General features: G+C 40.0%; 1 protein-coding gene across 1 annotated transcript; it reads left to right on the top strand.

Moving 5' to 3' along the window:
* Positions 1–58562: 58562 nt before the first annotated feature.
* On the top strand, positions 58563–248079 carry LOC126482180 (PC-esterase domain-containing protein 1A-like). The gene is made up of 8 exons (XM_050106158.1): positions 58563–58694; positions 58817–58903; positions 89187–89329; positions 110462–110612; positions 137982–138109; positions 138192–138265; positions 191525–191665; positions 247976–248079. The coding sequence occupies exons 1-8, from the start codon at positions 58563–58565 to the stop codon at positions 248077–248079; spliced, it is 960 nt and encodes a 319-aa protein (XP_049962115.1).
* The last annotated feature ends 40279 nt before the right edge of the window (positions 248080–288358 follow it).

The raw sequence follows: 288358 nt of genomic DNA, 5'->3' as shown, positions 1-288358 counted from the left end.
CGCGAGTTGGGGTGCCAGTCACTGAAACAAAGGCGGTTTTCTTTGCGGCGAGATCTATTTACGAAATTTCATTCACCAACTTTCTCTTCCGAATGCTAAAGTATTTTGTTGACACCCACCTATGTAGGTAGAAATGATCACCATAATAAAATAAGGGAAACCAGAGCTCGATCGGAAAGATTTATGTGTTCCTTTTTCCCACGCGCCGTTCGAGAGTGGAATGGTAGAGAGGTAGTATGAAAATGATTTGATGAACACTCTGCCACGAACTTAAGTGTGAATTGCTGCGTAGCCATGTAGATGTAGATGTAGTTATCGTGTTGTTATCCTGGAAGGATGTCCGGTCAGCGCGCGATTGACTGACGTCTTCTCACAGCCACCTCGTCTCTATCGTTCCCGACTGGCTTGCCGGCGCTTGACTTTACGCCGTAACACTATAAAATGTGTTCATATCTTTCTTCACTTCGCATTTTCACAAAAGCGATAAGGGGACCTCATTTTAACCACGGAAAACACCCCCATACCATAACACCACCTCATCCATACTTGACTATTCGGACTACACGTGGTAACAAGTAACGTTCTCCTGGCATTTGGCAAACCCAAACCCTTGCATCGGATTTCCTCAGCGTGCAGCATGATTCACCACTGGAAATCACTCGTTATCAGTCGTCCACGGCCCAGCGGCGTCGCTTAGACTGCCTCCACCGTCGCTCAGCACTGAGTACAGAAATGTGTGACTTATCAGGAGCTACTCGACCATTCTATCCCACCGATTTTAATTCCTTGCACGCAGTCCTTGTGATGGTTGAACTTTAGAACTCACAACTGATTCCTTGCACTGATTTCATGCAATATCTCACTATCACCCTTCACAATGATCAACGGTGCCTATCTGCCAGTACATGAGGTACCAATTGTCTTGCTTTAGCTGTGGTTCTTCCTTCGAGTTTCCACTTCGTAATCACTTCACCAACAGTCCTTTCTGTCACCTTAAGAATGGTTGAAAAGTCCCGGATTGATTTCTTACTCAGGTGACATCCAGTGACGAGTGTGCGTTCGAACTTCCTGTACTCTCCTTACTGATTCATTCTGGTATAACTGCTTTGTGGTATCGATAGCTACGATGCCACAACGTAGGTGCGCTCTGCTAGGTTGGCACTACGACAGACACCGACGACAGCGCACTCTAGCCAGTGCGGGAGAGCTCTACGAGCTCCGCTCCAGATTCTCCCCATTTCATCAAGAGCAGACGGCCGGGACACTTCGCTTGCTATTGAGACTATGTACTACTTCTGACGGGTCTAATGTTTCGCAGCTCAGTGCAAAGTTATGTATTCAGTTGCTATTGTGATATAGTAAAACCATTTCTAAGAGCAGTACCTAGAGATTTTCACCTTTTCCTGCTCCTACTCACTTCCTACATTCGGCCTACCCTTCAGTTTACAGGAGCAGACCCACACGCCGCCTTCCAGGCGGGATACAAAATGCTTCTCTACTAACGGCACAGTACTCCCCGCCTCCTTTCATACTAGCGTGTCCACCTTTCGTGAAATCTAGTCGTCAGTTCTACGGTACATCGTTGCGTCCGAATACTACGGATCAGATAGTACGCATACAAAACTTAGAAATCACAACGCCAGTCTGCTAGCCGGCCTGCTGGTAGAACTGTTTCCGTACGTACTGCAAAACTGCGCGTCGAACTATGCCACCAAGCAGAAGGAATTGGAGTCAAGGGGGCAGAGCGTCAAACGGGCCGCCTTGGAGCACGAGAGGCACCACAGGAGATTTTAATTTCCACTGTCTGTGCTTTTAAAAATTAATTCTTAAAACTTTGTCAGCATGAGCAGGAAGAATGCAGGATTCACACTCACAGCAGTGGAAGGTCAAAAACATAACAACTCAATTTTTTTTACATGCGAAACTTCATCATTTTTTCACTTTTGACTGCATTTGTTGCTGTAGGTACACTTCTCTTCATAAATAAAAGAGATTCTTCGATGAATTTCGCACAGCATGCAAACCATACCTACAGCTGTATGAAACTCCAGAATTTATTTAATTTGTGAAAAACGAATGAGCTGTTACATTTTAAACTTCGTATATAAAAAAAACTCAAATTTTATAATTAATTATCTCAGTTTTTACCTCAGTTTTTAATATATTTGGAAAATTCTAGAGTTTTGCATTAAGGAAATTGTGTTTAATAAGCTTACCAAGTTTGAAAGTAATAGGATATTTATTTTGGATGTTACATGTACCTAAGTACAGAAATTTGTCTTTTGCGAAAAATGTCCGTTAAAGTTTCTGCTTGTATTTGGCTTTCTCTTAGAACTGTTCAGCACCATAAGCATTTTCTTTTTCATTATTTAAATCAGTTTTCTTCCTTTTCACATTCCTATGATGCACTCTTCTTGATTTTATCACCTCCAAAAATGATTTATCTCCTTTCACTATACGCTCTCTGTCTATCGCATACAAAGCTTAGGTGCAGTTCACTCCGAAATTAATTCGCATTTTCCCTAAAACGTATTTCCTGCTTTGCACACCATCTCAAAATATGAAACTGCATCATAAACACCAACACCAAGTGCATTTCTTCCCACAAAAATGGTTTTTGGCAGTCTTTCCCATACACGTTGATTACAACTATCATTTGGGTTTTGGGTACCGCCATGAAGACGTTTCTTATAAGTTTTCCATTTGCAAAGTTCCTGAATATAGGATTGATGGCATCTTCCATTACAGCAGTTGGTAGAGAATTCCTGTGAAAAACGTGACATGAAGAAGACGTGCGACGTAAACGACAGATGGCAGGCATGTTTCTACATCTGAAACATAATGTCTATTAAAACTTTGCGCTAGTCGTATAAGAGGGGCCCTAGTAGCACCACTGTAAGTATGCAAATCAGTTTTGATTTGAATATACGCTATAGCATGAGCATTACTTACCTTTGAGATTGGACGTGGCGAGTTGATGTTAGTCGAGAATGCGTTTGAGGCGACAAAGACGCCTTTATCAACACCTCATTGAGTTTGAATGGGTTCGTGTAATAGGGATACGAAAAGCTGAATGTTCCTTCCGTGATACTGCAGAAAGACTTGGCAGGAATGTAGTCACTTTCCATGACTATCGGCAGCAGTGGGATCGAGAAGATACGCTCTCAAGAAGACCAGGCTCCGGATGACCTCATGGCACTACCGAGAGGGAAACCATCATGTTCGGCGTACGGCTCTGTCGCATCGTACTGCATCTGCAGCAGCAATTTGAGCAACAGTGGTGTCAAGAGAAAGCACATTGGAGGGCAGGGTGGAGGTCTGTTGTGTTTTCTGATGACAGCTGGTTCTGCCTCGGCACCAGCGATCGTCGTCTGTTAGTTGGGAGGAGGCCGGTTGACAGCCTGCGAACAACCTGTCTGTGTGCTGGACACACTGGACCTACACACGGTGTTATGGTCTGGCGTCCAGGTTTTTTTTTCTTATTCTTCTTTGCTATACCGTCTCTTTACTACACTACTGGCCATTAAAATTGCTACACCAAGAAGAAATACAGATGATAAACGTGTATTCATTGGACAAATATATTATACGAGAACTGACATGTGATTACAAAAAAATGGTTCAAATGGCTCCGAGCACTATGGGACTTAACATCTATGGTCATCGGTCCCCTAGAACTTAGAACTACTTAAACCTAACTAACCTAAGGACATCACACAACACCCAGTCATCACGCATGTGATTACATTTTCACGCAATTTGGGTGCATAGATCCTGAGAACTCAGTACCCAGAACAACCACCTCTGGCCGTAATAACGGCCTTGATACGTCTGGGCATTGTGTCAAACAGAGCATGGATGGCTTGTACAGGTACAGCTGCCCATGCAGCTTCAACACGATACCACAGTTCATCAAGAGTAATGACTGGCGTATTGTGACGAGCCAGTTGCTCGGCCACCATTCACCAGACGTTTTCAGTTGGTGATAGATCTGGAGAATGTGCTGGCCAGGACAGCAGTCGAACATTTTCTGTATCCAGAAAGGCCCGTACAGCACCTGCAACATGCGGTCGTGCATTATCCTGCTGAAATGAACGGTTTCGCAGGGATAGAATGAAGGGTAGAGCCACGGGTCGTAACACATCTGAAGTGTAACGTCCACTGTTCAAAGTGCCGTCAATGCGAAGAAAAATGTGACCGAGACGTGTAACCAATGGCACCCCATACCATCATGCCGGGTGATACGCCAATATGGCGATGACTAATACACGCTTCCAATGTGCGTTGACCGCGATGTCGCCAAACATGGATGCGACCATCGTGATGCTGTAAACAGAACCTGGATTCATCCGAAAAAATGACGTTTTGCCATTCGTGCACCCAGGTTCGTCGTTGAGTACACCATCGCAGGCGCTCCTGTCTGTAATGCAGCGTCAAGCGTAACCGCAGGCATGGTCTCCGAGCTGATAGTCCATGCTGCTGCAAACATCGTCGAACTGTTCGTGTAGATGGTTGTTGTCTTGCAAACGTCCCCATCTGTTGACTCAGGGATCGAGATGTGGCCGCACGATACGTTACAGCCATGCGGATAAGATGCCTGTCATCTCGACTGCCAGTGATACAAGGCCGTTGGAATCCAGCACGGCGTTCCGTACTACCCTCCTGAACCCAACGATTCGATATTCTGTAACAGTCATTAGATTGCGAGCAGCAATGTCGCGATACCATAAACCGCAATCGCGATAGGCTACAATCCGACCTTTATCAGAGTCGGAAACGTGATGGTACGCATTTCTCCTCCTTACACGAGGAATCACAACAGCGTTTCACCAGGCAACGACACCTACAATGTGCTGACATAAGGAAAGTTTCCAACCGATTTCTCATACACAGAGCAGTTGACCGGCGTTGCCTGGTAAAATGTTGTTGTGATGCCTCGTGTAAGGAGGAGAAATGCGTACCATCTCGTTTCCGACTTTGATAAAGGTCGGATTCTGGTCTATCGCGATTGCGGTTTATCGTATCGCGACATTGCTGCGCACGTTGGTCGAGATCCAATGACCGTTAGCAGAATATGGAATCGGTGGGTTCAAGAGGGTAATAAGAAACGCCGTGCTGGATCCCAACGGCCTCGTATCACTAGCAGTCGAGATGACAGGCATCTTATCTGCATGGCTGTAACGGATAGTACAACCACGTCTCGATCCCTGAATCAACAAATAGGGATATTTGCAAGACAACAACCATCTACACAAACAGTTCGACGACGTTTGCAGCAGCATGGATTATCAGCTCGGAGACCATGGCTGCGGTTACCCTTGACGCTGCATCACAGACAGGAGCGCCTGTGATGGTGTACTCAACGACGAACCTGGGTGCACGAATGGCAAAACGTCATTTTTTCGGATGAATCCAGGTTCTGTTTACAGAGTCATGATGGTCGCATCCGTGTTTGGCGACATCGCGGTCAACGCACATTGGAAGCGTGTGTTCGTCATCGCCATACTGGCGTATCACCCAGCGTGATGGTATGGGGTGCCATTGGTTACACGTCTCGGTCACCTCTTGTTCGCATTGACGGCACTTTGAACAGTGGACGTTGTATTTCAGATGTGTTACGACCCGTGGCTCTACCCTTCATTCGATCCCTGCGAAACCCTTCATTTCAGCAGGATAATGCACGACCGCATGTTGCAGGTGCTGTACGGGCCTTTCTGGATACAGAAAATGTTCGACTGCTGCCCTGGCCAGCACATTCTCCAGATCTCTCACCAATTGAAAACGTCTGGTGAATGGTGGCCGAGCAACTGGCTCGTCACAATACGCCAGTCACTACCCTTGATGAACTGTGGTATCGTGTTGAAGCTGCATGGGCAGCTCTACCTGTACACGCCATCCAAGCTCTGACTCAATGGCCTGGCTTATCAAGGGCGTTATTACGGCCAGAGGTGGTTGTTCTGGGTACTAATTTCTCAGGATCTATGCACCCAAATTGGGTGAAAATGTAATCACATGTCAGTTCTATTATAATATATTTGTCCAATGAATACCCGTTTATCACCTGCATTTCTTCTTGGTGTAGCAATTTTAATGGCCAGTAGTGTATTTGTTGACTAATGAAAAAATTAGTTTTCAAATGAAAACATGTTTGTAGTGTGTTTCACCGCTTGTCTCGTTGTAACTAAAGACTTCCCTGGGACATTTTAGTGTGTGTGTGTGTGGGGGGGGGGGGGGGGGGGCGGGGGCGGGAGGGGGGGGGAGGGGGAATTCTTGGGACAAAATCATCGGTGCAGGGCAAATCCTGCCTATCCTCCCCAGGATTTGCTGGATGGCAGCAATATCTACAGAGTAAGGATTCCCAACTCTTTGAGAAGTCTCGCAGTTTGATGGAACATTTTCTTTTATTTTCAAGTTTAAAAAAGTTAATAAAACTTTAAAACTGAGAAAAACTTGTTTTATTCAGTGATTAGTTCAATTTCAATTCATAACTAATCACACAAAAATCGTAAGAAATTTTTTTTAAAAAAATGAGACAAAACTACGAAGGAAACCGCCATGTTAGTAATAGTCTCGTGGAGCACTTACTCATTTCCAGCCGAACGCCAGTGTTCCGCGGAACACAGGTTGGGAAACCCTGCTTTAGAGGATCGACTCACTGGCCCTGCCTGCAAGATGAAGCATACTTTGTGCGGGAACTGATTTAAAAGTGCGCCCTGTAGCTAGTTTATATTGATGCACCAAAAGAAATGAACTATTTATGGCATTTCAGCACTGTATTATTTAAAAACAGAATCTAAGAACTACAAAAAAAGCACAAATAAAGACAAACACATGACAAAAAAGTTGCTAGATACCCAAAACAAAGTATAATTACAGCCTGCGGAGCGGCAAAAAGCTCGTATATGAAACGTCAGCTTGAGCCAACTACAACGATAAAGATATTGTCTTTTAACGAAGTGACATTGACAAGTAACAGGCGTGCTTTTGGATATAAGTGTACACACGTCTACAACGAACAAGAATCAAAACTAGAATAAATAGGCTTGTTCAGATGTGCGTCTCAGAGCTACATTCGTCGACAATTTGGTTGAGAGTCATCACTTTGTATACGGGCACGCTTCAACAACACCCGGTGGAACTTTGCCTGCATCTCTCATTCACTACCGTACTCACAAGTCCAATAACTCGTCTGGATGTGTGCTAGCTTTAATTCGGCAGACTACTTCTTAGTCCTCGTCAGTACAAGTTGGAGGGAGCTGGCTGACAGTCATTCGTTTTTGGCCGCGCCAACGTTTTAGCTTGCTGACAGTTCTGTTTGGTTGGCACTGTTGTCTACTATGTTACTTTGTTGTACTCTACTATACAGGGCGTTTCAAAAAGAAAGAGCAGATTTCAAACATTTATTTCTCAAAAACTACAAATGATAGAAACACAATTCAAACGTTTCTTGTCAGAGAAAGGTTCAAAGTTTTTCAATGGTCCGCGCAGAAGTTCCATGCAAATCCGCAGTGGCGCTGGCGTTTGTTTGTAGGAAAATGGCGACGACACCACAGGAACGATCATTTTGTGTGCTGCAATTTGCAAAGTTAGAGTCCATTGTTGGTGTGCAACGTGCATTCCGCCGTCAATTCAACAAACAGCCGCCTCGTCATAAGCAAATTTATGAGTGGCATCACAGATTCGTAGAAGATGGTTGCATCTGCAAGCGAAAAAGCACGGGTCGTCCACGCACATCGGATGAAAATGTCGAGCGTGTCCGTGCAGCTTACGAAAGGAGCCCTAGAAAATCCACGGCACGGGCAAGTCACGAACTAAACATGTCTAAAACAACGGTATGGCGCGTTCTGAGTAACCGTCTGCACATGAAGCCGTACAAACTGCAGTTATTGCAAGCATTGCGTCCTGACGACCACAACAAAAGGTTCGAATTTTCAACTGCAATTCTACAGGACATGGAAGAGGACAATTTTGCCGAACGATTAATTTTTTCAGATGAATCAACGTTTCACATTTCTGGTAAAGTTAATCGGCATAACGTACGAATTTGGGCGAGTGAAACTCCGAGGGACGTTATTCAACATGAAAGAGACTCACCAAAGGTTAACGTCTTTTGTGCAATTTCGGTAAACAAAGTTTATGGACCTTTCTTTTTCATGGAGAAAACTATCACAGGAACCATTTACCTGGACATGTTAGAAAACTGGCTATTTCCTCAACTTCAGGAAGATTCAAATCACTTCATCTTCATGAAAGATGGCGCCCCACCACACATCTCTGAACCTGTACGACGGTACCTAAATAACACCATTCCAGGACGGTGGATTGGAAGAGCAGGAGCACAAGATCAATGTCATCGTCTGTGGCCTCCCAGGTCACCAGACCTTACTCCCTGCGATTTTTATTTGTGGGGGTACATAAAGGACTGTGTTTATGTCCCACCTATGCCCGCTACTCTTCAAGAGGTACGACATCGAATTGTTGCGGCCGTGAATTCGGTAACTAAAGACCAGTTGCGTCGTGTGTGGCAAGAAATGAGATACCGGTTTGATATTTGTCGTGTAACAAATGGTGCTCATATTGAGGTACAGTTTTGATATTTGTTGTGTAACATTTGGTACTCATATTGAGTGAAGGACCGTTGGAATTGTGTTTCTATCATTTGTAGTTTTTGAGAAATAAATGTTTGAAATCTGCTCTTTCTTTTTGAAACGCCCTGTATATAGTAGAGATGGACAGACTGAAACACGTAACTGTTTCGAAACAAATGAAACAGTACAATGTAATGTTTCGAAACAGTGAAACAGTTTGTGTTTTGTAATCTGATGAACCTACACTTTTTATCATCTTGAATGTCTTCTGTATAAGTAGGTCCATATAAACACAAATGAGGTGCGAAAGCGCTAATCATGTCGCAGGAAGTATGAAACTATCACTTAGGCGTCTTGGCAGTTTCGTATTTCCTGCAGCAAATGCGCTGCTTTCGTGTCGTGTGACTTTCATACTTTTCAATTGGCTGAGGACAGCCATAGCTGAAGACAGAAGAACCACCACAAATGAAACTGGAAGTGGGAGCAAACTGCAGAAACAACGGATATGCTACTGGGATTCCCACATTCCGTTAGTATGGGTAATATACCCATCTTGCTAATTTCCATGCACACAAAGGGAATCATTGTGGATAATAGGCACAGTGACTATAGACTCACAAATAACGCCAAATAATTCGAATAAACAACAAAATATAACAGAAAAAAATTTTGTCTTGCAAGGTGTTTCGAACCGTTAGTATAAACTCACCATGCTTCCCAGCCCTTCCCGTTCACCAATACACTATCAGTGATATGTCACACAGATTGCTTGCAATTATACCTACATCAAATTTATGTATATGTCTAATAACTGTCACTCTACGCCATTTGTTATTCAAAATGTTGTAGCCTTACTTGCGTTTCTTAATATGATTACTGTACATGAACAGAGAAGCATATGTTATAAAAAAGTGTAATTTAACTGAATGAGATCACATATTTATTATTTTGAATGTGAACAGTATGCGTTGTTTTATTGTTTGGTTAGTGTTTATAAAGCAGATGTTACGCCATTTCGGAATAGGACAGTCAGCTAGAAACGAAGCTTTATTTTCGGATATCTTAAGCTTCATGCTATTGCTTGTCAAAAAGATATCGACACTCTTGAAAGTGTTTCATGAAGTGGTATGTTGTGTTTCAGTACCTGTGCCGAGCCCGAATCTCGTCCGACACAGAGCGGAATGAAACATCACTGTTTCGATACAATTAGTCCGTTCCAAGCGCAGGTGGACTGAAACAGTCTTATTTTGAAACAACGATACAGTTTCTGTGTCTGGCTCGAGATCGAATCTGGTCCGGTTATCCGAGACAGGGGCGGAATGAAACACCACTGTTTCGGAACAGTGAACCGCAGCCGTTCCGAAACACTGAAACAGTTCCACGTATCGATACACTCTATCGAAACAAGGAAACAGTGGCCAAGTCTAATATTTAGTATTGTTTCCTTTCCTTGCGATAAACGGACGTAATTGCTGCAGTTAGAACGCGTACGACAATGTCAGTTTCGTTTACGAATAGCATTTAAGCGCTTATTTATTTCGGTGCGTGACCTGCTTTCGCGGAAACATGGAGCTAGTGCACACCCCCTCTACCTATGGACCGTGCTTGCTTGCTCCGCTCCTCGCTGAGATCAGCCATCTTAACGGGTAATACCCTTGTACGCCATATTTTTCATCTCAATGCCATGTACTATATCGTATATTCCATGGCAAAAGCAAATGCCTTACATTTAAATTTTGGAAATTATTGACTAATTAAGTTCATTGTCAATGACAGTTGGACGACACAGCCCAAGATGTTTTTTTTGAACCCAGGGAATAACACGTAACTTTATGGAGATGGCTTTCGACAGTGAGTAGCAAGTAGTAGTGACGAGCAAGGAGCAATAATTTCACTTAGGTTCTGGGTAACGATATCTTATCGCTCAGAATCATTGTAGAGAAAACTTGCCCGAAAAATGGAGTAACTATTGTCTGAACGCGAACGGAACATTGTTGGGCGTAAACCCTTTAACGGAGGTGTTGTTATATAGGCACGCATTTTTGCCTGACAAATGTGCAAGAAAATGTACTCGTCAGGAACCGTTTGAGAATCATGTTATCTACAGATATCAGTACAAATTTGAATCGGAAGCTGACACATGTTAACATATATCGTCATAAGGAAATGTTCATATTCCCCCTTTTGGCAACGCTTGCTGAATGCTAAGCGAATGTAATTCAACAATACTTTTCCATAATCGCCGATATTGTTTGGATTGTTGTATTACTACTTCTGCTTAGTGGTGTTGCTTACCGGAGTTATGGATTATGAATTTACAAACAATATTTCATGTTGCCGACATCTGATTTATGACTTCTCTTAGACCTCCGTTGTGTGAGGCACTGTTGCAGCAATTTCAGGGGTTCCGAATATATTATGTGTTGTAAGAGTAATAATAACTATTTTTCTCCTTCCCACAAGGACTTTATATGTTTACATCTTACTACTAAGTGATTATCGATCACGTGGCTGCATTTCCCGATGTTGCTGGCTGCTCAAGACAGAAGGTGTACAGGCAGTTAAAAAAAAAAAAAAAAAAAAAAAAAAAAAAAAACAATGAATCATATTACAGCTCCATGTTGTTTAGTTGTCACACCTCAGGTGGCAGCGAGCGCAGAAGCTGAGATGTCATAATTCTCAACGGTGTAACACCTAATTAATCGACCATAACGTTCAGGTATCTATAACATGCTAAATAAATTTAGTTCAAGCATAGAAAATTACAGAATTGTGAACGTGAAATGTCATTAGCCAATAATTGCTATTACTTGGTGAACTATGTACCGGGAGGGGACACTTGACACGAGAAAATTTCTGACTCGGATGTAGTATTAGGACCAGCCATCGCTAATGTGTATGAAGTTACCCGAGTATTGCGACACGGGCAGTTAACACTACGGTCATATTAAACAGATTTCTTTAGTGGTCCGTGTTAGTGGTGACGTTGAAGCATTGGCAGTTTTCAGAGTGGCCGGTTTTCTCGTAATATACGTATAGAAACTAAACTGGAAGTAATTTCTATTAATTATCATAGTGTGTTGCAGTGTGCGATTTGCAGGGGGGGATGGGAGGGATTTCCCCCCCTCTGCATCAGACCATCCCCTCCTCTGATTTTATTTTATGCGTCCCAACCTGGAATGTTTATTTCCCACGCACTGGAGTAAAACTTTACATATAATTTAAATTTGTGGAGCCGAACACTGAAAGTTTTTAATAAGTCTTAGTATTAATACTATTAATATGCTTCAGTTTTCTATCATCAGAATAAGTACAACTTTTCACAAATGTGCCTCTACTTTTTGAATTCCTCTCGTATATCTGTACCCGTATGTAGATGATTTTGTAAATAAGCTTTACCTATAATGTACTTTTAAAGATATAACAAGGGGTGGCTTATCTGATACTGCATACGCGTCAATAGTGAATTTCGGCATTAACATCTATTTATAAATAGCTGTTTAACCATGCGTAACGCCACGGTCCAAGTTAGTAACATATATAATTCTACTAACCCCCTAAGACATTTCCCCCCCCCCCCCCCCCCCCATACTGGTAAAAGCACAAATCGCACCCTGGTTTGTTGGTAGTATACTTCACAGAAGTTGCCTGCACTAGCTGCTTATGCCTGTTCACCCTGAACCGTGGCTTTTATTAGACATAGTTGACAAACGGAGTGAAGATTGCAATAATGTTACCGCATGAAAAGGTTGATTTGATTTAAAATCACAAAAAATAAAGAAATCTTGTTGCTCTCGTGTGACAGGAGTTCGTGAATTATTACTGTAACAAAGTACGCAATAAAAGAGGGTTAAAATATTTATTCCTGGACGAAGCTGTGGTTATGGCGTAATTTTAAAATTAGGTTCATTTTCACAAATTCGCTTCGGTAGCAAAGGTAGTTTAAAAGATTGTAACAGCTATAACTTTTTATTTAATAGTCAGTGTCGTTGGAACGATAAAAGGAACTAGCGTAATACAAAATTATTAAAATGCGGGAAATACACGAACAAATATTTACAAATCTGTAATGAAGGTAGTTTCTCAAAATTTTTTTCCAATTTTTGATAATTCTTCAACAAAACGTCGAAGTTTCACTGTTAATAGTTTCGCATGCACCGTAAACTGGGCCAACTTTGATCCACATTTCCCGGTCTGTCAGGATTACAGTTTATTACGTCCATCATTTTTGCCTTTTCCCCTAAGTGAACTAATGTTGCCCTGTTGTAGGACAACGTTAACCCATTTGCAGTTTTATATTTTGCAAAATATTTTTTGATCAATGGGTCAGTATTGTACATGAATTATGAAGAAATAATGTTTGAAGTGGGCGCATGTATTCTCATTTTTATACTTGAAAAATCATAGGTCATTATATCGTCTTTCCCTTCTGCTGACCGCTATCAGAACTTCGTAGTTTTTTCCATGCACTTCATTCGTTGTTGGCTCCGTATTCTGTGACAAAACCAACAATTTTGCCTGGGCAGAGTTGTCTGTTACAACTGACTGCAATATAGTTATTTTCTTTCACGTCTTCATTTTATGATTATTTATGCCTAGGGCTCCCATTAGTGTCACAGTCCTCCTGCCCACACTCCAAGTCATCACTTGTAGAATTATCAACATGAAGTCAGACTCCTCACTAGAGGAGCTGATACACAAGTGATTTTTTCCTTGGTGTTCCCACCTTCCTCTTCTCATTCACAGGTGAGTCAAGGATTTGCACTTCCAAGTCTGCAGAGATGATTCCTTTTCCAGGCTGCATATTAACCAGTTTCCTTTTTCTTCTCACAATGGATTTAGCCTTTGCTCTCTTACTAATTACTCTTTCAAGGGATGCTTCACTGACATGTTCAACTTTCACAGACTTTTCAACACCAGGAAGCCTTGTCAGAACAGCGTTTGCCTCAAAATGTCAGATGCCACAACCTCAAAAACCTGAAACCATGTTTTCTTCTTAGCCATGAAGAGATTGTGTCTCTAGCTTCACTGCATTCTTGGAAACACATACTTAAAGAGAGTCTTGAAGTTTTCTCCATTTGTAGTATTGCAGCATGCGTGAGTGTACTTAACTGAAACTAGGGCAGGCCAGCCGGAGTGGCCGAGCGGTTAAAGGCGCTACAGTCTGGAACCGCACGACCGCTACGGTCGCAGGTTCGAATCCTGCCTCGGCCATGGATGTGTGTGATGTCCTTAGGTAAGTTAGGTTTAAGTAGTTCTGAGTTCTAGGGGACTTATGACCACAGCAGTTGAGTCCCATAGTGCTCAGAGCCATTTGAACCATTTTTTGAAACTAGGGCAACTTTGCCCTGGGACAAAGTTGGCCTAGATAACCTATAATGCAACACCAAGTGTGATTTCAAAATGTTGTAAGAAAGTGCACAGAAATTAGGCTTTATGAAAGACGTAATGTTATTTTATACTAAATAACATAAAGAAACTGGTACTTACTTTAATTTCAAGGGTGAAATTAAGATCCACAGACAAAAAAGATGTTATCCCATTCTACCACTTGAGCAAAGAGGGGAACCCCTTGTAACAATACCTCCAGTATTAAAATTAAGTTGGAAACTACTGTGACCAACTCAGACTGAGAGTTTATTTGCTAACATAGAGTATAGACTACCTGGATGTGCCCAGTTTATGGTACATCTATTATCATACTGTTCAACATAAATTGAAATAAACCTGTTTCCTGTTGTGACTCTTAACTGGTGTTTGTCAAATGATCAGTTCACACAAAATACATCTATAAAAGTCTAAAAAGTATTCATTCCGTTACGCTAGCTATCATTGGAGAATATTGTATCTGATACAAAAATGTATAAGTGACGGATCCTTATTCTTGCTCTAAGAGCAGGTAAAGTCATTAAAATATTTTCATAAGGGATCCAGCAAACAGCAGCATGAAGTGGCCATTGAGGAAGGTCCATGTGGTCTCTTGAATGTGAACTTTGCATCAGTGTTCTAAACTGATCTCCAGAATTTTTAGATGCGACCATTGGTCATCAAAAATAGCTGCGATGAAATTTTTTCTTTAGTAGTGATAAGAGGCCTTGTTTTGAAGCCTAAGATGAACTGTTATGAAAGATGCTTTCTCAGCAACCTGCTTTCATTCAGTGGTTTGACAAATGATGAACTCTGGTCCCAAGAATGGTTGCACCAGTTTCATACCATGTCTGTTACATACACTCCTGGAAATTGAAATAAGAACACCGTGAATTCATTGTCCCAGGAAGAAGAAACTTTATTGACACATTCCTGGGGTCAGATACATCACATGATCACACTGACAGACCCACAGGCACATAGACACAGGCAACAGACCATGCACAATGTCGGCACTAGTACAGTGTATATCCACCTTTCGCAGCAATGCAGGCTGCTATTCTCCCATGGAGACGATCGTAGAGATGCTGGATGTAGTCCTGTGGAACGACTTGCCATGCCATTTCCACCTGGCACCTCAGTTGGACCAGCGTTCGTGCTGGACATGCAGACCGCGTGAGACGACGCTTCATCCAGTCCCAAACATGCTCAATGGGGGACAGATCCGGAGATCTTGCTGGCCAGGGTAGTTGACTTACACCTTCTAGAGCACGTTGGGTGGCACGGGATACATGCGGACGTGCATTGTCCTGTTGGAACAGCAAGTTCCCTTGCTGGTCTAGGAATGGTAGAACGATGGGTTCGATGACGGTTTGGATGTATCGTGCACTATTCAGTGTCCCCTTGACGATCACCAGTGGTGTACGGCCAGTGTAGGAGATCGCTCCCCACACCATGATGCCGGGTGTTGGCCCTGTGTGCCTCGGTCGTATGCAGTCGTGATTGTGGCGCTCACCTGCACGGCGCCAAACACGCATACGACCATCATTGGCACCAAGGCAGAAGCGACTCTCATCGCTGAAGACGACACATCTCTATTCGTCCCTCCATTCACGCCTGTCGCGACACCACTGGAGGCGGGCTGCACGATGTTGGGGCGTGAGCGGAAGACGGCCTAACGGTGTGCGAGACCGTAGCCCAGCTTCATGGAGACGGTTGCGAATGGTCCTCGCCGATACCCCAGGAGCAACAGTGTCCCTAATTTGCTGGGAAGTGGCGGTGCGGTCCCCTACGGCACTGCGTAGGATCCTACGGTCTTGGCGTGCATCCGTGCGTCGCTGCGGTCTGGTCCCAGGTCGACGGGCACATGCACCTTCCGCCGACCACTGGCGACAACATCGATGTACTGTGGAGACCTCACGCCCCACGTGTTGAGCAATTCGGCGGTACGTCCACCCGGCCTCCCGCATGCCCACTATACGCCCTCGCTCAAAGTCCGTCAACTGCACATACGGTTCACGTCCACGCTGTCACGGCATGCTACCAGTGTTAAAGACTGCGATGGAGCTCCGTATGCCACGGCAAACTGGCTGACACTGACGGCGGCGGTGCACAAATGCTGCGCAGCTAGCGCCATTCGACGGCCAACACCGCGGTTCCTGGTGTGTCCGCTGTGCCGTGCGTGTGATCATTGCTTGTACAGCCCTCTCGCAGTGTCCGGAGCAAGTATGGTGGGTCTGACACACCGGTGTCAATGTGTTCTTTTTTCCATTTCCAGGAGTGTATTTTTGAATTTTATTACCTCCTGTGTCAAGACATGAAATGTGTGTATTCCTGGAACATTAGTTTTGGAAGATGTATATAGATGTTTTGGACTTAAAATGTGATTGCCATCTGGGTGTTGTAAACTTCCTCTTTTGCCTACATTTTGTAATAGTACCAACAATTCCATTAGGCCTACATAAATTTTTGCCATGATTAGTGGCAAAAAAGTTCCAGTCTGCTGTTACTCTTGATCTTGCCTGTGATGGCACAAATTTACAAATTTGTACAGAACTGCTATCACTGAAGTACATGACATGTTGAATGTGTGGCATATATTTCAGGACACAGGTAAGAACAGTTTTCTGGAAAATGTAGAATGTGTTTGTATCATGCTGGAAACCATCACTTGTACAACTTAACAATATTGGCTTAATGCAGCACTCTGTTTTATAGTACACAACAAAAGGATGAACTGTGACTCTGGTGCTCTACCAGTAAAGTCCTTCTGCAGTATCCTCAAGCAAATGTGTATAGTTTTCTATCAGGGAGTGCTCCCTTGTGCGATTGAACTCTTGAGTTTTTTATATATAATAGTGTGGTGCTAAGTTTTGAAGTTTTTGGACAAGATACCCAGCTAATTCAGCGACTGTATTCATTAATGTGTTGGTTGTTGGTCAATCAGTTTGGAGCCATTCCCTGAAAGTAACATTTTCAGAATCCTGTAAGGATTCCACTTTCATTAAAAATTTACAGGTCATTTCCATTAGTACATTGAGAACAGCGATGCAGCATTCACTCTTAATTTCCCAGATTGCAAACCATTTTCTGTAAAAGTTCAGCATTTGGTTCTTTTACATATGTAGTGTGCGTAATCAGTTTCACATTTTGGTGATAAATGTATATACATACAGTACTCATTTTACAACTTATTCTTGTGGGTGAAGTTCACAGAACTTCGTAAAATTGGTAGGATATAATACTTTGAAAGGTGTCCTTACCTATTTTATTTCACAGTTAATAGCTTCCTTTTGAAAAATACTATTTTCTTTTTTTAATACCCTTGATTGCTTTACCATGTATTCAGTAGTGTTACAAAAATTTTCGATTTTTTCTGTACTCCATGACGTTCATACTAAGATCGGAATGTTCAGTTTTTATTTAACACTACGTGTGTTAAATTTCTCTTGAATCTCCTAAATTTATCTTGAAATTTTTGCATTAAACTATTACAGTTTGTGCATTCTGCACTGCCATGTTCTTCTGACACATTTTCCACTGAAACATAATGGCACTGCTCATGCAGTTTGCTGGAATTTTAATGCCAAGCATCAAGACTTGGATGGATGACAGTCTTGTGTGAACAGAGAATTGGCTTATGACATGTTATATACAAAACTTAACACTAATATAAATCCAGTACTTTCTTATTTTTTGCTATGCTTAAAGATATAACCATGAAATATTGCTTAATCAACTTTTTACCATGTTTCTTAAAAGGGTCACAGCTAATACTTTGTCTGTCGTCAGTTGTTCCCAAATAGAGCCTTTAATGAGATGAACAAATACTGTCAATGTTCTCACAGTATTAGCTTCAGTAATTCAATATCAACTTGATTCAGACTTGCCACCTCTATTAAATCTATCTCTTTGCTCCCATTATTTTTCTTCTGGCATACCTCTGATACAAAGTCTATATCACATTTATTTTCCATGATGGTTTCTAAATTGAATTTGTATGTTACTGAAAAGGACTGGATGATTTAAGACTTTTCTGACACAAAGGTGTATTACAAAGATTCTGTGAGGGGAAACAAGAAAGTGTTAATGACTGAATTTTTCACTGTTGTTTCATGTAGTGTTGTTAAGGCATTTAAAAAGGAAAAACACCTTCTGATTTTCCATTTTGAAAAGTATTATAATAATAGGCTTTGTGTAAAACAAAAATTATAATAGTCAAACTTGTGATTTTGGTGAAAAAAATTCCTGAAATTTGAAAAAAAAAACTTTAGAAACAACTTTCATTACAGATTTGTAAGCATAATTCCAGAATTCTAATAATTTGCTATTGTGGTTGATTCTTTTGTCTTTCCAGTGACAGCAAATTTAATAAAATTAATTTATAAATTAAAAAGTTATAGCAGTCACAAACTTATAGGCTACCTCATCTCTCAAAGCCAGTTTGTGAAAGTTGCCCATATTTCACATTGGCCTCGTAACTGTAGTTTTTTTCAAAATATTTTGAAAAAATTATTTTAATATTCCTTAATTATATACTTCCTTATGCCAAATTTTCATAAACATCTGTGTTATTAGGGCAACGGCCACTGGGGGATATCATGAGAAACACGCCAAAATGAATACAGTATTGCAGTTTCAACAGTGATAGTAAAATGGATACTATAGAACATATTACAATTCAGAACTAAATTTCAGTGTAGGTGCTTTACAGTTATAACACACTTACAAAATCAGTACTAAAATATAGTATAGATAAATAGCAAGATATGCCCTTATTGTCGTAGCATCGAGTTGCAACTCAGATAAGCATTGTTGTCATATCAGAAAAGAATTGATAATTGTTATACAAATGTTGCTCTTTTACTGTACTTAAAATTTTGCTTCCAAATTACTCTGGTGGTAATGACTGATTATCCTTAGGTACTGTATTACGTGTAATTAATTTTGTTACCACCATTGGGAAGGTATCACTTTTCAGCACATCCTCGTATTAAGCTACCCATACAACTGCATCTTATATTTGAGCTGTACTTCCACTGCAGCAACAAACTGGCAAAAAATGCATTCACCCCACTTGATGCTGTGTTAGCCCCACAAGCTTTTATTCCTTCTTCAGGATCAGGCCTTGGTTTATCTGTAAAAAGATGGAGGGGAAAACAAAACAGTAGCAGGAAACATCCTGATGCAAAGACCTATGCAGCTGTACTCTGCTGTTATGTTTTCGAATTAGTGATACACTGTCTGTGTGGTAATAGTTCCTGTTCCTCAGGTTATCTTCAAGTTTGCGAGATATTCTGGGAGATATTTTTGTAATGAATGGAATAGCTTTCTTTTGAAGCTTGGACAACCTAAGTCCACACACATTTGTTTCATCTATTTTTACACGTGATTAGAAGCCAGTTATTTTCATACTTGGAAACATAACACTTACATGGATGTCAAAAGTGGGAAGTTAATTTAAAACACTATTTCAATCACCCATACGTAAATTAAACTCCTGCTACCATGAATTGTGAGAGGATTGTGCATTGTTGTTCCAGTCTGCCATGTCAAAATCATAACAAGACTTTAGCTACTTGATCTTATAGCACACGTACATAATAAATAAAATAAATAAATCTCTGAAATGAAAAGTGTCTGTGCTTGGCCACTAAATAACATTGACTGTATGACTTATGTTAACAATTGAAATGAAGAAGGCAGTCTCCAACTCCTTAAGTACATGACAGGCAATGCTTGTGAGTGGAATAAAATGTAAGGGAAAGAAAAAGACAGGCTGCGTCAACATAATAATGATGTGAATACCATCTTAGTATACAGAAAACGTACCGTACAGTAAGCGAGACTGAAGGGCTGACTTTAGAAATACTGTAAAAAATGCAAATAGTTAACAATTAAAAAATTAAACTTCCTGGCAGATTAAAACTATGTGCCGGACCGAGACTCAAACTCGGGACCTTTGCCTTTTGCGGGCAAGTGCTCTACCAACTGAGCTACCCAAGCACGGCTCACACCCAGCCCTCACAGCTTTACTTCTGCCAGTATCTCGTCTCCTACCTTCCAAACTTTACAGAAGCTTTCCTGTGAACCCTGCAGAACTAGCACTCCTGAAAGAAAGGATATTGCAGAGACATGGCTTAGCCACAGCCTGGGGGATGTTTCCAGAATGAGATTTTCACTCTCAGTGGAGTGTGCACTGATATGGAACTTCCTGGCAGATTAAAACTGTGTGCCGGACCGAGACTCGAACTCGGGACCTTTGCCTTTTGCGGGCGAGTGCTCTATCCTTTCTTTCAGGAGTGCTAGTTCTGCAGGGTCGCAGGAGAGCTTCTGTAAAGTTTGGAAGGTAGGAAATGAGATACTGGCAGAACTAAAGCTGTGAGGACTGGGCGTGAGTCGTGCTTGGGTAGTTATCTATCTAATTATCTCCTCAGTCGTTTCAAATATTTTGATATCCAGTGAAATACCTCCTTGGCTCAGCTATCATCTGGTCATCTAGCTGTATGTCCTGCCTTCCTCCATGTCATTTTTGTTAGTAATTTTGAAATCTTCAGTTCCAAATTGTTTACAGATCAGTTTATTTATTTCCCTCTCTATTTCTATTAAAACAGATTCCTTCCTTTGTTTTCCTAGTTTAAGGACCTATAAACTTTCATTGGTGTTGCTGAGCACAGTTTTGCTGATAAGGAAGCCTGACTTCTCTTTCAATTCTGAATTTCCAAGTTCCTTCTGAAACGTAATAGAATCTGTGTACAGCCTTCACTATACTCAAATCAGTGCTTGGTTTCTCAAGTGTTATTGGTATGAATTTTACTCAAATGAAGTCATAAGCTTTCACAAAATCTATAAATTCTAAACTAAGTCCTAAATTAAAGTCATTGCTTCGTACTATAATGTCATTTACAACTTGCAAATGGACCATTAACATTTTAGTTTACAATCTTAAGTAATATGTTATAATTTCATGTATATGACAGGCATAATGCTGCCATACACAAAAGTTGTATGTGTGTGTTCTCATTTACGAAGTGTGTCAATTGAAATTTACATTTCGTTTTACATTTACAGGTTCTCGCTGTCTTCTGCTGGCAAGATGTGTGACATATTCACAAGACAAGATGCGATGTCATTGTTGCAGGGAAAGTACATACTCATGCTAGGGGACTCCAGTAAGTTTTGAAAACAGTTCTTTCCAGGAATCAGTACAGTGGAGCTGCAGTTTACTTAGATCTGTATGGCTACAGGAATATTATCATGTGCATGGCTATCACAGTCGTCTTCACTGCTGCCATGTGTCTTTATTGAATTACCTATAATTACTTCATTATTTTAGGTTCTCAGAACAGAAATTATTTTCATACTCCACTAGATCAGGCTTTACTGTTCTTCAGAAACTGTTAGTTGAACCATAGTCTTTTCTTGTCTAACTGTGAGTAGTGAGCAACACATCTCACCTCCAATTTTTTGAAATTGGAGAATTCATTGTTCAAAACTCTGTGTACTTGGTAGTTCTATTCAGACAGGAGAAGAGTTGTCTGTCAGATATATGTCATTTCTCCTTAGCAACTCCTGTAGCATAGAGAAATGCTTGAACAGAAGTAAGTTGTCAGCTAAAAAACTATCAGTGGTTAACGTGCAATATTCTTTCTCATTTGGCATGTCCACATCATGACATCTATCGTCAGTGTGATCTACAGAACATGGAACTAACTTAAGCCTAACAACTTATTTAAGTGTCATAGCAAACATAATTTACAGTGACATTGTTACAGTTCTCCACTCACCTGCATTAAGCAGAAATAAGTGTAGACCATTCAGCTGACATCCAGTCCTCAATAATTTGTGGGTTGTTTTAGCTAGTTACAGCTGGATGCTGCCATGGTTGCAAGATGTCGTATACCTCCAGGTTCATTAAATTTATACATTAAATTTATATCCAATAACAATTTATTTCTATTAGCAAACTAATATGTAGGTCACACATGTAGTCTGTTGATGTCTCTGTCATCATCACGAACTCTCTTGGATCGCCAGGGAAAGCACTGAAGGCATTTTTTAATTACATGGCAAACAACTTGATTTTCAGTGCTGCAGTCACATCTTTGAGAAGTTATTTTCTTTCACTCAATACAGAGAATGGGCACACCTGCCAGGGTTCGTTCTTATTCAGTTAAGAACCAACCAGATCTTATGTGGCTATTCAAAACCAGGTAGCTTAGCCGATATTCACGGCATCTTAAGTTGCTCCATCACAGCATTAATCTGCCATGTGTTTCTCCAGCAGCCATTAGTATCAAAGCCGTTCAGCAACTAGCTTCCTTGCGGTTTCCAGGGGTGCATGATGAGAGCAAAGTCTTCCTTTACTGATAGCTGAAATATCTGTGTGGACAGGGAGATGAGGATTTTTCTGTAATTTTTTCCTTCTGTACAAGTGCACTTTCCTACCACAGAGATGGATGTGGTATGTGGCACAGTATGGTTTGCTAAAAATTATGTGTAGGTCTCATTGTACCACTTACAATATGCATAGTGTGACTGAGCTGTGTGTCAACAAGCCATGCGTGAGTGTTATTATCCAGTCAGGTGCAGTATTCCTCAATTCTAGAGCTTAAGTATAGAGTGTTAATGCAGAGGTTCCTCATAGTGCGCCACAAAGTTTATGAAGACTGTTATTTCAAGCTTTGATTTTGGCAGATATTCTTAATAGATGTTGTCGGTAACTGAGGGTTCTGTAAAGTGTGACTTCTAGATACTTCAGGTTTCTGGTATGTCAGAGTAGTCTTTCTTGGAAGTGGACCATGAACTCTGTTGGGGCCAACTTCTGGCTTGGGCAAAACATCAAGATTTCTGTCTTAGTAACACTTTATTGCAACCAGGCAATCCTCAAGACATCCTCATAATTATTACATCGCACATCAGAATGTGAATGAGTTACTGCGAAGTGAAGGAGAATAATTAATGATGTGAAGTATACCAAATTTGTACCTTCATAATCTTACAAATAATATATTGTAGAGGCAAATTACACAACTAAAGAACAACCAGTAATAAAATGAAACATTTTTCTGAGGCTAGTGTTCGTGCCTAAAGCGGGTGAGAGAAGTAGGATTCAAACCCTTGTGCATAGGATTCAAACCCTTGTGCATCTTTCCGGTTTAAGTTTTGTGTCAGAAGGGAGATTACTCTCAGAAAGCTTTAAAATTATGAGATTCAGTCGCTGGCACGTACTTTCTTTCAGGAGAAATAATATTAAGTACTGGTGACAGAAAAATATAAAAGCACTAGTTTTTGGAACTATTTGTTCTGCGTTGGGAAGAAGAAAGAGACAGGTTGTGAGAACTTCAAAAGGAAGGGCAGCTCACTCAGACCCTAGGATAAAGGGACCCACCTGCTGTGAGGACAAGGGGAGACCAAATTAGGTTTTATGCAAATTCTGTGAACCATACAGGTGAGTACTCCTCTAATAAAGAACATGACAGATTTCCTTCCTTATCCTTGCCACAGTCTGAGCTTATGATCTGTATCTTAATACCCTTTGATGTTAACAGGATATAAAAAAAACCTAATTTGTTTTCCTGTTCTAGGTTAGTTTCCTTCTCTTTGAACTTTATGATTGCTGCAAACCTCTTCATTCCTAAAACATTGGTTTTTCATAATGTACCAGTCTGCAAGAATTCACTAGGAAGGAAAAAAGCAATGCTTATACATCGATAAAATTTCTTTGTGACTGACATTTCAAGAAGTTGAGTGGTAAGGGCCATCTTGTTCATACATGCAGTAACTCAGGAATTGTGGCTGAGTACGCACTGGCATCAGCGCCCCCACCACTGCAGTCTGTCAGTCACAAAGTAATTTTAATTCAAATATGAATATGAATGTAAAAGTACTCATTACTTCATTAATTACTTTCCCTTGAAAACAGTTTCTAAAATGTTTGTTCATAGACATTAATAAAACAGCACTCCAACATAAAATTGTTTCAGGAAATTGTTGCAAACAAATATAATTTATGTTCTGTAATAAGCCATCCAAATACCTTAGGAAAAACATAGTTTTTAGGGTGCGGTTAGACATAATCTGGAGATGGTTTGAGTGACAATGGGACTGTTACTAAGCTGTATACCAACTGAGTTATAAGATACAGTAGTCATTTCTCAGATATTGTATAGTGTGAACTCATCTGAAATGTAATTTATATTTGACTTCTGATCACTATGCCTCCCCTCTCATCAAGTCATCTGTCTTTAAACTCATTTAATGCCATTTCCCATTTCTCTCCCTCTTGCAAATCTTTTCATGTCATCATATCTCTTATAATGTACATCTTCCGTAATCTCTTTTGCATATTTCAGTTTTTGTCTGCTCCTAAGTTTTTCCCTTTTACTGCTACTTCCAACGCAGGGCCAAGTCTTCCTATATGCCACAACAGGGGTGTTCCATTAATTATTTTGTTATTGCAGTAGGAGTTTCTATGAACATTTTCCCTTGATTATTTTTCTAGTATTTCTTCATTTTGTACATGATTTGTGCCCTGAATATTCTCCTGTAATACCACATTTCAAGTGATTTCATTTCTTCCCTAGATTTCCTATTGCCTTTGTTTCAGTCCAGTACAATTCAGTGTTCACAGTACCCACTTTCAGCAACTTCTTCCTCAATTTCATATCGTGGTGTGATATCTCTAGATCTCATTTTGCCGAAGAAAGCTTTCTTTCTCGGCACCAATCTACTTGTAGTAGTTTCCCCATTTTAGCTATTTTGACTAGTCAGGTTTTTGTAGATGATCATTTGCTCACTTTTACTACTGCCTCTTCCAGTTTTTTTGTGTTTAGTCACCTCAGGGGGCTCACAACTCTTTCGTGAGTATGTATGTGGTGAACATGAGGCCCTAAGCCATTGCAGCTCTTACTTCCTTTCCTGTGCTGCACTTTCTCATCTCTGACTATACTTCCTTCTCTGCTCTTTTTTTTCATGGCAGCAGCCTTTGATGCTAACTTGGTTATTCCCTAGGTTCCGCCTTCATTGCTTGGAATATTCTTTCATTTACCACCTTTTGGCTAAAGTAATTTGTGGCCCTCGTCTGGGTTTAACATCCATTTTCCAAATTTTGCTGTTGTATGGACCAACTGGGTAGGAACACCTTAAATAGTGCGTACTGTAATTTACATCTACATCTATACACATACTCCGCAAGCCACCATATGGTGCATGGCAGAGGGTACTCTGTACCACTACTCTTCGTTGCCTTTCCTGTTCCAACCACAGATACTGCAAAGGAAAAACAACTTTCTATTTGCTTCCATATGAGCCCTAAATCTCATACCTCATCTTCATAGTCCTTATGCAAAATATATGCTGGAAACAGTAGGATCCTTCTGCAGTCACTTTCAAATGCTGGTTGTGTGAATTTTCTCAATAGTGTTCCTTGAAAAGAATGTTGCCATCTCTCCAGGGATTCCAATTTGAGTTCCTGAAGCATCCTCATAACACTTACATGTTGTTCAAATCTACTGGTAACAAATCTAGCAGCCTGCCTCTGATCTGCTTTGATGTCTTCCTTTAATCCAACCTAGAGCAGCATGCAATGTTAAAGATCATCTGCAGAGGCTCCTATTTGCACTTCAAAGCCAACACAGTATCCAGTCTGACATGGTGGGATTGTTATGTACCCTTTCCGTTGAGCCCCCTCACAACACAGGGATCACACTGCTGATACCTGAGCTGCCAACTCCCCACCCAGGCCAAGGAATAGATGCCAGGGGCATCAGGACTCCTTGCATTGGCTCTCCAATGGCATTTGCTATGGCTGGTTTACACCTCTGTGGAGAACCCTTGATTGGTATAGGCAGCATCAGGGCAGATGTTTCAACACATGAAATGTATTAAGCCAGTCTGACTTAGCCATCTCTTCAGACAGGAATTGAAAGTTCCCTGCAGACAGTACTGCTTTCCCTGCCCTGGCTATCCAAAGGGAAGAGGGACAAGACAGATGTCTAGGAGCAAGGCAATGTATCCAACACTTAGTATGTACTCGAACTGATGGGGTTGCTTTTACTGCAACAAAGCCTTTTTTGTGGAGCATATTAAGTGTAATAAATTTGGAGAAATTGAATCCTTGGGTAAAATGCACAATGGATCGCCATTGATTAAAGTGTCCTCTGTTGTCCAATCTACGGCTCTTGAGGCATGTTAATTTATGAGTGAGAAACCAGTGACTATTTCCCCACATAAAATTTTAAATTTGATCTAAGGGATCATCTTTCAAGACGACCTCAAACACCAAATATGTTAGGAAGTACAGGCTATCTTGAGCAATGAGGCATCCAAGAAGGTCCAAAGGATAATAGGATAGACACAGGTACTTTTATGTTAGCCTTTGAAGAGAATATCCTCCTGGAAAAATTTAGTCATGGTTTACAGGTGTGATATGGAACCGTATGCCCCACCACCCATCAGGTGCTTCCATTTCTTGTGCTTTTGTCACTTTTGAGGCCACTGATTGGTGGACTGAAAATATGGTAGCTGTGGACGATCACTCCATGAAGACAGTCCTTGTGAACAACCACTTTTTTTGTTTCAGTTCCACAGTACACCATTCTCCATTTTCACTATTCTGCCCAATCATCAAGAAAGAAAAGAAAATACAGAAATACAAATCTATTGGCCATCTGTCACATACTGAAACAAAAAATACGGATGCCCACATCCTGTTCATATGATATCCAATTATGCCAAAATCACAGCCATTCCTTCGACTACCACAATTTTTTTGAAATCAGTTCTCCCAGTGCTGTCGTCTCTTGTGTTTCGCATGGTATTATCTTTGAGAACCACTTGCCACACCTAGCCAGAGGTGCAGCTTCCTCCTCCGGCAACTACCAGTGACAGGACTCTTTTTGGGGATCCCTTTCCTGGTAACCCACGGCCAGCAGCTGAAGAAACTGTGACCTGTCGGTCACATGGCTACCCACTCTTCGCCTGTCCCCACATTTGTCCTGAATAGGCCCTTGCATGAGTCCTGGCCATCAGAGACCATGGAGGAGGAGGAGAAGAAGAAGAACTAAAATCAGGACAGGCTACTCTACTAATCCCAGACATGGCAGATTCCCCCCCCCCCCCCCCCCCCCAATTCCATTGGATTCGGAAACAGTGCTCATTGATATAGTGACAGCAGTGTTACTGGGGCATGACCAGTCCTCGTGGCCCCTTCACACCTAACCTGGACATCTGTAACATGATAATTCAGTGGAACTGTAATGGAATGGATATTACCATGACCTGCCAGAACTTCAACACCTTATTTACTCTTCTTCTGCAATTTGTGTTACTCTACAGAAACGAAGGTCAGTAATGACCATTCCCCAACACTGGTTATAGTGCTTCCCATCAGAACCATGCTGACCCTAGTGCCATATGTCACTTGCTGTAGGCCTATCTCACCTTTCAGCTGGGTCAACTAGAGGTTTAGTCTGAAAGATTCACTTGTTTGAGCAGTCATGTGCAAGGTAAGCAGACAATGACCTCTGGTGTAAGGCAGGGGATATATGGAAGTGGTGGCATGGAGATGGAAGGTTGTTGGGAGTATGCTTTGGTGGGTTGTGCTGTAGGCCACCTTAATTTTGCTGTCCTGGGTTTTCTGTTCCTTGAAGGGACTTCTTTGATGGTCATCTTGAGTGGCTTTGGACTTGTGTTCAAATGTTAATGCTGTTTTAATTGTGGCAAGGATCAGCTGGGCAGTTACAGAATTCGCTTGGGTTGTTGCAGTTGTGATTAAATTTTCACATAGTTTTAAGTGCTGCACAGTGCAGCTGGGCAGCCATTGTGTTCTTCAGCTTTGTAGCTTTCTGTTGCTTAAATTTATTATAAGTTTTAGATGCTGCTCTGATCAGCTGGGTGCCTGTTGAGCTTTGAGTTGTAGTAGTTGTTGACTAAATTTTCATGAGTTTTTAAGTGCTGCACAGGTTAACCAGGCAGCTGTTGGCATGGGTGATGCAGCTGCAGGTTTTGCTTGTTATATATTAATTTAATTGCTGCACAGCTCAGTCTAGCAGCTATTGAGTTGATTAAAGAGGCTGCAGGTTGACATTGGTACTCCTCATGGCAGTCAGGAATTGAGAGAAGCTACTGCCGGTATTTATCATTTCTGTTAAGGCCACAGCCGGTCGGTGTGGCCGAGTGGTTCTAGGTGCTTCAGTCTGTAACCGCGCGACCGCTACGGTCACAGGTTCGAATCCTGCCTCGGGCATGGATGTGTGTGATTTCCTTAGGTTAGTTAGGTTTAAGTAGTTCTAAGTTGTAGGGGACTGATGACCTCAGATGTTAAGTCCCATAGTGCTCAGAGCCATTTGAACCATTTGTGAAGGCCACAGTAGTAGGCATTGGACTCCAAGGAGATTATACTTCAGCAATTATGAAATTGTCCATTGTTATTGGATTGAAGTCAATTTTATGTCAGAAGATGTGGATTTAGAATGCTGTGAAAGAAGTATATCCTTCAGCCTTACATATCTGCAATTAGTGTGTACCCTGGTGGCCACAATGGGTTGTCAGTACTGGCCGCTCATTATATTGTTGAAAGGAGTGGTTGTTCAGGTATTGTAATTGAGATAATTCACCAGCCCTCCTCTCAAGAATCGCTCGTAGAATCAAGCTCCAGTTACAAGTGTAGTGCAGCAGAGCATGGTTACTGGGTTACAGGTTATGCCTATTTGCTACAGTAGAGGTCAGCAGGGTTACTGGTGTAGCCAATTTGGGCGAAGTGTTGTGAAGCTATTTAAACTCACAAGGTGGAAACAAGGTTCATTTGAAACCCTACTTACACCCGTATGGAGGAAATGATGTATGAAATTACCATTAGTGGGGCTGAACCTCAGCCTACTGTCTCAGAGATGTTGGAGCAGGTGTAAAAGGTCAAGTTGAAACCACTGACAGCATTGCCCAAGGAGGATCAAGAGAGAAAATCTGCATTTTTGGTCATTGAGAAGGCACTGGAAGAAGTTGGTATTTGTCATGATCTGCTGGTGAATAGTGTTGCATCTGTAGGTCAGGTTCCGAAGCTGGGTGCGAAGCTGGAACATTACAGAAACAGAATTAAAAATTTGTTGTTGGTGACCAAAATCACTTGTAAAAGATGACAGTTAATGGAACTGCAAGACAAGTGTTGCATGTTGTATCTGTGGTAGGCTAGTTTAAGACTGGAGCCAAAATAAGAGGAGGGTTCAGCAGATAAAACAGTAGGGAATACTGGATTTAGTCACTTCAGTAAGTCGTAGGATCCGCTTCAAGGCTTTTCCCAGAAGTTTTGAGTAAGTTCTGTTCTACATCTACACTGTGAGATGCATAGCAGAGGGTTCGTACTATTTTACCTGTTATTAGGCTTTCTTCCTGTTCCATTCACTTATGGAGTGCTGGAAGAATGAGTGTTTGAAATTTAAAGCTGATTCTTGAAATTTTGATTAGTCTTTCTCGGGATAATTTATGTCTGTCTTCAAGAGTATGCAAGTTCAGTTCCTTCAGTGTCTCTGTGACACTCTCCCGTGAATTAAAGAAACCTGTGACTATTGGTGCTGCCCTTCTCTGTATATGTTCAGTATTCCCCATTAGTCCTATCTGGTACGGGTCCCACATGCTTGACGAATGTTCTAGAACCAGTCGCACAGTTGATTTGTAAGCAATCTCTTTTGTAGATTGATTGCATTCCCCCAGCATCTACCAATAAACTGAAGTTTACCACCTGCTTTACCCACGACTGAACCTATGTGATCATTCCATTTCATATCCCTACAAATTGTTACACCCAGGTATTTGTATGAGTTGTCCAATTCCACCATTGACTCATTGACATTATAGCCATAGGCTACTATTTTTTTTCGTTTTGTGAAGTGCAAAATTTTACATTTCTGAACATTTAGAGCAAGTTGCCAATCTCTGCAACATGTTGAAATCTTATCAGATCTCGCTGAATATTTACGCAGCTTCTCTCAGATATTACTTCATTAGTAGGTAACTGCATTGTCCGCAAGAAGTCTTATATTACTATTAATAACATGTACAAGGTCATTAATATACAACATAAACAGCAAGAATCCCAACACACTTCTTTGGGGCACACACGAAGTTACTTGTACATCTGATGATGACTCTCCATCCAAGGTAATATGCTGTGTTCTCCCTACCAAAAAGTTCTCAATCTAATCACAAATTTCACTTGATACCCCAAGTGATCATACTTTTGACAATAACCACAGGAAGTTAAATTTTTTGTATTTTTTGAAGAGAATTGAAAGAGAAGGGTGGAACCTAAAATGTTAAACTGGAGGAATTGTTGTGAACAGTAGCCACGAAGGTTGAGGGGGACTTGTTGGAGATGGTGCAGAATGCCATAATCCAGGGTGAAACCTTGCATGAATTTTATGAGGGGACATGCAGGGGCAATGCAAGAGATCATCCATTTTGCATTGTGGATGCAAGCAAGTTCTTCGGGAGCAGTTTACCTGCAATATAGGTGGAGTTAAGCAGTGTGCTAGACTTTTGCACCTAGGATTTAGCCAGTCAGAAGTTGTATGACATATTCTTGAGGGTATGTAGCAGGAAGATCAACAGAGAGTGATGTTTTTGAAAAGCCCTACAATTATGTTACCTTGAATGATGTGGTTAGCCATATGCAAAGGTTGCTTATGTCAATGAGCGAAGGAAAGAGAAAGTAACTACAGAAACCAAACCACATGATAATACCAGATCTGCAGCCCAAGGCAACTTAAGGTATTTTGCTTTTGGTGGTCCCAGCCACATCACTGTCTTCTAGGTCGAAGCAGGGGAACAGAACAATGACAGTTTGACCTCTCATCCTGTGTGACAACTATGGGAGAATGGTAGGTTGGAGCATTTACAGCCATGAAGCTGAGACGATGTAAACAGCTGCCATAAATATGTTATTACGTTAATAATGAGCCAGTCTATGGCTTAGTGGATTAAGGCAGTGTTGGGATGATGTTGGGCCTGGTGTGAGTCAGTATAAACAGCAGTTGTTACAAATTGGGAGAAACTGAACAGGAATGCATGCAAGTAGTGGCAGCTAACAATATAGAGAGGGACGTCTGAGGAGTGTTGGTTATCAGATTGAGACTACAAAGTTATACTTAGAAGGTTAAGGCTAGGATAATTGACAATTTCTCAACTTCATTGATTGTTGGCTCAGATGTGATAAGGAAGATCGAGGTAGTTGTCAACTGAGCAGGCAGTAGTTATTATAATAGGTTTGCTCAAAATCTCAAGTTTCAGTTGTGTAAGCATGGTGGTAGGCAAACCGAGCTGATACAAGGATTGCTTGTGGGATTGAGCTCGGATTACATCCTGAGAGGGCATCTGGAGGGGTCTGTACAATGGTTGTCACAGGTGTGGTCAGTGAGTGGATCACCCTTCCAGCACTTTGGAAATGATAGTGATGCGAGTGCAAAATGACCTTAGCGGTACTATTTGCAATGTCATATACCTCCAGACAGGCCACTTACCTTGGAGTGACCACCTCAGTGTGTGTCCTCAACAGTGGTACTCCTACCCACTTAAGTGCCACCCGTGGGCACCTTTCAAGTTCCTCTTTGAATGATCTTTTCCCCCCATCTTGTGGTTTCATAGCGTTGGTCACTACACGATGAGCTTCACAAAAGTGACTAGTGATTCAGTTGCTTCCTTGCCATTGCCAGATGGACCACATTGGATGCATTGAAGACCAAACTGGCAGTTGTATGCCTGTGCCTATGCCTCTCTCTCTTGTCAGACTGCATCAGCAAGGTTGTGCGAGACATCTCCAGCACAATCACCCGTACCAACAGGATACCTATTCCCCATTCTACAAGTATCCTCCAGCACCACAGACATTGTAATAGATGTTTGGGATCACCGTAGAGCTCTGCACCATTCCAAGTGACAACCTTCTCAGACCAATTTTATCGCTTTTAAGTGACTTGGTGCTAAGGTTTGCGATCTAATTAAGCACAGCAAGAAGGAATGCTGGGAGTGCTACATTTCCTCCCTAGGCATGTATGCCTCTTCATTCTAGGTGTGGGCCAATGTCTATTGTCTTCAACAATCACCAGCTGTTCTGGACTTGTCCTTCAGTGTGGTTTTTGTACTGATGCATCGGTTCACGCTGAACACCTTGTGTTGTGACTTGGCAAGACAGCCAAGCCACTATGAGAGGAAGCCGAAAGGCACGCGTTTAAGCTCACGCAGGCTGGCGTGAGGTCTGGAACAGTTAAAGGAATAGAGACTAGCAAAAAAGGTACGTAGCTTCTGGAATACTTAACTTTAATCCATAATTACCATTGGCCATGCAGAATGACTGAAATTCTGTGGACATGAATTGTGGACCATTGTCGGGAACAATAGTCTGTGGAAGACCTTCAATGCAAAAGATAGCGGATAATGCTTGGATGGTGGCAGATGACATCGTGGAAGACATCCGGACAACAAAAGGAAAACTACTGAATGAATCGACCAGAACCAACCATCGAGCATTCCAGAATGGACCAGCAAAATCAATGTGTAAGCGTTGCCAAGGGGAAGTGGCTTTTTGCCATGCAAAGAAATTCCGCGGTGGTGTGGATTGTTTGGCACATGCCATGCAAGAAGAGCACATATTCGTAATTGCGGCATCGATTCCGAACCAAGTACAGTGCTGACGAGCAAGTTGTTTCGTTCTCACTGTACGCCAATGTCCTTGGTGGAGAAGCCGTAAGACAGAGGCCTGTAACGAACGTGGGACCACGACCCTGGACTGATCATTATCAGAACGCAACAGCAAAACACCACGTCGAACAAAAAGTCTCTCCTTGTGAGCAAAAATTCTGCGAACCAACGGATCCGCGATCCACGACTTCGACAAACGCCATTGCGTAGCAACAAAACGCAGAACGGTAGCAAGGACAGGGTCAGCCGCTGTGGCTGTAGCTACACGACGAAAATCAATCCGAAACGATTCGACCACATCATCGGTTTCCGCATCAATGAACATGCAAGCAAGTTCGGAAGAATCGAATGCTCTATCCTCAGCAAGAGGCAAACGGGATAACGCATCAGCGTTTCCATGCTTAGCAGTGGACCGATACAAGATATCGTAGCAGTACTGCGAGAGGAAAATAGACCAGTGAATGAATTTCTGCGCTGTACGTGGAGGTACAGGCTTGGTCGGATGAAAAAGCGATGTCAAAGGTTTGTGGTCTGTGATGATGGTAAAGTGACGACCATACAAGAAATCATGAAGCTTAGTAACACCAAATACGAGAGCCAACGCTTCTTTCTCGATCTGTGAATAATGTCTTTGCGCAGACGAGAGCAATTTGGACGCAAAGGCAATAGGGCGATTGTGCGATCCATCTTTGTGCGCAAGCACAGCACCGATCCTGAAATCCGATGCATTCACCATCAACAAAAGGGGTTTCTGGGGATCGAATGGCGTAAGGCAAGTATTGGAAATCAATGCCAATTTCAACTGGCGAAAAGCGCGTTCGCATTCCGTTGTCCAGACGAACGGAACACCTGTACGGCGTAAGCGATGAAGCGGAGCTGAAATGGAAGAGGTGTGGCGCACATATTTATGGTAATAATTGATTTTTCCCAGCACACTCCGTAGCTGCTTCAAATTCTGCAGCGAAGGCAAGTCTTGTATGGCACGGAGGTGCTCTGGACTGGGATGTATGCCTTGGGCATTGATTACATGTCCCAGATAGAGTAAGTCGCGAGCAAAAAACACACATTTGTCCTTCCGCAAGCGAAGACCATTTTGTCGCAAGACCTGAAATAATGTTCTGAGATTGGCTAAATGTTCTTCTTCTGTCTTTCCGGAGATCACAATATCGTCCAGATAGTTTGTTGCAGTAGGAACCGACGCACAAACAGTTTGCAGATATTGCTGAAACAATGCAGGGGTGGATGCACACCCGAATGGCAGTCGTTTGAATCGATACAAACCAAGATGCGTGTTAACCACCAAAACGCACTGGTATTCTTCATCCACCGGTATTTGCAAGTACGCATCTGCTAGGTCCAACTTCGAAAAATATTTACCCGGCACAGTTTGTCAAAAAGATCTTCCGGGCGGGGTAAAGGAAAAGTTGCAATCACTAGTTGTGGATTCACTGTTGCCTTGAAGTCCACACAAAGTCTCAATTTTCTTAAAGGTTTTTGCAAAATTACTAAGGGCGATGCCCAGAGAGAAGCCTGCACACGTTCAATTACACCTTGTGATTCCAAATCGTTTAATGGTCTTGCGACCTCATCACGCAATGCGTGGGGAACATTGCGTGCTCTGAAAAATTTCGGTTGCGCATTTACTTTCAGTTCCAAATGTGCTTTATAGTTCGTAGCGCAACCAAGGCCCGGTGCAAAAATGTCTGCAAACTCTTCACATAGACGAGAAACACTGTCTGAAGGCACTGTCTGGTTCACTGATAGGACCTGATTGACTATAGACAAGTTAAACAACTGAAATAAATTTAAACCAAACAAGTTCACTGCAGAAGAAGAACGAAGGACGTACAATGACACAAGTTTTGTTTGTCCTTTGTATGTTGCAAGAAGGCTGCACTGTCCAAACACAGGGATTGCTTGTCCTGAATAACTACTGAGCTTAACATTTGCGGCACGCAACGGAGGGGTGCCCAGCTGTTTGTATGTGTCTTGATTCATCAAGGAAACTGCAGCTCCGGTATCGAGCTGGAATGGTATCACGTTGCCATTAAAGTCCAAGTCTACAAAAAGTTTATTGTCCTGCTGACGACAAGAGCGACTGTCTCGTGCAACGTGAACTGACTCTGGTACAGAATCACTTGCGACTTGACGGGATTTCCGGCGACGTCGACGCACACTGTTGGTGGGACGAACACAGTCACCATTAGAGATTGTGGCACTGGGCGGAGTGGAATGAACTACATGAATTTCCATGTGCGAAGGTTCACGAGCCAGAGTATCCTCGGTTCGATTCTGATTCCGGCGCGAAGCAAAGGCCTGGAATGGTTGTGAGTGTCCGTTCTGAGCTTTTTCTGGCAACCACTTGAACATGTCCTTTTTTATTACAGAAAAAGCAGATAGCTTGGCGTGACGGGCAATTTTCATGCGAATGTGTAGTAGCACACCGCAGGCATGATTTTAGCACTGCATTTGCTTGCTTGCGTGGCACACGTGGCGGAGAGCTTGGCAGCAGCTGTGCGGACGGGCGCGAGGGCTGTTTACTGTTCCGTGCAGTTCGCCCGGCGGGCCGGTTAACCTGACACACGGGTGGTGAAGTTTCAAATGATTCCTGAGCAAAGTCAAGTGTGTCTTGCCGATCCAATATGTCTATCACTTGTGGAAGGGAGGGATTGACTAGTTTCAAAATCTGTTCCCTTACACAAACATCAGAAACGTTCTGTGCAATTGCATCATGTACCATAGTATCTGAATAAGGGAGTCCACATTGACACTCAAAAGCACAATCCCTAGTAAAGCCTTGCAAAGTTGCAACCCACTCCTGATTAGTTTGACCGGCCGTATGTTTTGTACGAAAGAAGGTATACCTTTTCCCAACTACATTGACTGATTCTTGGAAATACGCATCTAATGCAGACAAAATTTCGTCGTATGACAGAGTTGCTATGTCGTGTCGGGGAAATAATATCACTATCACAAGGTACGTCTGGACGCCTATGGCGGAAAGGAGAAAAGGCTGCCGCTCATTACCTTGAATTCTGTAGGCGGCGAGATGGAATCCAAATTGGCGTGACCACTCCGTCCAGCTTTCCAGTGCAGCATCAAAAGGACGAAAAGGTGGTGCAACTGTGTGTTGTGGCTGCGGTAGCGGTGGAGCGGCGGCTGCCGCATCGTTTTGCATTGCACGTTGACCCTGGTCGAGCTGTCCAAGGGCATCCAGTAAGGCCTGCGTCTGCTGATTCTGTAAGCGATAAAATTCGGACAGTACATCTGGAGATGGTGGCGAAGCCATTACACAAGTAAATCAGTCTGTAGAGATACGAATGCAAAATCTTTGTCGTCAAACTGTTGTGACTTGGCAAGACAGCCAAGCTACTATGAGAGGAAGCTGAAAGGCACGCATTTAAGCTCACGCAGGCTGGCGTGAGGTCTGGAACAGTTAAAGGAATAGAGACTAGCAAAAAAGGTACGTAGCTTCTGGAATACTTAACTTTAATCCATAATTGGTGAACATCGGTCTGACGGTACATGCATCACAAGATAAATAGCAGTTGATAATGGCACCTTGCTAGGTCGTAGCAAATGACTTAGCTGAAGGCTATGCTAACTATCGTCTCGGCAAATGAGAGCATAATTTGTCAGTGAACCATCACTAGCAAAGTCGGCTGTACAACTGGGGCGAGTGCTAGGACGTCTCTCTAGACCTGCCGTGTGGCAGCGCTCTGTCTGCAATCACTGACAGTGGTGACACGCTGGTCCGACGTATACTAATGGACCGCGGCCGATTTAAAGGCTACCACTTAGCAAGTGTGGTGTCTGGCGGTGACACCACACCTTGCATCCCACTTTGTGACTGCATTGGCACCCTCTTCTTATCCAGCTACTTTTCTACTGCATAAACGGCAAGATGAAGACATCCCCTGTGCTTCGCCTTCTGCCCCTCCCCCCCTGTTTCAGGCTCTTGCCTCATCTCACAATGTAGCCCTAATCAGATGATCCAACGTCTGAATGCTACTCAGAGGCTACATCTACTCAGGGTCTTAAACCATATTTCACACAGGGATTCTTTCCTTCACAATGGCAATGTGGTTTCATCATCCCAACCCTTAAGCCAAGCAAACCTACGTCTCTGAACAGCTGACCAACTAGCCTCATCAACTTGCTCTGCTTGAAAGGATGATTGCACACAGATTATACAGGGCTGTCAAGGCCTTTAGGCCTTTTGTCCCCGTATCAGTGTGGTTTGCAGATGGGGCAATCAACAACTGATCATGTGGTTTGGTTGGAAACAGCAATCCATCACATTTTTCTGTTTGCTAACTCCCCACTGCAGTCATTTTTGATCTGTATGAGGCATGTGACATTTCTTGGAAATGTGCTTCCCACATATTCTCGCATCCCTTCCTTTGTTGGTGCCCCTTCTTTGTTGTTGCCTAAGGCACACATTAGCACCAACCTATTTCAAGGTTCTGAAGTCTCAGTTACCGCACATGACCTTTCAGTGTCTGTTACATTCAGTTATTCGAGAGTTTCGGGGTGCTACTATCTTTTACACTGATGTCTCTAAATCCTTGAATCAGATGAGATATGATTTTACATCTCCTGCCAGTGAAGTTAATAGCCATTAACAGAGCTCTCCACTTTATTAAATGGGTCTTCCTTGACCATGTAGAGACTCAATGAGCAGCCTTCAGGCCATTGACTGATGTTACTCTTGGCACCCTGTGGTGTGAACAGATTAAATAGCGGGGGCTCTTTAATGCCTTGAGTACACTGGAGCAGGTTTGAGATGGCTGTGGGTGGCGATTCCTGTTGCATGTAGAGCCTTGAGGTCACCAAACTGCTGCCGTATCTATTTCTCACTTCTTGTTTATTAATATGATTATATTATTATTATTGTTCTTGTTGTTGATGGTGCAATTGATGTCCATTACAGTTTTAACCTTCTCAGTTTTACTGTTCTGCATCTGGTGATTTGAAGACATTCTTTGCCCTGTAATTGTCTTGTCCCTTGATCAGTCTAGTAGGGGTTGGATGCAGGCTGGAGCTTTTCTCGCCATTGGATGGACCGGGGAGAACTCCCATCTGCTCTGACCTCCATACTAGCCCAATTCATACTTTTCTCAGTCAATTCTTTTACACCTTTGGCCACAATATTGCCCTCAGTGCCTCGATCTGACTGGTCCTGTGTTCTTTCATCATCTCATGGATGTCACTCATTACAGATGAACAACACATGGATTGAGGGACTGATGATCATACTGTTTAGTCCCTTAACCGTCAGTCAAGCCACCAACCTTTTGTGTTTAGAGAGCTGATGTCCTCCTCAACTGATATTCAATTGCTATTTATTTTTATACAATTTTTAAGTGTTACCTATTTATGCTCATCAGTGCAGTATTTACACAACTCATAATTTCCGTAGCTGTTTTTCTTGCATTTTTATTCTTTTCCTCAAATTTCCCTTCATAAATTGTTCAAGACAGAAGTTGCAAAAACAGTTTTGTTAAGCTCTAACCATGCGTATATCAGTCTTAAGACAAACACGTCTTTTTGTGCTTTCACTTGTATGACATTCTTATGTAGATTACTAATCGATCGTTATGCTTAATCCCTAGTTATCTCATAACTTTGTGTGTTTTAATTTAATTTAGTATTTTACTTATTTCATGGATCATGTTAGCAAGACTTCTTATGGTGACGTGGAATGTTTCAGCTGGTTTTTTTGTGAATTGTGGCTGCATGCCAGTCAGTGACATAATTGCATTTTTTTGAAATCTTAATGAAGGAATTTATCAAACTCCTTATTTATCCTACATTGTCAACTGCTTCCCCGGTGCCAACAAGAATTGTTAAGCTTCCTTCATTTTACATCAGTCTTACTGGCAAAATGGGAATGGTTAGCTAAGGAATACAAGGCTACAGAAGCATTCATGATTAGGGGGAAGATAGATGTCACCTATAAGAAAATTAAAGATACCATTGGTGAAAACAGAAGTAATTGTATGAATATCAAGAACGCATTAAAAAGTGGGTGGTTGCTGTATTTTTATAGTGAAATCCAGTATAGGGTTGTCACAGGTTCTGGAAATCAGGGAATTTCGAAGACGTCAGGGAACTCAGGGAAATATCAGGGAAATTTGAAAAACAAAAAAAAAAAAACAAAAAAACAAAAAAAAAAAAACTGGAAAAATCTCATTTTTGTCTCAGTAGATGATATGGTTTGTTTACTGAAGTGTCATGCATCGCCGCTGGCTGGGTGCAGCTGAGCACATGCGCCACTTCCCTACTCCCTCATTCCTACTGCTTCTCCCCTTTCTGCCATCCCCTCAGCTTAAAGCCATTGCTGTCACCACTTCTTGACACTAGCCTAGCAGCTGCCGACGAGAGGCAGAGAGACATGAGGAGTGGTTTGTTTGGATGAGATTCTGAGAGACTGTAGATGCAGCGGCAGGGGATGACAGTCATGCGTGCATGAGTTGTATCAGAGTGAGTGTGTGAATGAGAGTGTGTTCTCATTATCTGACAAAAGCTATGGGTGAAAATTTAGTTGTGAGACTGTGATTGTGTTTTCTCTGTGCCTGTCTGCGGCTCTGCAATCATCCTTATGGTAAGTTGCTAGCTGTCATTATTATTGATTCTCAGAGTATTTGAACAAGCTATATGTTGCATTATTGATCACCATGGTCTCATTTCATCAAGATACTGTCTGGGGCTCATGAATAGTTAGCCATACCTGTGGATTTCTATGATGGGCCAAAACCAGAGACCGTCTTTGTGGGTATCTATAATGGATCGGGCCTGCCGATCTGAAGCCATTCGGTTCCCACTAATGTGCAGGCCCTGCCTGTCAGATCTAGTCTCAGGTCAGGTCTGTTTGTGTGTGGCCTAATGCAATGGATTTTCATGGTTTATCCATGAACCCAGGACTGCGGTGCTCCTCAGCAGGCCAGAGGCCACCGACGATTGATTTCAGGAATTGCAACTGTCTCACCGCAAATGTGTCGTACAGTGTGGTGTTTTATAGACATTTTATTTGTTCTAGTACGTTTTGGCATTTCAAAAGAAGTTTATATATTAGAAAGTATGGACGATAAGGACAAGGAAACCGTATCAGTCACTGGGCTGTTTGTACACTGTTGTTGTTGTTGTTGTTGTTGTTGTGGTCTTCAGTCCTGAGACTGGTTTGATGCAGCTCTCCATGCTACTCTATCCTGTGCAAGCTTCTTCATCTCCCAGTACCTACTGCAACCTACATCCTTCTGAATCTGTTTAGTGTATTCATCTCTTGGTCTCCCTCTACGATTTTTACCCTCCATGCTGCCCTCCAATACTAAACTGGTGATCCCTTGATGCCTCAGAACATGTCCTCCCAACCGATCCCTTCTTCTAGTCAAGTTTTGCCACAAACTTCTCTTCTCCCCAATCCTATTCAATACCTCCTCATTAGTTATATGATCTACCCATCTAATCTTCAGCATTCTTCTGTAGCACCACATTTCGAAAGCTTCTATTCCCGTCTTGTCCACAAGTTATCGTCCATGTTTCACTTCCATACATGGCTACACTCCATACAAATACTTTCAGAAATGACTTCCTGACACTTAAATCTATACTCGATGTTAACAAATTTCTCTTCTTCAGAAGAGCTTTCCTTGCCATTGCCAGTCTACATTTTATATCCTCTCTACTTTGACCATCATCAGTTATTTTGCCCCTAAATAGCAAAACTCCTTTACTACTTTAAGTGTCCCATTTCCTAATCTAATTCCCCCAGCATCACCCGACTTAATTCGACTACATTCCATTATCCTCGCTTTGCTTTTGTTGATGTTCATCTTATATCCTCCTTTTAAGACACTGTCCATTCCGTTCAACTGCTCTTCCAAGTCCTTTGCTGTCTCTAACAGAATTAATATGTCATTGGCGAACCTCAAAGATTTTATTTCTTCTACATGGATTTCAATACCTACTCCAAATTTTTCTTTTGTTTCCTTCACTGCTTGCTCAATACACACGTTGAATAACATCAAGGAGAGGCTACAACCCTGTCTCACTCCCTTCCCAACCACTGCTTCCCTTTCATGTCCCTCGACTCTGGTTTCTGTACAAATTGTAAGTAGCCTTTTGCTCCCTGTATTTAACCCCTGCCACCTTCAGAATTTGAAAGAGAGTATTACAGTCAACATTGCCAAAAGCTTTCTCTAAGTCTACAAGTGCTAGAAATGTAGGTTTGCCTTTGCTTAATCTAGCTTCTAAGATAACTCATAGGGTCAGTATTACCTCACATGTTCCAATGTTTCTACGGAATCCAAACTGATCTTCCCCGAGGTCGGCTTCTACCAGTTTTTCCATTCGTCTGTAAAGAATTCGCGTTAGTATTTTGCAGCTATGACTTATTAAACTGATAGTTCGGTAATTTTCACATCTGTCAACACCTGCTTTCTTTGGGATTGGAATTATTATATTCTTCTTGAAGTCTGAGGGTATTTCACCTGTCTCATACATCTTGCTTACCAGATGGTAGAGTTTTGTCAGGAATGGCTCTCCCAAGGCCGTCAGTAGTTCTAATGGAATGTTGTCTACTCCCGGGGCCTTGTTTCGACTCAGGTCTTTCAGTGCTCTGTCAAACTCTTCCCGAGGTATCGTATCTCACATTTCATCTTCATCTACATCCTCTTCCATTTCCATAATATTACCCTCAAGTACATCGCCCTTGTATAGGCCCTCTAAATACTCCTTCCACCTTTCTGCTTTCCCTTATTTGCTTAGAAATGGGTTTCCATCAGAGCTCTTGATATTCATACAAGTGGCTCTCTTTTCTCCAAAGGTCTCTTTAATTTTCCTGTAGGCAGTATCTATCTTACCCCTCATGAGATAAGCCTCTACATCCTTACATTTGTCCTCTAGCCATCCCTGCTTAAGCCATTTTGCACTTCGTGTCGATCTCATTTTTGAGACGGTTCTATTCCTTTTTGCCTGCTTCATTTACTGCATTTTTATATTTTCTCCTTTCATCAATTAAATTTAATATTTCTTCTGCTACCCAAAGATTTCTACTAGCCCTCGTCTTTTTACCTACTTGATCCTCTGCTGCCTTCACTACTTCATCTCTCAAAGCTACCCATTCTTCTTCTACTGTATTTCTTTCCCCCATTCCTGCCAATTGTTCCCTTATGCTCTCCCTGAAACTCTGTACAACCTCTGGTTTACTCAGTTTATCCAGGTCCCATCTCCTTAAATTCCCACCTTTTTGCAGTTTCTTCAGTTTTAATCTACAGTTCATAACCAATAGATTGTGGTCAGAGTCCACACCTGCCCCTGGAAATGTCTTACAATTTAAAACCTGGTTCCTAAATCTCTGTCTTACCATTATATAATCTATCTGAAACCTGTCAGTATCTCCAGGCTTCTTCCATGTACACAACCTTCTTTTATGATTCTTGAACCAAGTGTTAGCTATGATTAAGTTATGCTCTGTGCAAAATTCTACTAGATGGCTTCCTCTTTCATTTCTTAGCCCCAATCAAATATTCACCTACTACATTTCCTTCTCTCTGTTTTCCTACTACCGAATTCCAGTCACCCATGACTATTAAATTTTCGTCTCCCTTCACTATCTGAATAATTTCTTTTATTTCATCATACATTTTTTCAATTTCTTCATCATCTGCAGAGCTAATTGGCATATAAACTTCTACTACTGGGGCAGGTGTGGGCTTCGTGTCTATCTTGGGCACAATAATGCGTTCACTATGCTGTTTGTAGTAGCTTACCTGTACTCCTATTTTTTTATTCATTATTAAACCAACTCCTGCATTACCCCTATTTGCTTTTGTATATATAACCCTGTATTCACCTGACCGAAAGTCTTGTTCCTCCTGCAACCGAACTTCACTAATTCCTACTATATCTAACTTTAACCTATCCATTTCCTTTTTTAAATTTTCGAACCTACCTGCTCGATTAAGGGATCTGGCATTCCATGCTCCGATCCGTAGAACGCCAGTTGTCTTTCTCCTGATTACGACGTCCTCCTGAGTAGTCCCCGCCCGGAGATCCGAATGGGGGACTATTTTACCTACAGAATATTTTACCCAACAGGACGCCATCATCATTTAACCATACAGTAAAGCTGCATGCCATCGGGAAAAAGTACGGCTGTAGTTTCCCCTTGCTTTCAGCCGTTCGCAGTACCAGCACATCAAGGCCATTTTGGTTAGTGTTATAAGGCCAGACCAGTCAATCATCCAGACTGTTGCCCCTGCAACTACTGAAAAGGCTGCTGCCCCTCCTCAGGAACCACATGTTTGTCTGGCTTCTCAACAGATACCACTCCGTTGTGGTTGCGCGTACGGTATGGATATCTGTATTGCTGAGGCACGCAAGCCTCCCCACCAACGAACGGCAAGGTCCATAGTTCTTGGAACATAGTAGAACCAACATTTTATTGGCGGTGGCCTAATGTATTGATTTACTCAATTCTTCTCCACCTTACACACTTCTTTCAAGAGGCCTACTTTTTTCTGAGGTTATTTGTGAAATCAATGAAGGTATTTTAAATCCATCCTGCAACTTCCAAGGAAATGAATATTTTTGTTACCACATGTGTTTTGTTTTATTGAAATAACATCAGTGGTCTTAATGAAACATATACAGGATGTACATAAAGTCCGGGAACACTTTCAATTATTTATTGCATAAGAACCAACCACTGTACAGGTATCATAAATATGTCACTTTGAAGAGAAACCCTGAAAGTTTTTTTCTTCTTCGTCTTCTTCTTCTTCTTCTTCCATGTGTATCACCACAGCGTAGTTTGGAATTTTGCTGATAGTCGCAAAAATGCCGAGTTCAGATGTGGAGTGAGCTTTCTGTGTGTTGGAATTTGACAAAAACAGGGGTTCTTCAGCTGTTCAATGGGAGCCTCAAATGCAGTCGGACTCTCCGTTCATCTTTCAGCAGGATGGGGCTCCACCCCATTTTCATCATGAAGTTTGTGGGTACCCTTGGTATCAAAATTTGTCAGGGAAAAATGCTAAAACTTGTCTGTAAATCAGGGAATTTCACTTGGGGAAACTTATGGCAACCATCCAGTATTAATCAAAGAGAGGAAAGCTGAAAGGTGGAAGGAATTTATAGAAGGACTATACAAGGGAAATCAATGGATCAGCCTTGCTACAGAAGGGGCAGCGGTTTCATGAAATGGCCTCCCTGATTACCAGATCTCACTCCGTGTGACTTTTTTCTGTGGGGGACACATTAAAGATCTGGTGTATGTACTGCCTCTACCACGTGATGTAGCAGAGTTTTGGAGAGAATACAGGAAGTGACTGCCACAGTCAACGATGCCATGCTGGGACGGGTATGGCAAGAATTCAATTACCGTATTGACGTCTGCCAGGTCATTCGTGGTTCGCATATCGAATGTTTGTAAAAGAACTTTCAGAGTTTCTCTTCAAAATGACATATGTACAATGTTTAATTGTTATGCAATAAAAAATTGAAAGTGTTCCTTAGCTTTATGTACACCCAGTATATCATTTAGCTTGGTTTCTCCATCTAAAAACAGCTGATTAGAAAAGATGTTGATGTTAGTACTTAAGATTTTTACCCACATTAGGGGATGCCATCTGCTTGCAAGATTTTTTTAGATTAACTGCAAAGACAAATTTCTAACTTATGTCGTAACTTACCCTTGGGACCTCAAAATTTGTCAGGGAAAAATGCTAAAACTTGTCTGGAAATCAGGGAATTTCACTTGGGGAAACTTGTGGCAACTGTCCAGTATTAATCAAAGAGAGGAAAGCTGAAAGCTTGAAGGAATGTATAGTAGGACTATACAAGGGAAATTAACTTCAGGGAAATATAATAGAGAGTGAAGAGGAGGTGGCTGAAAATAGGATGAGAAAGAAGAAGTTGATAGTTCTGCGAAAGACCGAAGTGGAAATGAGTCTCTTGGCACAGACAACATTCCCTCTGAATTTTTGAGATTCTTGGGGAACAAAGCCATGATAAAATTATTCTACCTTGTGTGCAAAATGTATGAGATAGCAAATTGTTCTCATACTTGTACTTCAAGAAGAAAGTCACAATTCCAATTCCAAAGAAGGCAGGTGCTGACAGGTGTCACAAATTATTTACAGAATGCAAAATCTGTTAGAAGCTGACCTTGGGGAAAATCTGTTTGGGTTCAAGAGAAATGTAGAAACACTCGAGGCAATACCAACCCTTCGACTTATCTTGAACGATAGGTTAAAGAAAGGCAAGCCAATGTTTTTAGCATTGTAGATTTAGAGAAAACTTTACTTATATTGACTGAAATACGCTCTTTGAATTTCTGAAAGTAGCAGGGATAAAACAAAAGCAGCAAAAAGTTATTTACAACTTGTACAGAACCCAGATGACAGTTATAAGAGTCAAAGGACATGAAATTGAAGCAATAGTTGAGGACAGAATGAGACAAGGTTGCACTCTATCCCTGATGAAGTTCAATCTCTACATTGAGAAAGCACTAAAGGAAACGAGGAGACATTTGGAAAGGGCATCAGAGTTCAAGCAGCAGAAATAAAAATTTAGAATTTGCCAATTACATTGTAATTCTGTCAGAGATGGCAAATGGTTCAGAACATCAGTTGATTGGAATGGATGGTGTCTTGTCTTGAAAAGAGATTATAATGTGAACACCTGTGAAGTAAAACATGGGTGACGGTGGGTAATCGAATTAAATCAAACAATGCTGAGGGAACCGGATGAGGAAACGAGACACTGGAAATAGTGAGTTTTTCTATTTGGGCAGCAAAATAAGTGGTGAGATGAGAAAAGAGAATAAAAATTGCTGACTGTCTCTAGCATTTCTGAAAAACAGGAATTTGTTAACATCTAATATAAATTTTAATGTTGGGCATTCTTTCCTGAAGGAGTTTGTCTGGAGTTCAGCTTTGTGTGGATGTGAAATGTGGACAATACATAATTCAGATAAGAAGAGAATAGAAGCTTTTGAAATGTGGTGCTACAGAAGTGTTTAAAATTTGATAAGTAGATCAAGTAACTATTGAGGAGGTACTTAATCAAGTTGGAGGGGGGAGAAAAAAAGAAATTTATGGCACAACTGTACTAAAAGAAGAGACACCTACTGAGACATCAAGGAATCATCAATTTGGTAATGGAGGGGAGAGCGTGGGTGGTGGGTGCAAAAACTGTAGGTCAAGGCTTTAATACAGTAAGAAGGTTCAAATGGATGTAGAGATCTGCACAGGATAGGCTGCTATGGAAGGCTGCATCAAATCAGCCTTTGAACTGAAGACTTCAACAACATCAGCAACAACTTGCTTTTGCAAGCAAATGTAATGTCAGAATTGTGTCTTGTACTGCTTCAGAAGCCAGAATAAACATTTTGCAGTTCAGTTTTTCTTATTATTGTTTTGAATGTTGTTCTAGTTAGCAGTTTACAAACATGAGAAGCAAGGCTAATTAGTTTTCACATTTCTATGATCTTGTCTTCTTCAGCATTGGTGGTGCAGTTCTTTTGTAATTAAATTGTGTGTCCTCTGTTTCATACGCTTCTGTTACCAGATCAAATAACCTGTTTTCCATGACTCCAAAGGTATATCACAGATTTGTGTTGATTCACTTGAGCCCTCTCAAACTCGATTACTAAAGCACCTATTTGTTCCACATCAACTTCCTTTACTTAAATGAAAGATTTGCCTGCTGGTCCTTCTTCATTTTCAGAGATTTCCTATTTTCATTTTATAAATTAAGGCATCTGTTTTCTATTTCTCTGTAATTAATTTAACTTTCACAAATGCTCTGTCAGTATGCTCTACGAACATCTGTTTCCCAGTTGTTTCACACATCTCTGCTCTGCTTGCCGCTCTGCTCTGCTTGATTTTACCTCTTTACAGTATTCTTAATTTATTTTATAATTAACCTGTACTTCTGGTGTTTTGTGTCGCCTTGAGTATACTTTGATATGAAACTTGTATTTTCAGAGCTAACGTTGGACTTTTCATTTCCACTTCAATTGTAGCCTTATCTATGTCACGCTTGTCTACCTTACTTATTTCCTTTATGACATTACCCTCCTCTTCTACTGGAACACACACAACACTTGCATTTAGAACGTAGGGAGATTTTTCTGATTTGTTTTTAATATTTCTTAAATTTTTGTAATTCCATTCAGCTGTAAATACCTTTTTCTGAATTATTATTAATTTAAGCCTGCTGTTCAAAACTATTGTCTTCTTGTGTCCCTGGATGTGCTTTTCAGTCTAATATTTTACTTTTAACATTTGTTTAAGAGAAATGTAGTCCAGCTGAAATCTTCATATGTCTTGTGGTTGTGTTGTGGGGTCTATACTGCATTAGACTGATCAACTTTCATCTGATTTGCTAGTAATGGAGAGTGGGAACCATGTGATGAGGAATGACAGTGTGTGTTATATCTATTTTGGACATTAATCAATTGTTTTTCAATTACAAACTATATGTATTATCTGCTTGTAACACTTATTTTTACATACATGGTGTTGTTAACAATATATTGCAAACATTTTACAGTATGCTACAATTACAGTGCAGAATTGTTTATTACATTGTTTTTCATGTTAAATCCAAGTTAAAGGAGTGATTTTGGGTAAGCCACTGCCTGAGTAGCTTTTCAAAAGTATCCCCATCAATATCTTAATTTCATTTGGTGCAAATTATGATAAACAGCTCCTTCGATATAGGGACTTTTCGCTGTCAGTGTTACTCTTGTGTTAACCGTGTGAAAGTCTTTTTTGTTCTTTATGTCATGGTTGTGGATTTCCATGCACTTTTTAGTATCGTATTTGAAAAGCATAATCAATGTTTTCCAGCATATTCATGGTATAAACTGTGAGAATACTGAATCTAATAAATAGGCTTTTTCAAGCTGTTCCTTGCTTCACTTTTGCTGTGATCCTCATGGTAAACATCTGCATTATGAAAACCCTTCTCTTATGAGTGTAGCAAGTCCCACCCCACAGTACTATTACGTAAGACAAGAAAGCGCATACTAATCCAAAAGATACAATCTTTACCGTTTCAGAATAAGGTGTGGTGATAATCTCCTTAATACATATGGACTGATTCTTTTTTTTTCAGACATGGTCAACATGCTACTGCGGTGAAAGTTAGTCATCCATGTATGAACCCAAAAACTACATTTGAAAGAGGTTTTTGATAGAATTTCATCAGTCAAAATATTTTGCTTATTTGGACCACTTGGTTTAAAATGAATTATGTTTCCAGAATGAAATTTTCACTCTGCAGTGGAGTGTGCACTGGTATGAAACTTCCTGGAGATTAAAACTGTGTGCTGGACCAAGACTCGAATTCAGGACCTTTGCCTTTCGCAGGCAATTTCTCTACCAACTGAGCTACCCAAGTACGACTCACAACCCATACTAACAGCTTTACTTCCACCAGTACCTCACCTCCTACCTTCCAAACTAATCTGCCAGGAAGTTTCATACCAGCGCACACTCTGCTGCAGAGTGAAAATTTCATTCTGGAAACATCCCATAGGTTGTGGCCAAGGCCTTTCTCCACAGTATCCTTTCTTCCAGGATTGCTAGTTCTGCAGGTTTCGCAGAAGAGTTTCTGTGAAGTTAGGAAGGTAGGAGACGAGTCGCTGGCGGAAGTATAGCTGTGAGGACAGTTTGTGAGACGTGCTTGAGTAGCTCATTTGGCAAAGCACTTGCCCACAGAAGGCAAAGATCGTGAGCTCAAGTCTCGGTCTGGCACACAGCTTTAATCTGCCAGGAAGTTTCATGAATAATATTTGTTTTTTTCTATGTTTAGTTTTAAGTTGTCTTTTACAAAGTGAATTCTAGCCTTTTTAATAAAGTTTTGACTCTCTTCAGTTAGGCTAGGTTCACTGTCTGCACAACAGACACTAGTTGTGTCATTGGAATACATAGTGATAAAGTGCTTGTTATTTAGAGAACTTGAGTAATCGTCTCACAATGTATTAATAGGAATGGACCTAAAATGGAGCCTTAGGAATACGAAAATGTATATTTCTTATTCTTGACTGTCTCCTCTCCAGTATTTCTCTATTATCTTGTATAATTTCTGTATACTGTTGTCTACCTTTTAAATATGTTTCCAGCAGTTGCAAGAATTTCTCCTCTCCAGTATTTCTCTATTATCATGTATAATTTCTGTATACTGTTTCTACCTTTTAAATATGTTTCCAGCAACAACATGCAGGGCAATTTTTGGTAAGAGTGTGTCATGATGTATTCTGTTAAGAGCTTTTGAGAGGTGCAGGAATATTCCTGCTGCTCGGAACTTTTCATTTATTTTTTCAAGTTTATAATGGACAAATTGTACTGTTGCTGACATGGTATTTTGCCCTCTTCTGAAACCATGTCAACATTGTTATTATGTTTCAATATTCCTTTTAACATTATTTTCTTAATCAGTCTGCTAAATGTTGAGATTAGGGAAATTGGTCTGTAGTTCTGAAGATGCTTTCTTGCCCCATTTTTGTTTGTTTGACTAAAGCCAGTTTCAACTTGCCAGGGAATACACCATCTTTGAGAAGACAGCTTATTAGATGAACTTATGGTTTCACTAGTTAAAATTTGCATTCCTTCAATAGATATGGAAAAAAATTCATTGAATCCAGCAGATTTTTTTTTTTTTTTTTTTTTTCTGGGCCTGTCAACAAGCTGCAGAATGCCATCTGTGCTTACTGTAGTTAATGTACTGCAGTTCCATTAGGTAGTGGACTCAAATGTGTGCTGTAAATCTGTTGTCCTGTAGACATCATTTTCAACAGTATCTATAAAGTAATTATTAAAAATATTGGTCACCGGAAATGGTCAGAAATGATATATTTATTGACAGTTAATTCTATATTATTAATTTTGGTTTCTGTTGTGTTGTTTTTGATTTTATTTAAAAATGACCAGCAGGACTTTGAGACATTATCTGAGCTTCATATCTGTTGGTTATTCTTTCTGCTTTGAAACTCCTGACTTATTTGTGGTGCTGATATTTGTACTGCTTGTAGAGTTCTTTATGTAACTTGGAGTTAGTCATTCTGTGTGAGTTATACAGTTTGCAGTGATTGACTAATCCATCAGTTCTTGGTAGAATATTTTATACACTATAAATGAAAACATACGCAACATGGATGTAATAGTCTACAATATTTATTATTGAAACACTTTGTGAAATAAATAATAAGTATTGTAGATTACAGTAGTATTGTGTGTGTTTTCATTCATAATCTGCACATGTTTGCATTTTTTCTTTCAGATCTTTTAGATCTTTTGTTTTAATATCTAAGCGCACATGTTTTGATTTTAAATGTGGATGTTTTTGAATGCTCATTTTTTTAAATTGGTTGGAACTATTTATGTACCAGTCAGAAGCTCTAAGAACATGTCCCATTTATTGTTTTTATTGTTGTCATCAGCAATAGTAATAACTGATTCCCAATATTCCTGCCTTAAACTACGTTCTAGTCGAGCAGTGTTGTTAGCAGATAGGATTTCCTTGTGCTCATACAGTTGTCTTTGTATGAGATTGATATTACATTTTAGCGTCAGTGTCTGGCCTAAATGATCGATGATATGATTGTTTACAATGCCTGCTGAGGTGATGTGTTCAAAATATATTACATCTGCAGAAGAAAGCAATCAGAGTCATTAAATGTTCCCAGCATAAAGTACATTGTAAGCCCTTGTTTGCTGAACTCAAAATAATGACTTTTACAAAACTGTACATATACCAAGTTTTAATCTATACAAAAAATAATCTACATTAAGTAAAACGTAGAAATAATATCCATGGTCACAACACATGGAAAAACAAGTCCATATATACATCATACTGTAGACTAGCGAAGACAATCAATAGCTATGAGCTAGTGGGCCATAAACTATTTGTTAAGCTTCCACAGACAGTACAAGATCTTCCAGAGTGTGAATTTAGGAAAACATTAAATAAGTGGCTTGTTGCCAACCCCTTTTATAAATTAAAAGAATTCTTTGACTGGGACATTGAATTGTAAGTCAATAATGCTTTATTATTCTGTTTATTAATGTAACGATTGTGCTGTACAAAAATTTGTCCATTGTGCAAAAATTTGTCTATTGCTGTAATGGTCTAACAATAATAAAATTATCTTATCTTATCTTATAATTTTTTACAGTATGATCTTTTGAACGGCTGTGTGTATGATCTATTTTAGTTGTCACTATCCCAAGTTTATCTTTAGCCCCATAACATGGAATACAATTTTTAAAATGTTTGCTTTCTTGGCAGTCATTTAAAGTGTTGATGTTCAGATCTCAAAGCACCAATATGATGAAATTTAAACTTCTGTGACCTAATGTTACTTTATTCAAAACTTCCATCAACTGGTTTCAGGAAAGCATCAAAATATCAGCAGATCTACATATACCTTTCAAAAAGAAAGTTACAGCGTGAAACGCAAATTTGGGAATTATGATTTCAAAATCTTTGTCAACACAGAACTTATTCACCCAAAGCACTTTTTCGATGGAGTTTATAACTTACATTTTCTCAAGTAAATGGCAATACCACCACCTTTATTATGTGTTCTATAGTGTAATGTTGATAGTTTACAGTTTTCTAATTTGATATAATGAATGTTACATACTAATCTCTGGTGTTCTGTAAGAACAACAACATGTGGAACCAACCCTGTGATAAGTGATTCAGAAACATCTCTTTTGTTTCCTAAACCCTATGCATTCTAATGCAAAAATGATAGCTTACTCACATGTGAATTTAAGTATGTGTGAGGCAAATACCAACGTGAATCACATACGCTGATGTTAATTTCCACCTGCGTACTCAATATTTGTTTTGGATTGTTAATGTTGTTGCTATTGGCCACTTTCAGTAGATTCCCTACTTTTTGGGCCCATGGGCATAACATTATCTAAACACGGGGCTGCTTATAGTCATCACTTTTTGCAGTATAAACTGTAATTGCTATTATAGCGCATATAATCCAACTTAGACATTATTGATTTAACTGAGCAATAATTTCACTGACCTCACAGTTACTCTACATGTGAGAGTGAGGAAGAGATCACACATTCCTCACACTTTCCAAGTTTGTAATCACCTGCACGAAATTCATTTGCGTCAATAATTTATTTCTTATTAACCACTCATAGATCACAGTGTCATTATTCTGGGAGTATGTTATTTATTTAATTAGGTTGGAATGTACAATACTGTTTGTTCTCTGAGTTAATTTTTTTTTTTTTTGTTTTGTTTTGTTTTATTCATTCATCAAGCGATTGCCTGATTATCAAACAATGGAAAATCCAGGATGGAATAATGACAATATTATTAAAAGAATAGATTGTTACTCACCATATAGTGGTAAGGTTGAGTCGTAGACAGGACCAACAGAAAGACTGCTAAACAAGTAAGCTTTCTGCCAAACGCCTTCTTCTGAATTAGACAAAACAAATGCACACGCGCGCGCGCGCGCACACACACACACACACACACACACACACACACACACACACACACAGACAATTCATACACACATTATCACTGTCTCTGGCTGCCGAGGCCAGACTTCAAGCAACAGAGATTGATTGGAGAAGCAACTTGGGTGATGGTGGTAAGGAGGAGGCTGATGTGGGGAAGTGGATTGATAGCAGTACAAAGTTGTGGAACAGTGAAGTGCTGCTTCTGGGAGTATACAGGGATGCGGTGGGAAGAGGATAGGGCAGCTAGATGCAATTGGGAGGTTGATGGAGGGTGGGGGGGATGGGGAAAGGAGAGAAGTAAATAGACTATTGGTGTGTTGGTGGAATAGAAGGATGTGTGCCACTGGAGATGAAACAGGGATGGGGACAGGTGAATAAAGGACAATAACTAACGAAGGTTGGGGCCAGGAGGTCACACAAACATGGGATATATCGTAGGGAGAATTCCCACCTGTGCAGTTCAGAAAGGCTGGTGTTGGTAGGAAGGATCCAAATGCACAGACTGTGAAATAGTCACTGCAATGAAGAATATTGTGTTGGGGAGCGTGCTCAGTAACTGAGTGGTCTAGCTGTGTCTTGGCCATAGTTTGTTGGGGCCATTCATGCAGACAGACAGCTTGTTGATTGCCATGCCCACGTAGAATGCAGCACAGTGTTTGCAGCTTAGCTTGTAGATCATGTGACTGGTTTCACAGGTAGCCCTGCCTTTGATGGGATAGATTATGCTTGTTACTGGAATGGAGTAGGTGGTGGTGGGAAAATGTATGAGACAGGGATATGAGACATGAGGTGAGAGTTGGGAGCAGCGGTAGGGTAGGGATAGACAAGGATATGGTATAGGTTCGGTGAGTGGCAGAATACCACTGCGGGCGGGGTGGGAAAGATGGTGGGTAGGACATTCCTCATTTGAGGGCATGATGAGAGGTAGTTGAAACCCTGGCAGAGAATGTGATTCAGTTTCTCCAGTCCTGGGTGGTAATGAGTCATGAGGAGAATGCTCCTCTGTGGCTGGACAGTGGGACTTTGGAAGATGGGGGACTGGAAAGATGAGGCACAGATCTGTTTCTTTATGAGATTGGGAGGATAATTATGGTCTATGAAAGTCTGGGGAGAGGGACCGCTTGTCACTACAAATGCAACAGCCATGGGTGGCTAGGCTGTATGAAAGGGACTTCTCGGCATGGACTGGATGGCAGCTGTTAAAGTGGAGGTATTGCTGGTGGTTGGTAGGTCTGATACGGACAGAGGTAGCTGTCTTTGAGGTGGAGGTCAATATCAAGGAAGGTGGCTTTTTGGGTTGAGGAGGGCCAGGCGAAGGAAATGGGGAGAAGGTGCTGAGGTTCAAGAGGAATGTGGATAGGGTGTCCTCACCCTCAATCCGTATCACAAAGCTGTCATCAGTGAATCTGAACCAGGTGAGGGTCTCAACTGGATGGGGGATTTGGGATTCTGAGTGGTTAGGAAAGATTCCTCTATATGGCCCATGAATAGCTTGGCATAGGATGATACCATGCTGGTGCTCATTGTTGTACCCCAGATTTGTTTGTAGGTGATGCCTTCAAAGGAGAAGTAATTGTGGGTGAGAATAAATAGTTGGGCATGGTGACCAGGAAGGAGATTGTAGGTTTTGAGTCTGTTGGGCATTGGGAAAGGTAGTGTTCAGTGGTGACAAGGCGATAGACATTAGGGATGTTAATGTAAAGGGAGGTGGCATCAGTAGTGACAAGCAGGGCACTGTGTGGTAAAGGAACAGGAATGGTGGATAGGCAGTGGAGGAAATGGTTCATGTCTTTTATATAGGAGGGTAGGTTGTGGGTAGTGGCCGAAGATGTTGGCTATGAGAGCAGAGATTCTTTTGGGGAGGGGGGGGGGGGACACTGTAACCAGCCACAATGGGGCATCCTAGATGGTTGTGTTAATGGACTTTAGGAAGTATTTAGAAGGTAGTAGTGTGGGGAGTGATAGGGATGAGCAGAGAGATAGACTCCGAGAAAAGGTTCTGGGGTAGGCTTAGGGATTTGAGGAAAGACTGGAGACCCTGCTGGATTTCTGGAATGGGCTCACAGTGCCAGGGTTCGTAAGTGGACAAATCTGACAGCTGGCAGAGTCCTTCCATTAGGTAATCCTTGCATTTCAATACAACAGTGGTAGAGCCTTTGTCAGCAGGTAGGATTACTAGTTCAGGATCAGTTTCTAATGGTGGATTGTGATTCTTTCTGCGGATATTACGTTAGATTGCAAGTTGAGTGATTTGGGAAATGATGGTGAGTCGAGGTTCGAGTCTTTTGATTGCTCCTGCTTCCAACTCAACATTCCCACGATACGGTGAGTAGCAATCTCTGCTTTTCACAATATTGTGATTACCTGATTATGATATACAAGGGCTATTCAGTAAAGAATATTATAGTCATAATTTCTCATGCTTGAATTTGATCTTTTGATATTCTATTAGCTTAATGTGTAACAAGCATGCCAGACTAATTTCATTGTTGGCACTCCTAATTCCTACCTACAAGAGTAAGGCAAACTCAAACATTTTCAGTAGCTGCTACCGTCACTATGGAGATGACACCCAAGGAACAATATGCTGCTTTGAAATTCTGCTTTCATCCCAACATCTGCTTCAGATGTGAATTATGCAGTATTACAGAAAACCTACGGAGAGTGTATTCTTCCCGAGAGCATGGCTCAAAGATGGTTTAAATTACTTAAAGAAGGGAGACAATCAATTTCAAAGAAAAATAGAATTGGCACTCCAGTTAATGTTCTTCTGAAAGAAAATGTCAACATCACTGCTGTCATTGTGAGAGATGATCAATGATTAATCTTACAAACACTTTTTGAAAAATTGATAATTTCATTGGGAGCTATCCACGAGATGATGACAGAGAAGTTACACATTATACATGTTTGTGTGCATTAGGCTCCAAGACTGGTGGCTCTTGAACAAAAGAACATGTGCATGCAGTTCTGCATGTTATTGAAACTGCTGTTAGGAGAAGGTCGGGAGTTTCTTGCAAAGGTAATCACTGCTGATGAACCTTGGCTACATTACTTTGATCCTGAAAGAAACAGCAAAGTTCAATATTGAAGGAGTACTCAAGTGTTTTACCGATTCCCCTAACCAGTGAGTTCGAAGTGCTGTCTTTCACTGAAGCTGAAACTGAGCCAGTGGGACTCACTTCACCTGTTTTGTCTGATGTCAAGAGGACACAAACACAAAATGGTAGGTGCCTAGTAGTCGATGGCAGTTCAGACATACGGCAAATGATGGTACTTTTTATGGAAATGGCAGCAATGGTCAGGAAAAAACACCAGGTGCTCTCACTGTGTATGCCTGGGGCCTTATTGAACATGTTGAAGAGGAAGCTATCCTGGCAGCAACTGGGGGAACAGGGTGCAGCCAACTGAAGATTGTGGCACACATTGGAACAAATGATGCCTGTCGTCTGGGCTCCGAGGTCACACTTGGGTCATTTCAGTGAGTGGCAGAGAAGGTTGAGAAGGCAAGCCTTCTATGTATGAGTTTCGGTGAAGCTCACAGTTTGCGGTGTTGTCCCCAGAACTGATGAGGGTTCCTTGGTTCTGAGCCAGGTGAAAGGACTGAGCCAGAGACTTGGAAGGTTCTGTGACAAGCTAGTTTGTGACTTCCTGGAGTTGTGCCTTAGGGTTAAGAGCTATAGAGGCCCCCTAAATGGGTCAGGTATGAACTACACGTCAGAGGCTGCTACCCAGATAATGATAGATATAGGAAATCCAGAAGTATCAGTGTGAGATCGAAAGAAATTCTTCCCACAGGTGAGAGTATTAAAGTCTATTGGTTAACTGCTGAAGCATTCGAAACAAATTGCCAGAATTAGAAATGCTCATGCAAAGCAGCGAAACACACATGATAGGTACAAAAAGCTGGTTGAAATGTGAAATTGATAGCAGCGGGATTCTTTGGGGAAAATTTAAGTGTGTATCAAAAGGATAAACTAATGGGAAATGGAGGTGATGTATTTGTTGCAGTAGATAAGAGACTCTCATCCACTGAGATAGACACTGAAGTTGCATGTGAGATTGTTTGGGAAAGACTCAGTATCAGTCATGGGCATAAAATGGTAAATGGGTCCTATTATCACCCACCCGACTCATCTCCCAATGTAACCAAAAACTTTAGAAGAAACTTCAGTTTGCTTGTACAAAAGTTCCCTAGTCACACCTTAATCATCAGTGGAGACTTTTATCATCCAACAGTCAATGGGGAAAATTACAGTTTTGTCAGTGGTGGTCACGATAAAACATCCTATAAAACATTAACAAATACCTTCTCTAAAAATTACCTTGAATGGATAGTTCAGAACCTCTCTCGTAATGTATATATATTCGCTCCAATGGCAAGAAAAACACAGTTGTGGCAACAATGATTACCAAAGTACTATGGATAACTAAAACAAGCGGAAAAATATGTATGTTCAGTGAACTAGATAAAAAAATCAGTAGTGTCATATCTCGATGAGGAAATGGAAATTTTCAGCACAGGAGAGGAACATTTAGAGTAACTATGGCTTAAGTTTAAAAGAATTGTTGACCATGCACTGGATAGATATGAACACAGTAGAACAGTTCGTAATTTGGGAGGGGGGGGGGGGGGGGGGGTGTCTATCATAGTATATTGCCACTGTAAAGGAACTCCTAAAGAAACAGAGACTTCTGCATAATAGGTGTAAAACAAACCATGGGATAGTAGGTAGAAAGATGCTGGATAAACACATTTGGCTACCAAGAGAGCAATGCATGAAACCTTCAGTGATTACTGTAGCAGAATATTGTCGTAATGATCTTTCACAAAATCCAAATAAATTCAGATCGTATGTAAAGGCTTTTAGTGGCACCAAAGCTAGTGTCCAGTCTATAATGAATGATACAGGAACTGAAATTGAGGGTAGTGAGCAAAAGATGAAATGCTTAACTCTGTTTCCAAATGTTCCTTTAGAAAGGAAAATTTAGGAGAAAGGCCCCAATTTAATCATTGTACCACTGAAAATATGGTTGAAATAAGTTTTTGTGTCAGTGATGTTGAGAAACAGCTGAAGTCATTAAAATTAAACAAATCTACAGGGCCTGATGGAATCACTGTAAGATTCTATACTGAAAATGTGGTTGATTTAACCCCTCTTATCTCTCTCTTCCATCTTCATATTTATCTATTCTACTTCAGAGGTAGCAAACTTTGAAGAATGGAAATCTCATTGCAGAGCACAACAAAATATGTGTGTGTGTGTGTGTGTGTGTGTGTGGAGGGGGGGGGTGGGGGGGGGGGCAAGTCCTGAAAACTAATGCCTCTGAATTTTTTTCTGTGAAAACTCTTAGAGCTTTTTTAATAAAACAAACCTTATCAACCTTTGGCATCTTTAGTCTTCATACCTGCATATTTATTTCTCAACATAGGTCCCTTTCACTAGGAAGACATTTATCTCATTGAGAGACTAATTTGTTGATACTGTCACTCTAGAATGTTCGACTTTGTTGACGGAGCCATAACCTCACTTCTACTTGTGCCGTTTCATCACTATCAAAGTGAAGTCCTCAAAGGTGTTCTTTAAGTTTTGTAAACAGAAGGAAATTAGATGGGGCCAAGTCGGGACTGTATGGAGGACGATTGATGACAGTGAAAACATGGGGTTGGATTGTCGCAGATGTTGCAGCGCTCGTGTGGTCTGGCATTGTCCTGCTGAAGGATAGGATGCTCCATGTATGGACAAACTCTTTGAATTTCAAACTCGACTACAGCCTGGTGTTTCTCATGGCCTGACGTAGTTATGTTACACACTGCCATGTTACATGCTACAATTCAGAGCCCTCTTGTGGCAGAAGGCTGCTACTTGTGTCAGTGAAGTGGGGAAGTTGACCAAGTAAAATGCATGAGGTGTGATACCTTAATCAATAGTGAGAAAAGAGTGAAAAATTTGGAGGCCTTCCCCTTTCAATATGCCCTCATATGTTGCATTTTCCTCGTTGGCAGTATTGTTTTACAGACACTGCTCTCTGCTGGTCTATGATGTTTATTGGAGCTTCCTTCCTCTTATCTGCTACAACAGGAAGCCATACATTATGTGAATCAGTTTGAGCAGAAGCAACAGTAACTACCACAGCTTGCTCATCATTGACACAAATGAATGAAAGCTGTGGTTTTAGCAAGTTACATAACAACTCAGCTTATTGTAACATTTGTAATTTGAAATGAATTTTCATGCCTTCAGAAGCTATAATCCTAGATCTGATAACTACAATGAATAATATGTAAGTATAAGAATGGTAAAGCATGTAGAAGCTAGATGTGAAGTATGTTCTGGGTTGACAACAAGATGTGGGTGATAGTATGATTGATTCTTTTGTTGCTATGAAATGATTAAAAATGTTTTTGGAGATTAATCTTTTGAAGTGCTACAATAAAAGTTTCATTTCAGATATGAGATCTTTGTACAAAGACTTAATTTGGCTGTTGGAAACCAACACACTGATTGAATCTCATCAACTTAGAACAAAGGTAATGCACAAAACTTCTCTATAAAGCAGATGGAAAAATGAGTATTATGGCAATTGGTATGAAGTTTAACTAGTAAATAAATTAGTGAATTCATGTCCATTTTAATTGAATTGAATTTTCAGATGGAAAAAAGCTTTCTTGGTGACAAACGGACAGCTGGTGATAAGTTACATAAAGCAAGAAATTTCACAGAAACAAGAGTGTATGAGGCAAGTATGAGAGTAAGTGATTCTTGTGTCATATAGTTTTAATGTATGAAATGTAAATTGTTTCAATTTAACTAAAAAAAAAAGCTTGTTGCAAAAATAATCCTAAATATTTTCTGCCAAGACATCTCATCTCCCTACTATCCTCATTCTTGATTTGTAAAAAATTTGTTCATCATCATCATCAGCTATTTGAAGTCCATTGTGGTGTAAAGGGTTCCTTCATACTTCAGCTATTCATTTTGCACCTGCTGGTTTCTAATGTCATGTAACAATATTTCACTATGAAGTACTCAGTCTTTTCGTATCACTTTGTAACCAGTAAAGAACTTCTTGATCTGTATATCATCCATTCATTTAGCTACGGGTACCACCCAACTCCACTTTATTTTCATTACATTCATAGTTACATATTTCATTCCAAGTTTCACTGATCTATTTGTTGATTCTCCGGTCTCTCGTCGTTATTCCCAACATGCATCTCTCCATTTGCTGATGAGTAGCCCTCAGTTTTTTAATGGTTTTCACATTAAAAATCCATGTAATTTTCTGGGAAATGGAAGGGGTCAGTCACATAAGGGCAAGGTGGAGGTAGCATGAGGTTCATTACAAAATTTTCAGTAGAGGAGGGGGTAAAAAGGTTACATGGAGTGCAGTGAAGGATAACAGGAGAGGAGATGTGAGGATAAAGGTATTGGTATGGGACACTGACTAATAAAGGTTTAGGCTAGAGGGTTGCAATAATGAAAGATATGCTGAAGGGACCATTCCCATCTAATACAGGGTGGACAAAATAAAACTTGCCCAGAGAATATTTGCAATAAGACTGATAAGGGACTAACCCTCGTTCAGCACATAAGAGTTGTGAACTCACAGGACATCATTATGTATCAGAAAATCCCATGAGAACTTTGTAGACGCAGTGTGTAATTTTATGAAACTGCTCACTTGCAGATCTCTGGCTCGTGATAAAACATAAAACAAGGTATTTGACAAGTTATTCTAACTAAGGGCAAGATAAAATACACACATCAAAAAAAGTTTTGCATCACCTCAGTTCCGAGAGTTGTGGAACATGTACAGAAAATTGGAATAGAGATCAACATAAATATCATTTCCGCCCTTTTTATTGCTCATCAAAACCACACATTGCATGTTGTACCACCATACAGCGAGACCTTCAGAGGTGGTGGTCCAGATTGCTGTACACATCGGTACCTCTACTGTCCAGTAGCATGTCCTCTTACATTGATGCATGCCTGATTCGTCATGGCATACTATACACAAGTTCATCAAGGCGCTGTTGGTCCAGATTGTCCCACTCCTCAACGGCAATTTGGTGTAGATCCCTCAGAGTGGTTGGTGGGTGACATCATACATAAACAGCCCTTTTCAATCTATACCAGGCATGTTTGATAGGGTTCATGTCTGGAGAACATGCTGCCCACTCATGGAAGTCATTCACAAGATGTGCACAATGGGGGCACGAATTGTCATTAATTGAAGACGAATGCCTTGCCAGTATGCTGCCGATATGGTTGCACTATCAGTCGGTGGATGGCATTCACGTATCGTACAGCCATTACGGCGCCTTCCATGACCACGAGCGGCGTACGAAGGCCCCACATAATGGCACCCCAAAATGTCAGGGAACCTCCACCTTGCTGCAATTGCAGAACAGTGTGTCTAAGGCACTCAGCCTTATTGGGTTGCGTCCAAACACATCTTTGACAATTGTCTGGTTGAAGGCATATGCGACATTCATCAGTGAAGAGAATGTGATGCCAATCCTGATGAATTCATTTGGCATGTTGTTGGGCCCATCTGTACCATGCTGCATGGTGCCATGGTTGCAAAGATGGGCCTCACCATGGATGTCAGGAGAGAATTTGCGCATCATGCAGCCTATTTATTACACACAGTTTGAGTCATAACATGACGTCCTGTGGCTGCACACAAAGCATTATTCAACATGGTGGCGTTGCTGTCAGGGTTCCTCCGTGCCATAATCCGTAGGTAATGGTCATCCACTGCAGTAGTAGCCCTTGGGTGGCCTGAGCAAGGCATGTCATCAACAGTTCTTGTCTCTCTGTATCTCCTCCATGTCCATACAACATCGCTTTGGTTTACTCCGAGACACCTGGACACTATCCGTGTTGAGAGCCTTCCTGGCACAAAGTAACAAAGCGTATGCGACTGAACCACGGTATTGACCGTCTAGGCATGATTGAACTACAGACAACACGAGCCATGTACCTCCTTCCTGGTGGAATGACTGGAACTGATCAGCTGTAGGACCCCCTCTGTTTAATAGGCACTGCTCATGTGTGGTTGTTAACATCTTTGGGCGGGTTTAGTGACATCTCTGAACAAAGGAACTGTGTCTGTGATAAAATATCCACAGTCAACATCTATCTTCAGGAGTTCTGGTAACAAGGGTGATCCAAAACTTTTTTTTTGATGTGTGTACTTTCTGCTCACTGTGGCATTGTTTAACTGAGACATACGTCTACTCACTGTGATGTCTCAGCAACTACCTGTCTGCCCTGAACAAAGGGTCAGATGACACGTACACACAGAAGCAGTTAAAAAGCTCCCAACCAGGAGCAGGCTATAGTGCACATGTTGACCTGACCAGTTGCTGAAATGTAGCACTAGATGCCACTAGCAGTGCCAAAAGTGAGAGGCAGAACTCTGTATACTCCCACTCTGTAATAAGGCTTGTCATTTTACTAATTTATCATAAATTTAACGAAACAGCAAAAATGAGAATGTGAATTCCAAATCATGGAAAAAAATAAAGATAAATATTATTACACTATACCAAGGTATATGAAATGAAAGTATTTGACATACAAACTAATTAATAAATGGATACTGACAGTAATCAGTATACGAGAAAATATGTACAGATTCTTCAGCTAAAATCAGGACATGGAATTGTTTTCCTGTAAATGATAATTTTGGCTGTGGGCTTTCATCGAGAATCAACACAAAAAATGGGAAGGAACATACCATTGCTTCACTGCTTAGGGAGAGCATGCGGCTTCACTGTAGGCCTCTTAACCTGATCATTGGCAGCTTGCACCATCACTACATGAACTTTATCATCACGCCCTGTTCGATGACACCCAGCCTCCACACCAAGGGAATAAAGGTATCCTCCTTGACCAGCACATCATCCGTGACCTGAGACAGTCGATGTCCATTTACTATGTTGCTGCAGCTGACGCTGGTACTCAGTGAGACCAAGGACTGATTCAGCTATTGTAGAAGTTGCCACCTGTGCATGCAATATGTTAGTGGGAATCTCAAGTTTGGAAGATTTAGGATAGGCGTAAAGAGGGTTCCCCATTAAGTCTCCAATGTCCTAGTCGCCGAGGGTCTTGTATTTCACCAAACCAGCCAACAAATCTCCAATTTCTATTATAAGCTCTGTGTTGCTGAAGGTGTGCCTCACATGATTTAACTTGCTTGCATGTAGTCTTAGATGAAGTTGGAGAAATTCTACCCAACAAACTTCCAAACAAATTTTGTGTCAGTCATTGTGGGTTGATGTGGTTTCTCCAGTATTTACTTGCCTAAGATATCAAAGAAAACATCCACCCCAGGACCATATCTATTCTGGTAGGCTTATGAAAGTCAGGATCAGCAATTGTCCAACCAAACATTATGTTCCAATCTCATACGTCAGTAAACATACAAGGTAGCTCATTAATCAGAAAATCCACCATAGCACAAGTGGTCTTAATGTGAGGATCTTCAAACCTGGAGACACATCAATGTTACAAATGTCTGATACAGAAATAGCAAAGCTTTTGTTTAGGCTGTTCACTGGAAATGGATGTTTGCTGGGCTTCAGTTTCTTGACCATGACATTAGTTATAAAAGGTAGTTGCTTGCACTGTCTAGTAATACTCTACAAGACCTACCTTTGCTGTCTTTAATGTTGACAACAGCTGTTGCAGATAAATGTAATTATCATCCAAACTCCCTATAGCGGTTTGATGGGGCAAGGAGCAGGTTCTAGAGTCATCAGTCTGATTAGACCTTGTGTCACCTGATTTGCGGAGCAAAGTAGTATGCATTGCATTGAATGTCTTGCAAGTAGGAGCCTTGCACTTGCTAGTAAAATGACAAGAGCACTTGCACAAAGACACAGATTATTTATTGTAACAAATGCCCATTGACTGTCAACAGCTAGTGCTTGAAACTTCTTGCATGTAGTAGTAGCATGAGATTCATTACAAAATTTTTAGTTTCCTTTTCGATCAGCATATTCCATATGAACACTCTTCATATTCCCTGTTTGATTTAAGTTACTGGAATTTATTTGTGGATTTTTAGGTTCTGTTCCTGAATCTGATCTACTCAAGGTCCGGATATTTTGTCTCCAAAATATCTGTCTGTTGGTCTAATGTAGTGACTGTAGACTCAATCACTTTTATCTCCCACTCATGATGACCTGTGGGTTACAAAATAGCCAGAATTGCTTCCAAAAGAACCACTTCTTGAAGTTTGATGTCAGGTTTAAGAGCTGCTAAGGCCTTAATGTGACTACATACATGATTAACTAATTGTCTCTAATTGCTCACTGTGCCTGGCTGATTGTAGATAAGACCAGCAAAGCCTTTGCCTACCTGTCTGCATAATTTCGCGTTAATGTGTGTTTGATAGAAACGCGGTTGGTGCCTCTGTGCATGCCTGTGTGTAATGTGTAGCTGTTGAAAGTTTCATTGTTGTATGTCTGTTAGCTGTTGTTCAGTGCTGTATTGAGTAGAATGTTGTGTCGCACAGTCTAAGAATTTCGAGAGGGCAGAGTTAAAGGGGCAAGGCATCTGCATTAAATTTTGCCTGAAACTCAAGAAAACCTTTGCAGAGACACACCAAATGGTGGGGGAAGCCTACAGTTATGAGCGATTGAGCCATACTCAGTGTTACAAATGGTTCACATTGTTTAAAAATGGCCAGACAGAAGTTAAAGATGATCCTCATTTAGGAAGCCCTTCGACGTCCTAACAACACGTTCATGTCAGCATCTTCAACAAAATTACACGTATCAATCAAAGACTGCCTGCAGGAGAATGTAACATTTCAGTTGGATCATGTCATATCCTGACACAGCACCTTGGAATGCATCTTGTTGCCACCAAGTTCATCCAACGGCTCATGGGTCAAGATGAGAAAGACTTTCGCCTCACAGTCTGTGAAGAGATTGTGTATCATGCACAGAAGAACAACATGGAACTATGTTTATGATCTTGAGACCAGGGTTCAGTCTTCACAATGTGTTGGTGTTGTGTACATAGTTCCACGTAGTCAGTGCATACACAACTTTCCCAATAGAGCATGCCCCACTAAGCACAACAACGCAGGCGCAGTGCTCGTCCGTCTCCGCACTACGAGATGGCGCTGTCTTAGAGACAGACCAAATTCTGCTTCCGCCGATCCGTGTATTAGTATGTAACGCAGCCAATGAGATTGCTGCTAACGTAGAACCTTTTCTCCTCGCGGATCACACTCGTGCAGTGATACCTGAACGCTTGAGGTATTATAATGAGGGTACAGACCTCCGATTAGTCAGTCTGCATTAGTCTGCATTAGTCTGTACCAGTCTATAGTCAAGTTTCAGTCTGCACCTAATAAGATTATCATATTCCTGTACATAGCCATGAAGAGAAATGTTTAGACACTTTGTCAAGTATCAGAGATATGTGAGAATAAGATTAACGTACCAAGACCAAAGGAACTTCAGATTGTCAATTGTAAACAGCATCCAGAATCAAGTTAAGTAATTTCTATGCTTTTTATTATTTTAATAAATGCGTGTGAAAATTAATCAAGTTCTGTTTAAAGTTGGTCACCGTCAATCTGCTACTCTAAGCGTGCAAGTGGCATTTCTATCGTCTGACCTAACGGCAGAAGATAAACACGCCACGATAAGACCACGAGACATATTGCTGACAGTCGCCTACTTCGTTAGAGCGACAAGTCAAATAATCTGATGGTGTGTGCACTGGAGGTCTTACAGTACGCACACCACAGTTGGGAAAAGTTCGACAAAAAAAAAGAAGAAGAAGGAAACAGCCTGAAATGTGACGAGAAATTCATGGGTCTTGCATCACTACAATGTACCCACACCTTCATCCCTGGTGGTGGATGACTATTGCGGAAAAAACGAAATCAGTGTGTTGCCTCATCCTCCGTACTCTCCGGATGCTACCTTATCCTTCATACTCTCCAGACCTGGCCCTGAGGACTTGTTTTTTATTTCCAAAGCTGAAAAAAAACCAGTAGATAGGACAGAGATTTGCAATGATATACGTGATAAAATAAAATTTGCAAATGACACTTCACGTAGTGCAGCAAGAGGGATATCAAGACTGCTTCCAGAAGTAGAAAAGTGTTGGGAGTGGTGTATCAATTGTGGAGGAGAATATTTCAAAGCAGACCACGCACAATAAGTAAAAGGTGAGCATAGAAAAATTTTGTGGGCAAAGCTCCGGAATTTTTTGAACAGACCTCATTTGTCTCAAAGGGTCCTTTGCTTCACCTCACAAAGTAGAACTCAGGTTGTGAAATTTCTGCACATCAATTTAATTGTGTATTGTTGTTCCTGACTAGACTCAAAAAGGCATCTCCATATGGTGACCACTTAAGATAGTTCTGTGCAAAGTTAGATAAGTTAATAGAGATTAACTTTAATGAACTGACATTATCTGATGGATTCGATGAGTCCATAGGCAGTAGAGGTGAGCATTCATCTTCAATTGCTAGCCATGTGTGAGACAGTCAAAATCAATCTGAATCACATCAGTATATGTAATTTTGTCTCCAGCATTTTAATGGCAGGACTGTCTGCAGCCTGCACAAAAATATGTATGTACACGAGAGAAGCCTTTGCAATACTTCTCCCTTTAGCCAATCTTAGCAGCTACACCCATTAAAAAAAGTTTTGCATCACCTTGGTTCTGAGAGTTACAGAACCTGTGCAGAAAATTGGAATAGAAATCAACATAAACATCATTTCCACCATTTTTATTGCACATGAAAATCACACATTGCATGTTGTACCACCATATAGCAAGACCTTCAGAGGCGGTAGTCCAGATTGCTGTACGCACTGGTACCTCCAATACCCAGTAGCACGTCCTCTTGCATTGATGAATGCCTGTATTCATCAATGCATACTATCCACAAGTTCATCAAGGCACTGTTGGTCCAGATTGTCCCACTCCTCAACTGCGGTTCGGTGTAGGTCCCTCAGAGTGGTTGGTGGGTAACATCGCATTATCGATCGGACAATGGCATTCACGTATCATACAGCCGTTATGGCACCTTCCATGACCACCAACGGCGTACATCGGCCCCACATAATGGCACCCCAAAACATCAGGTAACCTCCACCTTGCTGCACTCGCTAGACAGTGTGTCTAAGGCGTTCAGCCTGACCGGGTTGCCTCCAAACATGTCTGATGATTGTCTGGTTGAAGGCATATGCAACACTCATCAGTGAAGAGAACATGATGCCAATCCTGAGCCAGCTACTGTGGCCGAGTGGTTCTAGGCACTTGAGTACAGAACTGTGCTGCTTCTAAGGTTGCAGGTTCAAATCCTGTCTTGGGCATGAATGTGTATGATGTCCTTAGGTTAGTTAGGTTTACGTAGTACTAAGTCTAGGGGCTGATGACCTCAGATGTTAAGCCCCATAATGCTCAGAGCCTTTTGAACCATTTTGAGCCGCATGGTGTTGTGGTTTTAAAGATGGATCTCACCACTTACATCGGGAGTGAAGTTGTGCATCATGCAGCGTATTGTGCACAGTCTTAGTCGTAATATGATGTTCTGTGACCGCATGAAAAGCATTATTCAACAGGGTGGCATTGCATTCAGGGTTCCTCTGAGCTACAATATGTAGGTAGCGGTCATCCATTGCAGTAGTAGCCCTTGGGCGGCTTGAGCAAGGCATGTCATCAACAGTTCCTGTCTCTCTGTATCTCCTCCATGTCCGAATAACATTGAAAATCCGAAACGCCTGGACACTTCCCTTGTTGAGAGCCCTTCCTGGCACAAAATAACAATGTGTATGTGATCAAACTGCGGTATTGACTGTCTAGGCACGGTTGAACTACAGAGAACACGAGCCGTGTACCTCCTTCCTGGTGGAATGACTGGAACTGATCGGCTGTAGGACCCCCTCTGTTTAATAGGCACTGCTCATGTGTGGTTGTTAACATCTTTGGGCAGGTTTAGTGACATCTCTGAACAAAGGAACTGTGTCTGTGATAAAATATCCAGTCAACATCTATCTTCAGGAGTTATGGGAACAGGGGTGATGCAATTTTTTTTTTTTTTAATGTGTTTTGTATGGGGTGTGCTGCATATTAACCATCAGCAAACAAATATCTCTGAACTGTTGTTTCTGAAGTCTTGAATAGGCCTTGAAATGTTCAACAGAACTTACTGATGGACCAGGAACATGTGCAATGCTTTGGTTCTCACAGTTACATGTTAACGTATACTGGAACAAACATGCATATGCACAAACATACAGTATTGTCTGCATGAAATGTCTTTTCTTTTGGGAGTTAGCGTGTTTGTTATTAGCAAAGCACAGATACTGCACAATTCAGAAATGTCAAATGTCATTTAGCGACACTGGATCGTCCTCATTCTGATCCATCTCCAGATATAGTACCAGCTGGACAGGTCTCGTGAGGTGTCTTCCATCAGCAGTTGGGTTGTGCGTTGAACTCCATCTCTGCCTTCTTCCACATGTGCTGTGGGGAAACTTCTTCTTGCAGAAGGGTAGTGTCACTGATTCAAATCCTCACTGATCTTCCATTTAGGCATTTTCTGATGTAGTCTGAACTCTCTCATCAAGTCTCATGTGATCAGTGGCTCGTGTCCTGTTAGCATGTTGTAAGTCTCTCCTCCACAGGAAATCTTCTGGAGTGAGCATTTCGTCTCCTAAACAAACCAGTCCCACAGTCCACTAAAACAGTGATGTTAGTTAACAGACTAAAATTATTTCTTTGATGTTTCTGTCTAAAGCCATAGGCATAGCAATGATTTGTTCACTTTGTGGGACATAGGTTGCAGATCAACAACATCCAAAGTTGTTTTTTGATTAAATCAATAGTAAAAAAGTTAAAAAACAAAAATTATGCTCTTCTTAATTTCCTTGATGTCACTGTAATTTCTATTGCTTGTTGTCCTGTAGTGAAACAGAGTGTGAACTCTGTGCAAGAGTCCTGGATTTGTTAAGTTTCTGAACAAAATTCACATCCTCATAATCACCGTCCCATAATAGTGCTTTCTTCAAATAACTGAGGTAATAGGGTGGATGAGAACTGCGCAAGCGCGGCAGCAGAAATCGGGCGAACGAAGTCCACGTTGCCGAACTCCGCTGCTGTGGACAATAGTAAAGATCGTTTGCCTACGGTACATTGTATTATAAGTTCAAATCTATGAGGGGAATAATAAACATTAAAACCAATTTCGATCAACAGTCATGAGACAAATGTTAGTTCACGTCTACATCAGCAAAAATGTATCTCACTGGATTTTAAATTAAACACATTTTCAATATCACCTCCCTATATTTCACATGGTCAAATTCAGAACAAATCCTCAGTACATTCACTTTTTATACATCTTCAAATTTCAGAAAATGCATTACATAGTTGCAGTGAGAACAAGTCCCTGACCTCCCTCCCCACTTCTCTCCACCAGCAATGCTTGAAATATACTTCCTTATGACTCCATTACCACATTACAACTCGTTCTGTACAAACGACCTTCTGAGACTAACAGAAAGTAAAGACAAAGATGTTACATTTCAAGGGAATACGGACTTTCATTATCATCGATATAGTTAATCTGGAATGATATTTACAGAGAAATTATTATTTAAGTCATAGACATATTTTGTAAAGTATAATTTATTAGGTAATTTTGAAATATAGTTTTTATAACAGATTTTTTAATCATTTGTTTTTTCTTAGAATAAGCTCTGCTGATGATACCCTTATAGTAAGCAAAACAGATCACATGAGACACTTCACATTGTCAGATAAAAAGCAAAAATATGTAGGAAATTACTTTCGAAATATAGAGAAAGTAATACAAATTTCAAATATAGGCTCCCAAACATCAAAACTGATCTCCGAACTCACATAGAGAAAATACGTTTCGTAAATGCTAAGAAATATCCCGAGGATATGTATTCAGTCAAGACGTTCATGAGACATAGCTGTATCATTATCTACTATTACAAAGGTGTTTCCAAAGTGTAGGTTCACTCCAGTCCTCAATCTGAGAGATGGGCCTTAAGTTCAGGGTAGCTTCAGTATTCATGAGCACATTCTGTAGCTCTTCTTTGTGCACACTGGAGTGACTATGTACTTTTCAGAGACATCTTTTGGTTGAGCCAACCATTCTCTTTCAGAATCCTCCCCACCAAGACACACATTGAACTATAAACTTCCAATTCTATTTCGGCATACAACAGCTGTACAAAATCAACACCAGTCACTTGGGTGGATCTGTGTGGTGTTGTCTGCTCAGCTGCTAGTGGAGCTTCTATTTCTTGACTGGTGACAATAAGTGCTGTTTTACACAATGTAGTATCCAGGAGGAGGAACAAAGCTCCGAAAGCACAATTCGAATGCCAAGATGATGTAAGTGGAAGTGAGTGTGTCAGATTAAAAGCATCTTGAAGTGGTGGTTTCTGTCCAGTGTAAGTGAATGTCAGTCTTCTTTGGTTAATTTGGTACAATGAAAATGACCACATATTCACAACTAATCCTCATCCAAAATGTGCTTGAGACAATTTTTGATCCATTGTATAATGGAATGTTTCCCTTTGGAGCCTTGACTTCTTGAAAAAAACATAGTTGTTGTACAGCCTTGATCCAATAATTTCAAGCTACAGTCATTTCTTCAGCCATAAATTAACTGTGCAAATTTACCTTGTCAGTAAGCTTTCTTTGTCAGTAGGTTTTCTTTTCAACTGGAGAATGTGGGCTGTGACTCACAGTAATTTCCAATAGGAACTAAATCTTGCAATATTTATCAATGGTTGGAGTATCTCCACAAGAAGGACCTGTGTATCCAAGTGCAAGCACCGAGCGAGGTGGCGCAGTGGTTAGCACACTGGACTCGCATTCGGGAGAACGATGGTTCAATCCCATCTCCGGCCATCCTGATTTAGGTTTTCCGTGATTTCCCTAAATCGTTTCAGGCGAATGCCGAGCTGGTTCCTTTGAAAGGGCACGACCGGTTTCCTTCCCAATCCTTCCCTAACCCGAGCTTGCGCTCCGTCTCTAATGACCTCGTTGTCGACGGGACGTTAACCACTAACCACCACCACCAAGTGCAAGCTTTCGGTTTCCAACAAAGAAGCAGGAGTGAGATATTCATTTGACCAGTAACAGGGCTGTTGTGAAAGCCAAGGTAGGCTATGTCACCGTATGTCCACTGTGTGTAAAATTTGAGGCAGCCTTCCTCTTGACAGATGATCCACAGGATTGTCCCTGTTTGGATAATGCCTCCACTGGAATAGCAAGTTGTACCTTTGAATTTCCATGACCCTGTTGCATATAAAAGTTTTCCAAGTGTTGGGATACCCTTTAGCTGAGCTTGTTCAACCACAGAGTCAGTCCAAAGAGTTGCTTTACTTACGCCTGAGTTGGTAGCCTTGCAGTAGTAATGTAGAACTCTCATCACCATTACTGCTGCCAGCAGCCCTAGTCATGACAGCATAAACCTCTTCGCAGGTGTTAGTATGCTTTTGCTACACATCAGTTGTACATGGGACTCACTATTTACAGTGCACCAACATTGAAGATTGCACCATATGCTCACTGTGAAACATCACAAAAACCTGGGTGCAAATACTTCCCTCTTGAAAGCTTTTGATCGATCTTAGTACATAAATATGAGATAAGCTTGAAAGAGCTGACATCCAAGTCTGCCACCAAGTGGCTAGATGCTGAGGCGGAAGTTGACCCCCACCCTAGTCCAAGTATCTTGAAACAAAAATTGTTCTGTTGTGGATACTGGAGTTATTAAGACCAGGGGGTTATAAAAACTAGCAGTTGTTTGTAATAAGCTTCTTTTCATTGCAATTACCTGTGGTATTTTATTGACAACTTCATGCTGTCCCACATGAAACATATCATTTACTGTGTTCCACTGAACACCCAACACATGTGTAGTTCTCATGAGCTCTTGTCCTCCTGATTTTCATATTCTGACTAATTGCTGAGACTTCTTTCCCCATTTTGTCATTGATTTGATTCATGAGTGAAGTCATTTGAATTGGAAAGTAGCTCCTTATGCAGTTCACAACCTGAAAGTTCCTTCCAGCATGTGTATAACATACGAAGGCATGCAGATCAAAGAGTTTGACAGTGTTAAATTCCTGGGCTTAGAACTCAATAATAAAGAGCATACCACAGAATTGCTGAAGCGCCTAAAAATCTGTATTTGGAGTCAGGGTGATGTCAGGTATAGGGGATCTAAATATTAAAAAAAAACTTGCATACTTTGCTTAAGCCTAGTTTACATGACAACATTGGATTGCGCTACTCGTTGCGCGGAATGAGTTGCACGCAAATGGTTTTATATATGACTGTAGACATGGTGAAACCAGTATACACTTCAGTTTCGTCGTTTTCTGGGTTCCTGAGTCGTGTCTGAAATGAAAGTTTTGGCAGCTGCACATCACACAGGGTGTGATGGAGTTAAAGCTTGTTGCATGGAATTGCTGCATAAGAAGAAAATAAGAAACATGTTTCGATTCATGACAGGATGAAGAAAATACGTCAGCTCGGTTGCTCAGCATCCTTTCTGAAATAATGTGTGATGGAAGTCCCAAGAAGTCTTTTAATTATCTTAGAATGTCACCAGAATTGTTCGTGTTTCTTCTAAATAGAGTTAATTATGCCATAAGGAATAAAGATACGTAATGCATGAAGCACTGTCACCAGAACTCAAATTACACATCACATTGTGTGCATTACAATCGAGAACACTCAGCATGCTATAAGATGTGGTTTTAGTTGGTGATAACGCTTTTTCATTAACAACAACAATTATTTGAAGCAGGCCACATTAAGAAGAGAATGGTTTGCAAACTACTCTCTTGAAGATAGATCTGTACAGTGGCAATATTTCAAAATCAAAACATGTGTGAATGGGGAGCACTGCTGAAATGTTTTAAATAGATGAGTGTTGAATAAAGAATGCAGCGTCTTGATTTGTGTAGCCTTCCCTCCTGTCAACAATATTCCTTAATAAAAAAAGAGTCGGCCAGCTCGAACGATGGGATTTTAGTCTTGTAGACAAGAGCATTTCCACAGCTAGAATTACATTTGCTTGTATTTTTCTTAATTCAGTTGTATATGTACTCCAAATTCAATAAATTTTGCCCTGCAGCTCAGATATTGTCAAACCATCTGTGTTCTGATCGCACGTGACAATCTCAGGAGCAGCAATATTGTGCTTATTTTTGTAATCAGCATCACTGAAATCCCACAAACACCTATGCAAAGCATAGATATCCAAAAAGTGAACATTATTCTCTGTTCCCCATGTCATATTTCAGTTTGTCTGCACTCTACAAACACACATAACCTCAAAACTCATGCACCTAGTGTTGCCAAAGTTGGAATATTCCAAAAGTGTTTAGTTTCACCAATGAGCTGCGCAAGCGCATGATGCGCATGCGCAGTGGCCGGTAGCGCAGTTGCCTGAAACCTAGTGTCGTTGTGTAAACCAGGCATTACTGTCATTGTATTATGTCATATGGGATCATATTCTGGGTAACTTGTCAAACTCAGCAAAAGCTTTTAGCTTGCAAAGGCGTGTAATAAGAGTCATTTGTGGTGTAAATTTGAGACGATCATGTGGAAATCTGTTCAAGGAACTTTGTATACTAACCATTGGTTCTCAGTATATTTATTCCTTAATTAAATTTGTTGCAAGTAGTATGCCTCTATTTCCAATCAAAACCTCAGTACATAGTATCAATACTAGGAATAAGAACAGTCTGCACAAAGACCTAAAATCACTTTTTGATCCAAAAGGGTGTCCAGTATTCAGGAACAAATATTTTCAATAAATTGCCAGCAACCAACTCAGTTTCAGATAAAGGACAGTTAAAACAGAGTTCGAAAGACTTTTTGATAGGCAACTCCTTCTAATCTATAGATGAAGATCTTTCAACAGGTACTGTTCGACCACCTTAAATAAAAATGTCTATTAGATTACAGTTTTGACAGACTTGGTTGCGACAGTCAGGATTAGGTATTTTGTATATGATAAATTTATTGAAAGTGCATAACTGTACTTCATTCTGATAGTGTATTAGTTCTGTAAATATTAGCAGTTCCACTTCACTTTTATGTATTCACATATTTTTGACAATCTCCAGACATATGACCAGGGTAGTGAGTATTATACTCAATTTTTTTAAGTTTTTTATTTTAGGTTTTATGACTTGTTCCACACCCATGAGAATCATCTCATTTTTGGGTGTGGTGTTGTCAAACGAATTTATTTGATTAAAGAAGCATAAAACAGTGGAACCATTTGTTTTGCCTTTATGTTTTAACTTGGAAAGACTGTTAGTTGTTTCAGTATTTGTACTCATGTTTAGTTGCAATTTTAGCACCTGTAAAAAATGGCAGCAATTGACACTATTAACTGGGAATCAGCTATGTGCTTGTTATATAACTAAATTATTCTGCTATGCTTTACTCAGATATTATTCCATCAGCTAGCATACAGGCAATAAGCTGATATATTTCAGTAATGAATGCAAATAAGCTGAAGTAAACGATCTGTAGATGACATAGCTAGGAGTGTGTGTTGTACATTATGCCTGAAGGAATTCTGTAGTCACTCGGAGTTGATGTGTAAGCTCTCTCAGAGTACCATAGGCTTCCCAGAGGTCTAAAAAGTTCCAATCTATGTCACTTTTTTGATATGTAAGTCCTCTCAAAGTATCTTAGGCATCCCAAAGATTCCAAAAGTTCCTGTCCACATCACTATTTCCAAGGTTTCGGCACCAGAAAATTGGTGGGAGTAATTAGAAAGCATTTCAACATCAAGTAACATACAATATTAGCAAAGGATGTTTATAGTGTGGAAGTTACATAGCACCTGTCGTCAGCAAAACAGGGGTACAGTGCAATTCAGAAACACCATTTACAATTCTCCACAGGGCAGATGGTCCAGGTAGGCACACACAGAAGCAGTTACAAAGCTCTTGATGGGGAACAGGCTTTAATGGACAGGTTTACCTGCCTAGTTGCCAAAATGTAGTTCTAAATGCGTCTCAATGATAGACCTCAATAGTAACCACAAAGTTGCTGTTTGGTGCTCGATGTCTGGTTTCTGCATCATAAGACATTTCTTTCACTAAATTGTTTATGCTAACCATTATGTACATAAACTGTTTAATCCATTTGTGGATCAACTCACAGAAAATGAACAAGTACAGGGCTATTACAAATTATTGAAGCGATTTCATAAATTCACTGTAGCTCCATTCATTGACATATGGTCACGACACACTACAGATACGTAGAAAAACTCATAAAGTTTTGTTCGGCTGAAACCGCACTTCAGGTTTCTGCCGCCAGAGTGCAGTGAGACAAAATGGCGACAGGAGCTGAGAAAGCGTATGTCGTGCTTGAAATGCACTCACATCAGTCAGTCATAACAGTGCAACGACACTTCAGGACGAAGTTCAACAAAGATCCACCAACTGCTAACTCCATTCGGCGATGGTATGCGCAGTTTAAAGCTTCTGGATGCCTCTGTAAGGGGAAATCAACGGATCGGCCTGCAGTGAGCGAAGAAATGGTTGAACGCGTGCGGGCAAGTTTCACGTGTAGCCTGCGGAAGTCGACAAATAAAGCAAGCAGGGAGCTAAACGTACCACAGCCGACGGTTTGGAAAATCTTACGGAAGAGGCTAAAGCAGAAGCCTTACCGTTTACAATTGCTACAAGCCCTGACACCCGATGACAAAGTCAAACGCTTTGAATTTTCGGCGCGGTTGCGGCAGCTCATGGAAGAGCATGCGTTCAGTGCGAAACTTGTTTTCAGTGATGAAGCAACATTTTTTCTTAATGGTGAAGTGAACAGACACAATGTGCGAATTTGGGCGGTAGAGGATCCTCACGCATTCGTGCAGCAAATTCGCAATTCACCAAAAGTTAATGTGTTTTGTGTAATCTCACGGTTTAAAGTTTACGGCCCCTTTTTCTTCTGCGAAAAAAACGTTACAGGACACGTGTATCTGGACATGCTGGAAAATTGGCTCATGCCACAACTGGAGACCGACAGCGCCGACTTCATCTTTCAACAGGATGGTGCTCCACTGCACTTCCATCATGATGTTCGGCATTTCTTAAACAGGAGATTGGAAAACCGATGGATCGGTCGTGGTGGAGATCATGATCAGCAATTCATGTCATGGCCTCCACGCTCTCCCGACTTAACCCCATGCAATTTCTTTCTGTGGGGTTATGTGAAAGATTCAGTGTTTAAACCTCCTTTACCAAGAAACGTGCCAGAACTGCGAGCTCGCATCAACGATGCTTTCGAACTCATTGATGGGGACATGCTGCGCTGAGTGTGGGAGGAACTTGATTATCGGCTTGATGTCTGCCGAATCACTAAAGGGGCACATATCGAACATTTGTGAATGCCAAAAAAAACTTTTTGAGTTTTTGTATGTGAGTGCAAAGCATTGTGAAAATATCTCAAATAATAAAGTTATTGTAGAGCTGTGAAATCGCTTCAATCATTTGTAATAACCCTGTATATGGATATTTTCAGCAGAGAGGAGCAACGCCACACACTGCCTACACAAACTTGTGATGAGTGCGTGAGGTGTTAAGTGAAGAGCATCAGCAGAAGCAATGAAATATGGTGGTCACCTTAATTGCCTGATCTCTTTCCCTGTTATTTTTACCTGTGGCGCAAATTGAAGGATCAGGAGTACTTAGATAGTCCTCGCACACAGTAATATTTTCCAGGCTAGTTTATTTTGCCCAACTTATAGTTCAGAGAAGCTGGTACTAAAGGAGAAGATCCAAATAGTACAGTTAATGTGTAGCAGCTATTGACATCATTGATATTGTGGTAAGCATAATGCTCAGTTACTGGTTGGTGAAGTTTGAGGTTAGCCAAAGTTTTATGATGGCCATTGATGTGAGCAGTCAGCTGCTTACTTGTCATATCCACATAGTGATTATAGCACAGCTGATGTATAATGTGACAGCTTTCACACAAGACTGTACTTTCTATAGAACAGGAAAAGCCTATGACCTGAGCACAGAATGAGGTGGTAGTTGCATGCACCAGCCTGAGTGACTGTACTACGAAGGACTGGGACCTGCAATGTGTCATCTTACTGACGCAGATAACATCTGAGTATCAGAGGTTGTTTAATGCATTAAGTCCTAAATTATTTGACACTTAGTTTTATGCTGTAAATTAGCCAACCATTTTAACACTATTTCATCACATTTATTTGATTTCCTTCTTAGATTCAAAATAAATAACAAAAAAATTCTGATAAATACAAGTAGAACCCACGTACCAAGGGTTCCATAAAATTTAATTATGTATGTAGAGACTTCATCCATCCTGGGAATCAAGAATCTCAATGGTTTTTATCTATTATTGATATGACACTGGCAAGATAATGGTTACGGGCTTCAAAGATCTTTGAGATTGACAAAAAATATATGACAAAAAATATATATTTTTTCATGTCATATAATTACAAATTAAAAATATACAGATTTTTTCCTTTACTTATAGTATGAATCCTTGCTTCTTACCAAATTTTGTGAGAAATTTCAAAAGATCTAACATAAAGAGGTGTATCTTTTTATTATGATGACTCAGAAGCTGAAATGGTTAACACCTTCAAGAGACCATAGGCCTTAGTGTGTGACATAAATTTGAACTTGATGTCCCTACCCGTTCCTGAGAAAAAGTAATCTCAACAGATGGACAGACAGATACTCAGATAACAGGTGACAAAAATATTTTTTGCAGGTGATATAATTACAAATTAACAATTTATGGTCTTTTCGATTTGCTTGTACTATGAAACATAGCTTTTTCCTAAATTTCATGGTTCTAGGTCAGTGCAAAGTACCTTATGGGTTTTAATGAGTGACTTTGCAAGCACCAAAATGTGTGACATAAACAGCTGTACCTTTGATTCCATTGACTTAGGAGATTAAAGTTTTTACACCATTAAGGGTCTTTAGACATTGTGTGTGACATAAATTTGAACCTGGTAGGTCTACTCGTTCCTGAGAAAATGAGTTCATAAGAGTTGGACTGACAGAGAGACAGAGATATGGACAACAAAGCAATCCTATAAGGGTTCCATTTTTATCCAATTGAGGTATGGAACCCTAAAAAAGGAGTCCTCATTTGAGGATGCAGAAATTCAGTATGAAGAATTTTAGGACACAGATAAAATTAATTTTTCATTGCTGCCAATATTTTATTCAAATTTTTTTCCAATATTGTTGGAAGTAAAGCCATTATTAATATTCCAAAACAGACATTCCAAATAAATATGCAATCAGAATAATATCACTCTCAGAAATGTTTCATTTAAAGGCATAATTAGTCTATAGTTTGGTTTTGAATAAGCCAAAACATTCAACACTTGTAGTGGCATTGCACTTAGTTCAATATGTGCGTGGTTTGGCTGTGAAATGTTTTGTTTGGCATCTTTTTTGTTTATGTCATTTACGTATAAAACGTCCCTCTCTGTCATATCTTACACTTGGCAGTACATTCATTTAAGTTGGATTGATGGATGTTGTAGGTCTCCTTCATGCAATTCCGCCAGAAAATACTTCTTCAAATATGTGGCAGCAATCTCTTTTCTATTGTATTTCATGGTTACATATGGTTTTTTGCTGATAGTTCTGTTAACACACTGACTGCCACTACGCTGCTAGCAGACAGCCATTTGTGATGGTCAATGGCTCCCATATATTTATTGTAATTACGAAGGCATAGCTGGTTGCTCAGTTTCAAGTACTTCCTTCTTTTTCTTGCAGAATATTTACTGAATGCTGAATGTCCTTCCTCTTGCCAATAGCTGCTTCATTCTTCTTGGCAAATGTATCTTCTGGATGGTCCCTTTCATTCTGTTTTACTTCTTTCTTTGGCTTCCCAGGATTCGTTACTGGTTAAGTTCACCCTTACTGTTTCACTGGCTCCGAAACCTCTCTCTTTCAATACTTCCAGTGAGTAAGGAAGTTTGCTTTACACTGTCATGTACATAATACACTACTGGCCATTAAAATTGCTACACCACGAAGATAACATGCTACAGACGCGAAATTTAACCGACAGGAAGAAGATGTTGTGATATGCAAATGATTAGCTTTTCAGAGCATTCACACAAGGTTGGTGCCGGTGGCAACATCTTCAACGTGCTGACATGAAAGTTTCCAACCAATTTGTCATACACAAACAGCAGTTGACTGGCGTTGCCTGGTGAAACATTGTTGTGAGGCCTCGTGTAAGGAGGAGAAATGTGTACCATCGCGTTTCCGACTTACGTTTCCGACTTTGATAAAGGTCAGATTGTAGCCTATCGCAATTGCGGTTTATCATATCATGACATTGTTGCTCACGTTGGTCGAGATCTAATGACTGTTAGCAGAATATGGAATCGGTGGGTTCAGGAGAGTAATACGGAACACTGTGCTGGATCCCAACAGCTTTGTATCACTAGCAGTCGAGATGACAGGCATCTTATCCACATGGCTGTAACGGATTGTGCAGCCATGTCCCGATCCCTGAGTCAATAGATGGGGACGTTTGCAAGACAACAACCATCTGCATGAACAGTTTGATGACGTTTGCAGCAGCATGGACTATCAGCTCGGAGACCATGGCTGCAGTTACTCTTGATGCTGCATCACAGACAGGAGTGCCTTCGATGGTGTACTCTACGACGAACCTGGGTGCACGAATGGCAAAACGTCATTTTTTCAGATGAATCCAGGTCTGTTTACAGCATCATGATGGTCGCATCCATGTTTGGCAACATCGCGGTGAACGCACATTGGAAACGTGTATTCGTCATCGCCATACTGGCGTATCATCCGGCGTGATGCTATGGGGTGCCATTGGTTACACATCTCGGTCACCTCTTGTTCGAATTGACGGCACTTTGAACAGTGGACGTTACATTTCAGATGTGTTACGACCCTTCATTCGATCCCTGCGAAACCCTGCATTTCACCAGGATAGTGCACGACCGCATGTTGCAGGTCCTGTATGGGCCTTTCTGGATACAGAAAATGTTCAACTGCTGCCCTGCCCAGCCAGCACATTCTCCAGATCTCTCACCAATTGAAAACGTCTGGTCAATTGGGGCCGAGCAACTGGCTTGTCACAATACGCCAGTCACTACTCTTGATGAACTGTGGTATCGTGTTGAAGCTGCATGGGCAGTTATACCTGTACACGCCATCCAAGCTCTGTTTGACTTAATGCCCAGGCGTATCAAGGTCGTTATTATGGCCAGAGGTGGTTATTCTGGGTACTGATTTCTCAGGATCTATGCACCCAAGTTGCGTAAAAAGTAATCACATTTCAGTTCTAGTATAATATATTTGCCCAGTGAATACCCGTTTATCATCTGCATTTCTTCTTGGTGTAGCAATTTTAATGGCCAGTAGTGTATTTTACTATCATTTTGACTATATATAGTCATGGACTGCGCACCTGTTCCCGGCGGAGATTTGGGTCCTCCTTTGGGGATGGGTGTGTGTGTTTGTCCTTAGGATAATTTAGGTTAAGTAGTGTGTAAGCTTAGGGACTGGTGACCTTAGCAGTTAAGTCCCATAAGATTTCACACACATTTGATTTTTTTGACTACATATAAGTTGGGTGAAATGTGTACTGTTTTTGGAAATTTTTGTTTATCTTATCAAATAAGAGCCTGCTTTCAAAAGGTTTATCATGTGTGTTGTCGTTTGCTTTTTTGGCGTCTTGAAAATGGATTACCTATCTCAATTGAAAATACCTGTCTTTACTCAGAGCAGTTTTAACCAGTGATATTGGCACGAGGTGTAGTGCATACAGTGTAGTGTAAGGTTTAGCATCACTGGCTCGCATGCTGTGGGTTGCCAGTTCCAAACCTGACCACCAGCAGTTATTTAGTATTTAGTATCTATCATTTCTGGAGAAGGTTGTTGAAATATCTTATATTCATGTATTCTGGAATGTTTGGTGCCTGTATAAATAACAACACTATCCATCCAGGAATTCAGTTCTGATTTGTGTATTTGTTAATATTTGGAATAAATGTGTTTCCTGTGCTAAGAGTTTTACTTCACTGATGATCATGCTTTTGGATCTGGACCTGATTGTGGTTATGATGTGACATTGTTTGGAAAACACAAAGCGTCTTCATAACTGTGGCTCCAATTAGACAACATAAAATCTGTCTACTACACGTACAGGAACCAGTATACAAGCAGTACATTGTTCCTAAGACCTGTATATTCAGGACAGAGATGGATTCCGAAACAGCAGTAAATCAGTTGTGCATCAGACATCCATTAGTGTTTTCTGGAGACACTGGTTAGTGCCCAGCAGAATGGGATTCAACCCAGTTGCTAAATGCAACAAATGTATTACACGATATGTTGAAACAAATATGCACCACCTCTACTTTGATGGCCTAGCTGAAGAAAATGTTTGGCGACAATCAGCAGCAAGTCCACTTAGTAGAAGAACAATTGAAGAACAGGGCCCAACGTTAAGGGGAAATGACACACTTTATCTCCACATTCGTTTGTAAGGTGCTGATTACCTTGATGTTGAGTGCCCATAAGATCCAAACACACACACACACACACACACACACACACACACACACACACACACACACCTGTTATCATTACAAACAAACTGCATTTAATCATAAACTGATAAATTTATGTGTAATATGGCTTCAAACATTCAACTAAAGTATGATAAGAAGTTAAGAGATGACCATGCAAAAAATAATTTAAGTACACTCAGTGGAAATAAGCATTGCATGGGAAGTAACTTCAAATTCATGCACAAAGTAGAAAATTTGACCAATATTAGGTTCATCCCTACAGAAATGAATAAATGAAAGGCCACAAATCAACATAGAGCATTGCTTAGGAACAACATGATTAAAAATTTAATTGCAATCACTAAAGTGGCACTCGATATGGCCCAGTTGCCGTTTCAGGAGCAAAACAATATTACTTGCAAAATTGCAAAAAAATACAAATGCAACTGAAACAAGATAGACGGACCAGTATGAGACGAAGGATAGTGATGTCATGCATCACATTAATAGCAAGCTTGAAAACGTAAATCTGTTTTTTGGTGTTCTTCGTTGTGAAGACTGGTTTAATGCAGTTCTTGATGCTACTCTATCCTGGGCAGACCTCTTCATCTCTGAATAACTACTGCAGTTTACATCCTTCGGAATCTGCTTACTTATTCATCTCTTGGTCTCTTGGTCTCCCTCTACAACGCCCCCCCCCCCCCCCCCTCCCCCACACACACACACAAACTTCCCGCCTGTACTAAATTGGTGATCCCTTGATAATTTCTGAATGTGTCCTATCAACTAATCACTTCTTCTAGTTAGCTTTTACCACAAATTTCTTTATTCTCAAATCTATTCAGTACCTGCTCATTAGTTATATGATCTACTCATCTAATCTTTTATCATTCTTCTGTAGCACCATATACCAAAAGCTTCTGTTCCCCTCTTATCATAACTGTTTGTTGTCCACATTACACTTCCATATACGGCTACACTCCATACAAATACATTCAAAAAAGACTTCCTTACATTTAAATCTATTCTGTGTTAACAGATTTCACTTCTTCAGAATTGCTTTTCTTGCCATTGCCAGTCAACATTTTATATCCTCTGTATCTGAGCTATGAGCAGTCATTTTGCTGCCTTCAATAGCAAAAGTCATGTACTACTTTAAGTGGCCCATTTTCTAATCAATTCCCTGAGCATCAACTAATTTAATTTAGCTACTTTCCATTATGCGTGTTTTGTGTTTTTTGGTTTTCATATTATATCCTTCTTTCAAGACAGTGTTCATTCTGCCCATTGCTCTTCCAAGTCCTTTGCTGTCTCTGACAGAATTACAGTTTCATTGGTAAACATAAAAAGCTTTTATTTCTTCTCTCTGAGCTTTTTCTTTATGTCTTGCTCAGTGTACAGATTGAGTAACACCAGTGATATGCTACAACCCTGTCTCACTCCCTTCTAAACCACTGCTAATGCCCCTTGACTCTCATGACTGTGGTCTGGTTTTGGTACAAGTTGTAAATAGCCTTTCACTCCTATATTTTACTCTTGCTATCTTCAGAATTTCAAAGAGAGTATTCCAGTTGGTCAAAAAGATTTCAGGTTTCCAGCCGGTTGTCGTAAACTTCATTGCACGATTTTTCGGCTGGACAACTGCCAGCCATCTTCAGGTGAGCCGAACAAGGACTGACAAAGACGTTCTCCGCTCCAGCTTATATAGTGCGCTGATAGTACTGCCGCGCATGCATTGCAATTGTGGAGACAGAAGGGCCACACCGACCAGTGGCAGCGACCTCAGTGGGGGAACTGCAGTAATCAGCTGCCGTCGGTATTGTCGCTGGCCGCAGCTATCGAAGTCTTCTGGCGTCTTCGTCTCGAGCAAATTTCAGAGATGACGGGATTCCATTCGTTATTCAATTGGTAACCACTGTCACGGTTCATTAGATTTCCCGCGATATGTATTTCAACTGATTCTTTGATAATGGAGTCCCAAAATGTTTTTGCAGTGGCCAAAATCGAAGTTTTGTCGTACTCCATTGAATGTCCATTAGAAATACAATGTTCTGCAACTGCAGACTTACTGGGTTGCAGTAGGCGAGTGCGATGTTGATGTTCTGTGCAACGCTCTTCCACTGTACGCGTTGTCTGTTCTATTTATAAAATACCGTGTCAGTGTGGTATGGCACGCAAGCCTCCCCACCAACGGCAAGGTCCATGGTTCATGGGGGGGGGGGGATAATGTGCATACTATGTGCTTAATTTAAGAACTTTAACATGGGGATTTTGAAAAGAAAGTTAATGAAAATTTTATACGAGCCTTAATACATTAAATATGAGGGCATACAAAGTTGGACAGTGTGGGTCAGCCTGCTCTGTCACAAATAGTGTTCTCATCTGTTGACATTATGCTGTGTGCTTTGTCGCATTAAAATTGAGATTAGATTAGATTAGATTAATACTAGTTCCATGGATCATGAATATGATATTTCGTAATGATGTGGAACGAGTCGAATTTTCCAATACATGACATAATTAGGTTAATTTAACAACATACTTAAGTTAATATAACAACTTTATTTATTGTGTTTTTTTGTTTTTCTTTATTTTTTATTTTTATTTTTTAAATTTTTTTTTATTATTTTTTAAATTTTTTTTCTTAATTTATATCTAAAAATTCCTCTATGGAGTAGAAGGAGTTGTCATTCAGAAATTCTTTTAATTTCTTCTTAAATACTTGTTGGTTATCTGTCAGACTTTTGATACTATTTGGTAAGTGACCAAAGACTTTAGTGCCAGTATAATTCACCCCTTTCTGTGCCAAAGTTAGATTTAATCTTGAATAGTGAAGATCATCCTTTCTCCTAGTATTGTAGTTATGCACACTGCTATTACTTTTGAATTGGGTTAGGTTGTTAATAACAAATTTCATAAGAGAGTATATATACTGAGAAGCTACTGTGAATATCCCTAGATCCTTAAATAAATGTCTGCAGGATGATCTTGGGTGGACTCCAGCTATTATTCTGATTACACGCTTTTGTGCAATAAATACCTTATTCCTCAGTGATGAATTCCCCCAAAATATGATGCCATATGAAAGCAATGAGTGAAAATAGGCGTAGTAAGCTAATTTACTAAGATGTTTATCACCAAAATTTGCAATGACCCTTATTGCATAAGTAGCTGAACTCAAACGTTTCAGCAGATCATCAATGTGTTTCTTCCAATTTAATCTCTCATCAATGGACACACCTAAAAATTTGGAATATTCTACCTTAGCTATATGCTTCTGATTAAGGTCTATATTTATTAATGGCGTCATACCATTCACTGTACGGAACTGTATGTACTGTGTCTTATCAAAATTCAGTGAGAGTCCGTTTACAAGGAACCACTTAGTAATTTTCTGAAAGACAGTATTGACAATTTCATCAGTTAATTCTTATTTGTCAGGTGTGATTACTATACTTGTATCATCAGCAAAGAGAACTAACTTTGCCTCTTCATGAATATAGAATGGCAAGTCATTAATATATGAGAATGAACATGCTCCCCATAGCAGTGAAAGAGGCCTGAAGAAGCTACAAAGTTGACCAATGTGCTACTCACCTGCAGGCTACCATCTTGTAGTTGAGTTAATAGATCAAATGGCAGTGCAAGTAAGAGTGGCCTAAAGTGAGTGTCCGCAAGATGTACGTTTAAATGTGGCCATGGCAGCCATACTTTTCATTGTCCATATGTGGTGATATCTTCAGATGGAATATTTTTTATACTCCAGCCAAAGCATCCACCTTTTTATATTGCTTCTGCCACATTTCAGTGCCCTGAATTATATTAAAATGCTTCACAGTCTGTAACAGGAGATGAGCCATCCTACATTTGCACTTTAAAAACCATTGCATATTCTTTAATGGAAGCATTTTTAAACATATTTTAACAGGTTTTAATGGTTTCCATCAATTATTATTATTATTATTTACATGTGTTTGGTGTATGAGGGGCAGTCATTTATTACACCAGGAACTTGAATTTTGCAAGTAGTTATTCAACTGGGAAATTTCATATATGATATAACATTGTACCATCAGCTTCTGCCATTCATTGCCCTATTTTTCATTTATTTTTTACTTGTTATTTTTGTGGTTATTAGTTTCATACTTTTTATATATTGATCAAATTAATCATCAGAAACTTTCTCCACCCTCCATGAAACACAGGTGCTCCTGAACACTCATCCCGTAAACCGTTTTCAACCTTTATACCAAAAGTCTGATCCCTGTAAAAGTCTCAGTATTTTCTAAAGGCCTCACCCTTAACCTAAAACCTGAATTCAGCCATGCTGCACTTGTAAAGGGCCTTCTTCATTTGTTCTTTACAATGGAAACATTCCTCACCACACAGCAGCCAAACAAAACTCCGCATACAATATTGTTTAAAACAGTTCCATCCTCCCTCCAATCATGGTCCTCCTTTGCTTCCACCCATTGTGATAGTGAAGTGGAAACGTGGAGGGACACATGCAGCACAAAAGCATACAGGCTGACCTCGTCTGTTGACTGGTAATATTTCCAGAATTCCCCATTTCTTACTTGGCATTACCTTCCTATCCTAAATCCCTCACTAGTGAGTCTAACATTACTCTTGTGTGGAGCACACAGCTATCTGTAACCTTATCAGCCTTCCTGCAGACAAAGGCACAGTGGTCGTGAATCGTAGTGACTGTGTGGCTGAGGGTCTCTGCCAACTTTCTGACACCTCTGCTTTCAAATCTTATAACCATGATGCCATCCTAGATGTCCAACAATACAGCAGCATCTCCTCAAGAGCTTAGGTCCATCCCAAAACTAGACATCTGAAACCATCTCCCTCCTCACACCAGCAAATCACCACATTCTTACTTTCTGAGTACTCCACAAACTCAACCCCATAGGTCTCCCTGCTCGTTGTCCTGTTGTGGCTGGGTACAGTTCCTTCATGGAACGAAACTCTGCCTTTATTGACCAACACCTCTCAGACTGTTGTCCTTATCCTCCCATCCTACATCCAAGGACTGCTCACTTCCTTCACTACCTTTTCACAGTTCCTGTCTCATTATCACCAGTCTCCTTGTTGGTCACCGTGGATGAAACATCCCTGTACGACATACATCCTGCATACTCATGGCCGTGCGGCTATGGAACACAGCCTTTCCCAACATCCTCCTGATACCAAACCTACACTATGTGATCAAAAGTATCCAGACACCCCCAAAAACATACGTTTTTCATATTAGGTGCATTGTGCTGCCACCTACTGCCAGGTACTCCATATGAGCGATCTCAGTAGTCATTAGATATCATGGGCAGAGTGGGGGTGCTTTGCGGAAATCACGGACGTTGAACATGGTCAGGCGATTGAGTGTCACTTGTGTCACACGTCTGTATGTGAGATTTCCACACTCCTACACATCCCTAGGTCCACCATTTCCATTGTGATAGTAAAGTGGAAATGTGAAAGGACACGTACAGCACAAAATCATACAGGCTGACCTCGTCTGTTGACTGACAGAGACCGCCGACACATTCGTAATGTGTAATAGGCAGACATCTATCCGGACCATCACACAGGAATTCCAAACTGCATCAGGCTCCACTGCAAATACTGTGACAGTTAGTTGGGAGGTGAGAAAACTTGGATTTCATGGTCGAGCGGCTGCTCATAAGCCACAAGTCATGCCAGTAAATGCCAAATGACGCCTTGCTTGGTGTAAGGAGCATAATCATTGGACGATTGAACAGTGGAAATATGTTTGTGTGGAGTGACGAATCACGATACACAATGTGGCGGTCTGATGGCAGGGTGTGGGTATGGCAAATGCCAGGTGAACGTCATCTGCCAGCGTGTGTAGTGCCAACAGTAAAATTCGGAGGCAGTGGTGTTGTGGTGTGGTCATGTTTTTCAAGGAGAGGACTTGCACCCCTTGTTGTTTTGCATGGCACTATCACAGCACAGGCCTACATTGATGTTTTAAGCACCTTCTTGCTTCACACTGTTGAAGAGCAATCCAGAGATGGCGATTGCATCTTTCAACATGATCGAGCACCTGTTCATAATGCACGGCCTATGGCAAAGGGGTTACACGACAATAACGTCCCTGTAATGGACTGGCCTGCACAGAGTCCTGACCTGAATCCAATAGAACACCTTTGGGATGTTTTGGAACGCTGTCTTAGTGCCAGGCCTCACCGACCAACATCGATACCTCTCTTCAGTGCAGCATTCCATGAAGAATGGACTGCCATTCCCCAAGAAACCTTCCAGCACCTGATTGAATGTATGCCTGTGAGAGTGGAAGCTGTCATCAAGGCTAAGGGTGGGCCAACACCATATTGGATTTCGGCATTACCGATGGAGGGTGCCATGAACTTGTAAGTCATTTTCAGCCAGATGTCCAGATACTTTTGATCACATAGTTTTTCACATCTTTCCTAATCCTGATCAACCACATACTGACCCATAGTTATTTCACTTTTGAAGGCCAAATGTATAAAAAAATCTGTGGTATCCACATGGCACGATCCTATTTATGGGCCATCTGGAAGAGTTCTTTTTCATGATATGTTGTCATGGTAAAGACAACCTTTTGCTCTTTCGTCCATAACCTCAACACTTGCTCCAAAATTCACTTCAGTTGGCCTTTCTCAAGTCAATAAGCCACCTTCCTAGATGTCTATCTCCACCTCTTAGATGGATCTGTAGATATGTGTGTTCTTATCAAGCACACTAACGACCAACAATACTTCCATTTCGGCAGCTGTCACCCATGCACTGTCAAAAATCAAAAAGTTGCTTCCTTACAGCTTCACCACCCATTGACACTGCATGTGCAATGGAAAGCAGGAGCTGTTGAAATATAGTGATAACCTTGTTGTGTGCCATCTCCTCCTCTGACACTCTTTATCACCCAGTTGGTGTTGAAAAGGTTGAACAGCTCAATCATATCATCCAACAAGGTTTTCACTACCTCTTGTAATGCTCTGATATGAGTGATATCCTACCCAATATCATATCCACATCATTCAAAATAGTGTTCGTCCACCCATCCAACTTGCAGAATATTTTTGTCCATCCCTATTCCAGGCACACTGCCATTGCTGCACCCAGAAGTCATTCATTTCCTTGTAGATGAACGAGGTGTAAGACCTGTCCCATGCCCCCACTCTCCACTTCCTACTGCAGTTCCACTCACAGGCTTTTCCTACTCTGTAAATGGCGGAGCCATGTGTCAAATCAGCCATGTTACATATCAACTGTGCTGTAATTACTATGTTGCATTCTATGTGGGCATGACAGGCAACCAACTCTCTACTCACATGAACTGCCACCACCAAACTGGCCAATTGTGAACTTAATCATCCATTGCTGAAATGCTGCACAGAACAACACAAATGACTACTTACAGCTGCTTCACTGTGTGGGCCATTTGGAAATTCCATTCCAGCACAAGTTTCGCTATGTAGACCATGTGAAAATTCTCTTCAAGAACAAGTTTCTCTAAACTACACAGGTGGGAACTGTCACTCCATCATACATAGTACTCTGCAGTCCCCCAGCCTAAACCTCTACTAACTTGTTTCCCACTGTCTTACCTTCCCTTTTCCCTTCTGTCATTGTCCACTCTACAACTTCTCTGTCCAGATCAGGCACTGTCTTCTCCAACCATTCTTCTTGCCCCCACCCTTCTCTCTCCTTCCTCCCTTTCTTTCTCCCCTACCCTTATTTCTCCCCTCCCTGTCTTCTCCTCTCCTCCTGCTCCATCTTTCTGTCTTTTTATATTTATAATTTACCCTACACTCTCAGAACCCCTTTTGTCTTGTTGTGCACTCACTGAGCCATCTGTCTTTCCCATTTCTATCTCGTACTACCCCATTAAACCCCCCTTGCCTCAATCATCCTACCCTACCCTGTCTCCACATCCATCAGCCCAGACAACTGCTCTCAACAATCAATGATTGTGTCACTGTGACCACGATTTTGTGCCTTTGGCACCTGAGTGATTGTGTGTGGGAATGACTGATCTTTCTGCTAGATAATGAGCCAGAGCTCAAAAGCTTGTGAACTCTTGTTTTCTGTTACCTGTGTCTGTGCATCACCCATCTGCCTGCTATAGATGAGTTGCTGCCTTTCCCATTTTTTATGTATTGTTCCATCCAGGTATTTTCACTAGTGCCATCAGATTAATTAAATTAGACATATGATAGAAAAGTCAGTGGCATGTACTGGCAGATTAACTGAATTTGTATGGTAAATGCTGACTAGTTATTGTATTGTGCCATTGTTTTACACTGTAAGCTGATACTACAGTAGTTGTTGACAAAAGACAGTGCATTTTTTTACAGACACATTACATTTATTTCAGAACCACAATGTACGTGTGAAATACAGTTTTTTAACAAAGTGCTACTCAGAAGAAGTCAAAAATATGCTTGGAGCCATCAAATCTGGAGCATCATATTGTCCTGATGTAGTAGTTGTGAATTCTTGCTTGTGGGACATATCACGGTATGTGTTCCTATTTGGCATGGAGTGCAAAACAGAATAAATACCAGAAATTGAGATAAATTGTTACTAGGAGACATTGTATACATTTTACTCTGATTTATTGATTTGTTAATCTTAAAATGCACCTCTGGAACTGAATGTCATTGTAATAAGAAATGGCTAGTATTTTAATATCCAGATGTACTTTTCAAGCATTTGATCATAATTTAGTTAGTTAATTATTAGTTACATGTTCAATGTATCATTTGAATAATTCTTTTATCGAAATGTTGTGAGACGAGTCAGTTCACAGGATATGAATACATGTTCAGTGTTAACATGAATTAACACATTATTTTTTTTTTTAGTTTTACTTATGCATTTACATCGAAAAACAATTTTTTTCCATGCATTTTTTTAAACAGGAATTCATTTATGGAATAGAAGGAATTGTCCAGGAGATTTAAAATCTGCTTTGGTACCTGTCAGACATTTTAAGGCATTGGGTGAATGATCAGAAATATTATATCCAAGAAATGTTTATTCATGTTACAGTAATACATTTGAAGTACTGTTTTATATACTGCAGTTTGCAGCATGGAGAAGATAGTAGTTGACCACTCAGAGCATGCTGCCCACAAGTTGGTAGAGACTTTCCTGCTCAAGCCTGTCCCATTCTTAGATGGTGACTATACTTAGGTTATGTAGTTTGTGAGATGGCCTCTGTAATGGCATACTGCCAGTTCCACGTGATCCCCAGCAGGCTCATTTTTGTTAATGCCAGCAAGTACAGTAGGCCATTCCATTTAATCAATTCTTGCTTCTTGGAGGAGTGTGTTGCTAAGATGGGTGTTATGCGCTTGTCACCTCAAAAGACAAATCCTTCGCTGAAATGTTGACTGTAGGCCTAGACAAGAACTGAGAGGCTCCTCCCTAATAATACACAGTTTAATATAATGGGTGAAATTGTGCACCTAAAGTGGAGCCATCTCCAAATACATAAAGCTATTAGCATTTGTGTGGGTAATTTGTACTGATATTTTATTTTCTATATTCATTTAATAATAATTTTATGTATTAATACTTTTAGAAGGATTTGAATAACATGATGCAAAACAGGCAAGGAAGAATTAAGTAGTTGTTTTGGCGAGCAATTGCTGTTCCAGTTCGTGCCATATACTAAAAATAAAAAATTGTAATGAGAAAATATAATAGTATGTGGTAGAATAAGTGTACAGAACTGTGTAATGTAATTGGTTTAATATTTGCATATTGTGAAAAGCATTTTTCTGTAAATGAGTGATGGTCAAGTATATGGATCTTAATTTGACTAGAGCAGTGTGTCAAGTGACAGAAAATGCAGGGCAGAGGTGCTAGGTAAAGATCATGGTCTTCGATGTGAAGGGAGCTGTGCGTGTTAGGTGGGCTAAAATGGCGTGGGGCCACACATGTTTTGATTCTGAGGCAGGATCAGGCCTGTAGGACTGTTCAGAAGCTAGTCTTCAGTTTATAAGTTTGTGAGCTGTGAACATAGTGGAATTATGGTGACTGTGATGTAATGAACTGTTTATTGCCTGCCACTGTTGTGCTAAAAGTATTTACAGATTTGATCAGACCTTTGTGTGTAGGACTATCATTCATAGCTAAGCAAATAAATAATCATTTATGTAAGGGCTTAAAGGAACAGTGTGCCTGTGCAGACAAGCCGCTTAACAGGCTGTGCTCTCGCCCTCTGCTGTATTGCAAAGAGTGGTAATGTCCTCATGGATGAAGAGAACCTGATAGTAACGATCCAGAACTTATTCCAGGTGTCCCCTTGCCCACCTTCTTTGCACTGTGTCATCCTGGGAGAATTATATTGTTGTTCGTAATTGGTGCTTAGAGGCCAAATTGATTTCATGGAGGCAGTTGTGTACTGTCTGTCTTGACCCTGTATTCCCAGTTGCTTAAAAAAAAACGGCAGGACACACATGTACAGAATTTTATTTGAGGTACCCATGAGCCATAATTGGTAAATGGCACTCCTCAGGTGGTGCTGTTGAGCATAAGCAAATGCTCCGAGGCATCTCCAATGTTGTGTACCTCACAACAGCTGTTAATGTTAAAAAGTCATCAGTGTGGTGGGCCCTAATTTTGTAGACAATTTCACTCACTGATAACCCTTCTTGTCATAAAGTGATTATGAGCACACAGTCTAAGCCTGGAATAAACCTTCAAGGCATGTTATTGAAGACCAGCATTCTCTATTTAACTGCACTGAGAATGCACTTTCAATTCCATTACACAAATAGCTGTGTGAAGTTATTTTCTGTGGTCAGTGGAGTGTTGAAAGATAGGTTTCTGATAAAAACTGAGACAAATTAAAGAAACAAAAAGCTTACATGTCATGGTGGTTTTTGAAAGCTTTTTTTAAGCATTTAACATGATATATTACTTTAAATTTTGGTAATATACTGAAGCTCATCCTGACAAAGTAAGCACGATGATTGATGGAATAAACAAAGTGCAGAGCTACTTCAGTCTGTTTATATAAGGTGATATACGACTGCTACCCCAGACACCTGTGAAATAAAACATAGCTGGAAGCCCATGGTTGTAAGAAAACCATCACATTTTGTATGTATTATCAGTTCTGGTGGAACAAGTGAAATCTGTGTTATGGCACAAATTGTTACAAGGTTTGCAAATCTGACAGATTACATAAGCAAACAATGAAACATATTAATTAAATGAAAGTGGTTTATATTTGTCGTTATTAGTGTGCTGAATCCTAGTAAGAAAGTAAAAGAAAACATATCATACACTTTCTTTTACAATTAACACTCAGTTATTTTTTTAAAAATGCATTTTTTAGCTATTTTGATCACATATATTTCTCCTACTATTTCAGTTAATCATATGGTTAATATATGAAATACTATTATCACAATTAAAACTATTCAGAATCTATGTAAAAACTGTACATCTAGAACAAAAACTGCAAAACTTCATCTCACAGGGATTTAAAGCTACAAAGGGATCCAGCTTACCACCAACACTTAATAAAATATATTCAGAGAAAGCATTGGAACATTGGAAGAAAAATGTAATAACATAGAAACCCCAATAAAAGATAGTACTATAACTCACTGACAACCAGCCAATTTCACCACAAGATGAAGAAGACATTGAATATATCACTAGAAAATTGATAAGAGGAGTGTAAAAAATGAGGTGTTCAGGCCAGCATAAATAAAACAAAATACTTGGTAACAGGAGGAACAAATCAGGATTTTACACTGGATGAAGGTTGAGAACAATTACACATACTGAAGGGTACAAAAATATCTGTAGATGCTAAACATGGAAATTAATTCAAGTATAAGTGCTGGAAAGTTTACTATTGGAATATTAAATGGTATTTAATGGGCATATTAAATGGTATTTAATGGGCTCAACCAATTAGAAGTCAAACAAAAGAAAAATCTTAAAAACAATTATTAGAAGTGTTGTAATAATAAGGATCAGAAGTGTGGATCATTTGATCCTAATTAATGAAAAGATTGCGGGCAACTGATATGGACTTTTGGAGGTGGTCTGAAAGGATATCCAGTTGGGAAAGTGTCAGAACTGAAGCCACTAGTTTGAGTACATGTGAAAAGATGTCAGAGAAGACACTGGCACAACAGATTATGGAATGGGAACCACCTGGAAGGAAGGTAAAAGGGAGACCATCAGCCACATGGACATAAGCAAATCAGGCATTAGCTAGAAGAAGAAATACTGAAGAAAATTTATGGGCAGATATGCACAAATGGAGAATACAAATTGAATTTGATGGATAACTTTGGGTTACTGGAAAATGTAAATACATTGTAAAACTGAGAATAATAAGAGACAGTAGGACAAAGGATCAACATTGGTCCAGAATAAAATGGCCTGCAAGAAAATCTTTGAGATTGGAGAGAAGAACACTTTATGCAAGAACCTTGTGGATCTAGATAGCCATTTGTCATTTGCAGTTGAAAGTTGTCAGAAGTGCTCCCAGGTCTCAAGGATTTCCTTAAGTTGACTTACCTGTAGGAGTGTCATAGTGGTAAAGAATACATGTATTAAAACTGCATGCATGATGCGACATTTTATCATGCATCTCAGTGTTTATGCCCTCATCAGATCTCTTGAAATATGTTTCACACAGTGATATATTTTGCTTAGGTGCATTCAATGGCATACATGGATACTACCAGCAAAACATGTTATGAAGAGAGTTAGTAGCAAAGAAGTAATAAATTTAAATGTCTAATTTAAATGTCTTAGCCTCACAGCAATTATTGCTTTCAGTAAGGAATGTGTGTACCAAGTGCAGCTGGAAGGAGGTTTGGAACATACACATATGCATAACATCCATAATATGTAAGGATAATGAAGACAGATAATGGGCTGGCTGGTGTGGCCGAGCGGTTCTAGGCGCTACAGTCTGGAACCGCGCGACCGCTACAGTCGCAGGTTCGAATCCTGCCTTGGGCATGGATGTGTGTGCTGTCCTTAGGTTAGTTAGGTTTAAGTAGTTTTAAGTTCTAGGGGACTGATGACCTCAGATGCTAAGTCCCATAGTGCTCAGAGCCGTTTGAACCATTTTGAACAGATAATGATTTCATTTGATGTCCCATATTGATAGTGCTTTCATTAATAATCATTGGTATAGTACTGAGCCAAAAACTTTCCAGAAGTCAAGAAATACTTCATCTGCCAGAATGTGTTATAGTGACTTCAGCCACTTGTAGTGATTTTACAAGTAGCATTGATGCTTTGTTATGATTTATAATAGTTTAAAAATTTTTCATCAGCTGTGTACAGCTGGATGTACACCAATACCTTTATGGGCCATTCCATGTCAGATGGCCTAAGGGTCTCCACTTGACCATCTCCAATTTCAATGAAATTGTTACAGGATGTACTTATACGCCTTACATGAAGCACTGCCAAATGACAGCTTTATAAGTAGTATGATGGGGCCACTAGCCACCTTTTCATAAAGGCTCGTTTTTGACATTGCGACTGAAGTGAATAAATGATCAACTTTGGTTACCATTGTTCAGGATCTAAGAGACCTGTTGTGCTGAAGCTTTGTGATCCTCTTCAACTTTTTGGGTGCAATAGCTTAGTTGTCCATGAACCATGGACCTTGCCGTTGGTGGGGAGGCTTGCGTGCCTCAGCGATACAGATAGCCGTACCGTAGGTGCAACCACAGCGGAGGGGTATCTGTTGAGAGGCCAGACAAACGTGTGGTTCCTGAAGAGGGGCAGCAGCCTTTTCAGTAGTTGCAAGGGCAACAGTCTGGATGATTGACTGATCTGGCCTTGTAACAAAAACCAAAACGGCCTTGCTGTGCTGGTACTGCGAACGGCTGAAAGCAAGGGGAAACTGCAGCCGTAATTTTTCCCGAGGGCATGCAGCTTCACTGTATGATTACATGATGATGGTGTCCTCTTGGGTAAAATATTCCGGAGGTAAAATAGTCCCCCATTCGGATCTCCGGGCGGGGACTACTCAAGAGGATGTCATTATCAGGAGAAAGAAAACTGGCGTTCTACGGATCGGAGCGTGGAATGTCAGATCCCTTAATCGGGCAGGTAGGTTAGAAAATTTAAAAAGGGAAATGGATAGGTTGAAGTTAGATACAGTGGGAATTAGTGAAGTTCGGTGGCAGGAGGAACAAGACTTCTGGTCAGGTGACTACAGGGTTATAAACACAAAATCAAATAGGGGTAATGCAGGAGTAGGTTTAATAATGAATAGGAAAATAGGAATGCGGGTAAGCTACTACAAACAGCATAGTGAACGCATTATTGTGGCCAAGATAGATACGAAGCCCACCCCTACTACAGTAGTACAAGTTTATATGCCAACTAGCTCTGCAGATGACGAAGAAATTGAAGAAATGTATGATGAAATAAAAGAAATTATTCAGATTGTGAAGGGAGACGAAAATTTAATAATCATGGGTGACTGGAATTCAAGTGTAGGAAAAGGGAGAGAAGGAGACATAGTAGGTGAATATGGATTGGGGGACAGAAATGAAAGAGGAAACCGCCTGGTAGAATTTTGCACAGAGCACAACATAATCATAACTAACACTTGGTTTAAGAATCATGAAAGAAGGTTGTATACATGGAAGAACCCTGGAGATACTAAAAGGTATCAGATAGATTATATAATGGTAAGACAGAGATTTAGGAACCAGGTTTTAAATTGTAAGACATTTCCAGGGGCAGATGTGGACTCTGACCACAATCTATTGGTTATGACCTGTAGATTAAAACTGAAGAAACTGCAAAAAGGTGGGAATTTAAGGAGATGGGACCTGGATAAACTAAAAGAACCAGAGGTTGTACAGAGATTCAGGGAGAGCATAAGAGAGCAATTGACAGGAATGGGGGAAATAAATACAGTAGAAGAAGAATGGGTAGCTCTGAGGGATGAAGTAGTGAAGGCAGCAGAGGATCAAGTAGGTAAAAAGACGAGGGCTAGTAGAAATCCTTGGGTAACAGGAGAAATACTGAATTTAAAGGATGTAGAGGCCTATCTCACTAGGGGTAAGATAGATACCGCCTACAGGAAAATTAAAGAGACCTTTGGAGATAAGAGAATGACTTGTATGAATATCAAGAGCTCAGATGGAAACCCAGTTCTAAGCAAAGAAGGGAAAGCAGAAAGGTGGAAGGAGTATATAGAGGGTCTATACAAGGGCGATGTACTTGAGGACAATATTATGGAAATGGAAGAGGATGTAGATGAAGATGAAATGGGAGATACGATACTGCGTGAAGAGTTTGACAGAGCACTGAAAGACCTGAGTCGAAACAAGGCCCCCGGAGTAGACAATATTCCATTGGAACTACTGACGGCCGTGGGAGAGCCAGTCCTGACAAAACTGTACCATCTGGTGAGCAAGGTGTATGAAACAGGCGAAATACCCTCAGACTTCAAGAAGAATATAATAATTCCAATTCCAAAGAAAGCAGGTGTTGACAGATGTGAAAATTACCGAACTATCAGCTTAATAAGTCACAGCTGCAAAATACTAACACGAATTCTTTACAGACGAATGGAAAAACTAGTAGAAGCCAACCTCGGGGAAGATCAGTTTGGATTCCGTAGAAACACTGGAACACGTGAGGCAATACTGACCTTACGACTTATCTTAGAAGAAAGATTAGGGAAAGGCAAACCTACGTTTCTAGCATTTGTAGACTTAGAGAAAGCTTTTGACAATGTTGACTGGAATACTCTCTTTCAAATTCTGAAGGTGGCAGGGGTAAAATACAGGGAGCGAAAGGCTATTTACAATTTGTACAGAAACCAGATGGCAGTTATAAGAGTCGAGGGACATGAAAGGGAAGCAGTGGTTGGGAAGGGAGTAAGACAGGGTTGTAGCCTCTCCCCGATGTTGTTCAATCTGTATATTGAGCAAGCAGTAAAGGAAACAAAAGAAAAATTCGGGGTAGGTATTAAAATTCATGGAGAAGAAATAAAAACTTTGAGGTTCGCTGATGACATTGTAATTCTGTCAGAGACAGCAAAGGACTTGGAAGAGCAGTTGAATGGAATGGACAGTGTCTTGAAAGGAGGATATAAGATGAACATCAACAAAAGCAAAACAAGGATAATGGAATGTAGTCTAATTAAGTCGGGTGATGCTGAGGGAATTAGATTAGGAAATGAGGCACTTAAAGTAGTAAAGGAGTTTTGCTATTTGGGGAGCAAAATAACTGATGATGGTCGAAGTAGAGAGGATATAAAATGTAGGCTGGCAATGGCAAGGAAAGCGTTTCTGAAGAAGAGAAATTTGTTAACATCCAGTATTGATTTAAGTGTCAGGAAGTCATTTCTGAAAGTATTCGTATGGAGTGTAGCCATGTATGGAAGTGAAACATGAACGATAAATAGTTTGGACAAGAAGAGAATAGAAGCTTTTGAAATGTGGTGCTACAGAAGAATGCTGAAGATTAGATGGGTAGATCACATAACTAATGAGGAAGTATTGAATAGGATTGGGGAGAAGAGAAGTTTGTGGCACAACTTGACCAGAAGAAGGGATCGGTTGGTAGGACATGTTCTGAGGCATCAAGGGATCACCAATTTAGTATTGGAGGGCAGCGTGGAGGGTAAAAATCGTAGAGGGAGACCAAGAGATGAATACACTAAGCAGATTCAGAAGGATGTAGGTTGCAGTAGGTACTGGGAGATGAAAAAGCTTGCACAGGATAGAGTAGCATGGAGAGCTGCATCAAACCAGTCTCAGGACTGAAGACCACAACAACAACAACAACAGCTTAGTTGTAGTACAAAAGGTCAAATTATGGTAAATTCATCATAATGTGCTATCAAAGTGGCTCATAAATCTTGTCGTACCAAATTTTAGCTATACTTTATTGCCTTGCATCTACTGAAAGAACAACTTTCTGAAGCTATTACTTTGGTTATCTGCAGCCTGCCAAAATGTCATTGAGTCCTGCAAGTGGCATCCAGATTGCTCAAATAATAACTGAGTTACCTGAGCTCACTTTGTCTGATCAGAAAAAGTTGTTTTTATTTTGGAGACAGACCAGTTTAGTGTTAACGATGGAGTTTGGTAACATGCTTCAACGATTAGTCTGAAGCACACTGTTGGGCAAGGAAGAGTGTTCAGATGTTGTGTGTGCCTTTTTAAATGATGTAAAATGTGTTGTAATTACTGGATAAACATCTTTTTTTGGTAAGTAAAAATTATTTCAAGGTACGGGGTGACTCTTTAGAAATGTTTATCAGGTTATTTAATTTTTTCTGTTGTGTTCTCAAGGAAGTTCTCATTATCTATGATTGTTTAATATTTTTTCAGTTGGAAATGTACACCACTTTTACTTTATCTAATATTGAAACAAACGGCAATTGGAAGCATAAATTTAATTGTAGTGTAATGGATATCAGTACCATGTGTCATTGGCTTTGCAGATAATTCTGCATGTCATCTGAAAACATAAACACGTCAAAAAGGCTTCATTCCAATCAAAGAATATTCGGTAGAACAACAGGAATTAATAAACCAAAGAGGTGAGATACGTCTTACTGAAAATGCACAAATATGGTTTCATCACAAAGCAATACTTGTGGACAAATATGACTTTCTACAGAGATCTTGTTGTAATCCTTTTGGTGCAAAGAACCATTCTGTTAAAAAGGGTTTATGGATTGTCAATGTGGAAACAGCAAAGCAATTGCAAGCCATGACTAAGAGCCATGTGAAACCTGGTCATAAGATCTGTCCAACTTGCAGAAAACAGTTTTTAGCAAAGAAAGCAGAAAAGTCACAGTCAACTTCAAATCAGTCAGAAGATGAAGCATATCCAGAAGTATCAATCGATTCAAGTCTAATTGCTTTTGGGGTCTCCCGTCTAAAATTTCAGAGAGTATGAAAAAGGGATGTGAAAGGTTACGCAAAACAAAAAATAAGTGGAGCTCAAGAGGCAATTGCGAATAACATTGCTGCTGGTGGAGGATTCGCCCCAAAAGATCTTCAGACACCTAGTACAAGCAAGACATGTCCTGATTGTGAAGATTATAAGCAGCTGATTAAAGAACTGAAAGAGAAGTTGCAGTTGTCAAGGCAACCTGAAAAATTGCAAATACTGACAGTAGTGCTACAAAGCTGGACTATAAAAAAGACAGTGCAAGAATTTGGTGTTTCAGAGAGGATGGTAAAAGCAGCTAGGAAGTTACAGGCAGAAAATTGTGCATAAGCTCTGCCAAAGAACAAGTGCGGCAAGAAGATTCCAGATGTCATAAAAGAAAGAGTGGTAACATTTCTTCAGAATGAAGAATTTAGCCACATTTGTCCAGGTAAAAAGGCTGTGTATCATTTAGGATAAAAGGAAAGAAAGTTTTGAAGCAAAAATACCTTCTTCTGAATAATTTGAAAGAACTGTTTGCTGCATATTGACTTCAGCATGGGCCTGAAATTGGATTTTGCGAATTGAGGCGAAAACGATGCATCACTGTGGGTGATGCAGGAACCCACTCAGTCTGTGTTTGCACTTTACACCAAAATGTGAGATTGATGCTTGCAAGCACTCCAATTAAAGGAGATTATAAAAGTCTGATTGCTAAACCAGTGTGTGATTTGGAATCCAAAGACTACATGCTTCATTGCTGTGAAATCTGTCTGGGAAAAGAACTACAGGAACAGTTTTTAGAAAGTAGTTTTGAAGATAGTGACCCAGATGATACCATTGAGTTCAAACAGTGGGTGCACACTGATGGAGATACATTAGAAAGAAACCAGTCAGATGACCACCGAGGATTTTATTGAAGATCTGATTTCAAAAATTGACAAACTTTCCACTCATCATTATGTATCAAAGCACCAGAGCAAGCACTAAAATGCATAAAAGAAAGCTGTAAGTCAACTGGACTAATCATATTAATGGACTTTGCTGAAAATTATTCCTTGATTGTCCAGGATGCAACTCAAGGTTTTCACTGGAATAACAGCCAAGCAACTTTATACCCATTTGTTGTGTATTTCAGAAATAACTTGGACATCAGCAGCATGAGCTACTGTATAATAAGTGACAACCTGAAACATGATGCAATTGCTGTACATGCTTTTATAGTGAAATTAATAGAAGATCTAAAGTGTCTCTTTGGAAAAATCACACACGTTCACTACTTCAGTGATGGGTCAGCAGTGCAGTACAAAAACTTCAAAAATTTTCTGAATTTCTGCCCCCATCAAAATTACTTTGGGATGGAACTTTTTTGCTGCAAGCCATGGAAAATCTCCAGGTGATGGAATTGGAGGAACTGTAAAGTGCCTGGCAGCAAGAGCAAGCATTCAAAGACCAAATTAGGACCAGATTTTGACACCAACTGATTTGTTTAAATACTTACAAATAATATCAGAGGAATCCAATTCATTTTCGTTTCAAAAGAAGAAATTGAAACTTTAAAAACTGAGTAGGAAACAAGGTTTAAAAATGTCTGCACAGTATCAGGAACAAGAAAGAATCACCATTTTGTGCCATTAAATGAAAAGCAAGTTTGTATTAGAAGAGTATCCAATGATACAATTTTTTCGTGGCAAATATTGACCAAAGTCAAGCAACAGTTTCATTCAGAAATATTACAGCCTTACAACCAGGCCAATACATTGCCTGTATATATGATGGAAAATGGTGGATTGGTAATGTGTCTGAAGTTTCAGAAGACAAAAATGTTGTTTCAGTCAGTTTCATGCACCCCAATGGACCTGCACATTCTCTCTATTGGCCAGCTAGGCAGGATGCTTGTTGGATTCCAAACCAACACATTATTTCTGTCATTCCAGCTTCATCAGCAACAAGAATGGGCTGACATTTATTAGAATCAACTGTAATTGCTTTTAGTAATAAGTTTCAGCAAATGAATTAATAACAACTGAAATATTTGGCTTGGGAATCATAAAGAGTACTACTGGTACATGTATTTTTTAATGTAATATAAATGTAAATTTATTTCGTTCAACAAGATTTATGGGCCACTTTGATAGCACACTGTGATGAATTTACCATAGTTTGACCTTTCGTTTTACAGCTAAGATATTGTACCCAAAAAGTTAAGAACAGGATCACAAAGTTTCACCATGACAGGTCTCTTAGATCCTGAGTAATGGTAAATCAAAGTTGATCATTTATTCATTTAAGTTGAGAAATGTAATGTAATGAAAATATAAGTTTATTTGTTCTTAAGTGCAAAGTCTCCAAAATAAAAACAACTTTTCCTGATCAAACAAGGTGAGCTATTTTCAATCATGCAGGGAAAAATCAAATTTGAGTGATCCCCTTTGAGATATGACCTTTTGAAAGTGAGCCAAAATTGACTGATTAAATTTTTTTAGCACATTTTGAACTTTGATAACTCAGTTATTATTTGAGCAATCTGGGTGTCACTTGCAGAGCTTTGTGACATGCTGGCAGGCTGCAGATAACTAAAGTATTAGCTTCAGAAAGTTACTCTTTCAGTAGACACAAGGCAATAAAGTATAGCCAAAATTTGGTATATGAGCCTTTTTGATAGCACACTATGATGAATTTACTGTAGTTTGACTTTTTGTACTACAACTAAGCTACTGTACCCAAAAAGTTGAAGAGGATCACAAAGTTTCAGCATGACAGGTCTCTTAAATCCTGAACAATGGGAAAACAAAGTTGATCATTTATCCATTTCAGTTAAAAAACAAGCCTTTACAAAAAAGTGGCCCCACCGTACTACTTATGAAGCTGTAATTTGGCAGTGCTTCATGTAAGTTCTATATGCACATCCAGTAAAAATTTCATCAAAATTGGAGATGATCAGCTGGGGAGCTTGTCTAAATTTAGTCCGCTTGACATGGAATGACCCCTATGTATGTTTATGGGTCATCTATTAGTTTTCAGGTTTGTCTTCTTCAGATACAATAGGGGCGATAACGTATAATGACTTTTTATTTGAATTTCACAATGAAGTCATCATTTTCAGCTGTTGATTACAGCAGTGTTTTGGCAACCAATTACCATGTTTTAATAGAGAACTCATCTATGTATACTGGATCTCTGGATTTTGTGTCATCAGTCCAACATAACTTTTAATGTTTTCCACTTTAATATACTCTGTAAATTTTTCAGTTAAGTACAGTAAATAGGTTTCACTCACTTTCCAATACAATTTGTACTGTTCTTTAAAAACATTTATTATTAAGTGAAAACCATGTTTCATCGGTCTACTTCAAGAACCAAAGATATTATACACTTTCAGAAATAGTCTCAACTCCAGGAATATTCTCACAAATACTTCAAGCTGTTTTATTATCACTACAGAGTGCAAGATAATGCCATGTAAGGTATTTAAAAATTTTATGTAAGAACTATATGTGAACTGTATTATGGCTAGAAACACCTGATTACAACACTAACAATAACATTACTAATTTTACAATGTGCACTTATTAATAATCATCAGAAGAGAGTTTGCATAGCCTTGGGCTGCTCCTTGCAGTAGATGGCTGTCAACTCAGTGAAGATTTAATCCAGTGACGTGAGATTCCACTGCCACACAAAGAACAGCTATCAGCTTTTGCTTGATCTCTGCATTGCTTGTGGAACACAGAAAACAGAAATAGATACCAAAAAGATAATCAACATCATATATGTATCACTATAAACTTTTGATTTACCTCCACTCACTGTGTGTGCGATTTCAGAGATCGCGTGTCCATGCAGTTCACAGGCCCACTTTTAGAGGCCACCTCGGTCACACCCCTGGTGCACCTTAGTGAACTGCCAAAGAAACAGTATTATTTAAGTGATCAGAAACAAGTGCTCAGCCTGTTGTAGAACCTGTATTACTATTGTCCAGTCAGTGTGTTCAGTGCTGTGCACAACCTGTTCTTCATTCTATCTTGTGTGTTGCTCTATAAAGTACTCTGTTCTACAAATTGTGTTTGTTCTGGCTGTGGCAGACAAGGTGACGAGGATGGGATTAAGTTTTCTGTGCATGTTAGTGTCGGTGCTAAGTTACATGATGAACATCCTTGATGAAAGAAATGCTCCAATGTATCATTACCCAGCAGCAAGCTTTCACAGAACAACAGCAGGCTCTCACCACCACTCTCAGTCAAGGGGTATCTGCGTGTTCATACAAGTTACTCTCCCATCAGTGCAGCTGTCACCTTTTCTGGCCTATGACGAATCAGCTGAAAATTGAGAATCCTATGAGACATGGTTACATCAATATTTCCAGGTTTTTCGCGAGGGCGATGCAGACCTGTGTAGGGCTTTCTTTCTTTTCTGGCTCTCGCCACACATTTATCATTTTTTGTGCCAACTTGCACCTTTGCAAAAACCAGCCAGCTTATTTGATGAATTGTACAAGCTTCTCTCAATATAGTATTGTGACGGAATGGATGTCTTTGTGGAATGTGTAGAATTTTACCATTGTCAGAAATGCCCAGATCAATCTTACAAAGCCTGGGCTGCAGAATTTTTGAAGTGCCATGAGCCACAGGCGATCAGATTGCTGCGTTGGGGGAGGTGTTAGAAGTTACTTAGTCAACCCCTGGTGGCACACTGCAAGTGTTCAGGATGACGGGGAAGCCATTACAGCAGAACAACCTTCGACTCACCGTCACATGTGGCAGCATTGGTTACGGTCACAGCAGAAACAGGATGTGTCACAGCAGTGGCCACGTGCCCCCTTCCATCTTGGTTGTACTGCTTCATCCAGCATGAGCGTGCTGATTTCCCTAAGCATTGGGGCTGTTTGCAACGAGTGTTCAAAGAAAAGCCACATTGCATCAGTTATAACTCTTCTTCAGATGTGGAAGACACATTAGTACCAGTGGACATAAATTATATCTTTACAATGACTGACTCCCCAAATATTTTGTTTATTGACTTGCGTACTTCTTATAAACTGCTAAAAATGCAATTGGACACAGGAGCTGCTTTGTCTTTAGTAAATGCGCAGATATACGTGGACTTGCGCTCCACTCTCCTCACACAGGGTTCATGAAAGAGGATTAGCTACAATGAACAGCAAATTCCGATTCTAGGTCAGTTTTTCACTCCTGTGTCTTACAAATCTGGTGTTCACCCTCTCATCATCCTTGTTGTTGATCCTTCCCATTTGGCAGACCAGTTCGGGTTAGGTGCGTTTAACACTTTCGGTCTCTACTTTGCTAATGAGTTAAATCTAGTGTTACATCAAGTTCCACATCAGCAACTGGAGTCCCTGTGCCCTGAATTTTCATCTCTATTTTCCCCCGGACTCAGTTCTGTTACTGGTTTCGAGGCTCACATTATCATGAAAAAGGCCACCCGCCCTCCTTTTCTTTGAGTGCGGCAGGTGCCTGTCACATTGCACAACACTGCCAAGGCCAAATTCAACAGTTTGATGTCATTCATTGTCATTCAGCCTATTTCTTCCAGTGAATGGGCTACACCAGAAGCCGATGGGTATGCTTTGTCTCTGCAGCATCTTCAGTGACACGATTTGTACACAGTCCATGATAGATGCATAACCTTTGCCCTGCCCTCACATCTTGCTTGCAAAATTATCAGGTGGTCACTACTTTTCCAAGACTGATTTGTCCGAAGAGTATCTCGAGCTCCCCTTGTATGAGACCACAAGGTTCCTTCTTGTTGTCAGTACACCTTTCTGCCTATTCCAATATCAATGCTTGCCTTTTGGAATCACTGGCATGCCCCTTTTCCACATTTTTTAAAACAGTTGACATTCTCTGTGCCTGGCGGCATAAATTACCTTGATGATATAATTGTTTTGTGTTCTTCCACCTAAGACCACCTTAGAAATCTCCAATCATTGTTTTCTGTTTTGCAATATGTGGGTCTCAATTGCAATCTTGCCAAATCTCAATGTTTTCAGCCATCAATTGAGTACCTAGGTTTTGGCATTTCTCACACAGGGGTCAAGCCATTGTGTCACCATGTTGATGCAATCCTGGGTTCGCCGCGGCCATCCTCCATTAAGGAACTGCAGGTGTTTCTAGGTAAAGTTGCTTACCACCATACATTTTTACCAGATGCATCCACTGTTGCTCAGCCCCTGCACGTGTATTTATCTAGTCCTCAGCTTGTGCCTGAGCATTTGCCTTGCTTAAATCTGACCTTCAGTCGGCCCTGCATCTGGCTGCTTTTCAGCTGGATCAGAATCTCGTGTTGGCCAGATACCTCTCAGCACAGGCCTGGTGTGGTGTTGGTGCACAAGTAAGCAGATTGAAAAGGAGGCCTTAGGGATGGTATTCATCCTCAGTAAATGTCACATCTTCTCAATGCATCTGGCTGCTTTTCAGTTGGATCAGAATCTCGTGTTGGCCACAGATACCTCTCAGCACAGGCCTGGTGTGGTGTTGGTGCACAAGTAAGCAGATTGAAAAGGAGGCCTTAGGGATGGTATTCATCCTCAGTAAATGTCACATCTTCTCACTTTGTTCTAAGTTCCATTTAATCACAGATCACAAGCCATTGATTGCTCTTTTTAGCACTTCACCTTCCATGTCAGACAAGGCAGCACATTGTTTGCAGAGGTGGGCTCTCTTCCTCCCCCGTTATCATTATCAGATCCATTACCGGCTGATGGTATAACACACCAACACTGATGCCATATCTCACCTTTAAATTGGGCTAGAATTGGCATTCCATCAGGACAAGTTGCTTTGTTTCTATTCAGATATTGAAAACCAGAATGCAGTCGATGAATTTCCCATCACTAGTGCCATGATAGCATCGGTTGTCGCTGTGAATCCTGTACTTAATCGGGTCCTCTCTTTAGTACAGCATGATTGGCTGGAAAAACCCTGGGCTATGCCTCAGATCCCTTGCATAACTGCTTTTCCCTCCAGCACCATCTCTCTGAATTTGACAGGGTTCTTCTGTTAGCTGTGGAAGACACTGCTCACCAGGTCGTGATTCCCACTTCCTTACGCCTTAATGTTCTGTGGCTTCTTCATGTCAGTCATCGGGGGACCTCTTGCAGCAAAGCTTTGGCCCGCCAACAAGTGTAACAGCTGGGATAGATGGAGACATTACATGGATTATCGTCACTTGCACTCACTGGGTTCAGCAGCACACAGACCTGCAGGCATCTTTTTCCCATTGGCTGACACCGCAGTGCCTGTGGGAGCATCTGAATGTCGATTTTGCTGGGCGCTTCTTAAATCAGTATTGCCTCATTGCAGTGGATGCCTATTCCAAGTTTCCCTATAAGGCATGTTGTCCGTCCACATCCACATCAGTCACTATTTTGGCCCTGTCTATGATTTTTGCAATTGAAGGCTGCTTTAGACTACTTTTTGAGTTCATACTATTTCACTCTGATCCCGGTGGAGTTGCTACTTGGACACCAACCACGGACCCTCCTTCACCTGCTGCCACGTCCAGTGGCATCACTGCCTGCCTGCGCCCATGGTTTTGGCTGCTGGCTGCACTGGGTTCCTGCCATCATCGAGTGTCCCCAGGGCCAGCGCTTGTGCGTTGTCCACACTCCTGAATGGTGGAGTCCTGTCACTTCGACCAGCTGCGGCCATGCATGGCAGGATCTGTTCCACCTCCCCAGCCCCTACCCCGCAGTAGGGGTCGCTACCTGGCAGATTGCTGCGTGGGGTTCCTTCCTCCACTCCCACTCCTCAGTTACCACTGCCACCTTCTTTGCTGGGTCCTGTGTGGGCATCTTCACTGATGCCCCTGCTGATGCTTCTGGTGCCGACAGCTGACCTCGACTAGGACATCGCTATGGAGCCACTGTCCCCGGTCCTGGCCTATGGCCTCTCATAAGAGTAGGAATGGTGCACCACCCCACCCCCTCATCACTTCTGCCCCTACTCATCAGTGGCTGCCTGCCACTTGCTGCAGCGGTCGCTGCCATCGGGCGATGGAATAGATGTCAGTGCTGTCATTGGTGTTTTCTGTGACTCATAATCCCAGTGTCTTGTAAGATCAGTGCTTGTTTTTCATGATACCAGTGCTTTTTCAGTACCAATGCCTTTTTTGTACCCATGCTTTTTCACTACAAGTGCTTTTTATTTCTATACCATGCATTTTTTCTGTACCATGTATTTTTCTGTGCCTAATGTTTTTAGGTATGTATGTGGTTTTCCCACCCCTAAAATGGAGGAGTGATTTACTTTCACTCATGAAGTGCGCGATTTCAGAGATGGCGCATTCATACAGTTCACAAGCCTGCTTATAGAGGCCACCTAGGCTGACCCCCTGGTGCACTGTGGTGAGTTGCCAAAGAAACAGTTTTATTAAAGCGATCACAGATGAGTGCTTAGCCTGTTCTATAATCTGTATTACTGTTGTCCAGTTAGTGTGTTCAGTGCTACATATAACCTGTACTTTACTGTATCTTACCTGTTGCCCTGTGAAGTACTATGTTCCACAAATCGTGTTTGTTCTTGCTATAGCAACGTTCAGTGTGAATGTCTTAAAGAGGTCAAGTCTTTGTTGCCATTAGACCTATTACTGTCATGAGTGAGCTTCCAAACAATAACTTTTTGGTATTTTTCAGAGAAGAAATGTAGCATTATTTTGCCGGATGTCTGGTCACACCCACCAGTAACAAATATCTTAATTATCCCAAATGATTGTTGGATTATTTAAATCTCTTCCAATTATGACAGTATGATTACAGCATGTGTTTGAGCTAGCTGAAGATTTTTCTGAAGTTTTCAGCTACATCTAGGGATGAGTCTGATGGTCTATAGAAAGTTTCTATTTTGTCCACAATCTTGCATGCAAGTTCAATTTCTATATCAGTGGATTTGAGTTGCTTGTCTGCTGTGACATATACACCACCTCCATTTCCCATTAGTTCATGTTTTTGATATACACTAAGACTTACCCCAAATATTTTGCTGTTGTCATAAGATTAGTCACTGCTTTAAAAGAACACACTGGTCATTTCGGTGTGCTCCAGATGATTTAGAACTAGTACCAAGCAGTCATAAGACCCTCCACCACAGACATAAGTCTTGGCAATGAAGTGGTGTGTATGTGATAGTTGTCTGGATTCAGTGGAATGAGTTGATTAAACTTGGAAGTGTGACAGAACAATAGTAAGGAGCTGTCTTGTTTGGATGTGCCCATGACCTCAATGCTTCTGCATGAGATGGTCTTGCATTATTTTCAGCATCTGCGTGTTCTTCTGTTTCATCTTCTTTCATTCCCTACTGTTCATTTGCCTGCAATATGTTTTCAACCATTTCATCATCCATGATAATTACTGCCACAACTCTTTCATACCACTGGCATCACATTCATGGCATATTTGTATATGTGTCATTAGCTCATTTATATCCTCCAAAACAGAATATTCCGCTGTTGTTGAATTTTTGTACTTGTGTCTTGGCACTCTGTTCTGAACATTGTTCATTCCTTTCAGTCAAATCCCATGCATCTACAACCATGTAATAACACTCCTTTTCATTCAGTTGCTTGAAAACAACTTCTGTGTTATCTGCATCAACAGATCACTATGTACATAAAGGCTGTTTTCTGTAAAGTCATTTTAATGTTTCAGTTCTATGATCCATTAGCTGTAGCAGGGATGTCACATTAGGCTGCAAAAATTTTACTGCAAACATTCAATTTTCTGTCTCTAATGGTTGAGCCTAATGATGGGTTGGTGTGTTATCCAGTAAACTAGGACTTTCCTATATTTACCAATTTTGTTTTAAACTTTTTTTACTCCAGTGATAAAAGTGTTGTCATACTAGTCAGTGAATATTTCAGTACTCATAAATGCACTTTTTTGGTTTTTGTAAACTAAGGGAACCCTGATATTTTTCAAGGGTCTGGAATTTTTGGTATTTCTGATGAGGTGCAAAGGCATTTTATGGATCTTGATTGCGTTTGCTCAAGCTGATTGCTACTCACCCTTTTCTAGTTTTACATCCTGGAGCTGAACTCTTTCCCCGAGATGCTAAAGATTTTGATGGTAATGACTTCCAATTTGTTCTGGCGTAACCACAAGTGCCAGAACTAAGATGAACAGAAAACCAGAGAAGGTGATGAGCAAACGTAGGCCAATGGTGCACGGAATTGGACCTTGCCGCACCAGGAGCACTACCTTCAAGAAGTGAATACAAGTGCTGCTCATTCCAGCCTTGGGGCTCAGATTGCCCCAGACTGCAACGGACATTAGTGCTACACTATCAGATTGTCGTGATTCGTATCAAGTGCTTACAAGGACTTTGTGTATAGCAAGAACTTTACTGTTTTCTTGTCGCCTCTTGCTAGTGACATTTGCTGTAATCAAAGTTAAGAAATAAAACTACTAATGTTATTCATATATAAAAACAAAGATGAGGTGACTTACCGAACAAAAGCGCTGGCAGGTCGATAGACACACAAACAAACACAAACATACACACAAAATTCAAGCTTTCGCAACAAACTGTTGCCTCATCAGGAAAGAGGGAAGGAGAGGGGAAGACGAAAGGAAGTGGGTTTTAAAGGAGAGGGTAAGGAGTCATTCCAATCCTGGGAGCGGAAAGACTTACCTTAGGGGGAAAAAAGGACAGGTATACACTCGCACACACGCACATATCCATCCACACATACAGACACAAGCAGACATATTTAAAGAATACTAATGTTATTCGTTTGAATTGTTGTATAGCATTCCGAGAACACTGCATTCCTTAGGCACTCTATGAGCAATGAGTGGGCAATACCGCACACAATTTAATCCAGTTTCATCAGTGTTGTGAACAAAGTCCAAGTCATAGACATTTCCATCCAATTCTTTTTTTGATACCATGTCCAATAGGATTTGTTGCATCTACATCAGCTGACATTTTTTCACCTTGTATGTCCAACCCATAACTTCCACAATGAGATTTAAGTCTGTATTGTCATCCGTTAGCTGTCATGAATGATTCATTACCTCCCTCTTTTTTTTTTTTTTTTTTTTTTTTTCTTTTTCTTTTTTTTTTTTTTTTTTTTTTTTTTTTTTTTTTTTTTTTTTTTTACTGTAATGCCTTTTCTCAGAGCAAAGGATCAGGTATCGGTTGCCCATTTGACAGTTTTTGTAAAAACCAACAATACAGAGCTTCATTTTTCAGTTTCTTCATCATTTTTTTTTCACTATCAAGTTTGCAGGTTGACTTCAAAATCAGATCAGAATTCTTTTAATATCACATATCGTAGAAGTACCTACACTATAGTTATTAGCTAACTGATGACCAGTTTTTCCTTTTTTATGAATCAGTAATGTTAATTTTATCTTTAAGTGATAACACCACCCTCTTGCACTTAGACATTTATAAGCACACACATGGTATGGCACAGCAGTGCAGAGGCCGCATAGGGTCAGAGCAGCTAGTGCCAGCACAATATGTCCGTGCACACACGGACTAGACTACAGAAGTGTTTGCTCATGACAGACAATCCAGGTAGTCGCGAATCCACATTAGAGACTTTCAGATAATCAAGTCTTCACTGAAATTGTTCTTAGAAATTGTTGTATGTGCCATTGCTCCATCAGTTGCATGTCATTGACCACAATATATTTAAAAGTTTCACTGTTTAGGATTTTACATAATGAACTTTCAGTTGGGTGTTATATGTTATCTTAAATGGAATTTTATCTTTTCTCAGATGGGGACCCAATGGTGTTCCTGAGTACAAAGACAACATGGTGAAGCTAATGAGACTCTTCAAGTCATGCCTTCCAAAACAAACTTGTGTTATATGGATGACAACACTGCCAATATCGGCATCGTGTAGGGGTGGATTCCTCATAAAACAGGTGGGGCCATTTCTTATACATGTATTGTAAGAGTTAACAAAAATTGATGTCTCTCAGTCTTTACCTTTTGTCTTTGTTCCTATTTATTCAGGAATGCAGGCATGTGTTTGGGGGGGGGGGGGGGTTGCACGCATGCGTGCTTGCGTTTGAGTATCTCGAGGGAGGTGAAAATTTAATTCTGATGGGGACTGCAACTCTACTGAAGAAAAAGAAAGAAAATGAAAAGTAGTAGTAGAATATGGGCAGGAGGAAATGAATGAAAGGGAAAGCCATGTGGTAGACCTTGGTACAGAGCACAATTAAATCATTACAGATACTTGGTGTAAGAATAATGAAAGATAGTTGTGTATGTGGAAGAGAACCGATAAGACTGGAATTTTTCAGATATATTACACTAAGGTCTTAGACTGTTAGACCTTTCCTAGAGCTGACTGTGGAAGTGATCATAATCAGTTGTCCATGAAAATGAGTATTAAGTTAAAATCCACCAAGGAGAGCAGAGAAGGACAACTAAGAGTCACAAACAAAGAACTCTGTGGGAGTTTGATCAGCTTATAAGACCAAAACTCCACAAAATCAGTGTTGGTAAGGAAGTACCAATATCAAAAACAGGCACCAAATGAAGGAGACCAGTTCCTCATTACTTCTGACATCAGAATGGCTGCAAAGTGCTAATCATCCTTGGATATCATAGTCTGTAGTACAGTTAATTGAAGAAAACTGGTATCCACACTATCCAGGATCAAGACAGATACTGTATGATATGATGGCCACTCAACTTGGAAATCAGGAAATATCAGGTATTGTAAAGTACTGGGAAAAGTCACAAAAAAGTCAAGATTTTTTTGCATATTTCTCTAATTTCAGTGCGTAATGTGAAAACTGTGCACTGTTGTAATGTCATACATCTTTCACGTAAAAGACACTACAATGTTTGAACTGCGCTACTGTAGCTGAGTGAGCTATTCATATCTTGGCAAATTTATCAGTATTTGTTACAAGTGGTTTTGAGAATGACAATGTACCAGGTACCAGACACAGTTTCAAAGTAGTTCGGAGCACATCCAAGATAAATTACTTGGCGCAAAATTGGCATTTTTATATCCATTGCTTCACACTTTGAAACATTTTAAGAAAGTTCAAAGTGAAGTGCTGTAAACTCCATATCTTTATGGTGTGTTGGCAAACATTGTGAAGATTTTTATGGAATGTTTCATAAAAGAAAGTGTTTCGAACAGTGTATCTCCTTTTCCCTCAGTTGACCTGACAAGGAAAGATAAGTTTGTTCCCTCAAAAAGTATTCATCTCGGTTTTGCAGCAAAAAATGAGAAAGCAAGGGTAAAGGCATCACTGATTTACATATGCTACAGTTCGAAAATGACTGGTCAACCTGTGTGAAGATACTCTTACAGAAGTTAATGGAGAAGTCGCCATTATAATTACCTTTGATGAAGGCAATTTCATCCAAATTTTGTGGCACTCAAATCAGCAGTAGCAACTGCTCATTTACACTTATTCCTTCAGTGTCTGGTTGAGAAAGAATGGTTTTCTTGAAAACAGGCTGATAATGCTAAGCATCAATTTAAGGAGTTTATTTCACTACCAATAATCAAAGAAGAAATGTCCATGTACAAACAAAAGAAAAGTAAATTGGATCACCACTGCATCAAACTTTTAAGCTCATTTGGGGAGGAGGAATTTCTTGGTCTAAGGTCTTTGGTAAGATTTATTTCCATATTTTCTCATGGGAATGCATCATTGGGACAGAGGTTTTCTGTGAATTCGGAAGGCACCATAGAACATAAAAAAGAAAGAACACTGATTGCTCAGTGGCAGGTTTTTGAAGAAATGATTGATAAATGCAGTGAACAGTGCTCATTTTTATTATGTGGAATTGCTGAATAAGGAGAAAAAAGAGAATCAAAGGAAAAGGCAGAGTGCCAGAAGAAATCTGCTGAAGAAGTTAGACATCTTGCAATGAAAAAGTTAAAATTATTAACAGATACTGAAAGGGAAGTAGCACTTAAGAAAAAATGCAAGATCTTAAAAGATAGTGCCACATAAAACTTTCTTATGTATAGTTTGGTATGTTTGAGACTTATATAGCATTTTTTGTAATTTTAAAATAGTGCCCAAGTTTTGCTTTAAATTAGCATATGCGGAAGATTATTTAATATAATAGAGTTACAGGTGTGTCAATGTGACTAGTATATTGTTCCATTGAATAATCATTTGCGTAACAGTAAAATATAAGGAACTACACTTTCTGTGTAGCAGAGATGCTACATGGCGAGTAGCAACTATCCTTTCATAATATTGTTACATTCCTCTCTGGATTTTCCATTGTTTGAACTACACTTTCCGCATCATCAAATGTGAGATCAGGTTATTAAACACCATTTCACAAAAAGTCTTCCAAAAGAGTGAATTTTGGATTTGCATTAAATTGTAAGTATTTTGCCACTATTTTTTATTTAAGTTGTAGGTCATTAGTTAAAATTTATTTGTATTTCATTCCCTGACTGTTTGCACACAACAAATAAATGTACTATTTTCAACTTTTATCACAATTTTTGATGGCCAAATCATTTAATTTAATCTTATTTCAGGGAACGATTTAAAATGTATGTGCTTCATATCTGGAATATTGTTGTGCTTTATCCAATGTATTGCAGTTTGCATTGCCATTTGGTGGTACATTGAAATGTCAGTTTGGCTGAGTATATTAGATACTTTCAGTTGTCCATTAACATATAAAACCAGCATTTTTTAAACAAAGGACAATAAAAATACTGAATATTTAAAGCATGCTCAACATTCAGTGTCCACCCCCAAAAGACTATTTGGGAACTGCGTACTAAAGTCCTGGAAAAATCAGGGAAATTGAATCAGCCAGTAAGTGGCCACCTTGTAAGAACCTGTCCAGAGAAATAAACAGTAGAAAGGGTTGGTCACACGTCATTAATTGTATCTGTGATGAGATAGAACAGTATTATAACCACTATCAAGTACATGATCTCTTCAAGTAATTGAACAGCATTAGCAGTGAATTTAATTGTTGTATGTGGCTGGTGAGAACGGCAGTCGTAGCAGAGACAATGAAGACGTTGTTTGTGATGTGGCAACAGTATTGTGAAATGTTGTATTTTGGAATTTGCTACAGTACAGACAGTAAAGCAGTTGAGTAACTTACATCAGAACCTACAATCTTACGCAGTGAAATAGCAAATGCAATTCAGCATCTGAAAAACTGTAAATCCTCAGGTCTAGACAGTACCTCAGTGGATATGCTCAAAGAAATGGGGGCAGGAAGGTGGTGACATGTTGCTTTCATTGAGTACAATAGAAAACTTTTGACTCAATGAAGAATCTTGTGTATATGTCTCCAGGAGACATGCTTACAATTTCTGAAGCCTCTGTGCTATGAGGTTCAAATCTCCACAAAAAGACAAATTTTGTAAGAGAGATAAAGAAGTGCCTATATTCGTAATAAATGAATATAACTCTGACAGTACAGTGGGCAGTGCCTTTTGCTTGTGATTATAGGCTATAAACCTGAATGGGAATTGAAAATAAAAGTATGAATATTGTCCCCTAATTTACAAAACTGCCCTGACATGTGTGATTGTGCATCCCAGTTACAAGAACTTTATCAGTGTCAGCTTTATCAACTTACTTAGCATTTCAGCACATGCAATAATTTTTATTGCCTTAATCATTGCCCAAACAAAAAAATGTGAAGAGGAAGTTCCATCCGCAAATTATATATACTTTCCACAGGCAATGTTTCTGTATTTATCAGAAAGCTACCCTGCACATTTGGGACATTAGGGCTGCCCGAAAATCAAGCCCAGTACTAATTTATAGAAGCTCTTTGTCCACTGGTAACATTTCCTTAACTCATTGTAGTTGACGTTCTCCATAATAGAAAGGTGATGACTAATGACAATCAGCTCTGTCTGATCCACCAAAGTAGCAGGGTGCAAGGGTCTCTTGGTTCATTTTATACAATAGTTTATTAATCTATAAGAAGCAATTGTGAAAGCTCACGAATATCCTGGTTTGAAGCATAGCAGATTCAGACTTGTGTGTACATAAAACACACAAATTAGCGTATCGAAAAATATTGTTTTCGTGCTTACCTTCGGCTGCTACAATGATTATTGATTATTCAAACACTCAGTACTCAACACTAAGGTTGTACAATGTCAGTACCAAAGATTACACTGCACAAAAAACTGACATTATGAAAATTGGCAATATTGAAAGCAAAAATTGAAAGTGGTGATTCAGCAATGTACCACTGCTGTGAGGATAGAGCCTTAAATATAATGCCGGTGGAAACTGAGTGACAATGCGTATATGCATCACCATGCATTGTAGGGTTAAAACATTCTAAAGCAACATAGTGTTCCATTATGATCTTCTAGATTTTATAATCTTAAGGGCATTTCTGAAGTTTTGTTCTATTTATATTGTCACAAAAGAATCTGAGTAGCACAGTCACTGTAGTGTAGTCGTTATGATACTAGACTGTTGCATGGAGGGCCGTGAGTTCAAAACTCACCTGAACTGTGAAATTTTAATTTCTGTATTTGGTTCGAATACATTCTAGAAGTATCCACAAATGTCAAGAATCATTGTACTGGAATGTTCTGTAACCATATATATACCGTATACGTTCTGGCCGGAGGCAGTTCACTCCACGCTTTTATATGTGCAAGTGCCGAATGAGCCTTCATTAAGTAAAGTTAGTGTTCGTCATTCATCTAATTACTCCTTCTTCTACGTGACATTATTCTGGTGGAGGCGCTGGGTATTGGAACTTGTGATAGGGCATATTATCGAGGACACAGTGGCTCCCATCAGGCCACGACAGAGCTGCCATTTACGTGGTGAGAAACTCGAGTTCGAGCCATATTCAACAGATCACAATCCACCAGAGACAGCAGAAGAAGAGGACATTACAATGACAGCAACTGTGTTCCACTACATGAGACATCCTTCCGGGTTCTCTGGTGACGATGGCCAAGATTCAAACAAGTGGCTGAAGGTATATGAGCGTGTAGCCAAATTTAACAAGTGGGATGACACCGTGTGTTCGGTGAACGTATTTTTCTACTTGGAGGGCACTGCCAACCGATGGTATGAGAACAATGAGAAGTTCACAAGCTGAGATGTATTCCAGCCAGAATTGCCCAAGTATTTCGGTGACACACAATGACAGAAGTACAAGGCTGAAGATAAATTAAAATGCAAGGCACAGTGTCCAGGAGAAACTACAGCGTCCTACATTCAAGATGTCTTGGAGCTGTGTAAAATAGCGGATCATAGAGTGAAGGAGGAAGATAAGGTTGCACATCTCATGAAGGGTGTTGCTGAAGACATGTATCAAGCCCTACTCCTGAAGAAGGTTTCGACAGCAGACGACTTCATAAAATGATGCCAGTATATCGAGACAATGCATCATAAAAGAATTACACGCAAGAAGTTTGAACAGCTTCCAAACGTCATATCGATGTCTGTGATGGAGGAAGAAACTAATTTCACAAGTGTTCTTTGTCAGCTAGTGAGAGAGGAAGTTCAGAAAGCACTTGGATCGCACGGCAAGAAAAAAACCGAGACGCTTCAAGAGGTCATAAAGGAGTAAGCGGAACAGACATTGAACTCAATCTCTTGTCCTTCATTTCGCTTTAAAATGGTAATAAAAGTTGAGACCCAGGCGAAGTTACATTCTTACAATGCTGCCTGAGGAACCTGTCTGTGCACCAAGGTAGACTGACGTCTGGAGGACTGAGGATAACCAACCATTATGTTTCCACTGCGGACGACCGGGACATGTGCTGTGCTATTGGCGAGAATGGCGGCGGATATTTGATGACGCCCGCACCAGAAGACAGCAGACCAATCTTAGCCGACGCCAACTCTGGGATGACGAAGATGAAGAAGATGATGTGGGTGCAGGACGACGTAGGTCACCATCGCCACAAGCTAGCCGCTGAAGAGGACGCTCCCCTACATGCCGATCAAGGTCTCCTTCGCTGCTTAGAAGCTCGAGCCAATCACCCAGCCACTGCAACCTGGGAAACTAAAGGATGTGACCTTCCTTGGAGGTGAGGCCACCAAAGAGAAAAATCCTCCACGTTGATCACTACAAAAATGATAGGAAACTACGTTGATATCCTCATGGATGGCCGACCAGCCCAAGCTCTTCTGGACTCTGGAGCATCATATTCAGTCATTTCGGAGAAGTACCATCGCCAGTTGCAGAAAACCGTATTTGTCGACAACAAAATATCTCTGTTGAAGGTGGCTGATGGGAAATATGTAAAACATACAGGAAGATGTGTCATTCGTGTGGCTATAAGTGACCATACACGGCCCGTAGAATTCATCGTCTTACAAGAGTGTACTCATGATGTCATTCTTGGATGGGACTTTTTGAAAGCTTCTCAGGCAATTATAGATTGTGGTTGCTCAAAGATTATCAGGGTGTATACAACCTGAGACAACAGGGAGATCTGAGAAAAACCCGGGAATTTTTTCATCCGGGAGAAAACCGAGAAAAACCCGGGAATTTTTAGAATTCCATGAATTTATCATTGTTTTAGTTTTCAGTTAAATATTTGTGATTTTGACTGGTAAGAACCAATACTCTAACAAAGGATATAAGGATATTACTGTATCCCGCTACTGCAGAATAATACTGCAGCAACAAAGCGTGACTGGGGGGGGGGGGGGGGGGGGATGAAAATAAAACTTAAGTTGCAAGGGAAATGTGCCATACAACAAAACAGTGCTCATACAAGCGTCTGCCAACAGAAAAGTTTGTCAAAGGCTTTAGGAAGACTGCAATGCTTCATAACAACAAATTGCCTCTGATGAGCGTGATGTGACAACTGTTTTAATTAGATTCATTTGAGCAGTTGCGGGCGGGTTCTTGCGCATATGTAGTTGAGTCGCGTATGAGTACTACCTTCTCCCGCTTCTGGTTACAGAAGTGTGGCCGGGCGCCACTACTTAATATTGCCCCTGTTGGGAAATAATAGTATATCTGGGGCTGATGCACAGAGCAGGCTGAGTTGTGGTGGGGAGGTGGGTCGTCTCCACGTGACCTGTGTTTACATTCAGTGATTTTGTTGTTTCCTCTTCGTTTATTGCTCTCACGTTAAATGATAACAAAACGGATTTTTGTGGCCGGGAGCTATCAAATGAATTAAAATACATTCACATAATTATGGAAGGCCAAATTATGTTACTAGTTTCAGATATTACTTCCACCTTTCTGACAGTCAGGCTTAATCGCCTTGCAGAACAATGAAGTTATTTTTGCCAGTTTGCTAAAGAGATTTGGCTTTCATTAATCTTTTCTTCTGAGGCAGTCAATTTATTTGAAACAAAGTATTTAATTTCACACTATTGGCTAGTTTCAACTGTTCGCTGCATTTCAAGTGCACATATGGCATTATGCCATAATAAAGAACCAAACATGAGATAATAAAGTACTGGTACTCCAAGAAAATTTACATACGAGTGTGCATTTTAAGCAGAATTATGCATTTTAGTATGGTTCACGAAATTCCGACATTCTTGAAGTATCCTCTCATGTCTTGTGTCTTTTATAACATAATCTAAGATCTTTTAATGTTTTACATGTACGAACACATATATGGGCTTTCTGCGTCATCATGGCTGCGCAAGCGCGCTGACGCCTGTTATCTGGCACTCTCTTGCAACTGCTGAAACAAACCTATTTCTAACAGGTCACGGGAAAATATTACGAATGGCGGTTTCAAAAGCGTTACATTCAAAGCAAATTTCCTTTTACGCAATATGAACTATGTGCGAGAATGAATGATGAATTTCTCAAATCACAAAGCGTTTGACTCTGATTTAAAAATCAACTCTTTGAGGACGACCATTTAGGAGAATTTTGAGCCCAGAAGATCAGACATTTACGTCGTAATCATAAATTTTACTGGCACATTTGTGTGATGTATCTTAAAGTGTATCACGCGCAAAAAAGATCAACATTATATGTGGAAGCTTAACTTCTCTTCCAGCTTATTAATCTTTGAGACCAATATTATATGTGAATGCTATGTATAGTAATTTAAACCATTAACTTTTCTTATTTGTGTGTTCGCGCTACTTAAGAGTGATCTTGCTATTGGCTGACTATATCACGTGTCCTATGCTGTCATCAGCTGGCGAGATCACATGACATGAGCTATGACTGGTCTACAAAAGCGCATCATAATCTTGATTTCAATACTTCAGAAAGTTACATGTGTTGTTAGGCGGATTCAAATTGATACCTTTGTAATATGAAAATATGTAGCGTACATGTTGCTGCACATCAAAGGTCTTAAAAAACGTATTTCCCAAGGTCGTTAATTACGGATTGAGGGAAAGTTTTTCAATCGAATCTTGTGACAGAGATAAACTGTTGGTGCAACATTACTCATCACATGACGACTGCCTGCCATCCGCAAACTAACGGGCTTACTGAACGCCTTAATAAGACCTTGCCAACATGCTGTCAGTGTTCATCAATGTTGAGCAGAGCAACTGGGATGAGGTGCTACCTTTCATGACATTTGCCTACAATACCGCCAAACAAGACACCACAGGATTTATGCCATTTTTCCTGGTGCTTGGGCGTGAGGTGACTACGATGATGGACACTGTGTTTCTGTTACATCCTGATGCTGTGGATGATGACTACATCGGCCAGATGTTAACCGGAGCTGAGGAAGCTCGGCAGTTAGCTCAGCTCCGCATGCTGCAGGCTCAAGAAAACGATCGCCTAAGGTATGACGCATGCCACCGCTCTGTTGTCTACCAGCCTGGTGACCTCGTCTGGATCTTCACTCCTGTTCGGAAGGTTAGTCTCTCTGAGAAGCTCCTCAGGCGCTACTTTGGACCTTATAAGATTGTAAGACAGTTGTCTGATGTTACTTATGAAGTTGAAGATTTCGACCCTGACACAAAGACAACAAAATATCAGAGATGCGGTCCATGTCCTTCAAATGAAGCCCTGTAAGGATCCTACAGTGTGTAGCGGCAAGGGAAGTTCTAAGAAGATCACCATGAGGATGAACGTCAGTCGTCGGGAGTCGGAGTATGCAGGACCGATGACTCGTTCCCGAACTAGGAGGATGTAACACTGAGATACTGTTCTCTTAATGAGGGAGCAATTTCAGGAGAAGCTCAGTAGCATGGAGGCATTGCCTTCATTGATTTAGCTAAAGCGTTTGACAGAGTCAACTACGGATATCTGTTCAGAATCTTGAAACACATAGGTTTCGATGTGGCAACTTAGTGGTTTTAATTGACATCGTCAGAGGCATACGAAAATCTCGATAATGGACAGTATACTAATGAAGTATTGATATCTGGTGGAGTTCCTCAGGGAAGTCCCCTGTCCATGTTGTTTTATGTGGTTTCTCTGGAACCCCTTTTACGGCTTTTGAACACAACCTTGGAAGGCATAACAATAGCTGGGCTGAAGACGGTTACAAATGCATACGCTGATGATGTGGGAGTTCTAGTAAGGAGCGATGATGACTGTGCCCAGCTAACACATAAGTTATTGCTTTATAGCATGGCAACAGGTGCGAGGATAAATGAAACAAAAAGTTCCTTTTTAAATTTACGGGGTCTTGACAATGTGCAGCTACTGTGGGCAAACAGGGTTCAGCGTCATACTTCTTTGGGCATAACTTTTTACAGTTGCCCATTAAGAACAACGGCTGCTAATTGGAAACAGGTGTTAGGAAAAATCAGAGGCAGCTTAATACTGCATGAAACGAGAGACTTAAATATCAAGTAAAGAATTAAACTAATAAACTGTGCAGTTCTTTCAAAAGCTGCATATGTCGCTCAGATTTTACCAACACCTCCAGACAAAGTGAAATCTATAATGAGCACAATCTGTCGATACGTATGGAAAGGCCATATTTTTAGAGTAGCAGTAGGAACAACTACATCGAGACCCGAAAACGGAGGCCTAGGGCTGACAGACCTTCGGAGGAAAAACACTGCCCTCTTCATTGAAAGAACGCTAAAACTTATAGAGACACAGCCAAACAGCATAACTGCTGCTCTATTTGACCTTCTCAAACCCGTAAGCATGCAGTCACCAGTAGATGTTCACGACATAAATAACAACCTGAAGCATATTAAGGATTTTTATGTAGAATTAAGCTACTTGACATGCATTTTATCAGACAAAAATAAGAGGACAAGTAAATATATAGTAGAGAAGTTACAATCACGCAAAAACCAAAATAAAATGGAGCTGAAGTATCCCAACAAAAACTGGGAAAAAATATGGACTAATACAAATAACAAAACACTGACTACGGAAGTGCAAGCGTCATGATACAGAGTTGTCAACAACATTATTAGTACCAATGAAAAACTGTATTCAATAGGACTACAAGCAACCAATGTGTGCCAAAAATGTCACAATTTGGACTCCTTAAAGCATCGCTTCATCTGTAATGGATACAAGAATATTTGGAATGACATTGTATTGCAAGTCGCTTTTCTCAAACAGACCAATGGAAGAGAAATCACATTAAACGATATACTCTTCCCAGAAGAAATTTCCTTTCCACCACAAAAAACAATGTCATCTTGTGGCTATTTGGAAATTTTGTCAATTATGTTGTTAACAACAAAGGCAATGATAATCTACAAGAATATCGAGAATATATGAAAGACGAATACTTCAAAATATACTGGAACAAAGACCATAAAAAGAAGTTCGGAAATATGATTCAAATTTTGTTTCAGAAACAAGGCATCGGTTAATACCTAAATAATATGAAATCGACCGAACAAGATAGACTGCCAAAGTAGGGGATTGCTGTTGAGGGTGAAGTACGGTGGGGACTTCGTGTGCCCCGGGACCGATACGGTAGGCGTGAAGGCCTCAACAGAACCCCGAAAAAGCATGTTTTCCCAAGAAGTAACAGGAGTCATTCCACAGCACAAGAATAGTAAGGAAAAACTATTCTCATGCAAAAGACGTGCATCACTGAAGAAGTTTAATTTCCTATCTTACTTTTTATTTTTGCTTCTCTCTCACTTTTGTTTAAATTCTAATGGAGGAATATTTTGCGTTCCGTTAATGCAGTCAATAGTATTATAGAGAGAGTTATTTTCACCGTAATCAATTCGGATTACAATTTACAATTTTCTAACATTGTCTTCAAGATGCAATTCAGTTTCATAACCCATAACCCATTAAAAACAAAACAAACAAACAAAAGTGGGGCATTGAAGCTCGGGCAAAAAAAAAAAAAAAAGAAGACCAGTGTAGTATAGTGGTTATGATACTAGACTGTTGCATGGAGGGGTTGTGAGTTCAAAACTCACCTGAACTGTAAATTTTTTATTTCTATATTCAGTTTGAATACATTCTAGAAGTGTCCACAAATATCAAGAATCATTGTACTGGAATGTTCTGTAACTGTATATATACCATACTGTAGTGCCTCAAGAATTTCGGAGTAAATTCTAGAACATCCGATATTTTAGGTACGAGTGCGAAAGAGTGAGAACGTTTCTACCGATCCATCTGTTTCTATGTACAGGTCAGAAGTTTGTTATTAGAAGTCTGTAAGGGGGGCAAGTCACTGATGACAACAAGTGTTTGCCGCCAGAGCCACAGAAGATGTGACAAGAACTCAACAAATAATTATATTGGACTCACTTAAGACTAGAGACTTTTAAATTATTTCATGTCTTGGACTCGGAGAAGTTAAGATGCATGTTCATATTTTCATATGGTTTCTAAACCAACTCTTATGTCTCCATGTACTTAATTATTTCTAAAGCTCGAGATAAGAGTGAGATGACAAAGATATTTATGTGTCTAAGAGGAGAATTTTGTTCTGCATAGCAGTTCTAGCACATGATTAATCAATGAGTTCATTGACACTAAAGTTCATATATGTGATCAATAGATTACAGAAATAAGAAGATATTATTTTCTGTCGCCGGAAAACATTAGGGCGTGGCGAACTAAGTGACAAGATCCAAAGAAAACGGGGATTTAAAAACAGAAACGGAAAGAAGTTATTAGGCATTGTTATATCAACCAGGCCTAACAAGATACGAGAACTGTTTCCAGAAATCCTACTGAGTCCAATAAACAAATGGAAGAAAGTTGCGAGTGCAGCACTGTAAAAGACGTGGGAAAGTAATAGCAAAGAAAACTGGAGAGAAGACCTCAACTTTTCAACTAAGAAGATCGGGTGTGGAGAGTAAGCAGTCTTCACACACATGCATTGTGCCGACGCAGTAACCAGTCACGAACGCCGACTGCACCAGCTGCTGCTCACCGGTGCTGACTCTGCATCCGCTTGCTGATGACAATGCTGAAACCAACGTCCAACGCTGCTGGCGCTAGTGCTGTCCTCCGGCACTGATTACACATTTGCTCACCAACGCAGCTAGAACTCATGCTGGGTGAGCAAAAAACAATAATTTTTTGATAAAAGTTGAGGGGATGAGTGAATAATAAACTTTTGATGTAGTTACTGTTCTCAGTAGTTAATTTTCTTGTAGATGATTAATAGATCTAAGATCAATAAAACTGTGGATCAAGAACAGCAACAAACTTCAGGACCAGCCAAGATCATGACAGTGAATAGGGACACACCAGACTGGACTGAAATAGCAAATTTAATCAAAGGACTAAGTCTAAAGTTAGACTCAGTAAATACTCAACTAAATACTAGATTAGATGACCAAAGTGCTAAGCTAAAATTTTGTACATGGCTGCTCATTCAGAGACCATGAATAGTTACAATTGAAATAAAAAAGCTCTCAGTCACTATTTTTAATGAATTAACTGGGTTTCAGCATTGCTAGGAGTGTCTTCCTCAGAATTTAAATCAAAGAATGGTGTATAACATGGTCACAGAATTATGACTAAAAACGTATGATACAGAGTATAAGTACAGAATCATCGTGAAAGACTTCCAGTACTTATATGTCATTTAAAAATAATAATTGCAGCCAGGTGAACATGGCACTGCAACGAGCGCGCCATCTAGAAGCCATAGATACAGTTAGGCTACTTCACTATAGCACTAGCATTTGTTAATGCGGGCCCCTCAGTCTGTTTGCAACCTGTAACCGCGTAAGTAATGAGCAATACTTAGTGGCTCGCCATCACAATTTTTATCTTAAATATCTTTGTGACTAATGGCCTTTTGGCATATTTATTATTTTATAAATGACATATAAGTACTGCCAGTCTTTCATGATGATTCTGTGCTTATACTCTGTATCATACGGTTTTAATCATAATTCTGTGACCATGTTATAGACCATTCCTTGATTTAAATTCTGAGGAAGACACTCCTAGAAATGTTGAAACCCGGTTAATTCATTAAAAATAGTGACTGAGGGTGTTTTTCTTTCAATTGTTAGTGCATTCTAGTTTAAATGCTCAGAGTGAAACCCTGAACAGTCAAGCAGCAAATATGTTTTTATTAAAGACTGAATTTGACTCTTTAAATAATAAGGTAGAAAATCTGAAACTGGATTTAAAGAGTGAACTCAATAGTTCTTTGAATACTCAGGTTAATCAACTAGTTACTGGCTGGATGAGCAACTTCAAGATTTAACTAAAAAATTAGGATTTGACATTGAAGATAAATGTAATAATGTAGAAACGGAACTGAGCGAAAAATTAGGATCTTGGGAAAATGTATGTAATGTTAAATTTAATTCCGTCTGACAGGACATGAATACTTTGAAGAAGAGCACAGATCGACCTAAGGAAGTATTATCAATTATTCAGTCGAAAATTCCAGGTGTTCGTATATGAGCTGTTACTACACGAGCTGTCAGTTCACGAATAAATAATATGGAACAAAATTTCAAAGAAAAAATAGTCACCTTTGATATTATAAATGTATATAGTTTGGAGGAACCATATGAACAAATTATAGATCGAAAAGTTACAGAGAGTATAACCTCCGGAAATGTTTCGACTATTACTTCTTCCAAACTTAATGATACTAACAAGGGTATGGACAACTTGTGCAAAGAATTCAAACTTGTTTGTGACAAAGTAGAAAATAGAATAACTTCACCTAATGTTGTGTTTCCTAGTAAAGTGGTGATTGTTTTGTCGTGGGGAGACTTTCACACAAAATTTAACGAGAAGTACTGGTTTGCACTTGCTGAAGTGAGGTTAAGGTCAGATCCATGGGATCCAGGCAAAGTCACTCCTGTTTCCCAGGGACGTTAACATTCTGTGTTAATGGGCGAGGTGACAACCATCGGATCCCCGGATGTTTTCGATGTTTCTTCTGTACAATTTTTCCTGCACCGAATGCCCTTCAAATCTTAAACTATTCTGTAATCTATTCTTGAATCCTTATACTATCCTATTATCCACCTTTAAGTTGATCAGTTTTCTCTTGCTTCTGCATCCTTGTCTTTACTTGCCTGACAAGCAATTTGATATCAAGGCCATACTGCTTCTTGTAGTAATAGCAATAAGTGATTGGAATACTATTTGTGGTCTCAAATGGGTTACGTAGGCTTCTGTTCCACGCTATGTCATCAGCTTGATAAATTTTGTTGTTATATCGAGTCAGGACTGAAGCACCTATTGCTGTTTTCATAATATGCTCCTTAGAAGCAGTTGGATTCTGACTTGATATATCTGCAATTACATCCAGAACAGTCTGTGTTCTCAGCACTCAGTTGTTAGTGCCTGATAGGTATTTAAGTTGCCTTCATGCTCCGTTCTACTCAGCGGTGGTCTCGAATCCCAGCATCAGTGTAGAGTTTGGAAGAAGTCGTCCTAAGTATTTAAGTCGCCTTCAAGCTCTGCTCTAGTCAGTGGTGGTCTCGAATCCCAGCATCAGAGTATACCTACATCTTAATTTTGCCTAAGTTATTCTTTGAGAGTAATCAATGAATGTTAGATTAATAGAAAATGGAAGTTTATATGAACCATTACATAATTGTGATAACATGATACATAATTTTTACCCTTTGCGAGATATAATGTAAATGGGAGGGTTTGTAGCACTTTTGGAAGGGCTGGGTAGTGTAAGTAAAAGCATGACTAACACTTATCACACACCCCAAATTTCAGAGAACCCTCACAGACAAGTGTAACTGATTCTTCACCATTTGCCGTTCCATAGATGTTGCTAAGATTTTTCTTCGGGGGCTTCAAAGGTGAGGGCGAGAATGTCCGTTCTGTAGGAGATGTTGAACATCGTACCTCCTCTGGCTTCTCACTCAAATACCGGCGAAGTAGGGGTCCTGGGGAGGGGAGGGGGGGGGGGGATGGGGGGAAGGGTTTTCCTGTCTTTGTGGCTATTTTCTTTCTCTTCTTCGATCTCAGCAACCAGTTCTACTTTTTCCTTTCTTACTTCTCATTTGAGTACCGGTCTATCTTTCCCTCTTTCCATATGCATATACTTCTATCGCTGAAGTCCTTCTTATTTTCCGTGGTTTCCAATAACCTTCAACATATTTCCTGTAAGTAGGCCAAAGAATCAGGATACACAAACACACATCTACATACACACAAAGATACACTTAAACACAAACAGGAGAAAGAATTACGAATTAGAAACCTGAATCGATGTCAGAACTGCCAGGGGATTTGGGGAATAAAGATATATGTACATCTGAGTCAATGCACATATTATATTGTTGATATGTGACAGCTCTGCATCGTTTTTTTTTTCCCCTACTCTCAAAAATATATTTACATGTGCCATGCCAGTCCTTTGAGAAAAGGCGTATCTACTGTGTAGTAACACTGTTCACGTTTACGTCGCACTTCACTTAGCGTAGACCGGGACTGTGTCCTAGGCATGCCCAATGTTAACTGACTGGGCACGGCCCGAGCTGCCGGAGTAGTTGTTGTTGTTGTTGTTGTCATGCCGGCAGAGGTCGCGTCCGAATTCTCGCATGCCCTCTGGTGGACGGGACTCTACTTGCGGCAACTACCGTCCGTGACGCGCCGTGCCAATGTGCGCCTCCCACGATCTTTCTGGTGGCTACTACACTCCTCCTCCTTCGGGGGGTGAAGCCACTGTGATCCACTGCGTCAGAAGATGGAGCGTCGGGCAGGAGTGATGACTCCACATCCATTGGATGGCCGGAGTCGAGGGGATCTGCCAACCCTCGAGCCGGAACCTTCGAATCCGGCTGGAAGTGACACACACAAAGAGGCCCCTGTTGTCCCACAACCGGAGCCCGGGACAGAACAGGCGACAAGCTGTCGAACTCCGGATCCTGTTCCACCCCGGGAGGGGCAAGACCCAGTGGCGGGGACGAAGGGAAAGGGACGACCACAGGTGAACCAACCTCCTGAGAAACCGAGCCTTCTAGGGGAGCCGGCTCTCGCTGGGGCATCTCGAATGATGGTGATGCCGGTGCTGGAGCTACTGGAGGCTGCCAAGGCTGAGAGCCATCGCAGTGCGGCAGAGGCACAGCGGGGAGAGGAGGCAACGTCCCCTGTGAAACCAACACAGGTGCCGGCAATGGGGAAGCCGGTGTTCTAGAGGGCGGAGGGTGGGTGCCCGAACGTGGACGTAGCTGATTTTGGTGACGACGTACCACCCGGTCCCCCGCCTGCAAGGTATAGAGCCGGCAGCCATTTCGGCGCAGGACCACCGCTGGTATCCAATGTGGATTGCGACCAAACCCACGGGCCCAGACCAACATACCCAGTGGAAAGCCAGGTACTCCGTATTTTGAAGACTGGCGAGGACCAGGCCGGAGGAGGTGCAGCAGAGTCCTAGGTTGACGCCCATGGAGGAGCTCTGCGGGGCTGCGTTCTCCCATTGGTGTGGTCCGGTATGCCGTCAAGATAAACATCAATGCTTACTCCGCAGGAAATTCGTGCACATACTTTTTCATCTGCATCTTAAATGTGCGCACCACGCACTCGGCTTCCCCATTCGATTGGGGATGGAAGGGGGGAGAGCAAATGTGCCGAATACCGAAGCGCCTACAAAAATCCTGGAAGGTCTGCGAAATAAACTGCGGTCCATTGTCCGAGACCAGGGTGATTGGCAGACCTTCCACAGAAAAGATTTTTGCTAGTGCCTGGATTGCAACTTCTGAAGTGGTTGAGGAGCAGCGAACCACATATGGGAATCGGGAATAAGCATCAATGACAATGAGCCAAAAACCGTTGAGAAACGGGCCCGCAAAATCGATGTGAACACGTTCCCATGCTTGGGTTGCCGGCGGCCATGAAGAGAACGCTGCCCTGGGAGATGCTTGTTGGCTCGCACACTGGGAACAGGCGGCCACCAGGTGCTCAATTTCTGTGTCAATACCGGGCCAGTACACATATCTGCGAGCCAAGGTTTTAGTACGGGAAACACCCCAGTGCCCCGCATGTAATAACGTGAGGACCTCCCGTCGTAAACTTGCAGGAACAACCACGCGAGGAGCTGTATCATCGGTAGCCAGAAGGAGAACGCCTTCCAAGACCGAGAGGCGGTCCCGTAGAAGAAAATAATTACGAAGAGGGTCCAGGACCGGCCCGGAGGGCGGGATGACCACCCCTGCTGAATGAGGCGAACTACTTGCCGGAGAACCGGGTCAGCTGCCATTTCCCTGGCAACTCGGGAACTAGTGATCGGGAAGCCATCAACCGCTTGGCGGGACGCCTCATCCAAATGAAAACACATAATCTCCTCTCGATCGAACGTAGGATCCGTGCCCACCGGAAGATGGGAAAGAGCGTCGGCGTTGGCATGCTGTCCTGTAGGGCGAAAATGAATGTCATAATGCTACTTACAGAGGAACAAGGCCCAGCGCTGTAGTCTGTGGGCTGCCCTATCCAGAATCTGAGAGGCGGGGCCAAATAACAATATTAACGGCTTATGGTCAGTGATTAACTGAAACTTCGTGCCATACAAGAAAGGGTGAAACTTGGTAACAGCGTAGACAATGGCCAAAGCCTCTTTTTCCACCTGGGAGTAATGGGCCTGCGCGGGGCTAAGCGTTTTAGATGCAAACGCCAGTGGTTGCTCGGAACCATCTGCGTTGCGATGGGCCAGGACTGCCCCCACCCCATACTGCGAAGCATCTGTAGCCAGGACCAACGGCTTATAGGATCAAAAGTAGCCAAACAAGGGGCTGGCGTGAGGAGGCCCTTCAACGAGGTGAACGCTCGCTCGCATGCAGGCGACCAATCAAAAGAAACACCCTTGTGCAGAAGGCAGTACAGGGGGTGGGCTATAGTGGAAGCCCTGGGAATGAACCGGTGGTAATAGGCTATCTTGCCTAAAAAAGCTTGTAACTCTTTCAGCGAAGCGGGCCGAGGAAGGTTGACGATACCTTGGACCAAACTTCTTAGTGGCTGGATACCGTGCCGAGAGATGGTGTAGCCCACATACTCAATGGATGGTTCAAAGAAGGTTGACTTATGCAGGTTGCAACACAAGCCCACAGACCTGAATTTGAGAAAGAGGGTGCGAAGGTTGTGCAAGTGTTCCTTCGTGCTGCGGCCTGTGACAATTATGTCATCCAGGTAATCAATACAATGAGGAATTGTCGACGTGACATGCTCAAGATAACGCTGGAATATCGCCGGGGCACTGGATATTCCAAAGGCCAACAGCTGGTATTGGTAAAGGCCAAACGGGGTGTTGACGACCGCCAACCGTTTGGAGTCCTCATCAAGTGGTATCTGATGATAAGCCTCCGACAGATCGATTTTTGAAAAATATTGGCCTCCCGCCATGGAGGAGAACAATTCATCAGCACGAGGCAAGGGGTGGGGGGCCACCACCAATTGGGAATTAATGGTGGCCTTGAAATCGCCACAAAGACATAATTATCCCGAGGGCTTCCTTACAATAACGAGGGGCGAAGCCCACTCACTGGAAGAAATGGGAAGAACGACCCCTAGGGCTGTCAGCCGGTCTAGCTCTTCCTTTACCTGAGGGCGGAGAGCCAAGGGGATCTGCCTCGCGCGTAGAAAACACGGGCGAGCCGACGCCTTCAACGTTAAGTGAGCTTCAAAATCTGAAACACGCCCCAGGCCCTCCTCAAAAATATCTGGAAAGTCGGCGATCAAAGATTCCAATGATTGATAGGGAACGTCTTCGGAGATCAACTGTATGGTGTCAGCGATAGAAAAACCGAAAGCTTGAAAGGCATCCAGGCCAAAAAGGTTAGCTGAGCTCGCATCACTGACAACAATAAAAGTAATAGGCCGAGTGACTGATTTGTAAGTCACGTCGGTAGTGAATTGACCCAGTAGGGGAATGAACTGTTTACCATAACCGCGTAGACACCGGTAAACTGGCGCCAACGGGGGCGATCCAAGGTCAGAATAAGTTTGTGCATTCAACAACGAAACTGCCGCGCCCGTATCGACTTGCAATTGTAACCGGCGCGACCGAACCGACACCTCGATAAAGAGTTTGCGTGCCGATGCGTCGGGAGCCTGGCGACAAAACTTCTTGAATGTCAACGTCCATGTCCTCTGTACCTGCTTCCTTCGATTCTTTTGAGGCTGAGCGGCAAACTTTAGCAATGTGACCTTTTCTATTACATTTGCGACAAACGGCCCAATGCTGGGGGCACTCTGACTGATCATGATGTATATAGCACGACGCACAGGACGGCAACAGGGGCTGGCGGCCAGAATTCTGTTTACGCGCCGTGCGGGAGCGGCCGTAACCGCCGGATTGTACCGCTCGCACGTCGTCCACCCCTGACACAGTGGACGCGGCCGCGCCGCCCTGAACCTCCGCGACGTCGCACCACGCTTCCAGCTGTTGACCTGCTGCGTGAGAGACTTCATACAATTGAGCAATGGACAGGACTTCCTCGAGGGAAGGGTGTTCTAACTGCAGGGTCCGTTGCCGGACCTCACTGTCAGGGGCCGAACGAACAATGACGTCGTGTACCATAACGTAGGCGTACGACTCTCGCGACTGCTCCGTGACAAAATGACACTTGCGACTAAGACTGTGCAGGGTAGCGGCCCACACCCGGTAAGACTGATGGGGCTGTTTCTTGCATTGATAGAACTCGACCCTAGCCGCCACAACATGCGTGCGGCGGCGATAATATGAAGACAGCAATGAACACAATGCGTCAAAAGACAAGGACGAGGGTTCCTGCAACGGCGCTAGCTGCCGCAAAACTTGATACAGCGAGAGAGATATCCAAGACAAGAAGAGAGCACGACATACCTCCGCATCGGCAACATGAAACGCCTGGAAATGCTGCCGAAGGCGATGTTCATATGCGTCCCAATCCTCCGCCGTCTCGTCATACGGGGGAAAGGGAGGAGGGAACGGCGCCGGAGCAGACGGCGTGGAGAGCAACGCCGGAAGCACTTGTTTCATGGTGGCCATGAGTTCTGTCTGCTGCGCAACCAAAACTCGCACCAAATCCTCCATACCGTGGAGAAGCTGCGAAACCGGAACAACGATGCAACACGCGAAAGAACGACCCTACTCGTCGCCAATTGTGTAGTAACACTGTTCACGTTTACGTTGCACTTCACTTAGCGTAGACCGGGACTGTGTCCTAGGCATGCCCGATGTTAACTGACTGAGCATGGCCCGTGCTGCCGGAGTTGTTGTTGTTGTTGTTGTTATTGTCATGCCGGCAGAGGTCGCGTCCGAATTCTCGCGTGCCCTCTGATGGACGGGACTCTACTTGCGTCAACTACCGTCCGTGACACGCCGTGCCAATGTGCGCCTCCCGCGATCTTTCTGGTGGCTACTACATACTGGAAGTTGGTAAATACAGGTAGACATAACATCTACTATGTGTGGACATGATATCTGTTTATATGGTAAAAGTGAGGATTGAAAGAGGACTCTAAGGTATTAGATGAAGTATTAGAAAGTGGAATAGTAATGTAAAGTAGATTTGTAATTTTACCAGAGAATATATAAGAATAGTATTCGTAAAGTTGTATGCTAGCGCAATGAACCAGGAAGCCTATTCAAGAAGGATACGGAGGGTGCACTCGACGTTTATTAGATGAGAGAAAGGGCGGATAGGCAGACCTATGAAAGGCTGACCTATACTGCGTGGACAGGGGCACCAAGAAGGGGATTGACCTGTACCATAGGAGGATAGGAATAAGAAAGGGATGTACCTACCAAAAAGGAAGGAGAAAGGGTACTCCTAGGATCAACCCATGTAACATTAAGATGTAGGTACTGTTCCTAAAGGGAAAAAAGGCAGTATCATAACAGAAGTGACACATTTAAAGGGATGAATCTGGTAATTTTGAATTCTACAAAGCACTAGCATTTTTACGTTTTAGATTTACAGGTGTCAGAAGAAGGGAACACTTTATTCCACCCAGAGCTCGTCCAGTTTAAATGAGTAATGGATAAGTACATGCTTAGGAAAAATAGTATGGGAATTAAAAACAAAGCAGTAGAGTATTCATGAATTATGTGCACCTGTAATTTACGATTGGAAGAGGAATAGAAAACAAAAGTTTGGTACTCACAAATTTTTGGAGAGTGAAAAGAGGTAACTCCAACATAGATTGAAAGGTTCACATTTTGTAATTGTGGTAAACTATGTGTGGTTATTAGTAAAAAAGAGAGATACTGTTAAAAGATAAAGAATTATCATTTTGTGCAATATTATTGTACATAATGAATATGTATAAAATATCATGGGTTCAAGCTAAGGGGAGGGATATGTAGTGCCTCAGGAATTTCGGGGAAAATTCTAGAAACACTCGGCCTTCCTCCATCTCGAATACCCGATATTTTAGGTACAAGTGCGGGAGAGTGAGAACGTTTCTATGGATCCACCTGTTTCTATGTGCCAGTAGAAAGTTTGTTATTAGAAGACTGTAAGAGGGGCGAGTCACTGACGACAACAAGTGTTTTCCGCCAGCACCACAGAAGACGTGAGGAGAACTCAACGAATAATTATGCCACATTCTTTGATGTGTTTGTGACTGCGGTGATTGTAAAAAAAGGCTATTGAATAGTTGAATATAGAGTGCTTGCACATTCATGTATTGGACTCGCTTGAGACTAGAGACTTTTAAATTATTTCGTGTCTTGGCTATGAATGAAACAAGACAAATGTATGCTATTTGAATATGTTTAAATGAGTCTAACGTGTAAGGAATAAATTAGCTTGCAGAAGTTATTATCTGTGAAAGTTGAAAATATAAAGTGATTGGACTGAAAAGTATTATATGAGTACCAAAATTATGTCGAGGATAGAGAAGTATTTTAATAAATTCCCTTAACCAGCTATAGTCTTTGGAGAAGAAGCTCGTGGGATATTGACACAGCTGATTACCCAGAGAAGAGGATCAGCTATATACAACATTTAAGTTAACTGAATTGAGAGACGTGTGTGCCTTGCAACCCAATACCGCACTGTCTCTTGTCGTCCGAAAATGTTGGAGTATGTGTTCTGGCTGAAGGCAGCTTGCTCCGTGTTCTTGTATGTGCAAGTGCTAAATAAACCTTCATTAAAATGAAGTTAGTGTTCGTCATTCATCTAATTACACCTTCTCCTATGTGACATTATTCTATACTGTAAAATAATGTAAAAAAACTTCTTATTAGCACAGTTACATTCCCTAAACCAAAGGCAAATCTTATACTATTAAAAGACACTACAGTTACACATTTTTTGACTTACAACTTCAAATTGTATTAATTTTTTGTATTTATCGATAATCCGTTTTCCATACTTTTGAGAGGTATTCTTAACCATCAATATGCAAGATCCAGAAATAAAACAATATAGCTTTTAAAGCTTAAAGCATGCTCTTTCCACCTGTGGCAAGAGAAAAATTATTGAACAAGGCACAGTTGAGATATTGCCCCCCAAAAATACCCTAAAATTTTCCCATAGAAAATTTTGACCAACTTAACAGATGCATATCTTTTCATCTAGGCATTCAATGTTAATTAAATTTGATCCACATACAGACATCATAGGTAGAAATAACCTTCTGAAGTTTTGATGTGATTGGTTCATATGAAAAGTAGCAGTGGTCAGTGAGACCTTGGCTCTCAGAATAGTGCGACAAACTTTTTAGCCATTTTAGAGGATTTAATCTATATTTAGGTGTGGCTAAATCTGTAATTTTTGCCATAGTATGACTGAAATTTGGTATATAACCATCAAAGACCACATTGAACCTTCACACCAAATTTTATTAGATTTGGAGTGGGTGGAGTTGGGACATGTTTTAATATTGGTCCCTTTGACATAGAATGACCCAATAAGTAACAGCCTGTCAGTTAAAATACAGCAACTGAAATACTACAAAGATTCATAGTTTTTGTGGATCACTGTTATCGGATTTAGTTTATGTGAGGATTTCTCGCTGACGTAAGATCTCCACTTCCATACACTACTTTCAGCTGATAAACAATTTCTTGCTTGGTAAAAAGTGTATGTCATGAAATGCTGTCCATAACCTGAAGCTGTTACACAAGAACTGCTTTTGGACATAGAGGGATACATAATAAGCAATGACAATGTTTTGTAGTTGTGTGCCTTGTTATGTTTATTTGGTATTGTTTACCATAACGACTATGTTCCAATCATGCAGTATTTCATACTTTTGAATTATTTCTCATTTTTATTGTTATGTAGAACTTAAATATTTTTCTTCTTATGGTTGACTTATGTGGTGTTGTTTCAGCTTAATTGTCTTTGTAAAACAATAAAAATTTGTCATTCCCGTGGTAATAGCATTTGAGTGGAGAGCCAAGAATGTCAACTGACTGAAAAGTTGAGAACTGACAAAAAGTCAGTTATGCAGTGTTGTTTAATCAATAACAGTATATACTCCCAGGTTGGTGTTAATGAGCAAGCAACTCAGCATGGACTGACAGGTTCAAGTTCACTGAATCTGGTTTTCCTGAGGTGGGCCAAAATGAAATGTTGACTGTTTAAAAGAATGGGCGTTTTGCTGTAGACATCTTCATGATGATGAAGATACAGAACTTTTTATTAAGAACTTCAAATGGAAAGAGAGTTGCACATATGTGAGTTGAATGTTTGATGAGGTACATTACACATGTGCATTTCATTTCTGCCCAGGTGAATAGGGCTTTTCTGGTTGACATGTCTTTCTTGCTTTGGGTGGGTTGGGGTGAAGACTTTGAACCCAACTTCTAAAACTCTTTGTGGAATGGGCGGGGTGTTAACCTTAATTATGAGATTCCATTAGGAAAGAGTTTAATGAGCAAAGGTCCTGTGGAGCCAGAGAAAGAATGAGAAAATGAAAATATTTCCCTAATATTAAATGTTCATGTTAAGTATGGTTTTGGGTAAGAGAGTGCTTGGTGTATCATTTATTTTTGTCAGTACATGTTCGGCTGCATCCTCCAATTTGCCATTTGTGATGTCATCCTATCATAATTTTTGCTTATTATATTTCATCTCTTCCAAGTCAGTTGAACACCACATAACAATTCTGCTGTCTACCAAAATTCTCTGTTGTCTGATAATATTAGTTTCCATTTGTAGATTGCAAGTTTAGGAAAATATGATATGTACAGCAACAATGATGACTGTGATTAACTTCTAATATATCTGTTGACAACAGCATTCATGAAATTGTCACTGTGCAGTACAGAACTTCTAATGGGTCAAAAATATTAATCAAATTCCTCTTTAGAATGAGAGTTTCACTCTGCAGCGGAGTGTGTGCTGATATGAAACTTCCTGGTAGATTAAAACTGTGTGCCGGACTGATACTCGAACTCGCGACCTTAGCCTTTCACAGGCAAGTGATATACCAACTGAGCTACCCAAGCACAACTCACACCCCATCCTCACAGCTTTACTTCTGCCTCGTCTCCTACCTTCCAAACTTTGCAGAAGCTCTCCTGCGAACCTTGCAGAACTAGCACTCCTGAAAGAAAGGATATTGCGGAGACATGGCTTAGCCACAGCCTTGGGGATGTTTCCAGAATGAGATTTTCACTCTGCAGCGGAGTGTGTGCTGATATGAAACTTCCTGGCACATTAAAACTGTGTGCCAGACTGAGACTCTAACTCGGGACTTTTGCCTAGTGCTAGTTCTGCAAGGTTCGCAGGAGAGCTTCTGCAAAGTTTGGAAGGTAGGAGACAAGGTACTGGCAGAAGTAAAGCTGTGAGGACGGGGTGTGAGTAGTGCTTGGATAGCTCAGTTGGTAGAGCACTTGCCCGCAAAGCGTACACTCCGCTGCAGAGTGAAAATCTCATTCTGGAAACATCCCCCAGGCTGTGGCTAAGCCATGTCTCCGCAATATCCTTTCTTTCAGGAGTGCTAGTTCTGCAAGGTTCGCAGGAGAGCTTCTGTAAAGTTTGGAAGGTAGGAGACGAGATACTGGCAGAAGTAAAGCTGTGAGTACCGGGCGTGAGTCGTGCTTCGGTAGCTCAGATGGTAGAGCACTTGCCCGCGAAAGGCAAAGGTCCCGAGTTCGAGTCTCGGTCGGGCACACAGTTTTAATCTGCCAGGAAGTTTCATATCAGCGTACACTCCGCTGCAGAGTGAAAATCTCATTCTGACATACAATTCTTATATGTCTGGATCTGTTCCGCCTGTTCTCCAGGTCCTGTGGCATAGGCACTGAAAGTTATTATAAGAAACAGAATGTGGTCTTTCCTTTGTAAAACAGGTGGATCGAAAATGTGCCACATTTGCTTTAAAATGGTCGTACACATACATATCTCTGGTGAGAACAGTAAGTCAGTGTGCTTTGTCCACAGCTCCACCATCTCACTCATCATTTATGCCAGACACACAGCTTTTACTTGTTACAAAAATACAGCTAAACAGTGTATCATAAACACTGCTCTGGCTTCTTAACAGTATATGTTATTCTATTGATCATCATCAATACCTCGTCTTCAATATTTGAAAGTTGCTGACCATCACATGAGCCTCTTAGCAGCCTGCCTCCATTTTTCTCAGTCTTCTGCATCTTGGAGTATCTGGCCCCAAGTCTGGTTTGTCTCCTTCTTCAAGTGGTCCATCCACCATCTCAGTTATCTTCTCTACAGACTTTTCCCTTCAACTTTGCCTTGGGTGATAATATTTTCCAAGTTATCCTCTTGTCATCGGTGTGACAAAAGAACTGCAGGATTCTTTGTAAACAAATGTTGGACAACCTCTTCTCCACACTGAGTCTCGAAGGATTGATTTGTTGGTTTGTTTATTCACCTACGATATTCTCAGTAACCAACCGCATCAATTTTTTTGCGATCTACTTTGGTTATTGTCCACATTTCAGCCCCAAAAGGCAACCTGGAAAAACCAGAGGTTGTAGCAATTTAATAAGTCTGGTTAGGACTTGGTCCTTCCAAATCACAGACAGCTTTGATTGAGCATCCTTTCCAAGGGCAATTCTACACAATATTTCTTGTGAAGAGCCACTCTCTTTCCGAACCACTGAAGCCAGGTAGACAAAGTGGTCAGCTTCTTCATATTCTGACAGTATATCAGTAGACGGTAGTGATTCACCTCTGCCAATTATCATGATCTTGGCCTTTTTCTTATTCACTGACAACACAAGTTTCTCAGTTTCTCTCTAAACTCTGTTCAGTAGTTCATTCATTACTACTTGTGATTCTGTTAACTGTGTGGTGTCAACAGAAAACTCTGCTGATGCCAACAAGAAAGTGATAACACACATAATTCTGGTCAAACTAATCGGCAATACTTCCCCCAACATGATACCAAAGAATCAGCGCAAGAGAATGGATAGGAGACATGCTCAGAAACACCACTGATGCAGCTTTCAGATGATGTTATTTCCACCTCACCTCCCTCCACCAGGTGGTATTATAGGCTTTCTTAAGATGAAAAAAAGACACCAGTGAGCTATTGCTTGCATAGGAAAGCCTAGTGGCTATCCAGCTCCAGCAGCATCAAATTGTCAGTTGTAGAATATTATCTCCTGAACCCAAACTGAAAAGTGACATAGTAGCTATTTGGACTCTAGAACTCAGACAAAGCAGCATTTCCCTACCAAGTGAAAATTATTCATGTAGAGGTGGTGAGGGCAAGATCACAATGTTCACTTTGGCAAGTCATGTTCTTTCTTAGCTTCAGAAGGGGAGCTAGGATGGATTCACTATGTAAGTCAGGAAGTGTCTAGTTTCACAGATTGAATGTGTAAGGATGATTTCTTTTACATCCCTATGAGGTACCACAACATGACCAGCCAGACATCACTGTTATGACAATTTTTGTGTGCATGTAATGACATTTATGAATCAGAAGCAATAATGCTTCACTTCACTTTCCAGTAAATAATTTTGCTGTCAAATAATCTCATGCAACGGCTGATGTTTTCATTTTTTATTGTCAACTTACTGAAATGAAAAATCTTTTAGGTTGAATTTCTACGTCACACCATGCGATTTGAAGTAATGGAAGCAAATATGTATGCACGTGATGTTGTTGCCTCATTTGGGTTTGATGTACTAGACGTACATTATTACATGCGAATGCAAATACACAGGTATGACATTTATTTCATCCAGTGCAGTATTATATTTATCTACATTACATTAGTGATCAACAGTCTTTTGGCAAATTTTCAGGAGATCAAGTGATGGTGTCCACTGGCTTCCCTCAGCAATGAGGCATATAACTAATCTATTATTAACACATATTGGTGAGTTTATTTATTTTATTTTATTCATATGTTTATCATGTAGACCATTTTTCCAATGATTTGTGACAAATCTGATTCTGTAATGTAGTATTTGCATATTTCATCACTTCTGGGAGGTACATCTGCCCAGAAAATTATGTGAAATATAGTTTGAGCACAGGAGAGACATCTTACATTTACATTATATTCAAAATAATTTTTACTCCAATACATAATAATATGACACTAAAATGAACAGCTTAGCCGTTGGTAGGATATGTAGCAAGTGGTATCCAGCTCAGATTACCAGTTCATCCTGTATGAATTTGTCCACTAGTTAATAGTGTTTCATGTGCACTATTTCACGTAGGTTTCTCTCCAATGCGCCCAACTAAAATGCATTAACTTGTTCCTTTTTAATTTATTGTAAGTTTTCATTCTCATATACTGAGGATAAACAAAATCAAAATGAGCTAATGTAGTCAAATTAAATCAGGTGATATTGAGGGAATTGATTAGAAAATGAGACATTTAGAGTAGGAGATGAGTTTTGCTTTTTGGACAGTAAAATAACAGATGATGGCCAAAGTAGAAAGGATATAAAATGTAGACTGGCAGTGGCAAGAAAAGTATTTCTGAAGAAGAGAAATTTGTTAACATTGAATATAGATTTAAGTGTTAGGAAATCTTTTCTGAATGTATTTGTATTGAATGTAGCCATGTATTAGAGGACAAATAGTTTAGACAACAAGAGATAGAATCTTTTGAAATGTGGTGTTAAAGAAGAATGCTGAAGATGAGATGTGTAGATCATGTAACTATTGAGGAGGTACGTAATAGAATTGTGGAGAAAGGAAAGCTGTGGACCAACCTGACTAGAAGAGGGGATCAGTTGATAGGACACATTCCAAGACATCAAGGAATCTCCAGTTTAGTATTGGAGAGAAGTGCATGGAGTAAAAATTATAGAGGGAGACCAAGAGATGAATACAGTAAGCAGATTCAGAAGGATGTACAGGGGATAGGTAAAATAATGTGAACTAACTTCTGTAGCGACAAGGGATGTGGAGATCTGCTCTGGAGTCTGCGCTCCAATACCACCCACAGGAGTTCGATAATGTTCATGTCTGGGTGCTGTGCTGGCCAGGGAAGATGCTGCAGTTCAATTTCATGCTACTGATACCACGATTGTACTGTCCTGGCTGTGTGAATGGCTGCATTATTGTCCTGAAATATGGCATCATTGTAGGGGAACAACATTTGAATCATGGGGTGCACCTGATCACCTAAAATGTTCACACAATCGTTGGCTGTAACACGGGCTTGAGAGTAATCATTGGACCAGCAGAATACCATGATACGGCTGCCCACACCATCACACATCCACCTTCATGCTTAACCATTGGAATCAAGCAATCAGGATTGTAGGCTTCTTTTGGCATTCTCCAGATGTAAACCCCGCCTGATGATGGAAATAACAAAAATATTGATTCGTCAGACCATATGACATGTTTCAACTGATCAGCCATCCAGGATTTATGCTCCTGATACCATGTTTTCTGCTTCTTTGCGTTGCTTGTGGTCACTAATGATTTTGGTATAGCAGCTTGTCCATGAATATTCGCTCTATGGAGTTCTCGGCGGACATGTCAATAGATTCGGGATCTTGAAGATGTCTGTTGAACTCTGCAGTCACTTTAGCCACTGTAGTTTTGTGTTGTTTTGACATAATTCATGTTAGTGTACGACGATCTCTCTCATTTCGTTTTGATCTGCGCTCACTATTACGTTTACAAGATGACATCTTCCCATATTTTGTGTAGGCTGCCATGATTGTTGAGACAGTTGCTCTTGAAACATTCAATAAGTTGGCTGTCTTGGTTACTGATGCTCCAGCTAATCAGGCCTCCACAATCTGCCCTTTTTGAAACACTGATAGGTCTTTCATTGCACATCAACCTTGTCCTCTGCAAATACGAAGTGTGCACTACTCATAAACAGCCTGCAGTGATACCTAGTCCATACTGAACATGCACAGTCCAGTGCGACATGTGCCTTATCTGCGTTGTTGACCGTCAGACACAACCATCTCATTGCTACCACTGTTCACATTATTTTGCCTATCCCCTGTATGTTGCAGTAGTTATTTAGAGATGAAGAGGCTCACACAGGATAGAATTGTATGGGGAGCTGATCAGACCAATCTTCAGACTGAAGACCACATCAAAAAAACAACAACATATTCAGGAGCTTGGACATGCAATCTGAGGCAGTAATTGGACAGTGTAAAGTTGTCCATGTTTCTTGTTTCATGTGCATGAACTAAATGGTTTCCCCTCAAACAATTCTTGGTTGGTATACAAAAAGATAATAATCTCATCAATATTTGAGGGTGGGATAGTTAATATTTGTTGGTCTCTACAAACTGGGTGACATGATTTTTTCTGATGTACATTGCACATATTCCGTAAGGTTTTTTCTCTACCCTTAATATGGAATATTCAGGCTCTGGAAAAAAAACTTCAAGAACAATATTTGCATGCTATAGGGGGCATGAAAATTTATTGCAGAAATGTTGGTTTTGTTAAGCTGCTTTGAGTCGTGCATTATATTAAGTCTTGTTTCAGCACTTTCTTTCATAGTGTTTTCATTTATGTACCTTTTTAAAATAGGTAAGTTGTGTTTATGTGTGTCTTTTCCCAAAATGGATAAACTGGAATAACTTGTCATGTTAAATGTCTTTGTTTTGGTTAGTTTATCACCATCAAAAATGGATCTGATGTTAGCAAGGATTTATGAGGGGTGTAGTGTGTTATTTTAAACAGTTAAGAACTAAGCACCTGAATTTAAATATACTATGGTTCACGCTGATCACAGATGGCACTCACAAAGCACTGCAATTTCAATGACTTTAGCAAAGATTGGTATTATTGATATTGGTCTGAAGCTTGCCACTATCTAGTTCATGCTTTTTCTAACTGGTACTGTTCGTGCAAGTTTCAAAAATTTCGGGAATATACCAGCAGAGAGACACTTATTAACTACCATAGTTAAAGGTTCAGTAATATCATAGATAATTTTCTTGAGGACATTAGTGGACATCCCATAATCCTGACTGTCAGAAGGCTTATGTTATTTCATTTTTTTTTTAATTTCCTCCATTTGATCATGGTGCACCTTTTGTCATTTCTTACAGCAGCTGCAGGGTCTATATTCAAGTCAGGCATGGCACTTACTCCCAATATCAATAAAATAATCATTGAAGTCATCTGGGCTACAGAAGCATAATGGAGAAGTGTTTTTTCTTTTCAGTGATCAGAGCCCAGGCTGCTTTGCACAGGTTATGAGCTCCTACAGTGAACCTATCACTGCTTTTCTTTTTGGCCTGTTCAACACCATTTCTATAAAGACTTTTTACCTGTAAATATTTCCTGGAAAACATTTCCTTTGCATCCAGAGCTGTTGATGTTTTGAAGTGATCATGTAATAGCTGTACAAATTTTTTATTAGTTTGGTAGTATGTTTTTCTTTTCCCCACATTTTGCCTGTGTTTCATTCACAGGACAGTTTTTGGTGTTCTATACATAGTCAAATTTGATTTTGATGGTCTGGAAGAACTCTGTAAATGCATCAATTACCATCATTTCCTGCAAACCAGGCTGTCACTCTATTGCGGGTAGTGCTGTCTGAAAAGCACTTTATGTTATTTTGGCTTGCTCAACATCTTTTCCATAAAGACTTTTTGCCTGTAAAACATTTCCTTTTCATCCGGACCTGTTGATGTTTTGAAGTGATCATGTAATAGCTGTACAATGCGTTTAATTTTTATTAGTTCGCTAGTCTGTTTTTCCTTTCACCACATTTTGCCTTCATTTCATTCGCAGGACAGTTTTTGGTGTTCTGTAAATATATGTACATAGTCAAATTTGATTTTGATGGTCTGGAAGAACTCATCAATTACTGCCATTTTCTGCAGACCGGGCCGCCACTCTATTGCAGGTAGTGCTGTCTGAGAAGCACTTAATGTTTCTGTATTTATGACTCTTTTTGTGAATACATAATTAGAACGCCAGTAACCAGTTGGTTGATTGTCAGCTCTTTTTGTATATATTTCCATGAATGGAGATTATTGGGTCAACTACAGTCATCATGTTGACCCAAGTATTTAGATTTGTGATCACAGTGTCAAGGCAGGCATGACCTCTGGTTGGTAAATTGTTTGTTACAAATAGTCCATAACTGGCTACTAGGTTCATAAAGTCTCTTTCCTTAGAACTCTCTCTATGAAAGTGTACATTGAAATCAAAATCACCACACAGCACAATTTTTGATTCCAAGCACATTAAGCAGCACAGGCAATATTCCGTTTCAATGAGGAAATTTTTAAAGCTACTGTTTGGAGAATACCACTGAGACAACAATTATATTAAGATCTAAAGCAGCCAACTCTAAAACTTAATCAACATAGAAGCTTTTTAAGGCAGTTACTCCAACACTAAATTTTCTGTTAGTGTGTATTAATTGATTCACTTTTTTTTGGTCCAGTTTTATCATACAGCACAAATTGAACAATTTATATTTGACAGATCAAAGAAAAGTTGTAATAATTCATAACATTAGCAATATACAGGGTGAATATTAATAAAACCGGTGAACTGCAGAGATGGATTCCTGACAGGAAATGGAGGAAAAGAGGTCCTGTGAACATGTGTCCATCAAACAGATGGAAATGGTTGAGAGGCAGAACAGCTGTTCAAAATGTCTCTGACGCTACGGTCGCAGGTTCGAATCCTGCCTCGGGTTTGGATGTGTGTGATGTCCTTAGGTTAGTTAGGTTTAAGTAGTTCTAAGTTCTAGGGGACTGATGACCACAGCTGTTAAGTCCCATAGAGCTCAGAGCCAAAATGTCTCTGAGCACTATGCGACTTAACTTCTGAAGTCATGAGTCTCCTAGAACTTAGAACTAATTAAACCTAACTAACCTAGGGTCATCACACACATCCATGCCCGAGGCAGGATTCGAACCTGCGACTGTAGCAGTCGCCAGGTTCCCGACTGTAATGCCTAGAACCGCACGGCCACTCTGGCTGGCGCAGAACAGCTGTACCAAACAAGTACCCTCAGAGGCATCAACCACATTACACAACATTTTGAGCCCTTTTTGGGCTTTTCTGTGATAAAGGGTCCTTTCAGACAGACAAACGTGCAGAGAGGTGCCGGACTGCGCATACATCAGATTTGGAGGAACGAGTTCTACGGTATAGAGAAGAACCTTAGTACAAACTCCAGGCAAGTGGCCTGCCAACGTGGTGTAATCCAAAGTAAGATTATGTGTACCCTTAATGGCAATTGCTACTATACTGCCTGTCACCTGCAAACCCAATGAGGCTATTTTGAATATCTGTTGTGACTTGGATACAATGCAGCTCTGTACTGTGTTCCATGATAGTTTGTTGTCATTGCAGGCACACTATCCATTTCCAAACACCTATTTGTAGGAGCTGCTTCCTCTATTTCCAGTTGTGAATCCATACTTGCAGTTTGTTGGTTTTATTAATTTTCACCTTGTATAGATACACACAAAAGGAAGCAGTTCTGCTTTGTCATGCACAAATTTACGTGTTCAATGCAGTCGTCATACTTGGCTTCTTTTGCTGATAACCAATGTTCATACACAATGTATATCTGTTTTCACTTCTTCTGTAAAGAATGATAATACATCAAGTTTAGTTCTAAGACATTGTGCATGGACACTGCTTCTAACTATGGGAGTGACATTCTGAGCAGTATGTGATCCCTTTAAACTTAGTTGCTCTTCGTGTTTTGTCTATCGCAGAAGAACTTATTTCACAGGAAAACTGGCCATCCTCTGGAATTAAAGCCACTTTTGTTGCTGTATTTTTGAGCCATGTTCATTACTTTATCTCTAAGCTCAAAGTCAACAATAACTTTGAAACTGTCATTAAGCCCCTTTCTTTCAAGCTTTTCAGCTGTAACTTTGATATGGTTAGGAAAAGTGCCTAATGACATTTTCAAGAGTTGTGTCTCTTTTACTCTGCTCAGATACTGCCATGCCTTTTTTCCACCATACCTATTCCTTGTCCATCTCCTGTACCACCTATTGTCTTGATCTTGTTTTAGATTTGGCGTTTCCAGGTGCAACAGAATTCAGGGGCAGTGGCCTACATTTGGCCTCGTACTTAGTAGTGCACTTTTGTATGAATGTTTGTGATCTTCAGCCACAGTCTCAACGTGCTTTCTCCCTTCAGTACTCACAAAAGTTTTTACTTCATTGCCAAAATGTAAATTTCTTCTCCTTTTCCTGTGTACTTCTTCAAAAGGTGCTTCTGCATTTTTTGCAGACGTTTCACCTGTGGTATTTGCAAGATTGTTGGGACTATTTAGATAGTTACATATAATGGCATGTTTTTGTTTACCAATACTTGAAAAGTTATTTGTATGTATTAAGTCACTGCACACATTTGTTTTAATTTTGTTGGTGTCGTGAGAGCTCCAGTGCACAACACTTCGTTTGTGTGCTGTTTACACTTTTGTCTTGCTCACGAGCTTATGTATGTCATTTCATAGAATCACTGCCCTCATACTCTATGTTGTTTTCAGGGGATTCCTCACTTTGCTTTACAAAGCACTTAGCCAAATGCAATAAATATTTTTCTAATCCTGCATTTGAATGGAAAAATGTCTTTACCTTTGTATTTACTGCTGAGTTGTCATTTGATAGTTCAATTATTAACTAAACAAAATTTTGTATGAACTAATAAGTTGATGAAATTGTTAATGCAATTTTCTAATTTTTTTTCGGTTCATGAGTTCCTTTTCCTCCAGCAACTTTGATGCCTAATCTCTTCTCCCAGGCTACACAATGAAACTTAAATCTCTCTTTTGATCACATCACAGCATGAATTTCACAGTTACTGAGGCCTACACAGTCATTGTGCAAGGATTTTTCCACCATAATCCACACACCAAAACTATTTTTTGCTTTGAACTGGTTTTTTTAACTCAAGACATGATTTACTATTTTCGCTCACCACCATCTTGTGATGTAAAGTAAATGAAAAGGAGAATTTATCAGTATTCATGCCATTTTAAAAAGAATCCACCTGATTTATAATCAGTTTGTTAATGCAAAAGGGATTCTTCTTATTGATTATCTTTGAAAGGCTAAAACAATAAATGAAAAATGCTATGCTGAAATTCTGAACCAGCTGGATAAAAGAATTTGTGAAAATACCTGGTTTGCAGTAGACAAAAAAGTTTTTAAAAAACCTTCCCCAACCCCACCCCATCCCCCAATTTATACATCCTCTCACTATGGTGTTTTAGCAGTGGGAAAACTTCAGGTTGGAGTACAACTTGTTGGAATATACCAGCCACGTTCTCCAAGATATTAATATACAGGTTCCTTATCTGAACGCCTTTATGGCTGCAAAATTGAGGCAGTCCAATGAAAAGTTTAAGTGGCTGCAATAGGGTATTTCAGGAGCCATCTATAATCGTGCTTCAGAAATGGTATCAATTCAGTGGATAAATGTACTTCTTTTTAACTTAAAAGGAGACCACAGTGGACAATAAGGGAACTGTGAACTAAAACATAATTATTCACCAGTAGACAGGGAACTGACTTCCACAAGTATGTTACAGCTACTTTACAAAATTCTGCATCTACATCTATGCTCTGCAAGTCACTTTGCAAACCACCTTGTGGGGCATGATAGAGGGTACTTTGTGTACCACTGTCACTTTCCCCATTCCCTGTCCCAGTTGTGAATAGTTTGCAGGAAGAACGATTTGCTGGTAAGCCTCCGTGTGAGTTTGAATCTCTCTTATTTTATCTTCATGATCTTTTTTGACTCTTCTAGGAGTGTATGCTCTCAGAAAATTAACAATAAACCACAATGTGAAGCAGAACGCCTCTCTAGCAGTCTCTGCCATTGGAATTGGTTGATCATCTTTGTGGCAATTTTGTGCTTACTAATGAACCTCTAATGAAATCTTTTGCTCTCCTTCAGATCTCTATTTCCTCTATCAGTCCTATCTGATACGGATCCCATACTGATGAACAATTTTCAAATAGTTATTGAATGCGTGTTCTGTAAGCTACTTCCTTTGTTGATGGACTACATATCCTGAGGATTTGTTTAATGACTCTCATTCTGGCATCTGCTGTACTTGCAATGAATTTTATGTGGTTGTTCCATTTCAGATCACTCCATATTAAAACTCTTAGGTATTTTATGGACGTAACAGCTTCCACTGATCATTCTTCAATTGTGTAATCATACAGTAAAGAGTTTTTCTGCCTATGTATTCACAATGTTACATGTTTTTTATGTTACATTTGCTTATGTTTAGAGTCAAATTGCCATTCCTGCACCAAGCATTAGTCCTCTGCAGGTATTCTTGCATTTCGCTAAAGCTTTCCTGAGTCATGACTTCTCTGTATACAAAAGCATCATCCACGAATAGCCTCATCGGTAAATAACTTTCACCGGGGGCACACCCTAAGCTACTTTTAAGTCTGTAGCCTTCTGTCCATTCAGAAGCATGTGGTATGTTCTGCTTGCTACAAACTCTCCAATCCACTCACATTGTTGGTCTGATATTGTGTATGCTTGTATTTTGTTCATCAGGGGGCAGCATGCGACTGTATCATGCCTTTCAGAATCCAATGCACATGGCATGTGCCTCGGTACCTGTATCCACTGCTTTCTAGGTCTCGTGGACAAACAGAGTGAGTTGAATTTCGTATGATCATTGTTTTTGAAACCCGTGATGGCTCCTACAGAGGAGATCTTCAGCCTCTAGAAATATCATAATATGCAAGCATAAATCATGTTCCAAAATCCTACCACTGACTGATATCAGAGAAATAGGCCTTTAGTTTAGTGAGTCCGTTTGATGACCCTTCTCAAAAATGAGAATTAACTTTTGTGTGTGTCTGTTTTTTTTTCTCCAATCATCAGGAACATTTTGTTTCTCCACTGCTGCTAGAAGAGGGGCAAGTTCTTTCGCATACCCTATGTAGAACTGTATTGGTATCCCAGAAACAAATTGGAAAAAGATGCTTTTCTCTATCGTCCTCCATTTCCTTGCCATGATGGTCACAGAGTATCCGGACAGATGCTTCAATCCATTAACTAATTTAACATTAGTAGGGCAGAATTTTACTATCAAGTTCATTGATCCCTTCACACATGGCTCTCCTTATGTTAATTTTTGTGTCATTTAACTTTTGTTCATTTGTGATGCTTTGGCTATGTTTAAATTTGCTGTAAAGCTCTCTCTGCTGTTCAACCCACTTCCACTCTGGTGTATTTGATTAAATACAGTCGACGTATAACATTGCCGTCCTTCTTATCAAGACCAGGTCCCTCAGATTGACCAAATTAGATTACCTTTACACTAGAGTTCCTATCCTTAAACCCTTCTGGCCCTGTTTCGCTACTTAAGAGCTATTCTGACAGTTGGTTTTCTTAACACCACACTTAATCTTACACTTTTCTACAGGACCCCTTGCCCTGCTCCTTAACTCAAACACCATGGAACTTATTTCATTATTAGGCTCCTTGCACAATAACTTCTAACTCTCTGTTCCAAACAAACAACTTAAAATGAATCAATATTCTTAGTTACTACCCCTTTGTGCATTCATCTTCCTTCTGCTACGTTTATGCTTAGTGTATCCAGTCCACTGGAATCTGAATGATGGCTGAATCTGAACTCAGTCTTGTGCTTTGTCTTCTATGTACCAAAACAAGGACTACACTCAGCAGGACAAGTGCCACAGCAGCGATTGATACGACAATAGTCAGTATTGTCTCTTTCCGATACTGATTTTTTGGATATAAATTTATATGCTGCAATGAAGTTTCCAGGGAGACTCGTCCATTCTGCTGCTCAGAAACTTTTTTATAGACTGCATTAATTCGAGCCCTAGAGTTTGGTTTAAGATGGTCAGATTTGTGACATGTGGCACTTCCATGGGCTTCTCTGGCCAATACAAATGAGGTTGCAAAATATTCAGGTGTGTTATCCCTGAAACTGCAGTGGGCAGACGGAAAATAGACCCCATTATCTCGTGCTCTATTCTGTTTAATAACAAACCACTCCCATTTAATTGTAGCCTCTTTGATGATATAAGCTTCCCTGCTTGAAACAACTAGCCACTACTACCATCTTGTCAAAGGTAGAGTACAACCAAAGCACCTCAACCTGCTGAAAGTACAATTCTGACTCAATCACTTCTTTATTGCATTCTCTTACCTCCTTTTCTCCCATTAGAAATTTGAGTGTACAGGAATCTGGCCCCTCTGTTATTACCATATTTTGACAGACTGCGATTACCCTTCAGTAGCATTTTTGTAAATTTGCTTCCCCCATTTCTTTCTCTTCCCTTGTCTTTTGCAATAAATCATAGTCACTGCAATTTTACTCTTTCAGATCGCTTCAGTATCCCCCACCTGACAGGATACACATGAACTATGGAGCACTCTTAACTTGCTTGTTCCCCTGCTACTATTATAGAAATGAAAATGTCAGCTTTTGCTCCATACTGTGGCTACTTTGAAATAAAAAGGTAAGTTTTTGTGCTCGGGTTCTAAAACCAACCCCAACTCCAGTGGCAGTTCCTTCTGTGCTTTTCCTTAGACCCTCTAAATACTGCTCTGGCAACAAGTTTACCCATAGCTGACCTCTTACAGCCTGCTGCATAACCTCCTGTTCCTCAATAACCTCTGTTACTTTCCCTTGTGCTTTCCAAACACTGTCTTCCATGCACTGCAACCGTTTTCTCATTACTACTTCTCTATCTAAGACTTCTACTTCAGTTTATAGTTCTCCAATATTCTGCACCTCTGGCATACTGCATTACTTCTCCAGTCAGTTGTCATAGTAGTCGTGTTATTCAATACATCCTCTAAATTTGCAGGGTGTGTAGTGTGCCAATTACTCATAACTTTTTTCTCCTTTTCTCACTGCTTAATGTCTTCTATGGTTTTATTCACCCTTCAAATGTCTTCCTCATCAGCAGTGCCAATTATTGTTTTCATAAGCTGACCCCTCTTCCTTCGCTTATGTAGAATGACCCCAGTAACTGGGTCGTCTCACTCCTCAATTTCTTGTATACTCCATATACTCCCTCACACACCCCAGCACTCCCTTTGAGTATCCTGTGCCTTTCCGTTCCCTGGCGGAATTTGTCAATTGCTTCTTCCTATCTTCTCACCTTCTTAACACATCACCCACGTGTTGAATACCGCCTGTATCACTGAGCGATGACTGGTGATCACTACATCTTCCTGCTGGGGCAAACACCACTCCCCCTTCCAGGTGGCAGTTCCATAGTGCTTCAACCCCGACAAAGATCAGTAGTCCCCCGATGAACCGCATCATCTCGCCTTCTCTGCTCCTCTCCCTAAAGTCATTGCTGCTCCACAGCTGCGTATACTAATTACACTAAATCTATACCTAACATAAAAAAATGTTAAATCATTTAACTCCTGGGCCTTAATCCATATGAGTTCCTCTTTACCGTTTCATCCACAATCTCTTGTTTATCTTCCAATATATTTCTCCTCACTCTCCCTTTCTGGTCCACATCTCCTATCCTGGAATAACTTCTGGACTCCCTTGAAAGGTTTCAGCTGCCATACATGCACAATTGTCGTTCTCGTCGGCAATTGAATGTTGACATTTACTGCCAGTGTAGTCTCTACCACATGATGTGACCCAAGGTACTTTGGAAAAAATTTCTTGTCTTTCCCATCAGAATACATGAAGTTAGATTAGATTAGTACTTGTTCCATAGATCATGAATATGACACTTCGTAATGATGTGGAACATGTCAGGTTAATAAAAGGTGTCTATACAAGATATTACATTACAAAAAATATTACATGACACTTAAATTATTATAAAAGGTGTCTATACAATATATTACATTACAAAAAATATTACATGACACTTAAATTATTATTATTATTATTATTATTACTATTTTTTTTTTTGGGGGGGGGGGGGGGGGGGGGTTGTTGGCCACATAACCCACTTACTATATCCAAAAATTCATCTAATGAGTAGAAGGAGTTGTCATTAAGAATTTCTTTTAATTTCCTTTTAAATGCTATATGGCTATCTGTCAGACTTTTGATGCTATTAGGTAAGTGACCAAAGACTTTTGTGGCAGCATAATTTACCCCCTTCTCAGCCAATGTTAGATTTAACCTTGAGTAGTGAAGATCATCCTTTCTCCTAGTATTGTAGCCATGTACACTGCTATTAGTTTTGAATTTGTTCGGATTGTTAATAACAAATTTCATAAGTGAATATATATATTGTGAGGCTACAGTGAAGATCTCTAGCTCTTTAAATAATTGTCTGCAGGATGATCCTGGATGAGCTCCAGCAATTATTCTGAGTACATGCCTTTGTGCTATGAACACTCTTTTATTCAATGATGAGTTACCCCAGAATACGATGCCATACAAAAGCAGAGAATGAAAATAGGTGTGGTAAGCTAATTTACTGAGATGTGTATTGCCAAAATTTGCAATGACCCTAATAGCATAAGTAGCTTAACTCAAACGTTTCAGCAGATCTCCAGTGTGTTTTTTTCCAGTTCAACCCCTCATCAATGCATACACCTAGAAATTTTCAATATTCTACCTTAGCTACCGATTTCTGATCAAAGTCTATATTTATTAACGGTGTCATTCCATTTACTGTGTGGAACTGTATGTACCATGTTTTGTCAAAGTTTAATGAGAGCCCATTTGCAGAGAACCACTTAATGATTTTCTGAAAAAACATCGTTTACAATTTCACCAGTTAATTCTTGTCTGTTGGGTGCGATAGCTATACTTGTATCACCGGCAAAAAGTACCAGCTTTGCATCTTCATGAATATAGAATGGCAAGTCATTAATATATATTAAGAACAGCAGAGGACCCAACACCGAATCTTGACGCACCCCATTCTTGATTGTTCCCCAGTTTGAGAAATCACCAGTTTTTTGCATATTATGTGAACTGCTTATTTCAACTTTCTGCATGCTTCCAGTTAGGTATGATTTAAACCATTTGAGTGCTGTCCCATTCATACCTCAGTACTTGAACTTATCTAGAAGTATTCCATGATTTATACAATCAAAAGCCTTTGAGAGATCACAAAAAAATCCCAACGGGTGACTTCCGGTTACTCAGAGCATTTACTATTTCATTAGTGAAAGTATATATAGCATTTTCCATTGAAAAACCTTTCTGGAAACCAAACTGACATTTTGATAAAACTTTATTTTTACAAAGGTGTGAAGCTACTCTACAATACATTACTTTTTCAGGAATTTTGGATAAGGCAGTCAGAAGAGAGATTGGGCAGTAGTTGTTGACATCAGTTGTATCCCCTTTTTTATGCAGTGATTTAACAATGGCATTCTTCAGTCTATCTGGGAAAATATCCTGCTTCAGAGAGCTATTACATATGTGGCTAAGAATCCCACTTATCTCTTGGGAACAAGCTTTTATTATCCTGCTGTAAATGCCATCAATTCCATGTGAGCTTTTATTCTTGAGAGAGTTTATTATCTTCCTAATTTTAGAAGGAGAGGTGGTTGGAATTTCAGTGTATCAAAAGGTGCGGGTAAGGCCTCTTCTATTAACTGCCTTGCTTCTTCTAATGAACATTTAGATCCTATTTTCTCTACAACATTTAAAAAATGATTATTCAAAATGTTTTCGACTTCCAGCTTGTTGTTTGTCAAGTTTCCATTAGCTTTGATGGTAATGCTGTCATCCTGTACTCTTGGTTGCCCTGTCTCCCTTGTAATAATATTCCAAATTGTTTTGATTTTGTTATCAGAGGTATTAATCTCAGACATGATGCACGTGCTTCTGGACTTTTTAATAACCTTTCTTAATGTAGCACAGTAGTTTTTATAATATTTGGCTGTTTCTGGGTCATTACTCTTTCTTGTTGTTAGACACAGTTCCCTTTTGTGGTTACAAGATATTTTTATTCCTTTAGTAAGCCAAGATTTTTTGCATAGTTTCTTGTAATTAGATTTAACTACTTTCTTGGGAAAACAGTTTTCAAATCCTCTTACAAGTGTATCATGAAATAAGTTATATTTTAAATTAGCATCGGGTTCCTTGTACACCTCATCCCAGTCTAACTACTGAAGATTTTCTCTGAAATTTGACACCATTACCCACTGACCAACCTTACATTGTGGCATTCTTGCCACATGGCCTACTGCTTCTTCCTATTTCTCCAGTGTTCAAGCATTTGTCCTCTATACTCTGTTCCAAATTTCTCTAATCACTCGGGCAAATTCTTTTAACAGACTCCCCAGTCTTCCCTTTCTTCATTTTCAAAATGTCAAATAATGATGGAATTTTTATGACCATATACCACTTAATATGGCGATAATCCTGTATTCGTATGCTGTTTTGAGTTGTAGGTAGAGACAATCTACTTCAAATAAACATCCCAGTTGGTATGATGTGAGTCAACATAGTACCCAAACATCCTCCCAATTCTGCTATGCACTGTTTCAGTTCTTCCATTGGCTTGTGGATAGAGAGGACTCATCCTCAACTTCACATTCAGTAGCTTACACAATTCCGTAGTAGATTGGACATGAAGTTCATTCCCTGGTCTGTTACTACTGTTTTAGGCACTCCAAACTTCAGTATACAATTATTCAAAAGTTCTTGTGGCACTGTTGTTGCCTGCTAGTTTGGCATCGTGGCCATTTCTACATATATTTAGAAATGATCTATGATAGTGAGTACATACTTATTTCCTGCAGGTGTTTTATTGAATGGACCTAAAACATCAATCCCCAGGCATTGTAATGGTGCTAATGCTTCAGGTAACCTCTGCAATGGTATTCTCTTTCAGAACAAATCTGCTCTGTGTGCACAGTTTATGAAATTTTGCATATACTGGTTTACATCCATCTGCCTGTTCCTCCACCAACACCTTTCTGCTACCTTTCCTGTTGGTAGGTCTGCAACCTTCTGGCGGTTTCCGGTGATTAAGGGTGGCAGTGTGATACAGGTGTGCAAGACTCACTCTCCCCCTTGGCTTTCAAACTTATTTGGAGTTGCTTTGCCGATCTTCAGCGATATTCGTCCCAGCTTCTTCACCAAAGAATAGATGCTACTCTGAAGGAATTTTCTATACTTTTAAATAACTCGATACACTTGAGAATACTTTGAACTCAGTCTCACTGTATTTTCATAACACATAACAGTTTTCATACACTGAAACATTTCCCGTAAGCTTGACACCTTTCTGTCCAACAGAAGCTATTACAATCATCTTTCTATAAATGCGGTCTATAAATCTCTCCAAGTTTAACAAGAGAACTGTCCATACTTTATGACAGTAAGTGAGAGAAATGAATGAATCAAAGTCCCTTCTTTTCTTTCAACAACCTTCAAATGTTCACACAATAATGTTTTACGTTGCACAGAGTACGATGCATTGAATCCATGAGTGGGACGTGTAACTTCTTAGGCGGGCTTGGCACTACCTGCTCGCGCCGATCATATGTCCAATACACATCTGTCCTGCACACACATTATCATGATACAGTAGACATAGTTCTACTTTACCACACTTATCTCTAAAATAACGTGTGTTCGAGACAGTGTAAATACGAGTGTCCCTAGAATTTACCCCGAAATTCTCGAGGCACTACATATTCCCCTCCTTATCTTGAACACACGATATTTTATACATGTTCGTTATGTACATCAATATTGTATTTATATAACATTACTTTATGGGTCCAACAGTTTTCCTTTTAACGATTGTGTACTTAATACATAACTCTCTTTCTTTTTCCATTTTAATGCCATTATTATGGACCTTTTGATCAATTTAAACTTTGTAAGGACAAGCGTCTTTCTCTTCCCTTTCCAATCATAAATTCCGAGTGTGCATTACCCAAGCATATACTGTTATTTGCTCTTACTTCGCGTACTACTTTCTCTAAGTATGGATTTATTCACTATTTTTTACAATCTGGAGGAACTCTGGGTTAATGAAGGTGTTCTTTTCAACACATGTAACTTCACACAAATATAACAAAGCAAGTGGGAACAAGAATTCAAACTTACCAGAATAATGTCTACAAATTTATTACTTTTGGCACGATAGAGCCCTTTTCCTTTAGGCACAGTACCTATACCTTACCCAATGGTGGACACTATGAATGCACTACATCCTTTCGTTTTGGTAGGTACACCCCTTTAAACAAATTCCTAATATACTATGGTACAGGTCAATTCCCTTCTTGGTGCCCCTGCCCGCACAGTATTGGTCAGCCTTCCTTGGGTCAGCCTTTTTCCATCCAAACAATTGTGGGTGCGCCCTTCTTATCCTTCCTAAGTAGGCATCATAGTCCATTTGCCCTAGTATACGTATTTATGTGCTCTATGATTCAAAACTACCTGAAAAAATTAATATATATTCCATCTTATACTCTGCTTGTCCCATTCTCATATAGTCGTTAGACTAGCTTCAAATCCAAACATATTTCCATTATCCTACAATTCGTCAGAATAGTTGTTAGACTGTCACCAATTCTGTCTATTTAAATATGCACTGTAACATGTTCTCCTTCTCCAACGTACACCTAGTATGATGTAATACTGTCATCATAACCATGAATACTCTCAGTTGTTACCTATTTAAATATCCCTGTACATGACCATGAATACTCTTCTATACATACCTTTATGTGATGTGGAACCATCAACTCACATAACCATGTGTGCATACCTATCACTATGTGCACAGTTTTCCGCCTCCAACACCTGACAGTTCTCACATTACCTTAAACTCTACTCTTTCTGTTTGTGTCTTTGTGCTTCACTGTGTGTATGTGTATGGGTAGTCGTGTAGCCTGATTCTTTGGCCAGCTTATGTAAAATAAGTTGAAGGTTATAGAAAACCACGGAAATTGAGAAGGACTTCAGCAATAGTGTATGCATTTGAAGAGAGGGAAAGATAGACAGATACTCAAAAGAGGAGTTAGAAAGAAAAAAGTAGAAATGGTTGCTAAGATCAAAGAAGAGAAAGAAGATAGCTCCAAAGACAGGAAACCCTTCCCACTTCCCTTCCCCAGGATCCCCACTTCACCAGTACTTGAGCGAGAAGTCGGAGGAGGTATGATGTTAAATGTCTCTTGCAGAACGGACATTCTCACCTTCACCTTTGAAGTCCCCGAAGAAAGGTCTTAGCAACTCCTATGGAATGGCAAATGGTGAAGAATCAGTCACACTTGTCTGCGAGGGTCATTTGAAAAGTGTGGTGTGTGTGTGTAGTGTTAACCTTGTGTACCTCCACTACCCACCCCTTTCAAAATTGATACAAACCCTCCCCATTCATGTGTTATCTCACCAAAAGGTATAAAATAATCTATAAAAAATAGAAAATTATACACTATAATCAAATACTATCATCCAGTCACGTCAGCTAGTCACTTCACACTATATCATTCTTAGATATACTACTCTTACTCATTTTATGTCATCTAGGTATCATTCTTCTTAAACAGTACCATCATATTATATCTTCTCCTCTAATGCTATTCTGTTAATTTTACCTCATGCTTAGAGGTCACTGTTTACCGTGACTCCTTAAATTAGTCATAACGGTGCAGTCATAATATTTAAATACTAATGTGATAGGATAGTTTAAGAGGTTATAAATAGATTACAGAATAGTCAAAGATTTGAAGGGAATTCGGTGTAGGAAAACTAATGTGGGAGTAACACTGAACCCAACTCAGGAACCGATGGTCCTCACTCTGCCTGTTAACACAGAATGTTAACATCCATGGGGTGTATACTGCTTGATGTCTTTAGCATTATATTTTCCTTTTTCTTCTCCAGTTGTAGGATCCACTAAAAATACGGTTTTTGGGTGGATTACCCACATACTTTTGAAAAAATTTATGCGTTTCTTACTTCAGGGCAGAGCTCTGAAGATGTTGTTTTACTAAGACTAGATCATCTACCTTACATTGAGGTTCTATAGCCTTCTTGTTATGTTTGCTTACTCATTGTTGTGCTCTCTTAACTAAGTTCTTAGTAACTATCGTTTGATTCAGTTGGTCATCAGTAGTAGGTTGTTTTGGCCATGTGAAACATATAATGAGTGGTTCAGCTATTACTTCCAAAGGTGTTGGTCCAGTTGATAAATGAGGCAACTCATTTATAATAAGTTTGAAATCTTTATTTTTTGTCACCCATGATGTATGGTTTTCATGGCAGTATGTGCGGCATAATTTCCCAATTTCCTTCCTAACTCTTTCCACGGGTTAGAAGAAGGATTATAGTTGGATATTAGTATTTGACGAATCCTTCCCCATGCTAAAAATTCTCTAAACTCTTTACTAGTAAACGTAGGTTCATTGTCAGAAAGAAATCGTTTTGGTTTGCCTGCTTTGAGAAAGTATTGTTGTAGACAATGCATTACTGTTGGTGTGTTTCCTTTTTTAATTGGATAGAATTTAACGTACTTCGACCACCACTCTATGAGGACAAAAATGTAGGCCACTCCTCCTCTTCCTTTTGGAATTGGTCCAAAGAAATCTGCAGTGGTTAGATTGTGTAAAGCTTTAGGAATAATTGGATACATCTCATATTTAATGTGAGAGTTATCCTCTTTTACTTTCTGATAAATCTCACAAGTCTTAATGACTAATGCCACGTTATGTCCTAGCTTTTTAAAGTAATAGATCTTATTCATATGTGCAGTGCATACCTTTATATCGAAATGTTCATAACCCTTATGAATGTACCACACTAACTCGTCTTTCACTAGACTTGGTACACTTAACACCAACATTGCGTTGTCTTACTGTCTCTCCAAAACAGATTATATCGCACAATCTTCCACCTTCCCTCTTGACTAGGCAGCAGTGATTTCCTAACGCACATAGCAAAGATATCCCTAAAATAAGGATCATGTTGGATGTTCTCTGTAATTTTCTGAGATATCTCTTGCACTTTGTTGGGTGAATATTCTAATATAAAAAAATTACTCGCAAAGATTACGCCAGGTCCTTCTGAACGCTTTAGTTCTTTTATCCCTACTGGTAGCAGAGACAAAGCATCAGGTACAATGTTCTCTGAACCCTTTACGTAATGGATCTTAATGTTATACTCTTGAAGAAACAACATCCACCACATCAATCTACTATGTAGTAATTGGCTATTCATTAGAAATGACAGAGCTTGGTGATCTGTATAGACATATATTTGGGAATTTTTTTATACTCCATACTATGGCTAATAATTCCTTTCTGTTGCCATATAATTTAATTCATGTTTGTTGAGACTCCAGCTAGCAAAAGATATTGACCTATGGTCTATACTGTTTAACCCCCATTCACCTTGGAATTGCTCTGCGGCTATACCGTAGTCTGATGCTTTGGTCGAAGTCTTAAATGGTTCACCCATTACCGGATTCAGTATTCAGTTTATTTACCATTGACCACTTACAGTGGAATAGGTCTGAACATTAAATATACAATTAATGGTGCAGTATCAGTGATTGTGATAGAGCTCGCTTTGCCTTTTCAAATGCTTTCTGTGCCTCTTGGTTCCAACACCATGGTACTCCCTTTCGTAGTAAACGCAAAAGTCGAGGGTCGTTCAACTCTTGACTTCATACATAATGTCTATAATACCCTGCCATTCCAAGAAATCCCTTCAATTGTCTTATATTTCTAGGTGGTGGACACTTCTTTATAGCCTTTATATGTTCTGGATCAGGCTTAATTCCTTGTACACCTATGATATGTCCCAAAAATTTTAGTTCTTGCCTTGCAAAATGTGACCTAGACAATGTTATTGTAATACCTTTTCCTTTAAATTTTTTCAGTGTTTTCTTCAAGGTTAGGCAGTGCTCTTTCCAGGTGGGTAACATCATCAATATATCATCCACATATATAATCAAATCCTTTAATAACTCTCTACCTATCGCTTCGTCCAGCGCGCATATAAGCACTGGTACGGAGATATTTAACCCAAATGATGACACATTAAAATGATATAATTTTCCATCAAAAAGGAATGCTGTATATTTCCTTGAATCTGGATGCAACTGGATCTGCCATAACCCAGCAGTCAGGTCCTTCGAGCTAAAGTACTTGCTTTCTTGAATTTGGCTAATAACCCATCAATGTTAACAGGTCTATCTCTTTCGGTTTCTATGTGTTTATTCAGGGTGCATATGTCCAGTACGCCTGTAGCCTGTAGCCTTTTTCACAACTACCAAGTGATTGTTTATAACACTTGTACTGCATTCTATTGTTTTATTATCTACCATTTTATATATTTCATCCTTAACTGCTTCTTTTAAACTCACCAGTATCAAGTACGATTTACAGAAAAATGTTGTATCATCTTGGATCTTAAACCTTCATATGTAGTCACTAATACTACCTGGACTATCTGAAAATACCATCTCGTATTCTAATAGAATTTCGGCTAAATCTGCTTTCTGGTCGTTGGTTAATATTGGGGATTCATTTACTTTATTTGGAATGTCAACTTGATGTGATGCATGACTTACGTTTTCCATCTCTGGTGACAGTTTAACTGTCATGGGTAATCATTAACTCTGGTGTTCAGTTGTTTGTTTATCAACATAACTGTCTGCTACAAACTTAATGTGATACTTATCTTCCCCGAGTCGAAAATAAAGGCAGCTCTCTTCAAAATTCAATACAACATTAAACTCTGACAGCCAATCTAAGCCAAATAATACCTCTATTAATATTTTCTACTACCAGCAGTGTTTGCCGGAACGTAATCCCACAGATGTTGCAGTTTACTTGGGTTTCTTATTTAACAACCTTACTTTCAGTTCCAGTTATACCGATTACATATACTCCAGTTACTGGTAATACAGGTAAGTTATTGCTAGTTCTTAATGTATTAAAGAACCCACTAGAAATAAGTGATACTTCACTACCAGAATCAATAAATATGTCCATTTCAGAATCTTCTACTTTACAAAACTGGTAAGGCTTTCGTGGCCACTTGTTGACAAACTGCCTATTGACTTCTGTCTCGGGTTCTTCGGCTGACGTTCATCTAATGATTTTTCTGACATTTTGCCAGCACGAGTGGCTGGCATTGTCAAAGCTTCACCCTCCATTGCCAGTGGTGAACTGGAGCCGAGCTCGCGGGCGCAGACTATATGTACCTGGCGCGCCAACGTCCGAGGGCTTCTACTTTTCCAACTATAATAGGTTGTGGATTAATTGTAGCTATGCTAGGTTCTTCTAGTAGCAACCATTCTTTTGTTGGTATTTTATGCATAAAGGAAACATACTCATTATGAGGTAGGCCTCTTAATGTATTTCTAGAACCTGGGCCCTGGCCCTGGGTCCAGATCACCCTACGTTTTCCTCAGTATTTGTAATTACCGGCTGGTTACCAAAGCTTGATATGACGTTTCCATTTTGAGCCCTATTATTCCCAGGTACAAATTCTTGTGTAGTTACTGGGCCTATATTCGGAGGTGGATGTCCTTTTTGATAACTTCCATTACCCCTATTCCACTTATATCAGTGTACTCTAGCCGAATTTGTCTCTCATGTCTTTTGAAATTATTAGAGCTATTATTATTACTCCTCCCATAATTTTGATTCTCATTCTGATGCACATTCTCATTTTGGTCTTTATTTATTGCATCAAGTGCATCTACATGATGATAAGGTCTCATACTCCGAGGAGCAAAGGGGACGATGCAGGAGACCTGCACTGCCATGCTAGGTAAGGTCCTAGCAGAGGTGGTTTGCCATTGCCTACCTCCGACGGTAATGGGGATGAATGATGATGATGAAGATGACACAACGACACCCAATCATCTCGAGGCAGGAAAAATCCCTGACCGTGTCAGGAATCGAACCGGGGACCCCGTGCGCGGGAAGCGAGAACGCTACTACAAGACCACGAGCTGCGGACTCTTTTTAAATGCCAGTCAAAATATTTTCTCATTGTACCCCACATGGGCACTAGATGGCCAATATTTCTCCTTAAACTTTCTCTGAAAGTCCACCTAAGACAAGAAATTTTCTATATTCACTGTGCCCCATTCAGAAGACTCTCCTAAAAGATAACCTACAGCAAACTCTATTTTTTTTTCCCCCAATTTTTTGGTAAGGCCTCATTAAATCGCTTTAAGAAATGGGTTGGGTGCACATCTCCATCTGGTTTAAATTCGGGCAATTGTCTGGCGAGTCCAGAATTTGCTCCCCATTGTAAATCTGTTACTACTTCATTAGTCAACACTACATTCTGTGAAGCTACATTCTATAAAGCTACCCCTTTCTGGATAAGTCTAAATTCCTTCTACAAATTGTCTATGCCTTTCTTAGTATCATCAAGTTCTGATGCCAAATGTGATGGAACGTTATCTGTGTTTACCCTCTCGGCCACTTTCCGGTCAATTAATTCCTCTACTTGTTCCTCCAGACTGCTTATATTTATGGTGTCTGAGGCTGCTAACTTTTCCTTAAAATTTCTCTCTACCACATCTACACGAGCGTTGACCCCTGCAATTTGCGATTGGACAATAGGGATCAGTTTGTCTTGTCTTTCAATGGGATCATTTAAAGTATGTAACCTTTGTTTCACTGCGTTGAATGTAACGTTACATACATTTTAAAATGATCCTAGTCTTTCATTAAACTGTCTCTACACTACTACACTTATCTTCAATGTCAATATCTAGTGTCTTGATCAAAATCTGTAATTGCTCCTACTGTCTTTGGTTAAAGTTCGTAAAGATTTGATTCATTTGTACTGTTAAAGAATTACTTAATTCATTCTTTAAATCTACTCATAAATTTCCCACTTTATCATTTAACACCCCAAATTTAGAATTTAAAGCTTCATCCTGTGCTTCTAGTTTTTCAAAAGCTTCACCCTGTGCTTTGAGTTTTTCATTTAACGAAGAAGTCTGAGCATCTAATTTGGTGTTCAATTGTGTATTAATGAATCTAACTTAAGACCTTGAGCACACCGTCAGGTGGCTTGCGGAGTATGGATGTAGATGTAGATGTAGATGTAGATGTAGATGTAAGGTTTCATCCAATTCCTGTCTCTGTACATCAGATCTAGTATTTATAGCATTTAATTGAATACTCTGAGGTTTGATTAAGTTTATTACTTCAGACAAATCTAGCATGTCTTTGTTCACTGGCATGGCCATGGCTGGTCCTGCAGTTTCTGTAGGTTGTTGTTCCTTCTCCAAGGTCCTAACATTTTGTGGTCTTGTGATCATTAAAAAAAAAATCTTGTTTGTAAATAATTACCACCCTAGTTCACATTCAACTAGTTATTGTCATGATCTCATCTGGCATAGGATTGTAGGCTGCATCGGTGAGGTGTAGGAATGGCACCGGTGAACCGCATGGGTGCCAGCAGTGTCAAATGTCGGTTGCACCGGCGGCGGTGGGCACGAAGTCAGCAACTCAAACAGCAACCATCAACAATGGCATGTTACTGGAACTGCATCGGTGTTGGTTGGTTACTGCATTGGCGTCGGCTGTTTACTGTGTGTGTTAAGATTGTTTCCTCCCCACAACCAGATCTTCTTGATCGAATCTTGCAGACCAATTTCTTCGTCTCGTTATTATGTGTTGCTATAGCAACTCTCAACTTTTTCTTATCTCAATCTTCTTCTAAAAAATTCCTCATTTTTGTGTCCTGTCACGGTCGCCACGTTCTGGTGGTTTCCGGTGTTTAAGGGTGGCAGTGTGGTACGGGTGTGCAAGACTCACATTCCCCGTTGGCTGTTGAACTTACTTGGAGTTGCTTCGCCCATCTTCTTTCAGGATAGCCGGCTGTGGTATTTGGCCCAGCTTCTTCTCCGAAGAGTGGATGCTACTCTGGAGGAATCTTCTATACTTTTAAATAACTCGATACACTTCAATGTCACTGTATTTTCATAACACATAACAGTTTTCATACACTGAAACATTTCCTTTAAGTTTGACAGCTTCTGGTCTGACAGAAGCTATTGCAATCATCTTTCTATAAATACAGTCTATAAATCTCTCCAAGTTTAACAAGACAACTGCCCAGACTTTATGACAGTAAGTGAGAGAAATGAATAAATCAAAGTCCCTTGTTTTCCAACCTTCAAATGTTCACACAATAATGTTTTATGTCACACAGAGTATGATGTGTTTATTCCGTGAGCAGGACGTGTAAGTTCTTAGGTGGGCTTGGCGACTACTTGCTTACGCCAATCATCTGTCCGACACATGTCCATCCTGCACACACATATTTGTGGGGCAGTGGACATAGTTCTACTTTACCACACTCATCTCTAAAATAACATGTGTTCGAGATGGTGGAAATACGAGTGTCTCTAGAAATTATCTCAAAATTCGCGAGGCACTACAACCTCCCTGACCCACTAATATGTGATCATGAGCTTCTTTTAGCACTCTATTCCTTCGCTTCGCTGGTACCACTAACCATGGTCTCAACTTGCTTTCTCTGCATAGCAACCCATTCTTCATAGAAAACTGTGACTGCTTAAAATACTGCTTATGTTTGTTATCCACTCTCTGTGCAGTTTGTCATTCCTTGTGCTCACTACCCCCAATGTGTAATACTGCTACTTTTCTACTGAAGCCATTCGCATTTGTGTGCTTCTCCCCAGGTTTACGCATGGCTTCGAAATCAAATTCACTTAGTTTTACTACTTGTCATGTCAGCCTACTACAGTCCAAGGATTCTTTAACCCCAACAATCATTTTACTGCCTCATGATCTGTTATTACTCTAAACTTCTTACCAGACTAATAACACTTGAAATATGTGATTCCATAAAAGAGGCTTAACATCTCATTCTCCATTGTGGAATAATTTCTTTCTGGAGAATTTAGTTGTCTTGATGCATGAGCTACTGGATGTTCTACGTCTTCTACCTATTGCGAAGTCACACAGCCAAGTGCATGATTGGATGCCTCACTTGATAAATCAAATTCTCTATTAAAATCCGTAAATACTCAATGTCAATGTCAATGTCAGACTCACTGTCAAAGCTTCTTGTAGATTCTCAAAAGTGTGCCGGCTCTCATCTGACCACACAAATTTAGTACCCTTTTTTAACAATTGTGTCAGTCATCTGGTGATAATGCCAAATCCTTTTATGAACTGGTGGTAATAGTTCGTGACTCCTAAGACTGATGAAAGCTCCTTTACAGATTCTGGTATAGGAAATTCATGTACCCCTCAAATTAATCTTGGGCCTACTTAATCCCATCTTTACTGATGATATGACATTGGTATGCTACCTCTTCCATCAGTTTCACGGTACCTGGGACATTGTGAGCTAGCATATGGGCATCGAACTGATGCAGCTACTTGAGCCATTCCTCGTTCTTCTCACTAGACTGTCGAAAAGGTGGTATAGTGGCTGTAGTAGGTGGTGCTTGTTCTGTTGGGCGTGCAGCATTGGCAGGAACTGCTGCATCGTGTTGAGTAGTGCTGAGATCTGCTGTGCCTGGAACTGAAACACTGTGTTGCGTCTATTGCTTGCAGTGGCAACAGCTGAGCAGGGGGCGAGACAGGAGAGTTGGGCATTTTGGAAGAGACAAATGCAAAAAAAAAAAAAGGCAAGAAATCCAAATAACGACAAAATCAAAGAAAATTTCTGCAACACCCACCCGAAAACACTGATTAGCAAAAATGACAAGGACGGATACTAACCATTGTCTAAACTTACTGCAGACACTGAGTGGGTGGGAGAGGGGAGCACTTGTTAGGGCAGCCAGAACTCAAATAATGGCAGACATCATAAAATATTTTATTTTTGCAGCTATTGTTTTCAATAAATAAAAGTAAGAAGAATGAAAGCACATCATACACAATACAAAAATAAAATCTTATGCAAAATATTAAAAATAGCATAATGTGGAAGAAAGTTGCATATTAAGATGAAAGAAATCACAAACCATGGAAAAATTAGTAAGAAGCATGTAGCTAATAGTTCCAAGCACTACATCTCAATCTTCAGATTGCAGAATTTATAGTCTACGGTTACCACTGTTACAGACTTCTCCAAATGCCAAGAAATGGCATAAGAAGGCTTACCATATGGGCAGACCACTGACATCACAAGGGTAATGTAACCCACCATCCATAGAGCACAGTCGCTTCATACGATGCTGTCCTTCATGCACAAATCTCACTAACACCTTGCTCCATTCTACTAGGCCATTAAATAATACTCTCTGGTGGTTATTTCTTTGGATTGTTTCACTTGACACATGTGACTGTATTCTCTAACTTTAGTGGCGGATCTTTAGGCTGACTACATGTCATGTTTACAGTGTCAATGCATGGACTATTTTTCTGAACTATCAAATGGTTCAAATGGCTCTGAGCACTATGGGACTTAACATCTGAGGCCATCGGTCCCCTAGAACTTAGAATTACTTAAACGTAACTAACCTAAGGACATCACACACATCCACGCCCAAGGCAGGATTCGAACCTGCAACCGTAGCAGTCGTGCAGTTCCAGACTGAAGCGCCTAGAACCACTCGTCCACTCCGGCCGGCTCTGAACTATCAATTTCTTTTGTGTTGCGTAAAGGGTAGTGAAATAAATAACTTGTGTTACACCAGTAGTGGGTGTTATGATAGGACTGTTTCATCTTATCTGTCATTTTTCCTCTTTGGATCAGATATTTTGGTTTTCAACAACCGGTTGTCATTTTATAACTCAACAATATGAAAAATTGTTATTCACCACATTGCCCCTCCTGCACGCTGTTCCATATGCTATATTTCAGCAGGACAACACCTGGCTGCATGTGGTGAGGAACATGCAAGCAATTTTCAGAGGGTGAAGGGTACCACTGCTTTCCTAGCCTGCCTGTTTGCCTAATGTGTCAGCCATTGAACATTTCTGGTATATGGTCAGTCACCAACTTGTTTGTTCAGGTCATCTCGCAGCCATAATTGAGGCTTTATGGATGCATCTATAAACCATGTGACAGAATATTCCCCAGCAGCGTATTCAAGTACTCTTTGATTCCTAGCAACAACATCTAGCGGCTCTGATTGCAGCATGTGGTAGCACTACTCCTTATTGAATTTCCACTGCAGGTACAGCTGTGAATCTTATCATTTGTGTAATGTCATTGTCCCTAATTGGTGCAGTAAAATTCACTGTGATCATATCTCTCAGTCTTGGTGTTCCACTTTCTTTAAACAGTAGTGTACAAAGCAACTATATGAAAATTTTACTAAGGGAAAGCTAAAACAAGTTATGCCACTGGTGATAAAAAGTTACACAGTTTTTCAAACCACCAAATAGTAATATTAAGCTGTCATCTGCAGTGTTTACTATGTGTGAATGGGGGGGAGGGGGGGGGGGGTTGTTAATACATATGAGGAAGGAGTAACACAAAGAACTGAGCCCTTAAGTACACCATTTATTATTGTTTCATGGCTGGATTGAAAAGTTGTAATCGATTTTATGTGTCAGTTTCATGCTTTTCTTCCTATTTGTCAAGTATATAGTTTGAAGACACACCAATTTATTCCTAAAATATGGTTCACTAAGTCAAACATTTCTGCCAGATCTGAAAATATACCTGCAGTCTTCATACCCTGGTCTAGCCACTTGATGGAAGAAATTCATGGCTGCTGAGGTAGTGTTCAGTTACTGATTTGAGACAGATTAGCAATCTCAAACATTGTAGAAAAAATGTGGCTTTATTATATTGATCATACTGATTTTAGGGCTGTTACATACATGCTTCATTAAAGAAGGTAGATGAGAAACTTTAGAGATTTATTTTAAGCTCCTTTTAGTAACCACAATGTATGTGCTAAACTGTTCAGAAGGATACCTATTCTTTGACAAGCACATTCCCTTGCTTACAACCAACTCATTCACTTCCATGAGTTCAAAATCATTTGCTTGTGTGTTGTGATCTGATATCTTGACATGTTTGCCTACAACATGAGTTGGTTGGTCAGTGAAAAGTTACTAAAATATTAAATATAGTATTTATCAATGAAAATAATCAATTTTTTAAATGTAATATAACTGCATAGATAAAAATTTACTCAACAAGCAGTGGTAGGAGAAGATGCCTATAAAAGTTAAGGAAATGGGAAAGCTGTCAGAGCCAGAGGATCCTCCTTCTGGCCAAAGGGGAAGGAAGGGGCATGAAGGAAAAATTCTGATGAGATTTAGGAATTGGGAATAGGTACGGAAAAGTTGCTCACAGCCCCAGGTCAAGGGAGATTCACCAGACGGGATGTGAAGGAAAGACTTTACTTCTCATCCCGTCCAATAAGACTCATGATCTGGGGTTGTGGGTGACTTGCCCACAACTCTCCCAATTTTGTAAACCTCACCAGTCCTTTTCTTTCATGTCTAATGCAGTTTTACAATTTTTTCTAATATATTTTACTTTTATTGTCCGTCTACTCTAATGCTTTGCAATATCTTGTACCTATATTGTATTTCTTCTTATAAATTATGTCGATAGTTGTTTTATAAATGAAGTTCAGATTATGTAATCTCTGTCCAACGTTAATTAAGCCTGAGTGGAAGTTTCAGTCTACGGTTGTTTTCAGTTTGGCAGTGCTGTCATCATAAAGTATTTTGTGTCTCTTATCATTAAAATGTTTTTATTTTAAATTGCACCAGAATTTTTGTCTTCTAATTTTTTGCAGTTCTATTGACCAGTTTAATGCTAGAAATTTATGTCTTTCATTCTGATGTAATGCAGTAATGCATCCACATTTGTCATAGGATTATAAAGTGATGTGGTAGTGTTATAAGAAAAAAAGACTGTTTTTGTAGTAAATTTTGTAGAAACTAAATGATCACATCAGTTGCTGTGGCAAGTAAAAAAACCTGCCCTTCCCCCATCTCTACTCCATTTGCATGCCTGTCGACTTTTCTCAGTTTGCACCCTTCTCACTCATTACTAATTATGCTGTGGTATCCTCTCTCTTATTGTTTCAGGCTGCACTCACTTTCAGACCTGGAAATTATATGTGCTTGTAAACAGAAATATGCATATCTTTTATGATAGTCACATAATGCATTAAAAACAAATTAAATTGGTCCTTTCATGTTCTTGATCAGTCAAAATTCCTCAGCTCTGCAAGCTTTGATTTGCGAATAATTGCATTAACTAGTGGCCATGATTCTAAAAAAGTAGCGTAGCGTACATGGGGTCCTTTCATTCACTGCTGAATTTTGTGTATCACCAGTAATCCTGTTCCACCCCAGATGGCTTCCTATCCATGTGCTAGCCAAGCCCTACAGCACTTAACTTCAGTGATCTTAATGGGAACTGCTGTTACCACTGGCTAAATTGTTACCTTTACTCCTATCATTATTTACACTACCTCAAAGGTTTACTGAAACTGTCAAGTTCACAAAATTGTTTACTGTATGCTCTTCTTCACTACATTCTCTACAAGTTCTTGTGAGCATCATAACATATCTTTTTAAATCATAGACTCCATATTCCAACAATTTGTTTACTGTTTGAGTCAATGGAAGTTGACTACAAATGAATATGATTTTGTTAAGTTTACATTCTCCAGCAAAAGCTTCATAATTAACATACAGTCTCAATGCTGTGTATATTTACAATACAAGTTGTGCTTTTCTGTTGTTGGAATTATGCATATATATAGCAAGAAGAGAAGGTTGGCATAGCATGATAAAGTCACATAAATACAGTGTTATTCTAAATGGTGAACCCATTTTCAAGACTTTGTATTTATTCAAGTACAAATCCAAAATGAACAAGCTTTATACCAATGAAAAGAGGAAGTTTCAAAGTTTTTTTCAATAATGTTTTATATCAATTTAATAATTTGTAATTAATTAGTTTTTAATAATTATTTAATAATTAGAAATGTGATAAATGTTATAAATGTTCAATGTGGCCACCCTTGGTTGCGCGACAAACATTGACACAGTAGCCAAACTCGTCCCACACAAGCAAAATAGTATCTGCTGTTACTGAGTCTATGGCAGCAGTGATCCAGTCCTGCATATTGTTCAGAGTGGTTGGTAGAGGTGGGACGCAAACAGTTTCCTTCACATAACCCCATAAGAAATAGTGGCAGGGTGTGAGATCAGGAGGATCTCGGTGGGCAGAAGTGCAGAGCCAGGTCCTCAAGTCCCGTGCAACCAATCCAGCACTGAGGAAGGGAGTCATTCAAAAAGCCTCGTGCATCACAGTGCCAATGGAGCTTAGCTCCATACTGTTGAAAAATGAAGTCCTGGGAATCTTCCATTACTTGAGGGTACAACCATTGTTCCAACATGTCCATGTACGTGATTCCCATTACAGTTATTTCGACAAAGAAAAATGGTCCATAAACCTTTGTAAGAGATACAGCACAGAACACGTTAATCTTTGGTGAGTCTCTTGCTTGTTGCAACGGAGAATGATGATTTTCCACATGCGAACATTGTGTCTGTTGACTTTTTTTCCATTAAGGTGGAACGTCGCTTCATTGCTAAAAACTACACACTGTAAAAATGCATCATCCTCCATCTTTGCTAGCACGTAACCACAAAATGCGAGACGCTTCTTTTTGTCATTGGGAATGAGAGCCTGCAGAAGTTGTAATCGATAGGCCTTGTACAGCAAATGCCATCTCAGAACAGTTTGTTGGGGTATTCCAAGTTCTCAACTGGATCTATTGGTAGACTTACTGGGACTGCGCACAAAACTTTCTTCAATCCATCAGACATCATCCTCTGACACACACAGTTGGTCTGTGCTTTTTCCTTTGCCCACACTCCCAGTTTGTTTAAACTGCTTAAACCAACGGCTAATGCTTTTGCGAGTTGGTGGTTGAAGACCAAATTTGGTATGAAATGCCTGCTGCACTGCAATTTTGCGACTCACTTTTTGCAAACTCAAGAACACAGAAAACCTTGTGCTCCATAGTCGCCATCTCACTCACAACTGACAGTGAAACTGAATGATGGCCCTATTGCTGTGCAAACTCTACCCGCCACTTCTGAAGCCATCACCACCTGCCTGCTGCCGCCCACCAAAAGCTTTGAAACTTCCTCTTTTCATTGGTATAAAGCTTGTTCATTTTGCATTTGTACCTGAATACATACAATTTTTTTTGAAAATGGCTCATAATTTAGAATAAGCCTGTATATAATTCCAGTTTTTCCTTCCCATATAGTAACAGAAGAAGGTGGAACCATTACATTTGTTCTTGTACCACTCTTGACATGAATATACTTTTTCTTTATTTAATCTAGTTAAATGAATAGCACATATATGATAGTTACACAAATTATCTACTTTGTTATTTGAATATGAATCCATAAAGTTTTATTTCAATGTAATTTCCTGATTACTAATGATGACAGCATAATGAACTTGTCAGGAAAAAATTTTGATAAACAGATATGCATAATTTAAGATTCAGAAGGAGCTTTTGGAGCTGAAATTCATGGTGTTCTCTGTAAACATCTTAATTTGTCCAGAAATGTTTTATTTCAAAAATTATTTGTAATAAAAGTTATTATATTCTAGAATACTCAAATCTTCAGTAATGGTGACTTCTGGCATTCAGTACTATAGTCCTCGTTTTATTGATTTCAAAAATGCCCATTTTCCTTAGGATAATTTATTAGTTTTCCAAGCATCAAATCAAGAAAACTTCATTTTTTGTCAGGCTAGGGAAGTTCCCACAGAAGTAATAAGTGCTTCCGCAACATAAATCCTATAATTTTGTAAATTTTTCCGTTACCCAGTCCGTAGTTACACAAACTTGCTCCTTTGCTCATTATAGTTTCATGTACACTAATTTTGTTCTCTTTTAGGTTAATATTAAAAATCAACTAATTTTGAGTTTTATCCCTGCATTCATTTAGAAGTAGTTGCGCAGGACAATGCTTCGAGGCTGTCTACAGTAGCCATTCACAGTGTTTATATTTACATGTCACTATCAATCAGTTGCTAGTTTGCATTCACCAACTCAACACCATGCATGTTCCCCGTTAAGCTAGCATTCATTAAACAAACAATGTGTAATTGAGATCTGTTGCTCAATCTGATAGTTCCTTTCAATTTAAAACAAGCAATAACAACCCAGTCAAGAATTACAAAGACTTCTGCCACTGCTCTGGACTAAATATTTGTTAACACAACCTATACTGTAAATTGTGTAAATACAAATTTTAGTGACTATGAAACCCAAGGGGTAACCCTCACAGGCTATTTACTACCCAGCCAAAACCATAAAAGAACTCTGACGGCAAGAAGGTTCAGCATACAGAGTGCAGAAACATTCAGTTGCTTATTATCGAGAGAAAGGTGGGAAAAAGTTTCTCAAATGCATGGCACGAACAAAAAAATTTGAAAAGTTCTCTGTCATCTTCAACTACTGTTTTGTAATGACATTTCCTCTCAAAACATGGGAAGTGAGGAACACAAGTCTAAAAGCAAAGATGCGTATAGCAAGAGGCCTAAAAGTCTCAAGCAACACACAAAGAGTTGCTTAGTTACAGAAAAAGTCACAACATATCCCCTCTCCTTTGCAGTTCTATTACAGAAATATTCAGATATATAGAAAAATCCTACATCAGGCAAAAATAATGGCTAGTGTGGGGGTTTAGAGTCATAATGACGTACCTATAAAATGTGTGTTTCGAGATCATGTAAAAAGAAGTTTTGCAACTGTGGAAACACTATCATCATGACCACCAAAAGTTCATGACGCTGGTAATCATGATACCTCATGGTTGTTAGTGTGTGTTTACACTCATTCAACAATTTTTCAACTTCAGCATTAAGTCCTACATAACAAAACGACTGGCACTGTTATAGATAAGTTGTTTTGACATGAAACATCTTGGTGCTCTGGGCAGTTATATCTGATTTAGTACAGATACCTGTAACAATAACATGAAATGCATTCATAAACAAAATATGTTTTGCTTAATTCTGTTAAAAATTCTTAACAATTTTTAGAGGTTTATAAGTGTTTTACAGTGCTCCCAAAATGCCATGGCTCATAACAGTATTGTGATTTGTTGATAAACAAGGAATAATCACCATGAGGACATGACAAAATGTATGGGGAACACAACATAATTACTGTATTTATCTGTAAAGAAATCAATTAAACAGCTGGAAAATACTTTAAACATCATTATCATCAACATTAATTTCTATTTCACAAGCTATGACTCGGTCACAAATCAATCAGTGATCTAGAAAATGTAGAATAAATTTCTTTATTTCCATCTATGATCACAGACAGAATTAGAGAAATTTTATAATTTCTGTTTCTTCACCAGCTATTAGATCTGCCATTAATGCCTTGTAGAAGTGATGACACTGCTATAGTATGATCCCCATGTTGCAAAGGTCTAGAATACCCTTAATGTTTTCTTTCTGTGTGGAACTGGAGAATAATACAGAGGCTGAAGTGTGAAAGATTCATGCAGTCTCATTTTAGCCCTGTGGGAGACTTCCTTTCTTTAAAATTCTTCAGAAGTATTGTTGCTATATCTAAAATAATTGTAATCTGAGTTTTCTTTTCGATGTTGAAACTGGAATATTTTGAGCCAGTTGGCATTATTTCCATCAATCAAATTTTCTGCTCTTTGTTTTGTAGCATCTCAGTTCTGCAAAATCCAGTACATCCTTCTGCTGAACTGCAGTAATGTGGTATTTCTTTTATTTTTCATTCTGACAGCAGAGAACCATTCCGATGGATCAAATGTATCAAACAGTTTTGTCTCTTTCTCTATTGAGGCATGAACTGAGTCACATTCCATTTGTGAGTGAGTTGGCTGAAAGAACGTAGGGTTTATTACAATTATATCAAGACACTCAACAGCATACACAAACATAGCAGACATGTTTGCATTTCTGTTTAGTCCTCAGTGTGTATCAGAAAAAAAAAAAAAACAGTCTTTACCATCTGCATTTTTTTCCAGAAATCAGACAGTGGAAAATCTAGGATGGAATGTAACAATATTGTGAAAAGAAAAGCTGCTACTCACCGTATAGCGGAGACGCTGAGTCACAGATAGGCACAACAAAAAGATTGTCACAAATTAGCTTTGGCCAGTAAGGCCTTCGTCAGAGACATATACACTCACGCAAACACAACTCACAGACACACGACTGCTGTCTCAGGCAACTGAGGCCAAACTGTGAGCAGCAGCACCAGTGCATGGTGGGAGTGGCCACTGGGTGGGGTTAAGGAGGTGGTTGGGGTGGGGAGGGGGGGGTTAGTAGGGTAGGCTTGGCGGACAGTGATGTGCTGTTGGGGAGCATCTAGGGACGAGGTGGGAAGAGGGTAGAGCAGCTGTGCGCAGTTGGGAGGTTAGTTGGAGGGAGTGGAGGGGGGGATAACGGAAAAGGAGAGTAGTAAAAAAGACTGGATGCGATAGAGGAATGAGGGCTGTGTAGTGCTGGAATGGGAACAGAGAAGAGGCTGGATGGGAGAGGACAATGACTAATGAAGGCTGAGGCCAGTAGGGTTAGGGGAATGTAGGATGTTGTTGTTGTTGTGGTCTTCAGTCCTGAGACTGGTTTGATGCAGCTCTCCATGCTACTCTATCCTGTGCAAGCTTCTTCATCTCCCAGTACCTACTGCAACCTACATCCTTCTGAATCTGCTTAGTGTATTCATCTCTTGGTCTCCCCCTATGATTTTTACCCTCCACGCTGCCCTCAAATACTAAATTGGTGATCCCTTGATGCCTCAGAACATGTCCTACCAACCGATCCCTTCTTCTGGTCAAGTTGTGCCACAAACTTCTCTTCTCCCCAATCCTATTCAATACTTCCTCATTAGTTATGTGATCTACCCATCTAATCTTCAGCATTCTTCTGTAGCACCACATTTCAAAAGCTTCTATTCTCTTCTTGTCCAAACTATTTACCGTCCATGTTTCACTTCCATACATGGCTACACTCCATACAAATACTTTCAGAAATAACTTCCTGACACTTAAATCTATACTCGATGTTAACAAATTTCTCTTCTTCAGAAATGTAGGATATATTGCAGGGAAAGTTCCCACCTGCGCAATTCAGGAAAGCTGGTGTTGGTGGGAAGGCTCCATATGGCACATGCTATGAAGCAGACATTGAAATGAAGGATGTGATGTTTGGCAGCGTGCTCAGCAACAGGATGGTGCACTTGTTTCTTGGCCACAGTTTGTCGGTGACCATTCATGCAGACTGACAGTTTGTTGGTTGTTATGCCCACATTTCTAGAAAATTAAACAAGCATGAGCCAATTTTTGCAGATCCACATTTGGCTGTCCTTTCACTTCACATGCAGCACATAGCTTCTCTTGAAGCTGTATTGTATACAGTTAGGTTGTACATAGCATGTTTTTATTGATAAAACGATGCTTTAGCATTTGCCTCTGGACAACAGCAGACAGCCTCCAGATCAAATTCGGCTTAATTGATTTTTCCCTGGTGTACTTTCCAGCTTTACTACTATCTTTCCTAACCCTAGTTCAACACTGCCAATCAATACTAGCATCCTGCTCTGAACAGTGAATTTCTTTCTCTGTGGCATTAATATGAGAGAACCTGTAGCTTGTTTCACACACTTCAGGAGTAATGTGATCATTTTCACAAGTTTTGACATACTTTTGGTACATTTTTTGAAGATTTAATTCATGACACAAGTACTCTTTTTCCAAATCCTTCCTAGCATAATGTGAAGGGAGTTTTGGAAAGCTGTTGACGTGGGATCTAATTCTTACTTTCACAGTATCTGATTCAGATACATCTGGTTTGTGCCATCCTGCTAGATGTCTAGGAACTATATTATACTCATTCCTTTTTAACACAACATGGTGTATGAATAATTCAGTCAAATCCAACTACGCAAGAAAGGGGCACTGAACAAACCTGTACCTTTTTACCATTTTTGTTTAAAACGTATTTATTTGTGACAATCTGCCTGGATGAATCTGTAATTTCTCAGGTTGGGCAGTTCATCTGCATTTTACCTTTGTGTCATTATGTTTGTCACATTTTTCATTTACTAACAGTTTTGTAGTATTATTGAAAGTTTAGAAACATCTCAATCTAGAATTTCATTCAGATTGTTCCAATCTTCCAAGATCACATTTGGATTGCCAGAAGCAATGGTTTGTCCCTCAGTATTTGACAGAGGTGGAATGTTGATGATTTATGAAGAGAAGTCGTAAGGTGCTCTTTTAAAAAAAATTTAAAACCACTATTTACTGAGGGAACGTAATATAGGGCACAAAATTTAGAAAATAAATATTCTTAAATTTGTAAGATAAATAAAAGTTACTCATGTATTGCTAGTTTTTTAAAAAAAGAAGGAAAATTCCTAATTACAAATTCCTTGCAGTCCACATTTGTCCTATGTATACTGTTGTACACAATCGCAAAATACAACATTAATAACTCAACAGAAATTGTTTGGGTTATTATTCTTGCATAAATTATTTTATGTCATCCTTTTTGCTCTAATCGATTCTGTTGCATTAACAATGCTGAGCTGTACACACCATCACTGTCAGCTGCCTGATGATTAGGATTCATTAAGGAGTCATCAGATGATAAATCATAAGCAAATGGCTTTAACTTGCAGTTGTGTACACCATACTTAAATAGCTACTTTTAATTAATACAATAATGGGTTGTTTACTGTGAGTAATGAAAAATAACTTCCACAACCTGCAAAAACATTGCTGCCTGATGGTGAAAGCACATAGTGGAAGGTAAATCTACATCTATATCTAGATATGTATTTCGCAAGCCACCATAAGATGTGTGCCAAATGGTACCCTGTACCACGACTAGTCGTTTCCTTTTCTGTTCCACTTGCAAATAGAGTGAGGGGAAAATGACTGTCTGTATGCCTCTGTATGAGCCGTAATCCCTCTAATCTTATCTTCATGGTTGTTTTGTGAAACGCACTTGAATTTTTTTTTTTTTTTTTTCCGTAGTACACTTTTGATTCGTTGAAATATTATGGGTTTTTCTTCCTCTGGAAAGCATGCTGAATACACAACAGGGAAGGCTCAAATATGTAATTAAAACGGTTTGATCTGTTTCACACAGCACAATAATGGATAAGTACTGCTGTTAACAATATTGCAAGTGTTACTTCAACAATGTGTGTCTAAGGCTACAGGCTGCTCCACACTTTGAACACATATCTAAAAATACACAGCCTTTGTTTGGTGACAAAAGGACATATTTTCACATATACTGTTTCTTTTAACACCATAATACAGCAAAGGGACCTAAACTGATGTGAAAGGCAATATGCTACTGTCACAATAAGTGTTAAAATGAATTGTGAATATGCTATGCACTACCTCTGTTACAGTTACAGAAAGGAATTCTGTCAGTTTTGCATTCATTAAATTGGTGAAGTAAATATATCGGAATGACCAATTTTGCAGATATGTCATTATGACTCTAAACCTCCGAACGGTAACTTCATCAGGGGCAGAAAATAAAATCAAAACAATCTGGAAAGTAAAAAAGCAGGAAGGAAATAGTAAATAGGAAAGTATCTCCCTGAACTGTGACAACAAGACAGTTATTGACCCACGACAGATTGCAAATCTCTTCAGGCAGTACTACAAAACAAAATAAATTTGTGCCTCCAAACAGTCTGTGTCTATGAAACAACTACAAAAGAAATAGTTCACATAGCGAAAACTTTAAAAATGTCCTTGGAAATTAATGGTATTCCAAATTTCAAAGAAATGTATTATGTACATTGCAACACTCCTTACAGAGATAATCAGCTATTCCTTCTCAACAGGAACCTTTCCTGACTGTCTTAAAATTACCAAAGTGATCTCTATTAATAAAGCAGATGACAAAGCAAATTTAGGAAACTGTAGACCAGTCTCCTTATTTTCAGCTTTGCGAAAATCAATGAAAGAATAATACATAACAGATTATGGATGGACAAAAAATAAAATGCTGCTGGTATTTTCTTATATCGAAGCAAAGCTTTTGACATCAAAATCCTAATGCAGAAGCTCCAAAAGTATGACATTAGAGGCATTGCATTAAAATGGTCATCATCATACTTAACAAATCGGAGATCTAAGCATTGACTCTCAACTACAAGCAAACATAAATAATGCCAGCGACCCGGTAAATGTCCAATTGAAGGAAATAAACTAATAATAAATTCATGCAAAACAACTTTTCTGAACTTCTGTTTAAAAAGGGAAGCCTCCAACAACTAAGTGACAATAAACCCCAGTAAAATTACATGCTCACTGGAAACAAACTTTTAGGCATATGGCTTTAACATGTTTTTAAATGGCAGACACGCATAACGGAAACAAATGCAACACTGAATGGGGTATGCTACAGCCAACATTTACTTGCAAACAAGGCTAGCTTCCACACTGTTTGAATTGCATACTTTGCTCAGTTTCACAGGATTCTACAGAATGGTATTATATTCTGGGGTAGCACAACTGCTAGCCCAGTCATCTCCTTGACCCAAAAAAGAGCTATAAAAGCAATGCACCATGTACAACAAACTGATTTCTGCAGGTCCCTAGATAGACAAAAACTATCCTGAGAAAGTCTATTAACAAAGTTTCAAGAACTAGCTTTAAAAGATGACTTTAGGAATATACTACTGTCTCCTGCGTATCGCTCACATAGGGATAGTGAAGATAAGATTAGAATAATTACTGCAAGCACAGAGGCATTTAAAACAGACATTCTTCCAGCGCTCCATACTGTCTGATAGTTTATTGTAGACAGTCCATTAGATTATCTCAGCGAATTTTTACTTTGATCAAAGAATTTGCATTAAATTTTGCTTAAAAATGGAATAAAGTGCAGCACCACATTTAAAATGTTGATTGTGGCTTTTGGAGAATCTACTATGAGTAAGACAAGATACGATAGGTAAACATTTCAAAGAGGATCAAGAAGATGTTGAAGATAATGACCACCCTGGACACCCTTGCTCACCAGTTTCTGATAACAGTGTGGAAGAAGTAAAGAAAATGGTTCTGAGGAATCACCGAATAACCATCTGAGAGGTTACTGATTATGTTGGCAAATCCTTTGGCTCATACTAACCTATTATTTATTTTCTACGTCTTGGACATGAAATGTGTAGCAGCAAAGTTTGTTCAGAAATTGTTGAGTTTTGACCAAAAACAGCATTGTTTAGGAATTGCTGAGTGAAGTCGACAATGATCCAGAACTTCTAAAGAAGGTTATAACAGGTGATATGGGGATGTTCGAAGCCAAGGCCCAGCTGTCCCAGTGGAAACTGTCTGAACAGTGAAGACAGAAAAAACTTTGACAAGTTCAGTCACAAGTAAAGGTTCTTCTCACTGTTTTCTTCGATTACAATGGGATAGTGCGTTATGAATTCCTGCCTTATCATTGTACAGTCAATATACTACCTGGAAGTTTTGCACCATTTGCATGAATGAATCCAAAGAAGACGACCAGAATTGTGGCAAAACTAGTTGTGGAAATTGCACCTCAAAGCTTGTTCATGATATTTTAGCAAGAAACGAAACCATTATCACAACCACCATATTTGCCGGACATGGCCTCCTGTGTCTTCTTTCTATTCCTAAGGCTGAAGAGAACCATGAAAGGACGTCGTTTTGCCACCATTGGTGGGATAAAGGCAGAATCAATGAAAGAGCTGAACACAATAACAAAAATTTGTTCCAGAAGTGCTTCCAAGATAGCAAAAAGTTCTGGCATCAGTGTATCATATCTAAGGGGGATTACTTTGAATAGGACAAAGTTCATGTTCAAGAAAACTTAAAGTTTCTTTAAGAAAACCAAAAATTCCCATTATTTTTTAATCACATCTCAAATAATTATCATGCAAGTATCGACTGTCACATGAAAGTATCTATATGCATCACTCCATGTAATCTGTCACCAATGAAGTGTGAGGTGGTTTGTTGATGAGTGTAGATTTCTGATCTGATTTCAATATTGAAACTTCTGACTGGTAAAAAGCTGATCATCAGTTTTTCAGGCTGTCCTATTGCACAATATTTTGTGAAAGCAGTAAACAATCTATTTCCTCAGAATGTTTGTGGTGTTGCTGTTAAATCACTGTGGATCCTTATCTTGTATGGTTAAGCATGCTAAATGTAATAGCATGTCTTTGTTTTCAGTGTGATTCTTGTATGTGCAGCATTTAGTAGTAAATGCCTTTCATATTTATGTATGTACAGGATACTAATGATAGTTTGACTCATTTTTTTCTTTGTGAAGACTTACTTTACATTCTCAGTTCTTTTTAGAAATTTATCCTGCTAGTGTATTGTTTTATTGGTGTGAATGTGTGTTACTGTTATAATATTACCTTTACAGAAATTGGACTGTAAATTATTTTCTTCAGTTTACAGACTTGGATAAATTTTTGTTTAATGTAATTTTCTATGAATGGTTTGGAATTGGAAATTTGTGGTAAGGTCTTATGGGACCAAACAGCTGAGGTCATCGCTCTCTAAGCCTACACACTATCTAATCTAACTTAAACTACCTTACACTATGGACAGCACACACACCCATGCCTAGGATTCGAACCTCCAACGGGTGGGAGCCGCACTGACTGTGACAAGGTGCCTCAAACCGCACAGCTACTTCGCACGGCCTGAATGGTTAGAGTGACTACAGTTTCCTTTCCATCTTTCTAAGTTGTACATTGGTTTTCAGTTAAACCAATTAAAGATATTCGAGATGGAGTAAGAAGAAGCACTCAAGTGCTAAATGCAGATATTCTGGACATTTATTTGAACTTGGACCCCATTTGAAGTAACAAAATTCCCTCATCTCAGCTCCGTGGGTAATAGTGATTGAATACTATGCAGAGCATTGTGGAAATTCTCCTGAGACTGCTCAATAAGATTGGGGTTGGAATGGATGATAAAGATGCAGCTGCTGTGATAGTTGGTCTACTTTATTGCAAGCAGAAGAAAAAGGTGGATAAAAAATTGGTTCAAGGAGTGTGAAAGATCACTCAGGGAAACTTGTTGAGAGAATTGAGGTTGAAGGGAAAAAATTACCATAACTTTTTACATGTCAATGATCCAACATTTGATATATTACTGGAAATTGTTGTCCTCATACGTAGGCACTTGTCATCCTCACAATCTGAAATACTTTACTCATTACAGAATTCTCATTCACTTCTAGAAGTGAATTCCACTAAATATTCTGTTAAATCCACTAAACCTCTCATTTAGTCAAATATGGCTGGCAACGGTGAGACAGTACTATGGCTTCAACAATTGCTATTATGAAAATGCAAGCTTTAGCCCTCGTCCACAATAAATATTGCTCAGTTGTTCAGTAATAACTTTATTTTGCTCTCATAGGATAAAACTAATGATAAACACTGTAAATAACAACAGTCACTATGTTGACTGCAGCAAAAATGCTTTTTATAGTCTGCAATGGTTTTGATCATTTATTGCTGTGAAGTGCATTGCTGGTGTCGCCACACTGTACAGCTTTTGTTTGTTAATTGGTTTTGAGTATCAAAATAATTTACCTATAACAGATACTGAGTGGATAACCATTATTTTTCTGGGATATAATCAGATTTTTGTGTCACCTATAAAATTAGTGGTTTTGGCATGACATGTCTTGAAACTGACCCACTCATTTTAGAGTCTTATTGTCCCTTCTCGTGAATAAATTTCTGCAGATGCGAATATTCCCATAACAAAACAAAAAAAAAAAAAAAAAAAAACTGCACTGAGATACCCAGTTCCACTATGTCAGCTCTTATCTATTACGCTAAAAACTTAGCTACTGACAATTCTTTCAAAGTCTTGAAAGTTGCAAGTGCAGTTCCATTTGAAAGTATTCGAGTCAGAGTTATGGAAGTGTGTTCCCCTCAGGAGACACAGCTTTAATGAAACCTGTATGTGTGGGTGAGAGGGTTTGTGCGTTCCAATGAAGTGAAGAGCTGTAGCAGAGGTAGTTTAACTGTCAGCATGATCTCCCAAGCTTGGCAGGTCTCCACAAAGGATGCAGACAAAGTGTGTCTTGTATCCTATCATTTCCTGTTCCTCACTGTGATTGTGTAGCAGCAGGTAGAGTCTCCAAATGTGGGCTGTGGAAGATCCTTGGCAACCAGGACAATGGTAATGCACATAGCCTTACTGCAGAGGGATGAATAGCATTCTGAAGTCTAGGTGAAGACAAACTATCTAAGGGGTAAGGCCTTGAAATAAAACCTTGGCAGGTGTGACCAGCCCCACCTGGACACATTTAGATTGTAGGCTGATAACCCACTCCACTGAAAAGCATTTCAAATCACAAAAACTTGAAGGGGAAATAACTGGATTGATTTTAAGGAGATGACGTTTGTTTTGATAAGGAAAATCCATATTGGATTTTGGAGTGTAGGAGAACATTGAGAAAGGCAGGAAAGTTAAGGCAAGTCAAAAAAAGAGCTTGAGAATTGTCAATTGGATACATTGGGACTAAGTGAAATGAGGTAGCAAGAATCTGGAGAAGTTCAAACAAATTGGTGCAGTGTTGCTTTATGTAGGGCAGACAGATGAAGATGCAATGCACAGGAAAGTTGTAGGGCTCTTTCTATCTAAAGACTGTAAAAGGAGCTTACCGAAGAGGAAGTCAATTTCAGAAATACTAATAACTGTATGTCTTGAAACAAATGTGCAAAATATCATTGTATTTCAATATAAAAAAATGCACCTACTGTGGTGGTTGAAAGAGAGTTAAAAGATGCATTTTGTATAGAGCTGAATGCTGTCCTTTGACAAACAAATCACAGAAACAAAAGGATTTTAATCGGAGACATGGATGCAAAAGTTGGTTCAGAAAATGAAGGGCTTGAACACATCATGGGTGTTCACAGCATTGGGAATACAAATGTAAGTGGTGAATTACTAGACATGAGCGCTGAATATGACCTAGTTATTGGAGGCAGGCCAGGATCGTGAAAAAGGGGGGGGGGGGGGGGGGGGGACCAGCAATTTCAGGTGGTGCCAAATTCTTATTCTTGAAGAAAAAAAACTTTGTTTCACAAAGTGCCTGGCATCTGGTACACGTTAGTCTATCAATTATTCATATGATCTCCAAATGCATCCCTACTGCTTTTTGAACATATTCTAAGTTGATTTCTCAACTACTGTGCAGCTGTTGTGACAGGTGGTTTCATTGGGGAAATTGAAGCAGCATGGGAATTGGGGAAGCGAACGAGACTCTTCCATTCTTTCGCAGGGTTTGCTCTAGAGATAGGATTATAGCAGAACAGGAGGAGAAAATTAGAGTCCTTCAGGCTGATTTGGACAGAGCGAGGGAGGAACTGAAGAGGTTAAGGGGGGAGTAGGGCAAACAGTAGTGAGAAGTGGTAGCTGGGAACAGGGGCCACAGAAAGAGGACAACCAATAGATTTGCCTTGCTGCCACAGTTAAGTAAGGAAGAGGCCCCAGTAGAAGTAGATGCAGTTAAGATGCAACAGAATCTCACTAGGAAACCAACTGCTTCAAAAAAAGTAGAAAGTAAGAAGAAAGTTCTGTTGCTCGGTAGCAGCCATGGAAGAGGTGTGGGCCAGATTTTGCAAAAAAAATTAGGTGACAGGTACCAGGTCACAAACTTTTTCAAGCCAAGTGCAAGTCTTAGCCAGGTGGTAGAGGATATAGGTTCCTTGTGCAAGGGATTCACAAAGCAGGATCATGTGATGATAGTGGGTGGAGTGTGAAACAGTATTGATAGGGATCAGGGCAACAGTATTGAGTGTGACCTGGTGAAAATAGCCACGGCAATGACCCATACCAATGTTGGGCTGGTGCCTGCTTTCATGCAACATGATCAGCCCCAGTTAAACTGCTCTGTCAGGAGGGTTAATATGGAGTTGAATCAGTTGCGTAGGGCGGCCACTCTGTCAGACATTGGATTGGTTCCTGTCAAGGCTATTGATAGGGTGGATTTCACAAGGCATGGCCTACATCTCAATAGGAAAGGGAAGGGTAAAAACTGGCAGGGTTGTTAGCGAAATCCATAAGGGGGGACACGAGTAATCATGGATGTACCTCTTTTTTAGACAAATATCAGTGTCCAATGAGAAGTTCAGGCAGGCAGGTGCTAAAGAGGTCCAAAACTGACAAAATTCTCACAACAGGAAAGTAAATAATAATGTTACCATATTTAACCAAAATATTGGTGGATTAAAGAAAAAAGTAGATTCTCACAAAAGTAACGTAAAAAATAATGTTACCATTTTTCACCAAAATATTCCGAGATTGAAGAATAAAGTAGATGAGCTCCTGGTTTGTTTAGATGACATTGAATCTGATAATGTAATAGATATACTATGCCTGTCTGAGCATCACATTGTGCGTGATATGGGAAAGGTAAATATCAGTGGTTATAAACTAGCTGCACATATGATTAGAGAGAATAAGGTGGGAGGAGGAGTTGCCATATATGTCAAAAGTTATCACTGTGTAGAAAGCTTAAATACAAAAAAGTTTTGTCTAGAGCAGCATATAGAAGCATGTGCCTGTCAACTTAAACTGAAGGAGGACTCTTTTATAATTGTAACAGTATATAGGTCCCCTTCAGGAAACTTTCATTTATTCCTGGAAAACTTTGATGCCTTGTTGTGCTATCTGTCAGATAGGGGAAAGCAAATTATTATTTGTGGGGACTGCAATGTTGATTCACTGAAAGAATGTAATAGGAAGAATGACCTGGAAGTCTTGCTCGGTTCTTTCAATTTGTCATCTGTCATTAATTTTCCTAGTAGTAGTAAAGGACAGCAACACATGGATAGATAACACTTTTATAGACTAAGATAGGTTTAAAAACATAAATTCTTGTCCTGTTGAGAATGGGCTTTCTGATCGTGATGATCAGCTAGTTGCAGTATATGACATAGCTCCATTCAGTAATTCAAAACTACCCTCCAAAGTTGTGCGTTCAGTTAATGACTCAACAAAATCTTCAGCAGTTAGACTGGGATGAGGTGTACAAGGAACCCGATGCTAATTTAAAATATAACTTATTTCATGATACACTTGTAAGAGAATTTGAAAACTGTTTCCCCAAGAAAGTAGTTACATCTAATTATAAGAAACCATGCAAAAAACCTTGGCTTACTAAAGGAATAAAAATATCTTGTAACCACAAAAGGGAACTGTATCCAACAACAAGAAAGAGTAATGACCCAGAAACAGCCAAATATTATAAAAACTACTGTGCTACATTAAGAAAGGTTATTAAAAAGTCCAGAAGCATGTGCATCATGTCTGAGATTAATTCCTCTGACAACAAAATCAAAATAATTTGGAATATTATTACAGGGGAGACAGGGCAACCAAGAGTACAGGATGACATCATCACCATCAAAGCGAATGGAAACTTGATAAACAATAAGCCGGAAGTCGAAAACATTTTGAATAATCATTTTTTAAATGTTGTAGAGAAAATGGGATCTAAATGTTCATTAGAAGAAGCAAGGCATTTAATGGAAGAGGCCTTACCCACTGTTGTGGATTGGCAGGAGACCAACCCACTAATTTTAGAGGAAGCCGAAAGGCACGCGTTTAAGCTCACGCAGGCTGGCGTGAGGTCTGGAACAGGACAAGGAAATTAGAACTTAGAAAAACGGACGCAGATGGTGGAATACTTAACTTTAATCCATAATGTTGAACGCAGCTCTTGTCTGTACATTATTTACAATATCAATAGCAACTGATAATGGCACCTTGCTAGGTCGTAGCAAATGACGTAGCTGAAGGCTATGCTAACTATCGTGAGAGCGTATTTTCTCAGTGAACCATCGCTAGCAAAGTCGGTTGTACAACTGGGGCGACTGCTAGGAAGTCTCTCTAGACCTGCCGTGTGGCGGCGCTCGGTCTGCAGTCACTGATAGTGGCGACACGCGTGTCCGACGTATACTAACAGACCGCGGCCGATTTAAAGGCTACCATCTAACAAGTGTGGTATCTGGCGGTGACACCACACCCACACCATTTGATACAATTGAAATTCCACCCACCTCTCCTTCTGAAATTAGGAAGATAATAAACTCTCTCAAGAATAAAGGCTCACATGGAATTGATGGCATTTCCAGCAGGATAATAAAAGCTTGTTCCCAAGAATTAAGTGGGATTCTTAGCCACATATGTAATAGCTCTCTGAAGCAGGGTATTTTCCCAGATAGACTGAAGAATGCCATTGTTAAATCACTGCGTAAAAAAGGGGATACGACTGACGTCAACAACTACCGCCCAATCTCTCTTTTGACTGCCTTATCCAAAATTCTTGAAAAAGTAATGTATTGTAGAGTAGCTTCACACCTTAGTAAAAATAAAGTTTTAACAAAATGTCAGTTTGGTTTCCAGAAGGGTTTTTCAACAGATAATGCTATATTTACTTTCACTAATGAAATATTAAATGTTCTGAGTAACTGTAAGTCACCCATTGGGATTTTTATGTGATCTATCAAAGGTTTTTGATTGTGTAAATCATGGAATACTTCTAGATAAGCTCAAGTACCGTGGTATGAATGGGACAGTGCTCAAATGGTTTAAATCATACCTAACTGGAAGAGTGCAGAAGTTGAAATAAACAATTCACATAATATGCAAAAAACTGGTGATTTCTCAAACTGGGGAACAATCAAGAATGGGGTGTGGCAAGGTTCGGTCTTAGTCCTCTGCTGTTCTTAATATATATTAATGACTTGCCATTCTATACTCACGAAGATGCAAAGCTGGTACTTTTTGCCGGTGATACAAGTATATCTACACACCCAACAGACAAGAATTAACTGGTGAAATTGTAAACGATGTTTTTCAGAAAATCATTAAGTGGTTCTCTGCAAATGGGCTCTCATTAAACTATGACAAAACACAGTATATACAGTTCCACACCGTAAATGGAATGACACCATTAATAAATATAGACTTCGATCTGAAATCGGTAGCTAAGGTAGAATACTCGAAATTTCTAAGTGTATGCATTGATGAGGTGTTGAACTGGAAAAAACACACTGGAGATCTGCTGAAACGTTTGAGTTCAGCTACTTATGCTATTAGGGTCATTGCAAATTTTGGAGATATGCATCTGAGTAAATTAGCTTACCACACCTATTTTCATTCTCTGCTTTCGTATGGCATCATATTCTGGGGTAACTCATTGAGTAAAAGAGTATTCATTGCACAAAAACGTGTAATCAGAATAATTGCTGGAACTCATCCAAGATCATCCTGCAGACACTTATTTAAAGAGCTAGAGATCTTCACTGTGGCCTTGTAATATACACTCCTGGAAATTGAAATAAGAACACCGTGAATTCATTGTCCCAGGAAGGGGAAACTTTATTGACACATTCCTGGGGTCAGATACATCACATGATCACACTGACAGAACCACAGGCACATAGACACAGGCAACAGAGCATGCACAATGTCGGCACTAGTACAGTGTATATCCACCTTTCGCAGCAATGCAGGCTGCTATTCTCCCATGGAGACAATCGTAGAGATGCTGGATGTAGTCCTGTGGAACGGCTTGCCATTCCATTTCCACCTGGCGCCTCAGTTGGACCAGCGTTTGTGCTGGACGTGCAGACCGCGTGAGACGACGCTTCATCCAGTCCCAAACATGCTCAATGTGGGACAGATCCGGAGATCTTGCTGGCCAGGGTAGTTGACTTACACCTTCTAGAGCACGTTCGGTGGCACGGGATACATGCGGACGTGCATTGTCCTGTTGGAACAGCAAGTTCCCTTGCCGGTCTAGGAATGGTAGAACGATGGGTTCGATGACGGTTTGGATGTACCGTGCACTATTCAGTGTCCCCTCGATGATCACGAGTGGTGTACGGCCAGTGTAGGAGATCGCTCCCCACACCATGATGCCGGGTGTTGGCCCTGTGTGCCTCAGTCGTATGCAGTCCTGATTGTGGCGCTCACCTGCACGGCACCAAACACGCATACGACCATCATTGGCACCAAGGCAGAAGCGACTCTCATCGCTGAAGACGACACGTCTCCATTCGTCCCTCCATTCACGCCTGTCGCGACACCACTGGAGGCGGGCTGCACGATGTTGGGGCGTGAGCGGAAGACGGCCTAACGGTATGCGGGACCGTAGCCCAGCTTCATGGAGGCGGTTGCGAATGGTCCTCGCCGATACCCCAGGAGCAACAGTGTCCCTAATTTGCTGGGAAGTGGCGGTGCGGTCCCCTACGGCACTGCGTAGGATCCTACGGTCTTGGCGTGCATCCGTGCGTCGCTGCGGTCCGGTCCCAGGTCGACGGGCACGTGCACCTTCCGCCGACCACTGGCGACAACATCGATGTACTGTGGAGACCTCACGCCCCACGTGTTGAGCAATTCGGCGGTACGTCCACCCGGCCTCCCGCATGCCCACTATACGCCCTCGCTCAAAGTCCGTCAACTGCACATACGGTTCACGTCCACACTGTCGCGGCATGCTACCAGTGTTAAATACTGCGATGGAGCTCCGTATGCCACGGCAAACTGGCTGACACTGACGGCGGCAGTGCACAAATGCTGCGCAGCTAGCGCCATTCGACGGCCAACACCGCGGTTCCTGGTGTGTCCGCTGTGCCGTGCGTGTGATCATTGCTTGTACAGCCCTCTCGCAGTGTCCGGAGCAAGTATGGTGGGTCTGACACACCGGTGTCAATGTGTTGTTTTTTCCATTTCCAGGAGTGTATATATATTCACTTATGAAATTTGTTATTAACAATCCAAACGAATTCAAAAGTAATAGCGGTGTACATGGCTACAACACTAGGAGAAAGGATGATCTTCACTACTCAAGGTTAAATCTAACTTTGGCTCAGAAGAGGGTAAATTATGCTGCCACAAAAGTCTTTGGTCACTTACCTAATAGCATCAAAAGTCTGACAGATAGCCATATAGCATTTAAAAGGAAATTAAAAGAATTTCTTAATGGCAACTCCTTCTACTCATTAGATGAATTTTTGGATATAGTAAGTGGGCAATTTCCCCAACACCCACAAAAATGTGTCATGTAGTATTTTGTGTAATGTAATATCTTGTATAGACACCTTTTATTAACCTGACGTGTTCCACATCATTACAAAGTGTCGTATTCATGATATATGGAACTAGTACTAATCTAATCTAATCCAATCTTCAGAAGTTGATATACATGCATAGTGTACCTGATGTCTCTGCCGGGGAAGTCCCTGTGGTTGATTGAGTGTGCGAATGATTAGCATTGTTATAATTATTAGTGTAATCCATAGATTCAGACTAACAGAGTGGAAATAAATGACTAGCAGGAATAACAGGTAAGAAAGATTGCATTTTATCTTCTTAGTGTATCCAAGGAAATTTAATCATGACAGAAATTTTTTGCCAGATTGCTGCACTCCTAAGGGCCAGTTGTACAGTCCCCCGTTAGAAGCCGCTTAAGTTCTGTTCTCGCAATAGTGCAGAAAACATGTTGTGCAAACACATAATAATGCCTACTTGGAGAATAAACACAAGATTACTAAACCATTGATTGTGGCAGGGTTAGTGAAGTTAATCGGAAAATAGGTTTTGACAATGGCAGGCATAGTTACAGAATTAGTGATGACAAGATTGTTTTTTAGAACGAAGAAGGAGAAGAAATGGGGAAATCACACAAATTATATGGAAAAATATGACGATTCCAAATTTATATAAAAATTTTGCACTATCACTTTTCGATCTCATGCTTGAGAAACTGGAGCATATGAATGAAATGTGAAACTATTTACTAACAGAAAACTTTTTGCTTGTAGTAGGCCCAATAGGCATTTGATTTTGTTACTTCATGAATTTTATTCTGTTGTGTTATTTATGTAAATGAGGTGGATAAAATTGACCTCATTTTATCTAGCAGACAGTGACAAAATAGATGTAATCAAGTCAAGAAGCCCCACCAGTCTTGGGTACTATTCGATTACAATTTTTCAGTATTAGACAACAATATTTTGATTTTTCATGTAACAAAATGTTTGACAAACTGTGATGAGGTAATAGATTCTTCCACAGAAAGGAAAGCACGCTGTGTAAAGCTGTAGCAAGATTAGAGAGAAAGAAATGCTGAGACCTATGGATTAAGAAATGTATATTGTCTTGCTTGTCTTTACCAGTTTTATATTTCTTATATTTAATTTTATGTCATGCTAAGGAGAAAGTTATTAGCTAATAGGCAATAAAGAGGGCAAATTGTCTGAAGAGTTCTTATTCTCCCAGTCACAAATAATCCCACCCAATATTAATGTTTTTTAAGTGTGGAATGTCAAACTTGCCAACTGGGAGCAGGAGAGGCACCACAGGATATTTTAACTTCCACTTACCTGAATATAGATTTGATGGCTTCCATTACAAAATATACACATTTGAATTCCACAGGGAGAAATACAGTGACATGCGATAGAAGAATGCTGTGTGAAGATGTGTGGCACTGCACTTTTGCACACTTAAAACCAAATAACATGCCTTACATTTTCTTGAACATGTATGTTTTATGTATCAAACTCTTCAGCAAGATGTGCGCCACAAAACGAACCTAGGTTGGAAGGAAAAAAAAGACCCGCTTTTTTATCTCAACCGATCAAGGGGGGGGGGGGGGGGGGGGGTGCACTATCAAATTTTTGCCCCTGTTCAGAAATATCATAGATCCAGGGCTGATTGGAGGTACACTGTTTTCACATCATAAATGCCATAAGATAATCTGAGTCTCACCAGATCATGTTCCAGTAAATCAAATAGATCACTCTCTTTTAAATATGAGAAATAAGGAGGAGCAAACATTGGATGTGACCACCAGCTAGTTTTGGTATGAGTTTAGCTTGAAGACAATGGCAAATAGAACCAACCTCAGTCACAGAAGCAAAAAGGAACATATGTGGGTAGGTTAAAAGACCAACAGGTCAAAGAAAGATTGCTCTTAAGCTGCAAAGCAGAAGAAACTTTCATGCAGGAAAGAACTGACAGATTGGCAAAAGTTAAGAGGCAGTTACCTAGATGTTAGAGAGAACATCTTAGGATTTAGGACACATCAAAGGGAAGACTGGATCTCTGAAGACACCTGGAATGAAGTTAACCACAGGAAAAATCTGAAATAAAATTTAAATCTAATTAAGACAAGCAGAGGAGTTTGAAGTGTGTAAGGAATATGTGGAAACAAACAAAAAAGTGAAAATATGGATAAGGTGATATAAAAGTAAATGAATGGGTGAGCAAGCTCAATCAGCAAAAGTGGCAGCAATACATGAGAATATAAAGAAGCTGCACAGTATCACCAAATGTCTGTCAATGAAGAACTTTAGACATGAAGGACCAATTAAGAGCAACAATGGTGTGATGATTATGACCCAATGATTCAGCTACAAAGATGGGAGGAGCACTTCTAGGAGCTGTTAATTTGTGAGGAAAATCAAGAGGAACAGGTGAGAGATGTTTTGTTGGAAGCTGAAGCAGTTCAAGCTATAAACCTATAGTGCTATTAATGGACTAAATTAGGATTGCTTTTAGAATCCCAAAAAGAATGCAAATGTTCCAGGCCTAGAAAACATAACTCAAGAACACTTAAAAGCCAGTAACAAACTGACTGTGAAAATTCTCCACCTGTTGTCCAATCATGTTTGGCTCAAAGAGACGAAACTCTTTCTTTTATATGTGCAGTACAGTGACAGAAAATTGTGGAGCCTGAGAAGACATGAAGAACTGCACAAAGAAGATAGATACTGTCTTCATACAGCTGTGTCCAACATGGTGTTATAGGAACATCACATGCGAAGCAAAATTTCATGTTTTTAATTCCGATGTGAAGGCTCCTAATGTACACCAGTATCTCGTGTGACTAGGGCCTCCTGTCGGGTAGACCGTTCACTGGGAGCAATTCGTTCAATTTGACGCCCCTTCGGCGACTTGCACATCAATGGGGATGAAATGATCATGCTTAGGACAACATAACACCCAGTCCCTGGGCGGAGAATATCTCTGATCCAGCCAGAGAAAAGCTCCGACCCAGACAGGAATCGAAGCTGGGCCCTTACGATTAACATTCTGTCACACTGACCACTCAGCTACCGGAGGCGGACATGTACACCAGTGAAAGGTAGAAAGTAGACAAGAAGGTTACATCACCGTCACAGAGTAAATAGGTGTCTTTGGTACATCACGAATACCTGGTGGCCACAAAAAATAAGTAATGAGGAGCTGTGGAGGAAAACAAGCCAGACACATGTAGAAGAATACGTAAGTGAGAGAAAGTGGAGATGACTAGGGCACACACTGAGAAAGTTAGAGGGGCAAGTGAGTAGAAAGTACTGCAATGGAATCCCCAGGGAACAAGGAAGAGAGGCAGGCCCAGGGAGAGGGCAGTGGAGGGGAAGCAAGGAAAGTTGGCAAAATGTGGGCAAAACTGAGGAAAATGGTGAATTCTCCTGGATGCCCTAAGCCCCCATAGGGACCAAAGGAAATAAGTCAAGTATGGCAATGTGTCATATAATAATACAAACACAGAAGGATTGTATTCAGGTAAGTAATTTATGTACAAACATAAATATCTACATACATTTTTATTCATAATATTGCACTGATTAAATCTTTTAAAAAGTCTTTCTTTGTGGTTGTAGGGTATCATTCCATGTATTTTCTGAGCAGCAAATCATACAATTCGTTCTTAACATTTTTCTTTTTGTACTGATCTGTTTTAACATCGTAAGTTCCAAAAATGATTTATATATTTTGATGCACTCAAATAAGAATGCTCTTCCCTTTTGTTTTGAGCCCATTTTCAACACAGTGACAAATAGTAAACACAAAGATACCCAGAGACTGCAGCACTGAGTGACTGGTAAGGATATTTTCAATACTGTCCACAGACAGCACAATATTTCCAGGCAGCACAGCATATTTCAATAGTTTTTTATATGCTCAGCATTACTGCACCACCTCTTGATCTCAACACTACACACTCAATGATATTGCATACCCAGAAATATTTTGCAGTAATATTGAGCATCTAGAGGCCAGTGAGGTCTAGTACCATCTTCCATCTTGTTTGACATTTTTAGCCTTTAGAAACTGATGGCAGAAAGTAAATTCTTTGAGGAAAATCTGTGAAGTACTTCTTAGATACGTAAATTATTATTTTTTTTATTTTTTATTTATTTATTTATTTTTTCAGCTCTTGTCTGGAACAGGACACTGCCCGGGAATTTCAGTAGTTTGGCCTTGGAAAAAGCAAAAGTGCTCACTGTGAAAGAGAAAAAATGTGAATTTAAATTACCTGAAGTTCCAAACATATTCATCAGGGAAAAGCAGTCAGGTGAGTGAAACGACATAATTAATGTACAGAAACCGGAAATTAACACAAAGTACACTCACTTGGTAAGTGTGGCAGCACAGCTGTAGTAATCTGTTTCAGCTAATAACACTGCACCAGCTGCCAGAAAGTAATTTATTACTCGCTCTATCACAACAAGTTTCATGTCCATAAAATCACATCTTCAGGTGAACATGAAACAGATACAACTACAAAATTTATGATTAGAATTAACCATAGTGTGTCTCTATCAAAATGTTGCAGTGTTAATTACCAGCTGAAAATGATGACCTTAAATTGTGATTGGATTTCCATGAGAGTAAATAATTGATATCCCCTATGTTCCTGCTAGAAACGCATGTAAAAAGCATCCATCATCTATAAAATGACAGATGGTATGAGACAAGAAGAAATGATTAAAAAACTGAATGTAAAGAAATGAAACAGCATTGTCCAGTAGATCCAGCAAGTGGACAAAGCAAATCACAGGTGAAGTGGCCCAGACACCGGCACAACACATACTAAGTGCAAAGGTCATGTCCATGGAGGATCACTCAGGCACACATGCATGGAACTGGAGGATCAACATAGGAGCCCAGTGGCCCCAAACACACACAACTGAATCAAGAAGTTAACTACATGACAACACAAGAATATAGCGGAATATGTATAGAAAACCAGAATCACCAGTATGAAAAGTAGTGTAATTGACAAGTAGTGTAAAGTACCTTGACACATTGATGCTATCATATGCAGTTGTGTTTAAGTGTGAACAATACACCACATTTGTGCAAAGAAGCGAAAAGTAAAATACAAGAGAGAACAGATTACAAAATGTCTGTAAAAAGATTCTAAAACATGAAAAAAGCCCATACGTGTTCAATATGGAACCACATATTTTTAAAAAAATAAGAAAAACTTAAAAAACAGAGGCTGAAAGACAGCCACTTCTAACAAGCAGATAGAACCAATATAATAAAATACAGTTGTACAAGATCAAAAACTGGGCTAGCCAGCCATTAGAGCAATATACTTAACAAAAATATGAACTGCAGTACACAGGATATGTGTAAACACTTTTTTTATGCTTGAAGCATGAGGTAGTGCAAGTCGGTTGTGCAAATAGATGAAAGTTAACTTAAAAGCAGTTAACTGTATACAGAATTGATATGGTAGTATTCATTTTAGGTTGTAATTGAGTGATTAATAAAGCAATTTCTCACAACTGTTATTAGTCAAAATAACATAAAATACTTCAGGTAGAGAGTGTCAGCCAGTGTTAAAAGGGGGTTTACAAAGGTGATATAGCACAATATCTGTGTTCACTGTTTGTTACAAGGGGATGGAAACCAAGCTTATGAAGAAGCAGAAAGAGAGAGAGTGATGATTGTCTTTGCATACTCTTGCAGTCATCCATTCTAGTAAAATGGCAATCAAGATAATCAGTACCACCAATATGTGTCATCACTCATGACTAAAACTCCCTTCCCTGTGAGGTAGAAATTGCTACAAGATGTCAATAGTAGCTTTTCCTTATCTATTTCTGAACAAATACCATGCAAAGTGATGTATTGATATTTGATACAAATTGGCATGCAAGAGACCCTTTCTCTGTGCTGCCCACAGAATGACACAGTAACAGTGAGCAACGGGGTACCAACAGTGAACATTGAGAAACCAAACAAATCACATTTCTAACTATATGAGACTAATTTGTGGTCTGCATGCAAGTAGAGCTTTGAGTTTTATTAATATAGGAATTTTGGTTGAAATTGTGTGTACGGTTTAGAATGGCTGCATTGAGGTAACGTGCAATTAGATTTTGTGATTTGCCTATCATTTTAAGAAAGACCATGACATTAGCAGTCATGCCTTCGACGATGACAATATTCACTTTGAAACTTCTTGGCAGATTAAAACTGTGTGCCGGACCAAGACTCGAACTCGGGACCTCTGCCTTTCGCGGGCAGGTGCTCTACCAACTGAGCTACCCAAGCATGACTCACGCCCCGTCCTCACAGCTTTACTTCTGCCAGTACCTCGTCTCCTACCTTCCAAACTTTGCAGAAGCTCTCCTGTGAAGATGCTTGCAAATACAAACAATATGAGTGGGTTTACGATAAATGGAACGCCCCAGAGAGGCATCATTCTTTCGTCTAACCAAGACATCCAAGAAAGGCAGACAACCATATGTCTGTAGTTCCATAGCAAACCAAATGTTGTTATGAATAGACTGGAGGTGGTGAAGAAACTCCATCAGTTTATCTTCTCCACGAGGCCACACTATGATAGTATCATCCACATACCTCTAAAACACAGTTAGTTTAAGGGCAGCTGATTCATGTGCTCTTTCCTCAAAATCCTCTTTAAAAAAGGTGCTCACTAAGTGAGACAGTGGGCTGCCCATGACTGCCGTCATTCTGCTCAAAATGTTCTTGGTTGAACATAAAATAGGTTGAGGATAGAGCATGTCAAAACAAAGCAGTAATAACCGCATTAAATTTTTTCCAACTAGTGCTAAAGAATCTGTGAGAGGGACCCTGGTAAAAGTGACACCACATCGAAGCTAATGAAATGGTCAGAACTGCTTAGACAGAGAGCACCCAGTCTATTGTTAAAGGCAGCTGAGTTATGGATGTGATGTAGGCATTTTCCCACCAATGGTCTTAGCAAAGAAGAGAGATGTTTGGCTAAATCATATGTATGTGCTCCAGTGTTGCTCTCTATTGGATGTAATAGGACACTTCCGTTATGAATTTTGGAAAGCCATACAGGCCTGATGGTACACAGCCATGTGGTTTTAACTTCTTGAGGTAAGGAGGATGAATTCAGTAGTGCAGAAGTTTTTCACTGCACATGTTCTGAAGGGTTGTAATCAATCTTCCTATAGGCAGAGCCACTTAGCAGACCACACGTTTTATCATATACACTCCGAGGTAACGAAACGGTGCATTACTTTTGTCAGCCTGCAGTACCACTTCATCAGTGTCATCTTGTAGATTTCACAGCGCAGTTCTTTCTGCAGAGAGTAAGTTATTATGTTGAGGAGAAGCTTTCAAAAGAGTATGGCAAGTTTCCCTTCTTATTTCTTCTGCAGCGTGCAAAGGAAAGCGGTGTACAGCTTTTTCAACACCACTCAGAAAACTAATTAAAGATGGTGCCCTAGATGTAAGTACAAAATTGAGTCCCTTGCTTAATACAGATGTCGCATGGTCTAAATTTTTCTCTGTGAAATTGACGGTGGATTGTTATGCAGTTACCTCTTGTGGTGATCACTACTGTAGCAACAGATGATCAAATCTGGACATCTACTGAAAACTTGCATTATTTGGGATTCGATCGAACCATGCCAAAGTCACTACATCGACCTAATCCCATGATACATGTGAGAGATGGTCTGCAACCTTCTGATGTAACTGTTACAATTCTTCTGAAACAGTATCCAGTCTTCGCCTTGCATGGCACATCCTCTCTTTGACTATAGCATGACTGGCCTTCTCAGTACTGTGCAGCAGCAGACTGAATAAAATACGTCACTCTGGCATATTTTGGTATTATGTCAGGTTGCCAACATCTCAATAAAAAGCTTAAAGAACTTAACAGTTTTGCTCTCTTACCACAAGCTTGTCAAAACTTTGAACATGTGAGGCCATCTCCTCCCCCTAAAGATGTCTGATGCTAAGTTTAACCAGCAAGCGCATTGCCTCCAGGAAGCATCGTCAGTCTGCCAAGTCGAATTGCGATGCGTGTGCAGAATACTCGCAGCACATTATATAGGGCCGAATTGAACAAGTCTTCATCTGTCTTCGTAGGCTTGCATGAAGTTGACTGGCAAGTGCCCAGTCAAAATATCATGCAATGAATTAAATGACAACTGGCTGCAAGCCCGAAATTTGTTTGAATTTTTAAATAGCTAGGAAAATTTTAAAATTCACATCAGGTGTCTTTATGGGGAGGTGATGGCCTCACATGTTTGAAGTTTCGACAAACTGTCTGGTAAGAGAGCAAAACTATTAAGTTCTATAATCTGGATGCCATTTCAGAAGATTTGTAACAGTTACATCTAAAGGTTGTAGCACATCCCTCTCCTGTATCATGGTATTGTGTTGAAAAGGAGAGATTTCGACAGATGTCAAAATTTGATAGTCTGTTACCACAGTAGTCATCACAAGAGGTAACCGCATGACATTTCACTGTCAATTTCACAGAGAAAAATTTGGACCATGCGACACTCCGTATTAAGCAAGGGATTCAATTTTGCACCTACTCCTAGAGCAACATCTCTAATTAGTTTTGTGAAGAGTGTTGAAGAAGCTATATGCCATCTTCCTTCAGATGCTGCAGAAGAAATAAGAAGGAAACTTGGCATATTCTCTTGAAGGCTTCTTCTGAATGTAATAACTTAACCTCTATAGAAGGGGCTGCACTATGAAATCTATGAGAGGACACTGACGTAGTGGCACTAAAGGCTGACAACGGTAATGCACTGTTTTGTTACCTTGGGGTGTGTGTGATGGTAAGATTTATGGTCTGTTAAGTGACTGTACCTATAGGAGGATTGATTACAACCCCTCAGGATGTGTGCAACAGAAAACTTCTGGACTATTGAATTCCTCCCCCTAACCTCAAGAGGTTAGACCACATGGTTGTGTACCACCAAGACTCCATGGCCTTCTGAAAATTCTTAAAGAAAGTGTTCCATTATATCCAGTAATGAGCAGTATTGGAGTGCCTACATATTGTACAGGATGGCAGCCAGTCAAGGAATATTTTTGGGAATTGGTTTAAGAAATTTATTTCAAAGGCCCAGTGGAATCTTTACAAGTTTTCTTCCAGAGTAATTCATGCCATGTCTACGTGACACAAGTCGCTTGTCTTTCTAAACCGAGGCAGTTCTGTCCAGTTAAAGCTGCTGCCAGGAGACGCCCTGAGCCCTCTGCTGAAACTGCTAGCGAATTCACACCATTGATTTTAGCCAATAGCGTGCGCGGGATACCGATCACATGTGTGGACGCCGGAGCATCCTGCAGTGCAGAACACACTTGCTACTCTCTCTTGTAATCCATACCTCGAGCAGAACAGACATCTTTTTGGAAGGCAAAGCCACTGGCTCAGCTTTTCACAACCGGCCACCAATGTAAGGTAACATGAACCACTTCCCCTTCCATTTCCCATTTCAATTAATTGTTTGACCTCCTAGACTGGCCTAAACCTGGTAACTTCCAACCCTCGGTGCACCCCTTGTACATCATACATTGAAATACACCCTCTTTATTATACCTAAGTTCCTGATTTGTTATTTAATGGCAGCCCTCGATGCCCACTCTCAACTCCTGACCACTCGACCTCCTGCACCATGTCGTCCCGAGGCCTATTATGTAACAATCGCCTCCCCCCCTTTCCCAAACCCTGTATACATTTACAAGTAGTGACCAGAAGTGGGATCATATACATTTACTATACGATTCAGCCTAACCGTTGATGGGAAAATGTCTATATCACATCCGTAATTCAGCTGCCTTTATCAATAGACTGGGGGCTCTCCATCTAAGCACTTCTGACCATTTGGTTTGCATTGATGTGATATCACTTTTTACAGAGGTCCGTCTCACAGATTCTTTGACACTACCTGGAAAAAGTTTCATGCAGACATCACTACTTTGTTTTGGCACACCCTTTTCTCAACCTATATTATGTTCAACCAAGAATATTTTTAACAGATTGACAGTGTCGCCATGGGAAGACCACTGTCTCCCTTGGTCGTCAACCTTTTTATAGAGGATTTCGAGGAAAGAAGACTTGAACCAGCTGCCCTTAAACCAACTGTATTTTGGAGGTATGTGAACAATACTTTCATTGTGTGGCCTTGTGGAGAAGATTAACTATATTCATAACTATGTTCCACATGAAAATAGAGAAAGATTGTTTTTTGCCTTTCTTGGATGTCTTGGTTAGACGAAAGAATGATGCCTCTCTGAGGCATTCCATTTATCGTAAGCCCACTCATATTGTTTGTATTTGCAAGCATCAAGTTGTCATCACACACTGGAGACTATGAGAATGCTTAAAACATTTGCACACAGAACTCGCACTGTCTCAGATCTAGGTAGTATGCCTAAAGAGCTCGACCACACAACAAAAGTGTTTAGAAAAAATAGATATTCCACCCAGCAGATTAACAGGGCACTGTCAGTTAAAACCAAGAATCAGGAAGTGGATAAAGTAGAGAACACGCTGGAAAAATCTTTAGTTTTTCTTCCTTTTGTGGGCAACATTTCATTTAAAATAACAAGAATTCTCTGTAAATTTCAAGTGAATGTTATTTTCTGTCCCACTATCTAAAATTGCAAACCTTTACGGACCAGAGCATGATGACTTGTTACTGCAGAAGGCCGGAATTTACAAAACGGCTTGTCAGCATGCTATGGCTTACGCAGAACAGGCCGCAGGCACTGTGGAAGAATGCTGCACTGAGAGTCAATGTTGCACTCGCCTTTTGCAACCAAGCAAGTCCACTGTTGCTGAACACTGTATTTCAACTGGACATTCAGTGGATTGTGACATAACTGTGATTTTGAGCACAACAACATCTTTTAACTGTAACAAATAAATATCAGAGTCCATATCTGATCCTACAATTGTCTTGTAGTTTGATATCTGGTTTCTAAATCTCGGTACTACCCTTATATTATGTTGTTGTTGTTGTGATTTTGTGTGAAGACTGCTTTGGTACATGTCTCCATGCTAGTCTAACCTGTACAAGAGTCTTTATCTCTACACAACTGCCACAATCTACATCCATTTGAACCTGCTTACTATATTTGAGACCAGGCCTTCCGTTACAATTTTTACCTTCCACACTTCATTCCATTATCAAATGTACAATTTGTTAATGCCTCAGGATGTGTCCCGCCAGCTGTTGTGCCATAAATTTCTTTTTTCCTCAGTTTGGTTCATCATTTGTTGCTCGAGTTACACATTTTCCATAGCACCATGTTTCAAAAGCGTCTATTCCCTTTTTGTCCGAATTGCTTAGCATCCAAATTTCTTTTCCATACAGGGTTACACTCCAGACAAATACCTTCAGTAAAACTTTCTAACTCTTGTATTGGCATTAAATGTTAAAAAATACCTCTTTTTCAGAAGTGGTTTTCTTGCTGTTGCCAGTATGCATTTTATTTTTCCTACTTTGGCCTTAATCCTTTTTTTGCTGCCCAAATAGGAAAACTCATGTACTACTTGTAGCATCTCATTTCCTAACCTAATTGCCTCCGCATCACCTGATATAATTCGACTTCACTCCATAGCCATTGTTGTACTTTTGTTGATGTTCATCTCATAATCTCTTTTCTCTTATCCATTCTGTACAGCTGCTCATCCAAGTTCTCAGCTGTCTCTGAGAGAATTACTATGTCTTCAACAAATCCCAGAGTGTTTATTTTCCCCATCTTCAGTTCTCTTTGACTTCCTTCAAAGCTTGCTTAGTGCGCAGATTGAATAACATGGGGTAGGCAACAAATTTGTCTCAGCCCTTTCTCAACTATGGCTACATCTTTCATGTTCTTTGACTGTAATAACTGCAGTCTGTACGAGTTATAAATAACCTTTTGCTCCCTATATTTTATCCCTGCTACCTTCAACATTTCAAAGAGTGTAATCCAGTCCACATAGTCAAAAGTTTTCTCTAAATCTACATATGCTATAAGCGTATGTTTGCCTTTCTTAAGCTATCTTCTAGGATAAGTCAAAGCATCAGTATTACCGTGCATGTTCCTACATTTCTCTGAAACCCAAAATGATCTTCCCTGATGTCAGCTTCTACCAGTTTTTACATTCTTCTGTAAATAATTTGCATGAATATTTTGCAGCCATGGAACTGATGGCTCAGTAGTTTTCACACCTGCCAGCACCTGCCTTCTTTGTGATTGTAATTATTACATTCTTCCTGAAGTCAGAGGGCATTTTGCCTGTCCCATACACAGGGTGGTCAGCAACAATCTGAAAAGCTTGTCAGGGTGTTGTGAAGTGTGTTGTGCTGAGAAATAATTGTTAAGAAAAAATTCTATACATTTTGCTGTTTCGGAGTTAATTAGCATTGAAGTTAGCCAGTTCAGGCTTTAGCACGTGCATATTCAAGTTGCCTGTCAGATACAATTAGTGTCTGCTATTCTCTTAGCTTAGATGAGACTGCTTAGCCTTTGGCTTGCGTTTGATCCCATTTTTGTATTGCTCTCTTTTTCGGTTTAGGAAACCAAATTAAGAACTTATTTAGTGACACAATATCTGGTGGGCCACTTGAATTTGTGCCCTGATCGACTAACTGTAATGCTAATGGAAATTGCACAACATACTTTTTTTTTTTTTTTTAAAAAAAAAAAAAAAAAGCACAACATACCTTACAACACCATTACAAGCTTTCCAGACTGTTTCTGACTACCCATTACATTGCACATCAGTTGGAATAATTTTGACATGGCTATGTCTTCCACAGATTCTGATAATTCTGAGGGAACGTTGTGTGCACCAGGAGCCTTGTTTCCACTTAAGTCTTTCAATTCTATGTCAAATTCTTCTTGCAGTATTATGTTTCTAATCTCATCTTCACTGACTTCCTCTTCAATTTGTATAGTATTGTTCTCAAATTTGTTCCTCTGATAATTACCCTCATTATATTCATTCCACACTTCTAGTTACCCTTATTTGGTTAATGCTAGATTGTCTTCTGAGCTCGTTATATTCATACAGTCATTTCTCTTCTCTCCAAAGGTCTCTTTAATTTTTTTATAAGTGGCACCTATTTTTTCATTTCTCCTGTTTCATTCACTGCATTTTTATATTTTTTCATTATGTCAGTTATGTTCAGTATCTCCTGTGTTATTCAACATTTTTCTACAATGTCTTATCTTTTTGCCTATTTGATCCCTATTACCTTTACTGTATCAGCTCTCAAAGCTACAGTGATCCCTCTGAAACTCTCAACAACCAGTGATTCTCCTTAATTTCCTACCTTTCTGCAATTTCTTTGGTTTTGATATGTGCTTCATAAACACTAATTTATGGTCAGAGTCTACATTTGTTCCTGGAAAAGTAACATAGTTTAAGATCTGCTTTGGAAACCTCTATCATTATATAATCAATATGAAACTTTCCAGTGTTCCCAGGTCTCTTCCATGTGTACAACCTTCTTTCATGAATCCACCAAGTGTCGGCAATGATTTAATTATGCTCTATGCGGAATTCTACCAGGCGGATTTCCATTTCATTCCTTTCCTCTGTCCATCTTCCCATTTTATTTTTCCTTCTCCTCCATTTCCTACTGCCAAATTCCAGTCACTAACCACAATCAAATTTTTGTCTCCCTTAATTATATGAGTAATTTCCTTTATCTCATCAGAAATTCTTTCAATAATCTTCATCATCTACAGAGGTAATTGGCACATAAACTTATGCTACTGTGATTGGAGTTGGCTTCATGTCTGTTTAGAAAATGGTAATATATTCACAATGCTGTTCACAGTAGCTTTCACACATTCATATTTTCTGATTCATTGTTTGTTCTACTTCTGTATTATCCCTATTTAAACTTGCATTGATAACCGTGAATTGAAATGACAATAAGTCCTGTTCTTCCTGCCACCACACATCATTAAGTTCCACTATATCTAACTTTAACCTATCCATTTCCCTTTTAAAGTTCTCTAACCTCCTTACCCAATTAAGGGTATCTAACATTCCTTGTTCCAACCCATAGAATAACAGTCTTGTTTTTCCTAATAACAACATCCTTCAGAGAAGTCCCCACCCAGAAACCTGAATGGGGGACTATTTTACCTCAAGAATATTTTATACAGGTGATGCCGCATCATTAAGACACACTGTAGAGTTGCATGCCCTCAAGGAAAAAACAATAATTACTGTAGTTACCACTGCTTTCATCTGTTCATGGTACCAGTGCTGCAAGGTTGTGTTTTCAAATGTTACATGGCCAAATCAGTCAATCATCTAGACTGTTGCCCTTGCAGTTACTGAATAGGCTGCTGCACCACTTCACAGGAACCACATGTTAGACTGCCCTCTCCAAAGACACTCCACCATTGTGGTAGCATGTAAGGTATGGCTATATGTTTTGCTGAGGCTCACAAACCACTCCAACCTGGCAAGATCCATGGTCCATGGGGGATCGTTATACAATCTATGTGGAACCTTCTGATATGTCAAGGTCTTTTCCACATATTCAACCTTCTTTCTTGATTTTCAAACAAAGTGATAGCAGTGATAAAATTGTGCTCTGCACAAAATTCCATGTTGTGTCTTCCCCTTTCATTCTTTTCCCCAGTCCATGTTCTCCTAATTTTTGCATACATTTTCTTTCTTTTCCTACTATAAAATTCATGTTCCCCTTCACAATTAAATTTTTATGTCCTTTTATGTATTGAATAATTATTTTTGGCTCTTGTATTATTTTTTCTATATTTTCATCATCTGCAGAGCTAGTAGATATATATTGTGGTAGGCCCTGGCTTTATGTCTGTCTTGTCTATGACAATCTGTTCACCATGCTGTTAGTGGTAGTTTAACCCAATTCCTATTTTTGTGTTCATTATTAGACCTGCCCCTTCATTACCAATATTTAATTTTATGTTGATAACACTGTATTCACTTCAGCAGAAATCTTTTCTTTCTGCAACCACACTTAACTGATTGAACTGTATCAAACTTCGACCTTTTCACTTCTCCTTTCAAATTGTCTACTCTCCCTATCCAATAAAGGGATCTAATATGCCACATTCTGACCCATAGAAAGCTGGATTTGTTTTTTACTGAAGATAACATCCTTCTGAGTTGTCCCATTAGGATATTCCAATGAGGGACTAATTTATTCCAGGAGGATGCCATCATCATTAACCATACAGTAGTACTGCATGTCCTCAGGAAATACGTCTATAGTTTCCCTTTGCTTTCTGCTACCTGCAGTCCAACACGGCAATATTGTATTGACTCATGTTACAAGGTCAAAGCACTGAATTATCCAGACTGTTGCCTCTGCAACCACTGAAAAGGCTGTTGCCTCTATTAAGGAACCATGAGTTTGTCTTGCTTTTCCACTGATGCCCGTCCAACGTTGCTACGCCTACATTATGGCTGTCTGTATTGGTGTGTATACACAAAATCCAGCACTTTAGTGCATAGTTGCTGTATCTAATGATTAAAAATATTGTGTAAGGACAAACAGAGCAGCCAGCAGATCATAACAACCTTCCATGGTAACTAGTAACAAACCTGCCATGGTAAGTAGTAACAAACACAGTTGTTTTAACAAGTTTCTTATGGTGACCATTTTCACAGCTTCTGTATATAAATTGCAGGAGTTCAAAAGAAAAAAGTATTTTCCTTGCTGCACATTAATTATTTTTTTGTTTAACTTGTGCTTCCAGATGCATTTTGCCATAGTTACATGACATCTTCAGTGAGTGGTTTTTCTCTCATGTGGCAAACTGGTTGAAAGTACACAGTTTCCTTTTATTCACTGTTGTTGGAATACGACGTGTACTCAAAAGGAACCAAACTAATATTTTGATGGGCAGAGCTTTTGTAGTGCTGCATTTTGCCATTAGGATTGCATAGAATGAACAGTCCAAGGTCAGTAAGCCAAGTGCTGTTGCTGAAGAAGGTCAGGACTAGTTTTGGCAGAGTTTATAGTAACAATAATTTAGTGTGATTGTTGTTTCTGCTAGGGCTGATTTTTGTGAACAGCATGCAGCAGTGAAATTTTCCTTATTGCTCAGAAAAAGAGGAACAGAAATACCTAAAATATTAAACATGCCATACAAGGATGATGCTACAGGGTAAAGTCAAGTGTTTGAGTGGTTTTCCCATTTCAAAAATGGTGAAAAACCTCGTTCTGATCATCCCTCCATGATCTGAACACATGAAACCGTTGAAAACATTTGTGCAGTCATCAACGAAGATCAATGACGTACCATTGAAGAAATTGAGGAGATGTGACTTGGAGTTCAGTTCAGCGAATTGTGAGAGAGAATTTGTGTCACAACTGCTGATTGCTGAACAAAAAACAAGGTCACATGGAAGTATGTAGTGCTCTGAAAGAAGAATCTGAAAATGATCCAAATGATTGTCATGTTCTTTTTCCATTGTGAATCTTATCTTATTGTGTTTGTGTCCACATGCAAGTGGTCGTTCTGGCTGGAGGTTCATCAGTTAAACAAAGGATATCATCCATGAATCTGATCCAATAAAGTATGTTTTAATTCTTTGTGATAATGTCGTTAAAAACAGATTTTGTACATGCTTTATGAAAATGTTGGCTAGGGTGCTTGACACTGCAGATCCCATTGGTACTCCATCTTCTTGTTTGTGGGCATGACAACTAAGGCCAAGGAACAGCTGGATCAACCCATTGCTGAGCACGCCACCCAACACAATGTTCTTCATTTCAATGACTATTTCACAGCCTGTGTCATCTTGATCATTCCCAACAACACTGGCTTTTCTGAACTGTGCTGGTGGGAGCTCTACCTGCAATACATCCTACATTCCCATGACTCTCCTGGCCTCAACCTTTGTTTTTCTTTTTCCTTAACCTCTAGCTCCTTCCTTATTCCCATTCCAGCATTACACAGTCCTCTGTTCCACCAACGCACCACAGTCTTTTTACCTTTCTCCTTTTCCACTAACCACCCTCTCGCATCCCCACCCCCTGTCCCCATCGTCCGTCTAACCTCCTGACTGTGCCTAGCTGCCTTTCCCTCTCTCCACCTTGTCTCTGTATGCTCCCACAAGCAGCACTTTACCATCCCCTACCCCTAACCCATGCACAGCTTCTCGCCTTGTGGCATCAGCAGCCAGAGAGTGCAATCATTTTTGTGTGAGTTGCATTTGCGTGAGTGTGTATGTTCTATTTCCAATGAAGGCCTTGTTGGCCGAAAGCTCATTTTCTAACACTCTTTTTGTTATGCCTATAGCATCTTTGTATATGGTGAGTAGCAACGATCCTTTTCATAAATACAAACCATTTGTAGATAATGGCATTATCACATAGTAGAATATCTGTGGAATGATACATGCATTTTCCTTGGGAATACACACTCAACTGTATATACAGGCTACAGTACATAAATTATATTTTTTCATGACATTATCACATGGTATTTTGGCCAGGAGACCCTGTCCAGTGTTTTTGGTTGCTGCTGCAATGGTTTTTTTTTTTTTTTTTTTTTTTTTTTTTTTTTCACCTCTTCGGTGGCTTGCGCATCAATGATGAGGACTTGTTTTAACTTAGGCCTTTTAGTGCTCTGTCACATTCTTGTCACAGTATCATATCTCCCATCTCCTTCCAAATTCATCTCTCTTTTATAGACCCTCCATATTATCCTTCCATCTTTTCAGCTTTCCCTTCTGTGATTAAAACTGATTTTCCATCTGAGCTCTTGATATTCATAGAGCCGCTTCTCTTTTCTCCAGAAGACTCTTCAATTTTCCTGTAGGTGGTATCTATGTTTCGCCTGGCGAAATATGCTTCTAAGTCTTAACATTCGTCCTCTAGCCATTCCTGCTTAGCCAGTTTGCACATCCTGTCCATCTCATGTTTTAGACTTTTTTATTCCCTATCACCTGCATCATTTGCTGCATTTTTAAATTTTCTCCTTTCATCATTTAAATCAGTATATCCTTTATAATCCAAGGATTTCTACTAGGCCTGGTCTTCTTACATATTTGGTCGTCTGCTGCCGTCACTTTCATTTCTTAAAGCCACCCATTTGTCTTCCACTGTGTTTCTTTCCCATGTTCTAGGCACCCATTGCCTAATGCTCCATCTGAAACTTTCAACAACCTCTCATTCTTTCAACTTATCCAGGTCCCATCTCCTTCACTTCCTACCTTTTGCAATTTCTTCAGCTTTAATCTACAGTTCATAATCAACACATTGTGATCAGAGTCCACATCTGCCCCTGGAAATGTCTTATAATTTGAAACCTTCCAGTGTCTCCAGGTTTCTTCCACATGTAGAACCTTCTTTCGTGATTCTTAAACCAAGTGTCTGTGATTATTATGTTATGTTCTACACAAAATTCTGCTAGGCAGCTTCCTCTTTCTTTCCTTTCCCCGATCCATATTCACCCATTATTTTCCCTTCTCTCACTTTTCCTACGATTATATTCCAGTCCCCCAACACAACTAAATTTATGTCTCCATTAACTATCCAAATAATTTCTTTTATCTCCTCATACATTTCTTCAATCTATTCATCTGCATAGTTAGTTGGCATATAAACTTGGACTACTATAGTGGAGTTGGTTTTGTGTCTAGCTTGGCTACAATGATGTGTTCACTGCTGTTCATAGTAGCTTACCCGCATTCCTATTTTCTTATTTGTTATTAAATCTACTTCTGCATTGCCCTTATTTGATTTTGTATTTGTAACCCTGTATTCACCTGACCAAAAGTCCTATTCCTCCTACCACTGAACTTCACTAATTCCCACTGTATCTAACTTCAACTTATGCAATTAAGGTATCTAACATTTCACACTCTGATCTGTAGAATATCAGTTTCGTTTCTCCGATGATGACATTCTCCGGAGTAGTCCCTGCCTGGAGGTCCGAATGGGAGTCTATTTTACCTATAGAATATTTTACCCAAGAATATGCTATCATCATTTAACCCTAGAGTAAAGCTGCATGCTCTCTGCTGTAGTTTCCCCTTGCTCTCAGCCATTCACAGCACTTGCACAGCAAGGTCGTTTTGGTTGACATTACAAGACCAGATCAGTCAGTCCATAGCCATTGTGCTTGATTGTTACAGCTACCTGTATCATTGAGGCACACTAGCCACCACGCTGACAGCAACATCCAAGATTCATGGAGAGGGCGGCTTTCTATGAGAGAAAAATAAATTGTATGTAGGAGGCAACAGTCAGTAGTATAAGTGGATCTGGAAGGGAGATCGTCTACTGCACATTCCCCAGTCATATTCATTGACAGTGTGACTGATGTGGAGGCTAAAGAGGTTTTCTTTGTTGAAAGTGGTAATCTGAATTGATTTTAATATGAAAATAAAAATAAATATATGATCAATTAAATAAATACTTTGTATTTAGGGATGGAAAATATCTGAAATATAGCTTTTAAAGACCTAAATCAGGCTTCTAATTTTTAAAGCTTTTTTTTTTTTTTTTTTTTTTTTTTTTTTGGGGGGGGGGGGGGTATTCCCTTCCCTTCCTTATTTGTGATGTGATTACTGACAATCTTCTCTCAAGATTGGCAGCTATGCAATAGCACACTTAACAAGTTAAATTTTTGGTGATATTGTTCAATCCTTACAGCTAATGAACAAAAGTATTGCATGATGCATCACATTATAAATTATTGTTTATTTACTACTAATTGTATTCATGACACATTTTGCAGGCAGTATGCACATATGAGATATGTTCAAAGAATTCCGGAACTTTATCCACAAAATTTTTCTATGCTTATCTTATTGTGCATGATCTCTTCCAAAATACTCTCCTTCACAATCAATTGATACACCACTCCCAGTGCTGTTTCTACTTCCTGAAGCAGTCTTGGTATGGACCGCGCAAAGTGCTGTCTGCAAATTTTCTTTTATGTTGTCTATCATTGCAGGTGTTTGTCCTTTCAAAGGGGTTTTCAACTTGGAAAATAAAAAAAAAGTCCGTAGGGGCCAGGCCTGGAGAGTACGGAGCATGAGGCAGCACAGTGATTTTTCACTTTTTGTATAGTAGTCACACACCAACAGGGATGACTGTGCGGGTGCATTATCGTGATGCAAGAGCCATGAACTGTCTCGCCACATTTCAGACCATTTCCTTCTCACATTTTCTCACAGGCATCGAAACACATTCTGATAGTCCCATTGATTAATGGTTTTGCCCTCTGACAAGAATTTGTGATAAGCGAATCCTTCAAAGTCAAAGAAAAGTAGCAGCATGGCTTTGACATTTAACCTGGCCTGACGAGCTTCTTTTGGTCACGGAGAACCTCTCCCAACCCATTGTGAAGATTGAACCTTGGTCTTAACATCATAACCATAGAGCCACATCTCATCACCCCCTCATGATTTTCTCGTTCTCATTTGCGTGATCCAAAAGCTCTTCACAGATTGTGAGGCAGAGGTGTTTCTGGTCTTGACTCATGAGCTGTGGGAAGAACTTGGTGGCAACACGATGCGTTCCAAGATGCTTTGTGAGGATTTCATGACATGATCCAACTGAAATGTTACAGTCTTCTGCAATCTCTTGGGCAGTCAGTCTTTGATTGGCATGCACAATTTTGTTGATGTTCCTGACATCGTCAGTAGATTGAGGGTCATCTTTAACTTCTGTCCAGCCATTTTTAAACCTTGTGAACCATTCATAACACCAAGTATGGCTTAAGCACTCTTTGCCATAGGCTTCCTGCATCATTTGGTGCGACCTTGTATAGGTTTTCTTGAGTTTCACACAAAATTTAATGCAGACATGTTGCTCCTCTAACTCTGCCATCTCAGAATTCGCAAACAGTGTGACACAAAGTTCTATTCAATACAGCACTGAAAAATAACTAACAGACTTATAACAATGAAACTTCCAGCACGTACACATTAAACACATACATGTGCAGGGATGCCAATCGCATTACGCTCCTACACACCATTGGCTCGAAATTATGCATGTTCCAGAATATTTTGAACAGACATCTTTTAAGTGCTAGGCAGGAAGTAGTTTTGTTATATCACCACTCCTGATTCATTTGATCAGTGTATGCTGACAGTTTTACTGATACAGGAGCTAAGGGAAATGGACTTAAAAGACCTGTCATGAACATGATCTTTTCCTTGCTTCCATATGGCACAGTGATGAATATAACTCACATCATTAGGAGAGATTCTATATCCCATATTTCAACCTTCAGATGAAAAATTGCTGTGATATGTGATTGCTGTAGTTGCAGAATAGCTCAGCGTAGTGGTGTTTTTCCATTGCTTTCAGTAACTCCTTATATGAAATGCATATCATCCAACTCTCCACATGTAAACCAATCCATACTCATATGTATCACTATTAATGTAGAACAAATATTGCCAGAAAAACAAACCTGAGACAGAACTGAGCAGTACTGAAGGCATGCTTGAGGGTGAAAAGTAAAAAGTCATTACTGTTGTCAACAGCAGTCACCATAAGTGAATGGAACATGTCCATTTCCAAGCAAGATAAACAGCTCATACCACCAACATTTACACTGTTGTCTTCAAGTGTGATACAGGTGCAAAGACGAATGTAGTTAAGAAATGTAAATTAACACTTGTACCAAAATATTCAGCAAACTAAACAACCATCAAAACTTTGCCTGTGAAGTTAGGGTTCACACTGTAAATGTAAATCTCCAGGGTGAATGTTGGGGGTTGAGTTTCCTTCACAGTAGTGAGTGTGCAAAAAAATTATCCTACAGCATGCAATCCAATGATATTAAGTGAATATGTTGTGGCTAATGAAAATTTTTTTCAGACCAAGACGCAAATGCACATGTCCTGCTTTTCACAGGCATTTGCCTTAACCTTTAGCTTCCAGACCTGATTCAAACTTCCATTATCACTGATGTTTCTGCCTTTGATTCCCAAACACAGTCACCAGAAGTTTTCCCATAGGGTACATGAAATAGCACCATTGAAGGAACAGTGTCAAAAGATGACCATGGCTTACCTTGCAATTACAGAATTACATTCAATGAAATTAAGTGTTTGTATGAGGAATACAATATTGAAAGCACCATGAAATGTAACTAGAGAAAACCAGTCGGGAGTGCTGAGCCTGCAGTGTAATGAATATATAATTACTAATAATATTTTGTGCTAGTATGAGATTGAAACCACAATAGCCCAAATCAGGAAACTGAGCAGTCACCTTAACAATAAGGCTATTTCAGCACAATCCAAGCTTGACTGAGACTGTGAATGCCATTGACATTTTCAACTGTGACTTCCAGTTTGATTTATAAGCTTCATTTGGTTGTCATTACTTGATCTAACAAGTAGAACAACAAAATCATCTGAGGACAAGTTAGTGATTTTCATGGACTGTACATGTTCACAAATTTTGATAAAGATTTACTGAGTTTCACAAAGTCACTTGTTGTACAGGGGACCAGTCAATGATCATCAGTGATAGCCATTACAGTTACTTGCTTTACATTTGAGCTTCCTTGTGCATTGATGTTGTGCTGTAGTGCTGCGATTAATAGCACAGATATCAACTGGGAGTTTTTTTTTTTTTTTTTTTTTTTTTTTTTTTTTTTTTTTCCCCCCCCCTACTCTTGATTATATCTAATACTAGCAAACCTGACATTGCTTTGTAATTGCTAAATATTTATGGGAACTGGATATACATCCTAATCTGCTCCTCCCCTCCCCTTCATTATCCATCTCCTCCTCCCCCTCTCCTTGGCCATCTCCTGCTTCTCCCTCTCTCTGTGCATCACCTCCTTCCCCACTGTCTGTTCCTTACCTCCTCCCCCCTCTCTCTGTCCATCTCCTCCTCCGTCTCCTGTATGTTCATTTTTTCCTCCTCCTCTCTGTCCATCTCTTCTTCCCCCCTCTCTCTGACCTTGAGCCTTGTTTATTGTTACTGCAAATTCAGACTCCATAGTAGCAGTCTAATCATATGCTGATAAGCCATAAATAAAACTTTCTTGTTTTGTGTGAAGGTAGACTGAGAGGAGTAAAACCAAACAGCACATTATTGTGTATAAAATTTTTGTGTAAAATATTTATAATGAGAGAGAATATGTATGGGTGAAACAATTTTCTATTGGTTTAAATGCCACACTGTCGTAGTTGTAACTGACTGTGAGAAAGAAAACTGTTGTGACTCACCGATCATTCAAAGCACCGCGGCTTCGGTGGCTCAGCCGTTGCATCGCCTGTTGCATAAAAACGTGCCTTTTCACTGGTCCGTGTCATGCGATGCGGCTTTCCAGAAATTGAAGACTATGCTGAAACAGGCCCTGTGCCTGGCTACTTATCGACCTGGCCAACATCTTGTTCTTGCCACAGACGCCTCTCAATACGGGGTCAGTGCAGTCCTTGCGCACCGTTTTTCTGACGGTTTGGAACAACCCATTGCTTATGCCTCCAAAACGCTCACGGATGCCCAACAAAAATATTCTCAAATTGAAAAGGAAGCTTTGGCCATTCTTTGTGCTCTTCATAAGTTTGGTGTTTTTCTCTATGGCTCAAAATTTTATCTTGTTACGGATCACAAACCACTTGTTTCCTTGTTTCATCCATCAATGTCACTTCCCGACAAGGCTGCACACCGCCTCCAGCATTGGGCTCTTTACTTGTCTCATTTCAATTATGAGATTCATTTCCGGCCAACGGCTCAACATGCAAATGCTGATGCTCTATCTCGCTTTCCCATGGGTCCTAATCAGGCATTCGATAGGGACGAACGTTTGTGTTTCCACCTGGATGTTGTCGAGCAGCGGGTTGTGGACAGGTTCCCCATCACTGGGGACAGGCTGACGGCTGCTACGAGTTCTGACCCTACCCTCTCCTGGGTTTTACACTGTATTCAGAAGGATTGGCCAGATCGCCCGTCCGCTAAGACTTCTGATCCGTTGCGGAACTACTACGCTTTGCGCTACCGCCTCACGGCTAGGGACGGTGTTAGCCTCCTCTCCACTGACAATGCTTCGCCGCGTGTCGTGGTACCTGCGTCTTTGCGTGCTTCGGTCTTGCACCTCCTTCACCAAGGGCACTGGGGTGTGTCTCGCACAAAATCTCTGGCGCGCCGTCATGTGTACTGGCCTGGCATCGACTCTGAAATAGCACACATGGTCGCTGCCTGCGGCCCTTGTGCATCACAGGCCGCTGCCCCGAAGTCATCTTTGTCACCGTGGCCTTCGCCTGAGAAGCCCTGGCCGCGCATTCATGCTGACTTTGTGGGACCCTTTTTAGGTACTTATTGGCTCCTCGTAATTGACGCCTACTCTAACTTTCCTTTCATTGTCCGTTGCACGTTGCCTACCACCACGGCAACCACCAGTGCTCTCGCCCGCATTTTTTTCTTTGGAAGGCCTCCCCTCTACTCTTGTCCGCAATTTGCCTCTTCCGAATTTGCGGATTTTTGTGCTCGTCATGGTGTTATGCATGTCACGGCCCCGCCATTCCATCCACAATCCAACAGTGAGGCTGAACGACTGGTCCACACATTTAAGGCTCAGATGCGGAAACTTCTGACTTATTCTGCTGTTGATGATGCGCTTCTCCAGTTTCTGGCGTCTTACTGTTTCACCCCCATGGGCAACCACAGCCCAGCTGAGCTCTTACATGGCCGACAGCCCCGCACACTACTTCATCTTCTGCGGCCTCCCACCTCACGGCTGCGGGTGCCTTCCCTTGGCCGGATGCCCGCTGACGACCTCGGCTGGGTACGGGGATGTGGCAGGCGGCCAAAATGGAGCCCGGGCCACATCTTAAGACACCGTGGCCAATGCCTGTATGAAATCCAGACGGACACGGGTGTTGCAGTGCGTCATTCGGACCAGCTTCGGCCTCATGTGCCAGCAACGCCTGTTCTGAATGCTGCTACACCACCTTTGGCCCTACCTGATGCTCGGGATCTTGGCATCTCTCAATACTCACAACGCAGCCCTCTCACTGTCATTGCGATGCCAGCACAAGAACAGACGCCACCAGGAGACGTGCCCATGCAGGAACCGGATGACCATCCTCTGTCAGAGCAAATCTACTCGCCTCCTCCTCCAACGGTCGCTGACACATCGCCCATGTCTCCTGTCATATCAACTGGATTTGCCGCAAAGGGCAGATGGTGCAGGGGGCCCCAGCAGATTTGACCCCTACGTCTTGACCCGTTATCATCAGGGACTCTTCCGTCCGTACGGGAAGCTTCCTCCTCGAGACTTTACGGTGAGTCAAACAACGCCTATGGATGTTAGCCATCTCTAGGACACCTCCATCAAGACCAGTGCAACAATTTCAAAGGGGGGAAAAGTGTTGTGACTCGCCGATCATTCAAAGCGCGGCCGCGCAATTACGCGTGTCCTCTACGTGCGGCGCTGTCTGCCAGCCATGCCGCAGCTGCACCACCTAAGCGGCCAGCCGAGCAGCAGCCGCTAGACTGGGACTCAGTGCTCATTCGAATGCTAACATGTACACATGTCTTGCTTGTCAACTTACTCTGTGACTTATATGTGTTGTGTCATTCTGAAATATATTTGTTAAACTTGACGTTATAACAAAAACCATACTACACGTTTTCCCATCAAAGCACAGCACAGCATTTTCTTGTTCATAGTTGATTTCAGTGGAAACCCTGTACGTTGTTGTTAAATATATATATTGTCAGTCTGAATTCTTATTAGAGTTTCATGTAAAAATTTGAAGTAAATCAGCCAGTAACTATTCAGGATTTTTGCTAACAATGTTCCCCTATTTTAATATATTGTGTATAGGGTAGCATGTAAAAATGTGATGATACTTGGTCAAGAACTGTTAGAGATTTTTGGTAACAATATTTCCCCTACATATGTAACATATTTATCTACTGTACGTATTAAAATGTGTCGCCTTTTCGAATGTTCATTGAAGTATCATGTAAAAGTTTGAAGTAAATCAGTCAAGTTCTTCAGATTTTTGGTGGAAATGTGTTCCCTTTATATATTAAATATATTTTTATATATTACATACATTAAAAAATTATATCTTGTTTCTGCCCAAATGTTCAAAAGTACCTAGCCCATTTGTGTCCAAATGTTCACTGGAGTACGGTGTAAAAGTTTGAAGGAAATCAGTCAAGAATGTTTCAAGGTTTTTGTAGCAATGTTTAGCTTTATATATTACATGTATATTAAAAATGTAAACCCTCTGTATGAAGGTTAATTAGACTTTCATATAAAAATTTGAATTAAACCAGTAAAGACCTTCAGTAGAAATTTTGGTAATATCTTTTCCTCTTTACATATTACATACATATTTACTATCACAGAAACATGGCATTGCTCAGGTATTTATTTATAGCTGTGTCTTCAAGCCCACCCCATGCAGCATCTGGCCTTGTGCCTAATGTTTATGACATCTTATCTCCTAAACTACATGTTGTAAAATGGGCAGGTACATTAAGTGACATATGTGAATACGGTATGCAAAATGTGTTGCGGACAGAGTTAATAGCAATGAAGTAATAAATTTAAATGTTATTCATGATGCAGCAGTTTTTCATGCATCTCACTTTTATGACATCATATCTCCTAAACCATACAATGATACTACTGTGCAATGATACAATATTGTCAGTACACTCGGTGACATATGTGGATATTGTCTGTGAAATTTTTTGCAAAGAGTTGATAGCTACGAAGCAATAAACTTAAACATCATGCATGATGCGACAGTTTTGCACATATATCAGTGTTTGTGACATCATATCTCCTGAACTATGTGTCATACAATGATATAATGTTGCACTTACATTCAGTGCTATATGAAGTGAGCTCAACAAATTCTGGACCATTCGTAATTTCATGCCAGTGCCATGTTGGAGTGATATGTGGTTGATATCCCTGCACACGCCTGTGTTTAATGCATCTTGGAATACATAGTGTTGCCACCAAGTTTGCACCACAGCTTATGAATTAAGACCAGAAAGACCTTTGCTTTGCACTCTGTGAAGAGCTTTTGAACCATGCAAATGAGAATGAGATGTTCCTTAAGAGAATCATAACTGGTGATGAGACATGGGCCCACGGTTATGATATTGAGATCAAGGTTCGATCTTCACAATGGGTTGGGGAAGGTTCTCCAAGACCAAAAAAAGCTCAGCAGGTCAGATAAAATGTCAAAGCCATGCTGCTATTTTTCTTTGACTTTGAAGGATTAGTTCATCATAAACTCATTCCATAGGTACAAGCTGTTAATCGGGACATGGTGCGATGCCTGTGAGAAGGAAACTTCTAACATGCAGTGAGACAGATCATGGCTCTTGCATCACAATAATGCGCCCACACATTCATTGCTATTGGTGCAAGACTGTTGCACAAAAAACGAAATCACTGTGCTGCCTCATCCTCTGTACCCTCCAGACCTGGCCCCTGTGGACTTTTTTTGTTTCCAAAGCTGAAAATCCCTTTGAAAGGATGGACATTTGCAACATTAGATTAGATGAAAGAAAATTCACAGACGGCACTTCGTGTGGTCTGTACCAAGACTGTTGGGGGTGGTGTTTCAATTGTGGAGGGAAGTATTTCAAAGGAGACCACACACAATAAGTAAAAGGTAAACATGGAAAAATTTTGTTGATGAAGTTCCAGAATTTTCTGAACAGACGTCGTATGTGGATACTGTCTGCAAAATGTGTCATTAATAGAATTAGTGGTAAGAAAGTAATAGTGTATAACATCATGCCTCAAGCATTTCTTTTTCTGCACAAAGAGCAGAAACGTAGTAAGCAATAAACTTTTTTTCCTTTAATCATTTTGTAGAGAAAATTTTTTTCTAAATGTTGGAAACTATGTGTAATATTTGTTACAAGTTGCTAAGTACTGTCATTCTCAAATACCAGGTGAGTAAAATCTGGGAATTCGTGCATCATGGGCTACATTTCTTTTCATCCCATACCCACCCATTTGACAGGTAGGTGGTTCTTACCCTACAGCGATTGTTACGTGACAGGAAGGTATACGTGTACCTAGTTGGATTGAAATCAGTGCAGTGATTTAGAAGGAAATATGGAACATACATAGACACACGCATGCACACTTTCATCTTTATAGCAAATGGTTCAAATGGCTCTGAGCACTATGGGACTTGACTTCAGAGGTCATCAGTCGCCTAGCACTTAGAACTACTTAAACCTAACTAACCTAAGGACATCACACACAGCCATGCCCAAGGCAGGATTTGAATCTGCGACCATAGCGGTCGCACGGTTCCAGACTGTACCGCCTAGAACCACTTGGCCAACCAGGCCGGCTTTATAGCATGTATGGATATATTTTACATACTGAAAATAGGTGCCAATAAAAATAATCAATTTTTGAAAATATAATGTAATGGGAAAGATAAAAAAATGTACTCACCAAGTGGCATCAGGAGAACACGTGTGTAAACATTAAGGAAATTTGCAAGCTTTTGGAACCAGTGGAGTAAACAACGAAGGAAGGGGAATGAAGGAAAAGGACTAGTGAGGCTTAGTAGATGGGGAGAGTTAGTCACTTGGTGTGTCAGTCAGGGGAGACTTACCAGATGGGAAGAAAAAGAAAAATTGGTTGTTGGAGACTGCACAAGATTTGACAACCTGAGAGCTTAGCGGTGGATTGTTGGGGACTGCACTGGACAAGATTTGAAAATCTGGGAGCTTAGAGTTAGAAGAGAGGTTAATAAGCCAGACAGAGATTACTGGCAAAACATCATGCAAGAAAGAGTGGAAAGCTAAGGGCATTGCGGGAAGAGGGGGGGCAGGGTGGGAGGGGGGGGTGTTTGACAGGTCAAAAAGTAATATATGTAGAAAATTAAAAGGGAGTGAAGAAAGTAGTAGTTAGTGAGAAGAAATGCCTAGATCAAAGAAATTAGCATAAATTAAGGCCAGGTGGATGGCAAGAGCCAAGGACAAATTGTAATGCCAATTACCACCTATGGAGTTCTGAGATGTTAGTGTCCATGGGAAGAAACTAGATGCCATGTGTGGAGAAATGGGTACTGAAGTCATAACTGCCATGTTGTATAGCATGCTCTGCAACAGGATATTGTGTGTTGCCAGTGTACTCCCTCTGTCTATGTCCATTCAGCCCTCCACCTGTACCACATGTAATGCACTCAGCTTTCTGCTCTTATTAACTCATGCACAATGTTTTGCCATTAATCTGTTTCTTGTGCATTACCCTATCTCATTCAATGTTATTTTGGAGCATGTCAACTCATTTCCAAGGAAAGAAACAGTAACAAGGAGTATTTGAGCCAAGATTTGAATGTCAGCAGGCTTTACCATGCCTTTAAGGATAGATATTCAGACTCCGAAATTATGTATATCTTTTATTATCAAACCTTTAAAAAGCTTTTCCTGCAAATTTCATTCTATCGACCATGCATTGATACTTGCTCTAAATGTGGCTTTCTATCAGTGAAGCTGTCAGCAAACCCTGACAACAGAAAAGCAAAAACTGCTTTAGAAATACACCACACAAAAGGTTGAAAACAAGAGAAGCAATGAAAGAAGATACTATATCTCCACAGCTCCCTAATAGTGGTATGACCGATTGTTTGGCAGATCTAGAACAAGTGTTATCTCTGCCTTCTCTAACCCACAGTCAGATGTATTATTTGCGTCAGCTTTCATGCTACAATATGTGTGTTCATGTTTGCGACAACAATATGGGGCTAATGTTTTTGTGGCATGAGGGTATGAGTGGCTGAGGCGGCGATGAAATTGCTTCATGCCTCCTTAAAGCACTTAGTAGACCTGACTGTTGTAGGAAACAGAAGCTTACCATCTGGTCTGATAACTGCATTGGGCAGAATAAGAATATAATGATGCTTTTTCTTTGGATTTATCTGACAGTTTTAGGAAAGTATGATGAGATAAATCATAAATTTTTGTTCTTGGGCCATTCATTTATGTCATGTGACACGAGATTTTTCCCACATTGAAAAACGTGTAAGAGACTGGAAGGCTGTCATGTACCTAAGGACCTTGTAAAACTTACTGAGAATGTGACACCTAACAATCCATTTGTGATTACTATGCTCCAGCCTGAAGAGTTTTTTGATTTTAAAAAAGCAGCCAATACACATATTAACACAACAAAAGTAAATATTTCCAAATGTAGTTAGATTCAAGTGAAAAAAAAGTGCTCCTGGGACTTTGAAGATGAGAACAATGTTCATCGAACTTGAAGAATGGAGCACCTACAATATTTTCAAGATGGGGTTACCACAGATATAATAAATTATTTTACCGTCACAACAATGTAAAAATAAATTGTTAGCTGAAAAGAAATAGGATCTGCAACAGATGCTACCATATCTGAAAGTAGCTAATAGAACATTTTTCGAACAGTTGATCTATTGAAATTGCTTTTGTACTCTGTAAAATTAAGTATATTATCAAAAAGAGTTTAATCATAGGATAGTGTATCTGTAAAATGTCTATTATTGAAAAAACTGATAAATGCGTGAAATTTCTTTTATTGGCACATACTTGGTTTTTGCTGATAACTGTATGGCAGTCTGAATTCTTCGGAGTAATATACTTATTTGCATTGATAAAATCAAGGGAACTTCAAACATTTTTGCAATATCTGTATCACTCTTACTGTACACAACAAATAAAAAATATTGTTCAGATTTTTTCATTAAAATATTTTTGTCAAAAAAAAAAATTGGATAACTAAGAATCAGTTTTTTTGCACTTCGCCCATTATTGATTTCCAATCTACATATAAATCAGAGATGACAGTATTCCTACATATATCACACAGTGTCAGTCATTTCACTAATAAGATTGTTCATATTAAATTGTGACATTAGAGCAGTCATTGTTTTTGACATTACAGCAGTCATTGTTTTTAGAGACAAGAAAATCAAACAACTGGGGATTTGTATAAAATCTGTTGGTAGAAGTGATATACCCTCTGCCCAAATATCCTGCAAGCAAAGACAGGATGACATAGATGCAGAAGAATATTCACTATATTGTGGTGCCAGTGCAGTATTGTATTGTATTGTATTGTATTGTATTGTAAAGCACCCTAAATAGCTACTGTTTACTTTGCACAAGCAGAATTATTTGATCCCAAGATGAGAATGTTTTGTTGTTATGTACTGTTCTATAGAAACCCATCATTTCCACAGCAAAAGGGACTTGTTGTTGTTGTTCTTGCGGTCTTCAGTCCAGAGACTGGTTTAATGCAGCTCTCCATGCTACTCTGTTCTGTGCAAGCCTCTACATCTCCAAATAACTACTGCAACTTACATCCTTCTGAATCTGCTTAGTGTATTCATCTCTTGGTCTCCCTCTACAATTTCTACCCTCCACACTTCCTTCCAATATTAAATTGTTGATCCCTTGCTGCCTCAGAACGTGTCCTACCAACTGATTCCTTCTTCTAGTCAAGTTGTGCCACAAATTCCTCTTCACCTCAATTCTGTTCAGTACCTCCTCATTAGTTACGTGATCTACCCATCTAATCTTCAGCATTCTGCTGTAGCACCACGTTTTGAAAGCTTCTATTCTCTTCTTGTCTAAACTAATTATTGTCCATGTTTCACCTCCACTCATGGCTACACTCCATACATATACTTTCAGAAAAGACTTCTTGACACTTAAATCTATACTTGATGTTAACAAATTTCTCTTCTTCCGAAACACTTTCTTTGCCATAGCCAGTCTACATTTTATATCCTCACTGCTTTGACAGTCATCAGTTGTTTTGCTTCCCAAATAGCAAAAATCCTTTAATTTGACTACATTCCATTATCCTCGTTTTGCTTTTGTTGATGTTCATCTTTTATCTTCCTTTCAAGATGCTCTCCATTCGGTTGGTTCAGCTGCTCTTCCAGGTCCTTGCTGCCTCTGACAGAATTACAATGACATTGGCAAACCTCAAAGTTTCTATTTCTTCTCCATGGGTTTTAATTCCTACTCCAAATTTCTCTTTTGTTTCCTTTACTGTGTGCTCAATATACAGACTGAACAACATTGGAGGTAGGCTACAACCCTGTCTCACTCCCTTCTCAACCACTGCTTCCCTTTCGTGCCCCTCAACTCTTACAACTGCCATCTGGTTTCTGTATAAATTGTAAATAGCCTTTTGCTCCCTGTATTTAACCCCTGCCACCTTCAGAATTTGAAAGAGAGTATTCCAATCAACATTGTCAAAAGCTTTCTCTAAGTCTACAAATGCTAGGAACGTAGATTTGCCTTTCCTTAACCCATCTTATAAGATGCCTTTCCTTAACCCATCTTATAAGATAAGTTGCAGGGCCAGTATTGCTTCATGTGTTCCAACATTTCTACGAAATCCAAACTGATCTTCCCTGAAGTTGGCTTCTACCAGTGTTTCCATTCATTTGTAAAGAATTCATGCTAGTATTTTGCAACCGTGACTTGATAGTTTGGTAATTTTCACACCTGTCAGATCCTGCTTTCTTTGGGATTGGCATTATTATAGTCTTCTTGAAGTCTGAAGGAATTTCACCTGTCTCATACATCTTGCTCAACAAATGGAAGAGTTTTGTAATGGCTGGCTCTCCAAAGGCTATCAGTAGTTCTAACAGAATGTTGTCTACTCCCGAGGCCTTGTTTTGACTTAGGTCTTTCAGTGCTCTGTCAAATTCTTCATGCAGTATATATCTCCCATTTCATCTTCCTCTACGTCCTCTTCTATTTCCATAATATTGTCCTCATCTACATTGCCCTTGTATAGACCCTCTACATACTCCTTCCATCTTTCTGCTTTCCCTTCTTTGCTTAGGACTGGTTTTCCTTCTGAGCTCTTGATATTTATACAGGTGGTCCTCTTTCCTCCAAAGGTTGTGGCGTTTGCCTGCTTTATTTCTTCATTGATAGTCCTCAGTGTTGACGTACTGCATTGTTATACTGACTGAAAAATGGGAGGTAGTAGTTCAACACTGACTATTGTAAATGATGTAGCCGACAGTTGCACAGCTATGATACACAGGTCTTTACTTTCACTGTTCAAAATCCCCCAATATTACACAATTATATGGCCAGTTTACTATTTGTAAATGTTGAAAAGCCTCGTTAATAGGTTGCAGGCAACATCAGCATACTACTACAATAGTTTGTTGTTGAATAACTATGAGCAGTCAAAATCTAACCAAACACTTCACAGTTCTTGCAGAATAATACAGTATGTGTGACCCTATTTTTCAAATAAATTAAACAAACATTGTCATTAATTATTCTAACACATGGCCTATTTGTGTTACACTTATTCCATTGTTAAGTTGATGCATTGTTGTTATTCTAACCAATACGTTTCATGTCTGAAAATCAGCCATGGACTGACTGTCTCGGAACCAAAAATTGGTCCATTATGTATTCTTACAATAATGGGCACTGAAACTATACATTGTTCTATGTTTAAGTTACAGAAATTACAATTAAAACATAAGTCATTCAATTAACTGAATACATTGAAAAATTCCTTCTTTTTAACAGTTCCTCCTACCACAAAACTTAGGCAAAATTGTTTGCTTAAGTAATTAAATTAACACATATAGTTATACAACAATACTTCTGACAAACCTGATAATTATTTTGGGAATAATTAAGGGCTGGCTTTGCTAATATGTTTTCGAATAGAGCCAAATAGATACTTTAAGACTCCTAGTAGTTCTTCTTCCAAATGTTTATAATTAGTGCAGAATTTATATTTGTTTATGTCAGCAATAGAATCTAAGTCACAAAACAATTACTGATTTCACCCTATAACAAAAGTATTAACTAGGAATGGTTAAAATAAATTAGGAAATTAATTACATACTAAGCACAAAATTAGACCTGGTGCTATACTCCTTAAGACCGAGGGACAAACTTTCTCTTTTAAGGAAATGCATATTATAGTCATGAATGTTAATGGCAATTAGACAAAAATGAAAATAAAATGAACTTAAAAGAGGCTTTAAGAGATCTCAGCTTGCTACATCACAATGTCTCTTTAATTTTCCTGTGGGCAATATCTATCGTACCCCTAGTGATACGTACTTCTACATCCTTACATTTGCCCCCTAGCCATCCCTGCTTAGTCATTTTGCACTTCCTGTCAATTTCCATTTTTGAGATGTTTGTATTCCTTTTCGCCTGCTTCATTTACTGCATTTTTATATTTTCTGCTTTCATCAATTAAATTCAATATCTCTTCTGTTGCCCATGGATTTCTACTAGCACTCATCTTTTTACCTAATGGATCCTCTACTGCCTTCATTCTTTTATCCCTCAAAGCTACCCATTGTTCTTCTACTGTATCTCTTTCCCCTGTTCTTGTCAATCGTTTACTAATGCTCTCTCTGAAACTCTCTACAACCTCTGGTTCTTTCAATTTATCCAGGTCCGATCTCCTTAATTTCCTACCTTTTTGCAGTTTCTTCAGTTTTGACCAACCATTCATAACAAATAAATTGTGGTCAAAGTACCCATATGCTGCTGGAAATGTCTTACAATTTAAAACCTCTGTCTAACCATTATATAATCTATCTAAAACCTTCCAGTGTCTCCAGCCTCTTCCACATATACAACCTTCTTCCATGATTCTTAAATCAAGTCTTAGCTATTATTAAGTTATGCTCTGCACAAAATTCTACCAGGCGTCTTCCTCTTTCATTTCTTACCTCCAGTCCATATTCACCTACCACTTTTCCTTCTCTTCCTTTTCCTACTATTGAATTCCAGTCCTCCATGACTATTAAATTTTTGCCTCCCTTAACTATCTGAATAATTTCTTTTATCACATCATACATTTCTTCAATCTCTTCATCATCTGTGGAGCTAGTTGGCATATAAACTTCTATTACTGTGGTAGGTGTGGACTTAGTGTCCGTCTTGGCTACAATAATGCATTCACTAAGCTGTTCATAGTAGCTTATCTGCGTTCCAATTTGTTATTCATTATTAAACCTATGCTTGCATTACCCTTATTTGATTTTGTATTTATAACCCTGCATTCACCTGACCCAGAAGTCTTGTTCCTCCTGCCACTGAACTTCACTAATTCCCACCATATGTAACTTCAAGCTATCCATTTCCCTTTTTAAGTTTTCTAACCTACTTGCCTGATTAAGGGATCTGACACTACAAGCTCTGATCCGTAGAATGCCATTGTGCGTGTGTGTGTGTCTGTGTGTGGTTATGGTTTCCTCCCCCCCCCCCCCTCCCCCCCCCCCCCCCTGCTGATAACGAGGTCCTCCTGAGAAGTACCTGCCCAAAGATCCATATAGGGGACTATTTTACCCAAGAGGACACCATCATCATTTAACCATACAGTAAAGTTGCTGCATGCCCTCGTGATAAATTACAGCTGTAGTTTCCCTTGCTTTCAGCTGTTCACAATAACAGCAGAGCATGGCCATTTTGCTTGACATTACAAGGCCAGATCAGTCAATCATCCAGACTGTTGCCCCTGAAACAACTGAAAAGGTTGCTTCCCCTCTTCAGGAATCATACATTTGTCTGGCCTCTCAATAGGTACCCCTCCGCTGAGGTTGCACCTACGGTAAGGCTATCTGTATCGCCAGTCATCGGTTTCAATTTGTATAATTTAACAGGAATACAAGAGTCATTCATTTAATAACTATTGTTGTTAACCTGATGAAACTTCAATGGAAGGCTAAATCTACTTTCTGAAATCATATTCAAAGAATTTCTTTCCATGATTAATATGTTTCAAAATGGGTTTCTGAACTTTTCTATTTAAGGGTAGCATTGTCAACAAAAAATGCAACTCTCCATTGTTCATTGGTATTCATTTGTGCCCATACAATTGTTGGTTCAGTGTGTCCACATGTGACCTTACAAACTGCTTAGCATATTTGTTCATCTCATTACTTGTCATTGTTATCAACCTGTCATTTTAAAAAATCAAGCAGAGTCAGAGAAACTGCAAATTTACTCCTATCTGCACTACAATTCTCAAACCACATTCTTGTAGAACTACTAGTAGCAGTCAGCATTCTTCAATTTCGCCTTTGTCACCAGACAGAGTCATTAAAGTCCTCATCATCTCTGTCTTCTAAACTGCCTGAAAAGCTATCACTGAACCACTCAGTACCATTTTCATTTAATAAGCTTTCAGTTTCATCATCACACAAAGATGGGGATGCTGTACACTTTGACATGTTTACTCCTGTCTGAACAAAGTTAGCTACCTGATGAAATAATTGTTTCACACAGAAACATCAGTGACATTGATTAGATGATGCTTACACTTGGTAGTGCAACCCTTGCAGCTGACCCACAACTCTTAAATACATTTCTAGGACCTCCTGAATGTTGCCGACTGCGGGCCCGAGCACCGTTCAAAGATTGTGCAGCACGGCGGCGCCGGGCAGCAAGAACTCAGTTCGAGAAGCACGCACAGCGAAGCAATTGGCCTGCACAACTCCAGTTCATACAGGACAGCGATAGTGCTGCGGTGGATCCTGGGCTGAACTCTTGGAACATGGTCGAGGGGTTAAAATACCATGTGTGAAGAATGTGAGTTGAGTAACCATGCAAGTTTTGTTCCCAATAGATCAGTATGTTTGTGCTGCAATATGTAATAAAATTCTGTGGATTTCCATTATTCTGTAGATGTGTGTGACGTATGTTTTCTTCCTATCACCAGGAACAGTTTTCTACTTAACTTGCTGTTGCGATGTCATGAGTGTATCTAATTCACTTGCAAATTCTATGCAACATGTTACGAGGACCTCACCAGGCAATGAGGCACTGTAAGTTTTCTTGTGTTCAGCTTCATGTCATACCATTAGTACAGGTATTTCAACTACTAAACCTTGTAATAGGACAGCAATTGATTAATGGAAACATCTCCTGATTCTTCTGAGAACTTTTTTTCTTTAAGATATTTATTTATTTATTTATTTATTTGTGGATTCCTATGTCTTTGACATCCAAAAACAAGTCTATTTTTTAGCGTGTTCCCGTGTCTAGGGCTTCATAAAGCCACTGCATCCTCTCCTGAGGCAAGCTGGCCCAAAACTGCTGTAACTGGTCCGTGATATCCTGAATACTGGCACTAGAATGGAGTTGACATCCAAGCAGGCCACAAACATGTTATATCTGGGACAGATCTGGGGATCTTGATGGTCATAGAAGTACCTCAACATCATTTGGACACTTTGTAGAGACACAGTCCATGTGTTGACAAACATTCTCCTGTTGAGACATGGCACTGCAATACTATGAGCTAAGATGAGGGCAGAGGATGTCTGTGATGTATCACTGTATCATCAGAGTTCCCTCATTCACCTCCAGCTATAACCAGAAGATGTACCTAATAACTACCCACAGCATGGCACCAGGAGTAAACTACTGTGCTTCTCCCAGATCTTGCAAGAAAATGGGCCTCTCCTCCTGCCACCACGATTCTTGCTGATGGTGGTCATTTGGGTAGTGCTGAGCTGTGATCCATCACTGAACACAATGCAACACCATTCATCTGCAGTCCATGCTTCCCAGTCATGGCACCATTCCAAATGCAGCTGTTCATGTTATTGTGTTAACCGCAGTAATTCACTAGTATGGCTGGTGCTAATCCCTGACCAATGGTGTGGGATGATGCCAAATGTTGAAGGAAACCCATTACTTGTTCTTGGAAGGCAGATGCAGATGTGAAGGTGTTATGATGTGCTTAGTGCACAATATGGCAATCCTCCCTTATGGTGGTCTGACATGGTCAATCAGCATCTTTACACCGAATATGCCTGTCCTCACTTTCTCATGCAATCAAACATCAGCCTACTGTTACATCCAAAGGCCCAAAAAACCCAGATATTGCAGAATTCCACCAGCCTGCCTAACGGAGACCCACTGTGAGGCCCCTTTCACAAATGCTGGCTCACTCCAGTTCGCAGCATCTCTGTCCTCTTCACAGTGATCATTTAACATCTGGCACTGTTAACACCCCTTATATATCCTACCAGGTAACAACACTACATCAGGTCATCGGCATTGCCGATGACCTGATGTTATGGGGAAATTGCGAGAAGGAGGTGCAAGAGCAGTTAGATGTATGGGAGGCAACGGCAGCACAATATGGAATGCATTTCTCTGCAAAGAAAAGTGAAATAATTGTCACAACAAGGAAGAAGAATAGGCCAAATGTGGATATAACTTGTGGAGGGGTAAAACTACAAGTGGTAGAGAACTTCAAGTACCTGGGAAGCATGATTGAAAGTAAGGGGGGAAACGCAATGGAAATAAATGAAAGGTGCAGAAAAGCAGGGCAGTTCTTCAAATGCATTAGGGGGCTTATTTGGAGCAAGGAGGTGCCACAGAAATCCAAGGGAATTATATACCGAACCTACTTTGTCCCCATATTGGCATACGGAAGTGAGACATGGGTAATGCATAAAAGCGACAAAAGTAGAATACAAGCTAGTGAAATGAAGTTCCAGAGGAGCAGGTTGAGTGTAACAAGACGAGACAGATTGCGAAATGTGTATGTGAGGGAAAGACTAAAGGAGGAACCAGTACAGGACAGGATAGAAAAATCAAGACTGCAGTGGTATGGACACATGAAGAGAATGGATGAGGGAAGAATTCCAAAGAGGATGTTTGATCTGCAACTGGAGGGGAAGAGGCCCAGGGGAAGACCAAGAGATAGATGGGTGAAGGGAGTGAAGGAATGTGTAGCGAGAAGAGGAGAGAACTGGACGAAGGTGGAAGAGGGGGAATGGTGGAAAGACAGAACACGATGGAGAGGCTTGTGCTCCCGACAGACCCAGCCAGTGGCTGGAAACTGTCCAAGATGATGATGATGTAACAACACTACATGCAAACTATATTAATGCACTCCGGTGGTCATAACATTACTGTACAAATTAACAAACCTAAGATACATTTGTTGCTGGCAGTCTGGTTATCAGTCCAAAGACTGGTTCAATGCAGCTCTCCATGCTATCTACCCTGTGCAGGTCTCTTCATCTTTTCACAACATCGTGACCTTCATCCACTTGAACCTGTTTACTGCATTCCAGCCTTGGTCTCCCTCTTCAATTTTACCCTCCCCACCCCCACCCTCCCATTTGCTTCCATTACCAAATTGACAGTTTCTGGATGGGATATGTCTTGTCAACAGATCCCTTTGTTTAGTCAAGTTGTACCATAAATTTCTTTTTCCCCAGTTCTATTCAGTAGCTCCTCATTTGTTATTCGATCTACCCATCAAGAATTCAGCATTCTTCTATAGCAGTCCATTTCAAAAGCTTCGGTTCTTTTCTTGTCTGAACCGCTTACCATCAACCTTTCACTTTGCTACAAGATTACTCTCCGGAAATCTTCAGAACAACTTTTGAATGCTTATACTGGTATTAGGTGTTAGCAAATTCCTCTTTTTCAGAAACTCATTTCTTGCTATAACCAGCCTACATTTTACATCCTCTCTACTTTATCAGTCATTCTGCTGCCCAAATAGCGCAATTCATTTACTAGTCTGAGTTTATCATTTCCTAATCAAATTTCCTCAGCATCACCTGATTTAACTGACTATATTCCTTGACCCTTATTTTACTTGTGTTGATATTTACCTTAAAGTCTGTCCATTCCATTCAACCGTTCTTCCAAGCGCCTTGCCACATCCAACAGAATTAAAGTGTAATTGGCAAACCTCAAAATTTTCATTTCTTCTCCTTGAAATTTAATTCCCTTTCCAAATTGTCCTTAGTTTTCTTTTCTGCTTGCTCAAAGTACAGGTCGAATAACATAGAGGGTAAGCTACAATCCTGTCTCAGTCCTTTCTCAACTATGAGTTGTATAGTCAGTATTGCCTTCCATGTATCTATAGTTCTGTGGAATCCAAACTGATCTTCCCCAAGGTCAGCTTTTTCACTCTTTTTCTATCAAACATTTGTGATAAAACTTTAGTACATGTTTATAAGTTATTTGCCCTGTGAATGCTAGATGATCCGAAGTTTCTTCCGTGCACTTTGGATTCCTTCTTTCATTTTTTATTCCATCTGAGGAGTTACAAGCATTCATAACTGATGCATTTAAAGGAAATGTTGTTGCCAGTACCTCTTTTAACCACTTACTTGTATTCTGTACTTGGTGATATTTTCATCCAGGTGATGCACACCACAAATGCATTATTTGTAAGGAGTGACACAGTATGGGCAATTAATTTTTATTTTTCTCCTTAGCCATCTGCCCCATCTTCTGAATTTATCTGCAGCTGCTACACCTCCCGGTGTGATGCAACAGTTACATTATTATTGCTATATACTGATCAGCCAGAACATCATGGCCACTGACTTATTATCAATATAAACCTGTCCAAGTGATAGCAGCATCACCTGGCAAAGAATAACTGCTAGTCAGAAACAAGCACAGTGCATGCAGTGTCGGTGAGTGTGCTGTCCATGTGTAGAATGAGGAAGGTGCATGATCCGTCTGAGTGTGACCAAGGGCAGATGGTGACGGCCTGGAAATATTTCAGAAACTGCATTACTTGTCATATGTTCAAAGACTGCTGTGGTGAGTGTCTTCAACACATGGTGAAATCGTATCCAGACATCATGGGGTTGGGCGGTCGCCCCTCATTGCAAATGTCGGACATCGTAGGCTGAGCAGACTTGTAAAACAGGACAGGCAGAACTAACATCAGACTTCAACGCTGGGCAGTGTACAAGTGTGTCTGAACACACAGTGTACCGAACACTCCTAACAATGGGCCTCTGCAGCTGATGACCCATGCCAATGTTAATAACACGACATCAAGAACTACGACTGAAATGCTCACTTCACTGTGGCCACTGGGTTTTGCATGGTCTGATGAATGCCGATACGTTCTTCATCATGCCAATGGGAGGGTGCAAATCCATCATCTTCCAGGAGGACAGCTCCTTGACACCTGTACTGCGTAACAGAGTCAAGGTGGCAGCAGCTCCATTATACTCTGGGGAACATTCACATGGGTATCCATAGGTCCAGTGGAGCTTGTGTAAGCCACCACAGTGGCCAAGGAGTACCATACACATGGTTGTAGACCATGTACACCCCTTCATGGCGATCATGTTCCCCGACAGCAATGGCATTGAAGAAATAAATCTTGGGTGAACAGCCTGGTATGAGTGTGCATAGGACACAATATTTCGGCAATCAACCACGTTGCCATCATCAGGTGTGCTGATGTTCCCCAGAGTATAATGGAGCTGCTGCCACCTTGTCTCTGTTACACAGTACATCAGCACACCTGACGATGGCAACGTGGTAGATTGCCGAAATATTGTGTCCTATGCACACTCATACATGGCTGTTCACCAAAGATTTATTTCGTCATAAAATACGCCTGGAGAAATTGAAGAATCACACGGCAATGGCATTTTTCAACGAGATAATGCGGCATGTCACAAGGCCTGGAGTGTGATGGGGTGGTTTGAGGAACACAGTGACAAGTTCCAATTGATGTACTGCTCCCCCCTCCCCCCAACTCACCAGATCTGAACCCAACTGAGCACATCAGAGATGTCATTGAATGTTGTGTCCGAGCTCATAAACCCCCCCCCCCCCCCTGGAATTTATGGGAATTAGGTGACTTGTGTATGCAGACATAGTGCCAACTCCTTCCAGTGAACTACCAAGGCTTCACTGCTTCCATGCCACAATGCATCACCACTGGTGGACATACCAGCTACTAGGGAAGGGGTCATAATGTACTGGCTGATCAGTGTATGTCACCAAAGTAATTCATTGGTTAGGATCAGTCAGTAATTCCTTGGATAGGATCAGTCCAGTCAGTAATTCCTTGGATAGGATCAGTCAGTGATTCCTTGGTTAGGCTCAGTCAGTAATTCCTTGGCTAGGATCAGTCACATGGCAGTAATAATGTCTCTCTCCTACACATTTGTTTTCTATCTTCTACTCATGGCACTGGTAGCATTATACCGTGAACTCTTTAGCTCTCCCAAAAAACTAAAATATGTAAATAAGTTCTTAAAAAAAGGGATTACAAATGACTTTTTTCTTCCAGGCTGCTGTCAAGATATGTGACAACAGATCCTCCAAGACCAAGTTATGACATAGCATACCTTGATATGGAACAGACTGCACCTAACTTTATAACCAGATCAATCTGTTTTACCACACCTTTGTTGTTTTGCTCCTTGTCTTCCCTAATATGCTATCATTTCCTCGTCCACTGACAAATTTACATTCCTCTAACAAAATGTCATCCATTTTTTCGTGTAGTAATTGCTAGAAGGGCCATACTTAGAGAATTTATTGGTTGGACTCATGTTATCCTTGTCTGAAATCTTAATGTTACTCATAATTTGTATAAATATGTTTTGGGCCACAGATTAAAAATAGCCTTGTTCTCATAATCACTATTCTTTTCTCAATACGTCTCCAATCCAGGAATTTCTTCTGTCAACAGCACTCTTATTTTTTGTTTTCTTCATTCTATGCTTCACAACAGAGAGTCTTGTGAAAGTATTATCAGTTTCCTCCAAATCATTATTTTGTACAAAGGGTTCACTATTAGCTTCAACCACCTTCAGTTACTTCAAGGAAATTTCCTGCAGCAATTGTTTTCACTTTGTTTCCAACTACACAGTTGTGATTTTACCCTCTGATTCTCCTGTGAATTGTTTCCCAAAGATATGATCAATATTTTTCTCATCTGCATTGCTACTATCTACTCCTGAAACATCTCAATTTTATAGAAAGTTATAAAAACATTGTAATCAATAGGCAAGGATTCCTCTCTGTTATTATGTTTTGTAGTTCATCCAAAGAGTACCTAAAATCTACAAAAATTCTAAGAAACACTATTGAGACCGCTGGTTTTGAGAGGAAAAACAGATTTATACTGCAAGTGTTTCAATACAAAGATTTCTTCATCTTTTTTTCTAAGCCACACATACATTCAAATTAGTCACAAAATTGATGATGTTTACTCACATGTTTGAAGATACCTTGTTTGCAGTGAAAAAATGTTCAGAAACAGTGAGCTCTGGTACTTATATTGAATGTAAGAAAGGAGGAACTGCAGCTCTGCGTGACAGTGGCACCAATACAGAACCATCACGCAAGAAGTTTTCCTTTCTTCACAATACATTTGTTAACATGGTGTGAAAACTTCTTAAGATTCTTAAAAATATCCAGCTATTTGATTTCAAGTTGTAGTTATTACAAGTTATCCAGCATTTCCCTACTAATAACCAAGCAAGTACCAGTTAAAGTCTGATTGTCCGTATTATTGTATTGGCTCAAATAATATCGTATTGGCCAGAAAAAAGTGGGAGTGCCAATTATGTATGCAACTCTGGAAGTATGGGTAAATTTTCACATCATCGAAACTTCAGCAGTTATGCCCATTTCATAGTTCAAAATATCAGTAGTGTTTGAAAATTAATCATTGTGTATGAGGTAACATTGTAACTGTCTTCAGTAGTTGACATTTAATTTTGGTAGTGACAACTATTGTGCTAACAGTTCCATTATTTCACATGACAGGAGAGGCACAATTTTGTCTAACTAAAGAGAAAAATTTAATCTTCACCAATGAGTTCGACCATTGAAAGAAAATAATCAACAAACTATGGTGTTCGGCAAAGTTGTGATGCAAATTCAAAACTAACAGTTATTCATTCCGCAAAAAGTACATTGAATAGCTGCCAAAGACTGTGGTTTGGACAAATCTTACATGTAGCATTGGAGAATATGCTACTAACTGCCATTCCATCAATAACATCCTACAGATGCCCAAAAGTTTTCATTTGTATTGGAGAAAAGGAAAGATGGGATATCTGTCCCTTTTACAGGCCTTGGAAATTCCAAAGAACCTAAACATACAACAGACAGAGTTCCATGAGAGTATCAGGTTGGAGCTGCAGGTTAATGCATAGAAGTGGCCTCTGTCTGAAGAAGTACTTCTCCAGCACAGAGACTGCAAGAAGAGTTTACCAAGAAATTCACCAGCTTCCAGAACCAAGTAAGCCAAATGTGGCTGTTGCAGTCTTATCCTCTACACCAGATTGGCCAGGCAGACAAAACGTCGGTCTTTTGTGACATTATGAGCACTACAAAAATGGACTATAAAGGTGTGAAAATTATCTCATCTCTCAGGTTTTCTTGTCATGGTGGGTTAATGGTATGCTGTTCCTGACAACAGAATTAATTATAGACTGGCTAGCTACTGTTTATTCAAAGGTTTGGCATGCTGCCCAATAAGAGAGTTATAGTCTTATGTTTAAGCTGATTTCCTTTTCGTACCACACAAGACCACTGGGAGAACAACATATTTTAGAAGAAGTGTGACAAAAATGCTGAGAGTGAGAGTGCTGAAACAAATACTTGTAATGAAGTTAACAGTGGCATCAGTGAAGACTATAATTAGAGGCGTGGTATCTCTTTGTAATTTATTTGCATTAAAACATTAATCTATGGACCATGTTATGAACTTCTTCTTTTTCTTTACTGTTTGTCCCCTGGTGGCAGGATCTGCTAAGTGGATTCACTTTGTCATTTCATTTGATCATGAGCCATGTCTGAATGAAGAGTACAGCCTTCAGGTTAATGTGCGGAGTTTTGGCCCATCGCCATCTTCATTGTCTCTTGGAGCTCTTTCCCATGACTTCTGCTGTGTATGCTGTCTTTGCAATAGTATTATCCTCTCTGCACAGCACATGTCCAAATCATCGCAGATAGCTTCCTCACATTTTGTTCTGGCTTGGTGTAACCTCAAAAGATTTCCTGATAATGTCATACTAAATGTGATTCAATTGAGTGATGCCACCTGTCCAGTTAAGTATCTTTGTCCCCATGACTTCCAGTTATCATTCTGCCTCTTTTGTAGCTGACCAACAACAGTGCCATAGAGAGCAATGGGACAGATGACAGTGCAGTAGGTCTTTGATTTCAGATGGTCCTTCATCTGATGATTGCAGGTGATTCCTGTTGTTTTTGGCACTTCATCCAGGCTGCCTGCATACTCATGTTGACCTTGTCTGTAAGTTGCCCATCATAGAGATTGTAGAACCAAGGCACTTAAATTTTGATACTTTTTATAGATCTTCTCCATCACTGTTGATGGATCCAGCTTCTTGTAAATCTGATGTCATGTACTCAGTTTTCTATTTGTTGAGCTGCAGACCACGTCATGCAAGTTGGTTGTTCCACTCTCGTTTTAGGCACTGGAGATCAGACTTGTTTCCCGCAGTCAACATGACATCATCAGCATAAAGAAGTGTCCATGGCAGTCTGTATGTGCAGGTCTGATGTGACAGTGTCCGTCACACGAATGAACACCAGTGGTGATAAGGTGAAGCCTTGGTGGGCTCCTACTGTGATGCGAAAGTCACTGCATGCTACTGCAGCTGCTTGGACTTAGCTCCTCAGTTCAACATACAGAGGTCATTCCCAGTTAGCAAAGTACTTTGGAATGCCATGTTCTTGAAGCACTAATCAGGCTAGAAAGCTTTTTGGAGGTCTAGAAAAGCGAGGTGCAGTGGCTTGTTTATTTTGTGGTATTTTTCAACCAGCAGCCATGCAGCATAGATTGCAAGAGTGACCATATTATGAACAGTTTTTGTAAATACGGTAAATAGATAGTATGACACATTTCTCCTCAAAATTGAGAGTGTGGCTTACATTCAGAAGCAGCTTACATTAGGGCCATTATGGTATTTTCTTTGCTTTATACCTACTGTCATCAGGTGCTGTTTGTTCAGAAGGTTACTGACATTACTTTTACCTCTACTACCACAATCTATTCTACTATGTAGGTGTTTTTGTAGAGCTGGATGGGCTAATGAAAGCTGGTCGGTGTCCCCAGTTAACTGACAAGCAAATTGATGTTTCTGATTAGTTTACTCTCTTTGGGTGTCTCTTCAGCTTGCTTGTTGCTTTCTCTTAAGTAGATTCCTGACATTACTTTTATCTCTGCTACCATAACTAATTATGCTACATACCTTTTTTTTACATGAGCTAATTGAAACTGGCCAGTCCCCCCAGTTAACTAACTGACAAGTAAGTTGGAGTTTCTGACTAGTGTACTCTGTTTGGCTGTCTCAAGAACTAGCATGTTGCAACTGGGTCCAGAGTTGCTGACTTATGCTGTCCAAATGAGTAATTTGAGCTCTGTTGGATGATGCTATGAAAAAACGGAGGAGCTCACTTCCAAAACATGCCACATAGAGAAGCATTTTATCTGGAACACTATTGCATTTGTAATATGGAAATACATTATATTCAGTTACATCTAGCCAGTTGCCTTGGCAGCTTATTTAGTAAATCACAGACAATGAATCTGAAGGTCTGGATCCTAAGATTTTTTTTTTTCAGTTCTTTGTCACATTTTTCACCTCAAGCAATAGTTTTAGGGTGGATAATGACAACAATACCTTCTTATGACAAAATGAAGATCGGATGTTTCACAAGGCTAAGAACTATTCTGTTTTAATTTATATCTATAACTCCACTCCCCTTTTCTTCTTTCTGGGTGGAAATGCCAATTACTTATAATTCACTGCAATTTTAATGACAGTAAAATGTTTTCTTTTAATATGCTTTGCCAGGGTTAGCAGTTATTTTTCTTATTACACAGAAAACCATGTATTGAATTTTCCTTGATTTATTTTTCTACTTTCCACATGAGAACTACCATACCCTTTTAATATTCTCATCTCCGTAAGAGTATGCAGCACATTGTCTAATGGTTAGCATCACTGCCTCTAGATTGGGGGGAGGGGGGGGGGGGGGGGGGGGGGAGTCAGAGATTTTCTTCACTCGAGGATGTTTGCGCTGTCGTAATAATTTCATCTTTCCTCCATCACAAAGACCTGTAAATTGTTAAGTGGTGTCAAATAGAGAGACTTGCACCAGTCAACTGAAAAACCCTAGAGGGGTCATCTGTGCAATAATACCATATCATCATTCCATTTCCATATGTTATTTCATTTCATCCCTTTAGAAACCAAAGTACACTTACATCCTAAAAACCAAGAGAGCTTAATACATAATTTTCTTCTGAAGAATTTGACTATTTTTGGTCTCATGCAATTGAAATGCAGCAGATATTTGAGACAATTTTTCCCCTGCATGTCTAATCCATCTGGAGTGCATTTAAACACAATAATTTCTGAAGATTTTTGTATCCAAATGTTTAAAAACTTCAAACGGAAACAGAAGATTCTTAGCTCAGTCCACCTAGTTCAGCTTCCCATGCTTCCTATCCATGGTATCAAATGCCATGAGTGAAATTATGGGAAACCTCCACATTTATAAAACATGCCTCATGACTTACTGTAGAATGTCAGTTAACCTTTAATCACATTTCCTGTATGTGTCCCTTACTTACCTTAAATGATTTTAGCTTCTGGCTGTGAAATGAGGCAACCTTCTCTCAATCCCGTTTAGAATATATAGATTTTTCTGCATGTTTTTGTAACTTCTTGTTCTGGTGAATATTATTGACACATTAATCACTGCTCCCAATCACTACATCAAATTCCACATAGAAGTTAGCTACATTTTTTTCCAATCTGACATATCTCTTCTTTAAGTGGGTTTCTGAACTATCTATTATTAGTAGTTTTCTGAGAAAGCTTTTAGAGGTTTTTCTGAGACATTTTTGCGGAAGTTGTCACTTAAGAAATTGTAATGGTTGAAATTTCCTCCTATTCTTATGGTATGACATAAGAATGCATACAACGTGGGACTGGGGTTTCTCCTGAAGGTGTACTGGTGCTAGGTAGAAGGATCGCTTGTAGTCTACCCTTGGTAGTTAATCTTTCTCAAATCAATTTGCATGGAGACTTAATTTTGAAGCTATATGATCGAAGTATTATTCACTGCTACCGGTTATGTTCTACCCCATCAAGTCTTTTCTTTTGGTCAACACATAGGTTTCTTCTGCCTGTGAGTCTGCTAACTTTTGATATAAAGTATTTAGATTATTATAAGGGCACTACTGCCTTTCAGCTGATTGTATCCCAAATAGTTTTGCAGTTAATTGCCAAACTCTTAATAAAATTTGTTCGAGAACATATTTCTACATGGTTTTTGTCCTAAAGACAACCTTAATGTGGAGTAATGAATATCATTTTTCCTTCTGATATTTTAGTTATGTACATCTAAATCTACATCTATACTCTGGAAAGCACTGTGAAGTGCATGGCAAAGAGAACGTCCCATTGTACCAGTTATTTGGGTTTCTTCCCATTCCATTAACATGTTGAGTGCAGGTAGAATGATTTGTTTAAATATCTCTGTGCGTGCTGTAATTAATCTAATCTTGACTTCATGATCCCTACCTGAGGAATATGTAGGGAGTTGTAGCATATTGCTAGACTCATAATTTAAAGCCAATCCTTGAAGCTTTGTAAGTAGATGTTCTCTGAATAGTTTACATTTATCTTCAAGAGTCTGCCAGTTTAGTTTATTCAGCATCTCTGTGACACCCATGGGCCAAACAAACCTGTGGCCATTCGTGCTGTTCTTCTCTGTATACATTCAATATCCCCTACAAGTCCTATTTGGTATATGTCCCACACACTTGATCAATATTCCAGAATGGTCACATGTGTGATTTCTTAGCAATCTCCTTTGTAGACTGATTTCATTTTCCCAGCATTCTACCAATAAACTGAAGGCTATCACATGTCTTACCCAAGACTGAGCGTATGTAATCCTTTCCTGTCATATCCTGACAAACTGTTACGCCCAGGTATATGTAGGAGTTGGCCAATTCCAACTTTGATCCATTGATATTATAGTCATAGAATACTATGTTTGTTCATTTTGTGAAGTGCACAGTTTTACTTTTCTGAACAATTTAATCATATTGCCAATCTTTGTGCCACTTTGAAATTATATCAAGATCTGATTGAATATTTATGCAGCTTCTTTCAGTAAGTATTTCACTATAGATAACCATATCATCTGCAAAAATTCTGGGGTTACTATTGATATTTTCTGCAAATTCATTAATGTACAACATGAACAGCAAGTGTCCCAATAGCCTTTCCTGAGGCACACCCGAAGTTACTTCAGCATCTGATGATGACTCTCCATCCAAAATAACGCATTATGTCCTTCGTATCAAAAAAATCATCAATCCAGTCACAAATTTAATTGATACCCCACATGATCATGCTTTTGACAATGAACGTAGGTGTGGTACTGAGTCAAACGCTTTTTGGAAATCAAGAAATACTGCATTTAGCTGATTGCCTTGATCCAAGGTTTTCAGTATGTAGTGATAAAAGTGTGAGTTGGGATTCACATGACTGATGTTTTCAGAGTCCATGCTGGTTGGCATGGAGGTAATCATTCTGTTCGAGGTACCTGATAATGTTTGAGCTCAGAATATGTTCTAAGATTCTACAACAGATTGATGTCAGGGATATTGGACGGTAGTTTTGTGAATCACTTCTACCACCCTTCTGGTAAATGGATGTGACTAGTCTTTTTTACCAACTCCTGGACAAGGGTTTTTGTTTGTGGGATCTATGATAGATTATAATTAAAAGATGGGCTAACTCAGCCATAAATTCATTGTCGATTCTGATAGGAATTCTATTGTGCCCTAGACTTTTGTTCAATTTTAACAGTTTCAGCTGTTTTCTCTTCAACACAGCTGATGATAACACTTATTTCACTCATCTTTTCAGTGGTCTGAAGGCTACATTGGGGCAGTTCTCCGAAGTTTCCCTATTAAAAGGAATGTTTGAAAACGAGAGTTAAGCATTTCAGTTTTTGCTGTGGTACCCACAATTTCAATTCCTGTATCATTTGTGAGTGAGTGTCTAATGTAACAGCTCATTTTTCAGAAGATTTTGACATTAATTTGGATAGCTTGATTAATTTTCAAGTTATTAGATATGACCCGTATATATAATTTCACCTTTTGAACTATGCAATGTGATTTTCAACAACTTCTTGCCAAAGTACTGGCTAATGTTGCTACATCCATCATTTGGAAGGAAGATGTATCATTGATTAATTTTGTTGCAGTTAGGATTTTTAATTTACAAACTGTTTGATAACAAAAGCGGCATCAAATATACTGTATTTTATAATGTTAGAAACATATAACAACTGTCTGTCATACTGTCAACTTGCTGTTCTATTATTTAACATAACAGCATCTAATTACTACATAATTACTATAATTCACTATACAAAACTAGTGGGCAGTGTAAACAAAGCATTTATTTAGGGTACTGAATTGAATTGAATTTTATTTGAACCTGTAGGATTATATGGTGTACAGTGAATGTACATGTAATACAGGACATGTCAAAAATACAAAAACCTTCAATCTCATACTAACTGTTCCAACATCATTGATTATAACTAACAATATTTGAAGATTTAATATGAGCAGTACTCATTAACACAGTAACATTCCTTTTCTACCAGATAGTATTTTAGGTTCTTTGAAAACTTAGTGTCATGTATGTTGCCTCACAGGTTCTTAGGTAGACTTCTTAGTAATTTGATACCTTAGTACTGGGGTCCTTTTTCAAGTATTGTCAGTCATTGGGGTATGTTTCATATGTCATTCCTCCTCCTTGTGTTGTGGGTGTGTTCACTAGCATTTGTAGTCCACTCTACACCGTCTTTTGTGACATATAGTATAGTTTTATATACGTACAAGGAGAAAAAAGTTAAGATGCCTAGTCTTTTGAAGCAGTTTTTGCATGTTTCAGAAGTCTTTCTTTTTAATATGATTCTGACTGTTTTTTTTTTTTTTTTTTGTAATATGAACACCCTTCTTATTTCTTGAATGTTTGAGTTTTCCCGCACTACAACTCAATACTGCAGGTAGGGTTCGAATAGCCCATGGTATACTGTGCACAGAAGCTGTTTGTCTGCATATTGTGCTAGCTGTCTCATTATAAATATGACTGGATTATATATTAAAATTCCATCTACACTAAACAATAACGTACTCATATCAGAAGCAGAAAACATTGTAAAAATGCTTGGAATAAATTATGCAGTTTCAGTGCAATTAACAAAAATGTAATCAGCATTGTCTATTTGAACCATTTCACTTATATTTCCATGAAAACAACAAATATGTATTTGAATTTGTATCCTGTTTTGCACTTCAGTTGTAACCTCAAATGATAACATTTTGTATAATTTTGAACAACTTCTGTGACTGTAATTAATGAAATTACTGTGTGCAACAATGTTCAAATTGTTTGCGAGAGTATGTAATCCCACAAGAAATCATGAGGAAGAGCCAATACAATGTGAGATTTTGAGCTAAACTGTGAGACATAATGTCCAATAATTTTGTGTACATGCTTTACTTACACCCGTCCAGTTTTAAGAACTTTTTTTATTTCATCTACTATTTTCTCGATAAACATTTGTAAAGACTTTTCCTTTCATTTACTTTTATTTGACAATTACCATCCCCAGCAAGGCAGTTACACCACAGCTGGACACTAATTTTGGTGCCACTAACAGTCTTTACATATGACCAGAATTTCTTCGGGTTTTGTGGAAGATCGTTTGACATTATTCTGCTACAGTAGTCATTGAAGGCTTGATGCATTTCTCTCTTGACACACAAACACATTTCATTCAGCATCTCTCTGTCTATAGCCCTATGTTGCATTTTACACCTATTACTGCTGTCCTTCTCATTGGTGCCTTCTCTTCCCACTGTCACTCTCTCTCTCTCTCTCTCTCTCTCTCTCTCTCTCTTTCCCTTGTTGATGTTGTTATGAACTACCACTTATTATCACTGACCCTCACCCATTTCCACTTTCTCCCTCCTTCTATTCCTTTCCCACTGGCACTGTCTCCTTCACTCTTTTCCTGGTAGTTTTCTGTCCCTGTCATCTATGTTCCACTGACATTATGTCCCTTTGTTTTTCTCACACTACTATTGTCACCTTAACTGCTCTGCACCACAATCACTGTCTGCTATTTTCCAGTATTTATTACTTTCCCATCTCTTTGCCATTGCCACTCTCCCCTCCTCTCTCAGTATAAAAACTGTGAATATGTTCACATGCTAAAATTTTGGGGAAATTTTTAAAGTATCTGGGGAAGGTAGAATGATGCAGCTGGTACTAAACTTCTCAATCAGAATATTTTAAACACGGGCATATTCACCTTTTTTGTTCTCCAATTTGGGCATTTTTCTGCTGGTTCTCTTCTTTTTCCTGCCACAGCAGGGCACATCACTGGAATGAAAAGAACTTTATGGGTCAGTAAAATTTTGATTGTTTGTGTTATAACTTCAAGTTGAACAAATATATTTCAAGGAAGACGCAATACATGAAAGTCACAGATCAAGTAAACAGAGTAAGACGTGTGTACACTTTAACAGTCAAATCATAACTGAACCCAAGTCTAGCGGCTGCTGGCTGGCTGGCCTCTTAGGTGGCACTGCTGCTGCATGGCTGGCAGACAGCGCCACACATAGAGGATGCACATAACTGCGTGGCGGCACTTTGAAAGATCGGCGCGTCACAACACTTTTCCCCCCTTTGAAGTTATTGCACAGGTCTTGATGTAGGTGGCCTGTAGATTGCTAACGTCCATAGGTGTTGTTTGACTGGTCGTAAAGTCTCGAGGAGGAGGCTTCCTGTACAGACGGAAGTGTCCCCGATGATAACAGGTCAAGATGACAGGAGATGTGGGGGTCGAATCTACTGAGGCCTTGTGCACCAATCTGCCCGTTGCAGCAAGTCTGGTTGTTATAACAGGAGACATGGGCGATGTGTCCCTGTCCGTAGAAGGAGGCGAGTAGAGTTGCTCCGACAGATGATGGCCATCTGGTTCCTGCATGGGCACATCTCCTGGTGGCGTCAGTTCTTGTGCTGGCACCGATATGATGGTGAGAGGACTGCATTGTGAGTAATGAGAGATTCCAGTATCCAGAGCGTCAGGTAGAGCCGAAGGTGGTGTAACGGCATCCGGAACAGGCATTGCCGGTACACGAGGCCGAAGCTGGTCCGAATGTCACACTGCAGCATTCATGTCCGTCTGGATTTCATACAGGCATTGGCCACGGTGTTGTAAGATGCGGCCAGGACTCCATTTTGGCCGCCTGCCATATTCCTGTACCCATACAAGGTCGTCGGCAGTGAACTGGCCCAGCAAAGGCACCCGCGGCCATGAGGTGGAAGGCCGCAGAAGATGAAGTAGCATCGGTCATGTAAGAGCTCAGCCGGGCTGTGGTCGCCCATGGGGGTGAAACGGTAAGAAGCCAGAAATTGGAGAAGCGCATCATCAACAGAAGAAGTCAGGAGTTTCCTCATCTGAGCCTTAAATGTGCGGACAAGTCGTTCAGCCTCACCGTTTGACTGTGGATGGAACGGAGGGGCCGTGACATGCATGACGCCATGACAGGCACAAAAATCCGCAAAATCGGAAGAGGCAAATTGCGGACCATTATCAGTAACAAGAGTAGACAGAAGGCCTTCCAAAGAGAAAATGCAAGGTAGAGCATTGGTGGTTGTCGCGGTGGTAGGCGACGTCCAACGGACAATGAAAGGAAAGTTAGAGTAGGCATCAATAACAAGAAGCCAATAAGTACCTAAAAAAGGTCCCATGAAGTCAGCATGAATATGCTCCCAGGGCTTCTCAGGCAAGGGCCACAGTGACAAAGATGACTTCAGGGCGGCGGCCTGTGAAGCACAAGGGCCACAGGCAGCGACCATGTGTGCGATTTCAGAGTCAATGGTGGGCCAGTACACATGACGGCAAGCCAGAGATTTTGTGCGAGAGACACCCCAGTGCCCTTGGCAGAGGAGGCGCAAGATCGAAGCACACAAAGACGCAGGTACCACAACACGTGGCTAAGCATTTTCAGTGGAAAGTAGGATAACACCATCCGTAGCCATGAGGTGGTAACGCAAAGCGTAGTAGTTCTGCAACAGATCAGAAGTCTTAGCGGACAGACAGTCTGGCCAACCCTTCTGAATACAGCGTAAAACCTGGGAGAGGGTAGGGTCAGAACCTGTAGCTGAAATTTGGATCTATAGAGAAAAACACCAAACTTATGAAGAGCATAAATAATGACCAAAGCTTCTTTTTCAATTTGAGAATACTTTTGTTGGGCATCTGTGAGCATTTTGGAGGCATAAGCAATGGGTTGTTCAGAACCGTCAGAAAAACGGTGTGCAAGGACTGCACCGACCCCGTATTGAGAGGCGTCCATGGCAAGAACAAGATGTTGGCCAGGTCGATAAGTAGTATAGTCTTCAATTTCTGGAAAGCCGCATCGCATGACGCGGACCAGTAAAAAGGCACGTTTTTATGCAACAGGCAATGCAACGGCTGAGCCACCGAAGCAGCTGACAGTAAAAACAACTTGTGATCGTATGCTATTTTCCCCAAGAAGGCCTGCAATTCCTTAACAGATCTAGAGCGAGGAAGGGCATCGATTGCAGTGACAGTTTGCTGAAGCGGACGAATACCATCCTGAGAGAGTTGAAACCCCAAGTACATGATAGATGCCTGAAAAAATTTTAATTTCTGAAGATTACACTTAAGACCAGCAGTCTGTAAGACATGAAAAAGTGTGCAGAGATTTTGAAGATGTTCATCAGTGGTGGAGCCAGTGACAACAATGTCGTCCTGTTAATTTATACACACAGGGACAGTGAACAATAATTGTTCCAAGAATTGCTGAAAGAGAGCAGGGGCGCTGGCAACCCCGAATGGCAATCGTTGGTATTGATAGAGGCCAAAAGGCGTGTTAAGGACCAGAAACTGCCGGGAAGCAGCGTCGAGAGGAAGTTGATGATAAGCTTCTGACAGGTCAAATTTAGAAAAATACTGGCCTCCAGCAAGTTTAGTGAACAATTCTTCAGGTCGAGGCATAGGGTAAGTGTCAATAAGGCACTGAGCATTTACAGTGGCTTTGAAATCGCCACAGAGACGAATATTACCATTTGGCTTAGCAACGACAACGACAGGAGAGGACCACTCACTGGAAGTGACAGGAAGCAAGACCCCTGAAGCAGTGAGACAATCCAGTTCCCGTTTGACCTGATCATGGAGGGCCACAGGAATGGGCCGAGCCTGAAAAAACATAGGCCAAGCAGTGGGTTTGAGCGTGATATGAGCTTCAAAGTTGTTTGCACGGCCTAACCCAGGAGAAAAAGGGACGAAAATGTCATCGACAAGGAATCCAATTGAGCATAAGGAATAGCATCAGAGACGATATTGACAGAGTCATCTATGGAGAACCCAAAAACGCGAAAGGCATCGAAACCAAAAAGATTCTCCGCGTTACTATGGTCGACCACAAATATGGGAACAGTGCGAATGACAGATTTGTAAGATACCTCAGCATGAAATTGTCCCAAGAGAGAAATCCTGTTTATTGTAAGTCCGTAATTGCCTAGTGACAGGTGACAGGATTGGAGAACCCATCGGAAGATACGTCTAAGAATTGATGATAGTGGAAGCAGAACCAGTATCCACATGCATGCGAACATCTCGACCAAGTATTTGGACAGTGAGGAATAACTTCCCTGAAAGGGAAGAAGTACAATTGACAGACAACACAGAATCATAATCAGCGTCATGTTCATGAACATCATGTATGCGGTCGGATTTGCAAACAGATGACACATGACCATTTTTTTGCATTTGTGACACACGGTCCAACGTTGTGGACAATCTTCTCATGAATGTTTCGTAAAACACCGCGGACATGAAGGAAATTGCCGTGGGTTTTGCTGCAGTTTCTTAGAGGTTTGTTTACAGTTAGGCCGAGGCTGTGCTTGGGAGCGTACTGCGGCCACTTTGGCCGGCGGGGACACGCCACACCCTTCATCAACATCGCACAGAGGTTGTATTTCCCCAACGTCGCCCCATGCCTCTATTTGCACTCTAGCGGCGCGAGAAATTTCAAAAGACTGAGCTATGGATAGGACTTCATCTAGAGTCGGATTTGCCAACTGAAGGGCACGTTGCCTAACTTCTTTGTCGGGCACCGATAGGATAATAGCATCCCGTACCATGGAATCGGCGTAGGAGTCTCTGTGAACTTCAGTAACAAATTGACACTTTCTACTGAGGCCTTGAAGTTCAGCAGCCCAAGCGCGATAGGATTGATTTGGTTGTTTTTGAAAATGATAAAAGGCAACACGAGAGGCTACCACATGCGTTTGCTTTTGAAAGTAGGCGGACAGAAGTGAGCACATTTCAGCAAAGAACAAAGACGCAGGATCTTTCAAAGGAGCCAATTGCGACAACAACTGATACATTTGAGGTGAAATCCATGAAAGGAACAGAGACTTACGTGTTTGTTCGTCCGCGACATGAAATGCCAAGAAGGGCTGTCGAAGATGTTTTTCGTAATCTGACCAGTCTTCCACTGTCTTGTCGTAAGGAGGAATAGTAGGTAGAGATAATGACGAGAGATGCCCCGCATTTGATGCCGCGACGAAATCACGAATCGCATTTGTGAGAAGCATTTGCTCTTCTGGGAGACCTTTCAATAGTTGCTCTAAAGTAGCCATGGAAACATGTGGGTCAACGATGGAAAAGAAAAATCCCATCCTCGTCGCCAGTTGTTATAACTTTATGTTGAACAAATATATTTCAAGGAAGACGCAATACATGAAAGTCACAGATCAAGTAAACAGAGTAAGACATAAGTACACTTTAACAGTCAAATCATAACTGAGTCCAAGTCTAGCGGTTGCTGGCTGGCTGGCCGCTTAGGTGGCTCTGCTGCTGCATGGCTGGCAGACAGCGCCGCATGTAGAGGACGTGCGTAACTGCGCGGCGGCTCTTTGAAAGATCGGCGAGTCACAACAGTTTGCTTGTGTGAAATTAGTATAACACAAAACTATATCATTTTCACCTCAGACTAGATTTTACATGCACAAAAATTTTGCATGTGCTTCAGTACTACAACATGGAGTTCAAAAAATGGTTCAAATGGCTCTAAGCACTATGCGACTTAACTTCTCAGGTCATCAGTCGCCTAGAACTTAGAACTAATTAAACCTAACTAACCTAAGGACATCACACACATCCATACCCGAGGCAGGATTCGAACCCGCGACCATAGCGGTCGCTCAGTTCCAGACTGTAGTGCCTAGAATGGCACGGCCACTCTGGCCGGTCGAGGAATTGTTCTGAGCAAATGGTGCCTCCAGAAGCTCCTTAAGGACCACCATGGACCACTTCAAAAGCATAAAGAACCAGTTGATGTGCTCTATTTGCCTAAGCATGAGGACCTCGTACTATTAGATAGTGACTGTAAGGCGATCCTTCTGCTAGGTACAAGAATGGTCCCTAGCCCAAGAGCTGTGAAAAACTTTTGACCCTACCTTCCTATCACCAAAAGAAGCTGAGGTATGAGCGTTGGAAATATCCCATTTTTATGCACAGTGGTTTGCAACACATTAGGTAACACATGCATACCGATTTGGTATATAGTGCCACAAGATGGATCATGTTTTTGTACACAGACAAATAGCATAGTAGAAATTTGATGCAAAGCACATGAAAACTTAAATACAATCACTACATCAATTAATTTTTTTAAATGTTTTAGTTGGGTTTAAGAAAATAATATCAGGTAGATGCTATTTGTGTTCCAGTAATTTTCATTGTTAAATGCATTCTTGTGCATGCATATAAAATACCACACTTATCATGTAAGCGAAATGTTCATGCAGACATAATTTATCCATTGGTTTCAGATGAGTTTAAGGGAAACAGTTGTGTAAACAGAATTATCCATTGATTTTAGATGAGTTGTTAATGTCATTTATGATTACAGCAATCTAATAGCACTGAAAAGTAAAACCAGAATTTATCTACTATTTGGATTATTTTTTTCAGCAGCTGTTAGAAATAATGAGTGAGTGATCTGGAGGAACTAGGAGACTGGGTCTGGATTAGATCATACAAGAGTGCCTGATTAATGGATGAACAAGTCTTTATTAACTGATACACAGAAAGTGTTTAACTTATCCAACTTAGGTACAAGGGCATGATGTTTGGTATAATGGAAATAGTCATTAACAGCTGCAAACTGAATGAAACCCTGTAGGTGAAAGTTATTCCTGAATTGATAAATAATGCCTACAATAGACTTGAAAAATTGAATATTGATGCTATTTCGTCTAAAACTGACATTCCAAGCTCGTGGCTATGTACAGAAAAGACAACAACAACCAGCCTTCTTTTTACAATGCTATTTATTTATTTAAATAGCTTCGTTACCAGTTTCAAACTGATAGGTTCATCTTCAGACGGCTAATTCACAATAAAATACATTTTATCTTAATGTGGACTAGCTGTCTGAAAATGAACCTTTTGATTCAAAACCGGTAATAGCGCTATTTAAATAAATGAGAAACATTGTAAAAAGTGGCTAGTTGCTATTGTTTTCTGTATGAGAGTCAACCTATATGTTGAATATTGATTAGCCGAATACCAAATTCCGTTCATTATACTTTGCATTTGCCAATACCTACTAGATTATTGCACATTCTGTCCGCCTGCCTAGCTGGCTGGTAATGAGCTTACCTCCCCATGCAAGTGGGCCTGGGTTCGATTCCTGACCAGGTTGGAGATTTTCTCCACTCTTGGACTGGGTGTTGTATTGTCCTCATCATCATTTAATGCTCATCATTGGCACACAAGTTGCTCAAGGTTACCCAATGAAATAAGACTTGCACTTTCTACATCTACATCTACATATACATCCATACTCCACAAGCCACCTGACGGTGTGTTGCAGGGGGTACCTTGAGTACCTCCATTGGTTCTCCCTTCTATTCCAGTCTCGTATTGTTCGTGGAAAGAAGGACTGTCAGTATGCCTCTGTGTGGGCTCTAATCTCTCTGATTTTATCCTCATGGTCTCTTCTCGAGATATATGTAGGGGAGAGCAATATACTGCTTGACTCCTCGGTGAAGGTATGTTCTCGAAACTTCAACAAAAGCCCGTACCGAACTTGCCCAAATGGGGCCCCCCGACAGACAATGCCATACGCTCATTTCATTTTTCATTGTACATCCGTTTACTCACCATTTGCCATTAGAGTTATCTGCTCTTGTAATGCAGTTGACAGAGATTTGTTATGCTAATATGAGTAACAAGGATTGTACTAATCCTTGCATAAGCATTTCAGGTTTTCAGTATGGGTTTCGTTAGTGACAGAAAAAACTTGACTATGTGTGTACCAGTAATTGAAGTTGCTGACTTGAATTGCTCCGGAAACCACAACAGTGGATTGTTAGCTGGGTTGCGCCTCAGCTAATTTGTAGGTAGACTCAGAGTCTAAGCTGAAATGGTAAAGGAATTATAATATAATCACCTGATATCCCTTTTTGATTCACTGTATTTGTGTACTGTGCTGATTCTTGTCATTGAGTCCATCTCTGTAGACTGAAATCTGAAGCTGAAAGTGAAAGTTCAAACTATCTCCCAAATACACAAGTAAGAGATATTGCTTCTTCATGCAATGTTATGTGTTAATATTACAGTAGGAAACATTTATTGTAATACATCACTCTCCTCAAACATTAACGTTCTTTGCATTTGTTGAGCAAGTCTGTCCATGTTGTGGATTGGCAGGAGCCAACCCACGGAGTTTGCCGAAAGGCACACGTTTAAGCTCACGCAGGCTGGCGTGAGGTCTGGAACAGGACAATGAATTTAGACTAGAAAAAAAAGGATGTAGCTTGTGGAATACTTAACTTTAATCCATTAATGTAGAACGTAGCTCTTGTCTGTACATTCTTTACAATATCAATAGCAACTGATAATGGCGCCTTGCTAGGTCATAGCAAATGACATAGCTGAAGGCTATGCTAACTATCGTCTCGGCAAATGAGAGCGTATTTTGTCAGTGAACCATCGCTAGCAAAGTCGGTTGTACAACTGGGGGGAGTGCTAGGAAATCTCTCTAGACCTGCCGTGTGGCGGCGCTCGGTCTGCAATCACTGATAGTGGCGACACGCGGGTCCGACATATACTAACGAACTGCGGCCGATTTAAAGGCTACCACCTAGCAAGTGTGGTGTCTGGCGGTGACACCACAGTCCACATCATGGGATACAGACAGAATCAGTCTTCTTCTGTCCTGGTGGCATCATCCTTTTACTGTCTTGGGTCTTCAGCATTCTCTGGAGCACTGTGTGTCTCCAAGAAGAGGAGTACCTCCATGGAGCAACTGCCAACACAGCAAGTGATTGAATGGCAGTGACCAACTGTCAGAGCTAAAAACATAGCATCCAGCCTCCCAGTTTCAGGCACATACAAATGAATTTTCGCACAGTATGTGTATTTGTATTTATTGATCACTAATGAAATTTTTATGTGCAGATGACAAAATAGCAATTTATCAGTTTCATGAAGTTATAAGTTATACTTCAACAGCAGCCCACTTTGAAAGTGTGTTCATTGGGTTGCCCATCTGCAAGCACAAACAATATGGAGCAGATGATTTATACATCTTCCCCCTAGGACAACTGTGCTGTGATGTATTTACGAATTGATATATCTGTGTGTGTGTGTGTGTGAGTGTGTGTGTGTGTTTCTATACTTTTATTTCAGGCAATCATTAATGTGTATAATTTTTGTTGCAGATTTGTACTTGTCTGACAGGGTGAGCACCGCAACACCTATTCTACAGAAGACAGATAATTCTTGTCTGTTCAATTCCAAAGAGCTGCGACAATTTTGTTATTGACAGTGTACTGTGAAACAATAACTTTCCCAACTTAAGTTAGCAATTGATGGCACATCACAATACATTTGGACAAAATTATGCTCATGCTAATGAACCACTGGATGCACTTTCAGAAATCATCAAAACACATGCACAAGAACTGGAAACATAAAAAGGTATATTGACATGTTCAAGAAGCTGCTTGTGGAAAAAAAATTCTGTTGTTATGAGCTGTGATAAACTCAATATTGTACATAAATGTACAGTTTCAAGTAAATTTTTTTTTATGTAGCCTGATGTCTGTATCAGAGTATTTCTACATTTTGTATAGCTATTATATATTTCTAGTAAAAATTTTTGTATTGTATTTTTGTATGCAGACATTTAAGGCGTTTGCACCTGTGTCAGTAAACTAAAACTAGAAAATTACCTGTAATGATTGTAAATATTGTCAAAAAAGTACAAGTTTTTTGTGACTTATTTAACTAGTGTCATACAGAGGCAAGAAGATCTGAATAAAACTTTGACCTGTGTGCCTTTAAATATGGCTAAAGTGAATTGTGTTTTCTAGGGTGTCATAGCAAGCCTAGATTTACTTCTGGAAGGTGTCGAGCGGATACAACATCTGACACAAAATATTAAAATAACTTTATTAAAATTTAAACAATCTAAAATACTTAACTTGGAAACAATCCCTGTTCACAGTCATGTCCTATGTACTTGATACTGCCGCTGAACACTGTAACTGCTATCACTCAATACACTGCAGAATGATAGTCTCATCTCAATATAAAGTTGACTATAAATTTTGTTACACAGTTCTTACAAATAGTTCTGTTAGATCTCAGCCGGCTCTGAGGTACGATGATGCTGTCATCGTAAATGGTGATTAAGAGGGTGCCGAGCGGCATGGCACTTTCTTCCGAAGTGACATTTGGAAACTCATGAGGGTTTATCTATGCTGACATCTCTCATTTGTTGCTGCATCTAGTTGTACCTGTCTTTAGCTTGTGGTGTTATTGTAAGGTACTAACTGTAACCTGCAACCTCACTGTTTGGACGACATCACATGACAATGGCAAAGTGATGGGGGGGGGGGGGGGGGGGGGGGACCATATGAGGAGACAGGGGCAGTAATAATGGCTGATGGCAGCTCCCTGCCCGCACCACAGTATCGATCTTGTGAGTGACCAGAGACAACAGTCAAAATATCAGCCACAGGGTACATGCCTGCATCCAGGGACACAGCTGCTGTGGTTGGAAGGATGCCAGGTGGAATCCTGGTGGTTTTGTGACAGCTGTCTAGGAGAAGTGGTGCATCTCTGGACATTGCCTCAGGCTGCAAGACCAGCAACAATGTCAACAGTGGCACAGAGTTGACCTCCACAGGCAGAAGAACCAACACTAAAGTGGCACAGATGGTTTTGATGATGCCAACACGGCCCAGAAGAACCTTTAAAGACATAAAATGAATGACTCAATACTTGTATGATGACACTATGTTCCAAATGCTGTTTCTTGCCGAAACTTTTAGAGAAAACTTTGTACTGCAGCTGAAACTGAGTCTGACCGGAGCCACAGAAGACAGGATATGGTGACGATGTCCATGTAGTAATTCTGCTGGCGGCTTCCTGTCACATCACAAGAAGTAGAAAGAGGAAAGAAAAATCCTTAGGCTTGCTCCCTCATGAGGGAGGAACGAAGTTTCTCCATATGATGTTTGAATGTTCGAATGAACCCTACAGCTTCGCCGTTAGACTGAGAATGAAGAGGAGCAGTAGTTACACATTGTATAATGTTGTCGGCACATAACTGTTTAATATTCAGATGTGAATTTTGATTTCTTGTCTGAGACAAGGACCTCAGGAAGACAGTCGAGGCAGAAAATAAAAGACAAAGCCAATACAGTACTAATAGTTGGGGTGGATGTCATAAAGATTACAAAAGGAAATATACTGTGTGCATCTACCACCAACGACAGTTGCATGTTCCAGAATGGACCTGTGAAATCAATGTATATACATATGGGCTGGGTGGATGTGGCTCTTGAAAAAAGTATTGCAGTGGAGCAGATTGATGCTCTGCACGAATATTGGAATGAGAGGTAATTTGCTGAATTTGGGAATCCACGGCCTGATGAGTGTGTTGTGTGGACTATTCCTCAGTGACCTCGGTGCAACAAACTTCCCACTTGAGCGATTGTGGAGTCACAACCCGTGCATTTTCATTCTCTGTATACAGTAGCAGGACATCTGAACACCCAGATAACATGTGACAATGTGAAAAGTAGTGACAACCCGTATATCGTTGTTCTTTGTATACAGCAGCAGAACATCTGAATACCCAGATAATGTGACAATGTGAAAAGTAATGACATTTCACTAGGTGGGGAATTCCTTTCAAACTACTTGGCCACCCATGGTGCATGTACTAGCTGGATCAGAAGCAATTGCTACAGCAATATGCTAAAAATTGAGAGGAAAATTTTGAAGAACTTCAAAATCTTTAGTATCAATTTGTAACATGATACCTCAGACAAATCAAACATTATGTTAGAACTGACCAGTAACAGACACAAATCAGTATGTTGTGCATTGGGCCTGTATTACACTTGCATTGATAATTAGACAACAACAGAGCCCAACATTGCAATTTCTGTAGCCCAACATTGCAATTTCTGTGCTGCCTACGGTGAGACAGGCTTGGAAGGATTGAACAAAGCTGTTAAAGACTGGTAATCTGTAGTCAAATACTGGTAGAACTCTGTAACACCACAGACAATGGTGATTGCCTCTTTTTTCAAGTTGTCTATAATTGCAGCACGCTTTGTTAAGAGTTTTCAAGGCCAAATCAGTAAGCCTCTGAGATGAACCAGTTCTGTGTGGCAGCACAGTTCCAGACCCGTATGTAGACGCATCCACAGCTAAGACAACAGGCTTAGCTTGATCAAAAGGAATCAGGATGGCAATGACTTAACAATGTGTCCTTTAACTGCTGAAATGCATTCTGGCATTTTTGGGACCACACAAAGGGAACATTTTTCTGTCTCAGCTGTTTCATCAAAGCAGCCATTTGCACAGCATTTGCACTAAACTTAATGTAATACGTAGAACTCCTTGATGTTATGTGACACAGGCAAATCTCTAATCACAGAAAAATGCAAATGAGCAGGATGAGTACATTGTGCATTCATAACATGTCCTAAATATCAACGTTCTTGATGGAAGAAGGAGCAGTTCTCCTTGTTACTCTTTAAACCAGCCTCAGCAAGCACAATAAACAAATATTCTAAATTTGCCAAATTTTCAGTAGGTGTTCAACCAAACAGCAATATCATCCAGGTAGTTTGTACATGAAGGGACTTTGGCTGCTAATTGTTCTCAGGAATATTGTAAGTATGCCTCACATAAATAAATCTTGGAAAAAATCTGCCCTGTCCCAATCTGTCTATTAATTTGTCTGATTGTGGGATAGGGAATGAATCCATGACAGTTTGTGGATTTACCATGGCTCTGAACCTGGCACACAGACATATACCTTCTCATGCCTTCTTAAGTATAACCAAGGGGGATTCTGACTGAATGGGTTGTATTACCCCACTGTCTTTCCATTATTGCAGTTCCTTTGCAGCCTACTGACATATAACATGGGGGACAGGCCTAGCATGATAAAATCATGGCTGTGCAATGTGTTTCAACAGTAATGTGCACTGCAACATCTTTAGCCCTTCCTAAAACTGGTTTAAAAAGTTCACTGTAGTTATTACCTAGCATGAGAGACTGAAACACTGATTTGTAACACATAGTATTTTATGCACAGATTGAGCAAATCAAACAATCCTAAACCAAAAATATTTGCACTGTTTCTAGAACATAGTACATGAAACCAAACACTCTTCCTCATGTCATGAAAAATTGCTGGCAGACTGCACATAGCAAAATATTTGCACTGTTTCTAGAACATAGTACATGAAAGCAAACACTCTTCCTCATGTCATGAAAAGTTGCTGGCAGACTGCACACAGCTTCTGTAGCAGTGGGCTATTTTATTGATCGGGGAAACAGATGCACCTGTGTTTAACAGAAATTTAATTGTCTTTTGAGCCACTCTTAATTGGACAAAAAGTTTGTTTTTGTGTTTGTGGACTACAGCAGAAGGTGTCTGCAAAGCGAAAACGTGACCCTTTGTTGGCACCAGCTGTGACGGCTGTGCCAGCATAACCTTCACTTGCTTAAAGCCTCACTGGAGTCATGCCGTGCCCCAGTGCCTGCCTTGGCTGTGTTATAAACAGACTGTCTGGATACAACCTTGTTTGACACACTTTACATCATAAAGGAAACACTGTTCTATCTTGATTTGAAAAACACAGGGGGCAAGATTTCTTCACATTATTCTGTTGCAAACCTTGTGTGCCAGATGATTGAAATGTTTTTTGTTTACATTTACTGTTAATCTGAGGTCTGCTTCTATTTGCTTTAACATTAACCTCAGATGGAGCCTCAAAATCCTCTTCAATTATGTCCACAATACTTTGAGACTCTGCAACAAACAAAACTTTTCTCAGATCCAGATATGGTAATTTTAGGATAGCAGTGCTTGTGCATGCAACAATGAATTTTACGCGATTGCATCACTAACATAACCTCATTGTGACTTAATCCACAAGAACACTTTAACCTACAATGCCTTGTTAACCCTTTAAGTTCAAGCAGTCTACTGTTTTAGTTACTGTTTGGGGTGTTTCCTAAGACAAAAAAATTTAAATCTTGCTGCAGGCTCATAAATCTGTGCCTTGTAATACTCACTGAGTTTTTAAACAAGTTTCTCATAATCAATGTCTTCCAGACAACAACTTTATATGCAGTCTGTACACAACAGCTCAAAACATTGACAACAAAAATGCAATGTGCACTATACCTTTAATCTTATGTGCTGTGGAATGAGTTTCCAGTTGTGCACTATATTCAGACCAGTCCTCTTCATTATTGTTAATCTGGTGAAATTTGGTAGCAGCAACTGGTTGTAGGGCTTTTTATTGTGACAGTAGGATTGTCATCTATTGTACACTGAACAGCAGTCATTCTGTCTGCTGCACCTGATACTGAACAACTTCGTTTAGAGACAGTTCTTATGGAGACTCAGACATGGTTAAACACACCATAAGATATACAAATATTATTACCACAACTTCTAGTGGTACACTAAGCACTTGTGACAGGTGTGGGAGCCTCACTGTCACCATGTGAGATGTACGACAGATGGGACAATACACTCAGTACAAAAGCAACCATGATCATCACCATGGTATTGTGTTATATCAATCCTAGATTTACTTCTGGAGGAGGATACTACAATACACTAAAAATATTAAATCTCTTTATTAAAATTTGAACAATTTATAATTCTTAACTTGGACACAATCATGTCACTATGTATTTGTTACTACTGCTGATCGATGTAACTGTTATCACGTGATATAGTACAGAATGATAGCCTCATCTCACTGTAGAATTGATTGCAAACTTTAATACACACTTCTGACTAATAGTTCTGTTAGAATGCATTCAGATCTGAGGTAAAATGATGCTGTCACATAGGTGATGAGTATAGAGTGAGTGGCACTGCAATCTGATGCGAGTAACCTTCCAGCAGTGGTGATATACGGAAACTATTAAGGACATGTCTATGTCAATGTCTCTCATTCATTGCTGCATCTAGAAGTGACTGTCTTTGGCTTTTAAGGCACCAACTGTAACTTGGGACCTCACTTTTTAGACAACACTATGTTTATTCTTTGTTTGTTATAGTTGCACTGTTGGCAGCTGTTATCATGTGCAGAACAAGAATTCAAATATTTGTAATGATAAGACTATTGACATTGTTAGAAGCTTTCCATTGTAGTGTACACATGTGAAGCAGCAGGGTCCAATGCTTCATTTTAATACGACATTATGTACAATTTCAGTTTCAATGAAAGACATGAAATGCACTGTGTTAGCAGCAGTGGATTATTTCATTTTTTACATGTATTTTCTCATTTTCCTTACATTGCACATTGTCTTTGTAGAAGAGAGTTTTTGTTGAATAGAAAGGTTCCTCTAATTCAGTAATTTTCTTAGGACATGAGGCAAGTGCCATACAGTTTTGTGAACAAGAGCATAAAGCATGAGCAACAAACATAATAAAAAGAAAATAGAAACCAATGCATTGCTTCAGTACGTACATTTAACCTCTCAAATGTCATTTGTGTTTCCTTCTTTCAGAAATCAGACTAACTTGGTGGATGCAAGATATTGTGACACTGAAAAAAGGGATATGAAAATATCAGCAGAAAACATCCAAAATCTAAGATTAGAATTATTTACTCCCATTATTAAACACTGGTCTACAAGGAACAGAAAACAGCAGTGTGAAATGCAAATTAAAACTGAAGAACCTGTAGGTAGGTAGGAAACAGGAGATGGGACCTGGATAAATTGATAGAAGCAGAGGTTTTTTGAGACTTTTGAAAATAGCATTAGGCAATAATTGGCTGAAATGGGATAAAGGAATACCAAACAAGAAAAAATGAGTAGCTGTCAGTGATGTACTAGTTAAGGCTGCAGAGGATCAAAGGGGTAGAAAGACAAGGCCTAGTAGAAACCATTGTATAACACATGAAATATTGAATCTACTGCCACGAGGTGAAGTGTGGAGTTCTGCTGATAAACGCATATAAAGTAAAAGCATATAAAGTAAAAGGGACTAACTACCTAGCTTCTGGAATTAATAGTTCCTATGTTAGGGAGTAGAAAGAGCTATGCAGGGGAAGCTTAGAAAGGAAGATCAGGCCTCTCAGAACCCAGGATAAGATGGAATCTACCTTCCTCTTCAGCGCAGGTGGGTGTGTGTCATCCTGGGATCTGAGTGACCTGCACTTCCTTTTTAAGCTTCTCCAGCGTATCTCTCTCTCCTCCCCAACAAAGGAACTAGCTGTTGTAAATGCTAGGTAGTGTGCTTCTTTTACTTTATGGACCCATCAGTACTATACATTTTGCCTCCTGAAGGGAAGTATTGCCCAGAACTTTTGTCTTATAATTTAGTTTTCTTGACTGAAATTTCCTTAATCGAATTGATAAAAGGAGAAAGTATAAAAATGCACAAATGAAGCAGGCAATAGGGAATACAGACATCTAAAAAATGAGATTGACTGAAAGAACAAGATAGCTAAGCAGGAATGACTGGATATGAAATGCATGCATTATGGTGGACAGATAGATGCCACCAGCAAAAAAAGTTAGAGTGTCATTTCAAGAAAAATGAAGCACTTTTATGAACACTTGGAGTATAGGTGGCAAGGCAAAGAAGGGAAGGCTGATAGGCAGAAAGAGTATACAAAGGCTCTGTATAAGGAAACAAACTTTTTGTGTGGAAAGTGAAGAAGAAGTGGACGAGGCAGGATGCGAGGTATGATAGTATGACTGTTGGTTAGTTTCATGTTCCAGTAATCATTTCCACAATAAATCATAATGATGTGGAATGAGTCTTTTACATTAATGTCACAAACTACTTTGTAAACATGGCTACATTACCAACCACCTTTTACAGATTACAGTAAAAGAATTTTTTCTGTGGCTGGAAGGAGCTGTCAAGGGGAAATATTTTTAGTTTGTTTTCAAATTTTACTTTGTTGCCCATCAGACGTTCACTGGCTAAGTTATAAAAACTTTTGGTTGCAGCCATTATGCACCCTTTTTGTGCGAAAGACAACCTTAATGTGGAGTAATGAATGTCATTTTTCCTTCTGGTATTATAATTATGTATTTCATCGTACCTTTTTAACTGTAGAGGATTTATTTATGGCAAACATCTTGAGAGAATAATGTACTGTGGAGCAGTAGTAATGCTTTTAACAGATGTTTACAAGATGACTGTGGGTGGGCACCGCATATGATTCGTGTAGCATGATTTTGAGCAGTGAAGACTTTCTTTCTTAAAATTTACTGAACATGTCAACTTATTGATTTGTCTCTCCTCAAGATCTGCAATGATTCTAAGTGTAAATGTTGGTGAATTAAGTTGTTTCAGGAGTTCCAAAATGTGGTTTTTTTTTCAGTTTAAATTCTCAGCAATAAGAACACTTAAAATTTCTGAAGTTTCCATCATTATTTCCACACCACATGTTACACGTATCATTGGTGTAGTACCTCTAGATGTGTAGAACCAAAGACATAGCCAAGATTTTGTTAAAGTGGAGGTGGGGGTCCGATTTGTTAAAGAGGATCTTAAAATTGCCATAAAGAATGATAAACTATTTGACAATGATCTTGGAGGTTTCATCAAGTAGAGATATATTCTCCTTGCTTAGGAGTGCTGTATTTTGGCAAACCACTAGAAGCAGTCGTGCTTCAATCTCCCTTAACCCTACACTACTTCTCTCAGTCGGTATTTGAGCTGAGGAAGCGATCAGGAATGGACAAGAGCTAATTTTTGGGACACCAGCAGGGCTGTTGAAATAAACAGACCTGATATGTTATGTTTGGCAGAGAAACTAGAACAATTTTTTGTGGTGAAAATGCAGAGGATCCAGAATTATTCAATCTCACACTTTCCCTAATTGCCTCATTTAAGTATGCATCTCTCAGTTCTTGCAATGTAAAGAATGTTGTGGCAGACATGTGCGTGAACCTAAATGGGGAGATTTTGGATTATTATTTATGTATCATATAGCTTTTAGTGATAGGAGTCTCCAAAGAGATGCTCATCTCACCTTCAACACAGCTTTTTTAATTTAAGCAGAGGGACTGCATCTTAAAGAGAATTGGAATCTTTCAGGGGGCATTTGCTGTGGCCTATTGTAAGGGATGAACCCTGGCATTTGCTAAATTGAAAATGGGAAACTACAGATAACCATTTTCGTGGTTGCTGGTGGTAGATTAAAATAACCTTGCCTCCCAAATCAAGGGATTGCTAGCTCAGCAGCCCAACACTCAGAGCTACGCCAAATCGGTGGAGAATTCAGAAAAAACCGGCTGTTGCTCATTGTTTTAAAGTAAAATCAAATGCATCCCAATAAAAGATTGAATTCTTACATTGCATGTTTTTCCTTTAATTTTGCATGTTTGGTCATTTGAGAGTGCATGAATGCATCCATATTTTAAGATTTGTTTGTGCATGGAATTGTTGATCTTAGTTATTACAGTATTACAAAAGCATAAATAGACTGTAGATGAAAGGCGATGCTCAGTCAAGTTCAAACAGCCCACTGAAAAAAATCTTTTAGAAATGAATGAACTATGGAATGAGCTATAATCCTGTAGTCCTGCACTCCACAAACCATTCCCCATCACTCCATATTGGAAATGGTTTTCATAATTGAGTACCATCCAGATGGGCAGGTATTTTGTCATTTGGTTTATTAATGACAGTGTATTGAGCAGATTTTTAATGAAATGTAGCTATCACCATTTGGGCAATGTTTTTTTTATGATATACACGATTTTTGGGACAAATCCAAGTGTCTTTTTATGTATTGATTTTAAATTAATGTCATTTGTAATGATATTTACCAGTCCACTGCCTTGTGAAAATACTGAAATATTACAACCCCAAAGTTCTACCAGCCTCCAAATAATGAACCCAGTGCTTATTTACATAGGTAATTAGGCTATTATAGTACTACGTACATAGTTTTAACTGATCATTACACTTTTGAATGAATCAAAACAGATTTTCCTCTTCTTTCTTGTTACAAACTTATCCTTAATTAAAAACTATCACCACAGCACAAAAAGAATAAATGTTAGCATTTACATTAAATTCAACTACAAGTAAGAACTAAACTGATTAGCAAAACAACAACTGAACTGAAACAAGATCATCAATTGGTCTTGGTCAATTGAAACTCTAAATATCTTTCAATTTCCCTGCAATGCATCTAGGTCATGTGCAATTTCATTTAGTTGGGTGGGGGAGGGGGAGTGGGGGGGGGGGGGGGGGGGGGGGAACGCACTGGGCCTTCCCACCTTATGTTATGCCAAACAATGGAAAGTCCAGGTAGGAGTATCAACAATGTAGGAAAAGACAGATCGCTACTTACCGTAGAGAAGACATGTTAAGTTGCAGAAAGTCACAATTGAAAGATACTTACATAAAGCTTTTGGCCACAGCCTCCATCCATCAGACACACACCATTCATACACATAATCAAGCATGCATGACTGTATACTTTTGCTTGGATATGGCATTGTTAACTGGCTGGCTGTACCATAAATCCCATATAACCTCAGTTTACTTGCATAAATATTCTGATCCACAGAGTCAGATGCCTTTGAGAGGTTGCAGAAAATACCAACCGGTGCTGTTTTGTTATTTGTTGCTTGTAATATTGGTGAGTGAACATGTTTATGGCATTCTCAGTAGAGCAACATGTCTGAAAATCAAACTGAGCCTTACTGATGATATTATTGTTCAGGTGAGATACTGTGCTAAAATACATCACTTTCTCAAAAACGTTTGACAATGATGTCGCTATGAAAAACATTGAGAGTTATTGACCTTTCTTGTATCACTTTTCTTATTGAGGAGTTTAACAATGGCATATTTCAATATCTCTGGAAAAATGTTTTGATTTAGTGACACATTACATGTTTTAGGTGAGACAGGGCTTATTACAAGGGAACAGAGCTTTAGTATTCCATTGGAAATGCTGTCAAATCCAGATTGGCTTTTTTTTTGAGAGAATAAATAATTTTCTTAATTTCAGAAGGAGAAATGATTGAAGTTTGTAAGAGTTCTTTTGTCAACATAATGCTGTAAGTTTTCTCTTGAACTTTTTGTCCCTATATTTTCTACTGTACATATTTTTAAAAAATGCTACCTTTGATTCAATAGTGATGATGCCCTGTTCTGTGGTCAGTTTTTCTGTCTTTCATTTCACTACATTCCATATAGCCTTAAGTTTGTTGTAAGAATTACAAGTTTCTGACATAATATTCATGTTCCTCGGTTTTCTGGTAACTTATTTTCATAATTTTGAGTAGTTTTTGTAGTGTGCAACAACTGTAGGATCTCCGTCTGTTCTTGCCAGTGGGTACATTTTCCTTTATAGATATTTCACAATATACTTTAGCCCTTTAGTAATTCATGGATTTTTATATGATTGTTTAATGTCATATTTTGCATGTCTGTTTAATATTCTTCCTGATTAGTTTGTGCAGAAAGCTGTTTTAAAAGAATCTACATCTACATCTACATTTATACTCTGCAAGCCACCCAACGGTGTGTGGCAGAGGGCACTTTAAGTGCCACTGTCATTACCTCCCTTTCCTGTTCCAGTCGCGTATGGTTCGCGGGGAGAACGACTGTCTGAAAGCCTCTGTGCGTGCTCTAATCTCTCTGATTTTACATTCGTGATCTCCTCGGGAGGTATAAGTAGGGGGAAGCAATATATTCAATACCTCATCCAGAAATGCACCCTCTTGAAACCTGGCGAGCAAGCTACACAGCGATGCAGAGCGCCTCTCTTGCAGAGTCTGCTACTTGAGTTTGTTAAACATCTCCGTAACGCTATCACGGTTACCAAATAACCCTGTGACGAAATGCGCCGCTCTTCTTTGGATCTTCTCTATCTCCTCCGTCAACCTGATCTGGTACGGATCCCACACTGATGAGCAATACTCAAGTATAGGTCGAATGAGTGTTTTGTAAGCCACCTCCTTTGTTGATGGACATTTTCTAAGGACTCTCCCAATGAATCTCAACCTGGTACCCGCCTCACCAACAACTAATTTTATATGATCATTCCACTTCAAATTGTTCCGCACGCATACTCCCAGATATTTTACGGAAATAACTGCTACCAGTGTTTGTTCCGCTATCATATAATCATACAATAAAGGATCCTTCTTTCTATGTATTCTCAATACATTACATTTGTCTATGTTAAGGGTCAGTTGCCACTCCCTGCACCAAGTGCCTATCCGGTGCAGATCTTCCTGCATTTCGCTACAATTTTCTAATGCTGCAACTTCTCTGTATATTACAGCATCATCCGCGAAAAGCCGCATGGAACTTCCGACACTATCTACTAGGTCATTTATATATATTGTGAAAAGCAATGGTCCCATAACACTCCCCTGTGGCACGCCAGAGGTTACTTTATCGTCTGTAGACATCTCTCCATTGATAACAACATGCTGTGTTCTGTTTGCTAAAAACTCTTCAATCCAGCCACACAGCTGGTCTGATATTCCGTAGGCTCTTACTTTGTTTGGCAGGCAACAGTGTGGAACTGTATCGAACGCCTTCCGGAAGTCAAGAAAAATAGCATCTACCTCGGAGCCTGTATCTAATATTTTCTGGGTCTCATGAACAAATAAAGGGAGTTGGGTCTCACACGATCGCTGTTTCCGGAATCCATGTTGATTCCTACATAGTAGATTCTGGGTTTCCAAAAACGATATGATACTCGAGCAAAAAACATGTTCTAAAATTCTACAACAGATCGACGTCAGAGATATAGGTCTATAGTTTTGTGCATCTGCTCGACGACCCATCTTGAAGAATGGGACTACCTGTGCTCTTTTCCAATCATTTGGAACCTTCCGTTCCTCTAGAGACTTGCGGTACACGGCTGTTAGAAGGGGGGCAAGTTCTTTCGCGTACTCTGTGTAGAATTGAATTGGTATCCCGTCAGGCCCAGTGGACTTTCCTCTGTTGAGTGATTCCAGTTGCTTTTCTATTCCTTGGACACTTATTTTGATGTCAGCCATTTTTTCGTTTGTGCGAGGATTTAGAGAAGGAACTGCAGTGCGGTCTTCCTCTGTGAAACAGCTTTGGAAAAAGGTGTTTAGTATTTCAGCTTTACGCGTGTCATCCTCTGTTTCAATGCCATCATCATCCCCGAGTGTCTGGATATGCTGTTTCAAGCCTCTTACTGCTTTAACATAAGACCAGAACTTCCTAGGATTTTCTGTCAAGTCGGTACATAGAATTTTACTTTCGAATTCACTGAACGCTTGACGCATAGCCCTCCTTATGCTAACTTTGACATCGTTTAGCTTCTGTTTGTCTGAGAGGTTTTGGCTGCGTTTAAACTTGGAGTGAAGCTCTCTTTGCTTTCGCAGTAGTTTCCTAACTTTGTTGTTGTACCACGGTGGGTTTTTCCCGTCCCTCACAGTTTTACTCGGGACGTACCTGTCTAACATGCATTTTACGATTGCCTTGAACTTTTTCCATAAACACTCAACATTGTCAGTGTCGGAACAGAAATTTTCGTTTTGATCTGTTAGGTAGTCTGAAATCTGCCTTCTATTACTCTTGCCAAACAGATAAACCTTCCTCCCTTTTTTTATATTCCTATTAACTTCCATATTCAGGGATGCTGCAACGGCCTTATGATCACTGATTCCCTGTTCTGTACTTACAGAGTCGAAAAGTTCAGGTCTGTTTGTTATCAGTAGGTCCAAGATGTTATCTCCACGAGTCGGTTCTCTGTTTAATTGCTCGAGGTAATTTTCGGATAGTGCACTCAGTATAATGTCACTCGATGCTCTGTCCCTACCACCCGTCCTAAACATCTGAGTGTCCCAGTCTATATCCGGTAAATTGAAATCTCCACCTAAGACTATAACATGCTGAGAAAATTTATGTGTAATGTATTCCAAATTTTCTCTCAGTTGTTCAGCCACTAATGCTGCTGAGTCGGGAGGTCGGTAAAAGGAGCCAATTATTAAGCTAGCTCGGTTGTTGAGTGTAACCTCCACCCATAATAATTCACAGGAACTATCCACTTCTACTTCACTACAGGATAAACTACTACTAACAGCGACGAACACTCCACCACCGGTTGCATGCAATCTATCCTTTCTAAACACCGTCTGTACCTTTGTAAAAATTTCGGCAGAATTTATCTCTGGCTTCAGCCAGCTTTCTGTACCTATAATGATTTCAGCTTCGGTGCTTTCTATCAGCGCTTGAAGTTCTGGTACTTTACCAACGCAGCTTCGACAGTTTACAATTACAATACCGATTGCTGCTTGGTCCCCACATGTCCTGACTTTGCCCCGCACCCGTTGAGGCTGTTGCCCTTTCTGTACTTGCCCAAGGCCATTTAACCTAAAAAACCGCCCAGCCCATGCCACACAACCCCTGCTACCCATGTAGCCGCTTGTTGCGTGTAGTGGACTCCTGACCTATCCAGCAGAACCCGAAACCCAACCACCCTATGGTGCAAGTCGAGGAATCTGCAGCCCACACGGTCGCAGAACCGTCTCAGCCTCTGATTCAGACCCTCCACTCGGCTCTGTACCAAAGGTCCGCAGTCAGTCCTGTCGACAATGCTGCAGATGGTGAGCTCTGCTTTCATCCCGCTAGCAAGACTGGCAGTCTTCACCAAATCAGATAGCCGCCAGAAGCCAGAGAGGATTTCCTCTGATCCATAGCGACACACATCATTGGTGCCGACATGAGCGACCACCTGCAGATGGGTGCACCCTGTACCCTTCATGGCATCCGGAAGGACCCTTTCCACATCTGGAATGACTCCCCCCGGTGTGCACACGGAGTGCACATTGGTTTTCTTCCCCTCTCTTGCTGCCATATCCCTAAGGGGCCTCATTACGCGCCTGATGTTGGAGCTCCCAACTACCAGTAAGCCCACCCTCTGCGACCGCCCAGATCTTGCAGACTGAGGGGCAACCTCTGGAACAGGACAAGCAGCCATGTCAGGCCGAAGATCAGTATCAGCCTGAGACAGAATTGAAACCGGTTCGTCAGACAAACTGGAGAGGCCTTCCGTTCAGCCCTCCAGAATGTCTTTCGCCCCCTGCCACACCTTGAGATGACCTCCCACTCTACCACAGGTGAGGGATCAGCCTCAATGCGGGCAGTATCCCGGGCAACCACAGTCGTAGTCCGATCGGGGGATGTGTGGGACGAGCTGGCCGTCCCCGACAAACCCCCATCCGGATCCCCACAGTGATGCCCATTGGCAACAGCCTCAAACTGTGTGACCGAAGCCAACACTGCCTGAAGCTGGGAGCGAAGGGGTGCCAACTCAGCCTGCATCCGAACACAGCAGTTGAAGTATTAGTTTATCGTGAAATAGGTTAAATTTTATGTCAGCATTTGGTTCATTATAAATTTCATCCCAGATCATCTCTTAAACTATTCTTAAAGACATTTGTTCTGGAGTCGTTAATTATTCTAACTGATTTAGCATCAGTACAGTAAGAAACTATCTTATTTATCGGAACTAACTGTGCATCATGATCAGAGAGAGCATTGTTTTGTTACTCGGTATACAGTTTTCTTCTTGCTTTCAGATTCGAAAGAAAACATTGTCAAACTGGGTCCTATTGTCTTTATTCTCCTGTGTTCAAAAGTTTATTACTAAGAGCAAATTGTAGAATCCAAATAAAGTTTCCAGACAATTTTTGTTATCAGAATCCTTTGGAAAATCTACATCGAAATCACCACAGATTGTCAACTGCTTGCTGCTGTCTGACAGACAGATAGTAATGAGTCAAAAATTCTCTTAAACCGTTCAAGATTGTATAGTTCAGATCTGTGTATGGTTACAATTAAAAGTGAACTACTTGAAGTATTCATTCACAAGAACACACTTCTGTATGCTGGTCACTTCAAAAACTACTTTTCTTAATGTTTCTGAACTTGTGTTCCGTCTCAATATATGTAACAACTCCTCCTTTCCCCATATTATTTCTACACGAATAAGATGCATGAATTTATGTTTAACTTCTTCAAACATGTAGTTATGTGGTGCTTAGATAGTCAAAGGATCTCATTTATTATCAGATCTCTCTAAATTTTCCAAACAGGCAAGGAGCTCTTCTGACTTATTACTCAGTCCCTCTGATATTCTCATAAAATAAGCTAACCTTACTTTTCTGCGTAATCTTAAGCATTTTGTGAGGCTCTTCTGTTATTTTAACTTCTTCTGTAACAGGATGGCTGAATCCTGTTTCTAACCTGTATGGTGGTGGTCCCTCTACATTTTCTGCAAGAAGCCCAACCAACCTCAGTTTCCCACTTATATTCAGATGTAGACTGTATTTAGTGTGGTGTCACCGCCAGACACCACACTTGCTAGGTGGTAGCTTTTAAATCGGCCGCGGTCCATTAGTATACGACGGACCCGCGTGTCGTCACTATCAGTGATTGCAGACCGAGCGCCGCCACACGACAGGTCTAGAGAGACTTACTAGCACTCGCCCCAGTTGTACAGCCGACGTTGCTAGGAAAGGTTCACTGAGAATTACGCTCTCATTTGCCGAGATGATAGTTAGCATAGCCTTCAGCTAAGTCAATTGCTACGACCTAGCAAGGCGCCATTTATCCTTTGCTATGTATCTAATGAAGCATGTACAGTAACAAGACCAATGTTCACCAATTGTGATTAAAGTTAAGTATTCCAGAAGCTACGTACTTTTCTTTATAGCATTCATTAAGTATCCTGTTTCAGACCTCACGCCTTCCTGCGTGAGCTTATAGCGTGCATTTCGGCTTCCTCAAACAACACGGTGTTGGCACTTCTGCCGACACTTCATTTAGTATATCCACATCTTCCAATTGTAGCAACAAGCAATGCAATTACATGAGATTTCATTTCTGTCGGCAGCGGCTTGCCCAAGTCAGCGTACACATGGCTTATACCAGTCTTATCTCACAGAACTGACCCTTGTGTGTAGTTGCTACTCCTATTTCATCCAGGTCACCTCTAATGCCAAAATTTCTGTCTTTGTCCAGGCTGTTCCCTGCTCCACCTAGTGTGATAGTCAGACCCTCTTTGTCAAAACCATTACCCAAATTCTTTGTGTCCTTTGCCACCTGGCCAAAGCAAGCACTTTGCTTCTCAATACTTGTGGTGGTGGTGATAGCCTCCATTCTAAAGACTGGTTTGATGCAGCTCTCCATGCTAGTCTGTCCTATGCAAGCCTCTTCATTGCTACATAATTGCCTCAACTTATATCCATTATATCCATTTGAACATGCTTCTTATGTTTATGCTTTGGTCTCTATCTACATTTTTTAATCTCCATACTTCCCTACATTTCCAAACTGATGATTCCTTGATGACTCAGGATGTGTACTGCTATAGTACTACATTTCAAAAGCTTCTATTCTCTTCTTCTCTGAACTGCATATTCTCCACATTTTATTCTCCACATTCCACTTCTGTACAACCAATTACACTCCATTACCATTATTTTACTTTTGTTGATGCTGATCTTATAATCTCTTTTCAAAACACAATCCATTCTGTTCAACTGCTCTTTCAAATCCTTTGTCGTCTCTGACTGAATTACAGTGTCATTGGCGAACCTTAATAGACACTATATATTCCTTCCAACTTTCAGCTTTCCCTTCTTTGCCTAGTACTGCTTATCTTTCCTCAAAGGACTTTTTGATGTTGCAATAGATGGCATTTAAATTTCCCCAGACAACCGTATATTTGTCCTCTAGATATTCCTGCTTAACTGTTTAGTGCTTTCTGTCAAACTCATTTTTTTGCCTGCTTCATTTTTAAATTTTCGTCTTTTGTCGATTGAATTCAGCATCTCCTGCATTATCCAGGGATTCCTACATATGTCATCCTCTGCTGCCTTCCCTATTTCATCTCTCATAGCTAACCATTCACCTTCTATTGTATTTCTTTGCCCTGTTTCAGGCCAATGTTGCCTAATGCTCCCTCTGAAACATTCAAGAATCTCTGATTCCTTCAACTTATCCAGCTCCCAACTCTTTCATTTCCTATCTTTTTGCAGTTTCTTCAGTTTTAAACCACAGTTCATAACCAGTAAATTCTTATCAAAGTTTACGTCTACCCTAGGAAATCCTTGCAGTTTAAAATTTGGTTTTGAAGTCTCTGCCTCACCATTGTGTAATCAGTGTGAAACCTTCCAGTTTTCTCTTTCTCTTCCACATATACAGTCTTCTTTAATGATTTTTATACCAAGTGTTAGTGCTGACTATGTTCTGTGCAGCATACTGTCAAGTGGCCTTCCGTTTCAATACTTTCCCCCAGTTCATGTTCTCCTATTATTTCTCCTTCCCTTACTTTTCCTACCACCAAATTCCAGTCACCAATCATAGTTAGATTTATGTCTCCCTTAATTATAAGAATAATTTCTTTTATGTCATGATACATTCTTCCAATCTCTTTGTCATTTGTGCAGTTAGTTGCCATAGAAAGTTGTATTGTTGTGGTGGGTGTTGGCTTTGTGTCTATCTAGGTTGCTATAATGTGCTCACTTACCCGCATCCTTAATTTAGAGTTAGAGAGAGAGAGAGAGAGAGAGAGAGAGAGAGAGAGATCTGATTGTATTTTGCCTCTGGAATATTTTACCCTAGAGGATGCCTCATTATGAAACTGCAGCTCTCAAGCAGAAAAATGTCTGCAATTTCGTCTTTCTTTTTGCCATTCTGAGAAACACCACAGCAAGGTCATGTATACTATTGTTACAAGTCAGTAAATGATCCGAACTGTGTCCATGCAATCACTGAAAAAGCTGCTCCAGTCACAGTTACAAAATAGTGACACAAATTGTTTTCAGAGTGATAGAAAAATGTAAGAATAAAATTGCAGGGGCCAAATGAAGGGACAGACAAGGCAACACTGAACATATGACTTATTCTAGATGATAGTTTATAGAAGCTACATTTAAAGCATTTGTAGATTTAGAGAAGGTTTTTGAAATGTTGAGTGGAACACAATCTTTGAAATTCTGAATATAGCAAGGATAAAATACAGAAAGCAAGAGGTTATTTGCAAGTTGTACAGAATGACGACTGCAGTTATAAGAGCTAAAGGACCTGAAAGGAAAGCAGTAGTCGAGAAGGGAATGAGATGTTATTAAGTCTATACACTGAGCAGAAAGACGAGGAAACCATGAAAGTTTTGAAAATGAATTAAATTTCATGGAGAATAAAAAATGTTTGAGGTTTGCCAATGACATTGTAATTCTGTGAGATATCTGAAGGCACTTGGAAGGGCAATTGAAAAGAACTGATAGTGTCATGAATAGGGGTTACAAGATTAACATCCACCAAAGGTTAATGGAAAGTATTTAAATTCAGTCAGGTGATGCTAAACAGGACTAGGAAATGAGACAATATAAGTAGTATAAGAGTTTTTTCATTTGGGCAACAAAATAACTGACAGTGGCAGATGATGAGAGGGTATAAAATATGACTGACAGTAATAAGAAAAGCATTTCTGAAAGGAAACTATTAACATTGAGTATAAATTTAAATGTTAGTCTTTTCTGAAGGTACTGGGCTGAGGGTAGGTGGTAGCATAAAGTCCCAAAACATGAAATATAAATAGTTCACACCAGAAGAGAATAGAAGATTTTGAAATAAAGTGCTAGTTTCACTTATAAACAACAATATTTCTCTCGTAACATTATACAGACATAATATCAGAAGTAACACCAAGTTTTATTCTGCTTTCACATGAAGCGATCCACAGTAACACTGAATGAAGTATAAAACAGTACAAAATCTCATAACTATAGAACATATCAATATACAGTCTCATAGGTGAGCATACAATAAGCAAGTAAATATAAGAGAGGCCAAGGGCCTGGCATGCTGAGCTTGCACCAAGCTGCTGTGCACACAGCACAGCACTCGCTGTGCATTCTGTCTGTGTTGTGAAATGACCTCTCTAGGCCACCATGGAGGCACTTGCATCACGTGCTGTTTGATTATATGCACTTACACTATAAAGTTACAGCAATCCTTCCCCTTGGAGAAAAATGTTCACTATAGGGGTTCCCATGCCTTCATTAGTAGGTGACTGCTAGAGAAAACACTGTGATGTCAGAGGAGAATATGGTCTGCAATGATGCGGCACCCACACCTGACTCAATCTTCCCCCAAAGGAAGCCCTCAGTAGGTTTTTGGGTTCATACAGGTTCATTCCAGTTGGCGACTGTAGCTCAGTGCAGCTGCTTCATGCCACCAACGCATACACTCTTTCATCTACTCTGGCCATCCACCGGTGCCCTCCTTGCAGCAACCCCATCTGGGCTCCACCGCCTGGGGCCGCAGGTTTGGCCAGTGCCCTTTGTGGGTACCAGCAGTCATCTATCAGTGTCAAGGCCCCAACCTCTGTGTCATGCATGCCATAAGGGAGCACTGGTGGTGATGGTGCTGCATCCATGTCCACATCTAGGCATGCACTCAGGGATGGAGGCAGCAGGCAAGACAGCGACGGTGACAGGAGCTGCAGAGATAGAGGTGATCCAGCATTGACTGCTCCGCCTGGTGGCAGTTGCACCCAGAGTGGAGCCAGTGGAGGTGTGGACCATACCATTGAGTCTGGTGCAGATGGTGTGGTGGTGGCCGCAGGGGACAGAGGGCTCTCTGGTGCATGGGTGGCCATGCGTGGATGGAGCTGGTCATAACATCATGACACCAAGCAACTGGAGGTGTGCACAACACAGAGGTTGGAGCCTTGGCAGTGAAAGATGACTGCTGGTGTCCACATAGGATGCTGGCCAAACCCGTGAGCCCAGCTGGTGCAACCTGGATGGAATTGCTGAAAGATGGGCACCAGCAGATGACCAGGCAACAGCCAGAGCAGATGAAAGAGTGTACGTGGTTGGTGGCCATGAAGCAGCTCCACTGGGCTACATTTGCCAACTGGAATGTACCTGTATAAACCCAAGAACATGTTGAGGGCTTCCTCAGTAGGAGATTGAGTGATATACTTTTGGGTTTTGACTGTGCCAATCAGCTGCTCTGCCCCTCCATTGGACTGGGGATGAAAGGGAGGGGCCATAACATGCTGGATGCCATCTCTTTGTACAAAAGTCTTCAAAATATTGAGACAAAAGCTGTGAGCTGTTGTCTGTTACAGGTGTATATGGCAAACCTAATGAGAAAGTCTTTGAGAGGGCCAATGACTGTAGCTACTGTGGAAACAAAGGTGTAAGGAACCACATAAGGAAATTTTGAGAAATCACTGACTACTACAAGCCAAAAGGAATTAAAGAATAGATCTGCAAAATCAGGGCCCTTGGGGGGTGGGCCTCAGGGAAAAAGAGTCCCTTGATGCCGGTTGATGCGACCTCATCGTTAATAACTAGCAAAATGTGGCAGCGGACCAGCAATTTTGTATGAGAAACTCCCCAATGGCCAAGGTGGAGAAGGTGCATGATGTCACATTGCAATGTGGACAGAGCACCGTCTCTTCAATGTTGTTGTTGTTGTGGTCCTCAGTCCTGAGACTGGTTTGATGCAGCTCTCCATGCTACTCTATCCTGTGCAAGCTTATTCATCTCCCAGTACCTACTGGAACCTACATCCTTCTGAATCTGTTTAGTGTATTCATCTCTTGGTCTCCCTCTATGATTTTTACCCTCCACACTGCCCTCCAATACTAAATTGGTGATCCCTTGATGCCTCAGAACATGTCCTACCAACCAATCCCTTCTTCTAGTCAAGTTGTGCCACAAACTTCTCCCCAATCCTATTCTATACCTCCTCATTAGTTATATGATCTACCCATCTAATCTTCAGCATTCTTCTGTAGCACCACATTTTGAAAGCTTCTATTCGCTTCTTGTCCAAACTATTTATTGTCCATGTTACACTTCCATACATGCCTACACTCCATACAAATACTTTCAGAAACGACTTCCTGACACTTAAATCTATACTTGATGTTAACAAATTTCTCTTCTTCAGAAACGCTTTCCTTGCCATTGCCAGTCTACATTTCATATCCTCTCTACTTCGACCATCATCAGCTATTTTTCTTCCCAAATAGCAAAACTCCTTTACTACTTTAAGTGTCTCATTTCCTAATCTAATTCCCTCAGCATCACCCGACTTAATTCGACTACATTCCATTATCCTCGTTTTGCTTTTGTTGATGTTCATCTTATATTCTCCTTTCAAGACACTATCCATTCCGTTCAACTGCTCTTCTAAGTCCTTTGCTGTCTCTGACAGAATTACAATGTCATTGGCGAACCTCAAAGTTTTTATTTCTTCTCCATGGATTTTAATACCTACTCCGAATTTTTCTTTTGTTTCCTTCACTGTTTGCTCAATATACAGATTGAATAACATCGGGGACAGGCTACAACCCTGTCTCACTCCCTTCCCAACCGCTGCTTCCCTTTCATACCCCTCAACTCTTATAACTGCAATCTGGTTTCTGTACAAATTGTAAATAGCCTTTCGCTCCCTGTATTTTACCCCTGCCACCTTCAGAATTTGAAAGAGAGTATTCCAGTCAACATTGTCAAAAGCTTTCTCTAAGTCCGCAAATGCTAGAAATGTAGGTTTGCCTTTTCTTAATCTAGCTTCTAAGATAAGTCGTAGGGTCAGTATTGCCTCACGTGTTCCAACATTTCTACGGAATCCAAACTGATCTTCCCCGAGGTCGGCTTCTACCAGTTTTTCCATTCGTCTGTAAATAATTCGTGTTAGTATTTTGCACCCGTGACTTATTAAACTGATTGTTCGGTAATTTTCACATCTGTAAGCACCTGCTTTCTTTGGGATTGGAATTATTATATTCTTCTTGAAGTCTGAGGGTATTTTGCCTGTCTCATACATCTTGCTCACCAGACGGTAGAGTTTTGTCAGGACTGGCTCTCCCAAGGCCATCAGTAGTTCTAATGGAATGTTGTCTACTCCTGGGGCCTTGTTTCGACTTCGGTCTTTCAGTGCTCTGTCAAACTCTTCACGCAGTATCATATCTCCCATTTCATCTTCATCTACATCCTCTTCCATTTCCATAATATTGTCCTCAAGAACATCGCCCTTGCATAGACCCTCTATATACTCCTCCACCTTTCTACTTTCCCTTCTTTGCTTAGAACTGGGTTTCCATCTGAGCTCTTGATATTCATACAAGTGGTTCTCTTTTCTCCGAAGGTCTCTTTAATTTTCCTGTAGGCAGTATCTATCTTACCCCTAGTGAGATAAGCCTCTACATCCTTACATATGTCCTCTAGCCATCCCTGCGTAGCCATTTTGCACTTCCTGTCGATCTCATTTTTGAGACGTTTGTATTCCTTTTTGCCTGCTTCACTTACTGCATTTTTATATTTTCTCCTTTCATCAATTAAATTCAATATTTCTTCTGTTACCCAAGGATTTCCATTAGCCCCTGTCTTTTTACCTACTTAATCCTCTGCTGCCTTAACTACTTCATCTCTCAAAGCTACCCATTCTTCTTCTAAAGTATTTCTTTCCCCCATTCCTGTCAATTGTTCCCTTATGCTCTCCCTGAAACTCTGTACAACCTCTGGTTTAGTCAGTTTATCCAGGTCCCATCTCCTTAAATTCCCACCTTTTTGCAGTTTCTTCAATAGCCAACAGTAATACACCATGAAGAACTGAGAGGCAGTGGCAGAGAGCTTAATAATTACACAAAGGATTCTATGCTTGGTGCAGTGGTTTATCCAGCCAGCCATGGTGGACAGATTGAACAACCTGATGTAAGACAGGATCAGTTCCAACAGTCCCCAAAATATGAGAAATTTTAATGGGAAAACCACCCACGGTTTTATGGGCTTCAACACATAAGTGGAAATACAACAGTTCATCTTGTTCCATTGCTGGATCAGGGCCAATCGGTAAATGCGAAAGAGCGTGTTGTCCTAAGGGTTAAAAATGAGACTCATAGCATGGCAGAAACAGAGCTCAGGATTGCAGGCAATTTATCACTTTGTTCAGTAAAGATACTGAAGGACTCAAAAGAGAAACCAGTGGTTTATGATCAACACAAAATTTTTGGAACACGTGCACAATATGAAGGGCTTCTTTTTCTTACTGCGATTAGTGCTATTGCACCTGATACAGAATTTTGGAAGTATACACAACAGGGCATTTAGAAATGCCTGCCTATTTGTGCACAAGAACGGCCACAAGGCCATACTGGAAGATGTCTGTTATCAAACAAAATGGTGGCCTGGTTGGAAGGTAACCAAGCAAAGTTCTGAGTGTAATTTTGACCTTAATAGGGGAAAGACATGCTCGCAGATGGGCAAACAGTGAAAAGGAACGTTTTTTGTAAAAGAGCATGTAGTGGTTGGGCCAGTGTTGCTGCATCAGGAAGAAATTTATGGTAGAACAAAATCTTTCTGAGAAAGGCTTGCAACTCTTTGACATTGGCAGGACACAGCAAACCTGTAATGTCATCGATATTCTGGCATGAAGGCTTGATACCAGCACAAAAATCTTCAAAACTGAGATAGATGACTGATGGCTGAAAAAAATTGTGATTTGTTCATGCTACATTTCAAACCAGTAGCCTGTAGCACTCTGGACAAGACAAAAATGTTTCACAAATGTTCATCTGTTGAGGAATCTGAGACCAGAGTATTATCCAGGTAGTTAATGCACTCAGCCACAGAGGCTGTGAGTTATGCCAGAAATTTTTGGAAAATTTCAGAGGCACTAGCCACATTGAATAGCAGGCACTGGTATTGATATAATCTGAAGGGCATATTCACTATGAGAATACATTTGGAATCACCCATAGGCAGTTATAAGTAGGTTTCTGACAAGTCTACTTTGGAAAAGTAATGGTTTCCAGAAAGCAATGCCAAGGGTTCATCTGGTTGGAGTAAGGGATAGGCGTCAATAACAGACTGTGAAATGACACACAGAGCTGAAGGTTGCCATTAGGTTTTTGTCAGTTACAATGGAGTACATCATTCAGTAGAGGAGGCAGGCATGATAACATCAGAATACATAAGTTGATCTCGTTCCAATTTGACTTGTTCCCATAAAGCTACTGGGACAGGATGGGCATGAAAAAAACAGGGGCATACTGTTGGTTTCATTGTGATGTGAGCCTTGAAATTGGTAGCACACACTAAACTTTCTGAAAACAGGGAGGAATATTCCGAGCAGAGTGCATCCAGTTGTTGGCACATAACTTGATCTGATACCAGAGGCACTTCATCAGAAATGCTGAACCCAAAACTTTTGAAGGCTTCTAACCCAAATAAGCTTTCAGTATTGGTATCATCCACAACTAGGAATGTCAAAGGCTGAACAATTGCTTTATACCCTTCAGAAGAAGAAATTGTCCCAATAAGTAACACAAGGGGTGAACCCTGTGGTTAATGGGACCAGGCAAACAGGTTTTTTAGGTTAAAGCCAAAGTCCAGACAGACAACAATCAAGAAAAATAGAATAAAAGAAGCTTCATGCACAGTAAATAGGGATAAAGCTAAGGGTAGTATCAGGTTACTTCATCAACATATCAGGGGAATAAAAAATGAAGTAGATGAGCTGTTAGTGTGTTTAGATGATCTCAAAAATAAGAATGAGAGTGATACATTTTGTTTGTCTGAACACCCTGTAACTGTGGGTGTGGAAAGTGTAAGTATAAATGGATATAATTTAGCATCTTGCACTTGGAGATCTAGCATGGATAAAGGAGGAGTTGCCATTTACACAAAACGAGGGTATGAGTACAAAACTGTAGAAGTAAGAAAATTTGGGTCAATCAGCACTTTGAAATTTGTGCATGTGAACTACAGCTAAATGATGATATGTTGATTTAGCAATAGTGTACAGGCCCTCATTACGAGATTGGGAGCTGTTCATAAAAAAGTTTGACTCCCTATTATGCTGTCTGTCAGACAAAAAGAGGAAGTTATTAATGTGTGGTGATTTCAACATAAACTTTCTAAGCAATTCTGATAGCAAAAGTACACTAGAAGCATTCTTAATGACACATAACTTATAATCAGTGATCAATTTCCCTACACATTCAGCTCAAGACTGTAGCACTCTAATAGATAATGTATTTGTACAGTAAGAAGATGTAAAACTAACACGTGCTTTCCCTCTGATAAATGGATTATCAGACCATGATGTGCAACAGATTAACTTACAAAACCTAACAGGGTGAACAGTTCAGAAAACATTAAGTAAAAGTGTAAGGCTGTCAACCTGGTATCTGTAGAGCACTTCAGTAAAAGTTTAAGGAATGTTGATTGGGGAGATGTATACACTCCTGGAAATTGAAATAAGAACACCGTGACACTTTATTGACACATTCCTGGGGTCAGATACATCACATGATCACACTGACAGAACCACAGGCACATAGACACAGGCAACAGAGCATGCACAATGTAGGCACTAGTACAGTGTATATCCACCTTTCGCAGCAATGCAGGCTGCTATTCTCCCATGGAGACGATCGTAGAGATGCTGGATGTAGTCCTGTGGAACGGCTTGCCATGCCATTTCCACCTGGTGCCTCAGTTCGACCAGCGTTCGTGCTGGACGTGCAGACCGCGTGAGACGACGCTTCATCCAGTCCCAAACATGCTCAATGGGGGACAGATCCGGAGATCTTGCTGGCCAGGGTAGTTGACTTACACCTTCTAGAACACGTTGGGTGGCACGGGATACATGCGGACGTGCATTGTCCTGTTGGAACAGCAAGTTCCCTTGCCGGTCTAGGAATGGTAGAACTATGGGTTCGATGACGGTTTGGATGTACCGTGCACTATTCAGTGTCCCCTCGACGATCACCAGTGGTGTACGGCCAGTGTAGGAGATCGCTCCCCGCACCATGATGCCGGGTGTTGGCCCCGTGTGCCTCGGTCGTATGCAGTCCTGATTGTGGCGCTCACCTGCACGGCGCCAAACACGCATACGACCATCATTGGCACCAAGGCAGAAGCGACTCTCATCGCTGAAGACGAAACGTCTCCATTCGTCCCTCCATTCACGCCTGTCGCGACACCACTGGAGCCGGGCTGCACGATGTTGGGGCGTGAGCGGAAGACGGCCTAACGGTGTGCGGGACCGTAGCCCAGCTTCATGGAGACTGTTGCGAATGGTCCTCGCCGATACCCCAGGAGCAACAGTGTCCCTAATTTGCTGGGAAGTGGCGGTGCGGTCCCCTACGGCACTGCGTAGGATCCTACGGTCTTGGCGTGCATCCGTGCGTCGCTGCGGTCCGGTCCCAGGTCGACGGGCACGTGCACCTTCCGCCGACCACTGGCGACAACGTCGATGTACTGTGGAGACCTCACGCCCCACGTGTTGAGCAATTCGGCGGTACGTCCACCCGGCCTCCCGCATGCCCACTATACGCCCTCGCTCAAAGTCCGTCAACTGCACATACGGTTCACGTCCACGCTGTCGCGGCATGCTACCAGTGTTAAAGACTGCGATGGAGCTCCGTATGCCACGGCAAACTGGCTGACACTGACGGCGGCGGTGCACAAATGCTGCGCAGCTAGCGCCATTCGGCGGCCAACACCGCGGTTCCTGGTGTGTCCGCTGTGTCGTGCGTGTGATCATTGCTTGTACAGCCCTCTCGCAGTGTCCGGAGCAAGTATGGTGGGTCTGACACACCGGTGTCAATGTGTTCTTTTTTCCATTTCCAGGAGTGTATAATGAGCCAGCCCCAATGATAAATGCAATATATTTCTTGATAAATTTATATCCCTTTTTGAACACTGTTGCCCCAAAAAAATTACTAAATGTAACACCAAACAGTTTTCAAAGAAACCTTGGATTACTACAGGTATTAAAGTGTCTTCAGAAAGTAAAAGAAAATTGTATGAAGCAGCAAGTATTAGTAAAGACCCAGAAGTAATTTTACGTATAAAAATTATTGTAACATACTGAGAAAAGTTGTCAGGAAAAAAACATGTGTATCAGAGATGACATTAACAACTCAGGCAATAAAATCAAATCAGTACAGAATGTTGTTAGAAGAAAGACAGGAAAAGTAACCACTGAGGTAGATAGTGTTACTATTAAAGAGAATGGGACCATTTTAACCAACAGTACACAAGTGGCTAATGTATTTAACACCCATTTTTAAGTATAAAAGATTGGTGAGAATAGTTCAAAAGAAAAAGCCAAACAGTACATGGAAGAGTCAGTTTTGAGAAATCCTAGTCAGATTAATTTTTATCTAACAGCCTCTTTGAAATAAGGAAAATTTGTATTTGTATTTGTATTTCTTTATTGGTCCTGTAAACCGTGTTTAGGTACATATTTTGCACAAACGATGTAGGACAAGTCAGGTTGGTACAGTATATACATCATCATACACACTGTTATTTTGAAAGGATAAATAATTAAAAATTATTCAATAAATGTTGAATATTGATGACAAATTTAATATAATAAAATAAAATGATAGACTTATTATGAATATTTGGGTAATTACACTAAACTTTTCTGGTACTCTAATAACTCGGAAACAGAATAGAAGCAGTTGTCAAGCAAGTATTCTTTCAGTTTCACTTTAAACTTTGGTAAATTTTGCATATGTTTCAAATAGGGTGGCATGTGATTGTACAGCATTATGCCAGTATGATACACTCCTCTCTTACAAATGTTTGTACTTACTGTATTGACATGCAAGTAATGCTTCTGCCTTGTATCATGAGGGTGGTAATCACAGGTATACTTGAAGATATTTCCGTCTTTTAAAATACTTCCTTTTGTGAAATTTAATATTTCTTACATATATAAGCAAGAAAGAGTCAGTATACTGAGATTTTTAAATATTGGTCTACGGGAGTCTCTTTACTTAGCATGGTTTATTATTTTAACAATCTTTTTCTGTCGCCTAAATGTTTTGTTTGTACCTACGGAGTTCCCCCAAAAGATAAGACCATACATCAGCAGTGACTGAATACTGCCATGGTACATAGTGATCACAGACGCACGGCTTGTATTTTGTGCGAGGATTCTTACTGCGTACGTAAGTGTGTTTAGCTTTTTATTTACATGGTTGAGATGTGTCTCCCATTTTAGGTTTTGCTGTATATGTATACCTAAAAATTTTATGTCGCTCACAGATGAAACAGTTTTTCCATCAATTTTAAAAATTGGTCTCGCAGGATGTAGTTTCTGTGAATTGTGGAAATTGACTGTCACTGTTTTTTCATTATTTATTATTAGCTTGTTTGTTCTGAACCATTGTGTCAAATTTTGTATTATACCTGTAGCTGTTTTTTGTAGGCTTTCCTCATCACGTGATTTGATTAGGATATTTGTGTCATCTGCAAAAAGTACTGTTGTTCCTTTAGTTTATTTTTCTGACAAATCATTAACATAAAGAAAGAAAAGAATTGGCCCAAGGACTGACCCTTGAGGAACTCCAGATGTAATGTTTTGTGCATTACTGTAAAAATTACAAATTTTTTGTGTTTTTATGTCTTTGTATTTTATTTGAGTGATCTCTTGACGGTCATGAAGGTAGGAATGTATCCACTTGTTTGGCAGGCCTCGTATTCCATAATTACCTAGCTTCTGCAACAGAGTATTATGATCAATTACATCGAAGGCTTTACTAAGGTCAAGAAATATGCCAGACACATGTCGCTTATTATGTACTGCAGTTAGAATTTCATTTAAGAAGGTATAAATAGCTGACTGTGTTGATCTGCCAGTTCTGAATCCGTGTTGCACATCACTTATTATGTTTTCTTTATTTAGAAAGGCTGTCAGCCTTCTAAGAAATAGTTTTTCAAGAATTTTACCAAAGCTTGACAATACTGATACAGAGCTATAGTTTGCAGCTTCATGTTTGTCCCCTTTCTTGTACAGTGGTGTCAATTTTGCCATTTTCAGACTTTTTGGGAATATACCACTCACGAATGATGAATTGAAAATATCCGTTAGTTGTTCTATGATAGATGTTACACTTGCTTTGATGATAATATCTGGTATTTCATCAGTACCTGCTGAATACTTATTGGGTAACCTTTTTATAATGGCAGATAATTCCTCAGGTGTTGTTGGAGCCATAAATAGGGTTCTTGTAAGAATTTTTGTATCTGACTGGAGTGTATTGCTGTCTGGTTGTGAGTTGTAATGTTTGGTAATCAGGTGGTGTGCAACATTAGAAAAGTAGTTGTTAAATTTAGTAGCCACTACTGTGGGGTTGATTATTTTATTGTTGTTTTCATGAAGTTCTGTATTTTGTGGGCTAATGATGTAGTACCTGTTTCTCTTTTTATAATACTCCAGGTTGCTTTAGTCTTATTCCTGGAATTTTTTATTTGTTTGTCATTTTCCATTTTCTTTGCTTTTGTTATAACTTGTTTAAGTATTTGTTTATATTGTTTAAAGTAGTTGATAAATACAGGATTTGTGGTTTGCTTTGAGTTCCTTTTATTCTGGCATGATATTTTTATTCCTGTTGTGATCCATTTATTTGATTTGTGCACAGAATTTATAAGTGATGTTTGTTTAGGAAAGGCTATTTCAAAAAAATGTTTGCATGTGGCCATAAATTTGTCAAACTTGTCATCTGTGCTGTTTGAACTGTAAACATCAGTCCAGATTTCTCTTCTCAAGAGAGAACAAAAGTAATCTATGTTTTCATTATTAAACTTACTCACAATAGTTCTAGTTTTCTGGGCTTACGTGTTTCCTGGAATAGTGATTGTTAGTATTTGGGCATTGTAATCACTAACACCAGTGTTTGCAGTCTGTGTGTTGCAGATATATTTATCTGTGTTTACTAACACCTGATCAATGGTTGTTGCAGAAGTAGTGGTTATACAAGTTGGATTGGTTATAGTTGGTTTTAGGTTAAAGAACTTCAGTAAGTCTTTGATTTCATCTTTAAATTTACTGGGTTTGGAGAAATCAACATTGAAATCTCCACATATGATAATATATTTTTTTTAATGGGTGTTGAAGTCCTCTAACAGCTCTTCCATATGATTATAAAAAACTTTTTTATCGCCATCTGGTGACCTATATACACAGATGATTACAGAATTGCTAGTTGGCAGTTCTACTATTGAGAGTTCTATGTCTCTTTCTTTAGATAAGCTGTCAAATTTGGTTATGTTTGTGAAGACTATATCTTCTCGAACATATATGCAGCTACCACCATGCCTGAGTACTTCTCTACAAAATGTGGCAGCTAATTTAAACTGAGGTAGGTATGCTAGTTCTATCATGTCTTTATTTAACCAGTGCTCAGTAAAGCATAAAACAGAAATATCACTCATATCACTTAACAATATTTGTATTTCATTCAGTTTATTGGAAAGAGACTGAACATTCTGATGGAACAATTTAAAGTATGAATCAGGGACTATATTGTTTCTTGCTTGACCACTTACCTCTTTTTCTACATCTAGTATTGTTAGCTGTAAAAAAGCCTCCTTGATTTGAGGTGTGAGTGGTTTCTTCTTGCTAGCTGGTTCCCTGGATTCTGGGCCCTGCCTTTCGTGTGCTGTGGTGCTTCTAAGGGTAATCCACTTGTCAAGCAGCATTTGTTTCACTGTAGGCACTTGTTTTGCACTGGTTTCCACATTGTATTTATTTTGGTGAAACACTGATTTCTTCAGGTAGACTGGTCGATTCTGAGATACATGCATCTGGTTTCTACGATTGTTAATTTTAATTAACGAAAACTGTCTGTTGCATACTTGCTCCTTCCCCTGTCTGTTCAAGTGGAATCCATGACGTGTGAATTTATCATGAGACAGTCTTTCCATTTCAAAGTTTGTAATTTTTTTCCTCCTCCTTTTCTACGTAATTCTGTAGCTCTCAATTCGTTCGAGCAATCAATCATTCATGATAGGAAACACAGTAATAGCTCAGTCACTCAAAAATGATTCTGAAATTTTACTTGTTAGAATGAAATCAGGCGATGATTCTTCTTCTCTGCAGGCTCGTGCTTTGCGGCAGTCTGCTAATCTGCACAAATAAAATGCCTCGTAATTTTGGGAGCGTTGTATAATCAGTCGGGAAACCTCAGATCAAGCGGATATTTGGCTTTGATGAAGTTTAACCTTCCGAAGAAGCAATGGAGCTCTTGGATTATTAAGTGCAGGTTCGTATCCAGTCTTTCGGAAGTCCCTTCTGATTAACAACTACGCAATATATCGATAAATATCATTAATTCTCAAATTTAAAATACACACCATTTACTTGAAGGAGCCATCTATATATATTTCCATTTAATCGTACAGTTCATATCAGTTATGTTCTGTAATAAATCTCAATAATCAGATTACAGTTCTTCCAAACCAAGCACAGGCTAATCGGCACGAAGACAATCTCAGAAGCCCCCTTTCCTTTTTTTTTTCTAACAACCACCAGAGAGAGTACTACAAAGAATACTTATGCGCTCATGGCATAGCTATTGTATGAACTACTTTTCGCATGGATTCTGCGAGTATGAAGATAGAAAATTAGTAAACGTCATTCAAGGGTAGAATTGTATCTGAATAATTCATCGAATATATAGAGATATTACAATTGCCCCTCGCAGCAAGCAAAGTTAATGATAATACACTTTGCGAGCTAACAGAAAAAATTTGTTGGGTTGTTTATTCAAAAGAGGAATATTTTGAATTAGTAGAATTTTACTATAGAGAGTATGGGTAACATGTTAAGACAATAAGTTACGAGAATACCTAAGCTGTAGCTTTTACATGTACCGGGGTATACCCGCATCCCGAGTACACAACCAGGGAAGATGTAGATTGGTGTAATTACGAAAAAGGTCTACCCATTTGGGAACTGGCCTTCACAGGGAAACCCTGGAAAACCCGGAAGAATAGACCCCAGCTCAGGTATTAAAGAAGATAGGAAAGCCTAAATCCAGTAATTTTGAAATATATAGAAGCTCTATAGATTAGATCGAAGGAAAAGTGCCTCATAGCCAAAAAAAAAAATTTTACAATATTGCTCAAAAAAAAATTTTCAAAATTCTTCTTTCCACGACGTAGCCGGTGATCTCGTTGTGAAGTCGATGGAACAGGAACACTGGGTACGGACACCGGGTAGGCGACGTACAGCGTTTGGTGGACGCGGCACGGAGGACAGGCGATGGCTTATGGTACAGGACAGAAGCTGGTAACGTGCCGTAGAAACAGAAAGATGATCTCAGGAACAGATGGTCATGGACGTGAACATGAAACAGGTTTAAAGTGGAATAAGAAAAGGTTCTGACTGAATAAATCCCTGGAAGAGAGTGGATTAAGGCAACGAAGTCCATATTTCATCGCTGAACTCAAAATCGGAGTGGATCCTTATATTCTTCCATCTGTACTAGACTGGAACATCCATCAGTCCTGACAATCACGAATTTTTTTGTAGTCCTCAATACCAAAGTTGTTTTGCATTACAACTGCTGATTGTCCAAAACATTGCCAAATAGACTGTGGGCAATTAAATTTTGTTGTAGCTCATATCGAATGTATTCCTCTCAAAAAAATTTTTTATCTAATCTTCGTTTTGTTATAGTGCAGGTGGAAGTAGAGCATTGGATCTGTCCGAGGTTTGCTTTCAATTACAAAATTATGGATAAAATTTAAGTTTACACCTGATGAAAAATTTTAAACATAGGCATATGACACTGACTCCACAAAAGGAATAATTTGAAAAATTTTCATTATTCTTATAATTAATTGATTTATAGATCCACTTGCAAATAAATATCATTAATGATGACGTATGTTCATTTAACAAATCATCCAATCGCAGAATCTTCTTCATCCTCTCATGAACATTTATGGAAATATATTTCAACAATTATGTCCATAACATGAAACACACAAACTGCTATTCTTAAAAAGTTAGTTAAAATTCTTAAATTAATTCTCCTGGTAAAGAAGGCATAATGAAAAATCTAAAAATTATAATAATTTTCTCTCGCGCAACCAGAGAGTTTCATCAATTGTTTGCAACAGTGACATTATCGACTGTTGCTTCATTTCACAGTTCATTTGTTTTCTTGCGCGAACAGCGCACATCATACACACAGCGTATTTACCTACATATCCCACACTGTTCAAGTTTCACACGCAATTCTCACATAAGTGCCGTGTCTTGAGGAAATGTAGATGCACTTTCATTGTATATCACTGTGGCTTCTGCTCATAGTCCACACTTACAAACACTAGTAATTAACAAATTCTTCTACCTATCTTAAAATTTTTGTGCTAAACTATCACAGGAGTAATCTCACTGTCTCTTAATCTATCACAGGAGTAATCTCACTGTCTCTTAACCTATCACAGGAGTAATCTCACTGTCTCTTAACCTCTAGACAACATAAACTTCTTGATATTTATATACACATTCGACTCATAGTCAAATTCCACACTAAATTCTTCTCCATATTTGGTATCACAGATCTACGATCCTTCACTAAATTTCTTAATATCATTATGCGGGAATAATCCCTTTATCCTTTTCGATTCGGGATATGCCAACAAGTATGATCCAGGATTTGGTATATTTACAATAACATATGGTCCGGTATAAATAAGATTCCATTTCTTTATGTTCTTCATCAGTTTCGAGGAATGGATGTGTCGCCTCAATAAAACCTTTTCTCCATATTATTTTATTAATCTCTCTCGCATCCAGAACTAATCTTACGTTGCCTCCAGGTTTTGGAACGACTAAGAGCGGAGAACAATATGGACTAGTTGATGGCTCAATCAAGTTCCATTCTAACATTCTATTTATCTCCCTTTGAACAGATTGTTTTAAACGCCAGGGGATCGGATAGTGCGTGTAACAGTAAGTCTGATGTGGCTTCACTTGTAGGTGACAAATATACCCTTTAATAATTCCTGGTTTCTCATCAAAAATCTCTTCATATGCCTCTAACAAATAATGAAGCTGCTGCCTTTGTTCTCCGGTAAGCTGATTTGATTCACTAGCTTTTATCATTGTTGTTTGGTTAAAGTCCTCCTGTTGTATCAAATCCTTTGAAAGCTCCTTCCAACGACCGTTTGTAGTGTCAATTAATTGAATTATGGCACCGCGACAATATTTCTCATGCACCGTTTCCTTTCTATTTAAATCCAGTGCTATCTCTTCTCCATTTAATCTAAATTTAACTATTCCTTCCAAAAAATCTATCTGACAGTCGTACTCCTGCATACTCCCAATACCAAGAATACAGTCCACTAATAACTTCTCCACTACAAGGAACGTGCATTTTATTGCTACATTTCCCATTTTCATCTCTAATTGTGTTTGTATTTTGACATTGGGAGAGCGTGCTCCAACAGCTCCGATGATTTTGCAGTTCTGTACTGGCAAAATTGGTACCTTCTTCTTCCTAACAATTCTCCGAAAAAGAGCGCCTGAGATGACATTGGCGGAAGCGGCGGTGTCCAATATCACATTCGTTGGAACTTCCTCTATTTCAACACATACTTCCGATACCGGAACACTCGATCTGTCATTATGACACGTTATTAAATCCTTTGTTAACTCTTCAGTCAACAGCTCACCATCATTATATCTTAACATTTGTAATTTTACTGTTTCGCCCCTAACAGATCCCCTGACCGCTCCTCCGGGGCACGATGCGGTCATGTTTAGTTTGACTGATTATTGGTCTGATTGGTATTTGTCTCTTCAGCTACTTCAGTGATTATCGGTTGTTGTGGTGAATTCTGACTATATTGCCTTGCTTGATTCGTGTAATTATTGTTGTTGTTTTGCTGGTGTTGGTAGAACTGTCCTGTGTTGCCATACATTGGATTATACCGATTAAAATTACTATTGTTCCTAAAATAGCCCCTCGCAGCGCCATTACTAAAGTTTCCATTATGGTAATAATTATTGTTTGCATTTTGTCCATTTCTAAGTCTCCTCGGAGAGTGTAGTTGGTTATGATTATTGTTACTGCTACCATTACTGCCATTCCCATTCGAGTTGCAGCTCGGATTCGCTTCTGTTACTCCTCTTTGATATGACATTTCTCTTGCCCTTTTATTGTCCTCCTCAATTATATCAATATGATCAAGCGTAGTCATAAATGAGTCTATATCCTTATCATTTATATATAACAGCTGATTCCTTATACTGGTGGGTAGTCTGGACTTGAGTATTCTAAGTATATCCGGCAAAGGAATCGCTACATCCCAATACAAAGATTTATTAATGTGTTTCTCAAAATATCTCTTTAGAGATCCTCTAGAAAACGAGAAAGGCTCAGGATATAATACTTCCTGCCTAAGTCTTTCTTGTATTCCAGCAGACCAATATTTTGCTAGAAAAGCCTGCTCAAATTCTTTGTAACATTTACAAGAAGATGTTTGTTCGGATGCCCACAGTGCTCCTGATCCTTGTATATATCCAGATACAAAACTAATCATTTGCCATTCTGTCCAAGATCGTGGAAATAGACCTCTGAAACTTCGAATAAAGACTACAGGATGAACTTTCTTTTTGTCAGGGTTAAAGATTTGAAATTGTCTCTGTTTAATCATCTTTTCCTCAACGGTACTACGATTCCAAAAATCATCCTGTTCGTACTCTTCCCTGTGGCTATCCGTTATATCGAATCTAACTTGTGACGTTCCAGTTCTGTCTACATCGGATCTTGACGTGGACGGAATTTCACGCGCAGGTTGAGAATGTTGTTTCCTACTTCTCGCTGTTTCTAAATCCTCCTGAGAGAGATTTAGTGATCTTTCGATATTTTCTTTCCAACGCGAGAATTCTTCGCCAAGTTGTTCTCGAACTTCCTTTAACCCTTTGTTAAAAAAATTATCCTCGGAACTCTCTGAAATGGACTGTAAAGCTACTTTCACAGTTTCTTCTATGGTTTCCGAAGGAGAATTTTGCCGCTCTAATGTCATTTCTGAAAACTTTCCCGCAAGTACATTCATTCTATGTTCCACTGTCTCCTGTTTTTCCTTCACTTCGTCAAATTGCTTCTTTAGATTATCTTGGGATTCTGTTATTTCTGGTATCATAGCTACGGAACACTGTATGTCCTCTTGAGCTTGTATTACTTGAGGAAACAGTTCTACTTGTTTTTGTATCGTGTCAATTTTGACGGATACATATTCGGTTAGTTCCGCTTTTAATTTACTATTGTTTTCTTGGCATTGTTGGCGGACCTGCTCAATTCGAGCAATAAGATTCTGTTCGGTCCTTTCTGCCTGTTCCTTTATTTCCTGTGGCTGGGTATTTAATCTCTGATCTAATTCGGTAAAGGTTGCTCTTAACTGATTTTGTAATTCTGTTTGATTTTCGGCTAGTTGATTTTTGAATTCATTTTGTATAACGGATAAGTCTCGTTTCACCTCCGCTTGGCCTTCGGCTAATAGAGACAACTGTTGCATAATAACAACTAATGTGTCAACAACAGTCTGATCACCTGTTGTATGAATATTTTCTGAACCAACGGGATTATTTATATTGCTACCGCTAGCCACAACAGTCTCAGAATTACTATCCGTGGCCTCTGCTTCTGTGCAAACAGCTGAAGGCTGTTGCACGTCTCGTTGCTGATTCAATGACATTTTAAATGCCGCTCTAGTCAATACCATTAAATAACTGTCAATATCAGGTTCCAGTCACTAAATACAGTTTCAAATTTACTGTCGTAGACACACTTAACTTTCTAATTACTTCACAGATGGTATAAAGTCCACTGCTCAGATAAGAAAATCACACAATATACAGTTCTACAATCTAACTACTATCTGGAAAAAAGTTCTTTCTAAATTGATTTCAAACTATTTTAACTACAGGATAAAAAAAAAATTAGATTTCTCTGGCCTTGTTCTGTAGTCTCGGTGTTGTCCAATAGTTGAAATCGTTTCTTGGTATCAGCAATCTTTTACTATGGGCACCGAATCTCTCTTCAGATTAGTTACCTCTCGTTCTCGTTGGTTTTCATGAAACAAAAAATACATATATTATATAACAATCCAAGAGAGTCCTGTCACACTGGCGCCACTGTAATTTTTTTTCCTCCTCCTTTTCTACGTAATTCTGTAGCTCTCAATTCGTTCGAGCAATCAATCATTCATGATAGGAAACACAGTAATAGCTCAGTCACTCAAAAATGATTCTGAAATTTTACTTGTTAGAATGAAATCAGGCGATGATTCTTCTTCTCTGCAGGCTCGTGCTTTGCGGCAGTCTGCTAATCTGCACAAATAAAATGCCTCGTAATTTTGGGAGCGTTGTATAATCAGTCGGGAAACCTCAGATCAAGCGGATATTTGGCTTTGATGAAGTTTAACCTTCCGAAGAAGCAATGGAGCTCTTGGATTATTAAGTGCAGGTTCGTATCCAGTCTTTCGGAAGTCCCTTCTGATTAACAACTACGCAATATATCGATAAATATCATTAATTCTCAAATTTAAAATACACACCATTTACTTGAAGGAGCCATCTATATATATTTCCATTTAATCGTACAGTTCATATCAGTTATGTTCTGTAATAAATCTCAATAATCAGATTACAGTTCTTCCAAACCAAGCACAGGCTAATCGGCACGAAGACAATCTCAGAAGCCCCCTTTCCTTTTTTTTTTCTAACAACCACCAGAGAGAGTACTACAAAGAATACTTATGCGCTCATGGCATAGCTATTGTATGAACTACTTTTCGCATGGATTCTGCGAGTATGAAGATAGAAAATTAGTAAACGTCATTCAAGGGTAGAATTGTATCTGAATAATTCATCGAATATATAGAGATATTACAAGTTTATGGATATTCTACTTTTGTTGCAAGATTTTGAACGGTTCACTGTTTGCACTAAATGATGCTTAACCATGTCAATTTTTTCGTTTATATATTCTTTGTCAAATCTTTGGAGAATTGGATGCAAAATAATATTTGTCTTGTTGCTGAGTTGTAGAACACTTGGTAACACGTTATCAATGCTTTCCACAATGTTGTTGTACTGGTCTTCAGTATCGTTCGACCCAGCCATTAAGATAAGAGTATCATTCGTGTTCAAGTCTTCTGCTAATTTGTCAATTCGATTAAAAACTTCACGGAGAGGAGCATTTGGTTTAATAAAACTTTGAATGTCGTATTTTTTGTCTAGTTTTGTCTCCAGAATGTTTCTGCAGTACCAGCCTTGGCTGTCACCCACTATTAAAACTTTCGGATTCCGTACTGCATTCCTTAACTCGTAACCCTGTTTCATATGTTCAGATGCTTTATCTTCTGGAACACTATTGGAATCATTCATTACCGTTTTGTTTTCGTTGATTGACATGTAAACACTGCCTTCAGTTACACTTACACATTGCATTGGCTCTTTACCAGCTGGCATCAGAACAGTTTCTTTATCTGAAGGTGCACTTACTTGTTTAGACGCACTGTTTCTGGATACCGTTGGCATTGCAGATACATTATAACACGAATGCCATTAAAGCTTTGAAAAATAAATGTTCTGTTGGAGTAGATGACATTTCTAACAAGATATTAAAACAATGTGGAGCTGTTACAGCTGATATTCTGAGTCACTACTACTACTACTACTACTACATCTGTAATGCATCACTAACTCAAGGTATTATCCCAGGCAGGTTAAAATATGTCATTGTCAGGCCTCTCTAAAAAAATGGGGACACCACAGATGTCAATAATTACTGGTCAGTATCCTTGCTTAGAGCATTTTCAAAAATCATCGAGAAAGTAACGCACTCAAGACTGGTTAGCCATCTCAACAGTAATGGGATACTTAGTAAATCACAGTTTGGATTTCAAAAATGCAGTTCCACTGAGACAGCAAAAAACAATTTCACTGCCAACATAACAGAGTCTTTAAATAGTAAAATGTCACCAATAGGAATTTTCTGTGACTTATCCAAAGCATTTGATTGTGTGAACCATGAGGCAATACTGACCTTACGACTTATCTTAGAAGAAAGATTAAGGAAAGGCAAACCTACGTTTCTAGCATTTGTAGACTTAGAGAAAGCTTTTGACAACGTTAACTGGAATACTCTCTTTCAAATTATGAAGGTGGCAGGGGTAAAATACAGGGAGCGAAAGGCTATTTACAATTTGTACAGAAACCAAATGGCAGTTATAAGAGTCGAGGGACATGAAAGGGAAGCAGTGATTGGGAAGGGAGTAAGACAGGGTTGTAGCCTCTCCCCGATGTTGTTCAATCTGTATATTGAGCAAGCAGTAAAGGAAACAAAAGAAAAATTCGGAGTAGGTATTAAAATTCATGGAGAAGAAATAAAAACTTTGAGGTTCGCCGATGAGATTGTAATTCTGTCAGAGACAGCAAAGGACTTGGAAGAGCAGTTGAATGGAATGGACAGTGTCTTGAAAAGAGGATATAAGATGAACATCAACAAAAGCAAAACAAGGATAATGGAATGTAGTCTAATTAAGTCGGGTGATGCTGAGGGAATTAGATTAGGAAATGAGGCACTTAAGGTAGTAAAGGAGTTTTGTTATTTGGGGAGCAAAATAACTGATGATGGTCGAAGTAGAGAGGATATAAAATGTAGGCTGGCAATGGCAAGGAAAGCGTTTCTGAAGAAGAGAAATTTGTTAACATCCAGTATTGA

The sequence above is a fragment of the Schistocerca serialis genome, chromosome 5 (genome assembly GCF_023864345.2).
Source record: "Schistocerca serialis cubense isolate TAMUIC-IGC-003099 chromosome 5, iqSchSeri2.2, whole genome shotgun sequence".
NCBI classification, from domain to species: Eukaryota; Metazoa; Arthropoda; class Insecta; order Orthoptera; family Acrididae; genus Schistocerca; species Schistocerca serialis.
Note: the sequence above shows the minus strand (reverse complement) of the source record. Positions and strands in the feature narration are given on the sequence as shown.

Bases quoted from the DNA above. Each gene is read 5' to 3' on its own strand.
- LOC126482180 (XM_050106158.1), top strand. From the start codon at position 58,563: ATGTTTTTGGAGATTAATCTTTTGAAGTGCTACAATAAAAGTTTCATT. The intron at 58,904-89,186 runs GCAAGTATGAGA...CATTTATTTCAG, and splicing joins CAGAAACAAGAGTGTATGAG to AACCACAATGTACGTGTGAA. The intron at 89,330-110,461 runs GTATGTGTTCCT...ATCTTTTCTCAG, and splicing joins TGCTTGTGGGACATATCACG to ATGGGGACCCAATGGTGTTC.